General features: G+C 35.0%; 3 protein-coding genes across 5 annotated transcripts in view; all 3 read right to left on the bottom strand.

The window, feature by feature from the left end:
* Window positions 1-13,939: 13,939 nt before the first annotated feature.
* LOC145683698 (uncharacterized) lies at window positions 13,940-58,595 on the bottom strand. Its single transcript, XM_081755070.1, has 9 exons — window positions 58,422-58,595; window positions 52,654-52,750; window positions 49,175-49,222; window positions 44,325-44,387; window positions 40,362-40,409; window positions 32,341-33,315; window positions 28,850-29,071; window positions 20,386-20,490; window positions 13,940-14,087 (listed from the first exon to the last, which is right to left on the bottom strand). The coding sequence occupies exons 1-9, from the start codon at window positions 58,452-58,454 to the stop codon at window positions 14,044-14,046; spliced, it is 1,635 nt and encodes a 544-aa protein (XP_081611196.1). The 5' UTR covers window positions 58,455-58,595; the 3' UTR covers window positions 13,940-14,043.
* Window positions 58,596-81,772: 23,177 nt separating this feature from the next.
* Window positions 81,773-216,397, bottom strand: LOC145683697 (uncharacterized). Of its 3 annotated transcripts, XM_081755069.1 has the most exons (21): window positions 216,256-216,397; window positions 211,452-211,512; window positions 204,143-204,184; window positions 198,921-198,950; window positions 191,990-192,037; window positions 187,576-187,731; window positions 183,902-184,075; window positions 177,452-177,607; window positions 167,341-167,505; window positions 165,860-165,943; window positions 158,864-159,022; window positions 155,771-155,848; window positions 148,627-149,496; window positions 125,466-125,669; window positions 106,943-109,231; window positions 103,177-103,404; window positions 103,051-103,140; window positions 101,753-102,340; window positions 98,994-99,107; window positions 92,797-93,102; window positions 81,773-81,953 (listed from the first exon to the last, which is right to left on the bottom strand). In XM_081755069.1, the coding sequence occupies exons 1-21, from the start codon at window positions 216,334-216,336 to the stop codon at window positions 81,895-81,897; spliced, it is 5,982 nt and encodes a 1,993-aa protein (XP_081611195.1). In that variant the 5' UTR covers window positions 216,337-216,397; the 3' UTR covers window positions 81,773-81,894. The 3 variants fall into 3 exon arrangements, with proteins under 3 accessions (XP_081611195.1, XP_081611193.1, XP_081611194.1); XM_081755067.1 differs by having other exon boundaries at window positions 103,051-103,404; XM_081755068.1 differs by lacking the exon at window positions 198,921-198,950 and having other exon boundaries at window positions 103,051-103,404.
* A 16,062-nt stretch (window positions 216,398-232,459) lies between these two features.
* Window positions 232,460-288,358, bottom strand: part of LOC145683695 (uncharacterized) — a 125,973-nt gene continuing 70,074 nt past the window's right edge. Inside the window, exons 14-22 of the mRNA XM_081755066.1 lie at window positions 281,377-281,577; window positions 273,196-273,312; window positions 267,704-267,739; window positions 262,460-262,498; window positions 256,067-256,108; window positions 244,131-244,178; window positions 240,463-240,525; window positions 236,118-236,200; window positions 232,460-232,770 (exon numbers count right to left, since the gene is read on the bottom strand). Of these exons, the coding sequence (XP_081611192.1) occupies window positions 236,127-236,200; window positions 240,463-240,525; window positions 244,131-244,178; window positions 256,067-256,108; window positions 262,460-262,498; window positions 267,704-267,739; window positions 273,196-273,312; window positions 281,377-281,577 (620 nt within the window). The 3' untranslated portion in view covers window positions 232,460-232,770; window positions 236,118-236,126. The remainder of the gene's footprint in view (window positions 232,771-236,117; window positions 236,201-240,462; window positions 240,526-244,130; window positions 244,179-256,066; window positions 256,109-262,459; window positions 262,499-267,703; window positions 267,740-273,195; window positions 273,313-281,376; window positions 281,578-288,358) is intronic.

The following is a 288,358-nucleotide window of genomic DNA, read 5'->3' as shown; positions in this document are numbered from 1 at the left end:
GGATCCACGACCTACTGGAGGTAATGTAGGTACTGCCCTCTAAGTGCATGAAGTTTGGACTCTTGAGATGGGATACTAAGTATCGTAACGAAAACTCGTACCTCAGAAGTTAGGTAGTGGCAATCCTCCGTCCCAAATTTGGTCCATGGTTACTAGGTGCAGGATCCACCACCCTGCAATGAGAGCCGCCGCTCTCAAATGGCCATTGTCTTTAAAAGAAAGCAGTCTACATCAGCCATTAGGTTTGATAATGTCGAGGAAGTTCTGTATTTCTTCAACGACCGTAACGAGGAAGGGTGTTGTTGTTCCTCATAAGGGTAAATTACATGTATCATTGTTTCCGGAATGTAGCCTTGCTACATTGTATATGCGGTACCTAAACATGTTAAGGCTAGGTAGCCTCCGCATTGCTTTGTAGGCTCCCAACTAAGCAAGTCTGCTTCAGCAGACCGTCTATATCAATCGTTAGCTATGGTAATGTACGGTGTACCTGTAACGTAATTAGAAGAAGTCCCCTATTGTTTGCACGATGCTACCAGGAGAAGAATGTTAGATTCCTATCTGCAGGGAGACTAAACGGTGACTGGGGAAAATGCTTATCACAAAGACCTGAATGACGGTTGATGATCTCAGTAAAGGGAGGAGACTCTGTGGGATAAGGGCTTGCATCAAACTTATATAGTCACTCAACATATGTCTGATACCTGTACGTGCGAAGGCCGACAGGTAGAGCCGGAACTAAACAAGCTCTCTCGGGTATGTCTGGGGCTTCCTGATTGGTTTGGACTCTGCGAACTATGGTCATACTATGAGGTTCGGTAGCTTGTATGAGCTTCTCCCATTAATATGGGTAACGGCGAGCAAACACAGAAGATGAGCTTGCCTTAATGCTCGGCCACCATGTCTACAGAGCATAGAACCGGCTCCACTGGTAACTGGTAGCCACTCAGGACTTCGGTCTGGACGCGCAATGGGCGTATCCCACTCCCTTAAAGAATGCGGGCTACATCACTAACGCGAGTCAAGGTTCAGGGAAAACACTGACGGCGCACCTCGTGCACAACGACTAATAAAATACAGTTCAGGTGCTTACTTTAGTGATACTGATCCATCAATTAGGACAAACGGTCGCAGCACGTTACGCCAGTATATGTAAGAGTTCCGCTAGTAAATAGACCACTAGCTTCTAATTATTTATATATTCCTGATATGAAGTAAGTTTACACATATTTGTCTATAAATTTAATAATATACGGTACACTAAACTATGACCCCATTGTTGTTTGACAAAGCTTAGATACTTTTTTCAGTACCCAGTGTATATAAGAGGTAGACGTATAGTAGTAGACGTATAGTTCAAATCTAAATGTTCTTTCTTACACTAGGAATCGAACCCTTGACTCAGCACACTAAAAGTACACGTGTCAGAAAGGAGACAAGAAAGAAGGATTTTCAACATCTTTTCCCCCATTATTATGATCGAGTGTTTTTTTTTTTTTCATTTCCAACGAAACGACAATTTTAATATTTTTCTTTAACTGGTTTATTCTTTAATTCTATTTATATGTTCCTCCGTTTTCGAAAGTTAAATTTAATTACATATAGCTTTAACTATTAAGAAATAAAATTTAATTTAAGAAAAAAATGTAATATTAAAATTATTTATAGAGGAACTTTATTTTCATGCAGCGGTGAAATTTGCGTACATCGGAGAAAGAAATAGGGAAAATGAAATCATTAACATTACATTTTATTGAAAGCTATGAAATGAACACTACATCGCGTAAAATAGAGAAATAAATATGTCATGCCAAAAATTTTAGCATTACAACTCAGTGCTTTACAATATTTACAAGGAATTTAAAACCAACATTTCAAATACGCCAGCTTACACTGGATAAGAAGGGTCCTAAAATAATTCTTTTAGATTGAGTGATTAGTTTCTTTTTTCTTTTGCGAGAATACGAGTTTCAAGATTGATGGCCAATGGTGGAGAATCGCACAAAATGTAGTGGATCAGGGTCCAATTATAGCTTTTGGTCTGGTCCCCCATAGCCTAGCTGCAGATAGAGATTGTAAATCCTAATCAATCAATTAAAACGTTCACTATCTTATCGATTATTATCGGATTTGAACTGATATGTATTGCAGACAGTATCACACCAAGTCAGATTTGAGTATATCAGAAGATTTTATGCTTTAGAAAACACGTCAGATGATCTAGTTCATCGTAGCTTTCAGAGAGGTAAATTAATATTCTTTCTACTAAACAGTTACGTGTGTCACTGTTATTCCTCTAACAAGGAAGATGTGTTTTCCAAACTTTTGTCAGGAAGTGACTTTAACTTAGACACGTAACACAATGTAAGATGACACCTCTTTTCTGACATTTCACAAACTTCACACGCATTGCCTTCATTTTCCATATCTTTAGTCCATGGATTTCCCAAGAAAACATTGTAAAAAGACACCCATTTCGTCTTGATGGCACAACAAAAGAATCATTTTAGTAATCCCTTCAATAGAAGTGATGAAATTCCCACAAGACAGTGCAGAGTGTGCTTCAGGGAGAAAATTAAAAATGAAGATAGGTGATTTTGCAGAAAATGTGGTGAAACTCTTTACAAGGTGTGGTAACGAATGTTACGCACTCAAATTATACTAAATTATAGTGGCGACAATTTCTTCTTAACTTTGGGGAGAGAGTGATCAAATGTGGATGTTCAGCTGTCAATTACTATCTAAATAGATATCAATGACGATTTAATAACAAATATGTTGCCCTAAGAAAGCCTGTCCTTTCACCCTAGGATCCATAATTCCGGTCTAAAGGCACGTACAGGGCATGTCACATTCTTCTGATTTATGGTATAGGAATAAAATCAATCCCAATTGAGGGACGTTTAATCAAGATTGACTTCAATACGCACTAAAAGATCACTAGTTTGAGCATCTAGATACCTTGTGTTGTTGCTAGTACTGAACTTGATAAGTTACTTGTGTTTTTCTCTGGTCCAGCGCCTAGTTCTCATGCAACGAACATCCAAATTCTATACCAGGTAACAGAGCACCTGACGCACTACTTTACTTTAAATTTCAGCTTAAACACTAGATTTCGTCCAAAATTGCCTCGCAGAACCCCCACATAGATGTTCTTTTGTACTGCATGTTCGCAAACAATAGCAAAAAACTTTGGAAAATGAACTCTATTCTGTCCAGTGGGAAAGTGACTTTTTTGCCACTAAACGACCCGTGACATCTACAGAGAACATATGTACTACCTAGCAACATTCAATTCTCTTCTGTCAGTTACAAAGCGCTACTACCAATGGTCTGTAGGTCTGGATATTAGAACTGACAATATCTGTGAACTTCGATCGAAGGTGGAGCAAAGTAGGAACGTACCAATGTTTAATTCTGTTTCAATATAGGTAGAAGTTCAAGAGACACATTCAAGTGATTTAAACTTTTTACGTAGTAAGATATTGAACCATAAGAACATTTAAGTGGTATACAAGGTTTCATTATGGTCGAACGAACCAGCAGTGACCGGGAAAATATCCAATCATTGACGAAAAGTGAGAATGTTCACATTATACCAAAGAAAATGAAACGTATGAATGACAGTGTATTTCCAAATGTGAAATATATGAAGAAGAACATGAAGTATAGACAACATAAAGATAGAAGTAAAAACAAATTTATACAATGCCATAATAATCATCAAACTGACAGCTTTTGCTTAAAAGATGAACTTGGGGATAATTTTGGAACTGAGAGGGCAAAATCAGGTAAAAAGACACCATCTTTATAGGAGAAATCAGTTGATGTTACGTAAGAGTAATTACTAAGTACTAACATAACATAAAAGAACCTAACCTAAACTAGCCTAACCTAACCTAACAATCAAAAACAGAAAATATAGGAAGAAACTACAATTTTAAGCCAAGAATTCTGGCCACCCAAATCCTATAATCGTTACTAACCTAAACTAACCTACACTGACCTAACCTAACGTAAACCATCAAACAATACAGAAAATATGGCAAGAAGGCATGAAATTTAAGCAAAATAATTTTATTTCCCTCCCAAATCCAAAAATATTCCAGAACGTGTAAAATATTGTGTTCAAAATGTAAACGCTCTACACTGTGTTTGTCCTTTATGACTACCTTTAAGGACGAAACAAACCTAAATTCCTTTTTGGAATGTATCACTGTTTCTAACGTATGTATCATGGTGTAGAAAAGAAACAGAAGAGCATAGGTTATGTTTTTGGTATTGTAGTTTGTGTGGCAATAACACTGTATTTATACTCACAACGGATATGCTCTTCTAAATGAATTTAAGCCCAAGATGCAATTCCTGACATAAGATATAGTTCATAAGATACTAGGAGTGCATTTCATAATGTAACAGCAACATAATTCATAAATTCATGAATGGCACATGAAGAAAAAGGATCATATTTTAAAAAGTAACAGTAACTGGGCTAAACATCAAGGACATAGGTTGTCAATACTTTAATTACAGCTTAATAATTAGTTGTCATTGAGTTCAACCTACTCACTTCTAATAATTTAAGATGGTAGGTAATAAATTATTTAGTTAAACACGTAATGTAATCATGCTTTAAGGCGTAAACAAACTAGCATAGCTTGAAACTTTATATTTTCGAAAGCAAACAAAATATTATGTGTTATTCATATTTTAAAAAAATAGTTTAAGAGAAATAATTAATGTGTTTCGTTCTGTGAAAAGAACGAACAAATATATCGTGTAATGGGTACTTACTCGTTTGCAGAGAACGTAACGTACCTCACATACAAACAATGCAAGTGTGAATAGAACCACTTTCATCGTCTTCTGCTCGCAAAGTTATATCGGTAATATAATATTTTCAGCAAACATTGTTTTCAGAGGCGTTGTTCTGTGACAAGCAACTACATTACTCCTTTTTGTTTCTTTCTTCCATCGTTTTTTGTTTTTAACCTCTCACAAACAGAATTTACTTTTAGTTTTAACTTAAGTTTTTACTGCTTTTCCTTATCAGCACAGAAAGAAAAAGAAGGAAAAACGACTCATTTTGAAAGCTTTTTTTAATATGCATATTGTGGAGTGTGTTAGAAACTGAAATAATATTATTTTCAAACTGTGGTTGTTTTGTGACTGAGTGTGTCGATGCTATCTTTAAATACTAAATACTTCCGTTGAAATCTATAATTGATTATACTTTATGTTATTTTAGCTACTACACTTTTTATAGTTCAACTACAGTTCCTACACATTTCTTTTAGTTCTAAAACTGTGATATGATGTATTTTTTATTATGTTTACTAGTATGTATTAAGCTTGCAGAAATTTTAATTTTCTTTTAACAAAGATAACGAATTCTGGCGTGAATGTAAGAGTAGTTTCTGTACCTGAATCTACAATAGAAGGAGGTCTTTAGAATGCAAGTGAACAGGAGCTTCCATAAAGTATAAAAGTAAGTATAATGAAACCTGTGTTTGTTGGTATGCTGGCAGTCTGACAACCTTACATACGTGTGTTCGAGTTGACTTATACTGAGAAGATTTTTTTTTTATTTTTTACCCTTTAAGATGAAATGAAATTTTAATGGGCTGATTACTTTACAAACATAATTAAACATTTCTTACTTGTCAAAATGTATTATAACAAATCAATTAATGTAGTATATAATAAGAAGGAAGCCGAAGTTAAACGAACTCAATAGCTCCTGGCATCCAAAACTGTGGAACACAATTTCTGTTGCCGAGCCGAGACTGTTCCTGGCCGAGTCGATGTACTTTTTTCCGCATACAGTGAGGTATTTGTCACCAATTTCGTTTAGATCCGACCAGTATTACCGAGAAATAAAGTACTACATACAAGGGAGTCAAGCCGAGCCTGATCACCTATTTATTCGTGATAACCTGGGCTCCTTGCCCGCAAAATTATGTTCAGATTTGCTTGATAGTTATGATACACTACCACATACAGTGCGCGCATAAAAACATATGTATGGAATGAAAATATAACTTCCTATATAGTTACGCAGTAGCTAATAAGTGTATGTTATAATAATTATTGTAGTACATTTAATATGTCTAGTTACATATCTACTTTAAAGTATTAAGATAGAAAAAATAACGAAAAAAATAAAAAATTCTCTGCAAGAAAAATCTTTGAAACAACAAGAGAAATCAGAGTTTCCGTGTAGCACATAGCAAACTGGTGTCGAGAAAAATTCTCTGCAAGAAAAATCTTTGAAACAACAAGAGAAATCAGAGTTTCCGTGTAGCACATAGCAAACTGGTGTCGAGAAAAATTCTCTGCAAGAAAAATCTTTGAAACAACAAGAGAAATCAGAGTTTCGGTGTAGCACATAGCAAACTGGTGTTCCTTGGGCTAATGAGAGATCCCAAATTCATAGCTATCTTTTTATGAACAACAGGCAAAATTGAATATGAAGCTGCAAGACAGACAATTTTGCATAGGTGTTACCTGAGAATAAGATCATAGGATTGCAAAATAACTTTCTCTTCGATTCACCTTTTAATGTTACTTTCAGTGGACTAAAGAAAATGTTGATGTAAAATAAGTACAATAGAAGTAGTTATTCCTAGAGCGAGCCATAACTCGAGTATAACGTAATTACTTAAGTAATGTAGATCGTAACCTGATAATTCCTTTTACCTGCCTGTAAATGCGGGTTAACTGCTATATCGCTAAACCAATTTTAGGAAATTTACCGGGTTAATTGGAGAATTTATTTAAGTTTGTGAGGAAGAATGAATGCAAGTCAGGTAAGGGGAATAGTAAAAGTTAAGAAAATGGTTGTATTTTTTGGTTGTTTTTGATGTTATAAGCGGCCCTGTATGTGGAGACGGATGGACTATTTGGCAGAGAGGTTCACTTGTTTTACTATACGGATCCATAGGTTGTAAAAGGGGTAAGAAAAATATGGGCAAGTCTTTAATTTGCCCATTTGATATCGAGAACATAACCCAACTAACCCCTGCGGGGCTTCTAACTCGTTCCTACTACTATTACTACTACTACTACTACTTATGGTAGGCGTGTAGGATCTGTATGGTAAACCTACACGCCTAATAACGTAATCTAACGTAACGTAATGTAATCCAACCAAATATAACCGAATGCAGTACATTTTAGTACTTTTTTCGATTTTCTAATTGGTCCGGCGATACAGCAGTAATGCCGTAAATACTGTCATCATATCTTACGACTACAGAGACTTGTTGATAAATCGATTCTCGAATGCCAAGTGACCTAACTCCAGGAAGTGAAAAATAGGCTAACCTTTTCATTCACCTTCATAAATTGGAATCTGTTAAAAGATTTTTTTGTAAAGAGTAAGTTATTAAACCATTAACTACATAGTTGCAGTTTTGGTTGTCTATAAGAGAAAAATGAATTGTTTATGAGATTTTGAACTTCAAATTTCACCGGTGGAAAATTTAAAATATGTAGTTAGGTCACTTAGCACGCAAGCGTTCCATCTCATTAATACCTTATTCAAGCAAGATCTAAGTTCGAATCTTTATAAAAGTTTATTAGTTCAAACGTCATATTAAGTAGTAGGTTCATGTCCCATGTAGAATCGACACTGTAAACGTTAAATTTCAAACTAAACGTATTGTGTTTTTTTATGAAACTGCTAACATTATCTCTGAGGTCAACCATGAGTATACAAGTGTATTTCTTTATATATCGTTTATTTTTACTTCCGTCAGTGGCGTATTTAGAGGGGGCATCCGGGCTTAGGCCCCTCCGAAATCTTACTATAGTGAAGTATATGAAATATCTTGTAGAATTTTCAGATTTTCAGGCAAAGCCCCCCGAAACAAAATCGTAAATACGCCACTGACTTCCGTAATCGTAATTTTTAGAAAGTGAATTATCTCGCAATTTAAAAGTAGATTACGTTTCTTCATATTTAATGAAATTACAGTATTTAAGAATATTATGTTTCCTAAATACTGCAACGATATTATAACAAAACTAGGAATGTCTAAAGAAAATAGTATATAAATTTCTCAATTGTTTATGCATTTGATATTGGAAATTCAATACTTTTGACGAGGTTTAGTTTATACTAAAGATATCTTGTTGGGCAAAACTTAACTATAGTTTTATAGCGAAGATGTTAATATTTAAATATTTTTCGATATATATTTATTCATTAATCCTATCTATCACCTTCTTAAAGTTTCTTTTTCTGTTTACTCAGAGCCATAGAAGCAGTATTTTATGAATAAGGCTTGCAAGAAAGATATAAGAAAAACAATCCTTTCAAATATCTCCTACAATAATAACTTTAGAGCTTTTGAAATGCACGTATCTTAATACTATTGTTACCATTGGTTTTCTGCTTAAATTCTACCCCAAAATCATGTATCATATTGCCCTATTCCTATTTACAAAGCCTGACCTGAATTCAAGATGGCGGATTCCAAGATGGCTGGTGTCAAGGTTCACCGTACTGTACGACATCCCCTTAAGTATAGTATGTACCCACATTTTTGTTATTGACTTTTTATTATTAACAGGCCATTTACAAGGGGTGGTACTGAACGTATTGTGAAATCGTCAATATGGATATGTGACATTTCAATCTGTCATTTTGGTTAATTCCACTTCGAAAACGCAGCTGCTTTTTTGTGTGTGATCTTTCTGTGGGACTTCCTTCCTCTGAGTGAAATTTTACGGTAGGTTTCGATATGAGCTTATTCATTCTTCCCTTGTCAATACGAAAGTTATTGGAAAATATAATATTTATCACAATATAAACAATAGCTTACAGGGGCCGTTGACTAAAATCTTTAGAACTTCATCAGACAAAATTGGTTTCTCACATTATTTCACACAAACGACGTCACACAGAAGATGCTGATACCGAGATCTAGTGTTCAAAGATTATGGCATATTCGTGAGCAAGGGCGGATTTTGATGTAATTGTCTGTTGCGTCCGTTGCTTGCGATTCTTATGTGTGACCAACTGAAAGTTGTTATACACGTAGAACCGTACTTAAACAACTTTCTCAGCTGGTTATTCAGCCATACCGGAAGCAAAGAACGCAACGGACATTTGTATGAAAATCCGCCCAAAGACAATTAGTTTGGAAAAGAATGAACATTTACACGGTTATTCACAAGTAGTCTCTCAGATTATATGCTCACTGATGATGATTCCACTGACCTGTGCGAATCAACAAGAGGGTTCTCGTATTATGGCAGCAAGATACATTGTAGCTAGTGCCATTCCTAGAAATATTCTTGGCACTGAAAAGTTTGTCAAGTAGAAATGTTTGCTCTTCATCCCACAGATTTTATGCGCCTGTGATACAATTAACGTTAACTGTTGAGTGTTGACGAAGCGAGCGTTCTTTTTAGGTTAAAAGTGTGTGATTCGCGTGTGAACTGTTAGTATTCTGTTTGCTGACTGTTGTTGAGTGTTATTTAACTATAGTTGCCTAACAAGCAAACATATTGCTTAACAATTTACAAGGACATCGACCTAGTAAGGAGTAAGGAGCCGCAACGAGTAAACTGTTGGTTGTAAGTGCTACAGTGCCACTGCCCTTTTTTAGATTATCGGTTGCCTTCATTATGAGTCGGAAAAAGCCTCCTATGAGGACTTCCTGTATGTGAATAGTGATCCCTTTGGTGCGCCGTTGGAATTAAAAGAAACTCGCTTGCCGATGTGTGGTGACGTCCTGCGTTTTGTATACTGGGGGAAACTACAGTTGTCTTCTGAGAGCAATGGCCGTGACTTGCTGTTAAGTAAAGTTCTGTCAACAGCCAGAACATACGATCGGTGATACGGTGATACGGTGATAGACATCTGGAAAAAATCATCCATTCCCGTTATTCCGAAGAACTTTGTTGTAACAAAACTCATGAGGTACTACAGAAAGAGCCGTGGTGTTTCCAAATCATCAAAAAGGAAAACAGCAAAACAGTGCAGAACTTTTCTAAAAATGCGTTGATTGCCCCTTTGATATACAGTATGTACCTGCCGGTGCAAAGATCTGAATGATTGCGTGTGCAATAAATAATCGCGAGTTCCAACTCGGGAAAAAACATTCTTGCAAGACCAATGAACAGTGCGAAAAATGATTATAAGCGGCCCAGATGCTAAGACTACAAGGTCTCTGCAAGCGGCCGACCTAAGAAGAAAGAAGATGGAACAAAGGTTGACTTCGGTGCCAACTGATTCGACTTTAAAGTCAAAGATTGAATTGGGAGTACCTACGACTTCTTATGATATGTCGGAGGAGTCAGATACGGTTACGTCTGGGTCAGATTTTGAACTACTTGCCTACACTGAGAAAAATCCGTTCTCCGGACAGCGGTATATTGCACAAATATACGGAATCCTCTTGCTTAGTACAGAAATCAGTATGGAGTATACGTTATTCATATGGGACATATGCACTGTTCTTATATGTTACATCATGCCGTTGCAGCATGTCTGACATCTAATAGTTTTTCGTATATCACATGCATATAATTATGTTACATTCTTCAGCTATATGTTATATAAGTCCATTTGTATCTGAGATCCTGATCGCCTATATTGTTTCATGCGGAAAGTACGTATAGATGGAACTCTTATACGGAAAGCATTATAAAACATGTGTTTACAGTTATACGTATGCTGTACGTTAAGTCCAAAAACTACATGAATTACGCATGTCACCTACCTTTCGAAGTACAGCAACTACAATTTTTTTCTCAGTGTACATCCGTGGGCAGAAGACCTCACAAACCAGGATTGGTTTTTCAATAACATCTTCTGCGGCTCACAGAACAGGTGTTTCTGACAGGCAAGCCGCTCTCGTTGCTTCAGCTCCGCTTCAGGACACAGGAGTTATCTCAGAAGAATCTAACCATAGGGTTTTTCATAGATTGAAAATTAGAAGAGAAAAAAAACACAGCTCTAAAGTACAACAGGATAAAGATATATCTGGTCACGCTGTTAGAGACCTGTATTTCGATGGTCGAAAGGACAAGACTATTGTGCAAGAAAAAAGGGGGAACAAATTCCATCACTGTGAAGTAAAAGAGTACCACGTCACCATTGTGGAAGAACCTAGTTCTGCTTACTTGAGGCAGGTCACACTACCATCAGGTACCGGACTTGACACCGTGACAGCTATAATCGACTTTCTTTAGGCGAAACAAGTGGATTTGTCAACAACGGTTGCAGCGAGCTGCAATGGCACTGCAAGAAACACCAGGCCTTACTCATGTTCAATAATGCCGAAACTCAACTCTTGCGAGAGTAAGCCAATAAGATCTTACCAGATAGTACCGCTTGATTGGCTGGACGATTATGACAAAGTAAAGATGATCTCAGCACTGACCTGTGGAAGATGGGCCAGCTTTCGTCAGCTATTTTACCAGATAACATGAGGAAAATAGTATTTTCGGTGCTCCAAACAAATGGCTTTTTCGCACATCCTGAAAATATGTTGCTGGCGTTGATCACTGACTCTTCTCCAATTATTCACACATTTTGATGGATACGAGTAACAAAGGTCCGCGCCATGAACCTATTCGACAATTCGTCGCGACTGACGTTAACTTTGAAACTGAAAAGTATTGTGGTATGATAAGCTAGTCTTCCGTCAAAGTCACCGAACTGCCCTTGACTAAAGCGCTTACATCGCAAGAAGTAGAAGAAAACATCAAAAGTGCAGCAGTCGCGGCTAAGTCGATAACGAAATTTCCATGTCATATCCAGGTCGTGGGAAGAATGGAACAAGAAGGAACGTTCGAGAAGAAATGTGTATTTGAAGAAGGAGACGGCTTCATTCGAGCAATACTGTTATCCACAAAAAATATTCCCACTTTGAGTTGAAACAAGGCTTCATGATTTAAACCTTAGACCTTGACAACATGTCTATTGTGTACTAGATGGGTGAGTGAGTTGACGTGTAGTCACCTCAACGTGGTGAGCACTTGGTTATTTAAAGCTATTTTGTGGTTAAAATAAGGAAAGAAGTGCACATATTGGTTATGTCAGTACAGCACATATAGTTGAACGATCACGGTGGAAAATTTGCTACTTCCGAACCGTATTGGAAGATAGACTGTCTACATACTGTGTAATGCGTGTTGCTATGTTGACTTTTGCAAAGCTTTAAACCGATTGCGGCACCGGAAGACATCGTCCGAGAAATGTGAAAAACATTTAATGAACTACTGTTATGGATGGGCAACTTTTCCTGTGTGAGCCGTTATCGATTACGAGAGAAAAGTTTTTTCGATCCACCCTAATACCCATTTCGTTGCCAACAGAGTGTTCTTGTTTAGTTGTAGATTATAAATTGCAAGTGAATTGTTCTGTTTTTCTTGATCTGAAAAACTTCGAAACATTTATGTTTTGCTTTTAACTACAGTGCTTAATAGATTAAATTCATGCTAGTATATTATTGCAATGGGTAAGGCATGTTTAAAAGATTGTCCTTCCAATTGCCAATTCTCCTTGTTAGCATCAGAGTCAATCCAATAACTAACTGTTTCATGTTATCTTTGCGACCTTAAACAACGTAAAATAGAAAGAAGCTAGTATGTTCACTTAGTTACTGAACTATTGCACAGTTATTATTTTAGAATATAGGCACTGTCTGATGATTGATGAATCCGATATGTTCAGTTACTTGGTGAAAGTATTACAAAGTTATTGTTTTAAAACTGGTTTGTTCATTGAATTGTGTCTCTAGTTTAAGTTAAAAGACTGATTTTGTGTAGATTTTAGGTAACTTTCAAAGTTAGAAAGATTACCTATAAGTACTCCAATACCAATAAGGCGAGGGTTGTGATATGAACATTCAGAAGTATTTGGTATATGAGGCTGCTGAAGAAAGGAGAAGTAAGGTTCAAATGAAGTAAAAGGAAACTGGAAAAGTAAAAATAAAATATGGTAAACAGAAAACTCAAATTAAGATATGATAGGTAGTGAAGAGAAAATTATCTAAAATTTAGGTCAGAAGTAATGTGAATCAGATTTTGGTTCTGCGGAATATGTCTCACGAACATTAATTTGAATAAATGAAAATCCTGATAATGAAGCAGTTTCTTTGTTCTGCAAGATAATGTCCAGGAGATACCAAGAAGAACTGTGAGTGGGAAGCCAGAAGGGTGCTTCTATTTGTACTTTCTGCTAACAATCATTGCACAAGAAATCACATAAAACTTTTAAAGTGGTTTCATTAAACCCATCAACTTAGTTTTTGTTTAATTGGATCTGCAAGGAGTTTTCAATAATTTTGTAATGAATGAAAAGTTTGTGATCGCTTTTGATCTCATACAAGTGCTTTTTTAGTTAAGCTTGCTAACTGCTGAAATTTTCTTTTATTGAATATATTTCTCAGAAGTTTATAAATCAGATATGTTATTTTATTAAGAGCTCATATAACAAGCAAAAACTTTCTTCGCTTCAAAATGATTGGCTTTGAAATTTTCTTTGTATCTCTAAAGTTGCTGAAAATTATTTATATTTTATCAGATAGTACTATTAAAGTTTTTAATCAAAATTTTAACCAAACATTAACACGATATTTTTAAAATATAGGAAACAAAATGAATCGCTGATTTGAGATACGTCAGCAATATGCCGAAAATGAGTTTTCATGCAGCTTTGGTTCTTGCAGGGTAGCTACACCGTTGGTATACGTTAGACGTCACGCTAGATACGTTAAGGTTCACGCTAATAGTTTGTGCAACATCGAGCTGCAACAAATGTCCCTGAGTTGACAAACGTCACAAATCAATAACTTGCGGCATTATTGACATTATTGACTTATGACGTTTCTCAAATTTGCGATTCAAATGTAGCCCATAGTGCCATTTTCAATCCTATTGAAAAATATTTTTACTTTGTTATATAATAAATTAAACTTCATATCCTTTTCATTTTATTACCCAAAATATTACATGTATTGTTACACAAGTGTATTTATAATGACCAAATGCAATGTTAGAAACATGTTTGAACTTCTTTCTCTTTTACACGAACAGTACTTGTGGATTTGGTGGATGTTCATTGATTGCTGAAAGTAGATAAAATATACATTTTTTATTCTAGTACACTCAACGTAACTACGTATTTATAGTGATGTAAGACATTTAAAACAATAGCATCCAATAGTAGTTTTTCAGGGAAGTTGCATCTGCGAGAATTGGATTTATGTCGCTAAGAACTATGTGTTAGAAGTTTACCTCTTCTGCTAATTCATGCACAAGAATGAGAATATCAGTGATAGAAGTGTTTTGTTTACCGATGTAGCTTCCCAAAGATCAACCACTGCTTTCTCTTGAGGTTGTGCATTAAATTAAAATATATATATATATATATATATATATATATATATATATATATATATATATATATATATATATATATATATATATATATATTGCTGTATTTCCTAATAGTAAAATCCTGTGTCTTTAATTTAAATAGTCTCAGTGCGACGATGTAGATCTAAATTTGATGCTCATGGAAATTTTACTGACGGACTAATGCTATTTGTTGGCTAAATTTAATTTACTTTAGGAGATGATATGGGAAGATGGCGAAGGGATACGAAAATATTATGCAACATCTATTCGATACATGCATTACACAATTTATATTGATTTCTCAAACATGCGTGTTATTGGAAACATTTCAGACTCAGTCAGGCAAGTGTGATAGTGCTTATAGGCATTTAAAATCTTAAACAATATTTCCAGTTTTAGCAGCATTCGTCTAAACCCTTTTTCTTCAGGAACTTAATATCTTAATCCTCAATTGAATGTCCTTGACTTATTTAACCTTTTCCATTAGAGACAGATTCAAAATTGTTGGCAGATGGGTTTCTGGGTAAAATCAATGGAATAGGGGCTTGGAGTAACACACGGATTTGGAATTTAAACAGATACTCGGCGATCAATTAAACACTGTGACTACCATTGGTAGTTGGAAGCTTGTAAAGAAAGGAAGGCCACTAAGAGGTAGGTAGGTACAAGCATATGAAGAATAAGATGTTACTGACATGTAGGTAAGACAGAAGTACGTAAAGAAGATAAGATCACTATCAGGTAGGTGGTCTGTAGCATGTAAAGAAGGGGAAGTTGATAGAAAGCATTGAAGACGAAGTCACAACTAGACGTACGTCGCACTGAACATTTGTGCTATGAGACATAACCTATTGTTTAAAGTGTGATTCGAACCAATACATGACTTTGAGTCAGGTTCACGTACCCATACCAGTTCCAGAATACTTAGTTGTATTCAAAAAAATATAATTATGAACACAAGATATTTTAGAGAAATAATAAACACCTCCGACTAGAGTATATACACTTGCTTGTTAAAAACTAAATAACAGTGTAACGGTTTCGACAACTTAACGTTGTCTTCATCAGACACTAACCGTTACACTGTTATTTAGCTTTTAATAAACAAGTGTATTTACTCTGGTCAGAAGTGTTTATTATTTCTTTAATGAGTTCCAGTGTCGTGATGGATAGAGTTGCATAGTTTTAGAATATATAATCTTCATAGCACGCCAAAGAATTAAATAATCTGACCCCTCTCTGACTCTTCTACAACAATCTTATACTGAAACTATTTCGGAGGCAATATGTGACTAAACTTCAGAAAAAAAAATATAATCACAACACTTATTCCTATGGCTCTTGATAAAGTAAATGTACCATTAAATATATGGACATACATTTTAAGCCTGTAAATACTTATACATTCGTTTTTGTACACAAACTAGACGCTGGTGTCTGCCAGACTTTGAAAAACTTGGACAATTCACATAAACCTTCGAGAGTAATTACTAAAACTATGTGGCAACCATACGTTTTAATGTAGGAAGATACTTAATAGGCAGTTTTGTTTCCTAATAGTGTAATGCGAATTTCTAGCGTATATCATTGCAAAGTATCCCTCTCATTAACGCTCAACTCCAAATAAATATAATTATACTGGAACAGATATATGTAAGTAAACACACCGCTAGCATTATTACAGCATACATTTAATAAAATTTTTCATACATAGGAATTGAGAATAATGTTTTCGGAACGTGATGCTAAGAACTGACTTGACTTTGACATCATTCTGATAGAACCACAATATTAATCTATAACGCGACAGGGTCCTACAGACTCGGTGTGTAGTTACAGAGTTAAGGTGGATGGGAAATATTTGCTGTACTCTCATTTCTCCTCAAAGTATCATTTTTAATTATCAATTTATTTGTTACGTATAAACTACACATCAAGCTTAATGCACAGTTCTCGTAACGATCAAATATCTGCATTCCTTTAAGTATGCTGAAGTTTTTGTTTGACTATTTCGGCTTGTTGTCGGGCATACTGAATATCTCTACTGCATGAAATGTTTAATCATTACATTTTATGAAGGACACATTCTCCATAACTAAGATTTAATAATATGTTAGTTCTTGTTTTCTTACAGTAGAATGTTGCCCTGTTTCCTAGGTTGCAGTGTTGCAGTTTATAGTTTTACGTCTTAAGACTGTAACAATTCTAGAACTAATTCTGGACACTCGATCCTATTATGTAAGTACAACAAATTAAACAATTAAACATCTATCTCATTTTTCTCTAATGTTTAAAAATTAAGATTGGTTACCAAGTACAGGTAAAGGATATATATTGATTACATACAAATTTTCCTATATGCAAGCACTTTTAAGGATTTAAAACGTATATTTTTCATTGATGTACAGAAAAAAAGGAAATGAAATCTTTCAGTTTTACGTCCCACGCTTATGCCGCTTAAGCTAAAAGAGACGGTGATTATGAGATATGAGTGAAATGAAGAAAGTGGGAGGAAACGGGAAAACCCCCGAGAAAACCCACGACCACGGTGTTTGTCCACCACAAAGTTCACACGGCGCAAGCTGGGATCGAACCAGGAACCCCAAGCACCGGAGGTGAACGCTCTACCAATGAGCCACCGCGTATATATACAGGGTGACCGCGTGACTATGTTACAAAATTTAAGGGATGATTCCTGACACGGAAACAAGAAAAAAAGTTCAAATAAAGTTTTGTCGAACGTACATAATTTCGGAGCTACAAGGTGCCGAAAGCGTGGGAAAATGACATTCAAAGCTCTATAGCTCGACTATGGTGAATGATAGAGCTAATGCGGCATGGTCACGTCAAAGACACCGAAGCTGCTGTATTCAAAAATGCTTAGATCGAGATCGTGCAATTCGTGCACAACGGATTCCCCAAAGGAGCGTAGGGATTCCCGGATAATCTGTCAAGAAAGATGGGTCGAAAAGGATACGGATGAATAGCTGTCCCAACTGCTAGCAATAATGCGTCTGTACTAAGTCGATATCTCGCATAAGCACAAAATGGCGAACAGTTTTATACGTGCCATGTGTGGTTGCATAACGCGCACTAAATAAGAATGGGAAACATGAAAGAAAATGTGAATAATTTGGTACAAATGGTAAATACATGATACATATGGTCATGAAACGTACTAAAATGTTGTAAAAGGATCACACTATTAAAGCCTTTCTTCCATGTATTGTTGTCATTGAAAACAAATAAACAAAACTGAGCGAAACAACCATAATGCAAAAGAGGTTGTTTCCTAAAAACAAAAGTCACAAGAATGGAAATAATGTCTTCAATCAACATTTTACAGCAGGGTTGAATGCATCCAAGAACATCATCAATTACCTGTAAACGAGACAAATCTCCCAATTATCCTACAATAGGTGATGGACATGACGTCCCTCTACTTCAACACAGGCGTTACAGCGTCGCAGTAAGTTCTGACGCATCTGCTGTAATAACCCAGGAGCTGTTCTTATAGTATCACAGGCAGCGAGTATTCGTGCTAATGGTTCTTCTGCGTTGTCTATAGGCGTTTCATAGACAAGTGTTTTGACATGACCCCACAAGAAAAAATCAAGTGGAGGCAAATCTGAGGAACGTGCAGGTCAATTACAAGGACCGCCTCTTCCAATCCATCTGTCACGAAACGTTTGATTCAAATATTCTCGAGCACTAGCTGAAAAGTGGGATGGGGCGCCATCATGTTGAAACCACATTCGTTGACGAACACCGAGAGGGACATCCTCTAATAACTGTGGGAGTATGTCTCGCAGGAATCTCGTATACACTGGTGCAGTTAATCGTGGTGGTAGTAAATATGGACCTATTATCTGATTACTGATTTTACCCGCCCACATATTTATGGCGAATCGGTCTTGGTGGCCCCTTTTCACAATTGCATAAGGATTTTCGTCTGCCCATACATGACTATTGTGACTATTAAATATCCCGTCTTTCGTAAAACAAGCTTCGTCGGTGAAAAGCACGTAGGAAGCAAACTGCGGATCAATTACAGAGCGTTGGAGAAACAACTCACAAACCCGAACGCGAGGTTGAAAGTCAGTTGAACGTAAGGCCTGAACCCTCTGCGGATGATAGGGGTGTAACTGTTGTTCGTGTACTACTTTCCAAACAGTATCTTGTGCTACTCCCCTTTCACGTGCTACTTTCCGGGTACTTACTGTTGGGTCTTGGGCGAAACGATCAAGCACTTGTTCTTCAAAGTCCGGAGTCCTCGTGGTTCTTCGTCTTCCTTGGTCGTAGTGTTGAGGTTGTAAATTCCCCGTGTTTCGTAAGCGTTGAAAAAGTCTGGCAAACATAGTATGGGTTGGATGTCTTCTTTGTGAATACTTCAGTCGATATAACCTATCAGCTTCTCGACTGTTGCCATTTGCTTGACCGTATACAAATATCATGTCCGCAAGTTCTGCTATCGAATACTCCATTTGATCTCACATTCGAACAAGCAAAGCACAAACTGCACTAAGGAACTCGTACGCTACGAACAAACCACATGAAGAATGACCTTCCACCTTCCACAACGCCTTCTAGTAGGGTTGTCTTATACTTTCCTTACCTTCGATTGTTTTCTACGACAGAAGGAAGAACAAATGCTTGTGATCGAACCTGCAAACTGTGGCGTACTTCAGGTGATAACACCGTCTGTGAAAACAAAATATCTTCTAAACGATAACAATATGACATGTTAAGCATTCTAGACATCTCGGAATCAGTCCTGCAAAACATCGGAAGCGGCGGCTAAAACAATCGTCCTGATAAATTGTTTTTCCTTGTTCTTTTTCAAAGTTCGGGTAACGCACATTACGGCTAATGATAAGAAACGGATATTTTACTGTTGTTCTCTGGCAGTGGTCACATTAACATGGGATGGCGGAAATATCCCCCTCTCGTAAAAAGTATCCTCGGCTCGTATCATCAAATAAAATAAGATTTCTGCCTGGAAGAAAGCATCCATATCCCCCGGTTTTTCTCTTTAGTTTTACTTGCTTTCAATGACAAAACTACATGGAAGAAAACAATGTTAGTGTGATGTTTGTACAGCATTTTAGTACGTTTCATGACTATTACCTTTTATTAAAAGCGTCTGTACAATGATAGGACAGCGTAATATCATGTATTTGCCATTTGTACCAAATTATTCACATTTTCCTTTCATGTTTCCCACTCTTATTTAGTGCGCGTTATGCAACCACACATGGCACGTATAAAACTGTTCGTTATTTTGTGCTTATGCGAGATATCGACTTAGTACAGACGCATTATTGCTAGCAGTTTTAACAGCTATTCATCCGTATCCTTTTCGACCCATCTTTCTTGACAGATTATCCGGGTATCCCTACGCTCCTTTGGGGAATCCCTTGTGCACGAATTGCACGATCTCGATCTAAGCATTTTTGAATACAGCAGCTTCGGTGTCTTTGACGTGACCATGCCGCATTAGCTCTATCATTCACCATAGTCGAGCTATAGAGCTTTGAATGTCATTTTCCCACGCTTTCGGCACCTTGTAGCTCCGAAATTATGTACGTCGGACAAAAGTTTATTTGAACTTTTTTTCTTGTTTCCGTGTCAGGAATCATCCCTTAAATTTTGTAACATAGTCACGCGGTCACCCTGTATATACTAGTATATGCTGTGATAATATAAAATGCTATATTTTATTACCATGACAATATAGTATCATGTTATTTCAGTAAATATTTTGTGTAAAGAAACTTGTAGAAGTTATTTAAAAACCAATTAATATAAATGTAATGTTGCGTTTTAGCTATAAAACATAATATAAAATATGCAGATAATAAAAATAGAATTTAAATACGTTTTGCACCATGCTACCGCATTAACGTTTATAAACCAATGCTAGTACAGAAGGATTTGATTGAACACCCTGGATATTTATCTCATAATTGTATTTATGGATTTGTTAAGCTTCTAATGTTTTCTTACCTGGCAACATATCAGGTTTGTGTAATCGCAGACCATTCCTCAACTGTTGTGGAACAAATGGATGGTACAGTCTCAGTGTCGGACGTTCATGTCGAATTCCTACACCTAGGAAAGCAATTACACATAGATAGATCCAACTTAATATTAATTATTAATTCCTATTTTGAAATATAAAATATTACTTTATTATAACTATTACCTCACCATTTTTCTGGAACCTATTTGGGACACATGGAATTATTTTATCTAAAATAATGATGTTTAATTTTAGGTACACTTGTTCATCACGTACTTACTGGAGTAATTGAAATGCTGATTATGAGTAGTGTATATTTGTCTTTGTTTACAGTGCAAATAATGTGTACGGCTTGGTCAAAGAACACAACATGGAATTCTTAGTGACAAACCAATGAACAAAGCCTACTCCATCAATTGGCGTCGATCACCAGCAGCCTTACAAATCAAAGAAGCTATTGTTACCTACGTTTACGTACATTAACCGTTTGCCCATTTTTGTTTAAGTATAATGGTACAATAAAATTCTAGTTAAATTTCCCCGATCAAACAGAAAAATAGATACCTGTCACTATCCTTTGGATGTCAAAACCTACAAGACATACAGGTTACAACGTGGTCGATTCTCAGGCTACGGGAAAGTGACTTCTCGTATCGAAGCACTCCTGCTATACAGAGCATGCCGTTTCGTTAGTGTTGCTGTGTGGAAGCAATATATTAGAAGTTGATGTTCTATCCTTCCATCAAATAATTACTGATGCCATATTTCACTGTCTACCTTTAGAATGTGAAACAGCTTACTATGGCTTATATAGAACGAACCGAAATCATCACTTCCCGCAATAAAATTGAAAAGTATATATAAATCACATTTCAGCTCTAGGATTCGTCCTACAGCACGTAGTTTAATTGCTAAAGTGGGCGCACGTGGAACGAGGATGTAGAGGTCACTACGATAGATTCAAACCCCATTAAAATCATAGCAGCAGGTGTGAATGTAGTTTTAAAAATCACATTTTCAGAAATGAAACACGTAAAAATTATAATAGTCAAGCAAATAATTCACAAGTTGTATCAGAGAGCAAGAGCTGGAGTACCTCTGCCGCGAGTAAGTCAACTCTTATACATACATAGATGGCAATATAATGCAATAGATTGTGGAATATAGTTGTGTCCTTTTCGCAACTATTTTAGCTACTGGTCGCGAAATATCTTTCTCACTAAATGATAACCAGATGTGTCAGTATCGTTTCCAAATGACACAAATTTGTAGTAGTACGATACAACTGTTAGCCGTTACCGTGATGCTTCTATATTCCTTAGTGCATGTATATATTAATATTTGTTAACTTGAAAATCATCCGTTGCCTTTATGTTATTGTAAACCATTATTAATATTTTTCACTAAGTAAAAAAAAACTTTTCAAGCACAAATAGTGATTTTCTACAAAAAATAATAATTTTCCTACTCTTCAATGTGACTGATGAATTTGTATTTTGTACAGGAAGAGTGCGTTATCTGCTTACACATATCCTTTTTAAGGCCACTGTAACGTATAGGTCGATGGGGCAAAAACACGTCAAGTCCAAAAAGTGAAAGTGTAAATAAGATACTTTTACTATGGTTTCTCGTCATCCGATTTTATTCAAACTTGGCACATATATACTAGACCGAAAATAAATCGACACAGATTGTTTTGTTTCTTTCGGAAAATATGTTAAGGGGGCAAAGGGACCCTTTTCAAAAAAGGTCCTCATGATTAAAAGGGCCACTTTAAAGAAAAGAAACTCAGCCGATGCAAAGATGACTTCAAAATAGGAAATACGGGTTTTGTCGCTTTTGCGAGAAAAGGGTTGCAGGGGCAATGCCCCATTCGAAATGACAAAGGGCCCCGCATAATCCTTACGGAAATTGGATTTCAGTGTTATTGCTTCAAACCGTGATATGTTGTAAATATGATGTTCCTAGGAAAAAGTCTAAACGGGCACCACCACAAATCACTGACCGTTTGCCCACTACAAGGGCACATTTTTGAAAACAGCCGAAGATAACGACACTCTGGATTTCGGTAAAAATGACTGAAACGTTTATATGTTCTAGATATTGTGAACCTGAGAAAAAGTCTTAATGGGCGTAACCACCAATCATTGATTGTTTGGCCACTACGAGGCCACTTTTGTGAAAGCAGCAGAAAATAGTGATATTCTGGATTTCGATTAAAATGACTGAAACTATGATATGTTGTAGATGTTGTGATCCTGAAAAAAGTTTCAATAAGCACAACCACCAATCATTGACCGTTTGGCCACTACAGAGCCATATTTTTGAAAACAACAGAAGGTAACGTTATTCTGGATTTCGGTAGAATTGCTTGAAACTATGATATGTTGTAGAAATTGTGATCCTGAGAAAAAGTCTCAATTTGTACAACCATTCATCATTGACCGTTTGGCCACTACTGGACAACTTTTAAAAAAAAATAAGTGCTAAAGATAATGGTATTCAAGATTTCGGTGGAAAAGCTTGATACCTTGATATGTTGTAGATATTATAATCCTGAAAAAATCTCAACAGGCGTGGCCACCAATCAACGACCGTTTAGCTACTACAGGAACACGTTTTAAACAATTTTTTAGACAATTTTTCTCAGGATCACGACATCTACAACATATCACATTTTCATTCATTTACACCGAGATAAAAAAAATCGTTATACCCGGCTGTTTTTTTAAAATGGATCTGTAGTGACCAAATACGGGTGCCAACTGGCAGGTTTCTGACCGGTCTGACCGGAAATATTGCTGTTATTTTGATTTTTGTTTATGGCTGTTTTTTTTTCAAATTTCTGTATAGTTCGAAGTATAGATTTAAGAAGTAGCAATCATTGTGTAAATTCAAAACTGTCACCTTTCCCCATCTATAAATGATTAATATACTGTATTTTGTTCATGTGTTTAGACAATTTTAAAGAAGACAAGAACTATATCAAGGAAATTTTGAAATTTGCTTGAATTTGAATTTTATATATTTAATGAGAGGGAAAAATATTTCTTAAAGCAATTTTCTGTAGTTGAAGTATAAGTTTAAAGAATAAATTTCATTTTCCAAGTGCAAAAGTGTCACGTAAAAATTAATATACTTTTGTCCATCTGTTTCAATGACTTTGAAGAAATGGTAGTTACTGTTAAATACAATAAAATGATAAATGGGTTTTCAGTTTCTCATTTATAGCATAATGTATCTATTAAGCTTATTAGTGATTGTACTAAGGATATGTAGAATACAGGTGTTAGTGCACTTTTGTTCACGATAGTACATTTCCTCCCATGAATGGGTCCGAACAGAAATATTTCACACTCAGACCTATACCATAGGGAAGTTTGAGGGGGGCTGTTTTTATTATTATTATTATTATTATTATTATTATTTTTCTCTATTCATCAATGACCTACCAGGAAAAGTAAGGTATTCAAAAATACTATTATACGCAGATGACATAAAGATCTTTAGAATAGTTAATAATGAGTATGATAATTATCTCCTGCAGAAAGACTTAGATGCATTAAACCATTGGTGCGAGTATAATTTATTAATTATTAACTCTGAAAAAACTAGATATATGACATTTACTAATAAAACTCAATATTTTGTCAGTAAATATAAAATTCATGGAGTAAGAATAAACAAAGTAGAACAAATTAAAGATCCTGGTATTATTTATGACAGACAATTGAAATTTAGTAATCACATAAATGATTTAGTGCAATCAACGAGAAAAACAATAGGTTTTATTTTTAATCAATAATCTGATTTTTAAATGGCAGTTCTTATATGTACTTATATAAGACACTTGTTAGATCCAAACTTGAATTTGGTTCAGTCATATGGAACAGTTTGTGTAATATACTTATTAACAAACTTGAAGCAGTACAGAAATTTTTCATACGACTACTATGTTGTAAAATGAAAAAGGACTACTATTCACACGAGTATGAATATTGGTTAACTTTTTGGGGACTTCAATCTCTAGCAGAAAGAAGAAATTTTATGGATAAATACTTTATTCAAATGGTATTATATAATAAATATAGTAGCGATTACTGCTTGGAAAATATAGGAATAAGAGTGCCGTGTTATAGTGTAAGAAGTCAGTCAACATTGGTAGCACTAAATTCAAAATGTGAAATATGGAGAAGAGTGACAATGTCTTATAACAGTTTAAAATGAACATACGTTGGAAGAAACAATAGAGCAATTATTTCATTTAATTATATTTTTTTTTCCAAAGATTAATCTGTTTTAACTTCATGACAGGTCTTGATTTTATTATTATTATATATCTTCAGAATATCTTTAGTTATAACATTTTATTCAAAGAACCAATATTTTATGTGGAAATGTGACAATAGGTAACCAGGACTTTTACATAGAAGATACGAAATTTTAAGCAAACTTGACTCATTATTTTAACGATAGTTAAATGAAACGTTAATGTCCATAGTTCTCCTAATAGTATTTTATGATATTGACTGTATCTATTTTAATCTTATTTTATAATCAGCTTTAATCTAGTAATGTGAATATATTAAACTCCTGACAAGGGTCTTAACCTACTAATATTCATTCTATGTCACAAATTTTCTGGTCTGTTTTAAATGATTGTATAATAGTCTTAACATAGTGCGGTATTTTTGCCAATGAGCTGTTCACGGCACTGAAAATAAAGTTATTATTATTATTATTATTATTATTATTATTATTATTATTATTATTATTATTATTATTATTATTATTATTATTATTCAGAGTTGGCAGTACTATGGCCAAACGACCATAATACGATGGCTGTGTCCACTAAGAATTTTTCTCATGATATGATCTTCAGCATATCTGTTTTACTAAATCTTACCGAAATCCAGAACATTGTTATATTCAGCTGTTTTCAAGAAAGTAGCCCTGTGGTGACCAAAGGATCAGTGATTTGTGGTTGTGTTCATGGAGGCTTTTTCTCAGGATAACAATATCTACAATATCACAGTTTCAGTCATTTTCACCGAAATACAGAACATCACTATTTTCGGTTGTTTTAGAAAAATGCTTCATAGTGGCCAAACGGCCAGTGCGTGGTAGTTGTCCTCATTAAGACTTTCCTCAAGGCACAATATTTACAACATATCACGGTTTCAAGCAATTCCACCGAAATCCAGAATATCATTAGCTACTGTTTCCAAAAAAAGCGACACTGTAGTGGCCAAACGGTTAGTGATTGGTGGTTGTGTCTATTGAGACATTTTCTCAGGATCACAACATCTACAACATATCAACGTTTCAGTCATTTTAATCGAAATACAGAACATCACTATCTTCGGTTGTCTTCAAAAAACTGGCCTCGTAGTGGCCAAACGTCAGTGATTTGTGGTTGTTCCCGTTGAGACTTCTTCTCAGTAACATCATATCTACAACATATCACGGTTTGAAGCAATTCCATTTAAATCCAATTTCCGTAAGGTTTGTGCTTAGTAATTTGTCATTTCGAAGGGGGTTATTGCCCCTGAAACATTTTTCTCGCAAAAGTGGCAAAACCCGTATTTCCTATTTTGAAGTAATTTTTGCATCGGCAGTTTTGTTTCTTTAAAGTGGCCCTTTTAATCACGAGGACCCTTTTTTGAAAACGGGCCCTTTGCCCCCTTAACTTATTTTCCGAAAGAAACAAAAAACACGTGTCGCTTGGTCTAGTATGTATGTGCCAAGTTTGAAGAAAATCGGATGACAAGGAACCCTTGTGAAGCTATCTCATCTACACTTACATTGTCTGGACTTAAGTTTTTGCCCCAAAGTCTTCAATTTGACATTTTAACTTTGAGAGTGACCTTAGATGGCTGTTTCGGTTATTGGATCTTGGTATTGACCTAAGGCACCTATATACCAAGTTTGATCCCCCTTGCTGTTATAGGTAAAAAGTTATCTTGTTTACATAGAAACGTATTTCACCCCATTTGCGAATTTGTATAGCTCGTACCTCGCCTTAATATCACATCAAGAACTCTTCGTGGATACATGGTTACTTTGCATCGATGTAGAATTGATGTGAGTGCTATAAAGATTGATTCACTGTGACAGCTCTCACGTTTGATTAACTGTCATGTTAAGTTCTAGCTCTACATCTTGCAAATGCATGGTGCTAGATGCTTATAATAAAACGTACACATGGTATGTTTTACAAACGTACGTTTGTCGTGTTCTACATGACTTTTAGGAAACTAATATTGTTAACTAACGGTATCTTCCCAAAGCATCGAGTTAATACCAATGAGGACAATTTACGTGGTCATTATGTTACCTCGCAACTACTGATATCAGATTGTAATGCGTATAAATCAACGGCTAGGAGTTCCTGAATACGTCTATGTGGATATAATACAAGGTAAAGGCCGCAGATTTACGTAAGTAGTAACTCATTTGAAATCACCGAATGAGGTTGCTGATAAATTTGTTTATTTTGAAATTTTTGTGCACAAAATTGTGATATATAATAGAGAATGGAAAACCAGTTTCATTTATTTTCTTTTTAGATATTCAGTTGTTGTTTGAGAGGCCATTTTCTATAGACGCGTCAGCGTATTTTGTTCTTTACAAAGGTTTGCGGCAAGCACTTCTCATATCAGTTTTAAAGATATGGATTTCAAACAAAATTCATTCAAAAAACTGTTAAATGTTTAACACAGTTTACACTTCACTGTTTTACACAGTGAACAAAATAGCAAGCAATTATCTATTTAACATCTTAAAATGTCATTGGTGTCTCAAATACCTGTATGTTAACCTTTACAAACGTCTTACCTGGAAGCCTAATTTCACACAACTGTTGGATAATACCGAACTAATTGTTCAACCTTAGAGGCCAAATTTTGGCTTTTAATGCATAACTCTTTCCGTTTACCTATAAAGCCTTTGCATGCTCAACAATCGTGTATGGTCATTTCGCCTGGTTATCAGCAGCCTCGACTTCGTGTGAGCGCTTCAAAGTTCTTGAAGACTACCTGACTTACTCTCCTGCTCTCGATAGCCCCACTTCTATTATATATGGCCGTGTGCAATTTGCAGCTCTTTTGCCACACCTTTACCACCTAAGTGGATACTATATCCTAACATGCATTGCTCTGACATCCAATTGTCCGCGAGCTCCTACACCTAAGGCCTGTGACAAACATCTTGGCATTTCAGGTAAACGATAAACCGCAAGCTACGGCGTGACGTTGCCAAGTGGTAAAGGGGTGTGGATATGGGTAAGTAGACAAGCTACAGCTCGATCAGGTGACAGGAGATAGACGTGGATGTGTGCAAAATAAACGTGGCAATACCGCTGGCCTCTCATTTCCTAGCAGCATTTAAAGGGAACTTGGAGCGCCGCCTTCAAATGCCAAGATGTTTGTCACGCCCTTTAGTTCCAGCTTTATCACGCTACGCCTACCCACTAATAGATAATCCTTTAGTTATATACGAATAACCAGATGACCTAGACTGATATAATCCAGACCGAAGTATCTACCACTTCAATTTACATATATATTCTACATAATTCAGCGCATTACTAAATATCTCATATAGCAAGCACTTTCTCACTGTTCAGCTTAAACACATTATCATCGTATTGTTCTTTAGGTATACCTTCCTTACACGTTCTCCTACTTGAGCTCATGGTATCATACAGCCTGCAACTAGTTCACACATTTAAAGATCCATACTTTTGAAAGAATCTCTGTTCACAGAGAAGGTGTTGCTTTCTAAGCCCCGTCCATTAGAATTGAAATTATTGTTTAAAAATGATGAGTGATATGTGCACATACTTTTCGCTGATATTATAGTTTCGATCTTTAGTATCAAGAAGGTGTCAGAAAGAAGCTTGCTTTCTTACCAGAGAGGAGATCTAGTGTAACGTGACGGCTGCGCTCGTAGCATTATTTTTGATGAGGGATCCCAGGCCAGTTTTCAAGAATAGAAATGCTACCAAACTCTTTACTTGGGAGCAGGAGGGAACTACTTTTAAAGGGATTAGGAGGACGAAAATGTCGGGTTTGCGACCATGATCGGATACTTTTATGTCAGGTTTGCGAAAATGGTCGGATACTTTTCACACAGGTCTCGTACTTTCACTACGGCTTCCTACAATGAACTGAAAGGCAAAGAGTGTGAGTGGCTTAAGTACACCGGAAACGCACTACAATGTGCTTTTATATTCCGATTGAAATGCCGCGTCCATATTTCTGGGCAAATTTTGCTTGAATGTTTCGTTCGTATGTCAAGCTGTTAGAATTCCGTAGCGTTTGTGTTTCGTAGGCAATACTGAATATTTTTTCTCCTGAACACTTTAGTATCAGGAATAATCTTAGAAAACAATAACTTAATTAAGATATTGATATAATGTGAGTAATTCTTAAAAACTCTTACCTAATCGTCTTCCCTTGGCGTCGTTGGAATGCAACCGTAATCCTTGTCCTTTAGTTTCCTTGTCTTCAGCCTTGACACTTTTCATAGAGAACGGAGGAATAATGAAATCAGACTGTAGTAAGTGTACTTCTCTCTGCTGCTCAGTTTCTTTCCTTCCATCATCAGATGAAACCTTTTGCACGTCTTTATTATTATCTCCGATTGGGCCAAATCCTGGCGCACCTACAAGTTGTGTTTTTTTATATATAAATTAAATTATCCTGTGATAAATATCACAAAAAATATTGCAGTACTCCGAAATAAATGAAAAATTTTAGTTAAAACAAATTATGTGTGTGTAAGCATTACAGCTACAGAAACTACTGTCCATACCTCGAGTATTAGCCAGCATATTCAAGCTGTTTTGCTAGCGGCATATTACTTTACTCTATATTCCTATTGTAGACTGTTGTCATCCATTTTATTAATAGTATTACAGCTCTTAATTTCGTTTTTCTCAATTATAATTTTTAACAATTGTACTAGTTACATTTTCCCCTCTTCAACTTTTTTAGCATCTAAATGTTTCTACGTTGGTTACAGGGCTACATAGTAAAGAAAATAAACTCTGTGCTAACCTACTTGTGCTAAATTTTGATGAAGTTTTGACATAGCCTAGCACTGAAATTTTCACACAAAGTTTTGACATAGCCTCATAACATATTGAAGTAAATTACGATAAGGATTAGGAATTATATTTCTGGGCTTTCAAAACTTATTACCATGTTGGCTCATCATGTATGAAAGTATGACTTTACTCGGTGATCACCCTATCACCAAGAAAGGGAAGGAAGGAAAGATTGAGGAAACAAGGAAGTTGCCAGGAAGCTATATGTTAGGTAAGATACCATCTCCCTATTTGCCTGGTGTGAATAAGGAAAACCACACTCAGGATGACTGGTCTGAAAAAGCTTTTGTACTTCTTGGACCGAATGTCCTCACCGGAATCAAACCCGGAGCCGCTTTACCAAAGATGAGAGCCATAACCAATACTCTACGCCTTGCCACTTGTAGTAAATTGGTAAAAGGGTAATTTCAGATTGTAATATACGAAGAAGAAACATTAAGAAACCGAGAACAAATGGTAACACTTCTGCAAATGTAAACATCGTCAGGATAATCAAAAAATTAAAAATTAAAAACCGAAAAACTAGAAGTAATACCTTGTATGTTTCTTGGCCTAAATGCCACAAATGCTGCTTTAAGTTTACTCCATACATGAAACTAAAACCTAAGACAAATCCTCAATGTCAGTTACTTAGATATTTATTATACGCATGCGAGATAATCACTGTTTAATTGTATCTATGAATTGACAGAATATAAAGCCAGGTGTGATATCGTTGGTATATCATTGGTCTTAGAAAAGAATTGTATTGCTGACGCATAATATAGTTACCAAGATTAGTAACTTAATATTTTTTCACCACTTCAAATTGGCTATTATTAACAACGCAGGGTATATATTACCTACTGAAAGTACACTTAACTGCTGTTCTTAGTTTCTCGTTCATATACCTAGTTCTTTAACACTGCTGTGATATTACTTTCACACTGGTCCTATATCAACTTGTAACACTGGGTTTCTTTAAAATACAACAGCGTATCTTTCATGTTAAAATAACACTCTAAAGTATTGGTCATGCTGGGTTGATCAGACTGTCTTAAAATGAACTTATACTAACACCATCATTTTGGTTGTGCATTAAATGCCCTTTTAGACATAATATTTGGGATAATTGAGTGAAACCAGTTTTGCTTATCCGAATATATACTCCAAAAAAGTTTCGTTTAGACCATAATGTAGGATCATTCAGTGTCTAAACCAGTGGAAAAGAGGAAAATAAAATTAGGAAGGGGTTTGTAAATTACTTTTCGATAGAAAGAATTAAGAGTTTGCAAGCAATAACCAACTCTTCTAAACTCTTCTAAAGGACAACTTCGGAAAGGGGTCTTTATACTTCTGGAACAAGTGAAAATCAATTACCTTATCACCCTTTGCACACCACCTTTAGAAGAATTTAATTTTTCAGATACGTTTAGGGTTCACAACAACAAGGTTCATATTAACATCTGCATCCAGTGCTGTTTGGTTTGAATTGTGGAGTCGTAGATGGAGAATGATACTACCTAATGTTTTTTCTCGCTACTACCTAACGTTCATCGAAATAATTGCTTTAGACTGTGAGTTGGTTTTAGAATTCAAGGTGCTTGGGTGACAAAGTTAGAAAAAATTACAAATTGGAATTTTTATAATTATTTACCCAGGAAGGACACAGATTAGGCCTATATCATATAAATTCGAAAAAGTTAAACACTGTAGCCGTAGAGAACAAATTTTACTTTCTGACAATCCAAAATTTAAGAGTGGGCAAAATGTACTTCTCCTGAAATTTAAGGAAAGTGTCTCAGGCAACACATATGCATCCATACTAAAGAAAATGGATACTGTATTCAAATCAACCATTTAATCATATATTGCACCAACGCATCATCTTGTTGAACATTGAGCAAAACTTTTAAAATTTCTGCCTGGTAATAATTCAAATTTCCGCTATATTTAAAATTCTTCCTAAATTTAAAATATTACTTTCAACAACATGTTTTGGCATTTTTACCCTACATAAAGATATAAGGAAAACGATCAAAATTTACAGAGGTATTTTTTGGTTCTAAAGAACATTTGCTATATTTATTGTTTGACAATTCTCACATTTCAAAATCAGGGCATCAATGTACCAAGTTTCTGTTAAATATAATTGACATCTTTACCCAGTCATGTAAGGATATGATAAATAAAGCCTTATGAAAAGGCGATATAGAAAGTTAAATTGCTACAAGGTTAACTTTCTTGTCATTTTTTAATCTATAACATTGGAGAAGCAGAAGAAAAACAGGTTTTCAGTAACGCATATTCGAGTCTTAGTAAACATTTAATAATTTTGTTTTCTGACAATTCCGTAATTTAAGATTCCAAAATTTTAGAGGGGTGCATTAACGTATCCACGTTTAATGAAATAGAATGAATTCTTACTCAAAAATATAATCATATAACATCAAGAGGATAAATTAGTCAAATGCCTCTAAATTTTAAATTTTGTTAATTTTTTACCCACAAAAGGAGACCATACATGCTACCCAAACTAATGAAGTTACATGGTGTGGTAGTATAGTATCGTAGTAAATTGTTAGTTTTCACAATTACCTTATTTGAATCAAGTGGTCCTATGTATCCCTCCAGAAATTTGAGAGGTGTGCCAGAGTATAGAGAGGGTTGTCGTGTATAGCCCTAGAACCCTTTCTTATGATGTTTTCATTTTGTAAATCGTATGAAGGAGATGAAGGAAAGTGATACACCAACATAATATTTTCATTTTTCAGAACATTCCATATATATCAGTTAATGTAATATTCTAGTTTTGTTTTATGTAATTGGTGTAAAATTTACATACCCTGAAGTTGATTCGAAACCAATCCCATAGCATGAGAAATTCGCTTAGGTATTCTCATTGATAAACCAGCCATTGCAGGAAATCCAGTGTTTCCATTAAAAACAAATTGACGAATACCACCATTGTTAGATGAACTAGCTGAATTGACATTACTTCCTCTATACGTTCTATTATCTTGTTCGTTAATTGGAAAATCCTTCATTAATGTCTCATTAGTTTTTGAAGAGTTTGACACTTTTGTACCTGAAGGGTTTTGCTGGTCAGTTGGGTCATTTTGTGCTGTTCGTCTTCCGTCCTTAGATTGATAGTTTCTAGTTCCTGAGAGAAGACCCAAACTCTTCAGCACTTCCTGTGCTACACCAAGTCCTGGTACAGGTTCACCATATTCATATTCTTCATCTCCACCTGCACCGGCGCCTGCACCGGCACCGGCACCTGCTCCTGCACCAGCACCTGCACCTGCGCCTGCTCCGGCACCTGCACCAGCACCAGCACCTGCACCAGCACCTGCACCAGCACCAGCACCTGCACCTGCACCAGCACCAGCACCAGCACCGGCACCGGCACCAGCACCAGCACCTGCACCAGCACCTGCACCAGCACCAGCACCGGCACCAGCACCAGCACCGGCACCAGCACCAGCACCAGCACCAGCACCTGCACCTGCACCTGAACTGCTACCAAGTCCAACTTCTTTGCCATTAAACATACCGAGTGGTGCTCCTATCAAACCCATGGGCAGAGTGCTCCCAGCACCAGCACCTGCAAGAGCACCTGGCCCTAGTGACATCACAGGAGGAGGTTGTGGTGGAAACGGGGGACGCATATCAGAGGGAGGAGGAAGATAAACAGGAAATGTATTCCTTTGATTAATTCCAATACTGCTATCCTTTACTTTGCCTTCTCTGACTGTATTTTCTTGTCCTTTTGCATCGATATTTGGTGCGTTTTCTTCAATAGTTTTCAATTGTACATCTGTAACAATCAGCAGAACTAACAATATTAGTATATTATACACATTAATATTTACATTTTTAAATGCTGTGTATTCTTATTATACTACTCTAAACAGATATGTTTATTATTATTAATAATAATAATAATAATAATAATAATAATAATAATAATAATATCCAATAGCATTCACGAAACAAATATTGTATTGTTAAAATGAGCATCTTTTTGAGTATTGGTCTCCTTCGCTAAGCGGTTAACGTACATGCCTTTGGCGTGGGAGACCAGGCTTGGATTCCCGGTTGAATTTATGTGGTTTGGATTCCAATTAATCAGTAGGTCCCATCCCATATAGCCTCGCTGCTGAACGGGACGTTAAACTCAAAATCAACTCTACCCAGTTTTTTGTATTTTATTATTAACTGATATCGGAGGTTGTTAAATATATCACTATATCAGTATTAAATATTATATTATATTCAATATTTGAGTCTATTATAAAATCATAATGAAAGTTACTGGCACAATTGTAAATGTTAAAAATAATGATAATTAAATAGTATTCATATAAATTTTTCTCTGAAACAAGATGAAAATTCAGCAAAATATTATTTTTTGGAGGTACGTAAACAGTAGAAAAGCAATAAAAAATATTATATTTATTTTAAATGCAGTTGGTTTACAGGTTTCTCCAACACTTTCATCAGTGGATTAACCCTGAAGTTTAATAAAAAGTGATTGAAAACTTTTTACTAAAGTATTGCTGCAGAAATCTATAACAATATTTATGAAAAGAAGAATTAGCTTAATTGTATTAATAATTGGATATAACATTATGTAATTTAACGTAATTTCATAAACTGAATAGTAAAGACTAGTATAGACCGTAACCAATCTTTCTACTCTTATTATCTTTGTTACTAGATATTATCTACTTATATTCAACCCAATAATCTAAGTAATCTAGTACATTTGCAAGATATCAAACTGTTACCGTTTTGTTAGAATTTTTTGTTTACTTCTTAATCAGTAACATATAAATCTTAATAGTAATATATTCTCCTTGTCTTTCATTTTCTACATTATAAGTTTTCTATACTTATGTATTTCTTAAGTAAGTTATTAATTTAAGTGATTAGTAAGTTCTATGGATATACCACATTGACTTGACACGTAGTCTTCCATTCCAAGCGCTGCTATCGGCTGAAGGAATTTCAATCCCTTTGCTAAGACTCTCTCGCTTAGCAACAGCTGAGCCCTTATTGGCTCAAAGCATGGGTGTGTATCGGGTATGAGCAATAGTTCACATTTTTGCCACGGATCAATACATTTTGGCAGCACTATAGTAATGTTATTTATTTCATTTTTTTCTATATATGTACACTGACTATAAAATACATGCTAAGTGACAAAATCAAAATGTGGAGTAAAAAGTCCAGATTTTACTTTAGAGCTGGTGGCACAGAGGGACACGCCCATTCTTTGGTCGATTACTCGAACAACTTCCACAATTAATACTAGATAGTTTGATTTTAATTGAGCAGTGCTAGGCACATAGCTCACAATTTGGACATTAACCCATACTTTCCCATATTTGGCACTTAGTAAGGATTTCATTTTCAGTCCACATATATGCTACTCCATAAATTATCAATTTAACATATTGCCAATTTACTCTACTTTAATCGTCTACTTTATAGGGCAGTATCTATTTACACCGTTCAAAATTTATTCGATCTAATGTATTACAGCTGTATAGTACACTTAGTTTACTACCTCAAGGAAATTTATTTGAAGTTTTTGTAACACACCCCTGTAAGGTACCAACTGTTATAACTACAGTATGTTTTAAAACTGGAAAAAGAAAAGTGGAAAGTGCCAAGCTTGTATCAAAATTTTACACCCGTTCTTCAAACTCTTTCATTGTCACTTTGTCACCAATTTGACGAAGAGCTTGTGCACGTTGTAATGATATCGATACGACGATTAACGAGACAAAAAGGAGAAAAGAAAAAAAGACAAAAATTTAACTGTTGTAGATCTTAAACACGCAAAAAGTTGTTTTGATAAATATTTTGTCATAAAAAAGTCGTTGTTTATCAAAAGTTGTTTTGATAAATATTTTGTCATAAAAAAGTCGTTGTTTATCAAAAGTTGTTTTGATATATATTTTGTCATAAAGAAAGTCGTAAGTAACTAACAATTGGGAGATTTTCTTTGTGTTCTGGCTCATGAACCTTTAGGTCGTTTCTCCGCTGCTTGCTTTCTTGTTCGCGCGAGAAAGATTGCTTGCTAGCCACGTGCTCGGTCACGCAGACTTGGTGTATATTTAATTCATAACGCACCTGCCCGCAGCCAAACCGGACAACACGGTAAACCAATCTAAATATGTTGTTAGATGTGCGCAACAGCTGACGCGTGCTCTCTGTGCCGTTTGAAGCACTATCCTAGAAGTTTGTTTTCTTTCCGAATACACCTCGTATGTTGAAAATTACCAAGATTAGGCTTAAATTATTTTGTGCACCCAATGTGACATATGTATCATTTTGTGACTGTTTATAAGTTCTTAATACATATAATTTACATTCCTACAACACGTACATTACCTAATTTTCCGTCGGCTAATATACCGCAATTTTCGTGTCATTTAACTTTCCATCAATCCCATCAATGTGGATTAAACCAGCATTATAAATACGGTGATTTAGTAAAGGCGTCCAGAGCGTGGTGTGAATATATTATCCTGTGATGGTTTTAAAGTTGAGAAATGTGAAGTCTTAATTTCCTTCAGTGTCTATCGATTTCAAGTATATTCCAAGTAAAAAGCGGAGCTCCTCCGTATCTAAGCGGTTAGCGTACGCGCCTTTGGCGTGGGAGACCCGGGTTCGATTCCCGGCGGGAGCTCATGTGGATCGGATTCCAAATTAATCAGTAGGTCCACGTCTCATATAGCCTCGCTGCTGCAAAGGACGCTAAACTAAAATCAACACAACAACACCAAGTAAAAAGCGTACTTTTACTATCTGCATCCATATGTTGGAAAATACTGTCTGTAAGGGTAGAGCTAAAAGATGATACACGTGAGTTTTAGACCTTCCATCATCTTTTATTATAAAAGATTTCTTCTTGTACACAATAGTAATAAATATTATAGAAAATATAATAGCTTGACTAAATATATTAGTGGTTTTCTGGTGAAATCGTAATAATCCAACGACAATGGGCCTTAGGAAGGTAGGAACTAAGGCTCTTGCGTCCAAGGTGTAAGTAGGTACCTCCCTCTGATCAGGTGTCTTAAAGAAGTTGATAAAACCCGAAGATCAGGCATATGGTGCGGTTAAGAGGTAGAATACGTGCCTCTCAATTATCAGCCGTCTTAAAGAGAGGGTTAAGGAGCTCTGAGAGACCAGGCATCCTAGAGAGTGTAGAATAGGGTTATGGCACTATATATCGAACACTTAAGGACATTTCTATGATTATTAAATCATTATTTTGTATCACTGACAAACAGTCCACTGTTTTAGCGATAAGACTGTAAAGGTGTTATTTATTGGTTGAAACGAACCCTTTATGACAATTATAATTAACAATTTTGAAATTTGAAGAACATTTAAATAGCAAAGTTGTATTACTTCATGTATCGAACGGGTTGTGTTATATATCGATCAATGAGGTTTTAATTATCGAACAGGCTGTTTTATATATTGAAGCGCGGGGTTTAAATATAGAAACAGAATATTTTATTTTTAAACAAGTTCATTTTAAGGATAATATGGATGTAGTTTCATTGTAAACACATTGCAATAATTCTAAAATATAAACTAAGATAGTAGACGCAAAGAAGAATACATATTAAAATGTTCTAAGCTACAAAATGTTTGTTTTATATCGTCACTATTCAGCACAGAGAGGAGCATCTTACGTTAATCTTTTTGTTTGCTTTTCTTCTTCTTCGGTTCTTTCCGGTATTCCTCGGAAGATATTGCATACACTTTCTTCAGCCTAAATTGATGGGGTTTATCCGTGGCTTTAGGAAGTTTGAGAAACTCTTTGAAAAATCGTCACTACTACTTGAGGAAGGCGAGCATCATAATTCTGAAGCAATCTCATCTTGATGCAATATTTTGACGTGTGAATTTTTACTCAAGTTTTCGAAATGATGGCACCTAGGAGATCCTTCTTGGGTGAAGGTACGTACACATTTATGAGTTCATTATGCCATGTGAATTCACGATTATCACTTTTTTACTCTTCGTTTTCTTCTTCTGAGCTTGAATCATTTGTTGTTTAGTTTTTATCGGCCAATTTAGTTTCATGTGTCACACTGTACCGGTTTTAACACTTTTCCAATAAGCATCCAAATCTGAATCACTATCATTCTGTTCCTCTTCTTCACGTCTTAGTTTGTCACGGAACATATTAAGAACACGAGGAGACATGAATTCTTCCAGATCATCAAGCGCGTACTTCATTTTCTGATGAGGAGTAGGGAACTTTGCTGTGGTTTTCCGACTGAGATCTTCAGAATATCGTCAACACACTTGGTATAGTCCACAGCAGCAGGACTCAATGGATAAAGACCACACTTACGAAATGCGCTTTTCACAATTTCTGGTTTGAAGGCATCATTATAAACTTTCTTCAATTGGGGTACAAAATTAACTTTCGTTACCGAGCGTTTTGATTTTCTCGTCCTAAAGTGCATTGTTCAAGGGTGAAAATACGCCAACGTCTGCTGGTTACAGAAGATAAGTGGCATTGCGAAAAAGACAATAAACCAATATTCGATGATCGTGACAATATCCACTCACTTCAAGTGATAGATGATTCCTGTGCCCATCAAGAAAGAGAATAACAGGAAGTGTGATTTTCTCAGCCACAGACAAAACCGTTGGAGGTAAGTCAAAAATGTTGTAGTCTTCATTCAGCCAGTTTCTGCTTTCCATAGCTCAGGTACATTCTTCTTCCTAATTTGCTTAAGTTGCTGTAGATAATCATGGTTTGGGCGCAACACCCGTCAGCACAGAAATTGTCAAGTACTGTTATGCCCTCTTTTTCTTTAGATGTTGCTGTAATTTGACGCTGTACTTCTCAGACACCAAGGTACTTTCCTGAAACCATGTGGAACAGAAAGTTTGTTTTGTCTGCGTTGAGGATTCTTCTTGGGTCTTCCATTATTGCACTTAATTCCTCAGATTCAAGATAGCTCTAAAGTTCAGCAGACCTGCCGCGCATTCTCTCTTAAAAACCGCAGCCCTTGCTTGTAGTTCCAACCTTCTTCTGAGACAGACAAGGATATCTTCCCATAAAACACCTGAACTAAATTTCCCCTGGTCTTCCATGCTTGAACGATGTGCTTCTCCCTAAAGACTGTACAATTTCCTGAACAGTGTCCAGTAAATTACTTTTCTTAGACAGAAATCCTCTCCTTGCCATTATCCATTCAGAAATTCCCTTTTCTTCTTGTGGGCTCAGGAACGGCTTCCGGCCAAGAGCAATCTCAGTCTTCTGGCGCCAATATAATTTATCGTTTAAAGTCGTTATAGGAACCTGGAAGGTTCAAGATGCTTGCCTTTGGGACATCATACCGGACCTCACCTGCTGAACAGCTTGTCAAGGCAGATAACGAATAAAGGAATAGTTTCATTCTATGACGTTTTTGATTCTGATTTTGGGGACACCTTCCTTGTCGGGTTTCTTAATTTTGCCCATTGTCAAATCCTGGGCAGTAGTTAAGGATACTCAACAAAAATGTAAACAATTATTTATGATTAACTTCAACTGGGTTTACTAGTCCATACATTGAGAAAAAGTGCCCGGGTGAGAAGTGTGAAATAATGCGATCAGCACGACGTAAGAACTCGATTAGATAAGCTCTCTTTGCGAAATATTACTAAAAATGGTAAATATAAATATTTTTTTAATGGTTTGAACCCATGAACTATCATATACAAGGTGGATGGCTTACAATTCAGTGTAAAACTAGGTGTTCAGTGCAAAAGAAATCAACAACTTGGTTAAATTAATATTTAAATCACCAATACCCCTTCCAATTACAATAATGTTTGATACAAAAGAACACTATTCCTTAAAGGAATCTCTTTAATCGAACGGCATTTCGATATTACGAAATAGGTCTCGAATATCGAGCATTATTTTATTTTCCTTTCAAATAAGATGATAGCTAAAGAGTAACATTATAACAAATAAATACGTGCCTCTTAATGACCAGGCATCATAGAGAGAGGGTTATGGAGCTCTGAGAGATCAGGATTCCTAGTAAGTGTAAGATACGTGCCTCTCAATAACCAGGATTCTTAAGAAGTGTAGGGTGCGTTCCTCGCACTGACCAGGCGAGTTAGAGAGAGGATTAAGGAGCTCTGAGAGGCCAAGCATCCTAGATAGTGTAGAATAGATGCCTCTCAATGGCCAGGGATCTTAGAGAGAGGGTTAAGGAGCTCTGAGAGACTAGGCATCCTAGAAAGTGTAAGTTCTATAGCTTATATTTGTCTCTTAATGACCAGACGTCTTAGAGAAGGGTATGGAGATCTGAGAAACAAGGCATCCTAGAGAGTGTATATGTGTCTCTTAATGACCAGGCGTTTCAGGTAGGGGGTTAAGGAGTTCTGAGAGACCAGGAGTCTGAGTCAATTGGTGGAGATTGATGCCTTCTGTGGTCTGAGGGCTTCTTTTAACCTGAGATATCGCCTATCTTCGTTGATCTTCGTTACTTGCCAATCGTTGCCGATATTTGACGACGTCTTCTTCGTGACTGTCGTCTGAAGTTTATTTACAGCCATCACGTGGCTTTGGGAATATATATGAAACTTCCCATATTATTTTGTGAAGTATTTAGATATTTAATTACTTAAATAAAACTCCACTTATCATTTGTGAAATTAATTATTTAATCAAATGTATATAATTTAATTCATTCTCTAATTATAATTATGTTTATAAATTAGTTAATTCTTCCTTGTTATTTAAGTAAGGACAGCACTTTCAACTAAATGTGGCCTAGAATAAACTTAAATATATTTGTTTTTATCCGCGATAAATCTACTTACATTTCTGCCATTCACCTCCAAACAGAAACCTGTCTTTCTGTAAATCAACTAGAAAGTAGATCATGATTTTCATAAAATATCTATTACAGATAAAACACAAATATGAAATCTAATGGTAATTAGACACTGATTTACATGTATGATAATATATTTAATCAATGCTTTTTCTTAGTAATGTGTGATTGCACTCAACACAGGCAGTTTTAACCTACGTTTCTTTTTACGTGCGTTTTCTCTAGTTATTTATAAAATTTTTGGATTTACAAAAGCCTAATCGATTTTAATTTAAATTGATTTAAAGAATGGATGAATATTAAATTATACAAGGTAATACTATTACTGTGTCAGTAAGTGGTAATTTGTTCATGTTATTAAGCTTTTGAGAAGGATTTTGATACACTTGAATACTTTCCTATGTAAGTGTTATAGGTTCTATACAATACCTCTGAACGTCTGTCGGCAGATATGAGATCAAAAACAGTAAGATATATTAAAAAGCACTAAGCGTAAAAGAGATAGGTACCACTCCATTTTTTAAACTTCTTTCCAAACCACAAGTAGTAGAAACTAATCCATCTGTTTTTAAAGTTGATTGTCATAGAGGAAGAATGGAAAAAATAGCGTTCTGTTTTGAAATCGGTTCAGAGTCTCAATAACAGATTTCGTTCTCACTGTTATTTTTATACTAAAACCGAAAGTGGAAGAAATCAGCATCAATACAAAATACAATATGATAATATGACCTTTTACATTTTATTATGTTCTATTACATTTAATAATTAGTGTTTTCTTGATGATTTAGCAATAGCTCGAAAAGAATGCCTTGAATATTGGTTCAATCACAATTATAGTTACATGTAGCGCAACAAACTATCACATAACGAAATAAGAAGGCAATACGTTGCAATGATTTTTGTTGATCAACTATTGTAAGTAGATGCCAATACAGTGTTGTATTAGTTGACCAGAGTTTACCTATCAAGTCATGCTGTTGAGCTATATCGCATTTCTCTGATTTGTGAAGGAGAGGATCTTAAAACGAGGATATCTCCAAGATTTCCCGATCTGACACTGAAAAGGCACACCGCTGGTAATAAACCGCTCATGTATATAGTACCGCTCTCATCTGTGCAAAAAAATAAAAACATTTATTAGTTTCAACTGTGTACCTGCGTCACTTTGCTGTGCATTGAGCTGTCAAGTCCAGATGGCTGTTGTGGCCAAAGCTACAGTGAGAGAATAAAGTTTCAAGGAGATTCAGTACCCATATTGCAGCCCAAATTTAATCACTGTAGCCTTCGCTACAACAGCTGTGTGAACTGGAGCACAGTCATGCATCAGACATCATCGAGCCCAACGCGCATGTAATTCAAACGATTGCTTCGAACGAACTGACGCAACTAGACAGTTGAAACTGATGCACTATTTCTTCCATAGATGGCACTATATGCCATGAGTGCCTTATTGTGAACATTGCCGTATTTTAATTCAAGGCTGGAAACTTTATAAAGCACCCTCGTATAATAACATCCCAGAAAACATTCATAGTGAGGAACACATAAACGCTATGACAGTCACGTACTGTCCATTTCAGCGCCATAAATTTATGACGTCTTAATTTTTGTCATTAATTAGTTGTCTCGTTTTTTATATTTAAGATCGGTTTTTCTTTTAGCAGATGACTCATAATTCCTTCTCAAATTATTCAATAGCTTTCAGAAAATACAATAGATATGGAAAAGACTTTTAGGTAGCTTTTTATGATAATTTTAGGGTTTTATAACACTGAAATGAATACTAATAGAAATGAGGATATGTCAAAAAGTATTACGTTAACACTTCAAACTTATCAATATTAATTGTAATTGAGAAAAATTATACGTACCCATAATTAGGTACAGGGTGTTCCAAAATGAATATCTGGGATTTAAGGCTTCATTGCAATTAACTTACAATTATAAATTATACATCAAATGAAAGATCAACTCAAACTGTTTTCTACGCACACATGCGCATGTTCTGTTTCCTCTATTTGCCGTTAGAAAGCGCTAGAAGCACAGATGGGCACTAGTGAGCAGAAAGCTTTTTGTGTTTTATATTTTGCAAAGACTGAATCTGTAGTTACAGTGTCACACGCTTCCCGTATTAAGTTCAATTGCGGTTCACCAAGTGATAATATCTGTAGATGGTAGCATTAGTTTTAAAATACCGACTCTCTTGACTCTCTTTGTAAAGAGAAGAGTACGGGACGACCAAGAGTAACTGAAGAACGTGTTGAACGTGTAAGAATGTGTAGCCCCAAGAAATCAATTAGAAAGGCTAGTCGTGAATTAGCAATTCCAGTAAGGTGCCTGAAGAGTTTCAAAGAGCTTGAGAAATTTAACAAAGACAATTGAAGCAGTTGTTTGAACAATTGCAGGGGTTGATTCCAAAAGAGTCTAAGTCAATTTTTGACAATTTTGAGATATTGGTTCTTTTAAGTCCCCTTTCAGTATCTCCGTATACTGAGCATGGTTTCATGCCAAAACTTCATAAATCAAATTAATTGTAGGCAAAAAGAAAACAGTATTCTTTTCAAAGGTGTCCTAAGTCAATAGTATTCTCCGAGACTAGTTTCTGAATCATGCCTAAAAACACTTATAAAACTCTCGCTATAGATGATAATTTCAACGCTATCTTACGAAAAGTAAGCAATTGCTATTTTCTTTCATGTAGATTACTTTTCTTTCACAGAAATCAAATGATGGAAACAAACATAAAAATGGTCTCCTGAAAAACTTACATTTTTGACTTAGGCTGTTTTGGAATTGAACTCTTCAATTATTCCAAACAAATGCTTGGGAAAATCTCGTCTATTGACTGGCTGTGTACCGTTTGACGAATGGTACTCACATTGAACACTTGAACCAAAACCTATTTGAGTTACTCTTTCAATTGAGATATTATTGATAATTGTAGATTAAATACAACAGTCTTAAAACTCTGGTAGTCATTTTGAAGCACCCTGCACTTTCATTTACGAAAATAGATCTAAAATTAGAAAAATGATCTGAAGTCTTAATTACGTTTATTTACATTGGTCCAGGAAAAGTTATGGGTCCATTATACAAAAGTGAAAGTTACTCATGACCATTATTTATCTCTTTTATATGAATATATATGGCAAATACACATTTAATTAGGCAAAATGATTACATTTCAGGCTTAATCACATGCAGTATGTCCTGTAAGTTCTTATACTCTTATACTTTGCTAGTTTATTATTAAATACTTATTAGTAATGATAGTAACATTAATGTTAATTATTAATGTCTGTTGATGTAGATGTAGTTGATATTGTTGTAACCAAAGGGTAAAAGTGGATCTGAAAAGTTAGCGGGACGGTAGGTAGCGCCATGACGTCACACCGTCCCCGTGCCTATCTTTGCCCATTGAAATTTCTTTGGAACTAGAGGGACGCCGTACATATTTTTGGAGGTAAGAAGACGGCGTCCCCCGGCGTTCCCCCCGCACTTTTACCCCTGGTTGCAACTGATAATGGTATTAGTTTTGTTATTATATGTTGTTAATTAGTATCGTTTCAGCGTTCGCCTCGCTTCACCTAATTGTTTGAATTGCCTGCACTCAATATTTCTGAGTTGAAATGGCAGATAGAATTCCATTTTCTTTTAAATAGAATATATCGGTTCATGAACGTACTTACACTAGAGAGAAATTAACTTAATACAAAAATATTTTAGGAAACGTTTTAATAAACTAGTATGGTATAGAGTATACTGACTTTTAGAATATACTGTAAGAGAAGACACCGTGTTGTGTGTGTGTGTGTGTGTGTGTGTGTGTGTGTGTGTGTGTGTGTGTGTGTGTGTGTGTTAATGATAATAATTTTAACAAAGTGTATTTTCCTTAATTATTCAATTAAATAAGTAATTAAAATTAGGAGAAATAATCGGTAAAACTTACTTATTGATTTCAGCTTAGCTATATCGTCTTTCATAATTTGAGACTCCTCATGAAGACCATTTGCTGAAATATGTTTAAATTAGTAATTAACTATTTTAGTAAATCTAACAAGAAAATTTGACTCAGTATGAAAATTAAATATAAAGATTGGATGCTTTAATCAAAGAACTTCTACATTCAAGAAAGAAAGGATAGTTTATTATATATATATATATCTTTTTGGTGAGTATTTTGTGCACTAGCTTTAAACTGCGGATTTCGTATTTATAGGAATGTATATGTATTTACATGAAGATTTTTTCTGCTACAAAGAGTTAATGTCATTCTTCAAAACGTCGTAGCAGAAGCCATTACAGAGATATTACCTTTAATGTGGAACTAATTTATTATTATTGAAACAATAAAACTTAGTGCATTGTCTGCAGAAAATTAATTTGAAATATACATATACTGTATTAGCCTAATTTCTTGATACTCTAATAAAAACAAAATTGAAGAACTGAACCAATATTGATAATGTAACACAAAGTTATGTGAAAAAAGGAACATATCATCATGATCCGCAAATGTTGAGTTTTGCCTTGGAGTAACTTCATTCCTGCAAGACATAAGCCAATAACACAGTATGCGGCAAAACAAAGAGTACTGAATTAACAACGTGGACATATTTTTATTTATTTGTTATAGAATGTAATGAAACATAAGAAATATTATCAAATGCTTGTCAACTAAATGTAACTCAACAAATATTGTAAATTTAAGAGGAATCGCTCCGTTACATCATGTGTTCAAAATTTTAACCTTTACGTCCCACACATTCTTCATAGCGGTCCTGTAGAGCGATGAATATGTTAGTGAACATAGATTGCTGTAACGGAAGAAAAAGACTGAATCATCTTTCTTAACTCCGTTATAGTGGAAGAGGGTTATTTGTTCGAAAAATTACTTCCTTCAGCATCCCCCACATGTGTGAAAGATATTGAAAATCCGTTTCACTGGAAACCAAGCAATATATACATTTTCGTGGGCAAAAGGCAAGTGACTCACTTTCAGTGTGGATAGGAGCTCTATCTTGCTGCATTCATTGTTGTAACGACAGATTTTGGGGCAGCAACAACCGCGCAAATCCTGCAAGAATGGATGAATAATCAACTGTCAATTTATGTAGTGATCAATGTACACATGGCTTCCATCATTGAACCATATGTTGCTGATGAAATTTTCATCTTCATATGCCATAGCTAACACTCCAGAGCAATGCAGTAGACGTACTCTCTCATCTCCTGCAGTGAGACACTGCCCCACACCGTATGAAGAGAAATAGTGCTTAACAATAAAGACCTTTTCCTCTGTTGTGAGTAATATTATCTTCACGCTAACTGCACACTACACTAGTAGACACCCAACTAAGCGCACATGTGACGGTGACACCTCACATAACATTGTACCTGCGCACAATACATACACGAATTTCAGTACTGTTTAATTCGCCGCATACTGTATATGTTCATTCCCTTATTAAGACCTATCCGTAAATCTCAAAGAGACTAATTCACTTACCAAAGGGAGATCATACCAATTTAACAAGAATACACATGAATTGAGTAGAGATTCATTCATCAGGAAAATATACTTCAGAGTCCATAGAATATCAGACTTACGACTGTTTGCAATGATTCATAAGTATCATGCGTATATCCTAAATAGAGTACTTACAACCTTCTGTGAGTATGTCCAAAGTAGAATATGTACTAAAATATCCTAAATAGAGTATGTACACTTAGTGCGTTATAAAATCCCATCTCGAAAGTCAGAAAATCCCATTTTACTTTTGGTTTTCCCAAGTTATGCTAATTACAAAGTATAATAATAATAATAATAATAATAATAATAATAATAATAATAATAATAATAATAATAATAATAATAATAATAATAATAATAATAATAGCGATAAAATATGACAATTTGTCAATAAATATTTCCACAATCAAAAGCAAGTCTTTTTTATATATCAAAAGCGCACTGTCTTCATCTCGCCTTAGTGCGATGGTTTCATACTAAGGCTAACGATACTAACTTCGTTCTTCATACATTTTGTGTGGAACATTTTCGAAGTTGACTGTTTATCGTTTCATGTTTTCTATCCTTTCTTTCATTAACTTGTTCATTACTTTATTGTTTTTTTCTTTCTTTAAATACCAGAGTACAATTTTTGTTTCTTGCCAGTTGATTTTTGAGTATCAGACACTCCACAAACCACTTCGTCAATAGCATAAACTTTCCTAATTAGAAAAGAAAATCAGTTAAATTATAAAACAACATTGATTTTCACGCTTATTAATTGACTCATTATGTCTTCCTTTTGCCTCTAGAAAATTATGTTGGCGTGAATTTAATATACTGAAACATCCTCTATATGTTATAAATATCGATAAAAATTCCCTTTCCATAAAAATTTCGATTATCTCTTTTGAAAAAATTAATGTAAAAAATCCCAGGAAATTGAATTCTTCCGGCAGGTTGACATCCGTGCACAGCAGCAATTCAAAACACTGATGACTAAAATCCCACACGTTATGAGAACGGTTAATATAATTAAAACCACTTTAACATTCAATTATAAGTTTCACGTCCTATTCAGTCTAAAATTCACGTAGACCGAGAACCAACACTAAGAATATTGTCTTCATTTATATTTCGCGTGCTGCTTGCATAAGTCAAGCACGCAATGTAAAATCGTATTAAAAATTTTGTATTATGCAAAACATTTTATGCAAAATTAGTGATATTTTAATTTTTATAGAGTACTAAAAATTGCCAGTTATTTTCCATCAATCCGATATTCCGCACAACAAAGCACAGAAGGACATTCGAACTACATTACCGTTAAAACAGAAAGTCATTGGCTGCTTTCCACAAAAACTAAAAAAATCATTATAACTTGTAATTTTCGTATCATTTCTTTTGAACTTCTGACATTCACTTTCTAAACCCTTTATACAACTAGAAAGCAGGTTATTAGCATAGGCAGGCAGTGAGATTTATAATACTGTGTTCTCTGTTTCTTCTTCTGTCCACACGATTACTATTGATAGATTAATAGTTCACGATTTTATTCGATGTTGTTTTTTCCAAGATATAAATTATGGAAGTTTTTTTTACAAAACAAATTGACTTCTTCACAATCCGAAGTTCGGCTATCCATAACGTGGAAACAAAATGTCTGCAAATCACAATGTTTAATGTTATTACTAAGCTCATGAAGTCTACAACGAAGCCAACTTTGATCAAGATGGAATTAGTTTAATCATTTCCATGCTACATATACTATTGTTATATTATTATTAGTCTTATTGGAAATTATTAATCCTACTTTTTCGGGTTCCTGAACATTATACGTTAAAATAGTGATTGATTCTATTTCGAAACAAGTGAGTTTCTTATCGCTTTGTGAAATTACGATAAACCTTGGAATTGTGTAAATTCAATGCTGAAACTTCAATTACGACATTTGTAGCTTGTAGTTTCAATATACGATTATAATCAATGATTGAATGTGTTCCTCGAATGTTCAATCCATACGAAATAGCCATTGCTCGCTATCTTATACTTTTTCTCTATGAAAACCGGTATAAAACCAGAAATACTAAGAAGTTCTAATCGCTTCTGGTTTTGCTAGAGCGTTACACGCGGAGGTTATTTTCTCTTGAGATCGTTAATAGATCTCAAGAGCATTACCGTTTCTGGACAAGCATTACCGTTTTAATTCTACGTCGACAAACGTGGGAACAGGAAATAGCTTATTCCTACACTGAAAAAAAGGACTAGGATTTCCGTGTGGATACATTGTATTTACGCGGCTGCGTTCCTTAAGTAATGTAATTTCATGTATAAAAGTACAGAAGGTGGGAACACCGTGCCAACTCTGGAGTTCAGCGTCTGGATTTAGTGTTAAAAACGTTTTTGCTCTCTTTCCTTCTCACAGAATGATATGACGTCTTATTACCCTTGTAAGGTAAGGAGTCAGATTTAGAAAGAACCAATTGGGGACTGTCGTAAGAAGGTGGTAACAATATTTATATATGTAAGTTACCACCTTCGGAATGGGTATGGCGTTAATTCCGGATTTGAAAGAGTGGTCCCACAATACAAAATTTTCGCTGGACGGTGGCAAAATCATTGAACTAGGGATGCTCACAATCGAGATTTATGGCGCAAGTTAGAGTCATAAGTTCATTAGTGGGCATAATGCTTCATTGAAAACGATACGCACAAGCTACAGAATGGTACATTTATTGGGAAATGGTATATTAGTTGACATATTGGCACATTTGTTGGATCAGGGTGGTCAATGTGGGACAGAATGGCAAATTTGGAGAGACTAAGGGTGAATTTGGGAAAGAAAATTATAAATTTTGGAGTATAATAGAAAATTTAAGGAAGAAATTGGGAATTTGGAGAGACAGTGCTAAAATTCCGAAGGAGTTGTGAGCGTGCACTTCTAAAGATGGGCATCCCTGCATTGGTCTATTAGTAGCAAACCTAGATAAATATCCAATACGTAATCAACTACTCTCATTTTTGCCCTCCAAACTTTATTTTGTCAGCTTCACATTTTTATCCTCCACTTTCGCTCTCTGTAATTGGCTGAGAATTAGCACATGACAATTTTTCGTCTCAGAACTTCCAATTACAAATGCTGATAAAATGTATCTTAGCAGGTACTGTTTCGATTAGTTAGTAAGTAGTCATAGTTTGATGTTTAAACACACCTACTTAACTTTCAAAACTATAGCAAAAATAAAGAATAAATAGTCACTAAATAGTTTATGTCGTAAACAACTTACCATATTCTAATACTCCTATATAATTTGGTTCATAATCCATTTCTTCCTCTGAAATAAATTAAAATTTCAATATTAATGAAGATAAAATACCATTATGTAATGTTTTGCTTGTACTTTTCTCTGACAATAGTGCATTTACGCACCAAGATATGCAATTTTCCTAGTTTAGGTGCGTTTTAAAGGTTTGCATTTCATACCTGATATGGTACAAATGTATTACTTTCGGTTTTAACATTGATTCATAAGAGAGAAAAATCTCTCACCAATAGAAAACGGTTATCTAAGATGAATTCAAACTTCTGAACAACAACGTACCGCCCTTATGTCTCTTTTCAAACCGGAAACGATTAAAATAAATTAGTTCCGGTTTTAATATTGATCGAAATCGAAAATTATATAAATCTGCTTCCATTTCTTTTCTTTAAAAAATATGTTGATAACAAAAACGCTAATAGGTAAATCGTTCTCTTATATTAGTATCCCAGGAGTAGGTTTAATCACCACTTGTTCTCACGCATACGAAAGTAATAAAGTGAAACACTTAATATTTTGTCCAACAGCAAAGAACTTAAATAATTACAAAGAATCCTTCCTGAAATAGGACATTTAACGTTACCTTTTATAGAACTAAAGTTGTAGATGTAACTACATCCGTTACTAGTATTGGGTTACCATAAGAGAAACCAATACTGTCATAAGAAGAACTGATTACTGATTGATTTGGATTCGGTATCTCAAGAGTAAGTTTTATCTTTATTATCATCTAATTAACTTAAACTTCATTACCATATTTCCCTGGTTCACACACATTTTGGTGTCCAGGTACACACAAAGTAGAAGATAGGTAATCGAGAACTGCATGGAATCACGTTACTCTAGTATTCCACTACCTATCACCACACCACGCGCCAGATGCAATCCCTCTACTCCTGCTTTAACCCTTTCAGCCCTGATTTTTTGTTTACTCTCCGATTTTATTTTTATTTTGTCTTATTAATCTTTTTGACTTAACAAATGAAATACAACCGTCAATTTGTCTGCGGATGTCATATTTAGAGAATTATGGATGAAACATTTTGCGTGTACTAGGGATGAAATACGTATCTAAAATACAAAACTGGCATTAATCCAAAAGATCGTAGTGATCTAGATAGTTTAGAAATTCAAAACATATCACTAAAGCTGAAGGAGGATTTATTGTAAATAGTTTGTTTCGCCAAGAATAAAACAGTCTACGTGGCTGAGTTTAGTCCATCGTGATAGCCTCTGCAAGTACTCTACAAGAAATGTGCGTTGCTTCCTGACAACAGATGAAAGCAAAAGAGAAATAGCGGAAGGTAATTTAGACACGTTTAAAGAATACTGATACGAAAATCCAGCCATTTTGAATCCTCCAGAGTAATTATATTAATCTTAAAATATGATGTACACAAATGTTACCAACAGGTCTGAAAGTTTTAATATGAATAGTGGTGAGAAAAGTGGCAATAATCTACCGGCACACATGAGGCTTCGGCCCCACTCCGAAATGGGAAATAAACTCATAATGGGTGTCTAACTCGTGACATTGGCTCTGGAAAATTAAAAATCAAATCTTTCAGTTTAACGTCCCACGCTTATACTCTTGACCTTAAGGGGCAAAATGATGAAGCAACTGAATAATGATGCAAGAATTGGTGGAATAAAGTATGTTCCACCACAAACTAACTTCACCGGGAATCGAGCCAGGAACCCCACGCACCAGATGTAAGCCATCTGCCACTGAGCCACCGTTCCTCTTGCCGTTTAATCTGGGAGGGTACGTGTGACCTCATCACGGAATTATACAGTTAAATAGCGACAAGTGACACCCCTACTGGCAAAGATGAGGCTTCACTTATCCTCCGAAGTAGGCAACTAAGTCGTTCTTTTGGGTCCGGGAAAGAAAGACTACGTGGTATTCCAACATGATTGAAAGAAGGGTAGTAGTGTGCCTAGGAGGTAGATACATGTTCTACCGAGACGATGATGTAGCCTAGACCTCAAGAGCGTTTTGTAAGTGCTATTGGATCCGAGATGGGACTCTTGTATCCTAGCGTACACTCTTACCTGGCGATGTCTTAGCCAGGGATTAGAATTCACGACCCTACCAGACGAGACACCGCTCTCAAATGGACATTGTCTTTAAAGGGAAACTGTCTAAAGCAGACATTGGTTCTGGTGATGTACTATGTACCTCTTCCGTAAACAGAAGTAGTTTCGTATAGCTTTAACTGCCTTACAGACGAAAGGTATGGTGGCCCCTCCCAATGATAACATACATGTATCATTGGATTCGGAAGGTAGCGTGTACTTGCTACCTAAACTCGTTAAAGATAGGTATTGTTTGTATTGCTTGAACGAACGAGACGAGATTCGTCGACTTGCAAATGAACATGTCTGTTAGCAGACGGTCTACATTAAGTCATTGGCTCTGATGTAAGGTGTGTCTCTACCGTAATTAAAATAAGTCCATTTTTGCTTGGAATATCCCACCGGGAGGAGGACCAAACGGAGACCAAAGAAAGGTACCGATCCCGTTTATCTCGATAAAGATTTCCGACCCCAGTAGAAGAAAGGAAGCTGTACGGAATAATAGACTGGCATCAATCTCAGTTGGTGACTTAACACGTACCACTGAATCCTGGATTAGATGCACGAGTATCTCGAAGTATCCGCGGTACCTTTATGCCAGTAGTGCTACCCAGTGAACGAAAGAGGTAGACACGGTCGGAATGAAGAACTCCCCTGGGGTATGTCTGAGGCTTTCGGATTGGGTTAGACTGTGCTGAGCTGTTTATATACCACCGGCTTATACGAGGAATTTGCCTAACGGTGAGTTTAGATGGGAAGTGAGCTTGCCTTACATCGCTGTGGTACTATGTTCGAAGAACGTGGAAGGCTTTGACTAGCTAGCAAGGTCGCCTCGACCATTATGAAACTATTAGGAACTCAGAACTTTAGTCTGGCCGTGCAGTAGCAATATTTCACCTCGTTACAGAATATGGATTACATCGCAAATTGTGACTCAAGGTCAACGGTCAAACCTTGAAGTTGCGCATAATGCGCAAAGACAGTTCGTCCAAGTTAAGATTAACTATGGGCTGGATGCATCTAGCGGTATCGGACCATTAATTAGTCCGAACAGCCGCAGCTCAGCGTCAAGTGACATGTTGTTGTAGAAAAGTCCACCTAATTAACATGTTTATGTATACATCTGAAATTATATGAACTGGGAAGTTTAACCACTTTGATGAACTTCCGCGTGCACCACTATATACGTGAAAATATACCACACTGCTTCACGAACTACTTACTATCACTGATCATATAAAACGCAAGACATTCTAGTGCACTATTGTCTTCGTTACAACTAATCAAGATTATCTGTTGCCGTATATGGGTGTTCTATTATTTTGCTATATGTACAGTATATGTATAACAGAAAATAGAAATCTTACCTGAATAAGTGATAATATTTGGAGTGCCAGTCAGATGTTGCTGAAAGCCCATTGCAGTGGACATCGCATAACTTTGCCCAAGTATACTGGGGAGAAACTAATACAATATAACACTATGAGAAACAGTTTATATCGTGATTTTCACTAGCAGGAAAACTAAAGAGACAAGACAATAAAATAATTTTAATTGTAGGATGGGGCAATATGAATGGGGCAATATGAACTAGACCACAAATATTAATAACCTAATCATATGTGGTATATACACTTACATAAATATTCCTGAGCAATGAGCAATCATCACAATATACTTATTCACTAATTTGAGTATAATATATTTACTCATTTTTCAAAATTACTTTAATATTTCACTTATGTGATTAGAATGTTCGATTTTCAGGTGACTCTTTCAGAGTTCAGATATAAAATATCTAAATTATAAAACAGTCAACTTATTCTCCGACTGCAGATTTACACTTTAGACACCACTCAGCGTACCACTGGACCCCATGACGAACAGAGTCTTAAATATGCAATGCAAATAAGTTATCAACTGCACTTTGCTTCCCTGATTATTGAAGAATTACTTATTCCCTGAAAAGACGAAACGAGATTCCAAGAGCGGTAGAAATCGGTAGAAAAGTTCTAACGAGGATACTACTCAGGGAGAGTGACGGTGTAGGAGTCTTTGGCGTCCGACGTCTCTTGACCGTTACTAGACGCTTGTTGACAAATTCCAGCAGCATTGCATGTACAGTAGTTCACCGCTGTAACGATCTCCGGTCGTGATTTCGCATTATCGAGTGGAGCATCCTCACTACAGATTAATACACAAACATATAACACCTTTTGTGAGTGAATGTTGTTTCTGAAACCATCCTGAATATTAATTAAGATTCAAAGATTCTTCTGATCGTTAAAGATTGTCATAAAGAATTTACTTTTCATCAAAAGAGATAGTATGATAAAGGAAGTATTACCAGTTTTTCGTTTTCTTCCTACACTCAGACAAATGCATATCGACAGACGGCTGGCATGAACAATGTGGCATCTAAGAGTCCAAATTGTTCATTTTCCATATTATGCAGAACTGGTGAACGACAGTGGTATGATGTATGACTAACTCGTATGGAAATACACGAATACTCTCTGAGGGTTTATTTGCACGGTGTTCTAGTGGAGCTCATTAGAGCAAGCTGTTGGTCGGTTCCTCCGTGGCTGATTTTTTCTATGTTGTTAAACCAGGATGAACTTTCTAGAAACCAATGGTGCACCACTCGTGTCCGAAATAAACTGACAATATTTGTAGAATGTCCCAATTTGAAAATGAAATGAAACATTTAAGTTTTACGTCCTACGGTTTTGTCGTGTAGGCTAAAGGAGACGGTAATTTAAGAAACGAATAAAATTGTGTAATAAAGAAAATGGGAAGGAATCAGATAGCCCCGAGGAAACCCATGCACACGATGTTGGTCTACCACAAAGCTCACTAATGCGAATGGGTTCAAATACACCAGATTGAGCACTCTATCACTGAACCATGGTGGCCCCATATCCAAATGTAAAAGGAAATCCTTCTCAATTCAGTTCTCTTCATCATCCATCTTCACACCTCCCTGAATAGGCGTGCCTGTTTTTGGACATATTTACGGAATTCGTTATGTTGCTCCCGTGATTTTGACTCATACATTAATTGCATTATAGAGAATTGTTTCTCATTCGACGTAAAATCAAACTTTTTTCATACCAATCCATTACACTAAGTGAATGAGAAGAGCATAGTCTACCCATTTTTATACCATGTAAGTCTGTCCAGAACAGTTGATAATTTTTATATTTTCTCACTATCTTCTTCCGTTATTGTGATACAATAGCACAAAAAAATAAGAGTTATAATTTATAACTTAAATATTAAAAATTAAGAAGTTCACAACACAAAAGTGTCTCTCTTGCGCTTTGTTCTACATATTTACTAAAATGATCATATGTGTAACAAGAAGATTCAGGTTGTCTACGCTTTAAAGATTTGATATTTATGAGTTTAATTTTATTTCATTTAATATTCATACTTTTGTACTTTGAAGAGGTGTCCAAAATATAAGCATTTAGTCGCTCAATTTGGATTACAATAATTAAAAGAAAACAATGTCTGTTATTCATAAATTACAAGGACGTATTCCAAATACAATCGCGTAACTTTTCAAAATGTTATACTCAGGGGTGTAGTCAAGGGGGGGCATCGGGGCCATGCCCCCCAAATGGTTTCCTGGCCCCCCCAATTGACCAGCTTTTAAAACATCATAGTAAAAGGAACGAGATTTATTGACAATTAACAATTTATGGTAAAATAGTATGGAGAATATAGTTTTTCCATACCGATCGAAAAATAGTATAGTATCTCTTCCTTATACCGATCGAAAAATAGGATACTTTTTTGTGACAGCAGATTACACAATTTACTGCGATTTATATTTGACAGTTTGAAGACAAACGTTTTAACAAGGCACTACAAATACAGCCATAAAACAAAGGTACCGTACTAAACTGATTTGTAAGTACAGTATATTTTTATATGTTTTAACAAGTGTTTTAAAAGACATAGAGGATGGAAAATTTGGTGAGAAACAATGCTTTTGTTCAATTTGGATTTCATTCGGTCTTTTATTTCTCCTCAGTGTAATAAAATAATTATGTTTGTTTAGTCACGAATAATAAATAAATATTTTTGTCAGGAAACCGTAAAGAAATTAAGTGAAATTTCAAAGAAAATCTATCTTGTGTAGATAGGTTCTGTATACAAGGTCTTAAATTTAAATATAAAGGTAACCAAGAAAAGTTTTCTTTCTTTTTCACCCACCACCTTCGAACATCGATATGTCACCTAACCTGGAAGATCAAAAATAGTCCCCATCAGCATCGCCGACCTTCTAAAAACGTTCTGGAAGGCCATGGAATCCATCGCGGTAGAACTTGGTGGGCCGTGAAACGAAGAAAGTATCAGGTGCATTTTGGACTTTTACTAGAGTTTTGAACTGGCGTCCTCTAAGGTGATTGTCCAAAGAATGGAACAGGTGATAATCGGACGATGCAATACCCGGGGAATATAGTGGTTGCAATATTGTTTCCCATCCAAGGCGGAAAATGGTGTCCTGAGTCATCCTAGCCACGTGGGACTTAGCGTTGTCCCGTAAACGAGGACCCATTTGCAATTCAGAAGTGATGGCTCCAGAGTTTTGAGTTTTTGTTGAGCACAGCTCAATTGCTGACACTACACAGTTGCATTGATACTCTGACCAGCTGGTAGCGGTTCCCGATGCACGATTCACCAAACACACAGGAGGGCCCTCTTCTGGTACAGTGCTGGTTTCGGCTGTTTTGAAATCGGTTCATGGGATGCTAACCAATGATGACGGAGCCGTAGAGCTTGTATAGGACACACTTTTTATCATATGTCAACGCCCTGTACAGAAATGGCTCCGAAACAGTAAATAAACACAGGCGACTGCCATGTTGCCTTCTGGCCCGGAGTCAAAATATGTGAGACCCATCGACCCAACTTGTAGTGTTTCACAAGTTGATGGATGTGCTGCCGAATGGTTTCTCCACACACTGAATTGTAGTCCCAGTTCCTCTTTGTACATGTGTTGGTCTTCTGGCACGTAGTTTTCGGGTGTTTCGTCATTGTTCTTAAACTTGTTAAACCATCGCTGCAATGTCCGCGTCGTCACGACACCCTCACCAAACGCCTGGCATATCTTCTGTCCCGCTACAGGAGCGTTTGACCTCCATTTGAACTCGTTCAGCATACATGCTCTTATGACGCTCTGTGGATGCCCCATGTTCCCTCTGTCTTTACGCAAGTTCACGGTGTGTCTGAATTGCCACAACCAGGTAGTATGTTGGATATACCGATACCAACAACTGACGTTCGCCTTATCTCCACTCGCATTCAACTCACGGTGTGAGGTCCAAATGAACTCAGACCTCCACGAAAAGGAAAAGAACTTTCTTTTTTACCTTTACAGTTATGCACAAAAGTATAGCGTTTAATCCAGGGCAGTAGTTCTTGATTAAGCATAATAAAAACTATCTTGAACATAATTTATGGATAATAATAATAATAATAATAATAATAATAATAAGAAGAAGAAGAAGAAGAAGAAGAAGAAGAAGAAGAAGAAGAAGAAGAAGCTAAAATAGTGTTTTTAGTTTTCCAGATGAAAACCAAAATTTTCCTTTCTTTCAGGCCTCAAAAACACTAGCAGCAACACATTTTTTTTTTTTTTTTTGCTTTGTACATTGTAGCTGGCCCCCCTTAAAAACGACGGGGCCCCCCTACACAAACCTGCTGGCTACACCCCTGGTTATACTGTAGATGCGGTCAAGAATGTCTGTCAGTTTTTATTTTAGTTTTGATATGCCACAATTGTGCTCCAAGGCTAAAACGGACGATGATAATTATGCTGATGCCGAAATCATGGAATCACGACAATGGAGAGAAGGTGGAATATCTCCAGAAATCCAACGCACACGGTATTTGTCCACCACTACTTGAGGAGAGCTGGGATCGAAACAGCACTCTGCTTGTTACCATTCCTGTTAGAGGCAAGATAGTGTAAGGCAGAATTGTCTATAACGAGTGATTCTTCTTATACCCACCAGCTTTTCCGGATTCAGAGCTCGGTAGTGTTTAGGAACCCACTTTAAGAGTAGATCATGCCATTTGAAATCTCAGTGATGCATAAGAAAGAAAACTAAAACCAGGGGTAAAAATGAATCTGAAAAGGTAGGGGGATGGTAGGTAGCCGAATGAAGCCACGCTGTTCCCCCTGCCAAACTTTGCCCATTGTATTTTTATTTTGAAACTTGGGGAACGCCGTACATACTTTTCGAAGTGGGGGACGAGGTCTCCCCGCGTTCCCCCTCACTTATACCCCTGACTAAAACCCAAACGTAAACTCAAGTAAAAATTTAACCAACAAACAGTGTCCACATTTTATTCTATCAAAAGTTCCAATACATTTCAATCAAAAATTTTCTTGTAGATCTTATATCTGGAGAACTACATACAGTGTAGCCAAACCCAAATTACCAGTTAACTCACGACAACTCGATTTAGAGGCAGTTCAAAACTTTTGTAGCCCTGATCCAAAAATTAATTATAGGCCAAGATCACGATCTTTCGATACATTTTTGGGATTTCCTAAAATTCTTGTATATTATATCAGACCATCACAAGATGCGTAACCGGATTTTCAAGCGTTTATTTACTGGTTCTACCTCCTGTTGTTTCATTCAAGTGGTATAATCCTATTGGTAGATTTCCAACTCTTGTTTACTTAATTTTAATTCTTTTAATAATGTGAGAATAATCTCTCTCCAATTTGTGTCATATATATATATATATATATATATATATATATATATATATATATATATATATATATATATATATATATATATATACGGATTCGTCTACTAGTAGTTCAGTTAATAACATACACAATCATTATTCTATTTCACATATTTATTATTTATTTATTTTAACTAAATAAATAAGCTAACAGTTTCCTTTTATTTGAAATAATTAGCAACAAAAACAGACTAATTAAAATGATATGTTGAAAACATAAAACTTTAAATTGAATTTATACTTATATTTTCAACTTTGTTCGAGATAATACTTCAATGTTACGCTTTAAAGTTGATTTTATAAACTTGATTGTGTTTCGAGTTAAATATTTATGTTAAATGAAGTAAATACTTGCCTGTAACAACGTAACGAGAAGAAGCAAAACCATCTTTCCTAGGTTCTGTTCTCTATTAACAGTTACAAACTTCGCTGTATTTGTAGTTTCTTTTATATAAATTCATGTCAAAAGTTATAACGATTAATATTCTCATAGTGATTCAAGATATCGAAAACAAATTTTTTGTACAACTTACAGTAATGCTGAAGTCACTTTTAATAACTATAAATGTGAGCTTTGTTTCATCTTAGATGTGTTATCAACAAACATCTATGTTTTGTTAACATGTGATATTGTATCCTGAAGTGCTTGGTGATCTGAAGTTTCCATCAAAAAGATTTTTATTTTATTTTATTTTTTTGTAACACGTAGTGTCGAGGTCGAAAAATTACTTAATGTAAACACTATTGCAGTGGCTATTTAACAGGGAATCATACATATATACGATATACTCCGAGGTTATATGTTGGGACCGAAATTCTTTTCAATGTGTGTAAACAACAGACACTGCCCAAACTGTTCTGAAGCTGACTATATGAACACGTGATGAGAAGTCCTTATAACGACCTGTGAAATGAAGAATATCCAATTATATTAATTGTTGGATGGCTAACTTATAGAAACAAACAGATAATAAATGAAAGGGAATCATATACAGTGTTTCCAATTAGTACTTTAGTATTTTTTAAGAAAATATTATTTAACTGATATTTTGTAGAAATCTTTAAGTTTTACGTCCCACGATTATGCCGGTTAGGCTAAAGGAGAAGGTGAAGATGAGAAATGAATGAAATGAAGAAAGTGGGAGGAAACGAGAGAACCCCGAGAAAACCCACGCACACGGTGTTTGTCCACCACAAAGTCCACACGGTGTGAGCTGGGATCGAATCAGGGACCCCAATCACCGGAGGTGAATGCTCTACCACTGATCCACCGCGCCTCTAACTGATATTTAGTAGAAAAATGGTTCATAATGTCTAGGCTACTAACCCTTGTTATATGATTATCAATTAAACTATATTACAAAAACACACATTCAGTATTATTTTTTCTACTGTACTAGTTCAAGACAAACACGTCAGACAATATATATTTACTACGTCATTAATTATTTATAATAAAATTTAAGCTTCAATAGATAATAGAAAAAGGTATGTTTTCGATTAAAAACCTTAGCAAATTCACCTTCAGCAGTGTTTATAGTCAACAAGAGAATTTATTTCAAATCCAAGTGCTAATAGTAAAAAAAAAAAAAAAAAAAAAAAAAAAAAAAATTTAATGACTGTATTCTGTAGCTGAAAGTATTAGATAAATGTACTAGCAGAATGTTTCGGTAAATTGAGAAAGTGTGGCCCCACATAGCTAGTCCCTAACGCTCTCGCCTTATCTGCTCGCGGTCTCGGGTTCGATTCCCGGTGGGGCTCTCGGTCGAGAAAGTGTAAAAAGCTTTTTGAGGCAAGCCATCCTGAATGAGGTTTTTCTGATTGTTTCTCATTCACATCAGGCAAGTGCCGAGGTGGTACCTAACATATAGGTCCCAGGCCGTTTCCTTCCCTTCCCTTTCCCTTGATACTGTGCTCGCCGAGGGACGTCATCCCTCAAACGTGACGAGCTAACATGGTCATAGATACCGAAAGCCCAGAAATCTAAATCCTAAATCCCAAATTGTGGAATCTACATTATAAAATAATTGAAATCTTGAGTAAAACGGTGTATATAAATGTAGCTTAATACAATGTGTACTTTATATACCGAAATACCTTAAGGCTCGGTTCAGACGTGCAGAAAAGTCTGTTGCGGGCCCGATTTCTATAGTAGTGGGGTCCCGTGGCTCAGTGATAGAGTGTCCACCTCTGGTTCGATCCCAGCTTGCGTCAAGTGGGCTTTGTGGTGCGAGAAGCACCATTGTACGTGAGTTTTCTCGGAGTTCTCCCGTTTCCTTCCACTTTATTCATTGCACCATTTCATTAATTTATCATCATCATTTCCTTTAGCCTACCCGGTATAAGCGTGCGACGTAAAACTCAAGGATTTCATTTCATTACTGTAGTACTGACATTTTCCGTTATATATTGAGAAAGCGTTCAATATGAGGACTCGCTTAGATTGGAGATGTGAAATTCTTAATGTAAACTCTTAAATAAAAATAATGGATTTAGTGTTTCCGAATAATCCATGTCTAAGGCGAGAAAAAGGAAACATTTTTATAATTGTGACATTTAACGATAGAAGGTTTTGAGGAAATCCCCAATACGTGTAGCACACCACAAGGAGGCAATGCAGCAAACGGAAGCAGAAACAGATGGGTTGATTATTTTGTAAGCGACAGAGGTAGAGTTCTATGGCAAGATAACTTTGTTTAGGTTGTTCTTTATGTAAGAAAACATTCAGTTGTTATCTCTAGAATAGTAACGACGTGCACAATATTATGAATTGTACGAGAAACACAAATATTTCTGTTACATATTGAGCATGCTTTTTATTTTTTAACCACATGAGTGCCCTGATGTTCAACAATTTTCGTGTTAACTCTATTTAAAAAAAAATAGTACATTAACAAATAAAAACAACAATCGTCAGCCGAAAGACGATGTTTTTTCTTTGTTTTCTGTTCTGCTATTACGTTGATGGTTGTTTTGGACTTCAGCGTCCTTTTTGAGCACAGAGGCTATATAATACATGACCTTGACCTAAAGTATAATGCAACGTACGCTATAAACAGTCGGTTCATTCCGGAGTGAGTTGCAAGAAATCTTATCAAAGAAACTGTATTAACAATAAAGGCTTGTTCTCCAAGCGTATTTGTTTATTGTTATCACAAAAAAGTATTCATAGCCTCGCTGCTGGAAAGGGACGCTCGACGAAAATCAAGTGTAAATACTACATGAATATTAGATTTTTACATTGAAAAGTAATAATAATACATACATACCAATGCTGTTTTTTTCTTCTTCTGTTTTTACATTAAATTTCTCACATAAGGTTTCACACACCTTATTCCATGCATCTCGTTTTTATTATTATTATTATTATTATTATTATTATTATTTTTATCTCTATACATTTCGCACTTTAAATTTCATATCTCGTGATACTTTTGTATTTCGTTAATGAATAGTTCTTCATTCAGTTCTTCGCTTTCCATTTCTGCGGGCGCGGGAAAGTCTGCACGTGTGACTTGCCTCATTGCCAGCAATGGTTTTCCGACCCGCAACACCTGTGCGGACTCGCTGCGACCCAGCAGTCCCCGCAACTCAATTTTCGCCCGCTGCGGGCCCGCAGCAGAGTCGTGCGGGAAAGTCTGCACGTGTGGCATGAATGATAAGAACCAATGTATTTCCGGCTCGCGCGGGTCCGCAACAGACTTTTCTGCACGTCTGAACCGAGACTAACCGTTATAATGTGCAATAATTATAAACTATTACATTGAACTAAGTGTTTACGTGACTTTTAATTATATAGACTCTGTATAAACTTAACAATATTTTAACATGCTTCAGTCACACAATCCTATAAAAACAAACTAGATATAAATGCAACATAATATAATGCCTATGATAGGTGATGTTGATTAAAGTTTATGAACTGCATTTTAGATTTTCTAACATCATTTTTTTTTTCTGAGTTGCATTTCTATATACTAAAAGAGAAAACGAAAGTTGTGGTTTATGAAATCATATATTTAACAAATTGACTGGTAAATTTGGTAATCATCACATTTCAGAAATTGTAACACGATTGATTTTGTCTGTTCGAAAGACAGCAGTAATCGAAGATCAGTCACTGATAGTTAGAAATATAGTATATTGATAGTGAAATAGAATATATTACGACGCTATTCCGAAACTTTTTTTTTTAGTAAAACATATTTACCATTTGTGAATAAGTTCTAATAAAAACTTTAAGGTAAGTACTTTGAACATCGAACAATATTTAACTCTGCTTTAAGTCCAATTTACCACTGAGTTTTAAATGCACAGTCTTAAATTTGTTAAGTTAAGAAGCTTTTTTCATTTCTTAATATTGCAGAAATAAGAATAACTGAGCAGAAACTTTTGAATAGACCATGACAGAAAAATACAACATCCTTACATTTAGACGATGTCAAGAAAAGTGACCACGGTTTTAAATATATATTATACAAATGAAAAGACTTATCATAACGAGAAATTGCTCAACCGTTAGAAAGAATAATTAGTATATACCTCAAACTGAGTTGTTGTCAAGTAAATTTCATTAACTCCTTCAGAACCTCGGTGCATAATTATGCACATCGTTTTGTTATATTTAGAGCAGGCAACAGAATTAAGGTAGGGACATGGTGACGCGTTATACACAATTCTGCATATCATTGTAGCAGGATTGTGGCACTGGTCCAACCATCTAGCATCAAAAAGATAGAATTAATTGTGTGTAAAGACAGTATGGCTGGTTGTTTGTCAGCTCGCAAAGGTAAGTCATTGTCTTTTGTATATTTCTAAATTGTAAAGGCCATTAGCTTACAGATTTCATAATAATTTTGTTGTAGAAGACTGTAGTTAAGAACTGGTAAAGTCAATGCATTAAATATACGATTATATTATGCCAAATATACAGTCTGAAATCCTTGTGCATTATTATGCCTATTCAGATCCGAAGAGTGCAGGTTAAATTGTAGGGAGTGGAGGTAGCAATGCAGAAGAGAATCAAATATTAGTAGGGTCTAGTTATTTTTGAGAAAGAATTAGGAATATCATGGTGTAAATTATGATTCATGTTATTTTTTTAATAATTAAATTAGTGTTAAATATTAAATTTCTAAATAGGCGACACAATTACATGGATCACGAGTTTAATTAAAAGTACTGAAAGCAAATAGTAATGTTAGAGACAACTTGTCGTTGTGTCCATAAGAATCCACAAAACGTAGAACAGGGACCATGGCACTTCTGGTCAATGGAACTTGAATAAAAATGGATTAATTTTGGCATATATACCTATATGCCTTCTGCCCATGAAATGTGAAAATTATAAGATATTCGAAGAATATCAGCCAGTAGGCCTCAAAGGGTCAATTCTGTACAACACTCTAAGATGCCAAGAAGACGAGTCTACGGATATTTGCTAGCTATTCTTTCTGGTTAATAGGAGGTACTACCCTCTCTCCCCAGTAAAATCCTGCGGACACCTCTGATCGTTCCTATGGTTCTGCTATGCAAACTTTTGTGTTATTATAATTATGGGAAACAGTCATTTTCCTACACATTTTCGTCTTTGCAGACACATTCAATACTGAAAAAGTAGACAAGATTCTACATTTATCTAATCGAATCTGGAAATGCTTCTTATGTGGAGCTCATCTATGTTGAAAATGCTGAGGAGCTTGCACCATGTCAAACGTCCGGTAGGACTATCCAAGAATGAGCAGACATATTGCATCCTGAAGGTGAAGTTGAAAATTACGTTAATAACTGGAATAGGACAGAGCACACAAGAATTATGTGAAAGTGCTACACCGGACGTTGTCCGATTGTATAACTACGCAGTGGAAGGCGTTGCTCTTTTAAATCAACTAATTTACTTATATCGTATTTATATCCATTCAAGAAAGTGAATTTTTAGACTAATTTTCCATGGAATTGACTTTGTAACTGTAAGCAGCTGGATCGAATGTATCATAGTTGTTCTGCAGTTTCAATCCCAGCGAAGAACACTCTTGACCATTTGCATTTTCGCATGCGAATTGCAGAAAGTCGTTGAGGCCAGGCAAACCAATTGGGAAGAACCGAGAAAGAACTACCAGTGTTGATATTCAAGCTGTGGGCAAACCAACACGCGACAAAGAAGAGCAACGTCCAATTTCAGAAGTTCGTCAAGACATTATTGGTCACATTCGACATTTAGACGGGAACAAGGAAGAAAAGCGTTGTAAAAATGCACTGTGTAACCGGAAAACACATTTCTATTGTGATAAATATATATGCATTACAAAGGATAGAAACTGTTTCGTCATTTACCATCGTAGTACGTAAAGTTCTTTTTACATAGATGAGATGCTAACAATGTATTTGTGTAGTTCTACTATAATTATTTTTATATATTCAGCAACTGTATATATATATATATATATATATATATATATATATATATATATATATATATATATATAGGGTTTTCATAAAGTCTGGACGGATTTAATTCGCTTATAATTTACATAAAAATGCTCATATTGAAATCAAATAAAGTGCAAACGGTAGCGGAACTATTAAATTTTACCTGTAATCTGCACCAGCTCAGTTCGTTCACCGCCACACCTCCAACTGGGCGCCATTTACGTCCACACATTCGCGTAGACGGCGCTGGAATCCACTCACAGCGTTCCGCCGTATTTCATCCGAAATGCCAGCCACAGATGCCCTGATTTTGTCCTTTAAGTTCTCCAAACCACTTGGCTTCTTTGCATAAACTTCCGTTTTCACATGACCCCAAAGCTAGAAGTCGCAGCGGGTCAGGTCGGGTGATCTTGGCGGCCAAGCGGTCGGGCCACCGCGGCCAATCCATCGGTTAGGGAATTTCTCGTCAAGGAACTGTCTCACCTTGATTGCATAGTGAGGGGGTGCCCCGTCCTATTGGAACACGATGTCGTTCTAGATTTCACGTGCCTCCAGTTCCGGAATGAGGTATTTTTGCAACATATCCAGGTACGAATCTCCATTCACGATCTCCTCTTCAAAAAAGAACGGTCCAATCAGATGATCATAGGACACAGCGCACCAAACGTTCACTTTAGGGCTATTTCTCTCATGTGTCTCAAATTCCTTTGGGTTTTCCGTGCCCCAAACGCGATAGTTGTGTCGGTTAACCTTCCCGGAGACATGGAAGGTTGCCTCATCTGAGAACATGATGGCTGAAAGGAGAACGTCGCCATGTTCTAACTGCTTGAGCATGGCGTCACAGAAGTTGAACCGGATGTCCAAATCTTCATCATGCAAATCCTGGACTATCTCGATTTTGTAACCTTTGGCCTTGATCGTCTTCTTGGCTATCTTAAACACGGTTGTCTGTGGAATTCTGAGTTCCATGGACCATCTAGGAATCGACTTCTGTGGGCTGTTGATGATGCTTTCCCTTACCCTGCTCACTGTTGCAGGCGATGTTGGCGGCCTCCCACTTCGAGGACGGACCAGGACGCTTCCTGTCTCCAAGAACTTAGCATGCCACTTTCGGATTGCACTCTCAGTCGGTGCCGGCTTTTTGAACTCTTTGGTGAACTTTCGACACACCAGACAGAATTGGTGATTTTAGCTCTGCATACCACAGAACACATTGCGCTTTCTCTTTCACCGACGCCATCTTTGATACGGTAAAAAAAATAGTCTTCTCAGAGGAGTTTTTCATTTATTTATTTATTTAAAATACACACACACCAATACAGCTTACAACTTACTTTTAACAGTCAACATTGAAACAATAATGAAAACAACAATGGATGGAATTTGGTAAGAAACTGACACTTGCCCTCCCTCTCCCTCTCTCAACGTGTTCAGAGTTGCCGCTTATCTAACAGTGTTGCCAAATAAAAATTTAATCCTTTCGCTACCGCTTGCACTTTATTTGATTTCATTATGAGCATTTTTATGAAAATTATAAGCAAATTAAATCCGTCCAGACTTTATGAAAACCCTGTATGTATATATATAAATTTACTTTTGATATACTCAAATTATTTTACTCATATCCTTAAATTGCAATTTGAATGTGTCATATGACGGTTTAAAACATTTTTATTTAGAGAAAAAGTAGTAAAAGTAGCTGTTATATATGCGTTCAGAAATTAAAATGTCATATATAATGTACACTCATGTCCAAAATTATTGACGCATGTCTATAAATATATTGTTGTAGGGATATAATTTGATAACGAATTCGCCCGGTATTTCTTATTAATATTAGTATGTGTATAATCGGCAAAGAAATATATGTAGAAAATTTCATGTCAAAAGAGCAGTAAATAAAAACAATAAAACAAAAATAAAACTTTCTTGTCCATTTAGCAATATTTTGTTTTACTCATTCTAATTTTCGTATTTATAATTCTTTTCCTATGAAATTTACCACAAATATACATTTCCTGATTATACACATAGTATCTGTATTAAAAGTATCCTGCAAAATCATTATCAAATTATATTCTTACAAGAAGACAGTTATAGATCATTTTGGACAAGAGTGTACATCTAGTACAATTGGGCATAATTATGCACATCAAAATTTTGGAACTTCCATGTCAATTTTCGAAAAAATAAATATTTTATGTCAATCTGTATACTATAATGATGGTAAAATTGTATTCAAAATATTTTTTGTGCAGCATATAATAATTCAGGTCTGAAGGGGTTAAGATATACATCCTAAGAAAGAAGAGGGAGTCCAAAATGTATGAAATTAATAATGTTTCTCACGTTAGGAAGACGAAGCTTTTTGTATAAATTGTGTGGGCAAATTTCGAAGCTCTTTCAGAAATTCCTTTTTTCAAAGGGAGAAAAGAATAATCTCTCTAACTTTTTCTCAGAATTAAGGAATGATATCGAGGTCGTATGTATCCTTATCATAGCAAGACGGATGTTCCGTTTGAAATGATGTCTTTTAACAAAGCGATTTTAGCAATTGGCTCCAGTTATTTATTCATTTATTTATTTACCATCTTACATTCATTAACATGTCTATAATAAGGGGAAGAGAGGTTTAAAAGGTATAGTACCTTACGAGCACTATGTTTGAGAGGTGTAATCGTCGCTTATATGACGTAGAGACTGTAACGTGAATTTTCGTTGATCTCCAAGGGGAAAAAATGTAAAAGTATTTAAAGAGAAAAATAACTGCTCGCCTTGATTAATTGGTTCGCATTTTTAACGCTAGAGTGACCCTTGTCTTGGCCTTGACTACCTTTTCACTGATTGATCTACCATCTGCTGGCTGAACCGTAAATCTCTAGTATCGGGCGTATGCACGCTAGATACTCTGATAGGTAAGCTACGGGATGGTTTAGCATTTTTCCTTTCCCTTTAGAAATTCTTTAAAATGAGTTAAATGTAACGAAAATAAAATGGATTGAAGCAAAAATAAGAATATTCACTTTTATAGGAGGCTAACTTTTTCGACCAAAGTTTACTAAATTGTATCCTATTATTTTCCCCCTGTAAGTTGTGAAAATTCTTTTTATTTTTGTGCTTTGGTAATGTTAAATATACGTATACTAGGGATGGCCGGATCCGGATCTGGCCGGATCCGAAGAACCGGATCTGATTGGGTCCGGATCCTTTGGATCCGGATCTCGGATCTGGATCCGGATCTCGAATCTCGGATCTGGATCCGGATCTCGGATCTGGATTCGGATCTCAGATCTGGGTCCGAAATTCGGATCTGGATCCGAAATCCGGATCTCAGATTTTTATTCTTATCCAAAACCACATCCTACCCAAATTATGATAAACTTGAATATCTAAAATTCGCCGAAAGTAATTTCACGAAGTCCTCACAGTGAAGAAGAGAACAGAAAATTAAGACGAATATTGGCAAGTCTATTTGTTTCCTTCGTTCTACTCTAAAGATCAAATGCTTGGCTTACTTTAAAATATATATATATATATATTTGAAACCGGAGTACAAAACTCTAATATTTAAAAATCCTCAATACACCTATTTCATTGACAGTTAAGAAAACATAAACAGTTAAGACAAGTATTGACTAGTTTTTACGTATATTTATCTTGCTCAGTCTGCTCAAAATATCAAATGTATATCTTACAATTAGATTTAATAATTATTTAGTAAATCACAATATGAGCACCGAGAATAAACTATGAATTTTGGTGCCCCTTATCTAGATTTGAAATTTCGGATTCATACATAGAATCAGGCTGAAATATAAATATTTGAGATCTGGAAACCGAAACATCTGCTAGTACCAAGATCGTAGCCGTTTGTACCCAGGTAATGCGAGCGGAATGCACTTGCACTAATTCCGTATGTAGTTTGGGGAACACGAGAAACTAAAAACAGATAAATATTCTTTTTCAGGGGTAAGTCGCGCTTTAACATGACTTTTCATGAGTGTTGTGTTCAAATATGAAAACTCTAATGGCGACTTGTTTGAAATAAAGGCCTTTTCATTTTTAACAATAGGTACTTTCACATTGGGGAAAAATTAGCAAGACACATTCCACTGATTAGGGTGCTGATTCTTATGGAAGCTTTCACTTTTAAGTGGATATTTTCGATCAACTTACCTGTAATAAATTAACTGTGTAAAAGTATCTGGTTTAAATATAGATATATATAATCTAATAGTTTTTAAGTTCATTAAATTCCAGGCCTGGATAATTATTTAGGTGCTTATATATTTATATAGTTTCTAATGTTTATATAATTTGTATAACTTATTTGTATATAATTTGTATCATATTTATCATATATTTTTTTAAACCTTAGAGAGCTTGCCCTTAAAGATTTACTTCTTAGATAGAAACACTGTTACATTTGCTTCCATAGTTTAGGAATCGGATACGTGCTTGTTAACTGTTAGAACTTCAAGGGGGGAGGTTGATAGCGTCGGTTTTTTTCAAATTTGCAACGAACTTTCTTTATTTTAGCTGGAGATCTTTCCGTTCTTGGATGCTGCCACGTGTGAGCCGGATCGTATATATACCGAGCTGTTTCGCTTGGTAGGCGTTCTTCTGACGCTCTGGACCACATGGTTAAGTTCGACCGACGGTCCTAATGTCTGTTGGATCAACCAATTTTTTTTTAAGCTATGCTGTTTAAGGCTGGCAGGTTAGGATGGTCTCTCGGAATGACCAAGGATAGGGAATAGGATTTTTTGTAAATAACTTAAGAGAAGTTTTCTGGGGAGAATTCTTTTTTGTTTGATAGGTTAATTTTAATCACGCCGAGGACGTGGGGATATATATTAAATAGTTTTTTTTTTATTATTTAGAGATATTTTTTTATCTCTTGGATAGGCTTAATAAGGAATTCTAATTTCGAACTCAAATGGTTTTGGGTTCGAGACCCCTCTGGATTGAGAACTTTGTTTCTCGAGTTAAAGTTTATTGTTTTCTTTTTGATTCCCTGATCCTAATCCTGTGTTAGTGATTATCTCTTGAAAAAGAGATAAGTTTCTGGTCTCTTTTAGAGCGAGACCTTTATTAGGGCAAGTCCTAATTTTTGGTGGCCATTTTATTGTCTCATAGAGAGAGACTTGGCTAGGGCAAGGTCCATATTAAGGGCCAGTTTATAGTCTCATGAAAGAGACTTGTTTATTACCTTAACTTAACCTCTTACCTTGTATTGTTATTTAGCCAGGTTTTCCTTTTTGCAGGTTCTCTAGAGTTCTGGAGACCTGTGTAGATAGGCCGAGCATTTTCTTTGATTCAAGGAATTGCTTTTAAAGTGATGGCAGAGTGGAGCTGTTCCGTTAGAGAGGGCAGAGAAACTTATGCCACAGGACCCTTATAAATTAGAGTATAAACTAGCATGTATTCGTATCTAAGTAGGGAGTGATGGGTTCAGAGTTCGATCCCTCACGGGTAAAGTTTTCAGAGTTCTGAAAGAGAACTCTTTTTCCTCTTCTCATAGAGAAATTTTCACTTTTTTTCCCATATCTAGTCTACGAATAAAATATTATAAAAGCCTAAGTAATGTTTCGTTCTTTAAAACAAAAATTTCCCTGTGCCCGGATGTAATAAGAATAATATTAATCATACCCTAGATAATTAAGTTTTTTTTTTTTTTTTTAAGAGGAGCCAGTGAAGAAGGATTGGCTAGATTTAGTCCTTTATTCTGTGTTTTCATCTATGTAGTATATTGTTCTTACAGTTCAGTTTGAAGAAGACTGTGAGAGAGAGGAATCAAAAAGGTGTTTTGTGCCAAAGTAGTATTAGAGATACTGCTTAGTAGTGGCGTAAATATATATAAAGAGCATTATTATTTTAAATACTACACACTTGAACCGGAAGATTTCCTCATGTGGGTATCGGATTGCCACAATTCACCTTGCTGAAAGACATGGCTTATCAGGAGGTCGGCCAAGATTCATTTGAACTTAGCCTGTAGACTGCTTCTGGTCTCAATTATTCCCATACAACAAGACTAACCATATATAAAGTTGGTTCGGAATGATTTAAAATATCACTAATTGACCTTAAGGGGATAATCGTGATTTAAATATTCGTAAATCAGAAAAAATGTGAAAGTTAAGCGTTAAAGTAAATCCGATAATTCCGGAATAAAGAGATTTATATGCCACCTAATGATAGCAATAAAACTCTTTATGTAACATTTTCAAAGCTAAGATTAACAGTTATCTTCTTGAAGAGGATTTACGGCAACATAGAATATTATAAATCCAATTATTATAAGTAGTACCTCTGGCAGCCCCGCATTTCACATCACCATCACCCTTCATCCTGACAAGTGGGCAATACACTTACCCACAATGACTTTTCAGGCGTTCCAGTGACATCAATATCTCAGTTTGGGTTTGGGATCATGCTTCGGTGAACCTTGACTATCACCATCAGCAGCTATTACAGAATCAGAACTTATTTCAGTATTAGATAATGTGGGTAACTATGGTTTTTCGTCTATAGAAGTCGGAGAGTGTATGATATTATCGCAGGAAATATTTGATACATAAGACTTAGATTGTCAGTATTTAGGAGCAACTTTTAAAATAATCAGTTACTTTAAATGTACTACAGATTAGCCGATAAAACCCGACAGCCATAGTCGAGTGGTCTGCGGCATTAAGCTGTGGATCGTTTACTGTAAATGTCTTGGATTCAAATCCAACTTCGGGCATAGGTGTTTTTAACTGTCCTTGTTTACTTCTATGTCTGTGTGGTGTCGTAATGGTTACAGTGTAATCCGTGCAAAGCATTCAACAGGTTAAATAATCTGATAAAAAGCTGTTACTTTTTTATATATAAAAAACAGTGGTTAGCGCGTGCCTTCGGTGCCCGTGATCATGGGTTCAATTTCCGGAGAGGCACTCAACAATTTCGATGTTGACCCAGCATCGTGAGGACAATTGGAGAGTTATCTTAAGTAAGAGGTAGCGGACTCCAGTCTAGAAAGCCGGCATTAGGGACTTCGGGTGTCGATGCGTTGACTACACCTTCCCACTTTGAACGTAAGCCCGTGGTAGGAACCAAAGAACTGTCGTGCCAAGAATTTAGTTTGTTTTAATTATCATAAATGCCTTCTTTATTATTAAATTTTATCCAATATTTTCTTTTCAACTGGTTTGCGTAATTCAGAGCTAGCTACTTGTTTTCTTTTTAATTCATGTTCATAGTTAGCACAACTAATCACTAAGGAAAAACAATCTTTTCGATAAAATTCTCCTCGCGTCTTTAGTTATTTTTAGCTTTTTTTAAAGCTGAATGGCGTTTTATCACTTTCCCCTTGCTTTCCCTATTTTTTTCTGGTTTTACCTATGTTTCTTTTGCATGGACATTGCGCCTATATGCACATGCTTAGTATGTTCGTTTACAAAAGCGGGCCATTTTCCTGCCACTATAGGAAGTAAGAGTGCACTGTATCAGAGAAATATTAATTGACGTATGTGAGTGAATATATCTGTGACGAAGTCATAATTACTCAGTTTTTGCATCGTACATAGTTTCCTCATCCTCATTAATCCTCACCCCCGCTTCCTGAATTCCAGTTCTAGTATTCTTTCTTGATGGGGGACTGATGTCTCATGTAGGCTTATTAACTATAACATCAGCAATAAAGAAAGTAGGGTTTAATTTGCACTAATTTTAGAACATTACGTTAATTAAATAATAATAATAATACTGAGCGAGCTCAGGCTACTTGTTAGGATTCTTGCTTCGCAATTGGATAATATCTGGTTCGAATTCGGAGACCAGCCATCCTGACTGAGGATTTTCCAGGGTTGTTCCTCAGTTATACTGGGCAAATGCTAGGTTAGTACCTTGATCTAAGGCTCTGGAGACCTTCCTTCCATTCCTTTTCCAATGTTTTCATCTGTTGATTATTACAGTGTAAAGTGGCCTCTGAGGATGTATCTGGTAGCTTATAGTAAATAAACAATAACGATGTAATATATCTTCATGAAATGTGTGGGTTAATTTAACTACAGCCTTACAGTCCCAATAGATAGAACTAAAGTTTTAATATCAATTTCCTGGCTTTTAAATATTATTTTCATATTTTTTCAGCTTTCAATTTTCTCATGTATGTTCCACCGAGAATTAAACCTGAGATCACATGAACAAATGCGAATATGTTAAATATTTTTTAAACACTTTAATATACAAAACACAAAACGCTTCAATGATACGATGCATGGATATGTTTTGGTTACGTCCTGCAATGTATGATTAATGAAGCCAGGAGGGTGAAGAAAAAATAACAGAAATCTCTTTTATATTTACTCCTTCAACAAACTCCTGACCTCAGAAGGGCAAGCCATAAGTTAGGTAATAAAGTTATACAACGAACACAACCATATCGCTCTTCTGAAATTCTCGTGTGTATGTTTAAAAATCTACTGTTGTTCCACGCCAACCAATCTATATTTTTGTTGTATATACCTTCGAAGTGAAAGATATTCATTATTACATTTGTTGGTGGTTGGACTCATGAGTCAGAAACTACTTTTAGTAAAGAGTTTGTTTTATCTACTATCCCTGCGATTAGAAGGGTCTTATCTAAAAGATATTTCATTTGTAAATGAGAAAATAAAAAAGTTTATTTTCTAAGAATAAAATAAATATTTTCAATGTGAAGCTAACATTAAGTTTCGAAGAGGAGCTAAACCGAAGAATTTGTTACCATTTACATCAGTTTTCAGACAATTTAGTATACTCTGAAATGGGAAGAAGTCAAAGTTGGAAACATTTTACTAAAGAGACTTCGATGTAAATATTGCAAGGTTAAAATAAAATAAAGAACAAAGGTAGCACAAACGTGTTATGGAAACATTTAAAAGCACAGCAACCTACTATATTAGTGAATCTGAAAAAAGTTTTGACGAATTTTAGATATTCAATTTTATTATCACAATTTCAGATCCAGATCCGAGATCCGAATTTCGGATCCAGATCCGAGATCCGAGTTTCGGATCCAGATCCGAGATCCGGACCCAGATCCGAGATCCGAATTTCGTATCCGGACCCAGATCCGAGATCCGAAATTCGGATCCGGATCCGAGATCAGGATCTGGTTCCGGATCCGGCAAGATCGGGATCCGGTTCTCACTTTTGGCCATCCCTAACATATACCGCATTGACTTGATACCTACTATTTAGTCTTCCATTTCAAGCGATACATTTTTCGAGTCGAGACATCATTTTTACAGCCATTTTCTAGACGAGACAGCAACAAATCTTGTCTCGTGCGCATTCCTACAAACTTTACCCTATCATCTCATGCGGTGGCGTAATTCGATCTCTATTAATTTTTCTCCAGTAAAAAATGTTCAACTGACGTAAACGACATACATGTATTGCTTGATACTTTACGTAAAGACGTAAGTGCCATTGGTGTCACTTACGCCTTTACATAATATAAAATGTGTAACGTAATTGGTCATTAAGTTTCCTGGCACTGTATATTAAATGCTACTGAGACAGTTTTATTCGGTGACAATGCAGCTTTTTATGCGATATCTTTGATGGTTGCTATTATAATTTTAGTACAGTCGATTTTGATTTTTCAGATCAATCAGCGGTTATAGTTTCACTATTATAGACAAAAATCCAGGAACACTTGCAGTCAGATACAGCATTAACACACTTAAACAGAGACTCTCATGAATTAACCACGTATTGTTTTCTCTACATGTTTCTGAACAATAACTATGGATGTGTTAGTGAAGTGTGAAAATGCCTCTTTGAATGTAGTACCATCCAAAGATATTGAAACTGTTGATAACAATGCATTATGCAAAGGGGTTAAAGTTAAGATATTACTATCAGGCTGCCCAGGGGCGCCCCGATCGGCCCTTCCCCCCCGGAAGAGAAATCTTTCTTATTTTATATATATAAATAAAATCCATCCCAAAGTTTGGAGCCCTTAAAAGTAGCATTTTGACAACCCACCCACCCACCCAGAATTCGGTCCTGGATCCGCCCCTGAGGCTGCCACGAGAAAGATACTATTGAACTGCGATTGAAACTGAATATTCGGCAGAGGATCCTGCATCAGAACAATCCGAGTCAGAATCCATAGATCCCTCTCTCTGTTTTCAAGAAAGCAGTACCAATGAACATACTGAAAGAAGATACGAAGAACTCTGAAGATAAGAACGAAAGTGATAATATGAAGTTGAATATAGGAACTTACGTGACGATTATTCTGAAGATAAACAGGAAAGTGTTCAATTACCTTATAGTAATGACTCTGATCATGACTCGCTATACATACAGCAATGTGAATACTTACACTGTAAACGTGAATATTCCAATAATTGGCTTCTACGTAAATTTTGACAGCTTGGCACATGCTGAAGAGGTCTTTATCCTATGTCAATTGGAACCTTTACTAAGATTGCTTCCATACCACGTGCACTCAATGAAAGTTGAAGGTTTCGAAGACTATAAGAGTATTCCGAAAAATGTACATATCTGTGAGAAAATTTGATTCTGACAATAAAGTAGATTGGACGATGGTCCGGGAGGTAATGGTGATCAAAGAGGAATATCAGAGATTTTCATAAAAAACAAGTCACCTCTGTTAACATTATGAAAAGCTATCGCTGAAAAGATATAGGGTACACTGAAACACACACTGCCACAACTTAAGGGTCTTCACTACAGCGAAATTAAACTACCGCTAATTTTAGAGTTTTTCTGTAATATCCTCAAAACAAATAAAAATATTCGAAAAGTAGAAACGTAGTGAACTATACAATACGATTTTGCATGTGATACCGTTATCACAACTCATCTATCTGCTTTCGATTTGCAACTGTAGATAGATTTAGCATTTTTTGCGGATTCTGTCAATGGCGGCATACGAAAAGCAGATAGGTGAAATGTGGTAAAGGTATCACATGCAAAATTGTATTGTCTATCTCACTACGTTTCTACTTTTCGAATATTTTTATTTGTTTTGAAGATATTACAGAAAAACTCTAAATTTAGCGGTAGTTTAATTTCGCTGTAGTAAAGACCCTCAATGTATCTCACCCTCAAATATCGGTGGAAAGATTCAAGGATTTAATGCAGTTGTACTCAGGAGCAACCCCTGTTACCCGTGACAACTACTCTCAAAAATTTTATCAAGACCTTTTACTCTGGTCAATATTTCAGCATTGTTTTTGTTTGTTTGTTTGTTTGTTTGTTTGTTTTCATTTACAGTTTTTCAAAACTATTAATAAACTTTGTAATACACTTATTGAGAAACTGAATTTGTACTTTGGTCACATAATCAAAACGTATTATTTGTACTTGTGTTAGCAATGTAAGTTTTATTTTACATTATTTCTTAGGATCCATTGTACCAGCAATTTGTACGAGTACATAATAAATTAATAAACTCAAAATATTTATAAAAAAATCAACGTTAAAATAAGACACTTTAGTCATGTATTAAGAATTTTTGGGAGGCTAATGGATTAGTGGGCTCCCTTCTTGAGGCCGTAGTTACGGGTTCAGTTCCCGCTTGAGCCTATTCAATACAGTAGTTCAGAGCCCACTTTACCAAAAACTGTATGCCCCGTCCGTACAAGCTCACCAGTTCAGTCATTTATTCACGTATTAATAAAGTTACAAGTAATTAAGGCGTAAGTGCCAGATTGTATATATAACGAACAGGTGTATATCCGTGTAAGGCATGTTTCTAGTGTGATGACGTCATATTAAATGAACACGTACAGGTCTTCGAAAGAGCCATCATATATCATTTATACAGGGCTGTTATTTTGAAGCTGTAGTTCTTAATTGTGTTTGTAAAACGGTTCAATTGTACAGAAATTTCTTTAAATTGGCTCTTCTGTAAAATTATACTTTTGGCGCTTACGATTGTACGTCATGCAAGCGACGAAAATGGTAGACAATATATAAGCCATGCATTTTTAAAACGTGAGCACATGCCCTATTTTCTTCAAAAATTCCGCTTGAAGGTGAAAAGAGAGCAAGAACGGGAATACCGTGTAAATTGAAGTTTATAATATGTTTAGTACTTACTAGTATATGGCCATCTAGCGTTCGCTGTAATTCTATCAAACAATTTAGAGGCAAGTCATCTCAACCCACATGCGATATTTTAGATCCAAGTGCAAACGGGACCAAAGGTAATGAATGCTTGAAGTTTAGCATTAAAAGTCAATAGAAAATGGAATTTGATATGCATGAAAAAAGACGTTAACTAGTTTTCAATATATCAACATCTGTTTAACAGATTACTCACTCCAGCCCCTCGGCTGTTTACTACTTATGCCTTAACTGCTCCTCTGGTTTATAATTGAGCTAACCGATTAAAGCTGCAACAAACCTTGTATTTTATTGACTTTTAATGCTAAATTTTACTTCAAACCTCATCAGGGTCGTCGGTGGGGCCCCGGGCACCGCAACCAGGGGGGTACCGGGACGACAAATAAACAAAATTCAAGTATTTCAGATTATGTTGGAAAATGATTTTTTTTTTTCAAAAATAATTTTAATTCAGATATTTTAATAATGATCAGGTCACTGCTAAGTTAAATTTATTTATTTCATAAGGACAACACAACAGGCTTATCCCTAGGAACATCAGGGGAAGGCTTCTGAGGCCCTGAGTTTTTTTGAAATGTAGTTTTTAAAGTAAGCCAAAATATCTTCAGATTTTAATGCCCAGTTATAGTGACGTGTGAATAATTATCCATCATACACTATTATACAAACACAAATATACATCGTTTAATTATGCAGAAGTTATTGCCTGACAATTGTTTTGAATTTGTTTTCGGACATACTAAATAATCTACCACATAAAATCTAATCATTTCGTTATATGAAATACACATTCTCCACAGAGGAGACTTACGTAATATGTTAGTTCTTGCTTTTCTGCGATAGAATGCCCCAGTATTTGCTGTTCTAGTCTTATCTATTGGGATATCTAATAATACTTCTGAAACAAATCTGGGTAGTCAATTTTACCGTTAAATAGTTTATGTACGAACAACAGATCAAACACCCATTTCCATTTTTCTGGTGTTTGAAAACTAAAATTCGTTACTATGTCTTCGTAGGGGACATACTTTTGGTAGAAACCGATTTTCTTGTATGCAAGCACTTTTAAAAATTTAAACTGTATATTTTCTATTGCATGGGAGTATTTAGTAACATTTGGTGTCCAAACAGCAGGACAGTATTATAATTTTGACCTCACATACAAAAATATAACCTTATACTCGTAAACGTTGATTGTTTGTAGAAATCCTGCCCTATTCTATAAATTAAACCTAGGTTTCTATATGCACCACTCGTTATTTCGTCAACGTGTTGAGCAAAGGTTAATTTGCTATCAAATATAACTCCTAGATCTTTTACAGTATTTCGGGTAGACAAGGAAGTGCCACTTATTGTATAGGTAAAGTTAATTGGTGTTCTTTCCTCATGAAACATACAGATTTACGTTTGGACACATTAAGTACTAATTTGTTCTTATTACACCATATTTGAACTCTTTGTAGATCCTATTCAACTTATCCGCAGTCATCAATTGAACTTACTTTGGAGTATAATTTGAGACTGTCGGCTAAAAGAACTTGAGAAATTGTAATACACAGACAAAATATCATTAATAACAAGAAGAAACAAAAGGGGACCTAGATTAGATCCTTGAGGGACTCCCGATAGAATATTGAATTCGAAAACTACAGGAAATATAAAACATCGTCTAGTATTATTCAACTGGAAATCTCTCCAGCCCTTTGTGAGGAGAGTTTTTTTTTTTTTTTTTAAAAAAAAGCTTGGAACTTAATATTTGCATATTCTATGCTGTTACTATGTTGATGTGTATCAAGCTCAAAATAAACATGAATAGCCCTCGATTTCAATAATTCAAAACCATGTTTTCATTAAGTTTTATGTTTTAACTACGAAAGCCATCCACTTTAAAAAAAATTGACATAATACCAACTTCTTTTATGTTACATTATGATCTTAAATTCCATATTTAAATCTAGGAGTACAGAATAAACTCTGGTTGTTTCTCATAACACACTGGGGACGGGGAGCCTTGGGATTCTCGGCCTGGGCGCTTACAAACCACACAACAGCCCTGAACACCATAATTATCCCCCGTGTGTATTTCAACCTCAAATTTTGTTTAGGCACAGTTACCCATTCTCTAAATAATGACAAAATCCGAAAGGGGGAAATACCTGACCAATTCTTAGAAACCTCTAGCCGGTTTTGTATCGTGTTACTTTCCTTACAATCCATATTCTAAACGGGGAAGGAGAATTAAAAATGTAAAGCAAACAAAAGTGTATTTTAAGAACTCATCATAGGAAGATGAAATTCAGCATATAAACTCATTATTTAAAATGTGTGATACGTGCTACACTTCTTCCGAAAGCGTTTTCTCTAGGAAAAAGTGGATAACTGCTACAATACGTTACTGTCCCATTTTTTAATAATAAAATAGCCAAAGCAGGGAAAAGTTTTAACTATTTAAACAGAGCACTTAGATTTACTTAAGCTGCTATCATTTCAGCCTCTATCCTTTTTGAGGAACGAATTTAAATGTTTCATCAATAATATTTCTAAAGCTTGTTTTTTCTCTTGGGAAGAACGGGAATTTCAACTAGTTTGAAATTTAAATTAAATAATTTTTTTGAGTTTTAGCCTCTCACGGTGAGGCTAAAGAAGATGGTGAAGATGAGAAATAAATGAAATGTTAGAATAGAGAAAGTGGGAGGAAACGGAAGAACCCCGACAAAACCGATGAGCACGGTGTTTATCTACCACAAAGTCCACACACCGCGCGAGCTGGGATCGAACCAGGGACCCCCACTACCACGGAGTCACCGCGGCCCCTTCAACTAGTTTGTGTCTGGCTTTTAAATACTTCACCAGCGAATATTTTTAAAGGAACTGTCTATTCTATTTCATGAGTTTTAGAATATATTGAAGAAAGTTTTGACTCTATATTAGGAATGAAGATGGACATTTTTTAGAAACTAAAAATCCAAACTTTTGATCCCAGTGATTGATCACGGCGAACATCTTTTATATCCATATTTGTTATCTTGATCTACTTTCGGGTTTACGTAGAAATTGCTCCTCACATGATTTTAGGTTAATTCCAAAACTTCACGGATTACAAATAAGCTATCTTCCCCCAGTCTCACGATTTATAGGAGACTGATGGGTTTGTAAGTTTAGAAATTGGATTCCTCTTTAGCGGCGAAACTATATGAGACATGGACCTGCGGCGTAAGTGTGATCTCTAAACAAATGAGCTCGAACCGGGTATCGAATCCAAGTTTCCCGCACAGAGCTCTAAGGTTAGAAGTAGACTTCGATGTTTCCAACATTATCGTTGTAACATTTTTTTAAAGTTCATTATAAATTTACCATTGTCTTCTTTAGTAAAATGTCAACCATAAAATGTTGCTTTACTTTTGAATCTTGTACGAATATTTCCAAATGGAAAGTTCCAAGGTTCATACTGACTTTTCACTCAGTAAGCGCTAAATTATTGATCATAGTCTGACTAGATTACTGGACGATTTTTTTTCCAAGTACTGAAATTTGGAATAGCGTCACACGAGTAGAATATAAATCACATATTCTCTCTATTGTCTCTTTATTTTTGTCTCTATTCTCTCTTCTCTTTATTGTCTCACACACAGACCAGTATTCTATTGGCATAATCTGTAGCAGAACTTCATTTAAAAAATACTTCAACTTCATACGCCTGATCACGTTGTTTTGCCCTCTCGTCCTATAGCGTCCGGTATTGATTGTCTCAACAAATGGTAAGGGTGAGAATTGAAAACATGAAAATGAAATGAAATCTTTAAGTTTTACGTCCCACGCTTATGCCGGTTAGGCTAAACGAGACGGTGATGATGAGAGATAAGTGAAATGGTGGAATGAAGAAAGTGGGAGGAAACTGGAGAACCCCGAGAAAACCCACGAGCACGGTGTTTGTCCACCACAAAGTCCACACGGCGCGAGCTGGGATCGAACCAAGGACCCCAAGCACCGGAGGTGAACGCTCTACCACTAAGCCACCGCGCCCACACCTCGACAGTCTCACACCTGAATGAACTCCAAATGTTTCATTTAAAAAGAGAAAAAAATATGATTTAAAATGGTATCTGATTATGTGAGAAGTATTTCGTTTCTCTACAGAAATAAAATTAGTAGCACCCACAATAATAAGACATGATTCAATAAATAAAAAAAATGAAATGAAATCTTTGAATTTTACGTTCCACAGTTATGCCGGTTAAGCTAAAGGAGACGATGATGATCATTAATGAATAAAATGGTGGAATGAAGAAAGTGGGAGGAAACGGGAGAACCCCGAGAAAACCCACGCACATGGTGTTTGCCCACCACAAAGTTCACTTGGCGGGGGCTGGGATCGAACCCGGGATCCCAAGCACCAAAGGTGAACATTCTACAACTGAGCCACCGGGACGCTGATTCAATAAATAAATCAACACATAATATTACTCTGATCCTTAACATACTTCTTCACATTCATTTTTTTATACAGAGGAGTATTTTGTCCTAGGTTTAATTGGTATTATTAAAAGTGCCTAGAACTAGATTCAGTTTATGGGGACTAGAATTTTAACTTGCATAAACCGGACGTGTATATACCAGGGAACCTGTCAACTTTTGATTTTATATTGCATTAGGTGTTATAAACATTTTGAAGTTACGGTACTTAAGAGGTCTCATCACTGCGAAATTAAAATACCGCTAATTTTACAGTAATTATGTAATATCTTCAAATAGATAAAAGATAATCGAAAAGTGGAACAAGACCCCCCTAGACAGTATTATTTTGCGTGAGATACCGTTATCACGACTCATTTATCTGCTTTCGATTTCCAGTGATTTAGAAAATCGGCATTTATTTTCGCGTTTCTAAATAAAAGCAAACGAAAAGCTATTAGGTGACTCATGATAACAGTACCCCATGCAAAATAACATCGTCTAGGGAGGTATTGATCCACTTTTAGATTATCTTTTATCTATTTGAAGATATATCATAATTACTGTAAAATTAACGGTATTTTAATTTCGCAGTGATACAGACTCTTATTCTTAATAATGTCATTTCTGTCATTTTTTACTGCACATCTTATATTAGCTATGTAATTAATGAAACAAAGAAACCACACGTAAGTTTTTTAAAATATTTATTAACCTATACCACATACACTAACACATCATCCCGCATTTATAAAGATCTATGTACAAGTAACATATACAGTAACACACAACGAAGATTAAAACAGACATATTTAATATCCAATAAATCTTTGATTACGCCTTTCATCTTCCTGTGTTTCATCCAAGTACGCTGAAAAGTAACAAAAATGAAGATTAAGAAATGTTAAAGAGAGTAAGAAGTTAATTAAACTAAAATTACTAAACAAATATGAGTATGAGTAGGTGGGATTAATGGGGACGTCAGCAAGGAGGCTATGGCTCCCTAAGTTTGATAAATATTTATAATCAATTGTGTGCTAATATATTAATTTTAAAAAACGTTAAATTTTCAACATGATTATATAAGGTGAAAGTTTTTGTTTGCAGAGAACCTGGTTCCCTACCCATGCAAAATATTAGGAAACACCACTGAAGGGGTTTAATTGTTAAATACTTTGTATTACTTCTTAAATTTTAAAAAATGTGGTTTTAAAAAGCTGGTAATTACAATAGTTATCACCCAGAATTCTTTATTAATACAGAGATTGAACCTACTCGTATTACTTTAGAAATATGGACAATATTGTTGTGTTTTCAGATATAGCGGACCATTCTCATTGTTCGTTTATAAAAATCTAATACAAGTGCTAAAAGGTGCCTGATAATTATTTTAAAACACAAGCTCTATGAAAAGAAGTTGTTTATCTTAGTCTTTGCTTATATTATCGGCAGTGGCGGCTCTATAGTTTTACAACAAGCAAATCACATCGGTAATGGCGGTGAAACCGGCATTTCTTCCCACGCCCACTCTGGTTGCAAAATCATTCTCTCGATTTAAGGCCTCCACCATATTTTACTTTGAAGGCATTTTTGTTTTAATTCTCATATTAGATAGAAATATAGCAGGAATAAATGCTATTGTATAATCATGTATGCAATATATGGGTGTTTCTTACATATAAAATGACTTAACCTAACTTCACATATTTTATTCAGCACAAGTAATTCAATGTATCCAAGAAATCAGAAGTAATTGATATAGCCAGTATCTAGAACTAACTAACTCTATGGCCTATGGAACCCGGAGGTTCAATGCCGCGTTCACAAAAGCTCTCCACTGACTTCTATCCTTAGCTAATTGCATCCAGTTTCTACTCTGTATTCCAATCTCTGCGGGAACCATCTTAATATTGTCCTCCCATCTTTGCCTAGGTCTTCCTAATGGTCGTTTTCCGATTGGTCTTCCAGTCAAGATTTTGAAAGCGTTTCTACTTTCTTCCATTCTAGCTACATGACCCGCCCATCTAAGCCTCCTAGACTTGACGACACTAACAATGTTGGGTAAACCATATAAATTATGTAGTTCCTCGTTATGAAGTTTCCGCCATTCCCCGTTCCTCTTGGGTCCGAATATTCGTCTCAGGATCTTGTTCTCAAATACTTTCAGTCTATGTTCTTCCCTCAGAGTAAGTGACCCATGTTTCGCAACCATACAGAACAACAGGCATGATTATCGTTTTGTATATTTTAAGTTTCAAATTGTATGTCTCATACTATTGCATTTTAAGTCAAAGCACACAAATGCGTTAATGAAAATCAATTATAAATTATTTAGTGGAACTAGAATGTGGTACAAAATGGGGAAATTTTACAGAAAGCCCACGGATGCCATGTTGCCCACCAGAAACTCGCCTGGGTGGGGATCAAACCAAAGACCCCTCGCACTAGATATGACCGCTCTACCACTGTATCACCAGACCTCTATCTCAGTCGATTTTGTAAACAAAAACATTCAGTTACATACTCATTAACAAATATGCAAACTTAAGAGTGTAATTTGAAACGAATACAAAAAATAAAGTAACGGAAAAATTACCTAGTTCCCTTTCTCTAATATTTATAATATTTATTAATTTCTAAAATAGGGACATGATTATATTTTCATCGCACATTGAAACAAGTGTGCATTTAATTTTGATCCTTTCTTAAGCAAATGAGTAATTTTAGCACATTCATTTCGAACACCAAAATGTACGCCGACTTTTTGATGCACACTCTTTGAACCATACGTGTTCCTATCCAGAAGCGAACTCTGGCATCCCATGGCAACTATACGTTTGCAAATCTTATTCTACGAGGAAGTTTCAATACCTGCAAGAAGTAGCTCAATTCTATCTGGGACCGAACTTATTGACCCCCTGTAAAATGTTGTCTGCCATAAACTCTCCTTATTATTATTATTATTATTATTATTAGTAGTAGTAGTAGTAGTAGTAGTAGTAGTAGTAGTAGTAGTAGTATTAGTATTAGTATTAGTATTATTATTATAAATGTTGTGCCTTTTGTCAGATCCTGGGACTAATGAGGTTTTTTTTTTTTTCTTTTCTTGATTTTAAGTTTGGGCTTGGAAATATTTCTTCCACGTTTCTTGATTTTCAGCTTCCCCTTTTAATTCTAAATATTTTCTTCTCTTTTTCAAATCATCGATTGCTTGTGTTCTTCTTCTTCCTATTCCTTGCTTTCCTTTCATCTTTCTCTCTATGGCGGTATGAAGAAGAAAATTCAATTGCCCTTTCTACAAAGGGTGGTGGCCAGAAGCCTCTTCTCTTCTATCCGTTTTTCGTTTATTACTCTTTCTGTCCATTTTATCTTCTCCATCTTCCTCTAACACCCCATTTCGAAGCTCACTAAATTTTTCTTCTCTGACTTCTGTAATGTCCAAGTCTCTGAACCATGAAGTGTAATACTTCGTACCATAAAATAGCACATGACAAATTTCTTCCTTAGTCCAATTAGACTAGGAGTTTTAGGAAAATCAACCAAACAAACCAGAAGGAGGTAGAAACTTGGTATATTTGTTTATTAGCTCATAGTAATGAAAAAACTGAAAGTCCTCTAGAATCTAACTTGTGCTGCAGACACCATCTTCGAAAATGGAGGCCAAATTTATATTTTTTGGAAATTACTTGTAAACCGTTACCGATATCAGAAAATTCCAACAGACAAAAATATTCTTCATTAAAAAAACAAACATTTTTTATGTATAACATTTTTCTGTAGAACGAAAAATTAAAAAAAAAAGTTAAACAAGAGTAAAGATCACCAATTCTGAATGTTATTGAGGATATGCAAAATGCAAATAGATTTTTCTAGTAGAATTGTTGTTATAAAATATTTTTTTCTTACCAGGGCAATTTAGTCCTCAGAGGTAACCAACATCATTTTCAGTGATGAATTCTCACAATTTCTTCCCTGATATTGTCCATGCAAAGCTCAGCAGAGCAACAATGAGTGTACACACTTGCATCTTTTTTGCACATCCTTCCTTCCACTTGCAGGGAATGAAGTTGATCAGTTCTAATGGGGTTGCTTCCTTTGTAGGAGGGATAGGTCTGATGATCCCCTTATCATTTTCCAAACACCAATCGATTGGTTCCAAACAGTTTCCCAACCATTCCTGAACCTCTAAGTGTACTCTGTAGGAATTTTGCTCTGCAGCTGCACTGGTTGGAGGAAGCCATGACAGTTGAAAGGAAGTATCTAGCTTCTTATTTGTCACTGAACGATTTCACCTGAAGTATCGCAACTCGTCTAGTGTATTTGATTTCGATCCATAAAATTTTGATAAAAAACATTTCTAAAGCAAGTTTGATGGCTTCTTTTTTGACATTCTCTTCGTTGGATACTTTTATCGCTTTTTTAAATTCTTCATGCTTCTGAAGAAGTGTAAGTATTCTAACTTTATTACATTCAGTCATGGCATGAGCAAACAGTAAAACTTCACAAGCCTCCCCAATTTTCTTCTTCCGTATAGAGACGTTAAAGATACTTGGTAAGCTGTTGCATTTTCCTGGCTTCAGAAACCATAGCTCTTCAAACGCTTCAGAAGCTAAAGCAATTAAAAGAAGAAGTGGATCTGTATCCTGTCCAACAACAAGTGTTGCATTTTTACTATGGACTTGATTCAGAGCAGTCCTATCAGTCGTCCTTTCAGAAAAAGATTTCCGGGTGGGCACACGTAGTATTCCCGGGAGCACTGCTGGTACTATTTTATTTATTATTATATTATAGACGTATTATTTGGGTCTCGTCCGGGGGGCGCACTCTCAGAGCTCGGGAGCAGTGCCCCCCCCACAAAACATGTCTGAAAGAAACACGTCCTAACTAGGGATGGCCGCAAAGTTCCGGTTCCGGCGGAACCGGTTCCGCGAGGAACCGGTTCTCAGACATCCGGTTTCAGAACCGTTCTCAGACATCCGGTTTCAGAACCGGTTCTCAGACATCCGGTTTCAGAACCGGTTCTGGACCTGGATCCGAAACCCGGTTCCAGAACCGGATCTTAGGAACCGGTTCCATACCTGGATCCGAAAACCCGGTTCCAGAACCGGATCTTAGGAACCGGTTCCAGATCTGAATCTGAAAACCCGGTTCCAGAATCGGATTTAGGAACCGGTTCCAGACCTGGATCCGAAAGCCCCGAAAGACCCGTAAAGGAGTACAAAGTTCTCCTTCAAAAAAAAAATGCAAAGAGGACCATGCGCTTGTGCCTTCCCCGCACAGACCAGCTTGTGCCTCCAGAAGAAAATTTTGGTCCAGCAGTGAGTATTTAGCCAAATGAGTTTGCCAGTTTGCCTGTTTAGCCAGTGGGTTTGCCAGTTATCCAGTTTATTTAGCCAGATGAGACAAGCGGCCGCCGCCTGGGCGCCTGCCTGTCGCTTCCACTATTTCATCTAGCACACTGTTCACAGACTGCTCGGGTTTAGCGTAGGGATGGTCACAAAGTTTCGGTTCCAACGGAACCGGTTCAGCGAGGAACCGATTCTTGGAGATCCTGTTTTCAGAACTGGTTCCAGACCTGGATCCGATGAACCGGTTCTAGACCTGGATCCGAAGAACCGGTTCCCGAACCGGATCCGTTCAGATCCGAAACCGGTTCCACCAAGAACCGGTTCTGGCCATCCCTAGTCCTAACAATGAGAGTATTTGCATCACTCTCTGCCTGTAGAACAGCGTAGCCCTTGGCTTTCAAGGCATCCATCAGATATTAAATGAGAGCTTGTTTCTTGTTTCTGTTTGCAAGAAAATCTATCAGTGATATAGTGGTAGGCGTATTTTCAAAACAAATGATGTCTCGAGAAGATCGTTTAGCTGCTCGTCGTTCTTGCTCTCCTCTTTTTGCTCTTTCTTTATTTGAATAGCCATCAAACACCACTGTACAATTTTTAACATAATGGCGCTCAATATATGTTACATATAAGTCAAATATTTCACCAAACGTTGCTGGTTTTGCTCAAACCACACCTTGTAGAAGGTTTCCTCCATCAAAACATATAAGAAATTGCATGGTAAAGTTGGAGTCCCACTTTGTGCATGAAAAGCATTTATAACGTAAGATTTGTTGCATTTTCGTAACAGTGATAGATCAAATAATGATTCAGGCATGTTTGTCAATTCATACTCCAAGTATGGTCTCCGTTCTGTTTTGCTTTTGTCCAGACATACCATTCTGTGGAAGATTTCTAGTGGGAATTTCAATATAACAGTACCATGGCTTATTTTTATTGTACCTGATGTCAGTTTCAATAAAGGAACTATTTTCTTCTTCCGTTGCATATGGACATCGCAGACGTTACTCCCTATAAGTGATTTCATTGTGTTTGTCCCAATCTCCAGTGCACTATCGCATGTAATTGATGAGTCTGCTACTAGCCCATTTGAAAGATTCACTAAGTGTCCTGTGGATTGACCAAATGGGTTCTGTTCTCGTAACCAGTTTACAAATTGCAGAAAGTCTTTGGAGTCTCTTAAATGGCGAAAGTTTCCCAATTCTGTCTTTTGATGGATATTTGTTACATTAATTCCAGTGGAGTTGATGAAACCCATCTCTAAAGAGTAGAATCTGTGATTCCCCGGTCATGTATGAGTCCACCAATAGCATTAAAGATATGTATTGAAATCTGTTCAATGCAAATGTTTGTTGAAATACCAGACCAGCATCTGTTAGTCTGCCTTATGGAAATGTAACCTTGTGTTGTAAGTCTTTCGAAGTCCTCAAATGACATTCTGTTAGTTATAAAAAGTTGTGTGTACACTCAGGATTGTTGTGCTCAGTGATATGTGGATAGTGTCAGGAAAAAATTGTGAGAATTCATGACTGGAAATACTATTTGATACATACCTCTGAGGACCAAATTACCCAGATAAGAAATTTTTTTTATAATAATAACAATTCTACTAGAAAAATCTATTTGAATTTTGCATATCCTCAATAACATTCAAAATTGGTTATCTTCAATCTTGTGTAATTTTTTTAATTTTCATCCTACAGAAGAATGTTATATATAAAAACTCTTTGTCTTTTATGAAGAATAGTTTTGTTTGTTGAATTTGTCTGATATCTGAAACGGTTTTGAAGTAATTCTCAAAAAAACGTAAATTTGGCCGCCACTTTCCAAGATGGCGGCCGGAGCATAAGTTGGATTCTGGAGGACTTTTAGTGTTTTCATTAGTGTGAGCTAATAAACAAATATACCAAGTTTGTATCTCCTAATTTGTTAGGTCCATTTTACTTTTTTGACCGAAAATTCTTGTGCTAAATATTAACGCTGCTACTTGAGACTGATCTTTTCTTGTTGAAGGCTTTCCTGAAACCTTTCTTATTCCATTTGACAATTGATTATACTCTAATTATAACTACATTATAATTTTGAAATACTAGTGTAACACTTACATATTTCTCTGTGGCTTCACATGTTTCCTTTCACAGTAACATTTTAGTTGTAAGCCAACTTAAACTGAAGTTCGGGGCCACGGTGGCTCAGTGGTAGAGCGTTCACCTCTGGTGCTTGAGGTTCCTGGTTCAAAAACTGCTCCCGCCAAGTGAACTTTGTTGTGGACAAACACCTTGTGAGTGGGTTTCCTCGGTGTTCTCCCGTTTCGTCCCACTTTCTTCATTCCATCATTTCATTCATATGTCATAATCACCGTCTCCTTTAGCCTAACCGGCATAACCGTGGGACGTAAAACTCAAATTTTCATTTCATCTTAAACTGAAGTTCAAGAATATTCACTCGTTCCCTAAATGCTTCCAAAGAATGTTATATAATCACATATCAGTGTTATTACATTCCGAAGTTTGGAGTTCACTAAGAAATTATTTTTAGCTTTTACTTCATAATAATTTAAATATGAGCGTCAGAAACAATGACCCAAAGCTCTACTGTGGATTCTTTTCGTCTTTAATATAATATGAGTCATTCTTTTGTGTGTGTCAGAAATAGAACGAAAACATCCCACTTCGCCCGAGTTGAATGCGTTAGCACAAACACAGAGCTTAGGCTCCACCCTATTTCCCCTTCTCTCGCGTTCCCGTCTACCGACCGAAACGGATTATTTTTCAAACTGTGAAAACTGTTATTACATTGTACGTAAGGGCAGGCGTTTAAATAGATGCTCTGTGAAGCAATCGATTGCCAAACAGAGCCAAGCCAGAACGCGTGAACAGAGAGTAACATCAAACATTGTAACCTACACTGTGTTACCAGTCTCTCATAGACATAAATCACGGGTGCAAAATTTATATTAAAATATTTTTTTTCAATCGTTTCTCATTCATTTATAGGAATAAATGTGCATATTTTTCCTTAGTTATTTTCTTTTCATTAATACGGGAGGCATGGGAATACGACCACAATACAAGGCCACCATTGTGTATTTGTGTGTTGCTTGTTTGCTCATTTAATTTATAATAATAATTGTCTGTTGCTTTGCGTCATTTACTCAACTTCCATTATATTTTCAGCTCTTCTATATTAGATTTTCCCCATCATTCTCTGTGTAGTGTAAAGTCACACTCTGTATTTTGTTTCATTAGACAAAGGAAACATTTTGATAATTATAGTGAGTGCATTATAAATGTATGGATACTTAAAGGTTAGGATTGCCATTTACTCTCTTATGCCTGTTGAATTTAATCCATTTTTGCTAAGTAATTATAATCAAATTAATAGGAGTATTACTAATACTGAAGAATACAAAAAAAGTCAAATGAGCTTTCAGTTGAATACTAACGACACTCTTACGCCAATTAACAAGAATTTATTATCCTGTGAAAAAAAAATCCCCTGTGCCTGTAAATATCATCTTAATGTTTATCATTCTTTTTTCCTTGATGTGATACTTCCAACTACTTCAAGAATTCCTGATAACTAACTAACTCGCTGTATGGCCTATGGAACCCGAAGGTCCAATGTCGCGTTCACAGTTCTTCACCGACTTCTATCCGTCGCTAACTGAATCCAGTTTCAACTTTGAGTTCCTATTTCTGCTAAATCTATCTTAATATTGTCCTCCCATCTGCGCCTAGGTCTTCCTATGGGGCGTTTTCCGATTGGTCTTCCAATTAAGACTTGAAAAGCGTTCCTGGCTACATGAGCTGCACACCTGAGCCTCCTAGATTTGATGCCTCTAACAAGGTTTGTTAAATCGTGTATATTATGTAGTTCCTTATTATGAAGTTTCCGCTATTAACCATTCCCGTTCCCGTTGCGTCCGAATATTCATCTCAGGATTTTGTTCTCAATTACTCTCAGCCCAAGTTCTTCCCTCAGGGTAAGTGACCATGTTTCGCAATATAAAGAACAGACGTGATTGTTGTTTTATATATTCCAAGCTTCAAACTCCTCGTCAGAATTCGCAACGATAAGAGATTTTGAATTTAATAACAACACGAATTCCTGATAAAGAAAATTAAATATTCAAAACGTGTAACTAAACAGAATTTTTAAAACGTTTTAGCTCTTGGTTTATTTTCCATCATCAACATAAACTGCGTACTATTCACCTGTTATTCTGTATTACAGGAAAGTATATATATCAATCAATCAATCAATATATATTTATTGATTGATTGATTTTAGTTTAGCGTCCCTTTCAGCATCGAACCCGGGCCTCCCTATATATATATATATATATATATATATATATATATATATATATATATATATATATATATATATATATATATATATATATATATATTTATATATATATATATATATATTACTTCACAATAATAGAGCCAAAGGAGTATAGAATACTAATTAATGTTTTGGCCACCGCAAATTCAATATCCCCACCGCAAGCGTCAACTGCGAGTGGTTATACATAAGAAATCTGACTTCTGTGGCACAAGATATAAGCTTTGAACATGATTTTGAATCTTTATCTTGTTCTGCCCTTCTAATCAGGGTTAGAAAGAAGTGCAATGCACTTTTTGCTTCTGCTTTGTATTGCTATGTGAACAATGAAAATGGAATTAAATGAAATCTTTGAGTTTTACGTCCCACGTTTATGCCGGCTAGGCTAAAGGAGACGGTGATGATGAGAAAAGAATGAAAATGATGGAAGGAAACGGGGGAACTCCGAGAAAACCCACTCACACTTTGTTTGTCCAGCACAAAGCACACTTGATACGAGCTTAGATCGAACCACGGACCCTACGCACCAAAATTGAACGCTCTACCACTGAGCCACTGTGGCTGTATGTGAACAATGAATAGGTTAAAAGATTAAGAAGGCTCGAAGTGCAACAAGCTTTTGATTAGATAATTTCTAGTGATATAGCATTTATGAAATCGTAATCAACGGTATTAGGAAACTGGGAATAATTCTAATTGCGAAAATTCTGATGCTGCAGCGTTTCTGAACTCATTTTCTTCATTCTAGTGAACATAAGACATAGGTAATATGCAATATTTTACAACCACATCACTGCTTTTATGATTCACATACTGCTATGAACTAATTGAGTTACTCAAACGCAGTAGATCTTAGTTTAAAGTTTGATTCTTAGAAGATAAACGAGAAGAACATACGCGTTTATATTCTTTCTGTAATTACACACACATCAAGATGGTGGCGTATGATTCACCGTGTATATGTAATCAGGTAGCATTGCAGAGTTTATGTATGTAAGCTACATTTGATACTTGCTGTCTCTGCTCTGACTTCCCTCAAATGGCATTACGATAACCACAAGTTCGTTCATTCTGTAATAGCATTCTAGACTTTTAATACCCTTACTCAAACCTTCAAGGCCTACTCTCTATACGCTTGCGCAAGCTTGCATTTACATGGCTGCAAACCTAACCAAGGCTCTGGCAAAGCAAACTTACAAGTTCCTCGATTGCAAGCTTGTTTCAGACTTAAGAGTCTTCATTCCGGCGAAATTAAAATACCGCTAATTTTACATTAATTATGTGATATCTTCAAATAGATAAAAGATAATCGAAATGTGGAACAAGAGCGCTCTAGACAATATCATTTTACATCAGAAACCGTTATCACGACTTACTTATCTGCTTTCGATTTCGAGCCATTTTGACACTCAGCATTTATTTTCGCGTTTCTAAACAGCTGAAAACATAAAGCCACTAGGTGACTTGTGATAACGGTACCTCACGCAAAATAATATTGTTTAGGGCGCTCTTGTTTTACATTTCAATTATTTTTTTATCTACTTGAAGATATCACATAATTACTGTAAAATTAGAGGTATTTTAATTTCGCCGGGATGAAGACTCTTAACAATAACACGTAATATAAGGCTAGGCTTAAAATTCCCTTAAATTGACACGCCTGTCAAGCATGACATGAAATTTACACTTGGCAAAGCCATACACAAAGAGAACCTCTAAGGCTAACTCTAACACGCGAGCATTCCTGCACAGTCTTCATTCTTACCTATTATCTAAGTATACAGAGCTGTATATGTCAAAGTTGTCTGGACTCCAAGCATGACTTGAGGATATCTAAAGTTAGGTCTATCAAGGAAAATTAAGGGCAAACTTACACTTACTGTAGACGTGCTTGCTTACTGGGTTACTTTTAACAGCAGTAATATTACCATAGAAGTAATTAACAAGAAAAGAAATAAATTGTATTGAAAAGAGAGTTATTGCAAGTAAAAAAAAGTAGTAACGAAAATTACTTACTTTGATAGTCAAGAGGTGGACCATACGGTCCAAAGCCATACAATGGTGGTGGTGGTGGAGGAGGAGGAGGTACCATGTTATCGAGTGCCTGCAGAGCTGGATCTCCTCTCACAAATGGATCCTCCCTTTCGAAATATCTAGAATTTCTAATGAACTTCATGGGCATGTTATCTCTAACTAGTCGTAACACTGGATGATGCTCTTCAAAAAATGCCATTGGCGAGGTTGGTGTGGGACCGCCATTTAAGAATCCACCAATGGGGAATTGTGCAAGTGGTAGTGGCACAGGAACTGGGATTGGTGGAACTAAAAACAAGGAAAAGAAGTATTTTATGTTTTTGATACTGATATCGGTAGTTATCAATACAAACTGACTCTGTAAAAAGGGAATTTAATTGACAGAAAAGGCAAAAATTAAGACTTAGAAAACACTTAAAATCAACTTAATTAACCTTGTGTACTACCGTGCTTTATGTAGTATATCTCTAATGAACATGAGTATGTAATAATCTGTTCTTGTATTTCCTTCCCTGAGTATGTTTAATATGTTGAACACAAAATATGGTTTCGTGTTGTTCTGCTGCTATGTAAAGAAAAACTATGTAGCACTGAGGTCGTAAAAGAACTCCAACGTAACACTCATGTAAGGTATCAATTATTTCTCTTATTTACTTGTTCGTTCTTACCAAACGAGCAAAATTGCTAGTTTACATAATGTTTATGAAATGAAATGAAATGAAATTTTTGAGTTTTACGTCCTACGGTTATGCCGGCTAGGCTAAAGAGACGGTGATGATGAGTAATGAATGAAATGGTGGAACGAAGAAAGTGGTAGGAAACGGGAGAACCCCGAAGAAATCCCACGCACACAGTGTTTGTTCACGACAAAGTTCACTTGGCGGGGGCAGGGTTTGAACCCGAGACTCCAAGCACCAGAGGTGAACGCTCTACCACTCAGCCACCGCAGATCCTTACATAATGTTTAATAGATTGTGGAAACTACTAATATTTTGTTTCCGAAAATTACTTGTGAAGCAGAAAAAAAGGCTTACACTACACTACATTGTTTGTGGTCTTGTCTCTTTCTTCCTAAGTTACAGTTTGAAGCAAAAATATCTTGAAATCTGATTACATTTTGGCGCAGCTTTTGAATGACAAAGTAGCTAGTTTCAAAAGACTAAAGCCCGTTATTTCAAGCAACAATCCCAAGAAGATGAAATGACTTGACTGTTCTTGGTTGTTGTTTCGCATGTTACCTGTTGACGTGGTCATCAAGTATTTATTTTCTATTTTGGATAACGATAATGTCAGTAATGTTGAAGATGACAGCCTGAGTTAGAATGCAATGCAATAAAGTATTGTTTGAAATGTATCTGTTCAAAATTTCTGTATGAAACACCAATAATTACATAATTTTAACTGGGGTCTCTAAGGGACCCCACGGTATCTCCTATGCTATACTTTTTTATGGTAATACACAAGGGTTAATATAAATATTTAGGATAGAAGACAAAGTATTGGAGAAGGAACATAGTAAACAAGAGTAGCTACAGATATGGAAATGAATCAATTAAACACTCAAAGGAAACAAAGGTAAAAGAACCAAGACGGCAATTAAGTGTTTTTACACATGCAGGGTTAAATCAATATATATTTCTACTCAAGACATCACTGGTAGAAATAGCAGTAAATTACGTGCAGCTTCACATCTGCAAACAAATCATTTAAACAAATACAAATCTAGCATACAAAGAAAGCACTATCGAAAAACAAGATAGGAGTTAAGTATTACTAAACAAAATCAAAAAATTAATTAATTATAATAAATAATTGAGGAGGACCTGAATATTAAAATAAGAAAATGAATACTGAGAATAGTTTGGAACGTGAAAGAAACTTAGTTAATCGGTTATAATTATTAGCACAGAGAACATTAAGAAAACAAAGATCAAATTTGGATACTAATTCTGCGCACTAATTGAAACAAATACCAGCAAATGTGAGTTCGAAGATATACCTTAGAAAGAGAAACTATCGCATCCCAAGTAATTTTCGTCCATGTCATTTGATTCTCTGTTTGATATTTTTTCATGGTTTATTTCAATTATTATCTTTTGTAATACCTTTCTTCAATTCTTTACACATAATCAATTAATAAATTGTTTTTCTTTTTCCACCCGAGTTACGTCGTATCCTTTTGCTCCTTTTGACAAGAGACTTCTTTCCTAATCAATTTAATTAAGATATTTAATCCATTAATCAATCCTAATTACAATTTCATTACTCTGAATCATTATACATTTGTCAATACTTAACTGTCTTTGATTCGTTTCCCATTCTAATGCTTATTTTACTTTTTCGTGTTTAAGAATTGAGATGTGAATGGAAACAAATTAAAAGTAATCCCGATGGTAATAAATAGATATCAGACATATGGAAGTTAATGAAAATACTGAAAACAAAATTAAAGTTAGAAGTAGGAAGTGTATACATAAAAATACCTTCACATATGAAAAGCAATCAATTGAACACATACAAAGAAAAGTAAGTTAGTAATGAAGAGTTATGAAGTGTTAGATATATATAGAACTCAATCAATTGAACAATTAGGAAGATTAAAAGAAATATGAAAGTAACACGTACATTTAATCGTAAAGATGCAGTGTTATTGTGTAAAGAAATTTCTAGTGAAAGAAATACACTATTTACGCACCAATTTTTGTTGCATACGGAATATACTAGATGGTGCATTTGAAGAATGATAAACGCACGCAAAAGTGCAAGACCACCTTTTCAGAAATGGTAGTTAGTGACCAAAGTTCTACCGATGAATGTAACAGCTATTACCAAAGCCGTCTAATAAATTTAATTCCAGACTCAATAAAAATGTACAAATCTTATTTTTGCTATTACAAATTATTATAAACATACATTAATTAATCTCCTTGAATGAAACCTCCCCGCTGATCTAGTAGCTGTCGCTTTTGACTCTGTACCACGTAGCTTCGGCTTCAAGTTTCAATAAGAGGCCTTAAATTTCTAACGCTCTATAGTGGTCGGAATTCCACTTTAAACTGTAAGATTAGGTCTCATGTAGCCTTGGTGATTAAAAAGGACAAAAATTCAAACCAACCAAAACGCAATATATCATTAATTAAAGAAGAAAATTAATTAAATATACAAAAATGCGAACTCTAAAGTAGCAAAATGCTTGAGAGCTAATTCCAGTAACGAACATATGGTCTCCAAACACAAGCTAAAGATAGACCACAATGACTTGACACCTAATCTTCCGTTCCAGGCGCTGCTATCGGCTGAAAGAATTCCACTCCATTTCGCCAAAGCTCTCTCGCTTAGTAACAGCTGAACCCTTATTGGCTCTACGCGTGGGTGTGAGCTTTAGTTCGCATTTTTGCCACGGCCCAAGACATTTTGGCAGCACTATAGCTTACAAGGAGCTATGGAAAAACCTTAAATTTTAATGGGTTAGGAGAATTTTTCATATGATTACGCTAATCAAGGGCTAGAAATATTAAAATACTTAAGATACAATGATTTTTGTATTATTTATTTATTTACATATTTATTTAATATCAAGACACACATAAATATTTTAAATGATTAAAGCCTTAGAAGAGCGAGATAAAATAGAGGTAAACGTATAATGTAAATGGTTTGAAGTTCAATGTTTATAAGGTTTGAATAAAAGATAAATTAAAGTTTGAAAATCCTTAGTACATGGAAATTTCATAAGATTTGATGAAGCTGTTTTCTTTGTTTATATTTTGTCTAGAGAACAATGTAATTATTCATTATAATAGATTACTAGAATTTGATTAATAAAGTAATCACTCAAATATTATGTTACTTTGGCAAGAAAACCGTCTCACTTACATACTACTATTAAGCACATCAAATTTCATTTCACAACACTTGGCACATTACTTGATTGTTTCTTTCAACAGCAGTGTAATTTGTAATCATTTACTCAAAATATGGAAAGAAGATACTCTACACTATTACAGTTTAAGTCTCCTTGATTGAGTTAAAATAAATGTCTCTTTTGTCAATTGTTTCCATAATGCTGTAACTAAAATGAAAAAGTAACTGCATTGTTGAATCCAAACGAAACAACATCTGGAGATGGTATCTTTGTGATAGCAGTGATGATGTGTGGATGCATTAGTGGAAGATAATGTGAATGTTAGTAGTCAAAATATGGAGTTCTGTGTGGCAACTAGTAAAGTATTATTATGGGACTCCCATGCTCATCAACTGGGTAGAATCGTGGAACAAACAAACTGCATTAATATCATTATATAAATATGTTAAATAACAATTTCACATTGCGTGTAAATAAAGCATGCTTTAAAACGTCGATGACATCATGATATTTCTACTAGATGTCAGAAATAAAAGAATCCGCAATGTCCAGAAATGTTTTTCCTTTCTCTGAATGATGCCTACGAAAAATTTAGACACACTTTGTAATATCGTCCTTATTAAAGTTTATTGCTTGATCAAAGCGTTTTAAGCCAACTGTTCCACCATGTATAACATGTGTTCATTGATGTAAGAATAGATGAACGTTATTCTTTAGTTCAATTTAATGAGGTTAACATAATATCCTTCCATTTTGTAACTGAACTTCTATATATACCGTGTCCTACCTACCAGGAAAAGTCATCTCATCTATAGTTGTATTTCCCGAATAATATCGAAATTTCAACACTTTGATAGGAAGAAATTTCTGTGTGATTTGCTTTTCTTTTATCTTACATTTACTATTTTATCTCACCCTTCCAAGGCTTTAATCATTTAAAATATTTATGTGTCTTGAAATTAAATACAGTAAATATATAAATAAATAAATAATACAAAAATCACTGTATCTTTAGTATTATAATATTTCTAGCCCTAGATGAGTGTAATCATATGAAAAATTCTCCTAACCCATTAAAATTTAAAGATTGTCCGTTAACGACTTGTAAGCGAGCTTGTATTTAGAGACCACATGTTCGCTGCTTGGATTAGCTCTCAAACACTTTAGCTTCCTTCCTTCCTAACTAACTAACTCTATAGCTTCTAGAACTCGAAGGTTCAATGTCGCGTTCACAAAACCTCTCCGTTAACTTCTATCCTTAGCCAACTGGGTCTAGTTTCTACTTTGTATTCTTATTTCTGCGAGGTCCATTGCCATATTATCATCCTATCTGCGCCTAGGTCTTCCTAATGGTCGTTTTCCGATTGATCTTCCTGTTAAACTTTGAAAGTGTTTCTACTTTCTTCCATTCTGGCTACATGACCTACCCACCTGATCCTCCTAGACTTGACGATCCTAACAATGTGTGGCAAACGGTATAAACTGTGTAGTGTTTCGCATTAACGTCCCTCTTGGACCCAAATATTTGTTTTAGGATCTTGTTCTGAAATACTTTCTGTCTACGTTCTTCCCTAAGAATAAGCGACCATGTTTCGTAACCATACAGAACAACAGGCATGATTATCGTTTTATATATTTTAAGCTTGAAATTCCTCGACAGAATTCGCGACGACAGTCTTTATAGCCTCAATAAACAAATAGGTGATTAAAAGACAAGAAATGCATATTTAATAGTACTGAAAGTCAATTTCTTGTTGTTATTATTAAAATTCTCTTTGCACTAAATTACATGCAGTAAGAATGAAAATATCATAATATTAGTAGTAATGACTAGTTCCAGCTTGGCAGTTTTATTGCTGTCATATTGTGGCTTCATCGTTAAAGGGTGCCTGGGACTCCTTATAAAAATGTATTAAAATGTATTGACAATAAACAAGTAATAAAGGAAATGATGCAGAAGAGATATTATAAAGATACACACGCACACACACATGCACATATGTTTATATAATTGAATAAAAGATAGTATTCTCAAGTATCTAAAAAAAAGGCAAAATAATTATTTAAGAATGAAAGTAGATGAAAGAGACAAGTTTGAAAATAGAAAATGAATTATCATGTTTAGCACCAATAGTTGTGGAGACGTTCTTGCGTTTGTCAACTACACATAGATTAATCAATACCTAATTATGCAACTTTTACTCAAATAATTTGTTATAGATTTTTCAATAAATGCCTTCGAAATAATTATAACTTGACGTAAAACAAGTACAAACTATGAAAGTTAATTTGAGTGAACATCGTATTTTTCTACCTGCAATAGGATCACAAACTTTTGTTGTACATGATATTTTTCCACGTCTATTGCAGCGACATGTGTTACAATCTGCTAACCATCTTTCACCAGGGATACATTCAGGAGAAGCCACTGCAATTACAAGAAATAATTTTTAAAGAACCAGATCCGATATAAGTGTTATAATTAATGAACTGATTCAAAAATAAACAAATAAGATAGAAAAGATAAATACTATAGAAAGAACAATAGAAAGAACAGATTATAGGTTTTAAACAAGTACTACTTCATATATTCTATCATAATAAAATTATTTCTTCTTATTTATCTATTATGTCAATACCTAATTTTGAAGCAGCAAATAATTTAAATTCGATCAATTTGAACAGATAATAAAAAAACACATTAATTCAACACTCACTTTGTACATTAAGGTAGCAGTGACCCCTCACACATTTCATAATTTTATTATATGTTTTTACTAGGTATATGAAAAATGAAATGAAAAGAAATCTATAAGTTTTACGTCTCACTGTTATGACGGCTAGGCTACAGGAGACGATGATGATGAAAAATGAATGAAATGGTGGAATAAAGAAATTGGGAGGAAACGGGATAACCCACGCACACAGTATTTGTCCAAAACAAAACTTACTTGGATTGAGATGGGATCGAACCAAGGACCCCACGTACCAGAGATGAACGCTATACCACTGAATCACCGCGTCATACTGCGTCATATATATCAAATACTGCTCCCCCAGTATAATGTTAGTTTAGTTGGCATTTTTTATAAGTTGATCGATGGAGACCATTGGTACTGATTGAGGAAACTTAGAACTGTTGAATATCCTGAGACTTTCGAAACTATAGAAAGCTTTGAACGGTATAACTTAGCCTAAAATCTAAGACTTGTCACTTTAATCTCTTGTTCTTCAGTTTCTCACATACAAACCTTCTCTATACTTTGCTTAAGTAAATTTTGCAAGACGAACTATCAGGTACTATATACCCCTCAAATTTTGGTAAACCCAGTTTAATTAAAAGTAATAGCTTACCAAAACAAATACGGATTATTCCCAACCTGTGTTACAGTATCGGGGATATATTATCTGATGCCTGATGAAGGCAATGTCATATTGCCGAAATTTTAAGACTCATTAGGACTAATACGTGTTTGCTTTGGTAAATATTACTTCTATTTAAATCATATGTTGTTTCAAAGCTAGTGATGCGAATCTCTTAAAGAGTACTAGAGTTTCGAGTAGTAAGAGTAAGCAAATTTAAGTTTATTTAGCAGTGTTCAGTTTAGAAAACCATTTTTTGCTTTAAGCCTTTGAAAGGAGCAAGAATTATAGTATTGCTTCATACTAAGAACGAAGATCTATTTTTTTCCTGAAGTATGCAATTCTCTTCACTTTATTTTCCACGAAATATGAAAATGTCTTGACCGGTAACAATAATTTTAATTCATCTTCTCGGAATCAATATATTCGCTAAAATTGAGCTAGTGGAAACTATCTTTTTTCTTTCAGCGGAAGAAAGTTGGCCAATCTGGTGTTAACCAAATGGTTCTGTTTCATCAAGTCTTTAAATGAAAATCACTGCCTAAACTCGTTGCAAAATCACTGAACATTCTCTACGCACATATTCTAACAATGGAATAAAGTGCAAACGAAAATTTTGTTTCATGTATTACGAAATAACATTTGTCTCTCTTTTGTACAAGTAGTCCATATTTGACGAGCACTATTCTAAATTTCACACTAATTCATGTAAAAATAATAATCACCTTGAGAGTAAAGTGTCAAAGAAATAAAAATTAACTTACACAATAGAAGGTATAGTAAAGATAAAGAATATTCTCGAAAAAAAAAAGTTTTCTTTGCCTCTTCCTGCTTATTTTTCGATGAATTTCATTCAAGGATTAAAAATATGTAACCTTGTATTTAGTAGTTGATGTAATAGTATTTGTGTTACTTATTCGAGAATTTTAAAGGAGTAACAAACGGTTTTTGCCATATACCATGCTTCCATGGTTTGAAGAAGGCTCGAAATTGGACACTATGAGGATCTAGAAAAGTATTTGCTAAAAGCATTCGAAGACACAACTATAATATGACTTTCAAGATTCATATTCCCTCACTGTCACTCAGATATCTTTCCGTGAATCCTGAGACTATAAGTGACTAACACGATGAACGCTTGCATAAGGGCATTTCAACCGTGAAAGAATGGAAACAAGAACAAAGGAATTGAAGTATGTTCATAAATGACTGCTAAACTCCTGAAATAGATGTTCTTTATGTAAAAAATTCTCAGAAACCATCAATTACCACCTTTTATGTACGTTCAACATTTCTTAATTTTTGAAATTTAAATGTGATGATTTGCAAAATATTTATCTGTGTTACAAACATATATACTTATGTGATTTTAAAAATGTTATTAGGTTTCAAATCAGCGCAAGGTTTCCTACAAAATTGAGAGAATTAAGTTAAAGAGGCATGAAAATGTTTCATATTGTAAACAACTGTTATCTATGATGTACTCATCAAATCAAGAGTATGATTTTGTAATCTCATGGAAACCCGTAGAATAATGCAACTGAGAGTTTGGTATCAGAAGAACAAATACTTACAAAAAATGTTTGAAACTTAACTTAGAGACTAACTTCACATTTCTTTAGGTAATTAAAGAAGAAAAAGATTAGAGATGATTAGGAATTCTTTTGTAGTCAAACATTGAAAAGATTTATCACTGTGATATTTTCTTACCTGTTATTGGTGTTGCTGTAAACATTCTCCTTCCTGGAGTATCGGCCATCTTTTTGTCTTCCTCGTCTTTCTTCACATTATCTTTCTGTGATTCCCCTACTTTATCACTTTCACTTTCTCCTTTAGTTGCTTCTATGCGAGAAGCTAATGCTTGTGGTTGAGACTCTTGTTGTGCTTGTGAATTGGCTTGTGCTTGTGCTTGTGCTTTTGCCATCGCTTTTGCTTTGGCCTTCGCAAGAGCTGCCATCATTGCGCTTTGATCTTCCGTCTCATTGAAATTCGTAATTACCATGGTGTTTATATCTGGCCCTGCAACCCCTTTCGAAGGTTTATTTGACTGAGAAGTTGGTTGGGTTTCATAACCAGGTCCCTCTGTTCCTGAACTAGGTTGGTTACCAGATTCAATAGCTGTTTGACTACCTGCAATTTGCTGAGAAGTATTTTCGCTAGTACCAGCTCCTGAACCAGTAGCCGCAACAATGCCAGTTCCTGCGGCGTTTATATTAGCATTACCTAAAGGAAGTGTGCTGGTCTCACTACCAGGAATTGATGTAGCTCCTGAAGCAGCTCCTTCTGTTAACGAACCACCTGGAAAAGAATTGCTTTAACACATTTTTCAAGTGTATATCAAGAATGTCTCTTAAAATTAGCTTGTAATAACACTTTATGAATGAATATTTAAACTAATCCTTTTTATAATGCACAAATTATTCATAACTTACATCAAGTATGGGACAGGATGCTTGTTTCAATATCGCGAGCACACTAGTAATGCAATTTCATGTGTTTCTTCGCATTTACCGAGGTCGTTGTTCCTTGTTCTATCCTCAGAATAAGAGGGGAACTTGCCTTCAAAACAAACCCAAGTGTTATACCACATTAAATATTAGGTATTTTCTCACATGGCCTCACTGCTGAGAACAAATAGTGATATTCTATCAAGTAATTGAAAAAACAATTCAAATGTATTGATATTGTTAGCAAAAATATTACCATACGTAGATCCATCCAGTTATCTCAGACGCATGTTTCACTACATGTAGATATTCTTTAAAGCATAAGTCTACAATATATATTACTGTTTGTTTCGTCTGTAGTTTATTTTTAGTTTTGAGTCGGGTTAAATATGAAAGCTAAGATTTTGGACGTCATCAAATTTAAGCATTTCAATGATCTTAAATTGAAAAAGTAATATATAGAGCTAGAATTATACACCTTCCAAAATATTGGCAAAGTCTGAAAAATCATTAATGGAAGACATTCATTCTAGATAGAGTACTAGAAAATACATTACTTACTTCCTGTTGCCGTTCCAACTCCAGATGCTACTCCTCCACCAGTTGACACTTGACCTCCAGTTGCTACTCCACCGCCAGTTTCTATTCCACCTCCAACTGCTACTCCACCACTAGTTACTACTCCACCTCCGGCTGCTACTCCACCACCAGCTGCGACTAAATCTGTAGCTGCTACTCCACTACCAGTTGCTACTCCACCACCACTTGTTGCCACTTCCCCTCCAGCTACTATTCCACCACCAGTTGCTACTCCTCCTCCAGCTACTACTCCACCACCACTTGTTGCCACTCCACCTCCAGTTGCCACTCCACTTCCAGCTGCTATTCCACCACCAGTTGCTACTCCTACACCACCTATAATTTACAAAGTTAAAGAAAGTTGAAATTTGACTGGAAGACTATATTGTTACAATCGTGTTGATAATCTTAGGAATAGTAGTAATAGTTATGAACTGTCATTATATTTATTTATCATTAAAAAGTTGAATGAAAGTGGAATATTAATCTGGATAACAGTAGATGATATGAATATGCCTGATATGAATTGTTAAAGAGAAATATAAGGGAGACGTCAAATTGCTAGAACCGTAAGCAAACATAACATCTTAAATTCCACGCATTATACGAATAAACCAAGTAATGTACTTTTATTATTCAAATTTCTATTTTACATCAGAAATTCAGAGATTCTTTCAGTAAACTTCATCAACAAGTGAACCATCTACAACGTCCTCTATCTCTCATGAACAAAATATATGTAACATATTCATCATTCTAATTTGTATTCTAGAACAGAAACTTTAAGATTTTGTCTGTCAGCTCCTTAAACAAATGCATTATCTTTGACTTCTACTATATTACATTAAGAAAATAACTGACGTCTCCTAGATTTTCGTAAATAACTATAGATATGGTCCCAAATCTTCCAAATAAGTACAGATAACGATCAATAAAGTTCATAATTGACTTTTTGAGAACGTGCTGCCCCTAATTGATATATCACATGACTACGTTTCCATTTCAAAAAATATTACAAATTTCAAAATGGCGGATTTCAAGATGGTGGCGGGGGTTCGTGATCTACTCTGTTTATTTTTCCTTTGCCAATATGTGAAACTACTGCCGTTTGCATTGTCTATCTTTCACTATTTTTACGATTCAACGGTTTATTTGATGCATTTCTATAACATAGCATAGCCTTTCTCCTACGAAATTTTACACCCTCCCAATCCGTTTTTTTATGGCGCTCAGTCGCTATAGCTTTGCACATACACAAACTTTCACATCCTCTATCAAAGGCACTATGTCTCATCCCGCAACTCGAATCATCCATTTCGGCCCTTTACTTGTTACATCGCTAGGACCTAGTAGTAGGTCAAAAGACTGAGGATCTGACAGTTCAAGGAAGTTCTTCGGATGTTTTGAAAACATTGACTGGCCACTTTTATAAACCCGTTAATAAAATCACCTTCTGTTTCCAGAACGAGGTAAGACACTCTCTTTACTCTGTCGTAAAAGGTTCAATAGAGATAGGAACTATGTGGAATAAAACTAGTACCCAGGACAAAATACGTCTGCTAGAACAAATGAAACAATTAATGAAGTTTGGGATATACTTTTCGGTAACCGAAATACAAATCTTGATATTATATCAAGCCTCGTGGGGCAATAAAGAACTGTTTGACAAATAATAACGAAGGATTTAGAGTAACCGAATCGCTGCCACGTTTAGTGCCTCACTTCTTAACGTACGAGTAGAAACTAAAAAGAGTGCATCGTTGATCCTGCACACAATGTAGTGACTAATTCTGAGTTTTTGCTGAAAAAGTTCTTTGTGCGTTAGCACACCTAACATATTCTTGTGATTACCTTATTTTCATAAAATTAAAACTATCTCTGAAAGTTTGGTTCCACCATTCTAGAAAATAATGACGCAAACCTTGCATACATTACACACAAGGACTTCCAGGAGTCATTTTATCACTTACTCCATTTTGGGAAGTCGTGTGTGGACGAAGGAGGTTGTTATTTTGAATAAACGGAGATAAATTGTTTCACATGTTATTTATTTATTTATTTTACAAATCTTGTCTCCTTGTCTAATTGCCGCACTGTATACAACTTACACTGAGAAAAATCCGTTCCCCGGACAGCGGTATATTGCACAAATATACGGTACCTTCTTACTTACTACAGAAATCAGTACAGAGCATACGTTATCCGTGTGCTACATAGGCATTGCCCTTAGATGTTATATCATGCCCTTGCAGTATGTCTGATATCTTATAGTCTTCCTTATATTACATACATATACGTATGTTACCTTCGTCAGCTGTATGTTATATACGTCCATTTGTATGTGAGATCCTGACCGCCTATATTATTTTGTACGGAAAGTACGTATAGATGAAACACTTATACAGAAAGTATTATAAAACATGCATTTTCAGTTATACGTCTGCTGTACGTTAAGTCCAAAAACTACAGGAATTACGCATGTAACCTACCTTTCTAAGTACGCCACCTACATTTTTTTTTCAGTGTACGTCTGTACTAACTATGCGCTCGACAACTATAACATAGAAAATGACATTTGAAACGCTAAACTGATATAGTCAAGCCTACCAATGCGAAGTACGAAAAGAGTACTGTTAAGTTCATATGAAGATGTACGATTCCAATGATTAAAGTCACAGTTGATTTCGGCTACATGTAGAAGTATTCATTAAAAATGTATAGAGTTATGAGTTTCAGCTCTGGATAAACCTGCCTGACAAGTTCTCTTACCTTCTGAAATAATTATGATATATTTGCCTGAACGAAGAGTTTTGACACTCACTCCATCAAAAATCAGTTGATAAATTATACATAAAATGCTGGGTTTTGAAACCTTAACCTGTTAATCCAAAACAATATATTAACCTAAGACTATTACGTAACGGTTCCAAATAGGTTTTGAACTTTACCAGTACTGAGGTATCCAATAGATGTGTTTTGCAAATAAAATTCGTAAGTAGATAGTCAGATTCGGTTCAAATAGTGTTCTGGAATATCTATATATTACAATAACTCATAGGTATGATGACTACAAATATTACAATACGTGCATTATAATGTCAAATTGGCAAAAATGCACTTTGAACAGAACAGTCATAGGAACCGAACCCTAACCTAACCTAAACTAACATATGATAACCTAACCTATTACGTACAAATAACAATGATTCTATTCTTCCAATGCTACATCCTGTGACAAAATCAAAGTGCACACTTATCGTCAAGTTTATGAAATGGCTTTTGGAGAATAGTTCTTCAACAAAGCCAATGATCCTTAAAGTTTTAGCGTAAGAGCATTTTTCCTGGTGATTTCTAAAACTGAAAAAATTGATGAAGATAGTTAACACAACTTGGGTGAAGAACTGTAACAGAAATGCTCAAGTGAAATAGCAAAGGTTTCGCTTGCCCAACTCAGTAATTCCCGAAAGATATGTTAGTTTTTAATATATCATTGTGATATTTATTTTCTCTCTAATTTGGTATGTTCCTTGTACAAAACTAGCAACTTTGTGGTAAATTGTTTAACCATTACGTAATTTAAATCTTAAATACCCTAATCCCTTTCCGTAACTTAAAATCCATACACTATAGCAATACACCATCTATCATAAGTTATGTTACTGTTTTCTCACAGAATTATATAAATAAATGCTACACACTAATAGAAGTGAAAACCGCTTGGATGATAACAGCGTTTTGAAATATTAGTTTCTTTGATTATTTCTCATTACGATGATTGTCATACATATAAACTAAACATTGAGAGGTATACAAATGATTGAAGTACTACTAAGCATATACATGCAAAAATGTAACAGAACTTGTTTTCACTTACCCTCAGAAGTGACTGAAGTACTTCCAACCGACGAAGCAGAATCTTTCGTTTTATTGTCTGTAAATTCCGATGCAGATAAATTAGAACCAGCAGCTGTTGATGAACTAGATCCAGTATATCCAGTGCCACCTGCTTCATTAGCGTTGCTTAAAATGCCACTTTGACTGAGTTGGTTTTGCCCTGCAAAATTTTGACCAGAAAATACAGTGTTATATCCGTACTGAGAATTGCTTCCTCCTACAAATGCACTTCCGCCAGCTGCTCCCCAAGAACTGCCTCCAACAGTGTTTCCTCCTGAACCATATCCACCACCACCAGAAAGGGATTCGTATCCACTTCCTCCAGCTCCAGTGGTCCCTGTATTATATCCACCACCACCAGAAAGGGATTCGTATCCATTTCCTCCAGCTCCAGTGGTCTCTGTATTATATCCACCAGTCTGCCCTGTATTAAACCCGTATCCACTTGTACCAACTGATGACGTTCCTACGGCACTCGTTCCTGCCATTGAAGATCCTGTTCCGTTTCCTGCTTCTCCAGACGTTGAACCAGATTCACCTGTACTTGGTCCCCCGATGTTGGATCCTTGACTACTGGAACTAGGAACGTTATTTCCTGAAGTTTGATTATTTTCCAGTGTACCTGCAGAAGAACTAACTGAGGTCTGTACTGCAGCAGAACCTAAAGTATTCGTACTGTTAGACTGTTCATTCCCTGACCCTGAAACAGTATCAACGGAGCTTGCCTTGTTATTTTCTAACTCGCTTGGACCTTGTCCAGATGGTAGTTTATCTGAGCTAGTTAATGGTGTTTCGGGCCTGTTAACTTCGTTGTACGGCGTTTGAGAATCTCCAGAAGGAAATTTGTTTGAGCTTGCTGAGGAGACAGCTGAAGTGTAACCACTTATTTTGTTATCACCCTGACCAGGACTACTAAGAATACCAGATTGAGTTAGTGGCTGTGAGTACCCGTAATTTGGATATGAAGATTCAGCGTTAGTTTTACCAGTTTCTTCATTAGGTAGTACATTGTCTGTTGGCTGAGGTTTTATTGCAGCAGGATTTGTATTTGGTCTTCCTTGATCACTTGTACTTGGTCCAGTCTCTGGACTGCTCTCCGCTGAACTTCCGGTTGCTGCAGCAACAGAAGTAGCGCTAGCAGTTGAACCAGAACTTGATATGGTAGACGTTTCATTATCTGTGGAAATTTTACTTTCAGAGTCTTCACCACTATCTGAGGTTGAACCATTTACATTACTTGTTTTATTAGTACTTGTACTTCCTTCACCAGGTTCACCACTGTCCCCTACGGGAATTGCATTTCCAGTAAATCCTCCATATCCAGAAGAGTATCCTATCGGAGCAGGTATTCCCCACTGTGAATTATCTGCCCCTCGTCCATATCCATTTCCAGATTCACCAGCTCCAGAGACGTATCCAGTTAAACCAGAATCTCCTAAGCCAGTAGAAGTACCAGCAAAACCTCCTCCAATGCCAGGGCTTACTTGAGGAGCACCAATCTGAAAGGCTCCTGGACCTTGAAGATTTTGGCCAGGAACGAATGGTAAAGGAGAACCACCAATTGGTGAGCTTGGAGGATAGTTGTTCATATAACTATTACCACTGGCAGCAGCACTTCCTGCTGCTGAAAAGCCTCCGTTTATGTTTCCACCAGAATATCCCTGAGATCCTGTCATATCAGTATAACCTTGAACTCCAACCATAGGATTATTGTACTCCATATCCATGGGATCTTCACTTACTTGGCTATTGATAGCATACGCATTTGAGGCTGCTCCAGATATACCGCCATAGCCAGAATAACCTTGTCCATACATATTATTTGCGGATCCTCCTTCCGCAGTATTTATGGTATTTGCGTAAGTTCCTCTTTCCGATCCATACATTCCACTTCCAACAGACTGTTGGTAGCCACTATATCCATTGTATGCTGCAGAAGTAGTCATAGCGGTACTAATTCCATGCGAATATCCTGAAACTCCATTTGCAATATCATAACCACCGCCATAGCTGGGTGAATATGCGGAATATGGTCCTCTTCCATAGTAACTACTATAAGCTCCAGCACCAGCTCCTGCTCCAGCACCGGCCCCACTTCCGTACCCATAACCGTATCCTCTTCCGTAAGCTGGATAATTATACCCATAATTTGTCCTTCTAGTATGAGAACTACCACGTGGATAACCTCTCCTTATTCCTTGGCGTCTGCGATGAAAACCCACATTTCTTCCATGTCTTGAAACGTCTTCTTGACCTGAGCTTAAATCACCTGAAAAAAAAACATAAAACGAATTCTAAGTTATTCTATTCAAGAAATTGTTCTTACTGCTTTGTTTTAAATGTTTTCGAAAATATAATTCAGTATGCCCTACATTTTTCTTCTAAAGCCCTTATATGGGAGGAGGGCAAATCTCACAACTTTCATCAGGTTGAACATAAATTGAAATATTATGCTATTGTCTTATTATCTTTGCACAAATGTTATCTTTGCATAATAGTCATTTATTTTTGATTCTTGTTATTTGTACGTTTTCTTTCAAAGCCTCTGCCGAGTCAAGTACTAAATGGAGAGATGACACCTATTTTCTCTCACACTATCATTAATGAACTTTACAGCAAACTAGAAAAGTCCATCACAATAAAAAATTTTAAGTTAATTTTCGGCCTTCGAAAAATATTAATATATATATACAATGCAATTTTGTAAAAAAAAAAATTAAAAAACCTACTACTTAGTGAGAAGAGTCTGAATTAGCAACACTTTCTAAAGGTATGTTTTTATAAAAGTTTATTGAACAAAAAAAAACAGTACATTTTATGTCCCGTTATAAAAAGAACAAGAAGAAATGTAACAAGTGATAAACAACAAGCCGGTGTGACACTTATATCATATATACTTCTATGTCATAAACTGAGCCTATGAGTAGGTCTTTACATAATAATGTTATACTTTTTTATACCCTGTTTGACAGCTTACTGAAAAATTATGAGACCTGCACGCACAACATAATTCTATCTATGCACATTTACGGTGTAGGTCTACTTTAAACATATCACAGGTTATATCCAAACTATGATCCAATATATAATAATATAACTTTAAAACTATTGAGTCAAATCACTGCCAACTTTGGATATATATATATATATATATATATATATATATATATATATATATATATATATATATATATAGGGTGTTACATAAGCTTGCCACAGTACAGATTCCTCACATCAAAATAAGAAAAAAAAGTTCATATGGACCTCTGCTCAAAAGTGCATAATTTTGGAGTTATAGAGTGTCGTGAAATAAGTAAACTTTAAAAGTTCATACCTCCACTACTTTAGGAATGATTGTAGTCGAGTGAGGACATCACTGAGGAACTAGTAAGTGAACTATACAAATATCCATCTTTCAGAATCTTCAGTCGTCTGTGAAATTACGGAGCGGCATCCCCCCCTCCAACTTTTTTTGACAAAAAATAAAAATACCACCTATAAGATCTAGGAAATATTCCACAGGTCCGAGACCGAGCGAAAGTTCTTCTCTCTCTCTTCAGTAGACAATTCCTAGCTCCGCGTATGCTTCCAGTACTTGCACAATCGTTTTCATAGAGGCTGTTTGGGAGTGCGGGATCCACTCGCCATCTACCACGCCTAAAAATTAGTGTGCAAGTACTGGAGCATCCTTAAACATGGATATTTGGATACTTCACATACTAGTTCCTCAGTGATGACTTGACTCTACTACGACAGGTCCCATAGTAGTGGGGCTATGAACTTTTAAAGTTCACTTATTTCACGACACTCTATAACTCTGAAAATATTCACTTTCGAGCAATGGCTCATATGAACTTTTTTCTTGCTTTCATGTGAGGAATCAGTTTCCAAAATATTCTGACACATTTATGTAACAACCTATATATTCTTACGCTTGTGCATTCGGTAGGAATGCTTTCGTCGTCGTTTTGAAGAAAGAAAGGAAACTATTATCGTTAACTTGGGAAATATAGCTCACTGGTAGAATTGAGAGGTAACTGAGAAGACGACGAGCGTTTTAGTTTATAGGGCATGTGGGTAGAAATAATTAAAAACAAATATTTAAAAAAAAAAAAGAGAGTCGAGAGTTTGTTTAGGAAGAAAGAAAAGGAAGGTTGTTTGGGCGTTTAGGACCTTGGATGTGTATTCCGTACCTCCGTTCCTGGTCGTCGACTGGTGGTCTCCATGTCTCGGCTTCTGTGTCGAATTGGCGAGGAACTTGGTATAGGTCTCTCCTGTCGTTGCTCACACTCGCTCCTCGTGAACTTTACCGCTCCTCGTGTACTTCACCGCTTCTCGAGTGCTACTCTCTTCTTCCGGGTCCTGGGACGTTTTTATATGAAACAAAGTAGGAAGATGGCCGACGAAATTACGGAAAAACATCCAAAGTACGCACGTGTAGGATTCAGGAAAGTGCAAGGTAAATGGATTTCTCGACTTATTTAATAATTTGTCAACAGTTACAGAACGCTTTGGTTACATCAGATTACATAAGTTACATAAATTTACCAAGAATGAAGAATGAGGAATCGTCTACTAAAGAGAATTTTGAAATGTTTGCTGACTGTCTTATTATTCCAAGTTGTGTCTGTCTCTCATCATCCACAGAAAATAAAGAAAGAAAAAAAAATAAAAAATAATATCGTTTTTAAATCTTGATTTGTTTATATACTGAATATTAAAAATATTAGGGAAATCCAATATCTCTACATTCCCGCCACTAAATCTTACTGAACGACGAAAAGAGGAACGCTGTCGTTTCAGGTCCAATTACTTATTGAACGCACTGTATATCTTTATGTATGTTAAATACATATAAAAAAATAATTAATCACACATCACTAAAAAAAAACACTTAAATCACTAGCGTTAACAGATAATAAAATGTAGCACTAAACCAATCAATCAATCAATATTTGAAGAATAAACACACAAGAAAGTTAATTTGTCAATTTGAAAGCATCATCTTTCAATGTCTTGGATAGTTCCTGTCTTTTCTCCCATTTAAATAGTTGACGTAATCGTTAAGATACTGAAGCACATGGTCTTGTTTATAACATTGAACTTGAAACTGTAGAATGCTGAATCGGCAGAGTCTCAGCTGCAAGATAATCTACTCCAGCTTGGTCGTTGACCATATGCAAAGGACGTAGTGAAGTTGAAGTAGCTGTCACCAGATGGCAGATGTTATCGGCTTGGCTGGATAGATGACGCTGGGCGTGATGGGGTGTGGCTGTGAGCTTCTTGAAGATGTATAATTATAATATATTTATATTTGCAGTATTTATGTCCGTGACGTGTGATAAGGTGAGTTTTACGTGCATCAAAAAATTAGTGTGAACAAAAAGTGAGAGAAAAAAACGTTCAGCAACATATCATTCCTTGCGTCGGTTGGTGGGCAAATCGTGAGGTTCAAATCTGAGCGTCGATATCTCTTGATGTCCATAAATCCTCTTCTTCTTAGTGGTGTAATGCTGCATTGAGGTACGGAAAGGGGTTGTGGGGAGATAAATTTTTTTATAAAAAAAATATTAAAGGAAAAAAAGGAATAGTGATTGAAGTTATCAGAAACATGTGACTCTGTATATGTGTATCTAGGATGAAGATTAAGAAAGGGTGTGTATCAGAAGGGGCAAAAAGTGAAATTATAGATGTTATAATATAAAGAAATAGGAATTGTAGCGAAAATATGGCAAAGGAACACAGTCTCTAAGCCGTGGGAAAATGTAAACATGAAAATTTTCAAGATGGCTGCCATGACGCTATGACGGAGGGATGGGAGTTTTCGCAAAGGCTCTCGGTATAGTAATGGCCGATGTTTGTTTACAAACAGAAGGATAAAAGCAAAACGAATGACAAGTTATAATGGCTGTTTTTAATTTGGGGGGGGGGGGCACAAGAGTTCAAAAACAAGGATAATGATATTGGGAAAGTAAGATTTGATTAAGATAACTATTATTAGGCTTTTGAAAGGCGATTTCAAAGTCAAGGTACCTAAACGTGAATCCAGTGGCGTCTCGGGGGGGTTGGTTTTACAAAATAGTGGAATTGTGGAGAAGATTTGAAAGTAAGGAAAATTAGAGTGAAATGCGGTAAGGTTATTGTCCGAAGACTTACTTCCGGTGAGAAACAGGGTTGGCAACTCAGGTAAGAATATCAAGGTATCGTAAAAAAAAAAAAAATCAGGGAAGATAAATAAAGGAAGTGTCGTTATTTGAGGACTGTGAGGGTGATTTTTATGAAAGCCTGAGAGTGATCGTAGTATTTCAGTAGAGGTGGGTAGGAGGCATCAGAAAAATTAGGACAATAGAGAAACATAAAAAAAGAAAGAATTAGTATTAGTATAAGTACTTCATATTCATGATCTGACCAAATGCCCAAAATATCTAAACAATTTCCTATTAAAATCTTAAATACAATTTCCTTAATATCATATTCTAAAGGGGGCCGGGGGGCTCATTATTTCCAACATAAACCTAACCCATTTCCTGATTAGGTTGGGAATTTAAGGTAACTAGAGGTTGGATTGGGTTTTATCGCCCAATACTCGATTGTGTTAGTAAAATTATGTTGGAAATAAAAATTGTGGGGGGGGGGGCACAAGAAGGTCTCTAAATTCATAAAAATAGGTATGTCCGGTAATGATTCTCAATTTTATATGGTCGTGCGTATATACGTTCTAATATCTTCTTCTAGATGCTGTTTCACAAAATGCGTGAATTACTCGACGTCTCAGTTTCCGTATCCGCTTTTAAGAATACACTATGTAGTTGGAAATGTACGAAGATTTTACGTTAGAATTCCTTAATTCCAAGACGGTAGAAGGTGGTACTATAATCTCTGTACCAAAACTTCCGTCATTAACTATCAATTCTTCCGGAGGAGGAGGTAAACTCAATTCTGACACTGAATGTGCATCCTCATTTCTGTTCGACGTGGTGAACTTTTCTGGGGTCACTTCAGGTTCTTGATCTCTTTCTTCAATCCTCTCGTTACATTTATTCTCAAAACTCTTCATCTGCAGTGGCGTATCATCACCAATTTTTTTCATTAAACTTTTCATAACTCTATAGAGCAAAATTAGACTTACAATTGCAATAACGGTTTGCACAATGTCTAAAAAGTAGCTCAATTCTTGCAAAGAAAATTCCGTAGACGCACTACATTTTCTACAAAACCATATAAAATTGAAAATCCCATGTTCTCTTAGCAAATAAATAAGTAGAAGAGTTATGATGATATTCCAAATAATAATAATTCCTGGTATAAAATATTCATGCTTATAGATAGGCATCTTAATGGGCGTCTGGTCAATTATCGTAAATGCTGATATATTCATATGTCGGATTGAAGAACTCCAAACATCGTTAAGTAAAGATGAAACATTAAAAAATTCATTCCCTTTATACGTAGATCGTAATAGCATCAGATCATTAGAGACTAGCTGGCTCGGAAAAAGATGTAAAAATACAGGTTCTGTAAGATCATTGTCGAGACACGGAAAATCCGATCTGACGAAAAGATTTCTCTCCACAATTAATTTAGTATTGCATGGTATTCGAATTTTAAGGGCTCCGTATAATCTGGCTTCTTCTGGAACTCGAATGGTAGACACATTTTCTCTAGTCTTCAAAGTTAGAAATTCTGGTGGGTGTATTAAAACAAACTCATGCGATCCAATGTCTATAATCTGTGCCTCTTTCGAATCATAGCACGTATGGTCACAGTTGTGTAATATTTCCCTGACTGTACTGGCAACGAAAGCTGCGTGAGCACAATTTATTAAACGAGAACGTGTCACAGTGTGTGTAGGTATCTTACATAACTTTGATTGGCTATAATGACAAGCAAGTAAGCTTGTTCCTGTTATTGGTATAAGATCTTTTTTATCTTGAACTACCATAACTAAAGGCTGGATATCAACGGTACAAGTTTGGTTGTATACAGCAAACGGAAGTGGCTGCACATCATATAACTCAAATGAAGGCTGTATTTCAACGATCGGAATTTTCATCTGTAGATAAATGTACGTGTCGGTGATTGAACAAGTCAAAACATTAATTGAATAATACATCTCCAATAACGACTTATCTATGGCTAACTTATATCCATTTTTCAAAATGATATTCTCAAATTCAGATAAATGTGCGTGCAACACTTTATAAGGGATTATATTAGGGTTCAGCCTAGCATCAGTACACATCTGGATTGTCAGATCATATTTAAAAATTTGAAGAAACTGTACAAACTGCGTTGAAATCGAATAAAATTCTTGAATGAACGAAATGACCTCTTTATGTACTCGATTTGCAAGCTTATTAAGATGATCTCCCAGATCATGTTCTTGATCCAATATTTTTGCCGAAAAGTTTCTAATTTTTTGAAAATTATCCTGTATCTGATCTTGAAAACTTAAAAATTCTGAAGTTGTGTTTTGAATATATAAATTGTTTTTTAACAATTGTTTTTGTAAACCCAGTACAGTTTGTTCCAAATGAAATTCCTTCTTATTTATCGAATCAATAGAAGAACTGTCAGCTACGTCACAACACCAATTCAATGCTTTCCCAATGAACCCTAACAGTGCACGTGGAGATCTGGTTGATAATCGATGAAATCGTGGATTTGGAGGCTTTAAAAAATAATCGTTAATGTGGACTTTCAGATCATGTAAGTCTTTTGCAGCTTCGCAGACATCTGGAGCTAGAGTGTCATTTTCGTTGCAAAGCAGAGCTTCAAAAAGAGAAGAAACCTTAACATCATGCGGAAAGGAAAATGTCAAATTGAAAGATATCGGTAATGAGTGTTGGTACAAAATAACATTTGGGAGTTTACGGAAAAATAAACCAGATGTTATTTGGAACTCGGTGTTATTAGACGTCACATATGGGAAAGAGAAAGATAGGATAATGCAGCTTAAAACAAAATAGGTTATCTGAAACACAAATTAAATATAATGAGAAATTTAGAATTTTCACATGTTCTATAGATTATTATCTCTGTTAGCCTAAGTATATATGTTCCTGTTAAATTGCGTTACTAATTTCAATGTTTCCTTTTTTTATAGGTAAGTGGAATGCCTACTAGTTCATCTCAGTACTTCACCTAATTTTATTTTCAACAATGGAGGTAGACAAGTCATAGCTGAAACTGTTTTTGGGAGATGGTTTAATACTTCCTCTGGACCTGCACTTTAACAGAATAATGGACACAGGATTTTTTTTTTGGTGGTAAAAGGTTGTACTAACATACTGCAAATTAACATAGAAATAACTCCCTGTTAGGCCAGTAATAAACTAATCTCTAGGTTAAGTACATTATATAAATTTTATGCTCTTGTAAAGGACAAAAAACTCATTTCGGGAAATATTCGTGCATCACTTTTTCGTAAATAATTTGATTTTGTTTATCGAATTGAACAAAAATTATTTTTTCGAAATAATCGAGGTACTCCTCGAGATATTCCCTTACTACGTTCAAAGCAATTCTTGCAGCCTCTAATTTCGGGTAGTTAAATACTCCTGTAGCTATATTTGGAAAGGCAATGGTCGTTATGTCATTGTCCATAGCCAACTGTAGGGATTTCTCATAACACATCTTTAGGCGCTTAGCATTTTTATCATCGGGTGCAGATACATGTATAACATAATCTACAGGTAGATTATATCCTGAGGTTAATACGGCATTACCTGGGTTCAAGTGACCAATTTTCTTGCACTCCTGCCTCATTTCACTTCCCGCCAAAGACTGTACCATCAAGTCTACACCTCCTCTTGGTTGCAACTGGGTGTTGGATGAATTTACGATCGCTTGTCCTGCCAGTGACGTAATAGACCCATAATACAAAGCCACTTTCCGGTTAATTTCCTCGTTGACGGCAAACTTCGGTTTTTCAACATCAGCCATCGATTTGGTGTCGGGTCCGGTCTCGTCCCACGACGGAATTTCGGTCATCAATTTCACATCTCGAATGAACAATGAATCCGCTTCCCCCGTGCTTTCCTCTTCCTGATACTCCATCAAAAAAGAAGTGGACTCCTCCTGCTGCTGAAAATCCTTTTCCTGGACTCCTTCACCCAATATTTGTGCATCCTGATTCTCTAACTTTTGCAAGTCCTTAGATATTCCCTTCTCAGGTGGATAATACTTCTTAAGCCGGTCTATAGAAAATGAGTCTATCTTAATCTGTCCTCTAGGTGTTCGAAACTTAACATAATAGCTGTTGTCATGTTTTTTGGACACAATTTGACCAGGTCCAAAATACTTTCCCGAGAAAGCAGCACATTGTCCTCGTTTTCTAGACAGATCAAAAATCCAAACCGCTTCACCCTGCTTGAATTCTTGTTGTATTCGCTTCTTGTCGTAAGACTTCTTGGACGTCAGATGTCGGTTGTACAAATTTTCTTGGGCTTTTTCGCGTATATACTTCATTCGTTCCAATCTGTCTTGGTTTTCTGAAAATTGACATTCCATACCCAACATGGCGGAATGCAACAACCGAGGAGAAAAGCCGTGGAGGAGTTCGAAAGGAGAATACTTCATGCTCAAATTGCACGTGACGTTATAGGCAAAGGTTACTTCTGGTAGAAGTTCAATCCAACGTGATTGGTCAGTCTTGTCTAAGGCGATCTTCAATTGCTGTTCTATATTTCTTACTGCGATTTCTACACTCCCAATAGAAAAATGCCCTTGAACGTCAGCGAAATGTATTTGAGTCCCCAGTATTTTACATAACTCCTTAAATAATTGACTGGTAAATGCAACACCTCTATCACAACAGATTTGAGTTGGTATCCCATACTTCAATATGACGTTGTCATATATGAAAGCACTAACAGAAGCTGCAGAAGCATCTGGTAGAGAACCAGTAATACAAAAACGAGTTCCTTCATCTATGACTATAATTAGAAATTTGTGGCGTAAGATATTATTACTAGGGTAGGTCCCACCAAGATCCACATAGATTCTAAAGAAAGGATGAACGCTAGGATGTGTCTGAAGACTACCGAACTGTTTTCCACTCCTCTTTTTTAGCAATTGACAAGTTACACAAGATTGGCACTTATCATACACAAATTTTTTCATATTGGGGAAATAGACAGACTTTAATAAAAGGTTGTATGTTTTCGAAAATCCACCATGGCACGCACCCAGTTTCCCACAATGCAGTTTCTCAAATACAATGTCTCGCAATTTCGATGGTACTGCTAACAAATAGACTTTACCGAATGGTGTCTTATTCACTTTGTATGCTACATTATTCTTCAAAACAAAATACGATGCCTGCCTTTCATAGGCTGGATCCTTTTCTGCTTGATCCTCCAAGTGATCAATAATTTTCTTCAGTACTGCATCTTCTCGCTGTTCTTTTGCGATATCAATGAGGTCCATGTCTTCGATTAGGAAAATTCTCGGGTCAGAGGCACTCTCTTCTTCATCTTCCTTGTCGCGACTATGCTTAACAAAGCGACTCAAACTGTCGGCTTCTATGTTGTCGGTACCTTTCACGTGGGCGATCGTAAAATCGTAACAATCAATCTCAGACATCCAGCGTGCTAATTTACCTGTCAGGTTCTTACTGTGGCGAAGAAACGTAATAGCTTTGGAGTCCGTATGAAGATAGAAATGTCGACCCACCACGAAATATCTGAAAGATCGCAGTGCATACAGCAGAGCCAAGAGTTCCAAATGGTACACTGACAAATTTTTTTCTGAAGGTCCAACTGCTCGACTGGCATATGCGATCGGTACTAGTTCAGCTTCAGGATCGTCTGAAATAGGTTGTTTTGCTACAGCTGCGAGGCCCTTCTTACACGCATCGGTGTAGATATGTAGATCCCTCTCTGGTTTGTATGCCATCAATGTTGGGGCTTCCAAAATTGCTTTTTTCAGAGCTTCAAAAGATTCTTGTTGCTGGGTTCCCCACTTAAAATCTTGGTCTTTTCGAAGCAGAGTTTGAAGAGGATAAGCGATTTCCGAGAAATCCTTAACATACCTTCGCAAAAAGGAGCACACCCCTAAAAAACTTTTTAAATTCTTCTTCGTGCGTGGACGTTGGAAATTCTGAATCGTGGCTAACATTCGATCTGACACTTGTACTCCAAATTTTGATAAACGATGTCCCAACACTATCAAAGAATAATGTGCGATCTTTGTCTTCTCGGGAGACAATTTTAGTCCCCGTTCTCTAAGTTTTTCAAAAAGGACCTTGCACCAATGCACCATCTCGTCTACGGATGACGCGATAATGTAGAAGTCGTCCACATAATGCATAATATTTGTACTTGGAACGCCTGCTAACGTCAATTTGACCAGTCTATTAAGCGCTGCTGCGGAAGAAATGTGTCCCATAGGTAGGACACAATATTGATAACTTGACATGCCTGGTATCGAGAAACCTGTACACTCTTTCGACTCCTCTGTAATCGGAATTTGGAAGAATCCTTTGGTCAAATCACTCGAGGTATAAAGGAGATGTCCTGCCATACGATTGATTATGTCATCCACCGACGGTGTCGCAAAATTCGAAGGATGGGACTGCTGATTGAGACCCCTCAGATCACTTACAAATCGGAACTGATTATTACGCTTCCTAATCAGCAAGATGGGGTGGTTCCAGGGCGAGATTTTTTCCCTCAAAATCCCTTGACGAAGCATCGTGTCTAACTGCTGCTTGAGTATTCCACGAAGATGATAAGGCACTGAGTAGGGCGTCTTATTCACGGGTGTAGGATCGGATAGACGAATTTCATGAAGGTAGCCTCGTGCGAGTCCTATGTCCTCCTCAGACCAACTCCAAACATCAGGAAATTCTCGTATGAGACTGTAGAATCTTTCTTTCTCTTCTGGAGATAGCTCGGGGTTGACATCGACACGACTAGGATCACAAAGTCGCCTGGAAAGCTCCATCTTCTCCGGGGACGGTAGGCTTTCTTCTACCGACGAAAAACTCCTTTCCTCAGGCTCCTCTGGGACCTCCTCAAAATCTTCAGCATCCCCAAGGTGTGTACCTTGTCGCAGTTTGATCTCCTTAATGGTGGGATTCGTAACATACACCACGGGGCATCCTCCATTCACTATCGCACATGGAATAAAAATGTCCAGTATTTCTTCTATCCGGCGAGAGGGTGACAATAATAACTTCTTCCCCAAAATATCCCAACAACTGCGTAGCTTCACCAGAGTATGCGAGCGAGGTGGTAAAATCGTGTTTTCCAATACTCTAAAAATAGCCCGAGATCCCTGCGCAAGCCTGGATGTTAAGACTTTTGACAAATTGACTTCTAAATTCCTCGGAGGTAACGTTTTTGAAGGAGGGCGTCCGAATCGAAAAAGAGTTAAATTTTGCTTATTGTAATCTAAAACAGCCCTGTGCTTTTCCAAAAAATCGGCGCCAATCAAAGGCCCATAATCAAAATTTGGAATAACTCTGAATACATGAGTAAACCATTTTTTACCAATCCTAAATTTTAATAAAGCTATCTCAGAAACTTGTATAGACTTCCCTGTTACTCCCCGAAGTCTAGTATTAATACGGAAACGTTTAGCATTTTCCGGGACCAAATTTTCCCCCAGACAACTGATCTGGCTGCCGCTGTCAATCATCAGTTCTACGACTTTCCCGTTCATTAAAGCTGACACATGAGGCAATTCGTTAAAGGACACTATAGGGACTATAACGGAACCTTGAGTAGATTCGTCCCGACCATCTACTCTGTCTGCGTGTTTAAAGAAGGCATACGACAATATCTCGCAATATGATTCGGTAATTTGCATCTGTAACAAATAATTTGGCCTCTATCCGGAGTCGAACCCTGACCTGGCGAAGAATTACTATTACTTGAGGACGCAAAATCACTGCTGGACTTTTTATTAGTATCAGCATTATTATTCTGACTTCTGTTGTTTTGATTACCGTTCGGTTTTCCTTGGTAATCCTGACCTACATTTTTCGGCTGATTAAACTGCTTTTTCCTATATTGAAAATCATCGCTTCTTTCACAATTTGTTGAAGGAGCTAAGGCTGAAATCTGCAGCGTCAACTTTGACAGTTGTTGCTGTATGTCAGTCAACGGGTCGATTACCGGTTGGTTCTGTTGAGTCTGCTGGTTTTGCAAGTATGCTGACTGTGTATTATATGGTTGAGCAGTAATCGAACTTTGAACCCTTACTTCAGCATTATTCTGAGTATTAGCATCTATGCTAGTCGGAGAAAATAAAGACGACTGCAAAACAGCAGAATTCTTTTTCAAGAATTTCTCTAATTCCTTACGCTTCAATAACAATTTAGTCCTTTCCTCGATAATTAGGTCGTTCAGAAGGTCACTGACCGTGTTGTACTCCTTTCGTACTACAACTTTAAAGTAATCGGGTAAAAGTCCTTCCACAATAAATTGTAATTGTTTCTTTTCATTGGCAGTCGGGTCTGCGCGTAAAATCAAATCCTGCTTCGCATAAACGTACTCTAGAACGGATTCTGATTCATTCTGATCACGGGCTCGCATCTGAGCTTCAGATAATTGTGGCACCAAATTGTCCTTAAAAGCGTTTATAAAAGCTTGCTTGAACTGGTCGTAAGTCATTTGGGCAAATTCTGGCTTTCTTTCTATGCCAGCAAACCAGTTTTCAGCGGGGCCACGGAGTAGGCTCCCCAGCACCAATTTTCGTCTCATACCATCCCATGAATTAATGCTAGCGATGGTCTCATAGCGTCTGATGTACGTGTTTACATCGTCACCCAACCGGGCATAAAAAGGCTCTGGTTTCACAATCGTGCCGTGCATGGACGGAGGTGGATCGTTTCCTCCTGTAGCCATACTGCTAGAACTAGAACCACGAACAGTTACGTCTAAAGAATCAGGAGAAATATCCGAAAATGATTCCGAAAATTCTAGCTTCTTTTTAAGTTGCTCTAAATAATTACGTGTAAATTTAGTCGATTTAGGAGACGAACAGGCCGCGGGATCGAAATAGACAGTATCACTTAAGTTAAAAATATCCTCTAAAGGTATCAAAAATTCGTCCGCTAGTCTTCGCAACATATAACACAAGTAATAAAACTATTGGGCACAAGTCAAGACCTTAAATATGCTATACCTACACTAAAAACTAAATACAACTCATAAAACATACACAAGAGGTATTGGGGCTCCACCACTCTCCGAAAAGGAGAGAAAAAGAAAGGTAATTATAGAATAGCATAAGAAAGATTGCTCAAAAATAAAAAACAAAAGAGAACAAAACTAGTTTCATAGAGGGTTGGTGGCGGGGAAGTTGGAGGTGATTCTAAAAAGCCTAAAAAATGAAGAGAAAACAGTTTAGAAGTTTGAAAGACAACTAGCATTGATCACCTTCTTACGCTGATGCGAGAAAAAAGATCAGCATCTCCATCATCTTACGCTTGTGCATTCGGTAGGAATGCTTTCGTCGTCGTTTTGAAGAAAGAAAGGAAACTATTATCGTTAACTTGGGAAATATAGCTCACTGGTAGAATTGAGAGGTAACTGAGAAGACGACGAGCGTTTTAGTTTATAGGGCATGTGGGTAGAAATAATTAAAAACAAATATTTAAAAAAAAAAGAGAGTCGAGAGTTTGTTTAGGAAGAAAGAAAAGGAAGGTTGTTTGGGCGTTTAGGACCTTGGATGTGTATTCCGTACCTCCGTTCCTGGTCGTCGACTGGTGGTCTCCATGTCTCGGCTTCTGTGTCGAATTGGCGAGGAACTTGGTATAGGTCTCTCCTGTCGTTGCTCACACTCGCTCCTCGTGAACTTTACCGCTCCTCGTGTACTTCACCGCTTCTCGAGTGCTACTCTCTTCTTCCGGGTCCTGGGACGTTTTTATATGAAACAAAGTAGGAAGATGGCCGACGAAATTACGGAAAAACATCCAAAGTACGCACGTGTAGGATTCAGGAAAGTGCAAGGTAAATGGATTTCTCGACTTATTTAATAATTTGTCAACAGTTACAGAACGCTTTGGTTACATCAGATTACATAAGTTACATAAATTTACCAAGAATGAAGAATGAGGAATCGTCTACTAAAGAGAATTTTGAAATGTTTGCTGACTGTCTTATTATTCCAAGTTGTGTCTGTCTCTCATCATCCACAGAAAATAAAGAAAGAAAAAAAAATAAAAAATAATATCGTTTTTAAATCTTGATTTGTTTATATACTGAATATTAAAAATATTAGGGAAATCCAATATCTCTACAATATATATATATATATATATATATATATATATATATATATAAGAATATCAGCATTGAAGAGCTATGTACTATATCTAAACGTTGATTTATAATAATAAATCCAATACAAAATAACGTGAATAACATTTTCTGTTCTCTACAAATATTCAATATAAATACTTTTTGTTACGCTACACACATCCAATCAATAGACACGTCTTCACACACTTTAGTCAGCATGTCTGAAGTAATGAAAAGGACTGATATTTGAATTCTCCACTGCAAATTGACTATGCCGCAAATAGACAAGGCATATACTCAAGACCCTATATGAAATTCCAAGTCAAAAATCACATGAAATCCGATCGGGCTACCTTGGAAATGTCACTACAGGTTCATATTGATTCTAACTTACTAAACTAAAGAAAACAGAAACACTTATGCTAGACCGTCGCTATATTCGCTACGGGTGCTGTGAAGGATTTATGTGAGAAGATAGAAAAGGAATCTACTCACATGAATACATTTAGAACTTTCATTTCTACCTTTTAATTATGACCCTAAATAAATACCGAGCGAAGTAGCTCAAGTGGTAGAGCGTTGGCTTCGCATTCGGGAGGTCGTGGGTTCCAATCCCGCTGCCGACCATCCTGACTGAGGTTTTCTAGGGTTTCCCTCAGTCCTACCAGGCAAATGCCGGGATGGTACCTACTAAACAGGCCCTGGCCGATACCTTCCCAAATCCTTTCCATTGTTATTATTGTTGCTGGATATCCAGTGTAAAATGGCCTCTGAGCTGTATCTGGTGATTGATAAATAAATAAATAAATAAATATTGTAGACATCTTCTAAGAGAAATTATAACAAATCGCAAATCCGATATTCTTTTATTTACATGCTGTATAATGGTATGATAAAATTGGAAACCAATTCATTCATCTAGTGTGCACTCAAGTATATCACATTCTTCAATTTTATACCTTTGATACTGGTGAATATTTGAAACGAAATCATGTCTAAAATTGCTTGATAATGATAATCCTCAGAAAGATAACATTTAACAACTCCTTTAACATAAATGTTGCCTCAATTATCAATCCCGTTACATTAAAGATATTCACAAACTTTCCTTCAGAATCGCACATGATAGATTTCCCAAACTACATACAGCGTAAAGCATCTTCTTTTTCCCACTTCTTAACGAAATATTAATTTGGTCCTTAAAACTTATGATAAGTACCACAAATGCGTTTAAACAAGACATTTCGGATAGAGTGCATTATCAAATTTCATCTTTCGAAAGCGAAAAAACTGATATTGTACATATTTTTAAAAACAGTAGATTATATTCGTTGTTTAGTTGGTTTTCCATTTAAAAACCTGTTTGAAGCCAGATGTCTTGGATGTTTAACATACTAATTAGTTTAACCTCAATTTTTAACAATAAATCAAAATCATTCATGCCTATAGTTTTAAGAATAAATCATAGGGTTAAGTTTGGCTCTTCCTTTTTAATAAAAAAAAATAGGAAAATTTCCAAGAGGAAGGAGGTACGAAAAGATGATTTGGTGTTCTTATGTGATGTTTATGTGTGTAAGTTTGACAGTAAAGTTAGGTTTAATACGAGAAAAGATATGTAGAAGTGGGTACTATTTGCAAGGCGCGGAAGGTTTCGATAATTCAGCAGCATGGTAATCGTCTAGTATGTTGAATCGGTGCATTGAAAGGAATATTTCCGCATTGAGTTTTATAGAATTATATAAGAATAGTGGAGAAAATCTATTGAATTTTTATGAGAACCACGGATTACTAAATTTAAGTGATAATTGAAGCTTCAATGAGAACCGGTTCGAGTCACTGTTCTAGTGTAGAGTTTCACCGTGTAACCTAACCTAACTTAACAATTTTTAATGGTTTAAATGTTTTCTTGTAGGTTGAAACTGGACGGGCACATCTAAACTTAAGCCAAATAACATATTTAAATATTAAAATCTCGTATTGCTTCCGAGATTATATCCAGAAAGTACGTTTGCCTTAGAACAATAAGTGCAAAGAAGACATCACCACCTCAGTTTCTGAAACTGACTGACACAAAATAGAAAGATAGAGTAGGGAATCATATATATGCACGATTACAAACTCAAATTTCGAAAATATGGAAACTTTATAGTCCCCCCTTGGTCTTGTTAGGGAAAATCCCATGTCTTGTGAAGCAAATGACCACGTAAAACTATAACAAGAGTATCAATCAATCACATTTTTATAGCTTACCTCCTATCGTGTCAACACTATTAGGTGTGGCATCCGGGGAACGAGTAGATAGTGTTTCGTTCTTCTTATCATGTTCCTGGTTTTTGTTGAGTTCATCCAAGCTCCTGGCACCAAAAAAATTAGGTAGTGGGCCTAAATTCACTGCCATGTTGTTTATCGGGAAAGGTGTTGGTAGTGGTAAATTAGGGCCTGCCATTCCACCAGCTGACCACGATAGCGTGAAAAAAAGATTTAGAACTAAATTGGTACTGTATCAACTAGTGTTCCAAGGTTATTACATAAAATATGTATAAATACTAAATACTGTATATACTATATATATTACCACATATTAGAGATGCAAAAAAGCCGGCTTTTTTGAATCGATGGTTTTTTGCACATAAAAAGTCGTCTTTTTTGGGAAAAAAACGAGAATTTTGGAAATTTTGGCTTTTTTCATTTTCATGATTTTTCTATTTGAATAGCTTTCTTATATTATACTCTAAAGTTAAATAAGATTTCATGACCTAAATACCATATTTTGCTCTGGAATTCACCATCATGATGGATGGAACACATGTTTTATGAATTAAACATACAGTACGTAGTATTTGAGGGCAATTGCAGAGGATATTTAACTTTATTTTAACTTCTGAGTTATAGACATGTTTTTCTTCTCTACGTCATTGCTTTTTCAGTCATCCGTGTTTTATTTCTTAAAGATTAACAGGCATACTCTAGCTCCTAGCACATAAGTTAAACTTATGTTTTTCAATATATCCGTCAGAGCGTACGTTTGTCAGTATATCTGTCAGAGCATACTTCCACATTTTGTTATACTGTAGCTGTGCAATAATTTAGCAATAATCTTCCGGATAAAACCTTGAAACAGTTTTATAGCAATAATCAGTAGCGGGTTCAAAAAAGTATTTTGGGAGGTGTTTCTCTGCTTAATGTTTGTTTTTTCTAAAATTTCCTAATTTTTATTTGGGAGGAGCTTGAAGTTTATGAGTATAGGCATAACTAATATTTCGTTTTATTTGTATCCAGCATTAATCTTTCGGATACGACCTTGAAGACCATTTTATACTGATAATCAGTGGCGGATTTAGAAAAGTATTTTGGGAGGGTTTTTCCATATTAATGTTTAGCTTTGCTAAAAAATACCTAATTTTTATTTGAGAAGAGCTTGAAATTTATGAGTAAAGGCATAACAAATATTTCGATTGTTTTAGAAATTCCGTAATTTCGGGATACAGGCTTCAATCTGCAAGACGCCCTCACCCTAACCCCCTTCGCAAATCAGTCACTGCTGGTAATTAGTAAAAACAACGATTTAAAAACGATAAAGGAAGTCGGCCAGGATTCACAGTACACGCACTATCTCTACATTCACAGATGGAATTAAAAAAAAACTATTGTCAAAATGCTCGAATTCGGGATTGAATCCCGGACTTCCCGATAGAAGTGCAAAAACTAACTACTCACTCATGGTTGTTGTGCAGTTGTGCTCAACTTAAATTATTCTCTCTATATATGGCTTATGGAATCCGAAGGTTCAATGCCGCGTTCACAATAGCTCTCCACTGACATCTATCCTTAGCCAACTGGATCAAGTTTTTACTTTCTATTCCTATTTCTGCGAGGTCCATCTTACTGCCCTCCCATCTGCGCCTAGGTCTTCCTAATGCACGTTTTCCGATTGGATTTCCAGTTAAAACTTTGAAAGCGTTCCTACCTTCTTTCATTCTGGCTGCATGACCTACCCACCTTGAGCCTCCTAGACTTGATGACCGTAACGATGTTTAGTAAACCGTATAAATTATGCAGTTCTTCGTTATGAAGTTTCCCCCATTCCCGTTTCTCTTGTGTCCGAATATTCGTCTCAGGATATTATTTTCAAATACCTTCAGTCTGCGTTCTTCCCTCATCGCAAACGACCATGTTTCACAACCATACAGAACAACAGGCATGATTATCGTTTTATATGTTTTAAGCTTTAAATTCCTCGACATAATTCGCGACGACAAAATATTTTGAACTGAATAATAACACGAGTTTCCTTATTTCAGTCGACATTTAGTTTCTTTGTGGATATGATTTGGTCTGTTAATATTGATCCTAGATATTTGAAAGTATCCATTTTGTCGAAAGTATTATTTGATATTTTACCGCATCCACAATTTGCTGTATTACGATCCCGGTGAACTTCCATGTATTTAGTTTTCTCTGCGTTTACTTCTAAACCAATGTCGCTGCAAGCGTTTAGTAAGCCCTATGCATTTCTTTCTATTGCTCTCCAATCATCTCCTATTAAATTTTCATCATCAGCATACGCTATAGTCTGGTGAATACCATTCAGCTCTAGGGCCTGGTTGCCATCTTTAATTTTCCTTATAGCGTGCTCCGGAACAATGTTGAATAATAATGGCGATAGCGCATCTTCTTGTTTCAAACCATTCTCGACGTTGTAACTTATGGACAAGAATTTTTCTACTCGGACTTTACTCTGGGATTCATTTAAACACAATTTAATTAATCTAACTAGCTTTTTCGGTATTCTGAATTCTGTAAGAATTGTACAATACTTCCCTCCTATCCGAGTCGTAAACCTTTTTAAAATCAATAAACAGCTGATGTACTGGGTAATATATTCCCATTTCCTTTCAAGTATTTATCGAATAGTAAATATCTGGTCAATAGTTGATCGATTTCCCTAAATCCACACTGATAATCTCCAATAATTTCATCTGCGTATGGAATCAATCTTGTTAATATAATGTTAAGAGAAATGCCTCGCTAATTATTACAGTAAGTTTTGTTGCTTTTCTTGTGAATTGAAACAGTGATTGATTCTTTCCACTCTTCTTAAATGTATTCCATGGGTTCTTTTTTTTAAACAAAAAGGTTGAATTCCTGTCCTTAAAAATTCAGAAACCTTCAGGACTGGATAAACTGTGATGATGGTTATAAGCCTAGGAAACCACGCGATAAGATGAACAGTCTATTACGCATATGATCCATGAACAGAAAATTCGGTACTTGCCCGATTCTAAACAAGCTTAAGGAACAATCAGTGCATTATAGAATTCGAAATTTTACCGATTTTGCAGATCCGAAGCACCTAATAGTTGGTAACAGATTGTTACGTATGTGATCAATGATGAAAAATTTGTTCGAAATATTCATACAATGTATATGAAAGTTAAAACTTAAAAGTTTCAAGAATGTGCAGAACCATACGAAACCAAGCTCTTAATGTGCAGCCTGTAAGATTATCATATAAATGTATTTCTCTCATGTTTAATTTTATTTTGTTTTAAAAAAAGGGTGTGTGATATTTTGAAGTAAAAATACTACATACAATTTTGCTAGTTATTTGTGTATCATTTTTTTTAAAATAAATGTACTTACTTTTGTGTATAAGATGTTAAAAAATTATTACATCTATTGGTTAATCCTTAGGAATTCATAATGTAAATTTATTAAGAATTTAAAAAAAATCTTTTCGAAATTCATGGTTTATTTTAGGTTTTATATTATTACTAGAGCAATTCAAAAGCATAAAAAGCATAATAGCAATTTAGACATATGGTCGGTACCTTGAACATGGTTGTGGTTATTTAAGGTGTATAAGAAACTAATTTTAAAAGCATAATAAAGTACAATTTTAGAAAATAAAGCATAAAGCATAATTTAAAATATATAGCACAATTGTTGGAAAATACTGTTTAACTGCAAGTTTAACATAGTCCTACTATGTTATTTTTAAAAGCAATATTTACAAAGCAAAATCATTGAGAACGTAACAATTTAACAATAAAAAGCAAATTTTTTATTTCTGTAAATTTTTCGGTGTAATCCTCTGATGTGGAGGGGAAAAAAAGAAATGAATAAAACTTTCCGCCAACAACGAATAGTACACAAGAACTCCACACTATATTATGTGTACCTCTTGAACTTGAGCACTTTCTGTATTTTTTGGTGATATCTTTTACTTGCCCGATATGCACCTCTAAGGCGCACACAAGTGAAACAAAAACTGACTCGAGTAAAGCATATCTCTTTACAATACATTAAATAGAAATTTCATTAAATATGAAATAAACTGGTTGCATAAAATATTAATAAATAGATTAAGATAGAATATATAATGTATAGTAAATATTTTACATTATACACGATTAATATAAAACAATGAATGAAATTAACAATAAAGCATAATTTGGAAAAAAATAAGCATAATTACACAAAAAATAAAGCATAATGTGGGGTGCTCTAATTATTACCTACATCAACCACTAACTAAATGAGTTTTTGTGCTGTACAGAAGCGAAACAAAGTCTGCTTTATCAATTTAAAACACAATTTTGAAAAAAGCCCAAAATTTCCCAAGCAAAAAAGCGAAGCAGAAAAAACGGAGTTTTTTTTTTCAAAAAAGCCGGTTTTTTCGGAGCCCTTGCATCTCTACCACATATCCAGGTTATCATTAATTTAACACTATATAAAGTGTCTACATTCTTTCAATTCTGTCAATAATAACAAACAATTACGGTATGCTTAAGAATACAATATACAAGGGGAATTGGAAAGTTCGTGGCCTAACTAGGAAGGAAGCAATTATTCCATGTTGGTATACAATAGTTGCGTAGCTATATCTGTTGGTAGTCACTGTGTACAATTCTCTATTGTTTCAGATGAATGGGATACAGACTTTCACTTGTTTGGAAACCTAGAAAAGCTTTTTGGGATTAGCAATTTTCTTCGGATGCACTAGTGAAAAATGTTCTACTGGGATATTTTCCAGGACTGGAGGAATCATTTAAAAAAAAAAAAAAAAAGTGGTATAGGAATGTTACCGGAGAAGTGTCGTAAATGTATCTCGATCGAGGGGGGATTATGTGGTAAAATAATACATAACTTATCCAAATAATTTTCTAATTTGTGGGTCAAGCCCACATTGAATCATACAGAGGATTTCTAAACGTGGCTTAGGAAACGACACATTACAGCTATGTAGAGTAGACTATTTATTTTGATACAAACTTCTAACTTTAAAAAATGAAAAATGAAAAATGAAATCCTTGAGTTTTACATCCCACGATTATGAAAGAAATATTCCAGAATAATTGGAAAAATAAACTTGGTCGGGGCATTACTTGGCTACAACATGAGTTACAAAGTTAGCTTGTGTGAAATTAAGTTATTGAATAACTGGCATAAAAATATAGATTCACTTCTGTAATGCAAACTCTCCGTTGTTGACGGCAATACGGATTCAACACTTAATAAAAAGCTCCATGTGGATACATTCAAAAACAAGTATCTTCTTGAAGGACATGATGGCTCAGTGGCAGTGCGTCTATCTCTAGTGTGTGGGGTCTTGGTTTGATTCTCGGGCAAGTAAGATTGTGGCGGATAGCATCGTGTACTCCTGTGGGTTTTCTCGGAGTACTCCCATTTCCTCCCACTTTGTCATTTCACCATTTTTTTCATCATCATTTGCTTGACTATATCATCGTCTCTCTAGCCCAAAAGGGAATAATAGTGGGACGTTAAACTGAAATATTTCATTGTATTTCAAATACAGTCCAATTACTTAACCTGAGATGATAGCAGTAGAAAAGAATGGTGTAAGCTCCGTCCCTCTGAATGCTTCATCAGATAAGACGACGGAGACAAAGAACAAATAAAGATGCGATTGTTATATATAATAATAATAATCCACTTTTATTATTTCATATCCACGTAAAACAATAAAAATTTATATGTAATTTATTTTCCATTGCTGTTATACAAAATTTATAAATCACTTAGAGAGCACAAGACGAAACTTGTTCAAAACATTGATCAGAGCATAAACTGAATTCAAAATCAAAGAAGAAAGATTTCTCTTCAAGAACTCAATATTAACAAATTGGAATTTACTTAATCACTGTATTTAAATATACATTCAAAATTTTGAAGCATATGACACGTTTAAATCAAATCCACTTTTACTTTATTCTAAACTTATAAATCGAAAGTTCGAAAATCTAAAAGCAAAAAGTAAAATTGAAAAACAAAAATGTTGATATATATATATATATATATATATATATATATATATATATATATGACACCAGTTTCATTTACTAGTTTTATGGAGTATAGATTTGCACTAGAACAAAGACAGAAAGATAAATAGGTCCCGTTCCTACCGGCGAAGGAACATAAACTGTTTTTGCTAAGTAGGCGCCTTACTGAGTGCAAGAACGTGACCATATATTTAAGTGCATTAAAAAATGGTTATATACCACAAAATAGTAATAAATATATCCACGAGGGAGATCTGTAAACGAAAAGACTAGTAGACTAAAAAATTTAAAAAATAAGAGATGGGATGATTGGACACATTGTGTGCTATGCATAAAAGTGAGATCTTACTCATTATTCAAGATTTTGAGAATAATCTCAAGGTTGTATGAATAAAGTGCGAGACAATGTGACGTCATTTTAGTTCAATCTCAGGCACCTGAGTAACTGCTCGTAACTTTAGAATTGCACTGTGATTTCTCACTTTTCGTATGATCTCAACTAGCTTAAATTAATCTACAAATTTCGTGAACTACCTCAGTACTTGTCTCAGCTCTTTCACAGTATGGAAGAGTGGATGACTCTGTGTCATTAGATGTAACATTTTCTGACGAACAAGATTGCACTTGATCATTTCTTTCTCTCCCTCATAATTTTGGAGCTACCCAGTTTTTTTCTTGTTATTTTAAAACTTTTACTTTTCTAAATGTTCTTTAATCTCTTCTAAATGTTTTCAGGAAACCGAGACAGCCATATTTTAAAAAATCTCCGAAAACCCCAACATCTTGAACGAATTAGCACTTATATTTTGTTTCTCCATCACAAATACAAAAGTGTTCTTTATTTCATATTATCCAATACAAATTGGCTTCTCAAAATTGAAACAGAGCTACGACCATATAGTGCAAAGAATTTGATCGTCACTGTTTGATACTACTGGAATATTCAAACGAAAGTAGCCGTAGTTTAATTCATCTACTCCAACAGAAAACCAAAATCCTGCTTTTGTGCTGGATAAATAACGCTAGTGATTTTTCTTTTACTGACGTGTCTTCACTAGCTGCACACCTGTGAACTCATAATTTAAAGCAGGAAAGGAAATAAATATCCCCGTCTTCATTAAGTCGTTTCTATATTAAATGTCATCAAAGCCAAGTTCACATGAGACGGAACTGCATGTCACAATGAGAACAATCTCATTCCCTATTCGTTCTTTCTATGTATACGAATTACGAGTAAAAACTCACTTGTAGATTATTCTCGTTCGAGCGGTGAGGTCGTACTCACTACTACTTTCTCATCGTACTGCATATCATCCATTATAAAATATGCAGAATCAACTATTACTTATGGAGGAAATGGTAGAAGGAAAATATCTAGAAGAAGGCCGCGATTCAAATTTAAGGTTCAAATAATACAAAGTGTAAGGAAGAAAAAATTCAGAGAAACGAAAGTTCTGGCTCAAAATAGAAAAGTAGAAAGCTGTATCATTTTAATCGAAAGACTACTGCTAACCTGAGTAGACAGTAGAAAAACAAAAAATGCAAGCGCTCTCTCGTTGAATGCTTGATCAGATAAGATGAGGGAAACGGAGAAAGAAAAAGATACATAAAAGTATTTATGAAGCATGCAGATGAAGCTCGCATTGAAATGTAGTCATGTGAGGCCATTAGTAGTTCGGAAGTAAGAGTGTTAGTTGGGAAAAGTTAAACTAATCGGAGCGATTCATAAGTGTAAACTATGAAGAGAAAATAATTAATGACGAGATAAAATTATAAAAGTAGGATTGTGTATAAAAATATGGACAATTTTAAATACTAAAAATAATAAACATAACATTGAAAAGAAAAAGTGCCTATGAAAAATTAATGAATAATGTAGCATAAGAGAGAGCTAATGCAGAATGAAAAGTAAACGAAAATAGTAGAAAAAAATATGTGTATGGGAAACATTGAGTGAAACAGGGTAGGGAGTACAAGTGGTAAGGACTAGATGATAGATTCGTGTGCAAAATGATAATATGAGTGTATTCCTACCACAACCTTAGCAGCATAGAAGAGTTTGAGGGAAGGATATTAAAAAGATACTTCTGTGGGTATGGTCTTGTTATAAGGGATTCTTGGATTGCTAGATAGGAAACTTCAGCACCGCAGGTGTAAATACGATATTGATGCGAATCGAAAGAAAAATTACAGTATCCTCGATGTAGAAATTTGAACATAAGTTTGAAATAAGATCGGCACGAACGCACGAATATTTGTAATCACATGGTAAAGTCAGCTATATTTTATCTAAAATTTCCTGGTTTTAGTTCTAGTGTTTTTGCTTTCTGTGCTGTTTTTGTATTAAAATTTGATGTTATGTGCAATATTGTGGTCTTGTATTCATAGTTGTTTGGAAGGGTCATATGATACGCTTTCTCTTTTAATTTTTTTTCAAAGTTTATGAATTGTTGTTTTTCCTAGTGCTGTGTCATATATGGGGGGATCAGTTGATCTAATATTGCATGTGAAAACCTTACCTTTGTATTTGCCTTGCAAATATAGATCGCATTTAAAGCAAATTGTCATAAATCATCTCGTCTTGCTGTTATAATGAAGCTCTGATGGAGATCAGCCACGGTGGTTAAGGGGTAGAGCGTTTGCATCTGGTGTGTGGCATCTTTTGTTCGATCCCAGCTCGCGCCAAATGGACTTTGCGGTGGACAAACACCGTATGCGTGGATTTTCTCAGGGTACTCCCGTTTCCTCAAATTTGATTTATTAAAACATTGAATTTATTTCTAATCGTCACCGTCTCCTTTGGCCTAGGCATCATAATCGTGGGACGTAAGACTCAAAGATTTTTCTGATGGAGATATATTTCAGTATTAGTGTCATCTTAATAAGTTGTGATGTAGTTCTCGTACAACATCAATTTGCTGAAATTAACGAAAAAATATTGATTTTCTCGAAAATGACGCATAAGGATTTTAATTCATGTAAACTTAGTTCAGCTCTACAATATCTATTGATTTATATATCTCTTCTTCGGACGTTTTTCTCTTTTTTTATTATTAATATGTTAAAACTATCGTAGAATTGAGTTTTGATAATGGTTTTTGTAAAACAAGTTCCATACAAAATTAACTCCAGCATATTGAAGACATTTTGATTTCATTATAATAACTTTTGCGGTTTTGAAAAGATTTTTTTTTTAAATATTCTTCACGGCAATTAGAAAACGATGAAGTAAAAGAAGTTCCCCATGAATGTCTAGTTTATGTAAAATGAGTTTCAATTTATGAATTAATATATTTATCTTGTATTCAACCCAGATGCATAGCCACAACTTTTGGACAGTGTAATATCCTAGGGACATTAATCCTGATACATAAAAGTGTTCATTCGAGTCCCATCATTGCATTGGGACCTCCCATGGGCAATTTGTGAAAATATATTTGTCGACTTCATCGAAACTAGACTTCTTCTAGGATTTCTGTTGGATATTTCTTGTCTCTGAGGAATAATCATAGGGCGACTTACAGATATCCAAATACTGTCTTGTGACCAGAGACATAGCGTCAATTAAGGCTATAAGCTAAGTCTACTCAAATACTTATACGTCAAAGTAAAAATAACACTTCTAACCATTAATAGAATCTATTTTATTAATATACGATTTATTTTATAATCCACCGCATAAACATTTGGCAAGCAATAGTAACTTCTCAAGTTTAGGCACTCAAAAAACACTATCAGGATTTTTTCTAGCCTATTCTATGGCACATTTGAATGAGTTATAATAGATCATTTCCTCGTTCTTCTCAGTAGAAAGAACTATTATAATGCAATATGCTAATTTGCATGACAAAAGAAGCGACAGTCCAATCATAGCGTTTGGAAGAGGAAATATGAAATTTAGACTATTTTTAAGGATCGCCACAGATACATGATTTTTTTTTTTTTTTTTTTTTTTTTTTTTTTTTTTTTTTTTTTTTTTTTTTTTAAGAAATTCACATTACAGTAATTTCCAAACACTGAGGGTACAACGATAATGTATATTTTTGTATGTACTTTCTAAGTATTGTTTATATTTACGGCAAAAGTGCTATTTTAAAGGCACAAGCAATTAAGAAGAAGAAGAAGAAGAAGAAATATAAAGAAATAATTTAAATGTTTGTATCATATTGAGATATTTCTTAATTTCGTTGCTAAGACAACTTGTTTATCTGTTTGATGTCGTTGTTATGGTAACTAAAAAAAAAAGATAGATAGAACGAAGAGCCATCTTGTAAAGACTGAATGTATAATATATATTTAATGTGACAAACACCATATGTGTTGAAAGTGAATATATATGTTCAAAATTGCATAACTGTGTTGTGTGATTCATGATAATCTCGTAAACTGTATAAATGTTTAATATATACATTTGGAATCTGGGAATGTAACGTAGCAGAAGACATATATAATTAACGTTACAAAGGAGAAGAACGGAATTTAAAAACAAAAGAAGAAAATTCAATTATGGATACTAACCTTTTTTTTCTTTCATACGCAATATCAAAGTAACTATTTGTGTCAACGTATATCTACACTATTATATATAAAAAATAGTACTGACTCACTCATCAACGCCCAGGTTATACTATTATGCACGGAAACATGAATTTGAGCAAGAAACTCCATTTCTTGAAAATAAAGAACAGGAAGTGATTTTTTTAAGATATGTATGTCAAGGGGAGGGTAAAGTGAGTTGAATGGTTTCGGCAACAATATAGTATTCAATATTCCTGAAGTTAGGAGCATGAAACTTGGTGCATAAATTTCTCAACAGAAACTATTTAATACGTGTTTTAGTGTTTTCAAGAATTCTGTATTTTTCACTTGGAAAATGCACAATATGAGGATTCAATTATTCTTATAAACTAATAATTAAAAAGAAAAGAATACATCTTTCAGTGCTTTCGAAAATTTTCCTCCTAAATAAAAATGGAGGCACTTTCTATTATATTCAAAATTATGTTTCTTTTTTTCAGAAAATACTCAACATGAAAATTAGCTTAACTTGCATATTACTCCATATGAAAGGGACATTCCTAGTAAGATAGTGAAATCGGCCATTGATCCAAATTTGGTCGTTATTCAACCATAATATTAGTTTTGATCTAAAACCACTCCAAAAAAGTCTCGACTCCCTACTCCCACTTTTACAGAATTCTTGTAACATATATGCTCAGAATTTAACATTTTTAGTTCTGGTCGGGTCGGTCCAAATAATTTGAAAGTTTCACAAATTGTGCGTACTATATAGGTGTACATATGAACATTTCAAAAAATGCTTTGCTTTTCTTTTTGTGTGTGAGTATGTTGGATAGTTTAAAAAGCGTTAAAAAAATAGGTAGGGGACGTAGATGATTTTTTGTTCAAAATGTAGTAATACCCTTAGATATAATATATATTTTTCAGTCTCAAAGTGACGGCAACATTGTCAAAAAGAAATTAAAACTCAAAAAGAAGGATTTTTCACAGTTGTTTGAATACTTTAGGAACCCCAAAGTCAAAACTTCTAACATTCTTTTGTGAGAGTTCACGATTTTTGCTTCTCTTTTGTCAGTACTGTATTTCAGAAAAGGTTCTAAAGTTGAAAATATTCCAATCAACGATTGGAAGATTGAACGAATGATCACAAATTATGTGGTTTTTGGTTTTTGATTTGTTCTCATTATCAAGAATATTTATGTGTGCCTTATTGTTTTGTATGTTAAAATAAATGAATATGTATAGTAAATAAGTTTACTCAAAACTTTTTATATAAAATGAAAACGTATTAGTATAATGTAATCCAAATATCGTTTCCTGTTAAATTGAATATGTTTACTTTTTTATTTTTTTTATTTATTTATTTTTTTTTTCAACTTTTAAACTGTACTTTTTACATTTAAAGCATTAATTTCGTGATTCTTAAAGTTATAAGATTCAATTGCATCCAAAATTGCGAATTGGAGAAGCACAACTGCAATTGTCTATAAAATAGATTTCAAATTGTTCTTCTGTTAAAGAAACTTTATAAAAAATAACAGGCAAACTTAGGGAAAAATTGCAAAACGAGATTCGGTAAAAAAAAAATACATTCAGCATTTCAAAGTACTTTTTTCTTTTAAATATGAGTTGAATTGAAAATTTTGACATTATTTATTTATTTTTTTTTTTTTTTTAATTTTGCCATCAGTTTCAGATCCTGAAAAAATACATGTTGTACCTAAGGGTATCATATCATTTTAAACCACAGGCGTCTCTGGCGCGGGGACGAGGGGGACGCGTCCCCCACAATATTTTGAAGTACAAAATATTCAATATTCTATTGTTATTTTATTTTATTTACAAACGACAGAATAACATATAAATAATTATTATTATATTTATTTGAAATATAATATTCAGACTGTGAAACGATTATAATAGAGTTTTTGATATGTCTCACGTGGTCCGTGGAGGTAAGCACAAAGTAACAAATGGAATTGAAGACAATAAACAGGCTGAGCTAGGTACTACCGTTTAAATCATCTTTTTTGATGTCCCCTCTAAATTTTACATGCCAGAAACGCCAGTGTTTTGAACAAACAAATTAACGACGTCCCTCAATTTCTTTTACGATTTTTCGCAAAAGCGTCGCTGGTTTTTAATTAAGAGAACACTAAAGGGAAAAGGGAATGTTCAACGTACAGGAAAGATAATGAGAGATTATTTGATGTGTTAAACATGAGGAAAAAGAAGAAAGGTGAAAGACGAAAGGAGGTGATGGAAAGAAAAGAATTAGTTTATAAAATAAGGTGTTGTAAATGTAACAGTTTTTATATTGGTAAAAAAAAGGGAAACAATCTAAAAGAAAGGTTAAAACAGAACAAAGCTGATGTAAGATCGGAAAAAGACAGAAATGCTACTTTTAATCACTTCAAAAACAGAGGATTGATATTAATTGGTGTAAGGTGGAAGTGTTAGGACTGGAACAAAGGACTTTAATATTAAAGCTTAAGGAGGCCAGATTTATTGAAAAATGAAACTCTTTGTAATCAATTGGAATATAGGACTTAAAATTGACAAACAGTGTGGCAAGTTATCGAAAAAACTTAATTTGCAGCTTATTTTACTGCCATGCCAGGGAGCAAAAGGGAGTTATTGTGTTTGGTATCACTCTTGTCAACTTCTACTATGATTGGCTGAGTACGTTATGACCAGCCAATCAGCGTTCAGATCTAGTTTCTAGGAACATGTCGTATTTAGATGCAACTCCCTGTTATTCGTTATAGTGTCTCCTGAAGCTAATATGTTCAGTTAGTGGCGAAACTATTAGGCATTTGTTATTTTTAAATAAATTTTGCCTTGTTTACTGAATTGTATTTCAAGTTTTAACTTGTTTAATTGCAACCCTCTATGTGAAACAGAAGCATTGTTATGTATATATATATTACATTGCAGTCAACTTTGAGAAAAAAAGAAACGTTGTCTGAATTACCACTTTCCGTGAAGCATATCAGTTTATTCATTTCGAAACTTCATACTGTGTCACTCTTTGTGTCAGGCAGACCATACTGAAATTTAACAGAAATACCTTGGATATTAATATTATTCTTAGAATTCTAATGCTCCCATGGATGTGTTGCGATTGGTATGGGACTTGTAGGTCATACACCAAGTTCACAAGTTTATCTATGTGTAGGATTGTCATATTTCTAGACTGAAAACCCAGGATACTTTATGAAGATTTACAGTTATACGTTCGGAGCTATGAAGTGTTAAACTAACTAAATAATAGACCAGCACTCTCTAAAAGTGAATGCCAGACAGTAGATCATATTTTTTTGAGTATCGATGACTAATATCATACGAATAATATTAACTTATGTTTCGGGGGAAATCTGACAAATTTGCAGTTTTGAACAATTTTTATTTTCAACGGAGGGACACATAATGTTGATCTGAGACTTGTCCAGCCTAGACTGGGACGTCTGGAAGGGCCTGGCTTCTTAAAAGTCCATTCATTTACAAATAAGACTGAAAATTTACAATGAATGTCTAACTTGATTTCATTAACGATTATATATCGTAATTCTGTCAATGCCTTAGCTCACTAAAATATCGCTTCTCGTTGAGATCGGTGAAATCAAACTATGTCTACTCTCATCAACAGTTTACGTTTTTACTATCAAAGATGTTATTCGCTATTTTCTTTTTCCGTACTTTGGAAGTTGCTTTCTTGATTTTTAATTTAATCAGCCCTCCAATGCTTGTTTCCAAATTAAAATATGTCTTTTCTTAGGAGGTTGGCTGTTTTGGAGACTTGGAAACTCATAGAAGTCGCTTTTCTCATAAATCCCTGGTTTCTAAGCGTCAAATATCAACCTAAAACTTATACACTTTCACTGATTACTACTTCAAATTACAAAGGAGAGCAGTAGAAGGGGAAACTTAGACAACACACAAAAAACTTTAAAGTACTTTATTGGATATCATATCTTTTATTAGTAGGAGGTAAGCTTTTGTTGTTTCTTTCTTGCCTCCCGCAATTCCTACCATCCGATGAAATATTAGGCGAAAGTTCATAATATAAAAACTTTTCTATGTAACATTTTCACTTTTATTTGATGTTAAAAATACTTTTTTATGAACGATTCAAGAACTGCTTCTCTCCTAGTGGAGCCTTGTCTGCTACTATTGATAGTAGCGCTAAGATATGATAGTAATTACACTAGCTTTGGTGTTCTGCAAAACCATCAACCGTATGATGATTAAAGTTTCGATGGTGGTTCATAGGTCCCTGTTAATGATAGATTCTATCTCTTACACCCTTGGTGCTACATAAGGACGTGAAATACATGTTAAACTATAAGTGGAAAATTTAAAGACTTTCGAAATTCAATTTCCTTAAGGTCTCAAATATTTCATACAGAACTTTTAAGGGAAGGGTCTTTTTTTTTTAATTATTTATTGACAATGGAATCACGCTTAAAAATGATAAGTTCGGCTTCATTTGTGAATTCCTACTGCTAGCGGACAACAATTCTAGGCTATAGCGTTCAAGTAACAGTAAAGATTTCAAGCAAGTAAAAAAATAAATAAATAAACTTAAGTAATTTCTTTAATTCAATAAATATATTTGTATTGTAACCTAAAGTCCACTTGATGCATCAGAACAGAGACATTTTCCTCTCCCTTACTTAAATTTAAGTAAAAGAACAAAAACAATTGAACTGTAAATGTTCTATTATAACCATCATACCAGTCGAATTCATTAAGAATATTGGGGACAAGAGCAACAAAGAACTGTTCCACTTCACAATAAAATATATGAAGCAGGAGAGTAATCAAAAAACTTTCCAAAGATGATCATGACATCTTTGGGTAAGAAATCAAATACAGAGAGATGTGAGAACTATTGAACTATTAGTCTTATATCGGATGCAGCAAAAGTTATAGTTGAAATGCTGAACAGAAGAATGTATGGAACTGGAAATGAAGAGGTTAATGATTAGGATTAGAAATTAGATTTCTAAGCTGTCGGCATCTAAGGTCATTTAGTCCGTCACGTATATGAGTGAGTACGTCCTTCGGCTAACACACTAACCAATGAAAGGGAAGGAAGAAAGGATTGGGGAAGGGAGGAAGCGGCCTGTGAGCATCCTGTCGAGCACCATTCCAGCATTTGCCTGTTGTGAATGAGGGGAAACCCATTAAAAATCTCACTCAAGATGGCTAGCCTTAAAAAGCTGTTACACTTTTTCGATCGAGTATCCCCACTGGGATTCGCACCCAGGACTGATCGCACCAAAGGCGAGAGCATTAGCGACTACGTTACGCGTGGCCTCGAAGAGGTCAATGAGTTTGACTTTATGAGAGGTAAGGGCACAAAAGATGCAATCGGTTTATTAAAAGTAATCGGTGAAAAACGTATACCACAATGTATTTATTGAGCAAGAAATACTTTTGTGTGGATGAACTGGAAGTTGATCATATGAGATCCAAACAAATTGGATTGGAGAGGGAAGATAGAAGATACATACGAAAGTTATAAATAAGTGATAGAATAGGGGAGAAAAAGACAGAAGAGAGTGCAACTGCGAAGGGGAGATTAATAGGAATGTTGTCTCTCGCCGATGTTATTTAATAACTATCTAGAAGAGAAGTGAAGAAGACTCTACTCAATGAAAACAGTATTTCGGTAGAAGATAGAATGATAAGTTGTATATTATTTCCAAATATTATGCCACTTCTAGCGGAATCTGATAAGAAAATTAATAAGATGTTAGAAAACTTGAAGGAAGTCTGGCATTAAAATAACTTTGAAAATCATCAAACGCAATTGTAATTGGACTTAAGAGGTCAATATCAATTATAGAAGCTCGAGGGAAGAAAATAGAATAGGTCCATAGATTTCGATACCGAGGGAGTTATTATTTACGAGGATATGAAATGCGAAGGGGAAATAAAAGCAAGGATACAAATGTCAAAGGAAAGTCTGGGAGGAATAAAAGTATAATGTAGATCTTTAAATAAAGAGTTGAGAAAAAGACTCATCAAATGCTTGAAGGAGAGTATTGAACTTATGGGGTAGAAACATAGACATTACGCAAAAGGGATAAAAACAAGAGACCTGAAGTCTTCCTAATGTGGGTGTAGAGGAGAATGAAAAGAATTATCTAGATCCAACGCATCTAGATATCAGAAATATTAGAATGCAAGAAAAAAAGTTCAGATGTAATTAAAAAGAGAAAGAGAAACTAGTAAGACGTTGACTAAGAAGAAACTATAACATGACTGACGTGCTAGACTATACATTTTTCGATATCAGGAGACACAACCAAACGAATCAGTGTCTTGTGCTGTACCTGAAACATTACTCTATCTTATAGTACAATATTTATAATATGTAACATTTCATTGCGCAGTAGTTAAGACAATGAGCTAAAATATGAACTGACTTCCGGGTGGCGATCCACCTTAAATTTGGTAGTACATGTTTTGATGATAAAGCAATGTAAATAAGAAAAACATATAAAATATTTGAAACAAAACTTTTGGACTTGCTACTTTCTGTGATTTTAGAAAACAATTTCACTGTGTAAAACGAATTATTTTAATAAAAAGCTAAAAGGCTACGTACTTCAGGATACAAGCTTAAAATTCTTCAAGATATATTTAAAAGGCCGAATAGAGAATGTCTATTTAAATAAGGAATACTTATAATTAGCTTATTTAAAATATGGTGTACCTCAAGGTTCTGTTTTGGGAACTTCAATTTTTAATTTAATGATAAATGATCTACTATTAAATATTCAGGCTAATTTGATTCTATATGCTGATGATATAACGTTTTTGAATAGAGTAAGCAATCTAATAGATCTTGAGAAACAAAGTGAAAATATATTGTTACAAGCTGCGAAGTGATCGAAAATAATGCTTTTTCTATTAAATAGAAATAAAGGTAATGAGATATTTTCTTTTAAAGCCGTTTCTAACAAAGACACAATATGAAATTTCTTCTTAACATGTTAGATGATAAATTTTCCTAGAAGAATTATCTAAAATATGTGTGTAGGAAGTTATCAAGGACAATACGTTTATTGTAATCTTTAAAAGATAAAGTACCAAACAATTATTTATGAACTGCTTATTTTGCATTTTCTCAAAGTATGGTTTAAGATTTTGGGATAGTAACAATTATCCAAATGATGTGTAATTATTTAAAGTATGTCCACTGTTTGCTAAATTAAAAAAAAAAGAGAGATAAAGAAGTGACTATGATTAATATTTTATCTGTAGGGTATTGATCTACGCGAAACAAAACGTTGCCGTTATGACATGTACACAAAATATTTACTATAATTGTCACACCCCTATATAATTTGATTTTCAATTTATTAATAGGCAGATGATACATGTAGATTGGTAACATGCTCGTAAATATTACATAGCTGTTTCTAACTTTAGGTAGTCTATAGTAGTGGTTCTCAACCTTGTTTGTCTGACGGCACACTTTTCTGAATGTCCTGGACGTCGCGACACAATAGTTTCATATTATTATTATTATTATTATTATTATTATTATTATTAATAATAATAATAATAATAATAATAATAATAATAATAATAATAATAATAATAATGTCTGTTTAATACTGAAACCAATTAGTTTTTATAATGACTCTATATAGCACTAACCATTATTACTACCGTTGGAGCTGTTGACTGGTACAGTCTGTCTCGATTTTAATTTACTACGGTATTATTAAATTTTTCATGACTTTTAAATTGTAAACATTCACGACACCTCTTAAGGGATTCCATGACACACCAGTGTATCGCGACACATCGATTGACAACACTGCTAGAGTAAAGTTTATTCATTTATTTACATGATCTAATATTAACTTATATATATATATATATATATATATATATATATATATATATATATATATATATATATGTAAGTTAATATTAGATCATGTAAATAAATTAATAAACAATTCTCTAGACTACCTAAATTAAAAATAGTAATGTAATATTTTTAATCATGTTACCAACCTACATGTTTCGTTTGCCTATTTATAAACTTGAAACCAAATTATATAAACAAATAGTGACAATACCTTTTTAAAGCATAATGAATTCGTTAAATCTTAAAATTTATATACTTATTGATAGTACTTTAGAATATAAATTTTATTGTTAGTTAGTAGTTAGTTAGTAGCTTTTTTTTTTTTTTTTTTTTTTTTTTTTTTTTAAGATTTACGTCACGTCCCAGGATTATGCCGGCTAGGCAAAAGGAGACGGTGATGATGAGAAATGAATGAAATGGTGGAATGAAGAAAGTAGAAGGAAACGCGAGAACCCAGAAGAAACCTACGCACACGGTGTTTGTCCACGACAAAGTTCACTTGGAGGGCCTGGGATCGAACCCAATAACCAAAGCACCAGAGTTGAACGCTCTACCACTGAGCCATCACAACCCCTTTATAAGGTATAATATATATATAGTGAAAGGTATAAAGTTTGATAAGGAATAAAGTATATAGTGTTTCATCAATCATATATATTAGCCAACGTCAATTGAATTATATATACATATAATTCAATTGACGTTGGCTAATGCGTAACTATGGACTGAACGACAATAGAAATGTTCAATTTTATTCTATTACATTTGAATTAATTGAAACGGGATACCACTTTTACCCAAAATGTGTATTTCGATTATTTGTCTTCTTTTCCTAAGCTGGTCGACTAAGCTTGTCAAAATTTTCTAAGATCATCAGCAGTGGTGTGCAGAGAATTTCATTAAGGAGCAGGCGAAAGGGGTTCAAGCTTTTAAGTTTATGTTGTTTCAGAATTTTTGTTGACATACTTTTATATGCCAAGTGTTTATTTTTTCCATAGATCCCTTGTTCAAGTGGATAGTTAAAATTCAGAAACCATCTTTGTATACACTACTGGTTATCAGAATCATCAGTATTGACGAAGAAAAAAGTCCCGAGTAATATATGTCATAGAGAAATGATCACCGAGAAAGAGCTTTTAAGATGTCAATTTAGTGAAAGTATGCCTAAACTATTAGAATTTTAGTATTGTTGGACAACTTAACAGGAGGTTATAAAAGAGTAGTTTTTCTGTTGAAATATCTTACAGCAGGCACCATTCCCGGTGCAACTGAATTATTAAATGGAATGAGTTGTGATCGAACGGAAGAAGAGCACGTAGGTAGTTTAATTTGGAAAACACGCCTACAGATAGGAGGAGAAACTTGTTTGGTTTATGTCATTGCATTAAATTCCATGAGAATTTCCAGTTTACTCGAAAATTAAAAACTGAGACATACAATTTGCTTTTATAAATATATATATAAATAAAAGTGATTGTGTTTGTAACGTCATCTCTCTTGGACCGATCTCGATCAAATTTTCAACATAGATGAGGTTCAGACCTAGGATGGTTCTTATCATTTCAATTTGACGCTACAACGTAGGGGAGCGGAAGGAAAAGGATATTTAAAAATGATCGAAAATTACCGATATTATTGTCGAATTCATAGTTTTCGGGATCGTGAAGACGAACAGTGGCACTTCTGATGCCGTCAGAATCCAAATTCACCCCAAAATGAAATGTATTCTTCCCGTGCAAAGAACTGATATTCTGCGAGTATATATATATATATATATATATATATATATATATATATATATATATACAGATAGATAGATAGATAATGCTAAGAATTTCTTTCACATTCAAAACGGAGAAACTCTTTATAGAAAGTTAAGCACCTCACTCTAACTTTGGAACTCCTTGTATAGAATAATTATAAAAAATTCTGACCAAAGCATAAATATTTGATAAATAATATTGTTACAGTTTCGGTAAAGTATCGTTGCCTTCATCAGACACCCTTATAAAATACAATCTACAGCTTACATATCTCACAAAATGACAGGAGGTCATATCTAAGAACCAATAAGATCTGTCCCCTCGTTTTTAACTTATACAGGGTGTCCCAGTAGGAAGGGGCAATATTTTGGGAAATAGTAGTATGGGTAATTCTAAACAAAAAAGTTCATATGAACATAGGTCCTAATCTCAACGGTTTGAGAGCCACAGGTTGTGAACCATTTTTTACTTTATATTGCGTATTATTCACCCTGTAGTTATTCTACAGAGGTGCCATATATAGCGGATTTGAAAGGTGATGGAATGACCTTTCCAACGATATGCAATATGTGGCAGTGGTATCTTTGGAAGAGAAGTTATTGAGGGATAATTTGGAATCAGTGTTGCCATCCATTTTTTTTAAAAAAAAAATAACCTTAACTTTCTCAAATTTCCCTCAATAGCTTCCCTTCCAAAGACAACACAGCCACATGATGCATACCGTTGGAAAGGTCATTCAATCACGTTTCAAATCTGTTATGTCTTACCTCTGTAAAATAGTTACAGGATAAACAATACGCAAAGAAGTCAAAAACGGTTCACAACCTGTAGATCTCATATCGTTGAAATTAGGACCTATGTTCATATGAACTTTTTTGTTTACAATCACTTATACTACCATTTCCCAAAATATTGCCCCCTGAGACACCCTGTATATGACCTCCTGTCATTTTCTGAGATATATAGGCTGTAGTCTTAGAGGTTGCCTTTTGTAATATATCTGATGAAGGGAACGTTACTTTACTGAAATTGTAACGATATTATTTATCAAATGTATATACTTTGGTCCAATTCCCATGTATCTGTTATTCATTTTCTATTTAAGTTTTCTTAAGTTTCATCTTCAAAATGCAGTATTTTGTGTGGGTAAAATTCACATCAAGTATAAGTTTCCCTCCTAGTGATAAAGCAAGAATGTAAGTTTCAATGCACTAAGTATTTTTCATCATGATTAATAAAATTGAATCAATCTTTCCAAAATGTAAATTGTTGGCTTGAATATGGAACGATCTAGAATACAATACGAATCTAATCTTTTGAGATAATTCTAATAGAAAAATAAAACAATCAAGCATAAAATATTAAACGAAGTTTGAAAATATTATATAAGTAAAAAACATCCATTTAAATATTGTCTTATGATTTAAATCCAAGATTTTATTGCAGCTTTTTTTCTTTGGTAGTTATCACACTTAATATTCATCATCATCATGACTCACAAATCTTAATATATTCGATAATAACACCAATAAAACATTCTGACGAAATCTGGGTGCCCCAAAACTCAACCAGCTAGGAATACGAATAAAAGATTCGAGCAAATTGTGTCTCGCAATACGAACGCTGCTTTCGAATCCAAATGCGCAGTACATATTCCGTATGTGTTTTCTCTGTGCAACCATATCTTTTATCTTTCAGTTCGTTGTCAGATCGTGGAGAGAAAGCATCTCGTGTGCTTTCACTGCATTCATTGCTAATTTTATGTATCCTATTTTGTGTCATTATCGTGCATAGTGTATTCGCAGCAATCCTAAAAGCTAATTTTTGTTCAAGTACTAGCAGAATACCCGTTCTTCGCACGGAGAAAATATATTTCATTTTGGACATTGGGCATAAGCTGAAATTGGACATAAAGGGCATCGTGAGTATCACTATTCATCTCAGCGGCACCGAAAAATATGGATTCGACATTAATATCAGTTATTTGCGATCATTTTCATATATCTCCCCCTTCCCTCCCCTGAGTATCACCGTCAAAGTAAAATGATATAAAATATCCTAGGTCCGAACTTCAAATTTGATCAAGATCGGGTGGTTCAAGAGGTACTAAGTTACAAACATAATAACTTTCATTTATATTATTATTATTATTATTATTATTATTATTATTATTATTATTATTATTATTATTATTATTATTATTATTATTATTATTATTATTATTATTATTATTATTTAACTTTGCCTTAAAGTTTCGTGTGTGTAATATTAAGACTACTCTAGTTCTTGGAATCTGGAAACGCATTAAGCCAGTTTGTATTAATTTAATGGAAAAAGTTCTTTTGGAAATCGAACTATGTAGAGATCTAAAAGGGTTTTGGAACAAATTTAGTTCCTGCTACAAGGTATATGTACTACAAGGTATAGGTATAGAATACCTGCTACAAGGTATACTATATGTAGAAATATACAATCCTATTTAACAAAATCACGATCATAACAACAAGGAAACAATCTTAACAAAATCTTGCAATCCAATTTCATATTGAAACGCGATTCAAGCTTACATGAAAACCCAGATCATAATGATTACCAAAAGTATACTCGCGCAATTTGAATGCCTCGTGGAGGCATAGTGAAATTATAAAAATTACAAATTTTAGGTGCCAATTTAACCGAACTATAACACGTTTCATCATCATTATATATTTCCAATACACGTCTCACCTTTACATGACACGTAATAATACGACAGTGTCTTAGGAAAGTTATACAATCAACTTTTGTTTTAAATATAAGGAGTTATATAAGATTACAATACGAGAATGGTTTGTACCAAACTGTTTTCATCTAAAAACATCGTACTATGTTTCAGGCGGACACATTGGTTAATATAAAATGTATTTTACTTAGGATATACTTACTGAAGAATCCTGCTGAAGAAGGTACTTTAGGTACTATAATGTCTGGAAGAGTAATCGGTTGCCTGAATATTCCTGGAATCGTTCCTTGACTGCTACTATATGCAGAAGATGTACTTTTAGAAGTTGGCTCTGTCTCACGTGATTCTTCTGGAGCAGCAGCAGTTGGAGCAGTCACAGGACTCGTTTTACTATCATCTTCCAAACCGTTTCTTTTAGAGGCACTGTCTGTTTCAATTCCATCTTCAAATTCGTCGCTATCGTCATCATTTTCAACAGCATCTTGATGTACTTGGTAAGATACTGGTACTGCTGTGGAAGGTCTATATGCACTAGAAGTTCCAGAGATACCGGTTCCAGCCAGAGTTGTAATAGAAGGTTCAAGGTTTGCTGGAGCGGTAGGATTAGGTTTAGATACCGGAATTGTTGAGTGAACTTGAACTGGTTTACTTGGAACAGTTGGAGTGATTCTGTTAGGTGAAGTTTGGGGGATTTTACTTATTGGAACTTGGGTAGGTTTATTCGCTACCATTGGGTCATTTGCAGGAACTGGTGAAATTGCATTTGAAATCATTCTCTTTAGTTGTTCTTGAGACAGTATATTTGGTGGAATTGGAAGCATTTTATTTTTTTGATCTCGAAACAAATTATTTGGTTGAAGTAGAGGCGTTGAAGTTGGTTGAGCATTTTTTTGTTCAACCGGAGCAGGATTATTAATTAGTACTGGTGACCCCGGTAGATTTAGGATGGGTGCAACTAACGGTGCCGATCGGGAAGTTCCTTCTGATGGTACTGGTTCATTTCTTCCTGGTTGTGACTCTTGTGGTAATTTTCTAAGAACTAATTCTTCTGTTGTTCCTTCATTAGTTTGAGCTGAAAACAATAAAAACTTATATAGAAACTACAATTGAGCTGAAGTATAATTATGTACTTTTAGAAGCTACAGCTCACATGTTCATAATAAAAGTGGCTTGCTAAGTGCTGTACGGAACGCACGGAGTACTTTACACTAATCGTTCTTTAACCCCTTCAGTGCGTAATTTTCAGATGCGAACTGCTGTAAAAAGTGTAAGTTTTTTCTCATTATTACTAAAAGCGCCATCATCACCTTCCTCTGACCCCAAACCTGTTGACTCTAACTCTGTTTCAAAATCGCTTACATCAGAATCACTAATTAATAACTCTTCCTCAATGTCAGCAACGTTGAAATATCGTTTTGACGCCATTACTGTGCTGCCTGCTCTCAAACAAAACATAGAATGAAAGCTGTATTTGACGAAGCACAAACTCTATTTTAATTTCTTTCTTTTTCCTCTTCTTTTAATTAAGCAACAATTGAAACCAGCTGAGCGCAAACTCGCTAAATATTGTCGGGATAACAGTACTCATACTATGGGCAAGTATATTTGCCATACGCAATACAAAATAGCCAAAGCAAAATGAAAGCGTATATATACGACATCCGCACAGTAGGTGCGTTTTGAAGACACGAGTTAACTCGCCACCCACACTGAAGGGGTTAAAAGAAAACAAAAATTACAATATTCAGTGGTCCATAATGGCTCAACATATAAAATTAAATGTAAATTTCCTACAAGTATAGTATTTATATATCAATTTTATTCGTGGAAAAAAAGGTTAAAAAAGAGAACGAATTTTGTTTAATGCATATATAAGATACATGGATAAACATATATTCGTATGAAGGGTAGTGAATGGATTTGTGGATGTGAAATGTCTCATAGACAGCTAAGTTTTCCTTCGTATTGCCACCAAGAAATAAAGAAACATCACGAGCAAAAGAAGCGTTGTTGATGTACGTAATTGAAGTCGCGCGTTCCATAACAGCACAAGTCAACTTTTTGGCACTATATGAGATACATATATTATTGTAATTGTCTACCCGAGCTCTATCGTTTGATATTGAAAACAACACAGGTTTCCATATCTTCCGCATGTTACTAAGATGTTGAGTTTCATTAACATACACGTCCATTTACCTGTGTTGTTCTGGAAAGCAGACAGTCAACACGAGTTTAGCGTGGCTGTTAAACATAACAGTACAACCCTCCACTGTCGCCGTATGGAGGCGCGGGCACTAAAACATATTAATGTGGTTAAAATGGGACAAACTATGATTAACGATCTTAAGGCTGCCTTTTCTAAATTGAAGAACCATCTCCATTTTATAACGAAGAAAAGAAGTGGAAAGTGACATTTTGTAAAATAATTGAATACAAATCAAAAATTATAATTGCAAGCAAGACATCAAACGGCTTAGTCGTAGAAATATTCATGATGACAGAAAAAGCAAACATTGATGAGGAAAAGTTGGAAGTAACATATAGAGGTGAAATTTCCCCTGAAAACTGCTAAAGCTATGGATATTGAAAAATACCTGTTCTCAATTTTACGTGCAGAATAGCCTTGCTTTGAGACACTTCTGGACCAGTATGTTAAAGATCAGATTCCCAGTGTTGAGGAATCAGAAAGGGAAATGTGGGATTCTGATTAAGTGAAGGAAGAAGATGAGTGTACTAAATGTGTTGTTTGTTGTATTACATTACTGTGAAAATAGTGACTGCGTTTATGCACAGTGACTGTTTGTTGTTTCATTTCCAGACATAATTGCTTAAACATAAATATATTCATTTTTCAAATTAGAATTATAGTATTTAACACCAATGTAACAGACTAATGAGTTCCATAACAACACAAGTGCAGTATTTTCATTATTTTATTATAGACATACTAGCAGCGTTCACCCCGCTTCGCTGCGGTCACCCCGGAACGCAATAAACTTTGTTACTTAGATAATTTTTACTTTTTCGCTTTCAAGTGATATGATAAAAACCATAGAAGATTGCAGTAAATGTTAACATTATATCGCCTGTCATTTATGTTAACCCGCCCCGCTTCGCTGCGGTCACCCCGGAACGCAATAAACTTTGTTACTTAGATAATTTTTACTTTTTCGCTTTCAAATTGCAGTAAATGTTAACATTATAGCGCCTGTCATTTATGTTAACCCGCCGAGTGACACGGTCATGCGGGTTGCATATAAATACGTTTATTTTTATACCTATGATGAACTAACAAAGGATTTGTACGTTATGGACACTTGAATGGTCAATTATCTCAAGACACTGGTAATTAAAAATTAAAGTGATATGATAAAAACCATCTAGGGTCCAAATCCTAATAACCCCCCAAAAATGAAAGAAATTGGTTCAGCCGTATTAGCGTGATGAGCTAACAAAGGATTTGTGCGTTCTCTTTTATATAATAGATTACTTGTAATATTTGTTATTTTGATACTTAGTGACATTTGTTATTAAGCAAAGTGTAATTATGAAAAAAATCTAATTTCCAAGAAATATTCCATTTTTTATTGATTTTCTAAACATCTCTTCAGCTGGACTTTGCATGGTTACGGAAGTTACGGCTTCAATTATACCTAAAAATTAGGAAACACTAGTCATCGAAAACTCATATTACTAAACTTATAATAGTGAGCTTAGATTATGTGGAAAATTTTAGATTAATTACCGAGTGGAAGGCTAAGGAAAGTTAATATCTCAAATATATGGTAGAGCAAATATACTGAACTATGATAATGGATATGTATAAGCATTAACGTCAGAGTAACTTTATAAGCAATTTAACCTAATATTCTCATTGGTTATTTGTTTGAGCAGCTAAGAGAAATTATCAGAGTTGTAAGACGATTCTTACACGGTGCGAAGGATATCAGGTCACCTGAAGGCATTTCTGCGTGTTCATACTTTCGACAGTTTTGTTTGAAATGCCATGTTAACTAATTCTCAGCCGCCATTGGTGTGTACACATACACATTTGTACAAAAGTAAAGCCTAAATATTTTGTAGTTAGGAAATATATATATAAGAAAATCGGACTACTTTAAACATTGAAAATAAGTACAAATTTTCTACAAGGATTTCTTTATCAATTTAATCCGTTGCATATATATATTCTTTTGAACAGTAGTGTGAATAAATTTGTAGGATGTGAAACGTCTCCTAAACGGCTTTGCTTTCTTTTCTATTGGAATCAAGAAATAAAGAAACATATACTTTACTACCCTAAGTTTAGTTCACCAATTAGCTTCGGAATAATTCACTGGGGGACTGCTGAAACAAGTTTAAACACTTTCCTATTGCAAAAGAAAGCGATTAGTATCATTTATGGATTAGCCACAAAATCGACATGTAAAAAGGTTCTCATAGAAGCAAATATTTTAATACATCCCAGCGTATACATTTATAAATCTATTCTTTTCGCTGTGAAAAACAAGCGTCATTTTACCTTTAACAACAATGTTCATAGCCATAATAGAAAACAAGGTAGTGACATATTTGTGATGCATCAAAAACATGTTAATATAAGCAAAACCGTGAATATGAATTGTGTTAGGTTGTATAATAAACTTCCTATGTACTTGAAGTATATGACTAATGTTATTGTTTTCCGTAAAAAAAATATTTAGCGTACTTATTGTAAAAAGCTATTACATTATTAAAGAATATTAAATGGTTCATTTAATGAAGATCAGATAAGAGATATTTACTCCTGAGTACATGATAGGTGTTGGAAAAACGATTACCTAATTACGATGTAAGTGATCATGTTTACATACTTCATATATCATTTTTATGATTTTGTATTTAGAAAGTTTCATAGCTACAATATTATGCAGAGGTGCCAACCTCCCCCCCCCCTATGTCCATGACGCACCCCTCCAATTGTCTATCCGTAGGTGTTCTTCCATGAAAAAAAATCTTTTTGATTAATTTTTACACCCCCTCAAACATATTTATATAGATTTTTAACCCCCCCCCATGTAAGGGACCCCTTCAGGGCCACTTGCTAGCTTTTATATATTTCTATTATTATACTTATTACTATTCACATACATTTTAAGATAAATATATATATACATAAACGAATATATTCTTGTATATTTGTAATTACAATATAGCTATAAGATAAACCAGCGCTGGTTTCAAGAGGTAAAAGGTTGTGATATATATTATTATTATTATTATTACTATTTCATGTAAGATATCTTGTATATACTATGTGTAATCCATATATTAATCTAGCATATTCCTTTTGCAGCACATATATATAAAAAAATCTTCCTCTTTTATAGATAACGAATGTTAGTTGGAAACATTGTCCGTTGCCAGAAACGTTTAGGATACAAACAGAGGGGAGCGGGGACCTTATTTTACTTTCGTTTTCTTTTATTCCGCCTATGCCATCTATATGGGTCAATAGGTAGTTTTGTTAGAAAACAGTTGGATATCTTTCCGAACCTCTCATATATATAGAAGGCATTCTCTTGAGGCGGGGAACCATTTAGTGCTTCGAATAGCGGGAGAGGCAGTTTTGTCCTTCTCTGGTTCCATTTCAGGGGATGGGAGTTCCTTGGTTAGAACAGTCTAAATGATGACTGTCGTTAGAGTATCTTCGAAATAAGCCGAAAAGTTCATGTATAGTATAGCGAGTGGGCAAGTGAATCCACGGGGTAGCTTAGAGCTTTATTTGTTTTAATTAAAAAATCTATGAAAATAAATAATTATATATTTTATTTTGGATAATGTTTAGCTCGCGATTTCTCCTTAAGCATTTTAATTAGGATATTTAGTGTTTTTAGTTTTACATTAGAGTTTGCCTGGGCTCCTAGATTGGGTTCAGTGGATTGGCTTTTGATTTTGAATTGGAGGGCTCCGGGTTCGAGTCCGGCTGACGTCTGGCTATATAAGGCCAGGCCGATAGATTGATTTTTAAAAACACATTTAGTTCCGCTCTAGAATGCTAGGGGACTGGAACTGGGTGAAACTTAACCTATATCTATAGATCTGAGTGCTGATCTAGAAAGGCCTCTTATTGGGGTCTATTCCTATATCCTCACTGAACCTAATCCTAGTAAATTTTGTTAGATAGAATCCTTCTTGAGGAGGGTCTGTTTCCGGACTTTTCCTCGCTTAGGTTTAGGCCAGGTGCTGGATAAGTGGTGAAGGCACCTTTGAGAACAGTAAATTGGTTCACTTCATCAGCTTGTAAGAGAACGCTTCCTGAGTGAACCCTGATGATTTAGAGTATTAGTTTATGTAACCTTGTATTAATGACTGAAGTAGGAATCTTAGATCCATTATAGTAGGGACTAATTCCCTATTCTTTAGGAATTAGGATAAATATATACTTAAGTCCCTCTCTGTCTCCGGGAGGGCAAATAGAGACAGATAAATATTTTATCTAGAGATCGTAAACTATTTTCTCATCGTTCGTTCTTTATTGAAATAAAGATATCTAAAAGAGGAAATTTGATGAGTCTTCTTTATAATTTTAGTCTGTATTCTAGTTGTGGTAAGAACTCCCCTAGATTCTTCCAAACAGGGTGAATAAATTGGTAAATTTAGAATTGGTCGACTGAAAAGGTTGTACGAGGGTATTTAAAAGATTAAGATATATTTAACTCATCTTTTCTCTCTGTCTCCCTTGAGTAAGTTAAAGGAAATAAGGGAGAGAGGAGAATCTTATGCAGACCTAGCCGTAAACAACCTTTGGTGGAGTTAATTATTTGTAATTAGTGGCTCTATCAATCCTCCAGAGGAATATTCTTTTTGAAAGATAGCTGTTAACTGTGGGTAATGTAATAACCTTAGATTCAGGGAGTCTGGTAATAGCACTCGCACGCAGAGAGGTATACGCCCGTTACCGTTACAGCTGAGGGCTCGTAGGAGCACCTTACAAAGTGGGGGCTCGAAAATAGCACCTTACACCCAAATATTTCAATGACGTAGTTTGCGTCATAGCCCCCCTTTGTGGGCACCCCTGATATTATGTATACCTTCTCCTACCTGATAAAATTGTATGTATTTTTATTGACAACTATAATGCTTACATGAGAATTTCTCGTGTTTTGTAAGCTAATGAAACACGCAAATGAATGAAATGAAATGAGATACATTAAATAAAAGCAATTAATGAAGAAATTAACATGCGGAAATTATTAAGGCTTATCAAGAGTTCTGTAGGACACTGAAATATCCTAACCACGCATCTTTAACTGTATGATACAGATTATGATTATGCATGTTTATCAATATTGCTAACGTACCTGTTTGAAATCTTTCCACTCTTTCTCTTATTTCATTCACTAAAGAAGCGGCTGTTCCATCATAAGAAGGCACACGAGCTATTAATAATAATTAAAAAAAAGTTAATTAAGTCATTTTTAGTAAAATCAATGTTTAGAAAACACACATGTGCATTGTATACCCTCAAATATGAACATCTGAGAAGTATTCATGTAAGTTACTGAATTTCAAATACAGATAAGAATACTATTAATAGAAGAAGGGTGAAAGGGCGACTTTAGATTCTTTTTTTTTTTTTTTTTTTTTACTTACAAGTTTTTAATTCAAATGTAATTATCAATGCTTTTGTTATTATTATCCATTTTCACTATTTTCGTAAATAGGAGAAACAGAACTATAAAAACACGAAAGTATATGGAAGAATGGGGAGGACACAGTATTTCAGTGGTCACAGCGTTGCACTCACGTCCGCGTGGTCCTTAATAGCAACAAACATGTTTCGGGAACTGCAAAAGTAAGTATTTTTTTTAAAAAAAATGTTGTAGCATATGCTTGTAGTATTTACTACATTTTCTAAAATAGATCTCATTTCATGTGTGGAATTAAAAATATAAATTGCTCATGAATCTCCACTTTCAATATAACTTCTACAAAACAAGCTTCATTATTCATTACTATGATTAATATTATTCTTTCTATTTACTTGTTTTGCAAATTTGTTATTAAATAATCTGATCACACAATTTTCCAGACAGAATTGTAAGATGTTCATGAGTAAGGAATCAAATCTCTTCTTACACTTTCGTTGTTTAAGAGTATAAAGCGCTAGTACCTACTTGCGTTGCTCTTGTCAATTTATTTAATAAAATATGAAATACGATATACGGTATTTTAACTGAAAACAGATAGTATTCTGTTAGTTATACAAACTTTCGTCAAACAAAGAGTTAGAAACAACCATGAAAACTAACATTGATATAGAGATATTCAGATCATGTATTTCTCCCCCCACTTTTAACGTCCAATCGCCGCCACTGTGTGTTGATTGCTACTATCACAATATTGTGTGCTACCATCACAATATAGTACACAATAATCTATTGTGTACTATCACAATAAATTAATAAATAAAGCAAATGAAATGTCTATATACTTTGAATTTAAATTACTGAAAGATCTGAAGCACTGAAAGCTTCTGTTCTAATTTATTTTCTAATTTAACGTCCAATCGCCACCACTGTGTGTTGATTGCTACTATCATAATATTGTGTACTACCATCACAATATAGTACACAATAATCTATTGTGTACTATCACAATAAATTAATAAATGAAGCAAATGAAATGTCTATATACTTTGAATTTAAATTTCTGTAATATCTAAAGCATTGAAAGCTTCTGTTCTAATTTATTTTCTAATTTAAAATAATTTTTAAAGTTTCCATTTCACGTAAAAGAATTTATTATACTCTAACATTTTTAACTTCTAAAACCCATAAATAAACAAATAAATAATTAGATTCAAGAAGAGAAATTAGAATTATAGAAATTATTAAAAAGTCTATGTTCTAACACGTTTAGCAATTTTAGCAATCATCTCACTTACTTTAAATTTTGATTCCTCAAAATTCCTTGTCAAACTTTCGGATGCCCTGTAGGGCCTTGTTCACGATGAATAAAAGTAGAAATAAAATGATAATCTCTGCTAAACACGTATGGAGGACTATACCTAAAAGTTTCAATTTCATCCGATAGATGTTAGCCGCCAGAGAATGTTTACTGCCAAATAATTTTAGTATTCTACAAGTTCACACCTTTGATTCAATAGTAGAAAATGGAATGTGGATCATCCAGCAATCGTTGAAGTTACCGTTACCTAGAAAATCTTACGAGATTGACTCCATTAAGTTCATTAACGAAATTAGTCTAGATAATGGCTTAAGATATCTATCCTAAAAACAGAATTCCAAACGCTCGCTTTCGCTCAATAGTTATCGTGCAGACAAATGAATGAATATAAGTTGCCGTTAGCCGAAATATGTAACGGATGACCCCTTTTAATGAAATTGCTCAACATAATTGTTCTAGTTATCTATTGCAAATAACGGAATTTAAAATTTCGCTTTCATTCAAGAGTTATCATATAGAATAACGGACAGACATAAGCCACTCGTGAGGGCGTTGTAACGTATCCACTAAATTAACGAATTGGAACGATATAATATCTCTAATTACATGTCTATTACATTAAACAGAATTCAAAATTTCGCTTTCGTTCTAGAATTATCCTGTTGAGTATCTGACGGACATACGTAAGTTGCCGTTACCTGTAACTACGATAATTGATCGACCTTTTTTACGAACGCGTTCGGGACAATTGTTCTGGTTCTCTATTGCAAACAGCGGAATTTAAAAATACGCTTTCGTTTAATAGTATTCGTATGGAGTAACGGATGGATGTACTACGTAAGTACTACCATTAAAATATTATACAGGATACTAACGTGAACCAAATAATAATATTAACACGTTGACTGCCACAGCGAAATCGGGTAAAATGCACTGTCTGGCAATACTTTATTGGAGGAAAATATGTATCAAAATGGTCAAATAATTTGTGAGGAAAACTTTCAGAAGCAGGAAACCAAGGATACCGTACATCTTGCTGAGGCCGTAAAATATATTTCCCCATTTAAACCTATGTGTTTTTGTATCACCGGTGTTTCACATGGCTTCAAAGATGCTAAGTCTGGGAATCACATATGATGCACATGGCTCCACGAAGTAAGGCCGATGTGAATCATTGGTGTTGCTCAAGGCAGTCAACGTGTTAAGAAAATATAAAGAAATGGACTCAGCTGGAAGGAACAGTTCTGTCCCTTGTCGATTACTGCTTGTTGCACAAACAGCACCAATGCGTAATGTGTAATAAACAACAATACTCAATGATCTTTTTTCATTAGTTTTGAATCTTTCCTTAGGAAACAAGATTCCAGGAGAGAGCCTAAAACTTAGAAACGCAAGATAGTTTGAAAAATAAGAATTTGAAATAAGTGTGATACACTGAAATGCATCTCTGTATATTGTACGTGATAAATATACATAACACTTACCAATAATATCTTGATATGGAATCAAATACGTCACAGCTGTCTTCCATCCCTCAAACAAAACTACTTTGTTAAGCAAAACATCCTTTGTTATGTTCATTGGAACTACTCTGGACAAAAACTGAAAATCTTCGTCCTGTTGGGGTGCACTTATGGGTCTGGCTGTTTAGAAAGAAAAAAAATATACCTTTAAATCCGTCTTATGAGAATTTCATATCAATTCAATCTTACCACTGGCTTACTTTTGTATGTATGTTAGTTACATGTAAATATGGACGCAATGACTAAATTTTGAATCAATTTTCCTTGTTTTACGAAAACATACATATTAGAAATTTGTAATTCTCCTACATAAAACACATAGCTCTTTCTTCTACCATCTTTTGTTGGTATTATACAAAACTATCTTTAAAATTATAATTTCTTATAGAACGTAGGGATAGGAATAAGTAAAAGTTAGTAAATTTGATTATATGTTGAAAACTATAGTTATTGCAAGTTATATGGAAAACGAAACGTAGTTCATACGTTTTAGTGTTTGCAATGTTATTCCATGAAAGCCTGTAAGTATCCCGTCTTATAAGCCCACACTCGTGTGGGTTCTTACTATCCAACATTGTTACTCATTATAGCCAATAATGTTCCCAGTTTATATTCTCTGTTTAGCTAAAAGTGTATTTTACTTAACGATTGATTACCAACGTATGCTTTAAGCGATTTTCTAACAAACTGAAAATTGAAATTTAATTTCAATTTATCCTTTAAGTTTTCGAAGCAAAAACAATACTAGTTTTACTTTCATGTTCAAGCAAATTAGTTTGTGTAAATGAGTTCGTAGGTTCATCATGCTTATTTCAAACTGTATGTACTGAATAATATTTTAACTTGTAAGTTTTCAAAGTCTTCCATAGAGTTCTGTTCACAAAGATTAAAAATAACAGTAATACTAGGGGCCGCGGCGGTCAGTGGTAGAATGCTCAACTGTGGCGCATGGGGTTCTTGGTTCGATCCCAGCTCACGCTAAGTGAACTTTGTGGTAAACAAACACCGCGTGCGTGGGTTTTCTCGAGGTTCTCCCGTTTCCTCCAACAATCTTCATTCCACCACTTCATTCATTTCTCATGATCACCGTCTCCTTTAGCGTAGCGGGCTAACCGTGGGACGTAAAACCTAAAGAATTTCATTTCAACAGTAACAGTAAAATATATTTACTAATAAATAAATAAATAAATAAATAAATAAATAAAATGAATTAAAAGAATTAAAAGAAAATGATGGTGTAGTTTGCCGTTAAATGGTGAAGTCAGACCATTTTAGAACTAACTCTAACACTGCTTGATGAACAAACCACAACAATACACAGGACAAGGTATTATCTTCACTGTTCTTCTACATTAGTTTGTCTCCCTCTGTTCCTTCATTTTTTGTATTTATTCCTATTTTTATCATGTATGAACAAGTATCTAAATGATATTACATGTTTTTATGCTCCATGAATGAGATTCTATGTTCATACCGTTTACCGAATATTGTTAGGGTCATCAAGTCTAGGAGGCTCAGGTGGGCAGGCCATGTAGCCAGAATGGAATAAAATAGGAACGCTTTCGAAGATTCCGGTTCGTCCGAAGACGAACGATTCCGATTGGAATTCCAATCGGAAAATGACCATTAGGTAAACCTAGGAGGAGATGAGAGGACAATATTAAGATGGTTCTCGCAGAAATAGGAATACAAAGTAGAAACTGGATCAAGTTGGCTATGGATAGACGTCGGTGGAGAGCTTTTTCGAAGTCGGCGTTGAACCTCTGGGTTCCATAGGTTATAGAATTAAATACTTAGTTACTTGATTAGAGTGAATGAGATTCTATGAGAGAGTTGAAAATGTACGATTATTCAAAAATTAAAATTTGAACTAAGTAATATGATTGCTAATATTTCTGAATGTGTCCTAACTTTGTCTAAACTTCATACAAGATTACTTAATTAATTTTGTAGACAGAAGTTGAATAGTTAGCACAATATAGAGGGAGAAGTCATTATTTTGTTCCAGGCTTTCAACACGGTTCATACTCCACGCGTAATTTAAAGATAAAAAATCACTCAGAACTGTATGTGCCAAATTTCATACTAGAAATTATTATTAAGTATTCTGCCTTTAGGCGGGTCCTGAGAGTAATAAGTTTTTTTCTTTCTTTTCTTCTTAATTTTAAGTTTGGACCTGGAAATGTTTCTTTCATGTTTTTCGATTTTCAGCTTCCTCTTTGAACTCCCAATATTTTCTTCTATTTTTCAGAATCATTGATCACTTATGTTCTTCTTCTTCCTATTCCTCGCTTTTCTTCCATCTTTCCTTCTATGGCGGTATTGCTACGAAGGATGATAGCTGGAAGCGTCCTCTTCTCTCCTATTTGTTTTAAAACATCTTCGTTTGTTATTCACTCTGTCCATTTTATCTTCTGCATCTTCCTGCAACACCAAATTTCAATGCTCTTATATATTTCTTCTAACTTCTGTAATGTCCAAGTCTCTGAACCATACAATCCAATACTCCATATATATAGCACTTAACCAACCTTTCGTTTAGTTTAATATTTAGCTTGCCAGTTAAGGCCTTTTCTTATTGAATGCCTCTTTAGTTATGGTAATTCTTGACCTGATCTCTTTGGTGCAGTAAGCGTCTCTCGTCGTCTGGTGCAGTAAGCGTAGTGTTTCAGGTCAACTATTTTGTCAATCATCTCCTGTAGTCCTCCTTCTGTTCTAGCTAAAATAACCGTATCATCTGCGTACGTGATCTTGTTAATAATCTTCCCTTTAATCTTGAAGTCTACAATTCAAATTAATGCTTTCTTCATTAAACATTCACTGTAAATGATGAATAATTGAGGTAACATACTACATTTTTGTCTGACTCGTATTCCAATCTTCACACTATTGATTTCTCCTTTATTCAATGCAACTTGACTCGTTATCCTGTGTACAGGTTGTGAATGAGTCGTCGCTCTCTCGAGTTGACCTCAATTTCTTTAAGTATTTGCAGACGTTTCGTCCAGTTGACCCTGTCTAAAGCATTTTGCTAGTCTATGAAGCACAAACACAACTATTCCTTTAAGTCAAGAACTCGTTCTGAAATAATTTTCATCAACTCAATTGCATCTCTGGTACCGTTTCCTTTCTGCAATCCAAATTGATCTTCCTCTAGCATTTCTTTTATCTTACTTTACAGCCACCTGTTCAGTATGCAATTATCTTTCAAGTGTTGGAAATAAGGCTAATACTTCTGTGATCGCTGCACTTCTTTGCTTCCATTTTCTTGGACAATCCAATCATTGTAACATCAAGAAAATTCTTTGGTCATTCTCCACTCAGACAGATCTTGTTAATATGTGAAGTCAGTACTTTTATTGCATTGTTTCCTAATCCCTTGAGCAAATCTGCTGGTATGTCGTCATCTCCTTCTTCCTTCGCATGTCCTTAATGGCTTGTACTACTTCACTTTTCAATACATTGGGTCCTTTTTCTTCATCATCTACCTCTTCCTCTGCTTCCATCGCAATATCTTTGGGGAGGTTCTTTTGGTCATACAGATTTTTTTTATTCCTTCCAAACTCTAAGAATTCTTTGATGGTCATTGACTACGTGACTTTGTTGATCTTTGATTCCGAACCCTGATTTGTTTACTCTTTCTAAATTTCAGGAACATAACTTTTGAAGAAATACAAATAGTACGATACCTATATTCTGAATGATATGTAAAAGAGTGAAAATTTCAACTTTGGCAACAGAAGAACTTGTTTTTAACGAACCATAGCGATTTCTGCTTCAAATGTGAAACGTACAAAAGAAAGTAAAAAAAAAAAAAAAATGTGTTTCTCATATATTTCCCATGATGTTTCTCTGTTCTTAGAGTAACAGAAAAAAATAACTCTCGATATAAAACTATTACCATCAAAATTTTTAGGTAATTTAAAGGTAAAGTAATTATTTTTGACGAATATTTGAAACAATAGTTTCTTACTTTCTTACATATATTTCGAATCTGAATAAACATTCACTAATTTTCATTCCTAAACTCTTCTTTGGTCTAAATAGTCACTCTCTGTTGCAATAGTTGAAACTTTCATCATTTAGTAATTCGTTCGATTAGATGTATTAACACAAATTAATATTTCTCAACTTAGAAGGGTATCGTACGCATTAAGCTCATTTTTCAGTTACATACTAGGTATAGCTTTACGGACAAACGAGAGATTTTAGAACAAAAGAACTTCAGTAGGACTTTGGTTAGATTCAATTTAGCTAATTCAGAGACAAAAAGTTTGACTTTCCGTTAAAAGATTGACTTCTACTCGAGATAATGCATTGCTGACTACTTCTATCGGTTTAATGAAATTCAAAATATCTCCATTAAATCTTGAATATATGATTTCATATTTCATATTGGTTTTGTTTCTCTAAACTCTGTACGCAATATAAGCTACCTTAAAGACCTAAAACGAAATATCGGCATCACCCTTTACACAATTTTAAGGGTCCTAAATAATAAAGAATTCTTAATACAATTGTGACGGCTGTAACCACAGTGATCTTTTTTATGAACTAATTATGAGGATATTCACTTTATTTTGTGCAATGAACTTAAAGAAGTGCATTTCATTTCATTTCTGTTTTCTTTTCTTTTTTTTTTACAATACAATGTGACTTTTGTTCATGTTTAATCTTTACCCGTAGGAAAGGAGCTGATACGGTGTTCTCACAGACTCTTCGAATACGTCATGATAAAGCTCCAGCCAATGAGAGTATATGTGCAGACAAAATGAATAAAAATTAGTATGTTATGAGGGGTTTGAGACTTCATTTTACGTCTGGGTTCTAGACCCATGGGCGGGGCTTCGTGAGAAAAGTGGGAAGAGTGATAGACTATTCTGGAAGATGGTAACATGAGAATTAGACCTGCGTGATATAACATCTAATTTTAATTTGGTAGTGATATTCTTTTCTTAACTTTTGTGTACCTGCTAGAACAAAGTATGTATGTAAGTGCGAAAACTTGTCAAATATACTCAGGTTGAATCGTGGATGCATTGGATTCATTGATTCCTTCGTCGTCTCTTGCGTGTGTAGTCCGCCTAGTATATGTTCCTTTATACTAGACTTTCTATAATAGAATGAATTGCTGAAGTATATCGTTTTCAATATATACTATAATATAGTGGTTTACTAGCATATATTACCCGCTTCGCTAGGTTAAAATGAAAATTTAAATGCATAACTCCGTATCTCATGTGTTTAGTACCCGTGAAATATGCTGTTTTCGTTTTTAATGGCATCGATTTAAACAGCATCGGAAAGACCATTGATCATCTCGGCGACCCCGAAAACCATGGATTCGACACTAATATTGGTCATTTTCGATCATTTATATATATACCTCTATATCTATATCTATCTCCCCCTCCCCCAACTTGCGGGGTTAAATTTGAATTTAAACGGAATCGAAAGTATCACTGTTCATATATATATATATATATATATATATATATATATATATCTTCCCTCCCCCAAGTGGCGGGACTGATTTTGGATTTAAACTGAATCGGAAATGTCACTGTTCATCTGAATGATCCCGAAAACTATGGATTAGACACTAATATTTGTCATTTTCGATCATTATTATATATAGCTCCCCTCCTCCTCCTCCATGCTGCGGCACACGGCATCACAATTGTCACTCTTAATCTCAGCTACTCCTAAAACTATAGATCATTTTTAAAGGTTTTTCCCGCTCCCCTACGTTGTACCTTCCCCCTCCCCAACTATCAGGGCTGAACTTGGATTGAAACAGCATCAGAAGTGTCACTTTTTCTCTCATGAACCCGAAAACTATGGATTTAACACTAATATCGGTCATTTTTGATCATTTTTAAATTTTTCTCATCCTCCCGTTCGTTGCATTGTCAAAGTGAATCCCTGTCCTTAAACTCATGTATGTTGAAAATTTGATTGAGATCGATCGGATGGTTCAAGAGTGATGAAGTCATAAGGGCAGTCATTTTTTTTAACATATATCTCCCCCCTCTCCCTCCCCCACATTGTCTCGTCAATTGAAACAATATAAAACACCCAAGGCCCGACCCTCATATATGTTGAAAATTTGGTCGAGATTGGTTGGGTGGTTCAAAAGTTATTAGGTTTTATTAGTGTTAATTTATGTGAAATTACGAATATGTTTCCAGGTCCAAACCTCATGTATCTTGAAAATTTGATTGAAATCGGTCGGATAGTTCAAGAGTTGTTAAGTTACAAAAATAGTCACTTTCAGTCTTATATAAATTGATTTTTATATATTTTCCCCTCCTTCTCCTTCCCTACGTTGCTCCGTCAAGTTTATACCATAAAAATTATTCCAAGCCTGAAGCTCAAGTACAATGAAAATTTGATCAAGATCAGTCGAATGGTTCGGGAGTTATTAAATTTTATTTATTTTTTATTCCCCTTCCCCCTCCCCGCCACTCAGTTCTACCATCTAAGTCAATAGCCTAAAACCAACCCAGCCTCGATCCTCATCCATGTTACAAATTTGAAAGAGATCGGTCGGGCCGTTCAGGAGATTTAGAGTTACAAACATAGTGATTTTCAATTTTATATATATATTGTGGTTGTTTGTGGTGACGTTGGAAAAAACTTTGTTTTGTTTGAATCGCATCACAAATTGCAGGAACACACCATTTATGTATAGATGGCTTTGTGTGCATTCAGGTTGATATTAGCGAAACTGTCAATGCATGGGTGCTGAACGTATTCTAAGTTCGATTCCCGATCTTAGTTATCACGTTAGTTTCTGTTGCCATTTTTAGCAATCATTATAATCGGTAACATCATTAATTTCAAAATATAAAATAAATACAAGTATTTGAATAGGAAATAGCATATCAATAGAAGCTTACTAAGAATAATCTAAACTTACTCCATTGTTGCATTTATTTTAAAACAATTACTTACGTCCAGCATCCGTCACTTCTATTGGTCCTACACCAAATGCCATAACATCTACAGGGGATGTCATCAAATCTATCACATCACCAGCTGAAACAATCATCAAGAATTTTAACTCTATGAAATCTGAAGAAGTTGGATTTACTTTCTTTCGTTCGTACAGAAATAAAGTTATTGTATCTAAAAATCAAAGATTCTTTTAAATGTTTCATAACATTGTACATACTGTGTAAATTTATAATTGCATCTGGACAACTTGACATCGGAAAACAATTTTGAAGTATTCTAAATGTTAGTAAATTTATAACAAATCTGTTACGATCATTGTAATTATTCCTAAGAAATCTAGATATTTTAATTATTAATTGATACTACAATATTCAATGATGATCATCATTCATTCTCTATTCAACTAAATTAATAAAATAATAATTTTGTTCAAGGTCGTTCTATCCAAACTTTTTTTCTAAAAGTAACAGAACTTTAAGTAATTAATGTAGGTTAAACACAAGCTCAGAGAGTTGGAAGAGGAAAAAATAAGGAAAACGAAAAGAAACATGTGAAATAAATCAATTCATTAATTCACTATGTTATTGTTAAATCATGAATAAATTAGATTTTTTTTTATCTCAGTACCTGCACTTAGATGATGACATATTGACAATCGAAAACGTTTTGGCCATCATATATTTGAAACTTAAGTATATATTTCTTTATTTATTTATTCAACAAATTTTGAGGTACAGCATAATTTTACCACTTTACACAAGGAAATGTTAACAAGCAGGAGAAAACAAAGAAAAAAGAGAAAAGATAAAAATAAATGAAAACAACAATAACAACAACTACAATGTCAACAAAGAGTCTAACACCGGATAACTCGAAAAACAAATGTGAACATCAGTTGTTAGATGATTATTAGTTCGGTATTCTGTGAAAAAGAGATCTCCGTATAACTGCCAACCTAAGTCAGGCAAAATGATATAGGTAGATACTCCGGATTTTGCGGGAAGGAATACGTAAGGATAATTCTTAAAGTAGGGTTTTCGATCTTAAATTCCCATTAACTATTTTATGAAGAAGTTACAGGTCAGAGTTATTTCTACATACTTCCGGAGTCTGGAAATTAAGATGTCGCAAGAGTTCCTCCTTGGCTAATATTCGAAGTGAGGGAACACAAAAGGGCCTATTGCAATATGGAAATTAAGAATAGAATCAAGTCTGGAGAGATGTGTAGATGCAGCCATGGTCCATATGAGAAAGCAATATTCGATATTGGGCGCTATTAAAATTTTATAGAATGTTGTTAATGATGCTACAGCGCATAGGTCAGTGAATCGGTAAAGAAACCCCACCATACGCACTGATTCCTTAACTACTGAGGAAATGTGGTCAGAGAACGTGAGCTTCGAATCAAAGATGACACCAAGTTTAAGATATAAGACAAATATAAGATTTATATACTCATTCATCAAACAGATATTTACCGTGATTGTTGGGATCAGGGACTTCAGTCATCAGTCTCATCACTAATCCTTGGTCTCCGTACAAATATTGCTGCATTGGAATAATTCGTTGTCCATCAAAGTTGATTGCAGGGAGACCAAATGTTACTAGGTGTTGCTTTGCAGTTTTATTCGACAACCTGAAATCTAGGTACAATCGAAAGTAAAAGAAATGTTTGAGATAAAAATAAAAGATTTAAAAGTGACTTACTTCATGCTTATGACCACAATTCAATATTTTTCAGAAAAGATAGGGGTTAAAAGTAAATAGCAGTATTGGAGACAAACCACAATACATTATAGGTAATGTACAGTCATGTCCAAAATGATTGTCGCATATCTATAAATATTCTGTTGTAGGAATATAATTTGATAACGATTTCGCCTGGTATTTCTTATACTGTTAGTATGTGTATAATCGGCAAAGACATGTATGTGGTAAATTTAATGTCAAAAGAGCAGTAAATAAGAACAATATAACAACAAAACCTTTCGTGTCCATTTAGCAACATTTTGTTTTACTTATTCTAATTTTCGTATTTATAATTATTTTATTATGAAATTTACCACAAACATACATTTCCCGGTTATACGTATATTAACAGTAGCAGAAATACCCAGCAAAATCACTCTCAAATTATATTTCCACAACAAGATAGTTATAAATATGCGACAATCAATTTGGATATGAGTGTACATGTTAACCTATATTTCCTATCTAATGTAGGCTAGCAAAGCATATGACACTAATACTCAATTTTGCAGAAATATGTTTTAAAATACTTTATTTGGTTGTTTACATGCATAGATATCTGAAATGTCTGATGACGGACCAGCAATACTCAGCAAACATAATTTCGATCAGAAAAAGCGAAAATTCTATTACTCACCCCCCCCCCCTCCCAAAAAAAAATCATGGCTTTTTTGGGGTGAGTAATAGCCTTTCCGCTTTTTCTCATTGAATATAATCACCGCTCGCAATATTGTGATGTAATTTCGGTCAATTTTTACTACAGCACTTCTCAAGTCTAGATGCCGTGATAAAAACCGTTTCACATGATCATCACTTATGCACTGAAATTTTGAAGAAAGAAATCCAGATATGATTGTAGAAAGTGTAATTGAAGTGGCATGTTACATCCCATGAGGGAGCCTCGGTCGCTAAGTGGTAAAAGGTTCACATCTGGTGCGTGGGTTCCTGGTTCGATTCCCGCTCAAACCAGATGATCTTTGTGGTAGACAAACACCGTATGCGTGGGTTTTCTCAGGGCTCTTCCGTTTCCTCCCACTTCCTTCATTCCACCGTTTCATTCATTTCTCATCACCGTCTTTAGACTAGCCGACATAAACGTGGTATATAAAATTTAAGATTTCATTTTGCATCTTATGAGCTGAAAAATTAGCATCATATTACTTAAAATGGTTTCGTTATTTTCAGATTTTACATACCGAAGAAAACTTGACCATATCCATTTAAAATTCAGTCAATTATCTTTCTCGGGGTGTATAGTTTCAAATGCCCTGTATGACTATTTTATGTGTAGCGCAACGAATACTTCTTTAACTTTTGCCTCATTTAAATTTGAGAACTTCTAGTCGTAGTACGTAAAGATTATACTTTGTATGTTTAGTAGAACTACTTTAACGAAAATTGTCAAATTAATCTGCAATCAAAGTGATGGTGATTAAAAAATAAAAAATAAAAAAAGACATCTTGAGTGTTCTTCACAACTGGTTTAAGAGGCATGTTTTTGGTGTCAAGAATGAAATAATGTATTTTCTTCGAGGGCAATCGGTTTGCTTTGTCATGGCAAACACAAATAGAAAAACAATGTTCTGTATACAGTTATTGCTTTTCTGTGAAAATACTAATAATTTACAGATTTCTCCGCGCGTACCATTTGTACTCGATGTTGTCCAATATCGCACTCGTGACTTCACACGTTTTCTCTGTCTGAGTAACATATCCTCCAGGAACATATTATTGATCATAGTCAACATGAAAAAGCACTGCCTTCATATTTAGTTTCGAGTTATCACTGAACAGGCGCCAGCCAGAGGAATTATGAGCACGTTCCAAAGGCTGATCTAAGCCATATAGAGCTTCGCAAAAACCATGCCTCCATTTTTTTTACAAAATAACCCGCAAAATAATTGCCATTTTCTAAGTAATATTATTTTAACATCTGTACATAAGAGATTATAACCTTGAAATCTGGAACCGAAGAATTCCACTTTTGTTTTAGAAATATTTAAGTCCTGTACAATACCGTTAAACTCTTCTTGTTTGATAAAATGTGGTACAATCGACTGGAATGTAGATGGCTGAAAATCTAGTTTTCGTGATGCTTGAGACATCTGAGATATTTTCTTCCGAATGAACGGTCTGGTCTTCTAAACCTATAAGTGTGCAGTCGCCCCTTGTCAGTCTGAAAGCTCAGATAACGTGCTAATTAATTTTGTAATTGGTGATTCAGAACTGACAAGTTGCCCCCAGGATTTTGCAAACATTGAATTTGGCAGAGCATAAAGTACAGGATCTGACCTGGGTTGCATACAAATAAAATCGAGCATATACAAAAGAAACAGATTGTGATGTCAAAGAGGTTGAAGAGGATGAGAAGGGAATAATTTTTAGGATTGGTTAATCTACTCGCACTTACTTGCAAATCTCGGTGTTTCTTCATCGACGATTCTTCCAGTGGATTGATGTCCATCCATCCTTCTCTCTGGTCTACTGGGCATCCAAGTAGTCGTGAGTTAAGGGCCAGCGAAACCTGGGCAGGAAAACTACCGTTGCGAAAATAGTAAATTCAATCAAAATCGAAATTCCTCTTTAACAAACTATCCATTGTAATCGACAGCTATGACGTTAGCTAAGACAATGTGCTCTCTATGCTAGAGCAAGGTAAACTTCTAGTAAACTCGAAATTGTAGCTCGTGTTCCCACACGTTGATTCATCTCGAATTCAATTCGGACTACCCCTTCCAAAAGTCTCTCAGTGGTTTCTGTTCGATGTCCCTTCCGGGTTAATATCCTGGGTCGTTGACTAGTTCTTCAGTCTCGATGAAAAGTGCGTGCTCATAGATTAACCAAAGGTGGGGTGATGATAGGAATGCTGACAGTAAAACAATCTGTCGTTTTTATTGATTAAGAAATTACATGTGTCCAAATACACATATCTTCACATAAGAAGTGGAAGATCTTCACTGCGCGAAGCTGGTCCAACATTTTACTTAAATTAGGATACTAAATCATCTGATGTTTCAATTGAGAGTAAAGAGGCCTTCACATCAGACTAGTAGATATAACAATCTGTTACATGGTCTATTTCTTCGCACAAAATCATAGGAAAAACGAATTTCATAGCACTAGTTTCCTTGTAGCCACATTCTCAAATTCCTGGAATATCTAATGCAGCATGTGTGTGGTGCCAAGGACTTATCTTCAGGGCTGGCCGTAGGCAATTTAGCACCCCGTGTAATGGCATCATTGTCAACCCCCCCCCCTTCCTCCAAAAAGAACAAATCTTTAAAAATACTATTTTAAGTATGCTACTCCATCATGAACAACGAACGGGAGGTGAAGCGCACTAAAGTGCACTCTGAAAGGCCTAATCACTACAAATACAATCTCGTCGTGTCTCTTTTCCTTTAAATAATAATCTATTATGTTAATGAAAGATAAAGTAAGCACATCTGCAGACGAAAGATGATACATTTTTAATTCAATATCGAGCTTCAATCCAAATATATATGTTTGGAATTCCAGTGCAACTAGCTCTTTTATCTTTATTTCTAGATTTTCCTTGTTAAAAAGTTAAAAAAAGAACTTGTTTCCGCCTTCAATGATAAAGAACTTATTTCTGACAAAGACAAGACTAATTTTCATATCAAAACTGTGATAACTAACTAAATGGAACAAGCGTTCACTACTGTCCGAGAATTGAGTTCTTGTATTTGACAACAATCAAGCAATTTAAGCTGGGATTTATTTTGACTATTTGCTTTAACAGTGCCCATCTGACCTTAAACTAATGCGAAATAAACATAATTTATAAATGTAGTATTCAAATAAAACATCGGCTTAGTAAATTTAACTACCATCAACATGAAATCTGTTTCCAACAAGAAATATTTATTTTAAATAATATACTTATGACAGATTTTGCCGCCCCGTGCTAATGTACGTGTTGAACATATGGTAGAGACGGCCCTGTTTACTTTGGTTACCAACCCTTCAGCCAAATACAGTTAAGAAACTTTTTCAACTAAACAGTAAGATTGCATTATTTTATTCTTAAATGAGAGTACACCATATACATAATGAAGTAAATCATCTTTATTTCTGCACATACAGAACATTGTATTTCATTTCACATTAGATAAATGTTTCTTTAGCACTTAAAATCTACTGTGTTAGGCAGTACATGTTTGCAAACAGACTAATCACTATATATTAATTGGGCTACCACTTACAATGAAGGTAAACCAAGAGGGCAATTTGAGAAGTTAGTGTTCTTTATTTAAGCAGAAAATAATCTTATGCAAGAAGTCAATTAAAATCTAACTATAATTTTAAACATTTTATGATACATTAAATATTATTTGTGTTATTAGTTTATCGGCCTATCCTACATATGGGATTACGCTTCGCCGCTACTTAAAACATTTCTTTACATTCCTTGATGGAATCTGTCTTTACACAAAATTCCGCAACATTAATTAGCTGTTCTAATGCAAACTGCTTCATTTCTGTCATAAATATCCCTTGTTATCAGAAGCACTGATCAACATATAACACATTCCAACACTCAACAATACTAGCTTCTCACAACTGACTAACGAAAACACTGCTGCACACTCAACTTTCCAATAAAATGAAGTGTAGCTAACTTCCGAGACAGTGTTGCCACCTCATAAGCAATTTTAACTAGCGATGATTAAGCGATACGTGAGACATACCGGTGTTATGTGGGGCACCCTGTAGAATGATTTAATACTTTCATAATCTCACGCCAAATTTATTTCAACTTCTAGGACGTTATCAAAGTAATGAAATGTACAAATTTATTCTAATAAAATTTCTTAAGAAAAAATGAATAGTATGTAGTTTTCCTGTTTAAAAGTAAGCAAAGACTTAACACTACAGAAAATGTAGTTTGCGTAAAAATTTACTAACGAGCATGTACTCTGCTACTTTCAAAAAACTGTCTGTTATCCGTTTCGACTTTCTGAATGACGATGAACAAAATCACATGTAATTAAAGGACACTGATTTGCTCTGGAGTTTATAGCACATACGTATATCAACTAAATAGTAAGAGTGCATTTTTTTATTCTTAAGTGAAAGTACACCATATACATAATGAAGTAAATCATCTTCATATCTGCACGTACAGAACATTTTATTTTATTCTACATTAGATAAATGTTTCTTTAGCACCTAAAACCTACTCTTTTTGGCAGTACAAGTTTGCGAACAGACTAATCACTATATATTAATTGGGCTAACACTTACAATGAAGGTAAGCCAAGAGGGCAATTTGAGAAGATAGTGTTTCCTATTTAAGCAGAAATAAGTCTTATGCAGGGAGCGAATAATTCTGGGTTATAAGGGGGAAATCACCCTCTATATACAACGCCTGTCTCCAGGGCCGGACTGCCTACTAGTTGGGCCCAGCGGCTGACATATTGTGTTGGCCCGACCTTCCCAAACATCATTACACCAACTGCCCACAGTTTCCCCACAATAAAAGGACACTATTATCTTTGATAAAGCATGCGATTCTTTAGTAGCCACACCGTGCATTAAGCGTGTTAGATTTTACTATTGCTTTGCTTGCACCGACATGACTGAAGGTGGAATGTTCCGCTCTCACTTTATTGGGGGCGTGAGTCGAAACAAAATTTTAATGAAACGCTGAAAGAGCTTGATGTATGCAGATTGCCGCCGTGACTGTTCACAAGAATATTAGTTGATGCACACGTTTTCCACATTTTTTTCTCTTCCTCATGGTCTCCTCTCTTTATTAAAATTTTCATTTGGCCCCTGTTTTGATTTGGTCCCTATCTAGGCAGTAATCGCCGTCTAGCCACCTGGGCCAGTGAGGGCCTGTCTATCACTCTTTGAAGAAGAAAAAATGTCTAACGGGACGGTCATATAAGTGTACTTTGCGAGCTGAGTAATAATTCTTTCCTTAAGTACATTGTATCCTAATCTGTAAAACCATCATACTTAACATTCTGACTTTATGTAAATTTCAAATTTATCAATTTTTTTAAATAATGGTATGTGCTGCATAAACAGAAATTACATATTTGTTTTCTCATGTAAACATGACATATTTTATGTTGTATAATGTATTCAGCTCTCAAAACCTTCAACATTAAATTTACTTAAATTTTGTAACATAATTAATGTATTCATTCTAAAATGTTCTGAATCATAAAAAGACAATGTGTATAGTACTAAAGTAAAATGATGAAGCAAATAACACAGTAATAACAAAACATATCTACAGGGCAAGAGTACTAATAATATTTTTTTTAAAAATACAAAAATAATTATCTCAAATTGAGAGACAATGAGGAAATTTGTAATGACGACAGGGAATGAGAAACAATGAGACGATTCGGATACATGCGTAAGCACAATATCATTTTAAATGCTAAGTTATTTTGAGAGATAGGATGCTTCTTTTCTTCTTATTATTAATATTATTACGAATATTACTGTAATATTAATCTGGCTCAGTGGTACAGCGTTCTCCTCTGGTATATGGGGTCCTTGGCTCAAACTTAGCTCGCGCCAAGTTAGCTTTGTGGTGGACAAACACTGTGTGCGTGCCTTTTCTCGGAGTTCTCCCATTTCCTCCCAGTTTCTTCATTCCTCCATTGTATTCATTTCTCATCATTACCGTTTGCTTTAGAATAGCCGGCGTAAGCATGGAAAGTAAAATTTAAAGATTTCATTTCGTAATATTAATCAATAATATTATTTTATTTCGTTGATAAACAGAAAACAAAAAAGAAAATATACTAATATCAACATTGTGATTGTTTGCTATGAATTAATTATGTTTGCTGATGTTGTATTGTGCAGGTAGAAAGATGGTACTAGACTTTAAAACTGTTTTTTTTTTTTCTGTAAAATTTCAAAATATCTAGAAATTCGTGTTATGCTACATTAATATTGTCAACAGAAATGTTTGACCTGTTTGTTAATTCTTTTGTAACGAAGCCAAAATAGTCAGTTAAATTTTTACATAGCACTTACATTAGCATATATATAAGAGGACCTTCTATAGTTTTAAAATATATGTGTTGCTCGACTTAGTACTACAATCTTCGATTTCTTTACTGTCACTTTGATAAAGAAAGATCATATTACACTCCAATATTAAATTTTCCAGTGAAATTTATTGTTGGAATTGGGATTCGAAATCCATATCAAAAGCCCATTATCGCTTCCTGTTACTGTTTTCGGTAAATGGAATCAATATTACAACCAAAGCGGTAATAGATTCCTACAATTTTAAGTTGCAATAAATCTGAAATTAAACCTATTTTGCAGATACTGAATTCATTGAAAAACAAACAAAAAACTGCTTCACACCAACTATTACTGTTTTTCACAAAAGTGATCAGTGTTGCGATCGAAAAACATGAAATTTTACCACTTTCGGTTTGAGTAGAAAGAAAAAGGTCAAGAAGAAAGACATTTTTGGAACGCTCAATCCGTATCAAAAATATTTTTTACTATATCTTTCTGTTGTTGCTCTATTGAAATTACACTTCCAATTTTATTAGGGTGGTGTAGATGAAGATGGTATCTTTTGTTAACACGCTGAATCGATTAAAAAAACACTTGTTGCTATCTACTATCATTCTTGACCTTGGTGGTTAACATTTAAATCGAAAATAATTATTTTTCACTAGAGCATTAACCGAGGAATCTATTTTTGACACGCTAAATCGATTAAAAATAAATCACTTGTCGTTATCTATTATCGATTTGCTCCTACACCTGTCAACAGATGCACTAACATACCCATTCTATAAGAGTTACTATACTCATTTATAGCAAATGGAGCTTCAAAGTCTAAAAGAGGTACTAGAGCTAGCGGTTAGTGTACGCGCCTTTGGCGTGGGGGACCCGGGTTCGATTCCCGGTGCGAGCTCATATGGTTCAGATTCGACGTTAATCAGTAGGTCCACGTCTCATATAGTCTCGCTGCTGAAAGGGACGTTAAACTCAAAATCACATCACATCACATCTAAAAGAGGTACTCTACAAACTCTTCCGCTATATAATTCATCAGATAGGAATGGGGTGTACGAGATGAGAAAATACAGAAATTTAAATGTAATTTTGGTCATTGCTTTAGCTATTCTGCTTTAAGGTAGCACGAATGATAGGAAATTTTAAAGTGATATCTCCATTTTCAGGGAGTTAATGAAATGCAACGGAGGGAAAAAGTAAACAATTCGAAATATGCTTTTATAAATTGCTCTGCGCTAGGGAAGAGACGAGAGACATTATTTAAAGAGTAAGTCATTGTGAAGAGTGTGAAGGAAATATTTAAAACCGAGAAGTATACAGATGTTGTTCTTTCTGGAAACAATATTTTTTTTTCTTTCTCTCTCTCCCAATATTCTCGTTCTACTATCTAGAAAGCATTCTATTTTAATATATTTGCAAATGTCGTCAACAGTTTTTTCTGTACTTTAATTTATAAAGAAACAAAAGAGATAGACAAGTAAACAGATTGCTTTTTGTTGTTATCAAGAAATGCATTATCTCTATACTCCATGACAGAAAAGTTATTCTAAAAATAAAAATTATATAACAAAATAAAAAGAAGAAGGAAATAGGAAAATAAGAAAACCAATAGAAATTACTTAGACATGTAAGTTTGGTTAAAAAGAAAATCATAATATATGGCGTGGAATTCTCATTTTGTCAGGTAAGAGAGTTCAAAATAACGGTTCAGATGTCAAATGCTAAGTATTTCTGTTACCGTGAGTAATTTTATTAGATACTAACATTTCTATTCCTGATTGAGCCAAGCTTATAATCCGTTGTACTTTGATTTAATATTTTGGTCAGAATCGTAATTGCCTTGGTTAAGGTTTTGTATATGTGACAAACACTTATTTAAAAATCCTAATGCACACATACTTTCTCTTCTGTTGTCATTCTAGATCTTTTCTAATAATTAGTAGATTTAATTTCCTATTTTCATTTAAAAGGAAATAAGCTTGCTTGATTTATGGCTGCTTTTGGATCCTAACGTTTATTTCGAGTGTCAAAGGTACTTAACAGATAAACCAGTAGTCTAACGTAGGAGCCCAAGCACATAAGTTTCTACAAGAGATTGTACCTGTATCTGTACACCAAAGGCGAGAACATTAATGAATTTCCCATAAAACAGTAAATAACTAAAAAAACAAAAAAAAAAAAAAAAAAAAAAAAAAAAAAGGAATAGAACAGGGATAATGGGAATTTTGGGCGTTTTGGCATCGATCCGAATGCACCCAAAAACCTTCGTCATTTGTATTCCAAATTTGAAGAGACAGGATGCTTGTGCAAAAGTAAGAATCGAGGTCGGCCTCCCATTTCCGATGAAATGGTGGAAACAATTCGGAATTTAGCTATCGTCTAGATGTTGTTCGTGCTGCTAATGGTGGACACATAGAAAGTTTGTAATAGCACAGTTAAAACTTGAAGATTTCGTGAGTATTTTGCAATTTGTCACATTTTGGTAGTATGTTTTTATCAACACATATGTAGTTTAAAATCAGGTCATTGTTTTTGAAACACATTATCTTTTATATAGTCCCGTGTATACTAACCTCAAATTTATGAAAGAACGTGCGTATACAGGGATAGATATAGAATACTTTTTTTTCTTTTTTTTTAACTACCTAGCGTGTAGTTACCAAACAATCTAGTAATACATCACTGGAATACAATAACTACTAGAATCTTCCAAACTACGCTATAACTATGATAATTCAATTTTGAATTTTAATCTTTATAATGTTAAAGTAGCAGTGTAAAAATTTTGAAATTTCTTTCTTACCGCACCTGGAGGCAACGGAATGTTCGTAACCAAATGATTTTCCCATCCACCTGGCCTCACAACTGTCGAATTCTTTTGAATGAAGAACATGCCATTTAATCCTTCAAACGGGGTTCCAAATTTCTCGATCAATTTCCTTGTAGGGTTCATTTTAAGTAAGTCTGTCAACATGAAGAGAAATGTGCTATTGAAAGAATTTAACCATTAACCTCATAACTTAAAAATAGGTAAATCCTTCAAATCATATTTTTAGTATATTTTTTTAACGTATTGATATAAAAAATCATTGCAAATTATTATTAAAATACATTGTGATTGTAAAGATTATTTCTTTTTTAAAAATAAGTAAGTTTTATTATTCAAACATATCAAAGTTTAATTTCTGTGTTATCACCAATCACATGTACACATACATAAGATTTTACCAAACCATACTTATTACAAAAGAAACATAATTAGAAAGGCAGCAGTAACTCAAATAAAAAATAAAAAAAAGAATATCTAAAATACTACAAAATTGGATGTATAAACTCAGATTTTTTTTGAAACAGTCGAAACGACAAAAGATACAACATATATTATTTTGCTATCGACTCTTATGTCGACCAATAAAGAATTTTATAATTAATGAAAATATTCTTGCTGATTACTAGGTTTATTCCATTATAAAAAAAGTATTTAGAACAAAAATTATCATTGAGTTGAACAGATATTCAAAGGGTAGCTAGATAACACATCATCAGTTGAATAAACGTTACTTTAAAAATTATTGTAAAATTATTGTAAAAAATATCAGCATATACACTAGACATCTTATTGTAAAAATATCAGCATATACAGTAGACACCTTATTTAGGAGGTCTATTTAGAAATCTTCGTTGCTAACTCAGTTTTTTTCCTTTATTTTAGATATGTAATACTAATAAAAATTTTAAAAATAGACTGTACAATGCTTTGTTGAGAACTATTACTTTGATTAGAGTAATGAACTCCTATATAGTTTTTAAATTATACAGTTCAAAATCTTGTGTCCTCGTAAATTTTGTCGAGGAATTTTAATCTTAAAATATGTAAAACGATAATCATGCCTGTTGTTATGTATAGTCATGGCGCCTGCTACAATCCCGTTTGCACTAAAAGGTCCCCTCGAGAAACCAATGACCGAGACAGATCATAATTTCTTTTGAGAAATAGAAAGCTCCCAACCCAACGAAAATATTTTAAAATTTATGTGGTAACAACAGCTGAATTTTTTTAGTTATTCTGTAGAAGCTTTCAACATACGAAAGAAATATACACTGTTAATTTGTTTGAACCGAAATCGGAAAGCGTTTGAGTAAACTTAATTTCCTTCAGTTTTGCTCAGATGAAAAAATTTCCTCGAACGCGAAATTTTGCGGCAAATTGAACATAAATGCAAAATACACAGGGCGACAGAGCGGTCATATTGGAATCCAAGATGAGGACCTTATAGACCACACCCAAATCATGTGACCAATTTCTTGTATAAAGAAATGGACCACCCCAAACATAAAAATGAAGTCAAACAGAGGTACGTTTCAATGCATACGGAACTAGAGCACCCTACTGCTCGGCCGCCATATTGATGACATCATTGTAAGTCAATGTGCAAATTCTATTGTCGCTGAGATGCACGGTTCCCAAAATAGTGTATTACAATACTAATTACCTTTCCAAATGTTGTTTTCGTCTTTATTTGTAAGAGTATTTGAGCATGCCACTTTATTTAGTGAAATCTAAGTCCTCAAAATCCAATACCGTGGACTACATACGAGAATGGCCTATCCCTATCAGTTTTTAAGATATAGGAACAATATAGGTTTCGTTTGAAAGGTGAGATTCTACTCAATAACATTTACTTCAAGGTGTTTTTTCCGTATCTCTGACAGTTTCGTAGTAACCCGTTAAGGAATTAATATAATGAAACTGTGAAAATTATTTTTACGATAATAGCCGCCATATTTAAAAATGTAGTCAACATAAAGGAACGATTTTAACTCAAATCACTTGAAACATACGTTGTCTTTAATTCGGCACCAGAATGATGCTTTTATCTCAGTTTCGTGATGAAGCATAAATAGATGTAGTCGCGAAGTCGCCATATTAGAATCCAAGATGGCGGCTTTACCGACCACACTCAAATCATGTGACCAGTTTTTTATTTTAAAAAAGTAGACCACTCCAAATATAAATCTGAAGTTAAACACAGATGACCTTTCAGTGCTCACGGTACCATAGCAGGCGCCTACATTATGTATGGTTGCGAAACATGGTCGCTTATTCTCGGGGAAGAACGTAGATTAAAAGTATTTTGGAACAAGACCCTGAGACGAATGTCGGGACCCAAGAGCAACGAGAATGGGGAATGGTGGAAACTTCATAACGAGGAACTGCACAATTTATATTACTTGCTAAACATTGTTAGGGTCATAAAGTCTAGGAGGCTCAGGTGATCAGGTCATGTAGCCAGAATGGAAGACAGTAGGAACGCTTTCAAAGTTTTAACTGAAAATCCAATCGAAAAACGACCATTAGGAAGACCAGTTGGGAGGACAACACAAGGATGAATCTTGCAGAAATAGGAATACAAAGTAGAAGCTGAATCCGGTTGGCTAATGACTTCAATGAAGATCTTTTGTGAACATGGTATTGAACCTTCGAGTTCCATAGGCTATAGAATTACTTAATTAGTTTTTAAATTGTTCACATTATGGATTTAGACATTACATAAACATAAATTTTGCTCATAGACATCTAACTCAATAGAAACTCCAAATGATTTTAGTTTATTTCAGTCAAAAATGTTCCATATCTTGAGTTAACCAACACTGTTAACATCAATGAGTTTTAATAAACAGCGATAAAATGTATAGTACCTTCAGAAAACAATATATGTTTCATAACAATTACGATTATCTACGATGGTAATATAAACAAGGTGTCTATCGGTCACGAAAGTCACGAAAAAGTCACGAAATGAGAAAACGGTCATGAAAGTCAAGATATTTAGCTTTTGGGTCACGATCTCTTCTACCTGTACAAATATAAGTACAGACTAGAAAATTGTGTTCTACAAAACGTCAAAATTCAACACAAAAATGTCTACGGTCGGCTTTAGACGCTACCAAATCGCAAGCAAAGTACGTTTCTATTGCATGCATGAAAATTCGGCCTAGTTAGCACCCAAATTTTCTCTTTAAAATGTTACGAAATTTTGCGGTTTGATGAAGGAAAGGTCACAAAAAGTCACGAAATTTCAGTTTGGAATTTTAGAAGACACTCTGATAAATCAGAGATGTGAAATTGCATAAGATGATAAGGTGATACAATTACAAAACTACTTCAAGTAAATCAATTTAATATATTCTTATAAACAGGACAGAAAAAAAAAAGCATTGGTTTGAAGCATTCTGGGTAGCAAAGGTGAACTCAGCAAAAGAATGCTACACGCGATCTGAACGATAAAGAAGTAATCGTTTATTTCAAGTAATCTCAGTAGTAATAACAAATTGACAGACAATTATACTATATAGTATATCTATCTATCTATCTATCTATATATATATATATATACAGATAGATAGATAGATATACATATTGTGGATAGATCCGATAAGTAATCAATTTTTAATATCATTTTATTGTTATTGTTGTAAAAGTTAATCTGATTCAAAATCTTAATAAGATAGAATTATGTTGTGTTTAATCAGAAATCAGAAAAAGTAAACATTGTCATGCAGTAAGTAATTACGCATGATGTTTGTTATTGTTTATATGTCGTCTAGACATAATGTGTAAATAATGATGAAAAGACAGAATTTAAGAAAAGAGCGTGTAAGCTCTATGTTGTTATAAAATATTTTGTGTACTCAGCTTTGTTCACAAATACACATTTCGGATATGACATAATATGCAGTTTAGCAGAAATGAATTGTCTGAGAATTTTGGACATGGCACAACAATGGAGAAACGAAAGTTTCTAACAGCTGTGACATTTTGACGTCATTCCAAAGTTGAGGGGACACATTCCATCGTCTGGAAGATGGAATAAAAAGCTATTCTTTGTTGGATTAAGGACGAAGTTTGGATAGAGCGATTGAAGCGCGAACATCCTACAAAGAAGCTGAACGAGGTTCCACGATACCTCGGTCGCAGGTTCGAGACCAGACGACATTCAGTTGTCAGGTGACAGCTGGATACCAGACATCGAGTTTCCAGTTCAATCATCGCCCATGGTTCCAACAACAGACTTACCAGGTATGTCATCGGCTGTGTTGTGGCCTATGTTAAATTCTCAGAGGTTTATAGGTTCTGCGACTGAGAGTGTCATGTTATATCCAAAAGCATAAACATCACACAATACACTTTAAATTACTTAATCAGAATATAGTTGTTATTTAAAGATAATTGATTTCACTCATTTATTATTAACCTCTCGCTAAACTATGGTTTATTCCTGTCCATTCCGAATAATGGACAGAAGCGGCCTTACTGCATCATATTAAGCACTTTCATCCCCATTAAATTTAGACACGATGCAGGGAGGTTGTCAATATATATATATAAACTGTTCGCCTTTCGCTTAGAAAATATAGTTTCAAAATAAATAGACGATTGTTGTCACCATTCAAAGTGCAGTCTTTAGAAAACAAACTTTTGTTGAGTTTGCCCCTAATGTTCATAATGCTTCATGTATAAATGCCTTGAGCCATGAGGATTCATTGATTTCATGCTGAATTTTAATAATCCTGTTGTTTTCTTCTAATAGCTTTATACGTGCATTTAATACAATTTTGAAACATTTTCTACCCTTAAAAGACGGAAGCATATTCCAAACAGTTTAGTCAATAGCATCGTGTACATGCATGGCCAAAACAAATAAAATAAATAAAAAATAAAAAATAAAATAAAATAAAATAAAATAAAATCTTTTGTCTGGTACTATCAGTCATCTACATTGAACCGTATTTTCGCACGTTCGACCACTATTATCTGTCATACGCCGTCTAGCTAATTTATATCATGGTTCCTCCTGTTAGTCAGCGTATTTGCCCTCTACATCGTAGTGTTCGACACTGGGAAAGAACATATCATTAGAAAAAGCTATGTTACATACCAGATTAAGTAGTCACAGTACATACTATTCCAACATTGAAAATGTTCAGGTATGTTTTCGAATTCTCTGGCACCACAGAAATGTAGGACTTTAAGATTTGAAGAAGAAATGGCATATATTCATTTCAAAAATGCACCAGAGAAAGAAGTATCCTCAATTAAAAGTAATACTTACTGAAATTATAACAATACGTTCTCAAGAGTTTATCACAAAATCGGCCTAACAAGTCTACGCAGCAGTAGTACTTTGGATAATAGTATTTCTAATTCTTATTGTGAAAGTTAATACTAACATTTTCATTCTATCGTATTAGTTATTTCTCGTGCCTAACAGTAGAGGAAGCTCCTGCCTTTCTGATTAGAAACTAAGATATCTGCATAATGATAACCTCTTAAAAAAGAAGAAAAAGAAGAATTTGATAACAATTCTGAAAGCTTCTACACTCATATTTGTAAATTTTCGTTTTTAAAGAAAAGTATTCATAGCTAAGGATAAGTAAAATAAGCCCAAAAAAGAAGTACATTAACTTATTATCTTGAATTTACTTTCTGAAAAAAGAATTTTCTTTCTGAATGAATATTAACCATCGGACTACCAACGGGAGGTGCTTTGTGCCCACAACAGTATATTTGTTGTAGTTACTCGTCTAATAGTTTCTTTAAAATTGTGAGAAAATGTGTTATTGCTCAACATGTTTAACTAATGCCTATATTTTATGGTGGTTCAAATTGAACGTTAGTATGTTTCATAAAATTTGAAATTTTAAGTTGGTGGACACAAAGTATCCCGTCCCCCCGTTGGTAGGAGGTGTGACTGACATTTAGAAATGTCACTCCTAGATGGCAGTATAATAAATAGCTGTATCCCGCCTTTTCTGAATTTGGCGGCTAGTCTTATCCCATGTACTGTCCATTTTGAGAATTTTAGGTTAGTATGTCTCATAAAATTGCTATTTTAAGTTGCTGGGCACAAAGTACCCCGTCCCCCAGTTGGCAGGAGATGTGAGTGACATTTAGAAATGCCACTCCTAGATGGCAGTATAATAAATAACTGTTAGTCTTATACTGTGTACTGTATCAGTCACTGTAGATTCTTTTGTGAGTTTCTAATTTTTTTGTTTTGCGAGATATATTTAACCTTAACAGGTGAGCACAAAATGACCCCTCCCCCTCCCCTTGGTAGCAAGCGTGCGAGGGTTAATCTTAAAATCAGACTGCATGTTGTTTCGTTAGCAATTACTAATCTTCTTATTTAAGATTTATGAAACTTTACCATAATATTAATTTCTATATGTCCTTTAATATTTAAAAGCACTTACTCTTGTATTGTTCTTGTGAAATAATTGTAACATTAATGAATGGTTCCAAAATAAAAGGATTGTACTCCATATATTCTATGCGCACAGAATCAAGGCCATCGGCGTTGGGTGATGGAGTAATTTTCAGCACCTTCATGAATCGTACAAGTTCCTGATGTCTTGGGTCTGCTCTGGCTGAAAGAAAAATAATTATTGAATTGTTACGCATACAGGCAGCTTTCAATATTCTGGGTTATAGTTTTACGCAGGTTTGCTCAATTTGTGAAACGTCTATTACATTAAGGGAAATGTTACCTAAGAAGTAAAAGTTGATCCGAGAGTTCTTTAGAAGAAAAAGAAATATGTTGGTGTTTGTCAAAGATGTGTGAAAAATAATCATGGTTCAGAAACTGCATACTTTCTTTTACTTATTCACCTAAAAGTTCAAGCACTTATCATATCCAAGTACTAGTCACACATTGCAAATTATTTGTGAAATAAATTTATTTTTCAGAAAGTACATACTTTCCTCCCTACTTATTTGCTATACACAGTTAAGCACTTATTACGGCATAGCACTAGTCATACACTGTAAATGATTTGTTCAAAGGATTTATGATCTAGAAACTACATACTTTCTTCTACTTTATTTGCCACACTCATTCAAACATTTATCACAATGTGGTACTATCTTTGAGTTTTACGTCCCACGGTTATGCCGGTTAGGCTAAAGAAGACGGCGATTATGAGAAATGAATGAAATGGTGGAATGAAGAAAGTGGGAGGAAACGGGAGAACCCCGAGAAAACCAAAGCACGGTGTTTGTCCACCACAAATTCCACACGGTGCTAGCTGGGATCGAACCAGGGACCCCAAGCACCGGAGGTGAACTCTCTACCACTGAGCCACCGCCCCCCCCCCCCACAATGTGGTACTAGTCACACACTGCAAATCATGTGCGAAAATAACATATAGTACAGAAATTAAATACCATCCTCTAGTACTTATTTGATATACACATTCAGTTGCTTAGCATAGCGTGGTATTAGTTCAGCTAAGCGTCATTGTACTCAGCTACTGCCACTGTATTCAACTATGCATAACACCATCTTTGGGTTCACCAGTATTGGGAAAATGTTTTCCGGAAAGAAGGAATATTCAGGGACTATAGCAAACAGCAAAACGAATACTTTCAAGTATCTAGGATGAACATTTACACACCAAAATCGTGTTTACGAAGAAATTAAATGTGAACTTAAAGCCAGAAATTCGTGTTAGTATTCAGTTCAAAATCTTTTGTGAAACTGTTTGGGGGTAAACAGATGGTACCTGAAACAATATGACGATGAAACAATATGATTACGAAACCGATAGCGAACAAGTACTTTGACAGAAAGTTGAAAGGTACTTTGAAGAGAGAGTTCAAGAGTACGTCAACCCAAGCTCCTTTGTTTTTGCGACGTCTCTCAAAGGAAGCATAAAATATACAATAACAATAATTATGCTTGTTGTGATGTATACTTGCGAAATATGATCACTTACTATGAACGAAAAACACAGTTTGCAAAACTTTTAAAATAAAATCCTGAGCTGAATATTCGGATCCTAAAGAGACGGATATTGGAAATTATGCCCAATTGATAACGAGGAACTGCATAGTTTATACCATTTACCTAACATCCTTAGAGTAGTTAAGTTTAGAAGGCTCAGGTAAGCAAGTCATTTAGATGGACTGTAAGAAAGTAGAAACGCCTTCTAAATTTTAACTGGAAAGCCAATCTGAAAAAGACCATTAGTAAGACCTAAGCAGAATGTAGGACAATATTAAGATGGATCTATCAGAAATAGGAATGCAAAATAGAAACTGGATCCAGTTGACTATGGAGAGAAGTCAATGGAGAGCTTTTATGACTACGGCAGTAAATCTTCGCGCTCCATAGGCCATAGAGTTAATTAGAACATGCTGTATATTCCACCTTACGATCTTTCAGTTTGATCCAAGCAGCAAGATGATACAAAAGTAAACATAAGCGCTATCGAATAGTGAAACCTAAACATGTGCGACAAAATTGAGGATCCTGTAAGATGTGAGGTCCATACTGAGATAGGTATTTTATCTCCATTTGTTTCCAAAGTTCAATTACTCTCCATCCGGAAAACACTTTTTCACTGATGATTAAGTCCAAAATACATGGGACATTTTTGGGCTTACTTCACACCAAAACGTTTCTTATATATATCAATCAGGTCAATGATAAGGACCTAAGAACATAATACACATTTCAATGTCACATAATTTGGTATTTCAATGTTAAAGTGAAAATAACCAAGATCCCACATGAAGTTAACGTTTACTAAACACATTGAAAATGTTACTCATGATGCTCTTAAATTTTTAGGATTCATAATTAGAAGTGATAAGGACTGTAGTAAGGTTGCAAGATCGATATTTCTGAAGTTTCGTCTGTTATATAGGAATGAAAAGTGAGCGGTCATTTTAATACATGCAGAGAGAGTTTCAGTCACCAGAGAAATTATGCAGTTTCAACCACCAGCGACCTACGAAGGTAGTTGTATGTGAATACAAAGTGCGACTCGTTTAGAAAACTGGTCTCGCGAAGAATTCCGCTCAATTATTCGATTGCTGTGGACGAAACATATAAGGACACTTTTGGAAATATATTACACATATGTACACCCAAAGTTGGAATACCCTGTTGTAATTTAGAATCCCTCGCAAGAAAATATCGACAACAAATTGAAAAAGTTGAATCAAAATTAGTAAGATATTTGATATACAAAATAACTGAAATTTATCCCTAACTTGAAAACCATAAAACACTGGTAGACAATTTCAATATTTACTTATTAGAACAAAGGCGTAATATTGCCGATTTGGTAGTCGCCCAAAATACAATTCGAAAGGAATTCGATTCTTCAAGCTTTAAATCAACATTTTACTTCCATGTTCCTTCAATTAGAACTAGAACCAATAATACAGGTATATTTTATTGCAAAAAGGCTAGGACCAACATAATGCTGAAGTCACCAATATGGTGAATATGTTCTTTCTATAATAAATTATGTCAAAAACATGATAAAATTGGTACATGCACAATGTCTTGTAAGGCACTAAAAACTTGTAAAAATATATTGTAACGCTTCAACACTCTAATTGGGCATCTCCCTGTTGTGTTGATGAAAAAACAAATAAATGTTTTTTAGAATCATGGTCCTCATCATCAGCTTTTATAAATGAAAATGGTTACAAAAGGGAAAGAATTATGGAAAGGTGAAAGAATAAAAAACTAATTCGAAGCAACAGTATAACTTGACAAATGAAACATTTTTGATCAGTGTAAACCTAGTGATTGTTCAGGATTGTTATCTTTTTCTTTCCAAATGACGACAGTATATATATTAAATAAACTATCATTGATCTATAAAATATCCACTCATCCTTCACCATTCCACATTTTTCTTTTATAGTTTTCTTAGCCATTTTTTAGACTTACAAAATACTGATGAAGAGGATCGTTATACCTGAAAACGTTTCTTAGTCTTCATAAACATTTTAGTGAGTATGAAGCATTCTCATTTGCTTACTGTGGTGATTATTCTTAACGTTCAATGTATAGTACTATAAGTTCTCCAAAAATATATATAATTTCACAATCGAAGTTTGGAAACTTTACCTCTGTATTCCATTTCTGGCATTAACTGAAGGTTGTAATCTGGGTATCCATCTATGTCATAATCATATGTGACAATATATATTTCATTTCCATTTCCTCGATCAATTAGTCTCCCGTAGGCCACAATATTGTCCATTCTGGATGGCATTTGAAATCCTAAAATGTAACAATGTAAAATGTTATATTGAATAAATAAATATAATCTTACAGTCAACACTTAATCTAGTATTAATTTAGGTGATAGGGTAGGACACCTAGGTTTCATATCTCTGATAAATAGTTAACATAATTTAATTTTACTTACAATATCGTTAGACGTTTAACTGGTATGTCCGTGTAACCACTTTCCAGATATGCAAACATCGTCCACATGAACCAGACGTATATAAGATTTATGTACTACCAATAGTGTATGAAGAGTTAGACAATATTTAGGTTCACACGCAAATATTTTGAAAACTACTAGAGCAATCAAATTGAAACATTGATAAATCTCAAGGCAGTAACTAGGATAATTAGAACATAAAACAGTGTTCTGAGTAACTAGATGTTGTATTTTTGTAAATGTCATTTCATGACTAAAATCGTCTGTTCAAAGCACACTTAATAGAGAATTCATGTGTGAAATTATGTAAAACGTAGAGTGTGAATTATCAGCGAAGCTTATAAACTGAGGTTATTTATATACATCTCCAGATTGAGAGAAACTGACTTCGTACAATCTACTAATTAAGGGATTGTTTAACCGTGACAAATTTGATTACTTGTAGGACCACACCGATAAACACTAATTAAATATAATAAAATTAATACAAAAATCAGACTAGATATTGTTCTTGCAATACTAGTGTCCAGTCAATTAGTATATTTATAGATATACTGAGAGCTGATTCTACATGTGAAAACAAACCGAAAGGTCCTATGAACATGTGTCCGATTTTCGATCGTTACGGAACTGGAGCTGGTTGTGGGGGCCGCGGTGGCTCATTGGTAGAGCGTTCACCTCTGGTGCTTAGGGTCCCGGGTTCGATCCCAGCCCCCGCCAAGTGAGCTTTGTGGTGGACAAACACCGTGTGTGTCGGTTTCCTCGGGGTTTTCCCGTTTCCTCCCACTTTCTTCATTCCACCATTTCATTCATTACTCATCATCACCGTCTCCTTTAGCCTTACCGGCATAACCGTGGGACGTAAAACTCAAAGATTTCATTTCATTTTTAGAGTGGGTTGAAGACTATACACATCCATGAATGATTAATTAGAAAGACAAGTGTGAGTATTATTTATGAAATGCTTTGTAGGCGCTGTGGTAGACAAAACAATGGTCAAACAGATGACTGATCCATCCTACAAGAAGTGTTCAAAAAATCCCCCACTCATCTCAATGCACTTGTCAACGTGTTGGTGGGTGTGTAATGTTGCACATCGAACATAATCTCAGCGGGCTTTATTTAATAAGAGCAACAGCGTCCGTGATACCAGAGATAAGTTCTTCACGTATCCACCTTCGTAGCGTACACATCCCCCTTTAACCAGCCCCATAAACATAAGTTTAATGAGGTTAGGTCGGTTGATTTGGGAGGCCAGTTAATGGGTCCACCACGGCCAATCCACCGTTGAGAAAATGTGTTATTCAGATACTGGGATACTTGTCTGGTAAAATGAATCGGTGGTTCGTCATACGGGGGCACGCACACGGCCTCACGACTGCTCAATGATCCAATTCACGATTTCACACTGGGTACGCTTGCAGCTGTTGCCTCAGTGCGACGTCACAGTGCTGCCATCTGTTGGAGAACCCACGCACCTTTTGCAGGATGGATTAGTCGTCTTCTATCTGACCATTATTCTGTCCACCACAGAGCCTACACAGCATTTCGATAAGTAATATTCACAATTGTCTTCATTATCATACAAGGATGTGTGTAGTGTTCAACCCGCTCAAAAATCGGACGCATGTTCATAGAACTTTTTCGGTTTATTTTCACATGTAGAATCACCTCACAAATTATGTGACATTCCTCCTGAAGTACAATATATACATAAAGCAAGTTTGCCTTTTGAATATATCTTAGTTGTTATTTAAAGTATGAAATTTTAAACTGTTCTTTTCAATAATGAAAAAGAACACAGGACTGTTCTGTGAACAAAGCTTCTGTATGTTTTTGTTTAGTTTTAACGTACTACGTTTATGCACGGAGACAAAAGAGGATTGTGATAATAGCATGGATGGTAATAGAGGAATAAAGGAAGTAGAAGGAAATAGGAGAACTCTAAGAAATTCCATACACACGATGTTTATTCACCACAAATCCTACTTGGCAGAAGCTAACCAAGAATTTCGTATATCAGAGGTGAGCGTTCTACCATTGTGCAAGCGCAGCATCTTGTGTATGTTTTGCGCCAAATGCTTATTTGAGCAATAACGGAAAATACTTTCCTGGGACATGACATTGTTTGAAAAGAGATTTATATCAAGATTTTGTCTTCTCAGGTGCTTGTTGTCCATCACCTCTAAAAAAATATATTTTCTGCATTTTTTGATTGCCTACCGATTATACAAAAATGAAATGAAATCTTTGAGTTTTACGTCCCATGATTATGCCGGTTAGGCTAAAGGAGACGGTGATGATGAATAATGAATGAAATGGTGGAATGAAGAAAGTGGGAGGAAACGGGAGAACCCCGAGAAAACCCCCACATACGGTGTTTGTCCACTACAAAGTTCACTTGGCGGGGTCTGGGATCGAACCCGGGACCCCAAGCACCAGAGGTGAACGCTCTACCACTGAGCCACCACGGCCCCTAGCGATTATACAGTGCTTGATTAAATTTCAATGTCAACTTAAATTGAACTCTTCCTAAATTTTATGCGAATATCTGTACGGTTATATCGATATACATAGGTTATGACTAAAACACATACAAAAGTGTCATTTCTATTAGAAATGTTCACTTTTACGATGTAATAGGGAGAATCAAAAATTAAGGTTACAATACCGATATTTCTGAAGTTTCGTCTCTTATATAGCAATGAAGAGTGTGCAGTGATTTTAATACATGGAGTTGGCAAAACAATGCAGAGTTTCAACCACTCATAACCTACGACGCTAGTTGTAGCAGATAAACACAAATGGCGACTCGTTTAGAAAACTGGTCTCGCTAAGAAGTCTGCTCAATTATTCGATTGGTGTGGACGAAACATGTAACCGCAGCTGTTAGACGTTTGAGGAGAAAACGGCCAGGACTTCTCTTCGAGTGCGTCATCTTCCTGCACGACAACGCGCACACATGCAACCCAGAAGAAGTTGAAGTAGTTTCATTGGGACCTCATCGACCACCCTCTTTACAGCCGGTGACTTTAATTTTTCTCACATTTTGAAGGAGCACCTAGGCGCCATCTTAGTGCTTCAGACGAGGAGGTGAAACACTTCGTGTCAACGTTTCTGAACATGCAAGGACAGGATATTTACCAAGAGGGAATCTTCAAACTCATCCCGTGATGCGACAAGTGCTGCAACCAACACGAAAACTATGCCTAAAAGTAACCTAATGTATCTACTATCTATTGGCTGTATTGGTTTTATGAAGTAATATGTACACGTTTCACTACAGGCTTTGTAACCTTACTTTTCGATCACTCCTCGTATGTACTATCTGTTGGCTGTATTAGTTGTATGAAATAGTGTATACACGTTTCACTACAGGCTTTGTAACCTTACTTTTCGATCACTCCTCGTATGTACTATCTGTTGGCTGTATTAGTTGTATGAAATAGTGTATACACGTTTCACTACAGGCTTTGTAACCTTACTTTTCGATCACTCCTCGTATGTACTATCTGTTGGCTGTATTAGTTGTATGAAATAGTGTATACACGTTTCACTACAGGCTTTGTAACCTTACTTTTCGATCACTCCTCGTATGTACTATCTGTTGGCTGTATTAGTTGTATGAAATAGTGTATACACGTTTCACTACAGGCTTTGTAACCTTACTTTTCGATCACTCCTCGTATGTACTATCTGTTGGCTGTATTAGTTGTATGAAATAGTGTATACACGTTTCACTACAGGCTTTGTAACCTTACTTTTCGATCACTCCTCGTATGTACTATCTGTTGGCTGTATTAGTTGTATGAAATAGTGTATACACGTTTCACTACAGGCTTTGTAACCTTACTTTTCGATCACTCCTCGTATGTACTATCTGTTGGCTGTATTAGTTGTATGAAATAGTGTATACACGTTTCACTACAGGCTTTGTAACCTTACTTTTCGATCACTCTTCGTATTAATTTGTTAACTATATAAAGAGCTTTTTTTTTCAACAATAGACTAAATATAAGTAGAAAATATTATCCATTTTCACTTATATGCATTTTGAGATCCAGTTAAATACCATTTTAACTTCAATACCTGAAGGATAATCCCATGAATATTCGAAGGCGGTGTTTTCCGCATCATCTGAAAAGAATATTACATTCTAATTTATTGTGTATTTTCTGCAATGTATATCGTTAAAAATAATTAATTAAATCTACCCAAAACTGAGATATTCAATGAGAAATTACAGAAATAAATTGAAATTTTACTTAATGGTTATTCTACTTAATTTTATTACAGTGTTATTCCACTTCTTCATATAAGATTCAGACTTGAAATTCATGGATAAGTTGCAGTTAAGATAATACAGAGTGTCCCACATAAAACCGGTATTTTTCTATGCCTCAAGCACGAGATTCAAGTAACACTTTAACAGCAACAATGAATAGATAATAGTAATGTTAAACAGTTACCTGTTTATAAGCGATGGTGGAAGTGGTGGCCATAGGTATCCAGGCATCGCTCACCTTGTTTGATGACGCTACAAGCAACACGCTGTAATTTCTTGTACTGGTCTTGGGGGTCTTGTAACGTATTGAATAGTGCTGGTCGTGGGGAGTTTCTTACCAGAATATTTCGCTTGAAACCAGTGGCGAAGCGTACTATGAGGCTCTGAGGCCGGGCCTACCCTGTTTTCTGCTATATATTTTCCTTATCTCTGCTTTCTTATAAAATAAAGTCAATACTTGAACATTTTTTATCGGTAACAAAATACTTGGTTGGAAACACTTGGAGATCCTTCCGTCTGAGCCTCGCCAGCTCGCTAGAGAGGCTTACGGGCTATGCTGCTCAGGGTGCGAAGTTATTATCGCTGGGAATTGCATGCATTGTTGGGAAAGTGCGAAGGATCGCCTCTGGAAGTTTAGTTTTAGCATTGAAGGCATCTCTCAATGCTAATACGTTATAAAATGATTTCGTTAACACAGAGTAAGAAGTTCCTGTGTAGAATTATATATTCCTATTAGTGATAAATTGTTTAATTTAGGTATATACTCTCAGGAATTATTCAAAATATATGTTATTTCCTCCTACATGGGGTTCGGTCCCTAATAGCTTGTAGAATATAAGTTTGATACATTGAACATGTACAGAGTGTTTCAAAACAACACTGACAACGTTTGGAATGTGATTCCTGACACGAAGATAAGACAAAAAGTATAGACCAACCTGAGTGCACAAATGCTTCCTCTCGGAGTTACAGGCTGCCGAAAACCTGAAAAATGAAATTTAAAGGTCCATAGCTCCAAAACTGTGGGACTTATCGTAGTCGGGTCAAGATTTCACCTAGAAACTACTACGTACTCTATCCAAATATCCACACTGAGAAAAAAATGTAGGTAGCGTACTTAAAAAGATAAGTTACATGTGTAATTCCTGTAGCTTTTGGACTTAACGTACAGCAGACATATAACTGAAAACGCATGTTGTATAATACTTTCTGTATAAGTGTTCCATCTATACGTACTTTCCGTATGAAACAATGTAGGCGGTCAGGATCTCACATACAAATGGACGTATATAACATATAGCTGACGAAGGTAAGGTAAGTATTTGCATGTGATATACGGAAAACTGTTAGATGTCAGACATCCTGCAACGGCATGATGTAACATCTAAGGGCAGTGCCTATGTATCATACGGATAACGAATGCTCCGTACTGATTTCTATAGTAAGCAAGAGGATACCGTATATTTGTACAATATACCGCTGTCCGGAGAACGGATTTTTCTCTGTGCATGTTTCAGATTCCTGTGGTACTTCTGCAGCAATTTTTATGGAGGTATTTGGTGAGTACTTCATGTTATATGCCTGTAGCCAAACTCCCTCTACAAAAAAATTGTGCGTGAGTACTTTAGAATTCTGAAACATATATTTTTGGATAGCGCACATATTAGTTCCTATGTGAAGTCTTGACTTGACTACGGTAGGTCCCATAGTATTGGAGCTATGGGCCTTTAACGTTCGTTTCCCCATGTTTTCGGGAGCTTGTAACTCCGAAAGGAAGCATTTGTGCACCCAGGTTGGTCTATACTTTTTGTCTTATCTTAGTGTCAAGAATCACCTCACAAACTTTGTCGGTGTTGTTTTGAAACACCCTGTACATAAATTTACCACACGCTACCGTGCAGGATGATAATATTTCTGTGTAATTTTAGTTGTTTTCCATTTCATAAAATCAGTGGGGTATTTACGATTTTGTTTCTGGGACTTTGCTTCTTTCGGGAGAAGCTTTGTTAACTTTATTCCTGGAAATGTGAAAATTCTGCAATATATATAAAAGAATAAAAAGTTGCGATGAAATTTCGGTGAGTGCTTAAGCCCGGAAGCCACCCCCTTAAACATGTCACTACATAGAATACAATATTAAATATCTTGCGTTGATTCAAATGAAGTTTCCTCTGAGCATTAACATTTCTAGGGAAGTCATTATCACGTGATATATTAACTAAATGCAGCATTGGACTTATTTCAAGTTGGAGATGCAAGTAGCAAATGCTTATCCAAAAATTTGACAGTGAACTGTAGAAATGTACTTACTTTTTCTGTCCGTCTATTTTCAAATATGCAGGAAATGAATACAGCAAGTAAAGAGGAAATTCTCTTCTGCCCCCTGCAAATCTCAGACAGAAAATATGAACTGCACATCAAAATATTTCTAGTGGAGCTAAATGGGAATATTCCATTAATACATCTTGCGTGTTTTTCTCATGTAAATATTTGTTGAATAATAATAATAATAATAATAATAATAATAATAATAATAATAATAATAATAATAATAATAATAATAATAATAATAATAATAATAATAATAATAATAATAATAATAATATATTACTTTCCGTCTATTTTTGCTTATATGAATATTCATTCTTTCTTGTTAAATAACAAAAAAGAAACTACTATGTATATATTCACATAAATTAACTCTAAACAGTGTTAGAAATACAGCCAAGAAAGTTCTTTAAAATAAATAGATTTGATAGTTTCTTTTGTCATCAATAAGGAAAATAGAATTCTGACTATGATTTTAAACATTTTATGATACACTAAATATTATTTGTGTTATTAGTTTATCGGGCCTACCCTACTTGTAGGATTACCTTTCTCCACTGCTTGAAACATTTCTTTACATTCCTTGATGGCGTCTGTCTTTACACAAAGTTCCGCAACATTAATTCGCTGCTCTAATACAAACTGCCCCATTTCTGTTATAATATATTCCTTGTTATCACAAACACTGATTCAACATATAACACATTGTAACACTCAACAATACGAGCTTCTCACAACTGACTGACGAAAATACTGCTGCACTCAACTTTCCAATAAAATGCAGTGTAGCTATATATCCGAGACAGTGTTGTCGCTCAACAAGCAATTTTAACTAAAGATGATTAACCGGTACGTGAGACATACCGGTGTTATGTGGGACACCCTGTACAATGATTTAGTGCTTTCATAATGTCACGCCAAATTCATTTAAACTTCTAAAGACATTACCAAAGTAATGAAATGTACAAATTTATTCTAATAAAATTTCTTAAGAAAAAATGAATGGTATGTAGGTTTCCTGTTTAAAAGTAAGCGAAGACTTAGCACTACAGAAAATGTAGTTTGCTTAAAAATTTAATAACGAGCATGTACTCTGCTACTTTCAAAAAACTGTTTGTTATCCGTTTCGACTTTCTGAATGACCATGAACAAAATCACATGTAATTAAAGCACACTGATTTGTTCTGGAGTTTGTAGTAGATACGTATATCCTCACTAGAAATATAATCTATATATATATATATATATATATATATCAGTACCAAAGACAACTTTTCCGCGCTATAGCGACTTAAAAAAATAAAAAGTTTTTTTTCGGTCCACCCTAATATATATTGTTTGTATCATACTTGGAGAGAACGATCCATTGAAGTTTCACTGTATTTTCTATGAGTACATTGCTCTGTCCTGATCATACCACCCTCTATGGATTCCGCATTCTTTAGTGTACTGCCGGATTCAATGATAGAAAACAGCTGAAATGAACCTAGGAAGTGACTTTTGAATAAAATCCAGACTACAGGAAGGTTAAGGATGATTCTCGTTAGAACCTCTGTTCGTCGTCTTGGTGATCCTAAGTGAAAGACGTTCTACAAAAGGAGAAGTAGTGGGCCCGGTATGGACAGAAAAAGACGTATGTACACAAAGTCTCTCTAAGTATGATATAACTTTCATCTTAGGCCAATAGACTTATTTGTCAATAAGAAGGGAATAAATTCGTATGTAAAAAGTATAAACAGGAATCTGTTCATTTAATTCGATCAAATGCTAGTTCATCAGTGCATACCCAATTTTTTCTACTCTCGCATAAGACTTGTTACGATCCCAAATAAATAACATATGTATAATAAATAATATATATGTTTGTGACTTAATAACTCTTGAACAACCCGACCGATCTCGATCACATTTTCAACATAAATGGGGTTGGAGACTGAAGTGATGTTATCATTTCACTTTGACCATTTGACCATACAACTTAGAGAGGGAGGAGGAGGGGTAAGATTTAAAACATGATCGAAAATGACTGATGTTAGTGTTAAATTCATAGTTTTCGGAGTCACTGAGACGAATCTTTGACAGTTCTGATGACGTTAAAATCAACATTCAGTCTTCATTAGCAAGTCCTTTATGTCCAGAATGAAACGTATTATTTCCGTGCCAAGAACAGGTATTCCGATAGGTTTATCATAAAACTAATATAAAAATCATGACTATAAGAATAGATAATAACGATATAGACACCATGTAACAATACTGCAATGAAATATGCTTAATTTAATAATAGAAATGTTGTCTGCAACTGTATGAAATCATAGGCTACTTAAACGCAACATTAACGTGTGTTTCGCTTTTAACTTGGGAAGATGGCTGACTCTTGGCTCCGCGAGTACCGAAATCAAACAAAAAACAACAGAGGCTTTCCCATACTAATGAAAACAGCTCGTGACAAATATTTTGATTCCTGATATGATCGGCTCAGACGAACATAATGGTAAACACCATTTCTGATGAAATTGAGTTATCGGTTATAATAGGTTGGGATTGAACCACAGAACAGTATGTAGGTAGCTTAATTTTGGAAATGTGCCTGCAGATGGCACGGGGACCTTGTTTGTAATGTGCCATTACATTGAAATGGATGGGAATGTTAAACCTTCTTTTCCAGCTTACTCAAAACTTAGAAAATGTGCTACAGCATTATGCTTCCCCGAGCCGCTCATATATTTCACGCATTCAGGGCCGGCTGTAGGCAATTTACCACTCCATGCAATTGTATCATTTGCAGTCTCCTTTCTCCAGAAATAACTAGTCTTAAAAGCCAAGATTTTAAGTATGCTTCCCGATAATGAACAACGAAGGGGAGGGAAAGAGCACTTGCACTCAGAAAACTTATATCTATATCAGTTTGCAATTCCAGTGCAACTAGCTCTTTTATCTTGATTTCTTGACTTTCCTTCTACATCTGTTACAAAATTTAAAAAAAAAACTTATGTCTACGTTCAATGATCAGGAACTTGTTTGTGAAAAAGGCAAGACTTGTTTTCATACCAAAACTGTGATTCCTAAACACTACAAATACAATCTCATTGCGTATGCTTTTTTGTTTAAATAATAATGTATTATGTTAGTGAAAGATAAAGCAAACACGCTTGCAGAGGAAAGATTGTAGTCTTTTTTTTTATAGAATTCAATATTGAACTTCAATACCAATATACCTATATCAGTTTGCAATTCCAGTGCAACTAGCTCTTTTATCTTGATTTCTTGATTTTCCTTCTACATCTGTTACAAAATTTAAAAAAAAACATGTCTACGTTCAATGATCAGGAACTTGTTTGTGAAAAAGGCAAAAGTAGTTTTCATATCAAAACTGTGATAACTAACTAAATGGAACAAGTGTTCACTACTGCTCGAGAATTGAGGTCTTGTATTTGACAACAATCAAGCAATTTACGCTGGGATTTATTTGACCATTTACTTTAGCACTATTCGTGTGACCTTAATACGATCTAAACATGATTTATAAATGTAGTATTTAAATAGAAGGTCAGCTTAGTAAATTTATCTATCATCATCATGAAGTCTGTTTCCAACAAGAAATATTTACTTTAAACAATATAGTTATGCCAGATTTTGCTGCCCCCTCGAGACTTACCGACCAGTGCAAATGCACCTGTTGAACTTACGGTAGAGCTGGCCCTACACGAATTTCTTTACTTTCAATGATTTTACGTAAACATTATGGATAATGTAATGATAGTGGTTTTAGATAATGTAAATATTTCATTGAAATGTATTCCTTTTATATCCGTTATCAAATAGGTGCTTGGGGTCCCTGGTTCGATCCCAGCTAGCGCCGTGTGGACTTTGTGGTGGATTAACACCGTGCTTGTGGGTTTTCTTGGGGTTCTCCCGTTTCCTCCCACTTTCTACATTCCACCATTTCACTCATTTCTCATCATCACTGTCTTCTTTAGCCTAACCGGCATAACCGTGGAACATAAAACTTAAAGATAGATAGATAGATAGTTATTTGTAGCCTTCATAAAGGGGAAGTACTTCGGGTATTTGCCCGGTTACCCGACGGGATAGTCAGCTCCAGTAAGTGATATAAGTTTTGTGAATAATGAAGATGTTAAAGGAAGATGCACATGGGACTGAATCTATCTGCAGCAGGTGTTAAGCGACTGATACATCGATATCATAAGAGTACTAATGCTATTGAGGGTTAAGTTGTACATTTAAACAAAATCCAATTCCATCACTGGTTGAATTTGACCACAGTTAATATTTACTGACTTTCTCTCACACAATCAAATCATTTTGCCGTATTCTTAAGAATGAAACAGAACATGTTTGAGGAAACAAATCCAATGTTAAGCCAAAAAGTATCAATTCACTCACTGAAATTTCCTGTTGAAGGTGGATCGCTTTCTGTAAATATATAATTTTTAACAAATTAGTAGTACCCTTTAGTTTTAAAATTCCTATGCTGCTTTTTCTATAACTGAGCATAAATTTATTATATTTTATTGTTACCAGATTTTAATTATATTTCTGATATATAACTTTTTATGTTGATAAATAAATATATTTATGGACGGCAACATCAGAACTGCACCCTATTTATGTTCTTATTGTAACCAATTTTGATCACAAAGATCTGTTTATTCTATCAAATTGATTCAATGGAAAAAAAAAAAAATGACTCGAAAATGATGAGACCAGTGAGCAGATGCAGTATCATTCACAATTTATCATTGGCCACTTTGCTATATCTCATGCATTGTACGATGGATGAACTTCCGAAAATATTGCAGAATATCTACCTAAATTTCTTTCCTTTTCCCCCGAAAGAAACGAATATGGGCTATTACTTAGGAATAATAATAATAAACTTTCTAATTCACCACATTTCGAAACGATCCCGATCAAGAGACGATAATTTCCTTTGAATACCATATTTACCTGAACAAATTTCTTTTATTTATTTATTTATTTATTTCGTTTTATTTTATTTATTTTTTTTTTACCCTTTCCTTGGTTTAAAAGATATCCTGCAGTCTGCAATCAATGGCATTAACACGACAGGTGAAAAAAACTGACACCATTTATCTTCGGAATAGCAAAAACTTGTAGAAAATCACCAGAAGCCACCAAAAGTGGCAGGTACGATTGAGAATCAAGTTAAAAATCTTAAAAATGTAATCAAATGCCATAATGTTTGACTTATTACTTCGAAACGTGGCTTCGATGCCTTGAGTATCACTTCATGACTAACAGGTGGCTCCAGAAGAGAAGCAGTGGAAGTTTGATGAAGACACAGTTATTGTATCGAAACTGTTACGTGATTGTGTGCTTTGTTACATATTATCACATAGCCTTTCTCAGTGTATTGTGTTTTATATGAATAGAATTGTTAAATTTGCTGCTTCCTTGCAAATATACAGAAAACTGCCTCCCCCGAGGAGTTCATATTCCCCTCCGGGTGAAATTGTCTGAATTCAATACTGACAGAGGTGAGAAGAATTGCAGGTGACATAGGTAAGAAAGAAATAACACTCTTTTCACTTTTCTTTAGTTATTGAAATACTAATGAAATTTGCTAACAAACAATAAATTATACTTCCTGACGCTACAACCATGAAATACTACAACTAGTCAGATGGCTTACGTTCAACTGGATGATGAGTTGCCACCGTATTTATTCCCAGGCTCCATTATTTATGAGTCTCTGTATCAAAATTCGATATCTTTTAATTCAGGAAACTCTTCAATTACTCCATGATGCTGGGTCAATACCAGAATATTTCAGTCCTTCCAGCGAGAAAAAGACATGGAGCATGCACACTGGAGCTAAATAATATAAATACTAATAAGATGTATATATTCACATTATTGTTTAATGTTTCCTATTCGCACCCACAGATGATAAGTGCTGCTGCCGACTATGGTAACGAAAAAGAGTTGAAAAAGGTTAGCCTACTAAGTAATCTGATGCAACCTTGTTTAGAGTTAAGAATAAACTTTATGGGAAGTAAGTTTTTCTTTAAAAATGTCTGTGTAGGACTTTGTTTTTCGTGACAAATTGAATATTATTATTCATAACGGACCATTACTCTTAAGTATAAATCTTAAAATATCCAGTAATATCTACTTAAAATTAGTCAACATATATAAGAGTACGTAATAATAATAATAATAATAATAATAATAATACTAATAATAATAATAATAATAATAATAATAATAATAATAATAATAATAATAATAATAATAATAATAATAATAATAATTTGTTTATTCGTACTTTACACCCAAAGGCAATTACAAAGTACAAAGTTTATACATTATTATCAAGGGATATGCAACCCAACTCCAAATATGGAACTAGCATTGGTAACATAAAATATTACTATAAATCTTTTTCTCTTTACATATGCTGTACAAAAATATTCTACAATTTATCATTTAGTAATTGAAAACATTTTCGCATAAAAGTCTTAAATTCATACTGAAATAAATCCAATCCCTTAGACTTAATTTTGTTACCTGCATCACAAAATTTACACAGTGGTGAATACCTGTTCATATTTATTCTGTTTTCAGGCATATAAAAAAAAAGCATGTCTACCTCTCAGATTTTGCCAAGGACAATAAAATGGTAATCTACTTAATAAGAATACGTTATCTTCCTTATTATCAATTATTTTTTTCAAGATATAGTACTCGCTGTATAAATCTCCTATTTTCAAGTAACAATAATTTGAATTTTTTTTAAAAGTTCGTCATAAGTAACATAACGAGCTTGAATACCTTGCATTTTATACGCAATATATCTCAATATTTTATTCTGAACTTTCTCTATTTGCTGTTTCCGACACTGATAAAATGGATCCCAAACAATAGATGCATATTTTAGTTTCGATCAAACAAATGCATTATACAACGATAAAATAGTCCCTTGATTTTTAAAATAACCACTTGACCTCTTAATAAAACCCAGCGTTTTAAAAGCTTGGTTAGTTATTATATTTATATGATGTTTAAATTTCAAATTAATATCAAACCAAACACCTAAATCTCTTATAATTTCCTTTCTTTCTAACGTCTGATTTCCACTAGTATATTCAAATATTGTACGTGCTTTATTAAGAGTAAAATTCATTACATAACATTTTGAAATATTAAACTGAAATTTATTTCTCCTACACCACTCATTAAGCCTATTAACATCTGTTTGTAATTTAATACAGTCACTTTTCGTGCTTATTTCTTTGTATAATTTGGTATCATCTGCAAATATTAAGCATGAACTATATTGAAACATTTTGGGTAGATCATTTACCATAGTAAGAAAAAGTAAAGGACCCAAATTCGATCCTTGAGGTATCCCAGAATGCACAGTGAATTCCTTAGATTTAATATTATTAAAAATAACATATTGAATTCTTTCATTCAAATATGAATGAAACAATCTGACTAGTTCTTGCGATACACCAAACGTTCCCAGTTTACTAAGAAGTACCCCATGATCAACCAAATAAAAATTACGTTTGAAATCTGCATATACTACATCTACTTGAAACCTTTTCTTAAAAGAATCATTATTTACTTGATTTATAGTCAGCAAATTTGAAATAGTTGATCTATTGCGTCTGAAGCCATATTGAGAATCCGATAAATACGTAGATACATGTTTAAACATATGTTTATAAATTATTGCTTCGAATATTTTAGAAGGAGATGATATTAGATTTATTGGTCTGTGATTTTGTATTAATATTACCGGATTAACCTTCAGAACTGGGCAAACTGCTGATATTTTAAATTTCGTAGAAAAGTTACATTGAGTCAAAGACAAGTTAAACAAATAAGTCAATGGTTTAATAAAATATCCATTACAACCCTTAAAAATATAGGACGGTATACTATCATGGCCAAACGATCTTTTACTTTTCATTTTGTCTATTGCTTCTTCAACTTCAGCTTTGCATATCTTGTCTAAAACCATTATATCTACTATCAAAATAATAGAATCATCTGAAGTTGGAAACATGTCTGGTGTCTGAATTGGCATCAGTCAGGTGGCAACCCTAACGCCGTTTGCTGATGGCTGTGTTTTAGGGCAAATTCTGTACTACGTGATGAGTGATAGAACAGAAGTATCAAGTGAACTGAGCAAACGATGATCATGTAAACTAGGCGACCTCTCTGATCTCTGAGGTGGGCAAATTGTTGCTCAGTTATGTGGTGCGCGCGTGACGAAAGTGACTAGTGTGTTCGGTATATCGCCAGGAACAGTGTCCAAAGTGGTGAGATCCACAAGATTCATGGCCAAAATAAACAAAGGTCGGTAAAGAAACCACATTGACATGTCCAACCAATCAATAAAGCAGATTGCTACTTACAACTCTCATGTGACTGTGATAAATGTGACAAGAAATCAAGCAGCACACTCTAGATTGACAATCACATCATTGCGAGTTACATCACTTGAGCATAAGAAGCGAGTTACATCACTTATTGTCACATATCACGGGCGATACCGCGATATGGGACAATAACACTTTAGCACGTTGCCTATGGTGCCGTGAGCATTTAACATGGACTACTGAAGACTGGAAACGTATTACTCCTTATGTCAAACCACGGGTTGTGTATATTTGTGGGTTTATTCAAAGAACTGTGTAATCCTCAGTGTCTCCCGTTTCCTCCCACTTTCACATTCGACCAAATCTCCTATCTCCTTTCACTTGCTTTAATCGTCGTCTTCCTTACCCTAAAAGGCATAATCGTGTTACGTTAACCTGAAAGTTTTCAATTCATTTTTCCCTCACTGTCTGGGTAGAACCATGAAACGTGGTGGCTGCTTTGTGATACTGTGGAACAGTAGGGCTCAATACCCTAGTTGTCAGTGCGTTCTACACTAACGCTTTGCAGTCAGTTCACTATCCGTGATTATTTGGCCATCGGTTTTTTTTTTCGAGGACATTTTGTTAAGGGCAAAATCAAAAACCAGAATGGTCTGTACTAGGACCTTATTTTGATATATTAGCAATAGCAGTTTAAAACTTCTTAGCTGCAGGAGGTCAACTCTAAGAGCATGCCTGGAATACATACTGGTCTCCATTTTAGATTACCGTGCTTCAGATCTTGTTTCCAGGCAATGACATCATATGTCAGGATAATAATAAGACAATTCATACAGCCGAAGCTGTTGCAGCATATTGTCCAGATGAAGTTCAAACCTTCCCTTAGCCCGCTCAGTCCCGTAATCTGAACATAATGATTATCTGTATTCTGTTTTGGGAACACAAATTCAACGCAGAGTTCCTCCTCCGTATTCTCTAACGGAAATAAGTAATTTGCTGTACGCGGAACGGTTTAATTTTGCACGACCAGAGCCAGCCATCAACGACCTCTATAAGCCCACTAAACTTCGCATCAGAACTGTTCTGAGGATAAAAGATAGTCTAACCTCATATTAGCCTGGTGGATTGTTGTTTTCAATTTGTTCTCATTATTTTGACAAATATCTGAATACCTTACATTTAAAATATTAGTAATTTGCATGAGAAAATAAGAAAGAGTAAATTATTCAATATCAATATATGACTACTTACGATAATTTCTGCTCCCGGAACGTCTATTTTTAAACAAATCTTCTGAAATTTGGAAAGAATCAAATTATTTAGTAGTAACAGTATGATACTATGTTTCTAACTTTAATCTACTGTGTATTCGTTTATAAATGTGTAAATACAATTTTCAGCTTTATACTTAGATTTTCAAGACCTGTTCAGTAAGTTTGCCTTCAACACGCTAATTTTATTGTTAATTGTTGTAGTGCATAATTGTAACCTGAAACAAAAGATGGAACCATCTAAATAATTTTTTAGGCACTCAATTGGCGACACAGTGACAGGATTAGTGATTTGAACTTCATGAACATAGGGTTTAAACAGCGTGCGGTCATCGAATTCTTGACTGTAGAACATGTGACAAACAGTACCGTGCCGTGAGGCGGGCGACTTCCCCGGGCGCGAAAGTAAGGGGGGCAAAATTCGGAAGGAACAAAAGAAAAGAAGAAAAGAAAAGAGGTAAAATTATGTACGGGGCGCCGCCGTATACTGCACTGATTTTCCACGGTGCTGCACTGTGACAAGAACTCCCCTTTACTGTTGCAAGAGTGCTGTGTATGGAAAAACATGTATGGGCGGGCGTTAGTACAGTGAGCAGGTGGATGCGGATTGTGCACACAGAGATCTAGCCACAATTTGCATTACAAGGAACACACAGAGGGGAAAAAAAAGCGTACGTGGCGTGCGGAAAAAACCTAGGTTAGATGCAGGGTTAAAAGTAAAGGGGAATGCGGGTCGTCGTCGTACACTCACTTTAAAAAAAATCTGTGGCGTCCCCGCACTTCCTAAAAAAATACAATGGGCAAAGATAAATAAAGGATAAATAAGGTGACGTCATGCATCTCCCTTCCTTTTCAGATCCACTTTTACCCCTGGTTGGATAAATCCTGTAGTTTTTGGACTTAGCGTACTATTATATGTAATATACGGAGTACTGTTAGATGTTAGATATCCTGCAGCGCTATGATGTAACATACTAAGCAGAAAAGAGACAATACATATGTAGCATATGGCTAACGTGTGCCCCGTACAGATTTCCGTAGTAAACATATGGATTCCTTATATGTGTACAATATACCGCTGTCCGTATAACGGATTTTTCTCAGTGCACAGTGGACGACCAACTACTGAAACCATACAGAAACAGTGAGAAATATGTTGCACTGATTCGTGCTGATATGCACAATGAGGATAAGTGATTGCAGGTACTTGTATATCATATACGATGAGCTTTGGGTCCATTGAAAACTTAAAGATTCCTTGGAAGGCAGAAGGTTCAAAATTTCGTTTGAGGGTAAAACTATTCAACTATTAATAAAAAAAAATAAATAAATAAATGGTGCGAGAGAACACTTATTGAGCAACCCCAGCATGAAGTACAATATTATTACATATATTATTAAATTTACGTGTTACCGTACTTGAGAATTGTGTTATTTGACAAAGATTTTTATCTATAATAGTTTCGCAATACAGATATGATAACAATGTCCGATGCAGATGTTACACAGAAAAGTACAAGTAAAAATAAAGCCTGTAAAATGCTCTTTTTACAGTAAAATCGTTGCCTCATGCGTAAGTACGTATCTGGGTCTCAAAAAACATGTACAGAAGACTGAGCAATGGTAAAAAATATAAGTTACAAAGACGCTTCTCCTTTCTGATCACGCAGGTCGGTTGCTGATGATTGTTCACATAAAATTTTCACGACTTGTACACAATTTACACCAAAAAGGAAATGAGCGTTGCCGGCTTTACGTAACGGAACTTATTTTTCGGAGATCCGAAATAAACCATGCAGATCATTTGTTCACGACTGTTCACATAAAAATTTTCGTTTATTCATAATTTATAAACAGTTTATACAAAAATTTGAGGATTACTAACTTCACATTCATGAAAAAATTCGGAACTCCTAAATAAACCATGCATATTATTTATTCATCGTTTGTTAACTATTGTTCACATAAAAGTTTCATTTATTCATGATTTATAAACAATGTATAGTAAAAAATAAAACGGACATGGTCGTGAACCTGGCAGAACAATTTTTCGGAAATCGAAAAAAAAATACTTCAAATCTTTTAGTCATCGTTTGTTCACTTCAAAGTTTCGTTTGTTCACGTCAAAGTTTTGTTTGTTCACGATTTGTAAACAATTTATATCAAGAACAAAGTGAGTGAGGCCGACTACACGTTCCTGAAAAATTCGAAAATCGGAAATAAACCGTACAGATCATTTGGTCATTGTTTGTTCACAACTGTTCACATAAAAGTTTCGTTTGTTTACGATTTACAAACAATTTATAACAAAAACAGAATGAGGATTGCGTGCACTTGGCAGTATCCGTTTTCTGAAATCGAGACTAAGCCATGCAGATCAGTTGTTCATCGTTTATTCATGATTGTTCAAATAAAGTTTTGCCTCTTCACGATTGTTCACGTAAAATTTTTGTTTGTTCACGATTTATTAACAATTTACACCAAATACAAAATGAACATGTGAACGAACCTGGCAGAACCCATTTTTGGAAATCGAAAATAAAACACACAAATCGTTTGTTCACGATTGTTTACATAAAATTTTCTTCTGTTCGCCATTTGAAAGAATTTATACGAAAAAAAATTGGGAGGTATTAGTTTCACATTCCTGAAAAAATGGTCGACGGATATTCTATTAATAATACTACGAAACAGAATAAGTAATTTCTTATGAAACACCAATAATGGGCGATGACTTTCTTTTCTGATTATTTAGTTAGAAACGACTCCGGCGATTTTGTTCGTATTTTGTATATAATCGTTTCATAAATAACTATAATGTTTCATAAATTATTTCTTATGAAAATTTTATCCACAAGAGGTTGTTTAGTCTTGAAGGTGAAATTTTTGAAGACGATTTTCTGGAAAGAGATGATATTCATATTTCACAAATCAATATTTTATTAATAATATTATAATAATACGTAAATCAATTACATGAAAATTTCTAAAGATACAGTTTTATTCTCGAGAGTGAGTCTACTCTTTTCATTTTTTAAAATATTTTCTCGAACAATATTTCCCTAGTCACACATTATATGGCATGAGTCGATTCTTATGAAAATTCCACAAGGGTTAGCTTATTTTTGGGGATAAATTTCCTGATGGACAAAGTTTCGGAGAACATCATATAAGTTTTCTTGTATTTCACAAGATTTCTAATTACACCATAATGTGACTTCCTTCAAGGAATTAGAGGGGAGGGGTATTTAGTATAGTGGCTTATGTTTCAGAAACGTGGACTTTACGATGCCCATTTTCTTGTTGGTATTAATTGTTTATAAATCATGAACAAACGATGAACGTTTCCATGGTTTATTTTGGATTTTTGAAATTTTTACAAGCTCGTGAAGTTTGTAGTGTCATATTTTCGTACATATTGTTTATAGATCATGAACAAACAAAAATTTTATGGAAAAAATCGTGAATAATCGCTAAACAAACGATAAACATGATTTATTTCGGGTAACCTAAAACAGATTCTGCTACACAAAGTTAGAACCTACCGTTTTTGTATAAATTGTTTATAAATGATATACAAACGAAAATTTTATATGAGCAGTCGTTGACAAACGATGAACCATAATTTTCATGGTTTCCTTTCGATTTTCGAAAATAGGCTTTCAGGGTCATGCACAGGCCATTTAAAAGAAATATTTTATAAATCGTGAAGAGGCGATAATTTTATGTGAAAAATCGTGAACAAAAGATGGACAAATGATCTGCATGGTTTCTTTTCGAATTCCTAAAACGAGATCTGCTGCATGAAGTTGGTAACACCCATTATGTTTTGCGTGTAAATTAATTTTAAATCGTGAACAAATGAAACAAATTATGTGAACCTTTTAGTCTGAGTGATCCTGGACATTTACGCATTTGGCGAGAGTTGGAACACGAAGCAAACCCAGTACATTGTCGACATGATCGTTTTGATGGTCCAAATGTTCTTGTTTTGGGAAGCGTAATGATACATGGGTATACCGACCTCCAAATTTTTGAACGCGGTAACACTTGAGGTGCAAAGACAAAATATTTGGTAAATGGACGCTGCTGTTTGTTCACCAGACTCGTATGCCAACAAGAACATCTGTGATGCTACAAAAACACATCTAGTAGCAGGCCCAGATACACCAAGGACCATCCAGCGGTTCTTAACAATGCTGATAGAAGAATGTGAACAACTCAATACCAACCTTATGAGCAGCATGGGAGCAAATTGTAGAGTATGTATTGTTTTGCATGGTGATTACACACCCTTTTAAGTAGCATTTCATTTCTTCTGTAATGTCAGAGGATCATCATGAGCCGCGATGACTTCAGTGTATGTTGTGATTGTATGAAGTGCTATTTTTTCTTGCAATTATGTCTTGCTATTATTTGTTATTATTTCTTGCTATTATTTCTGTTGTTTCCTGTATCTTAGTGTAGGGCTACATCCTATGTACGGTTTAAATTTCGTTGATTTGTCGCACTTAGGAGTTACGTAACATGTGAAACTTAGTTTCGTCCTTAAGTTTAGCACACCGGTGTACGAAGTGTGATAAAAAAAATGAATATGTTATTAGAAACAAAGTCATAATCTTACATGGAATTTGATTTAATCTCCTTCAAAGTACTGTCCTTGGCTAGCAATGCTCTTATCCCAACATTGAATCCATGGCTGGAAGAATTTCTGGAAGGCTTCCTTTGGAAGAGCTTCCAGCTGCTCTGTCGTAGCCCTCTTAATGTCGAGAAGGAAGCGATTTGCCCATGTAATTGGCAGTTAAATTTCTTTCACGGATCCATACGAGGTATTAAGTTCTTCAGAAAGCTCTCGGATAGTCATCCGCTTGTTTGAACAAATCATTTGTGATACTTTTTGCACGTTTTCATCTATTTTTGACGTAGAAGGACGTCTCGATCGTTGCTGGTTTTCAACCAACTCATTCCCGCTTTTGAATCGCTCATACCACTTGTAAAGAGTCTTCAATGTCACAACTTCATCGCCATATATTGATTTCGACATTTCATTAGCTTCTTTGGCACTTTTTTGTAGCTTAGAATAGAACTTAATGTTGGTCGCAACGCACACTCTTAACACATCCTCACTCTTCTGCCTCTGGAAGCCAACTAATATGTCGCAAGTCGTTCAAACTCGACTCTGACTGTACCAAAGATTTAGGCTACCGGATTTACTAGTTTAAATGGCCACAACGTTGATAGATGACACTGTGCAACTACATTCACTGCACTTTTGATTACACCTTGTATATAGTCTATAGTTCCCATAAGCTACTTCATGTTCAGCCACATATCACAAGTCATATGGTATTGATACGCTTGCCAAAGGAGGATAGTATGTCGTATGCAAGTCTTTGTGATTATAGATCAAGATTGTTTGATAGTCAGGAGAACATTTGAATGCATAAAAGGAAGTTGAAATGCAATACTGTGAAACTCTTGTAATTGTCTGATGTTGGGTACATCATGCTATTTCGCGTTGAACTACTCGAAAATGACCTTATTCAGGAAGTAAAAAAGTAAGACCTCTAACATCTCAGTAACATAACAGTCATTGCTTTCACTACACGAAAACACATCGTGTGTCTAAAAAGTAATGAGATTGGTCGCCATGCGGCGCTCCAGTCGCCAGCAGCACACTCCCCGGGGGGATTGTGGTGGGGGTCCAATCCAGCGGTGCCAGATCTAGGATCTTGCTTTTAGCATCCTGTCCAAATCTAGCGTAATTTCAATACTGTCCGTAAACCATACAGGCAGCCAGCAAGTTCGAAAAGGCGGGAGATCATCCCTTTACCAATGCCTTTAGAGGGGAGTGGGAATAAAAACAATTTAGTGTTTCTGAAAATGAGTTAGAAAACGAGTTTTATTGCAGACAGTAGCTTCTTGACGTTAAGATGGAACACATAGCACACAAATGTAGGTGATTCAAAGGCTTTTCTCCATGTGTTTGACGCAGTCCACCCCAGATATGCATTTTTTTTTTTTTTTTTTTGGTAGCTCTACCCAGGGGATATTTATATGACATATTTTTCTTTCTTTATCCTTCTTAGAAGCCAAGCTTTTCCTGGTTTTAAAATGAAAGATTATTCAGAATAATTCCAAGCTGTGAATCTGGCAACGACTGCACTGGTTTAGTTGAGTTAAAGATTTGGTGCGTGAAGTATTGAGTTCTATCCTCGCACTCTTGCGCGCTGCGTATTTTAAGTTATGTTATCGTATCTCAACTTCGGTTTTCTTTTCTTTAAAAACTTCTGAATTAGTAATTATGGGGATTATTCTGAAGTTATTCTAGATTTGGGCAGGATGCTAATAGCAAGATACTAGATGCTAAAGACATGCAAATTATGCTAGATTTAGCATCATTATGCTAGATTCGGTCAAATTATTCTAGATCCTAATAATTAATTCAGGAGGTTTTTCTTTAAACGAAGTTCAGATAAGATAACGTAACTAAAAAAAAAAAAAAAAGCAGAGCGCAAGAATGCGTGGATAGAACTCAATACTTCACGCACCAAAGCTTTAACTCAACTAAACTAGTGCAGTCGTTGCCAGACTAAATGACGTATATATCGTATAAATGAATGCAAAGTGTTTGTTTACATATTTTGAAAAAAAATTACCTCATAGCATAAGGGGAGTTGGGAATTGTCAGCTGGGGGGCAGATTTTCGGTCGGTCTCCAACCTTTCATTTCAGGAATAAAGATGGTCATGAAGTCAGAAATAAAGATAGTGAAGTTGTCAAAAAGTTAAGGAAACAATGGCCCCCATAGCTCCGCCCATGCCTCGCAGTTAAAGGATTAGAAAACCCTGGGTGGAGCCACACACACAAAAAAGCGAAAAGCCGTTTCTAACTTACTTCGGGAAATAAGACTGCCTGTATGGTTTACCGACTGTATGAATCAATGGGAAAGGATACATTTCTGCCGTTCTTTTTCTTCCCACGACCAACTTCTTTCCCATCTCCAGGTTTTGAGGCTGTTTGATAAACTTGCTGAAGTTATGCTAGATTTGGGCAGGATGCTAATAACAAGATACTAGATGCTAAAGACATGCAAATTATGCTAGATTTAGCATCATTATGCTAGATCTGGCAATGCTGATCCAGTGCGTTGCTTAGCTTGGACCCCCAGCCACAATCCCCCCTGGGGAACGTGCTACTAGCGACTGGAGCGCCGCGCAGCGGCCAGTTTCATTACTTTATGGATACACCTGTATAGCTACTTTTATTAATAGAAAAATGTTAACTTACCTGAAAATGCTCTAGAAAATTTGTTCACAGACCCCCTCCTTTCTTTTGATCTTACTACTTCCTAGAGAAAATAGACAATGGTATTTTTTTATTAATTTAAAAGATATACAAACACATAAAAATAATAATTAACGTACAGCCTTGGTCAAAAAAAAAAAAAAACTTGGCAACCCACTTTGTTCAGAAGGATACATTTTAGTCACTAAATTTTAATACTTCAGCTCTATTTAAATATTTTAATTGGACAAAAAATATCTATATTTGTTTCATATAATTAAAACTGTACATAAGAGTTGAGTTGATTTTGAGTTTAACGTCCTTTCCAGCCGCTAGGCTATATAAGACGTGGACCAACTGATTAACGCAGAATTCGAACCACATGAACTATCGCGCAACTGTACATAAGAAATCAGAGTTTTTTTTGAGGAGCCAGGATTTCTGAACAAGACTGTACATATTCAAGTAGTTCTCAACTGTACACGTGTTCAGAATTTTATTGAGGTAATAAGAAAGTGTCACATGAGAGAAGAGGGGAAATAGATGTCGGTCTGCGAAATAAAACCGTGAGAGAGATACCTAGGGATAACTCTCAAAGTTAAGGTAGCTTTCACATTAGGATCCTGTGAGCCGCTCACGTGAGCTACAGCTGCTATCTTTATTATTTGTCTTAAGAGTCTTCATCCCGGCAAAATTAAAATACCGCTAATTTTACAGTAGTTATGTGATATCTTCAAATAGATAAAAGACAATTAAAATATGGAACAAAAGCGCCCTAGACAATATTATTTTGCGTGAGGTACCATTATCACAAGTCACCTAGTTCCTTTCCGTTTTCAGCTGTTTAGAAACGCGAAAATAAATGCCGATTTTCAAAATGGCTCGAAATCGAAAGCAGATAAGTGAGTCGTGATAACGGTATCTCATGTAAAATAATATTGTCTAGGGCGCTCTTGTTCCATATTTCGATTATCTTTTATCTATTTGAAGATATCACATAATTACTGTAAAATTAGCGGTATTTTAGTTTCGCCGGGATGAAGACTCTTAAATGTACACCTTCACACATGTGCTTCGCTGCAAGTGAGCCGCGGCTCTGAGTCGCTATGAAGATCACCTCGCCAGCAGCCCGCTCGAACCAGCTACTGGCGGGGAAGAAAATAACATGCAATCTTATGAGAGCACTTCACACGTGAGCGTGAACTCAGCTGCAATGAAGAAAAACGTACATATATTTGATATTGAAAATTTTCTCATTTTGGTATTACTCTGATGAAAATGCACACTATACTATTATACAGTTCGTTAAACGAAGATATAGATATCCTGAAGCAATTGAAAAAAAAATCTTTAATCTTCTCTCAGTTCAGGAAAGAGATTGTAAAATAGGGATGGCAAAGTTTTCCGGTATCTGGATTTCGGAAAATTTATTTTCCGGAATCGGAAATTTCACTTTCCGGGTTACTGAAAGTTCCGGAATCCGGGAAATTTCCAGAATTCGAAAAACATTCCGGAATTCAGAAAATTTCCCGAATTCCTAAAAATTACGGATTTTTTCAAATATCCGGATTTCGGAAAAGTTGCGATTTTTTCCTCGCAATTCGTATTATCCTGAATTCCAGAATTTTCTAAATTCCGGAATTTTTTCTAAGTCCGGAGTATTTTCGAATTCGGAATTTTTGTGAATTCCGGAATTTTTATGAAATTGGGAATTTTCTAAATCCCGGAATTTACCATCTCTAGGGTAAAATGAACATTCTTCCAGTCTTGACTTTTCTATAGGATGAATTCTCATAGTCTTATGTCTTGTTTTTTCTTATTTCTTGCAATTTATCGCCAAAATTAAAGCTGCAGTTTCTTCTGGCTCTAGCATGGATGCCATTTTCGTATCACGATCTTTTGAGCGGCTCAGAAGTACTCAGTGTCCTCACACTACAAGTTCATGTGAGTGACTCACAAATCCTCTGTGAAGGCACGAACTTCGTATGAGTTAATCGTGTCGATTCTACTTCCTGTTTGATACCGCAGAAAATGTACATCACGTGGTGCTATCAGCCCTAATGGCTACACAAGTTGCAAAGCATCCCACTCTGTGGATGCGGCTAACTAGCAATCTATGTTGAAATGTACTAATGTCTTGCACAAACAATACTTGTAAGTCATTCAGAGTCTAGGATAGTGAATTTCGTGTTAGAATGGGACGTTTAAAGGTGTCTCGGAAATTTTGAAATTGATTCAAATTCGTCATGAAGCCAGGTAGCCGCTCCAAACACTGGAAACCTGTCAGGTGGCGCCCTGTATGTACACTCATTTTATCGCCCATTCAATGAAATCTATGGTCATATGCATTACGGAAGAGTCGATAATTATTTTGCAGAATAACATCGCGTAAGGTTGCTCCCAACATGGTGCCCTGCGGGAAGATTTGCTATTTAATAGCATCATTATTTAATTTCATTATTATTAATTTAAATAACTTTATAAGTAATTTACATAACTACTTTAAATAGCATTAGTATTTAGTTTTAATAAGTGTATGTTAAAACTATTTTGTAAAAAAAAAAAAAAAAAGTAGCTTAAAGGATTTCAAGGCAAAATGATAGGTAAACAAATTAAGTCGAATTCGTTCCTGTAGTTGCTGCTATAACTTAGATATTGCAGGAAATATTATTCTGGCAACACTGCAATTTCCATGGATGGCAACACTGAAAATTCCTCACGTACATCTTTTTTGTTGTAGAATAACATTATTTATGATTGTTGTAAGTTGTATTTCATTATCTCCTTTAACTTATGAATAAACAAACAAAAGAAGAATGGTAATTTTGTATTATTTTTAGTAAGACAGGGCGGCTATTTGAAGCGATCACAACGCGTTTTTATTGCTGATGCGTACGCTTGCAATACGCTGACTTTGTATTTAAATGTGTATGGCTAATCACAAACGCGAAAGCAATAAAAACGCGGAGAAAACGTTAGCTCGGGCGTATTTGGTGCGCTTCGGAACAATAGACCGTCTACTGTTTAAAAGATGTCAAAAGGAAGGAAAAAAAAGGAAAGACGTGTTGCCAGGCAAGGGGAGTTTAGCAAGAAACAGCTGCTTTGAAGATGATTTGTGTAGAGTACTCGAACTCTGCTATTATAGACCTGGACTTGGCAAGAAAGACCTGGAAACCCTGACTGGCTCACAGTATGATTTATAACTCTGGCAAAAGTAAAGTTACCAAATAGCCACCTTGGTCGCGTTAGGGGGTAACGCTTCAAAAACGCATTCTCAAATAGCCACAGACTTAACGCTTGTGCTCTTTAGGCCGAAAAAGGCAGGTGATTAATGAAAGTGAAAGCTTATGAAAGAATTTATGGAATGAAAATGTAGAAGGAAATAGACGAACCCGGAGAGAATCTACGAACAAGATGCTATCCATCACAAACTCATTAAGACTGAGTGAAATCAGGAACCCTTAAGACTAGAATTGTTAACATTGTAGAATACGAATGGGAAAGCTATAAAGGCTTCGGTGACAACAAATAATAATAAACAGTGTCATCGTTTTATGTATTTGTGGGCAAGTCATTTTAATGGACAGATGTTTTCTATTTCCCTCTCGTGTGTATTGAACTCGCTCTCACGAAATGAAAAGATACTACGTAACTCAAATGTTTAGTAGTTCAGACGTGTTATATACAGAAAAGTTATAGCGCCACACATATAGAAATGACATTCCTTTAAAAAATACCAACTTTCAAGATGGTCAATTTACAGAATTCTGACTCAAATCGCTTCGTGATTAAATGTAGGTTCCACAAATTCAAGCTAAATCAGACAGCAGCCTAGTTAGCAAAAATGAAATGAAATCTTTGAGTTTTACGTTGCATTCTTATGTCGACTAGGTTAAAAGAGACGGTGATAATGAAAAATGAATGCAATGGTAGAACCAATAAAGTAGGAGGAAACGGGAGAACTCTGAGGAAGCCCACGCAGACGGTGTTTGTCCACCATAAATTTCATTTGGAGCGAGCTGGAGTCGAACCAGGCACCCTATGTCCCAGAGGTGAACGATCTACCATTGAACCATAGCTATCCCGCCGCCGAGTTAGCAGATCACACTATATAATTATTGTATTGTCATTGGTACTGACTTGGGGTAAAGTAATAAGCTTTTCTTTTTTAGAAAAATATTAATTTTCGTTATTATTACATTAAAATTTGTACATTGATTTCGAGTGTATGACCCTTGCATTTAGAAATGCATTATGTACTATTTTCACTATCACTTTCTCATAACACAAACTATCTTTCTAGAAAACCAAATATACTTACTGTATTAATTTTAAATGTTTTGGTAATCAGTATAACTTAGTGCATGCGCCTCCTGTCGTGTTCTTCCAAGTAAGTTCCATATTAAATACGTAACTTAAAATTTATAAGAAAATCATAAATTGTCATTATTGTAAGAATTTTACAGTTACCGATGTGTTACTTGCTAAAAATCTTTTATGTACTAGAGTTCTTCGAAAAATATTTTCTATTTTCCAGATTAATATTACAATATTTAATAATGTGCGGTAACTTGATCTTATTCTTCCTCTCCCCGTTCCCCCTTCTATTGTATATCATAACGCACAGAGAGATCAGAGTTACACAACAAACACACAAAAAATCAAAAATGGAATTTCAATATCAGAAATTCCTATTTATATTATTATTAATACTTATTTTTAATAACTTAGAATAATATATATGTGTAGCATAAACTTAACCGTGCATCAAGTAAGCCTAAATCCTATATAACCCGTAGCTCAATACCTGCACTGCTGTTATGATGCACAGAAGCAGAATGACTTTCATTCTAAAAGTTGAAGGGTTGCCATATAAAATTCCTTGCATTTACTCCATCTTGCTTAAAGAATCAAGTTTGTTTTAAGATCAGTTGAATAGCGTATATGTGTTTTGTATACACTTTTACCAGGTTTTCCAATATTATTCCGATTTCCTTTGTCAAGCAGCAATGCCCCGTACCAACAATCTTTAAACTACAAAGGAGTCAACGTAATAACAATGTTACGAAATATGTAAACAAGAAGCAGTAATTTCAATTATGTATGCATATGAACTAATGAAAATATTTTTACTTCGCTTAATAGCTGCAACAAAACGTTTCAGTTTCCTACTTTTATTGCTAAGTTGTGTAAAAGAAAAAAAGAAATCAGTGCACACAGAAGGAATGTTAGTAAAAGAGCATGAGGAATTCAAAAACGTGTTTCTGTGCTCAGAAGTGTTTAGTAAACACATTGATAAGTCACTTCGAGAAATTGCGATCTAAAATATCAGCACGTTTATTTCCAAGAAGGAAATAGTTCTTAGCTATGTGCATGTTAGAATCTGCTGCATATTTATATGTACTATTTACTCGTATTTAATCGAGATGTGAGGTCATGTGTGTATCCCAATTAACATTTATTTCTCTTCCGGACTACGTGGTGCTTTGGAATCTCAATTATGTGGTTGATGCTTTTAACTCGTCTCGACTCGGAATTGAAGTGAAACCAAGCCGTGGTGAAGTGAAGAAATATGTGGCGCATTAAATGCTGCAGAATTCAGATAATGAAGTCTGGCATCTGGAGTCATAACTAAACAGCGTGACAAACATCTTGGCTTTTGAAGGCGGCGCTCCAAGTTCCCTTTAAATGCTGCTAGCAAATGAGAGGCCAGCGGTATTGCCACGTTTATTTTTGTACACATCCACATCTATCCCCTGTCACCTGATCACGCTGTAGTTTGTCTGCTTAGCCATAGCCCACCCCTTTACCGCTTGGCAACGTCGCACTAGAGCTTGCGTTTTATTCGTTTAGCTGAAATGCCAAGATGTTTGTCACAGGCTTTAGGTCCCAAATTTATTTCTGCATTTAGAAAGTATTGTATTGGATATTAAATACTTCTTTTTTCTAAGTTCCAGCAAACACCTTGTGGTAAATGGTAATACAAAAAACTGGTTGAACCACTTTTATTCGTTTACAATGAAACAGCTTCTTCACCGAAGTGTTAAATTACGATCATACGTATTTGCTTTATTTATAACTAATGTCATATATACTGTCTGAACCTGTGCAATTTACATAGCGCAAAGTTCTGTGAAAATGAAATGAAATCTTTGAGTTTTACGTCCCATGCTTATGCCGGTTAGGCTAAAGGAGACGGAGATGGTGAGAAATGAATGAAACGGTGGGATGAGGAAAGTTAGAGGGGACGGCAGAACCCCGAGGAAACCCACGCACATGGTGTTTGTCCACCACAAAGTTCACTTGGCGCGAGCTGTGTGCAAAGTTCTAATATGAGCGTGAATCTCCTTCCCACTTTTCACTATATCTGTGCAAGTGCCTTTACGAACACAAGTAAACGACAAGAAGACTCTCACAGGGAGTGAATTGCTACAGACACACATGTAAATGTAGCATTTTACTATATAGAGTGTTGGGGTGAGTTTGTGGCAAACTTGGATAAGTAATAGATGATACCGAATGCAATTTTATTTTCTTATAATTTCATACTTGAGTACGTCTCATTGTGGGTCCACAAGCCTTCGACGTTGCCAGCTTGCAATAGGTTTTTGTCATTCAGATTAAAGCATAGCGCCTGAAATGTCCATCAATCTGTTATGCGTAACTCCTCTACTGGTTGCCTTTCAAAAGGATATAAACCTTAACGTCCTAGTGGCAGTACTGAGCTAATAAGGTCAAAACGACGCCTAAAATGTGGAAGAGAAAAATAAAGATTTTTATTTTTTGAAAATTTGAATGAGAACTGGCAAATTTGCACAAAATTTGAAATCGACCAGCGAAAACGTCACTTTTCTAGCACTTGTGGTTTTCGAGATCTCATTGATGAAAGGATTGGCCACAAACATAAAAACTTTTCTTGACCACAAACATATAAACCTAGCATTTTAATATATAGACTAACTGAACCTGTGCTCTCTACACAACATATCATCACATATGAGCATGAATCTCCTTGTTATTCCTCACAACATCTGTACATGTCCCTTTACAGACAAAAGTGAAGGACTTCTTATTAAAAAGCTGCAAAGGGTATCATAAAGGGAAGATTTTTTCGATTATTTTTTAAATATCTCGTACCGTCTGCAAGATTTGAGTCTACTTCCGGTTGGAGTTTCTAATTCATGTATGATGAGTATTTTCTTTCTTCTTGCCTTTAGTATGTAATAAGCAAATACTTATACAGCATAAATTAATTATAATGTCAGTGGCATATAATGTTCATTGGGCAAAAACTCCAAACAATGAAGATTGATCTCAGACTGGAGAAATTGTTATCCTTCGTTTCTCATTATCATTTGGCCATGGAACAAACGCCAGAGATATAGTAACCCTGTATACATATATGTGGTGTTGTAATGTATAACTCGTAGGATATGATGATTTACTATTTTAAAATTTCAAACACTTCCAATTTACCCCAAAAAACTGTAATAAAGAAATAACGGCCATGATTTTTAAATATTCAATTCAAACTGAACAGTCTACACAAAATCTGCAGTCGACCAGTGAAAGCGGCATCATTCTAGAGCCGATGGTTCGCGAGAACTCATAGTCAAAAGATTGGCCAGAAACATAAAAACTTTTCTAGCACTTTAATATATAGGTTGAAAAAGACGAACAAAATACACATTTACAAAAGAATTTGCTGATGGAATAGAAATATTAAAAAAGAAAAAGAAACAATTCACACCAATATACAAAAAGTACGAAGACGTAGATCAATCCGGGACTTTTCCACAAGCTTAAATAGTTCCCAGGGTGTAGATAGTCCATGCAGCAGGAAGTGGAAATTACACCAGTTGCGTATTTTGTGGGCTACCGAGCTTACGGCCTGTAGCAATAGAATATTAGAAAATAAAGTTATTAAAATATAAACTAAATTATATTGATAATTTTACACTTTAATATCTTCTATCAATGATACAAGTTTCTGAGAGCTGTATGCATTTAGAAACGCGGGGCATTATGCAAAGTCGTTTTGACATATGATTAGCGTTATACTAAAGGCCTAACTACTGCAGGAAACATATGCTAGTCGAACTCTTTAGTATGGCACTAATCACGCGTCAGAACAAGTTTGCATAAAGGCCCGCTGAGTCTGTATGCAAGCAGTCAGTTTCGCTAACTTAAGAGGTCTTCGATATGACAACGCAGCAGAAAACCGCTCTGTACAATATATATATATATATATATAAATATATATATATATATATATATATATATATATATATATATATATATATATATATATATATATATATATATATATATATATAGCTACTACAGCAAGAATCGTATCATCGGATTCCCCTTTGCTCCACCTCCGTCCATAGCATTCGAACGGGCTGCCAGGTAACACCAGTTTCCTGTAGAGAAATCGGTTTCTTGGGCGTGAGCGAAGAGTAAAGGGGACTTATACGAGTAATGATGGTGCATTTTGAGAGTGTCTGGGAATTGTCACCGACATCTAGAATCTCGTTCCGTTGCGGTTTGCGTGAACAAAACGAAAATTTTGTTTTTACAGTATTTTGCGATAGGTGGCATAGCTGTTATAATTATTTGATTCTTTGCGTTTCGTTGCGAACCCTCTTACAGACTAAGGCTCCTTCAATGGCTAATAGCATATTTCAACGTTCTTTATTACTGAGACAACTTCCATTAACTCTGGTGAGTAGTTTTACGAGCCATCCGAAACAAAATATAGGGATACTTCATGCAAGAAAGAAGGTAGAAATGTAGATCGTTTTTCTGTAATAAGATAATATGTCTTTCTAGTGGAGAGGAAATAATATTTATCAACTTGATAAAAAGAAAGTGTGTTGTAGGGTTTATCTTATTTTGAAGACTATATAAGAACGTGGAAACTAAACTCCAATAAAATATAATAATAATAATAATAATAATAATAATAATAATAATAATAATAATAATAATAATAATAAGAAGAAGAAGAAGAATAATAATGTCGCATTTTTTTTAAAACACTGTCAGGCTTAGCTGCTTTTTTTCTCAGCATCTTCCAAAAGGCCAGAAAGGTAAAAAAAAAGTAAAACAACAACAACAAAAAATACTTCTAAAAGTAGTACCAACCTAATGAAATTTTAGAATTAAACTTGTAAATACAATGATGCATTCAAAATTCTCCCAAAGAGATTTGGACAAGGAATCACGTCCATCAAAGGCGCATGCCCTAGCGACTAGATCAATCGGCAGGTCATAGATGTAACTAGAGAAGAACTAGGCTTCGTAGCAATTACTAATTACTCCAAAGAGGGTGAGCTCATATTATTAATAATAATAATGTACAGGTGTTATAAAGGTTAGTGTTAGCCCAAGCCATCTAACCAGCATACGCCAGTAAATTACACTCTGTTACTAGCACGTGGCACTCATTTCGCGCGCTAGTACAGGTATCTTTATTCAAGATGGCGGCCAACAATGTGAACGTGTACATATAAACACGTGTGATGGTAAAGTTTTAAAGGATTGATTGATTTTAGTTTAGCGTCCCTTTCAGCTGCGAGGCTATATGAGACGTGGACCTACTGATTAACGTGGAATCCGAACCACATGAGCTCCCGCCGGGAATCGAACCAGGGAGTTTTAAAGGAAGGAGGGCATAAATCTAGCCTACATTTACAGAATACTTCAGTCGCAATACGATGATAAGAAACTCAATCACAATCGCTTTTGAATGGTGAAAGCGTTTTTAAAAAAATGGTCACTGACTATCCCATCGCGGTGGATCCTAAATCACAAAACTCATTAGTAAATACATTCAGCGCGTTAAGCAGCTTAGCGTTGGCAAACGTCGCATAATGTGTCGTTCTACTGTGTGTAATCTTTCGTTAGTAACAGTAAAAACAATAATACACATGACCATTCTCCCGAAGATGAGAGCACATTAGGTTCAAAAACAGCTTTCAGCTTTTGACTGGCACAGACTTTACCCATAATTCAGTCTTAACTCCAAGTGCTTTTAATCTTCTTAGAACTCTAAAAGAATTCCTAAAATTTCAACATTTCTAGAATAATGAGGAAATAGAGCAGGGTATCTTAGAATGTTTTAGACATACTAGCAAATCTTTCTATGTCTGGCAGGCTTTAGCATGGGCGTCTCTGGCGGGGGTGACGAGGGGGACGCGTCCCCCCAATATTTTGGAGTACAAAATATTCAATATGTTATTCTAATTTAATGTATTTATAACGACAGAATAGTAAATAACAATAATTATATTTAATTGGAATATAATATTCAGGCTGTGAAATGATTATAACAGAGTTCTTGATATACCTTAGGGGGTCCGTTAAGGTAAGCAGAAATGTAACAAATTAAATCGAAGATAATAAACAGTTTGGGCTAGGTACTACCACTTAAATCACCTTCTTTGATGTCCCCCCCCCCTCAAATTTTACATGCCAGAGACGCCAGTGGGCTTTAGTGAAATGCTGGGATAAATGTATAACTGTACCAAAGGGTTATGTGAAAAAATAAACTCACTCCTTCTATCTTTTTCTATTTTTATTTTATTTTTCGCACAAAATCACGAATTACTTGAACTACCCTCTTAATATTATATATTGAAGGTTTTTTTTTTTTTTTCTTTCTAATCTGGGGATTCTGTAAGCAAATTCTTATGGAGATTACGTTTCTTCTATAGCATCAAAGAAAATAATTTACATCAATAAAGTAGTCAGTGGCGGATCCAGAGGAGGGCAGAACAGAAAACTTTTTTATTATATATATATATATATATATATATATATATATATATATATATATATATATATATAACCCTCATAGAGTTTGAAACTATTAAAAGTAGTTCGAAGTTGCAGTATGACAACCCGCCGCCCCCACAGAAGAACTAGATCCGCCCCTGAAAGTAGCTGGGACATTATCTGATTAGACATGATAAATATACAGATGGTTATCGAAATATTTAAAGATAAACAACTTAGCTTATTTAATATGATGTTAGATTACCGTTAGATTGCGGAGAGGTATTCGTCGTGCAATGTAACCGTATAATTTATGAATGGTTTCACAAGGAACATTGTACCATTTCTTAGCATTACCTACTCAGGTCTCTTAGCAGAAATGGTTTCTGCTCTGGATTCCTAACTCCAGATTAGGGCTGTTCCGATAATCGAGTAATCGATAACAATTCGATAAAATTTCAAAACCGTTTCATCGATAAAGAATTTTAATTTTATAGAAATTATCAAACTTTCGAGACTGCCGAAATGTTTGAGACTCTCGAAATGATCGAGACTCCCGAAATGTTCGGGACTCTCGAAGTATTCGAGGCACTCGAAATGTAAGAAACATTAGACAACTTCGAGACACTCGAACTGTTCGAGAATCTCGAATTGTTTGAAAACAGCAAATACAGAAATATATCAATATGATCGCATTTGTCGAGTCGCTTGAATATTTAGAAAAGTTCGGAATTGTCGGAGTGTTCGAAAGAAACGATGTATTCGAGGTTATCATAGTTATATATAATATGTATTACATATATGCAGTGTTCATTTTAAAACTTCTCTCCTTAGCAATGTAGTGAAGGAAAAGTTTTTTCCCCACAGATCTGTACAAGGTTTAAGCAGTCTGTCAGAAGAGAGAAAGAGGAAGAGAAAACATGCATCACCCGAATGGAATTGGAATCCAAGACAACATTAGTCTACTAATAGTCACTTTGCCGATTGCGCCAATAACGGAGCAGGCAGAAAAATAATTTTACATATGATTTCGACAAATACAACTTTGCAATAACTTATCAGATGGAAAAAAGTTGTTTGACTAGTTTGGCTGCAAGAAGAAATCATTGGAGAGGTGAAGGAACCGAACTGTCCATCACTACTTTTGATAATACCCGAAACTTCGATAATACTCGAAATGTCGATAGTACCCGAAACTTCGATAATACTCGAAATGTTGATAATACCCGAAACTATGATAATACTCGAAATGTCGATAATACCCGAAACTTCGATAATACTCGAAATGTCGATAATACCCGAAACTTCGATAATACTCGAAATCCTCGATAATACCCAATACCCGAAACTTCGATAATTTCAAATACTCAAACGGTTTCGAGTAACCGACGACAACTCGATAAATTTTCACTCCCGAGTTCGATAGGTCTTCAGCCTTATCGAACACCCCTACTCCAGATCTGACAATGAAACCACAACCTGAAGATTCAGCAGCGTCAATTGGTGAGGAATTGGTGAGAAAACGAAATGATGTATGTACACTCATGTCCAAAATTATTGTCGCATATCTATAACTGTCTCCTTGTGAGAATATAATCTGATAATGATTTTGCAGGGTATTTTTAATATTGATAATATGTATATAATCGGGAAATGTATATTTGTGGTAAATTTCATAGGAAATGAATTATAAATACAAAAATTAGAATGAGTAAATGGACAAGACAGTTTTATTTTCGTTTTATTGTTCTTATTTACTGCTCCTTTGACATGAAATTTGCCATATACATGTTTTTGCCGATTACACATACTAACATGGTAAGAAATGCCGGGTGAATTCGTTATCAAATTATATTCCTACAACATCATATTTATAGATATGCGACAATAATTTTGGACATGAGTGTACCTGCCAAGCATTCGGGAGTTACTCTGACCTTCTATCTTCAATATATACATGCACATTTCGCACACACAACAGTCATAACTTGTCCAGTGGAGAAGAAAAATGGAGGTATCGAAGCAGTTTGTTCGCGTATATTTGTCGTAATAACATTAAAGTTGTCGCATAAAGACGCGACATATGACAGAATTTGAGGAAAATGACGTGAACGAACGCACCACCAGAAATTGGTTCCAGAAATATCATTCGAGAGATTTAAGCCCTTCAGGTGAATCTTCCAGTGTATGACTACATGTGTTGGATGACGATACACTTAAATCAGCCTTCGAGAAGGAGACTGGTCTGACGTGTATGGCTGCAGGAAAGTTCCATGTTTCCAGTGAAATAGTAGGACTACATTTGTATGGAATAGAGAAGCAGTGCTTAAAGTGACATCAGATGAGGTGACGGTATGGAACAAATATGACCATATATTTAATATATATATATATATATATATATATATATATATATATATATATATATATATATATATATATATATATAGAGAGAGAGAGAGAGAGAGAGAGAGAGAGAGAGAAAGAAAGAAAGAAAGAAAGAAAGAGAACTAATATGTAAATATTTCACGCTCCACTATCATCAGTGCCGTATATACTGGTTTGCTGGCTTGAGCTACCACTAACCTTTCATAACACCTGTACATTCATAATAATAATAATAACTCTTCCTCTTTGGAATATTGAGTTCTTGCTAGGGAGCCTAGTTTCCTTCCAGTTACACCTATGCTTTGGATAAGTTGTGCTAGCAATGAAGAACGTTGAAAGAGGCGATTAGCCAATGAAGGAGGCTCAGTCTATAAGAACCTTCGAAACGTAACGTAAATAATGAAACAAATAACTATAAAGCTCTGCCAATTCCCACAAAATACTGTCAAACACAAAATTTGAGTTGCGTTGACGCGAACCATTACGGAACGAGGCTCCAGGGACCCGGAAATGCGCTGTCATTACTCGTATAACTTTCCTTTACTCTTCGCTCACGCCCAAGAAACCGATTTCTCTAGAGGCAACTGGTCCTACCTGGCAGGCCGTTCGTACTCTGCGGATGTAGATGGAGCGAAGGGGAATACGCTCATAGCTACACGATTCTTGCTGCAGAGAGGAAAATTTGTGAAACATACTTCGATCTCACTCCCTCCATCCCTCTTATGGAGGAAACTTTACCTTTGGTTTGGGGAAAGAAGTGAATTTCTTCGGCTGCCTCGCCAATTTGTCATTCAATCGTGTGGTCTTTGGCGAGTGAAGATCGTGGACTACCTAAAATTGTTAACCAGTCGGTGCACAGCGAAGCCCATGAAATAATTAATAAATGTAGCAATTCTGTCCGCATCCAACAAATGAAGGGTCTCAGCTACATCAACTTGTCTTTCCTCTTTCGAGAGAGGTATGGGAAAGCACATACTATTGACAGCAGCTCCAGAAGGGGCACACTCGAAATAAAAAGGCTCTAGTTCCGGCAAGGAACTGAATTTCCCTTCTCTAAACTGAATGAACTTAAAAACTTTTGAATATCAAAATATAAAAGTGTAAAAGGTAAACGGCTTGCAAGGCTTAGGCTTTCTATTGTTGAACTAGCCTTTAGACTTCTGCATCTAAACTGATTGTTGAGCAATAGTGATTACGAAGTGAGGAAAGAAGCAGAGGCGGTATGCTTTCATAAAAATTATGCTTGACCATATCGGCGATCTAAATGTGGAAGAACACGGATGGTACGTTTACCTAAACATCGTATTTACAATAACATAGCGATCCAACGCGGCCTTAAGTGGGTTAAAACAAGAAAATACATATATGTTCATATGTTTTTCGTCTCGTTTGCAAGGCTTTGTAGGCAATCTCATCTCATCTCTAGTATCTAATATTTAATGATTCTTTCCAACTTCATTTCCATTTTCAAAAACTTCCTCTGGTCTCGGCTCGTGCTCAATACTAATTTTCTTGTATAGTTGTAAACACAGAATTCCAGACAAAATGAAAAGAATAATTTTGAATGTAACAAAAGAGTCCTGTCAATATCAGAGACGGATCCAGGTTAAGCATTTTAGGCGGGCAGTACAGTAGCTAGAATTGTTTGAGGGGGAATGGAATCGCTCTCACAAATGTTGAAAAAAAATCAAGAGCATAAATTCTGCCATTGAATAGGGTGATAGGGAACTATTAACTTTTCAAAGCAGTAGCAACGAAATCTTTGATAGTTCAAACATATTTGTTGACTCAATGCTAACATCGTACTTATTACTGTGTAAAATCTTTCTTTTTTCTACCTGCAAATTACAATATAAATAAGTTACTTTTACCGGTATGCCATACCGGCCGATTTTCTAACTTTCGGATGCATAACCGGCTCATACCGCCTCACTTTAAGCACTGTAGAGAAGTCATACAAGTTAAGCAAGTGAGTATCCCACACTTTGTCGGCAGCTAACAAGAAACAACAAGTAACAACATGTTCGTTCTTGCACGCCCAGCACCTTAATTTTGCAACAGTTTAAATCATGTAATTGGGAGAATTTGTTGTAATTACAACAACTAAAATCTATTGCTATATGTATATGAGTACAAAACAGTTACTTAACAATCTTTATAGCGATTCAGGGAGAGGCCAAGCTTCTGCTGTTTGTGGTTCTCCCTTTCAGAAATTATTTACATATTATAGGATGGCGGGTAAATACTTAATATATGTAGATAACACAAAGTTACATGAGGTTATAAATACTTAATTAGTTCATAGTAAAAATAATAATAATAATAATGACACATTAAGATGGTATTGTCTCAATTTTTAAATACTCGTTCAGCTGTTTTTTAAATTTGCTAAAAGTTTGTAGTTCTCTGATACCTAGGGGAAGGGCATTCCAGGCCCTAATACATTGGTACCTGATGCTTTTGATGCCATAATTTAATCGTGGTTTTGGTTTTTCAAGTTCTTTGTTTGTCTTTGCACGTGTACTAACTGAGTGTACAAAAACATTCGTATTAAATATTTTCCATAAATACGCCATTTTCACCAGTATTGCGAACTTTATCAATGTTTATCATATCTCCGGAATAGTTTGAGATATCGAAGTGCTGTAAACGGCAAATTATCTTGTGCGTTCCTTGCAAGTCACACATGTAACTAGATATTAAACTTCTCTAAGAATTTTTTTTTTCGAAATAAAGCCTTTTAAAAAATTCAAATTTTTCAAATTCTGGTAACTTCGTTCATCTTCATTCGAAACAAATCATATCAAGCCCATGGTATTCAATGTTAAGGTACACTCATGTCTAAAATTATTGTCGCATTCCTATAACTGTCTTCTTATAAGAATATAATTTGATAATGATTTTGCAGGGTACTTTTAATACTGATACTATGTGTATAATCGGGAAATGTACATTTGTGGTAAATTTCCTAGGAAATACAAAAATTAGAATGGGTGAAACAAAATGTTGCTAAATGGACAAGAAAATTTTATTTTCGTTTTATTGTTCTCATTTACGGCTCTTTTGACATGAAATTTTCCACATACATGTCTTTGCCGATTATACACATACTAACATTATAAGAAATACCGGGCGAATTCGTTATCAAATTATATTCCTACAACAACGTATTTATAGATATGCGACAATTAGGGATACCTTGGTCCTTGGTCCAGACCCCAGACCAAGACAAAGCGTTTTTTTTTTAAATTTGAACCAGGGGGGCTTCACGGGAGCGTTTAAAGTGACATGTAAAAGTAGTAGAAAACGGCCGATATTAGCACCGAATACATAGCTTTCGTGGTCGCTGAGATCAATAGTGAAACTCCGATCGCATTCCCCCCATTCGGCTGCGAGTCGTGGGGCACCGAGACATGTAAAAATAATCTAAAATGACGTCAAATCCATAGTTTTCGCGGTTGCTGAGTTGATTGGTGATACTCCCATAGGCATTGACTACAAAATACAGCCCTTATCGGCTGGAGCCAGAGGCTTTTTTTCTTTTAAAAAATTTGAACCAGAGGGTCTCAGGAGGCGTTTGCCGGGATAGAAATGACCGATATTTTTCTCGTGCAGTTTGTTTACATAGATATTTTAGTCTGGCCCATGCGAAGAATAGGTATATTCAGCTAGTATATATATATATAGCACTAGCATATATTACCCGCTTCGCTGTGTTGAAATAAATAATTTAAATGCACACTGATAGTGGCCATTTTTGATCATTTTTATAAATCTCTTTCTCCCCCTCCCACAAGTGGCGGGGCTGATTTTAAATTTAAATGTCACCTATTGGAAATGTCACTGTTCATCTGAATGATCCCAAAAACTATGGATTAAACACTAATATTGGTCATTTTCGATCATTATTATATATAACTTCCCCTCCCCCTCCTCCCTGCTGCGGCACACGGCATCAGAATTGTCACTCTCAATCTCAGCTACTCCTAAAACTATGGAGTCGACACTAATATTAGTCATTTTCGATCATTTTAAAATATTTATCCCCCTGCTCTTCGTTGTACCCTCCCCTCCCCAACTATCAGGGCTGAACGTGGATTGAAACAGCATCAGAAGTGTCACTGTTTCTCTCATTGACCCCGAAAACTATGGATTCAACACTAATATCAGTCATTTTTGATCATTTTAAAATTTCTCTGCCTCTTCCCCCCTTATACGTTGCATCGTCAAAGTGAATATCCTAAAGTAATCTCTGTCCCCAAAAATCATGTATGTTAAAAATTTGATTGAAATCGGTCTGGTGGTTCAAGAGTGATAAAGTCACAAAGGTAGTCATTTTTTTTTTTTACATATATGCCCCTCTCCTCCAGGTTAGCTCGTCAAAATGAAACGGTAAAAGGCACCCAAGGATCGACCCTCATATATGTTGAAAATTTGATCGAGATTGGTTGGGTGGTTCGAAAGTTATGAGGTTTTATTAGTTTGTATTTATACGTCCACCTTCCCTCCTCAAACCCTATTATCTACCGTTAAAGTAAAATTACAAAAATGTTTCTAGATCCAAACCTCATGTATCTTGAAAATTTGATTGAGATCGGTCGGATAATTCAAGAGTTATTAAGTTACAAAAATAGTCACTTTCAGTCTTATATAAATTGATTTTTATATTTCTCTTCCTTCTTCTCCTCCCCTACGTTGCTGCCTCAAATTTAAATCATAAAAACGATTCCAGGCCTGAACCTCATCTACGTTGAAAATTTGATCAAGATCGGTCGAGTAGTTCAGGAGTTGTTAAGTTTTATTTATTTTTCCCTCCCCCGCCCCTCAGTTCTACCCTCAAAGTGAATAGCCTAAAACCAACTCGTGGATACTTGTGGATATATATAAATCAAAAGTACTATGTTTGTGATTTCATAACTCTTAAATCACTTGACCGATGTCGATCAAATTGTCAACATGAATGAGGTTCGGGACAAGTATGATTTTCATCTTTTCACTTTGACAGTGCAACTTAGGGGACATATTTAGAAATGATCTAAACGACCGATATTAATATCGAATCCAAAGTTTTGGGGGTTACTGAGATGAGCAGTGACATTTCCAATGCCGTTTAAATCCAAATTAGGCATCGCATTCGAAATCAGCATTCGGGAGAAAGGAGGGAAGATACTATCTAAAAATGTTTGAAAATGAGCTATATTAGTGTCGAATTCATAGTTTTCGGGATTCCTTGAAATGAACAGTGACACTCCAGATGCAGTTTAAATTCAAATTGTGCCCTTTATGTAAAATGAAACATATTTTCTCCGCGGGAAGAACGTGTATATACATATATAAGAAAAGTATAAATTATTTTCATAGAAAATACTGAAAACAAAGTGATTGTTTTCTTTTGTGATTTGTAGAAGTAAATGGATGTAAACTTGAAGTATGTCAGCACAATCTGCAAACTCTACTATTGCTCAACGTTGCTCAACACAGTAGATATTCCAAAAAATAAATCTTTATTTACTTCTATGCACGCGAAGGTTCTTTGTTTACTTACCGTATGTGTAATGGTTGCTATGAAAATAGTTTAGGGGCATGAATTGATAAAAGGTTCTTAGCATTTGAATCGAATTAGTAAAACGTAACATTTTAAACAAGATCTTGGAGTTCCAAGTATGATGTTATAATTATTATGAATAATCTATGCTCTTGCTATGTAAATACTGTGATAATAAGAGAATGAAACGCTTTGAGTGTCTCGTAAAAGTTAATTTTTATATTACGAGTTCAATAAAATCTTTTTTTTTTTTTTTTGGCAAATTATTTTTTTCAGTATCATTTGCAGTGTACGTGTTCATTGAATTAGGAAGGAAATAGCTTAGTTCTTTATTAAAATGCTGTTAAAATACAACTTAAATTTAAATTCTTTTATGACATTACTATATGTAATGCAAGCCAAAGTATACATAATAATTACTAATATAATTAATTTAATTTTTATGCAGTTTATGAGCACTGCAAGCTATTTTTAAACATAATTATTTTATATATAATTAATTATAACTTTAGTAGCACATTTTTATTCTTATATTATAATTTAGGCATAATTTATAAAGGGTATTGAACAAAGAGGAATTGCTGTAACTGATATGAAGTTGTTTCTTGAATAAGTTAATTATAACATCCCTCCTTCCGAACGACAGTATCTATATATTTTTTCATCTTTCATCCCCAGGGAAATTAGGTTATTACGATACTCGTGGATTTCGTAATATATGCAAGTGTTACTTAACATTGTTCTATAATATAACAATCCGTTTTATGGTTTTACGGTGTTTTAGTAGGGCTGAAATTGTCACTATAAAATGTTTTCCAATTTTAATAGCAGTTGTCTATCCATTGCTGCTTTCAAGCATTCGTGAATGAAAATTCTGCAAATATCCCTGTGTTTCTCTGCTTCCCAACTTAGCTTACTTTTATAATTTCTAATATAACAAGCAATAATAAGCCAAAACAAGACATAAAATTCAGAATAGATTGGGCAAAGAAAGCATACGAAAGAAAGCAAAATGTGATATCAAATATTAACATATAAGTGACCAAACGATTGATCAAAGCATAGGGCTGTAAATGAGATATGGCCTTCTATAGAGGTGAGACATAGATTCTAGACGAATAAGTAAAATGGAGAATGAATGCTATAGCATAAGGATGTTATAAAATATATTATATATAACAATCTCTTGAAGCCATACATCACAGTTTCACCACCCCTACTCTGCCCACTCCACCCAATAAGGTTACAAGGTTTTGAGCCATCATTTATGGCGGAAACAAAAGTAGCCAATCAGATGATGACGGGAACCAAAGTAGACAATCAGACGATGGCGCAAACGAGAGTAACCAATCAAACGTGTCGATGCACGGTTGGCTTTTTTGGCTTCATTGACTTAATAGAATGAAGATACCTATGTGTATATCCTATATTTTATAACAGCCTTGCTATATCACCTTTGATGTATATATTTCAAAGCATTTTTATGTAGGTATAATAATATTAATATACTATAGTACTTAATTACGTAGTAAGTTTATTACCAAAGATACCTTATGATGTATATATTCCATGTAATTGCTTGTAATTTTTGTGTAATATGTGTGTATCCCAACTACCGTCAAGTGAACTTTATGGTGGACAAATACCGTGTGCGTGGGTTTCCTCGGGGTTCTCCCGTTTCCTCTCACTTTCTTCATTCCAGAATTTCATTCATTTCTCATCATCACCGTCTTCTTTAGCCTCACCGGCATAATCGTGGGATGTAAAACTCAAAGATTTCATTTCATTTCTCCAGATATAGGGCGTACAAGAAACTTTTTCATTGAAATATATTGGATCTTTTGATACAATAATGTACAAATCAAACAACTGTCATCGTACTGTGGTTTCTTATCCAGATGCACGTTTTTTTACCATTAAACCATCTTATTCTTCAGACTTAGCGCCTTATGCCTCTTTCCAATGTATAAATTCGTCTCAAAGAATAACCTTTCATGCTATTTCCAAAATTGTTAAAGGTGTAACCTGTGAACAATCAAAATACCTAACACAGTGTTTCTACAATGCCATTCGAAATCTAAAAGTCAGCAGGCCCGCAACCAGCCACAGAGGTTTGGAGGGGGGGGGGGGCATGAATAGTATAGGGGGCAAATGATTAAAAATTTTCTTGCAAATGTCTAAATTGTGTTTTTTGTATTAATAACAGCATTTCGTATTGAGGTCTGGAGAGGCCTGAAAGTCAGTACCACTAAATACTTCAACCCAGGATGGACGACAATTGAAAACTAAAGGAAAATGAAGGTGTTTCACTTTTATTTAAGTATTCCATCATTCCAGTTGTAAAATATATTAAACTCACTGTACGAACTACTGACTTTAAACTTTTACGTGATACTGAACTAGGTAATTTGAAAATCTGATATCTCATACTAGGAACATCAAACATAATTACGTATAAAATTTGACATTCAGAAAAGGATCAACTGTACAACAAGTATTTTACAACAGTATGCCAATACAAATGTTTTGAATATTACAAACATTTATTTTAATATCACGGAGCTTTTTTTCTTCCTCTTCTTTGCTTTCGAGTTCAGGTCGATTATTCTATAAAGAGAAATAAGTATGAGGGGTTAATATTACTTAACTTTAATAGGTAATACTAGCAGTAATAAATATATTTTTGATACCCAAGCATTTTGACGTTGATCCGTTGTAAACCCACTGACTTTGTACTTAGTTTTCAAACATCAAGACATGACTGTAGCACTGCACTTTGGTTTAAGCTTTTTGCTGTTTCATTTTCCTATGGTTTTTCTTTGGTTCCAGATGGTGTTAATTCACATCCGGAAATACGAACGGCTAATTATTTTACCTATGAAATATTTTACCTCAGGAAGATCCTTCACTGTGTTTATTTTCCTCCTTCGTCATTCTTGGGAAAATCCACATACATGCCGTAGACCACCTTGTGGTTCGTACACCTTTTAGGATAGTTTACCCTCCTAAAGACAACTAGTTAGCCTAACTTTTCTGCTCATCCACCTTCCGAGGAGGTCGTATTGGCATCTAGTACAGGCTGACACCTTATTGTAAGAGTAAGTCGATTCTCAGACCTAATTAAAGGGCTGGATGCAAGAACCAGATAGGTCCATTTTTTTAGCGAATTTGAGATCATGTTCTATCAAGAAAAAATCACTATACATTGTGTGCAAGAATCATGTGGATCTGATGATTATATTCAGTGTTGTAACGTAAAAGGAGGTACTTACATGCAGTGTTCATTTGAAGTTAGAGCAAGAAGCAGGCAACTCTGGAAAAAAAAAAAAAAATTCTAAAAGTGGACATTCCTGGTTCTTGCATCCAACCCTTCAATTGCTCGCTTTCTCTTATGGAGAGCTGTAGACTGGAATTTTTCCTTCGTTTAGAATGAAACCCAAGGCCAGTTCTCCACGTCTTTTAGAAAACATATACTAAGTGATAAAATGTAATGTCTGTGCTGACTGAGGGAATAAAGAGCGAAATTGCTCTTAGAAAAAAATGATTTGCGATACTTCCTTGAGCTGTTTGCTCCCTCAGTGTGCAGCCAGACTTACCTTCCTTCCAAAGCTACAATTTAAATTTTTACCCCTTCTCAAGACTTTCCTCAAGAACTCCCACTGCTGCTCCATGAGAGATGATTGACTCCTTTCAAATTCTGGCCAATTCTACTTGGCAGAGTTTCTTGTATTTTCTTAAAATTTTAACAGAGTTGTTCTGCTCTGACTAGTGAAGCTAAAAGGACAAACAGAAAACGTCTACACTCAAGATTGTGGCTAACGTATTTTGGGATCGCCATGGTATCCTGTTAGTCGATACCACAAATAAACACCATTATCTCAGCTGGTACTGTGCTACCTTGAAAAAGCTTCGACATCCTATACAGAATAAGCCCCGTGACATACTATCATCTGATGCTATGTTGCTGTATGACAACGCACGCCGTCAATATGCTGCTCAAATTCTAAACAGTTAATGAGATCTTTTGTATGGGAGCTACTAGACCACTCACTGTAGAGCTCGCAATCTGCTGCTCAAATTCTAAACAGTTAATGAGATCTTTTGTATGGGAGCTACTAGACCACTCACTATAGAGCTCGCAATCTGCTGCTCAAATTCTAAACAGTTAATGAGATCGTTTGTATGGGAGCTACTAGACCACTCACTGTAGAGCTCGCAATCTGCTGCTCAAATTCTACACAGTTAATGAGATTTTTTGTATGGGAACTACTAGACCACTCACTGTAGAGCTCGAACCTTTCGCCGAGAGATTATCATCTGATCCCCTACCTGAAACAGTTTCCCTCCGATCAGTGGTTTGACACTGATGAAGAAGTGAAAACAACGGTTGAAGATTGGCTTCCGTCAAGGCGGGTGATTTCTACAACGCAGGCATACAAAAACTTGTGGAACGCTTTGATAAATCTTTAAACAAACATAGTAACTGCATTGAGAAATAACTTAATGTGTACAGAAGAAACGACCAAAAATGTATGGCACTGTCTTTGCTAGTTTTTGTTTCTATTGAAAATCGGACCTTAATTTTAACAGATACCCCTCGTAAATATATAAAAGAAGCAATAGAATATCGGATTGTCATATGATATATGTTGCTGTGAAAAAATCATCATTATATAACATCCTGAAATTAGTTAAATTAAGGTTTCGAGATTAAATAATACGGTTGAGTCATTGCAAGTAAATACAAACCACTTTTATTAGATACCGTGGTAATTTTTGCGGAACCTGAGAATAAAATCTATAAGATGCAAAAAGGACTTGAGGAAAGGCTTTAAAAATATAGAATGAAAACAAATAATAAAAAGACAAAAGCCATGGTGAATGAAACGAAGCGGTCGGTGTCAAAGGAAATAAAATAGGTGATTAGTTTTCGATATCTCGTAGTAGTACTATTAGTGATGATATGAAGTACGAAAGTGAAATAAAAGAAAGATAGAAATCGCGAAAGGAGCATTTAGAAGGAAGGAAACTCTATTTTATAAGTTCTTGAGTAAAGAGATTGAACAAAGACTCATAAAGTGATTTGTGTGGAGTAATTCTGCATGAAATTGAAACTTGAACGTTACCCAAAAGCAATGAAAAGATCCTGGAAGCTCTAAAATTGTGAGTCTGAAGAAGAATGGAAAGATTTAGCTGGATCGAGCAGAAGACGAATGAGAATATGTTAGAAATGGTGGGAGACAAAAGAACAGTTTTAGATGTAGTTAGAACAGGGTTTCTACTGATGTGGAGCAATCTATTTCCCTGACTTTTCCTGACCTTTCCAAGGAAATTCCCTGACTTTAATGACAGTTGTAGGATGGACGTTGACATATAAATAAGAAATAAATAAACGGTGAATATTCATATATGAAAACATTTATTCTATAGAGACATATAATAACGAATTGTTCATACGTACATTCCATTTAGCACCCATAAAAATCTGAGCAAGTTCCATACTGTGATCATTAATGGTTGGCTAAGCTGAAAATGGTGAACAATTAATGTTAGAAAAAATACATTTTATAAAATTTCCCTGAATTTCTCTGATTTTCTGTCTTTTTCCCTTAGTTTCCCTGACTTGCACCATCTTCCATTGAGTTTTCCCTGACTTTCCTGATTACCTGACCAGTAGGAACCCTGTAGAAAGAGGAAGATTAACTGGTTGGGATATTGCCTGAGAAGAACTGTACATGAGGGACGTGCTAGAGGATACGGTGGCAGGAAAGTGATAGAGAGGAAGAAAGAGGGTATAGTTACTGTACGGTATCAAAACAGAAAAATCGTTAAGTGAAGACGAGAAGGTCAACTGGAGACCATGGTGCATAGAAATTTCTCATTTGCTGCAAGTAATCTGCCAAATAAAAATTATGATTCTTATTACGTTTAAACGCATATATGCTATAACTTACCCTGCGAAGCTATTTTTTCCTTCCACGAGGCATAGTAATATAATTATTAACCATTGAAGATGGGTATGGAGAACCATGAAGATCTGGAAGTAAATCAGCAAAAATTTATCGCATTTCAAAAATTAGTTTAACAAGTGTTTTGCAATGATCATGAAAATAGATTTGAATGGAATTATAATGTTGGTTCAACACTCGAGTGAACTTCTTAATTAGGACATGATTTTCTATAATACACAGAGAATTACATTTTCTACATAGAAAAAATTCAGTTATAATTTTTCACATGTTTCGAAATTAACAAAAGAACTATAAGAATTGTATTTTCCTTTTGCTGCTGATTTGCACTGGCTAAAAGTTATCTAATATCATAAATATAACACTGTTATTACTAATACGTTTTATTTCAACATTGGAACGAAAAAACGCGTATCTTCTTTATTCACAACTGGGATAAAATCTATTCCGAGATCAATAATGACATTGATATTAGCCATATTATTCTGTCCTTCTCCTACAAGGTGTTGCCGTTTACGGTAAATAGTATCAAAATTGGCGTACGAAACTTAAGTACAGGGTGGCCCAAAAGTAAGCATAAAGTTCCGTACTGACCAGCTTACAGCATTTTATATAATTTATTGTTGTTATCCATACAAGCAGTGACTTACAGTTTCTTTATTATTATTTTTAATCTCTTTTCACTCATACCTTAAGCTTGGAACAAACAGAAGCAAAAAAAAACTAATTATCTTAATAAACTAAAATGTCATATTTTGTAGGACTGTATACGTACTTTTGGGCCACTCTGTATAATGACTGTTCGAGCACATAGTACACGAAGAAGGTAAAGTAATCGCATCAAAGGGTGCCACCATATCACGATACCAACACACCATACGGAATAGGTCATATTTGTAAGTACCATGGGATGCAAGGGGTTAACACAACCCAAACTCCGAATTATTGACCAGAACTGATATATCACGAAAACAATGTGAAACACATTGGGGGATTGAAAACAGATTAATACACATTCATGGTGATGTAAGTCTATATTTATCAAACAACTGGCTTTTCCAAAATGTTTTTCAGTTCGTTTATTTGCATTAAATGAATATTTTGAAAGGGCAAGAAAGAATGGCAGATTTTCCGCATCTGGAAAGCAAAGAGTGTTATTCAATTTCTGACAGCACTACTCTGTGTGTGAACACATGTTTTGCGCACCCGTTATGTAATGTTAAAATTGTACAAGACCCTACAAACAGAGACACTGTCCTTTTACCTGTTACTAGGTGTGTATGGTAATTTCGTTCATTCTTCTCTTAGATGGTGTTCAGACAGTCGTGTTAACCCCTTTTGCTTTCGTTCTTGTAATTTTATGAAGTTCAGTTTCATTACTGTCTTCAGTAATTGTGTAATATTTAATTATTAATTGCTTGAGCGAGCTACTATTCTTTTATGTCCTGCTTAGGCTCCAAAGCACATAGAAGGCAGATGCCTAAAGAATCTACTCTTTCTAATTTTTGTAAAATGATCGATTGATCTATATTGCTGAAATTGGTATTATATGGCATCAAAATCACATTCATTTTGTGTTACTTATGAACAACTTGAAATATATTATATTACGATTCTATATTCGATGTGTGATGTTTCATGAAACGCTACTGTTTTGAGATTTTTTTTTTTTTTTTTTTTTGTAGAGACATATCTGACAAAGTGAATTGAAAGATGATATGCACATAAAATAATTTACAATCTTTCTGTTAGCTCCCTTTTGTATTAGTAACGCAGAGAGAACTCAAATGGTCGAAACGATGGTTAGATGTCTCTTAAGCATGTTCTTTCAGGAGATTGGGAGACTAGTAGTAGTCACAGAAACTAATGCAAAGAAAATAAGGTAGGTATTTCAAGAATTCCTAACCTCAAGTTACAGTAAGTACTTCATCAATTGTGCTGTATGACATTTTGCGTTATCGTGGAGAATAATGGGTTTCGATTGCAGATGTGGCATTTTGCACCTAAAGCAAGGCGCAAATGGTCACGAAGTAGATTGCAGTACTGATGCAGTAGTCTACATTCGTTGTAACTTTTGTGGAACATTCTTAGCAAGGTTAACCCTTTGGAGGTAAAACGACACAATTATTGCATAACGAAAAATTCAGCAGTACTCTGGGAATTCATAAGATTTACTATTATAAATTTGAACTGAATATTTTGCTTATCCCTTACGATAAAGTAGCACAGCTAACCGCAACAAATCACATATGTTTACGTTCATCCGCATTATAAAACCCCGCCTCGAGTGGATAGCAATTACATTGGGCAAGGTGATGTCATATCTTAATCTATTTTAGTACCTGAGTAATGTTAATATTAGGTCAAATGTTGTTGTCAGAAGCGTCATTTAGGAGGGGCAGGAGGGGGAAATTCCCCCCCCCCAAGAGTTTGAGGAATACATATACTTTAATAAAGTGTCTACTAATATACTAGTATAAAACGTGAAAGTCTTATATTGGTGGTGCCCTTGCCCCCCCCTCAAGCGAAGTCTGAAATGACGCCCCTGGTTGTTGCACATCTTGCATAATATACACATATCACCCAGATAGACACACGTCACCAAGATGTAAGAGTCACCAGATATTTGTTCTGCCGCTTAATTGGATATGATAGGAAAGACTGGGTTTTGTACTGACATGTTTACAAAATCTCACATTAACTGGAGCTCACATACTAGTCATTTTCCTCCTGACTATAAACAACATTATAAAGAATTAAATAAATTCAATATTATTTTGTGATTCTTGTATATTGCCTGAAAGATAATATTACCAACTGCATTACAGATTTCGCAAGTTTTTTTTTTCATCTTTAGTAAGGAAAATATAATCCGCTTTCTTTTACATTCAGAAACTATGTTATATATTCCTAATAAACAAGAGAATATTCAGACTTTTTGCACTGTCCGTAGTTCAATACTTTGTTTGAAATGTACCATGAAACAGTCCTTGGGGGCGCGGTGGCTCAGTGGTAGAGCGTTCACCTCCGGTGCTTGGGGTCCCTAGTTCGATCCCAGCTTGCCCCGGTGGACTTTGTGGTGGACAAACATCGTTCTCGTGGGTTTTCTCGGGGTTATTCCGTTTCCTCCCACTTTCTTCATTCCACCATTTCATTCATCTCTCATCATCACCGTCTCCTTTAGCCTAACTGGCATAAGCGTGGGACGTAAAACTTAAATATTTCATTTCATTTTTGAAACAGTCCTTCCCAAAGGTTCCTACATCGACGTAACATCACTTAACCTCAGGCTGATACCATGTTACATGACATGTTACATCACTTCCATTACTAGAAGTTAATTTCAAAGGCCATTTCGACACAACACTTACTCGACCTTACTGTCATATAGGTGAAACTTGTACTAACTCGACAGTACCCTCACTGAGTCAGGGTCGTACATTCATACCTTCACATTGAAATCCTCTAATACAGAAATAGAATTTTCATATGGTATCGCGGGACTTGGTCAAATACCTGTGATTCTTCTTCTGAAACAGTGTCTTTTATACCATCATCCTTATCATCTGTTGGAACATTTACATTTCGGTCAGGCGAGATTTTGGGTATGGCGATATTTTGGGGCGCAAGGTTTTGGAAGACGTGGTTTTGGCAAGGCGAGGTTTTGGCCCCGCGAGGTTTTGGGTGGCGAGGTTTTGGCCAGGCAGGGGTTTGGCCCGGCGAGATTTTGTCCCGCGACGTTTTGGACGGCGAGGTTTTGGCCAGACGAGGTTTCGTCCCGGCGAGATTTTGGGCCGGAAGGTTTTGGGAGGCGAGGTTTTGGTCCGCGAGGTTCTGGCCGCGAGGTTTTGTACCCAAACCGACCTAGGGCACCTCTGGTAAACTAGTTCTTCTCTCTTCCTTAGAAAAGTAATAAAATATGAGTTACTTTAAAGATAAAACATTTCGTAATAACGTATAAAGACATCAGAAATACATGAATATTTGGTTACATATTCTTCTACAGGACACATACACACATTTCCATTTTAACAAACAGTTCTTATCCAAATTTTACCTTTAATGACGGCATTTTAGTCCAATTACTGTGTTCGGCTGGTAGTTTTATTAATTTATCTTTAAAAAAATTACACATGCAAATCAATTGACATCGTGAGAATCCTGAAGGTTGCAACTTTCATTGAAATGGATGCATCAAATTTCCTGCAATGAACGACAACCACGAAATGAACAACTCTGCAAAAAATCTACAGAAGATAATGATTATTGTTGGATTTGAGAAAATTAACATATATATTAATAATTAAGCTTCAAGAATATTTTTACTTACCTATATCACGTTTTGGTGTATAGGGATGGTAGTCGTACAACGAATCATAAGCAATGAGTGGATCTAAAAAGAAAGACGCAACATTTAAGCCAATATATATATAATTTGCAAAATATATTTTATTCTCAATTAGAAATCCATTTTTTCAAGGTTGATGACACTGGTAACATTAAAATTTCAGAAAACAGAAGAGTGTGGAAAAAATATATTAGTATAAGCTCCTTTGGTGCAAAATTCAACCAAATCATACAGATGAAGACATCGCATCAGCTTTTGCCTTTCATGCAGATTCGCATTACATCTTTCCATCGTACGCACAGTAATCCATCTCTTCTAACAGGGCTCATCGTGTCTTTCATAGTGATCCTGAGAAGTCCGAGGATCAGAAGATAGCATACATTTGTCCCACTAACCCTTTCCCTCTATTGTCTTGCAGCGTTGAGTGCACTTCACCCTCATCTCCATCTTATCACCCATTCTAATGATAATGGCTAAAGGCCGTAATGCCTGCTATGGAACTTCCATGCTATATAATTTACGACCAATAAAGTTTATCTAGTTTAATTAAATCACTTAGACCATCCCTATACCTTCTTTCCATATTTCCACTCCATCTCTTGTAAGGGGTTAACATGCCTTCAGCATTTCTAAACAAATTTGTGCATAATTCCGGTTTCTATTCTCGGTAGAATCTTACTAGTTCGGGTATCACATCAATCAATCAATCAAGCTTTAAATCGTCTCATATATACAGTATATCTCAAACTCAGTCAAGATAGAATTACTTTGTAAAATCTCTGTACGATTCATACTGTACACGCCAAAGAAACTAACTTTACACTCACGTACTTTGGATGCAGAATAATTTATGCATAATATTTCATATTTGTTTTCAAATAAATTTTACTGACATTTGAAAATTAGAAAACGTGGGTAAGATCTTGAAAGTCCAATTAATGCAGTTCAAGTATAAATTCAAATTCAGACACTCAAGATGCTAAAGAAAAATTACTACCCAATAAATAATACTTTTCTTGACAGGTGAATTTTTACTAGTATTTCAAACTGTCTCAAGACGTAGTGCATATCCCTGAAAAGTACATATCGTTTCTATACATTAACCTCTATATTTATTTATTGCTGCTATGCTTATTTGTTTATTACCTACAAAGTGATGGTATATACGTGTACAAAATACGACTGAACAAGAACTAGATATTATGTACACTGTTATTAATGAACTGTTATACGAGGGGCAGCGAAAAAGTTCTCGTATTTCGTCGTAACTCTGTACTACCGCAACATAAGTAGGCATGGAAACACCAACAAAAAGCCTCTTTTAGTACCTTCCAATGATCAGCCGTTGCGTTGGGTTTGATGTTTTCTACGTTGACGAAATGGGTAGTGATGCTGTTTTCCTTGAAGTACTGTCACCGTAACTGACTTTAAGGCAGTTAAAGTAGGTATCGAAAGCAGATTTGCCCAATTTATATAAGAAGCTTGATGTTGGCGCTTTACTCCAACTGCGACAATGCACCAACTGCACAGCACATACTTCTCCGTTCAGGTACACTATTCGTAAACCGTCTGTCAGGCACGTAGCCAGGATTTCGTAAAGGAAGGGGGTCCGTGACATGAATACTGTGGGCATCACACCAGGGGATCGATCACTCTAAACTATTTTACTGGAACATATATCGGTTCGTTTAGTCAGGATTTCGTAACTGGGGGGTGGGAGGTGACATGAAATTCTGAAGGCCCAGGAGCTTGATCAATCTAAACTACTTTACTATCAACATATATTAGTTTGTTAGGACAATAAAATTAGGATATCTTGGTAAATATTTTAATAACAAACTATGAAGAAATCTCAAGTAAAATAATAATAATAAAAAAACGCATTGAAAAAGATTTTACAATATTTACGCCCTTCCTCTGTGTATTCAAATATAACAATTTTCCTTTCATTATGACCTCAACTAGTATAAAAAGTACATATTCACTATTATAAAAAGTACTTCAATAATGTAAAACGTATTTCAATAATGTCTTGTAAAATATTTTACAATATCTGCGTTCCTTTCTCTGTCGAATCAAATGCTAATAGAACTTTCTTTCCACGTAAATTTTTGTTTTTATTATTCCGTCAACTACTGTCGGTTTGAAATGACAGGTTAAAGGAGCAGTAGGAAATTGTTTTTGAAATAACATGTTTGATACTGCAAGGATGCGATGACGAAAAATTATGATAAAAAAATGTCCACTGTTATTCAACGGCACTATGCAATCGGAAGCTTGAAATCTCCCTGACTAGTAGCAGACATTCTGAGAATTCTGTAACTTATCTAGAAATTTCAAATTCCCTGACTCTTCCAGGATATCTTGCTCACCTCGCCACCATGTATTGCAAGTAATACAAATCTCCTCGTAAAAAAGAGTAACCAAAAGCTTCCTGTAGTTTTTAATTCTCTTTTATTTTTAACGCTGATCCTTCTTTTTCTCATTTCATTTTGTTTAATCTTTCCTTAATTTTTTTCATTTCTGGTCTCAAAGGGGGGAGGAGTCCGGACCCCCCGGACCCCCCTTGGCTACGTGCCTGGGTCTGTTATGACCTGTTCACACTTGCCATCTTCATAATTATGGAACCCAAAGACTGTGCTGTACAGGATTCATTGTGATTGCATTATAAATGCCTAAACTACAAGAAAATTGCGGGAACTTCTTGACTGCCCCTCGTACGTTTATTTTTGTTTTATTCTAAATTTTACCAATGTTTAAAACCAGACTTTTTTTTGCATAAATATATAATTGGTTCCTTGTTTTTGGTTTTTAGTTTAAACCAGATCGCCATTCTTAATTTTGATTATTACTTTGAAGTAACCTAAACACATGAAACTTAATTATTTTAATACCACTCATTCTAGCTTTGGAACTTTTTGTATAAAATAACAGACAAATTCTGACCAAAGCATATATTAACTAATAAATAATAGCGTTACAGTTTCGGCAAATTAACTTTGCCTTCATCAAACACATTATGAAATACAATTTCTAAGATACAGCTTATGTACTTCTTAAGGGAGACAGGACATGAAATAGACTGGGAAGGCGTAGAGGGGCTGGAAAAGGAGAAAAGAAGCATTATAAGAAAATGGAAAGAGGCAGAATGGATAAGAAAGGAAGGAAGCGAGAAACTTATGAATTGGAATAGCGGACTAAATATACATGATGTATGGAAAAAGATATTGGATAAAACAGAGAAGGAAGAAGAGGTAAAAACAGATGTATTGAAGAACAGATAGACAATTAAAAGTTTATTTTTTCAAAAGTGAAAGTTATTCATACACAGGTGTGCCAATTAAAAGTTTAGCTCTTAAGTGAAAGTTGATCATTAAAAGTTGCATTTGTATTAATTAAAAATTGTTAAAGGAAAGGACGAATGTGATTGGTTCATGGAATACCTCCTCTCATTTTAAGAAGTATATAAGCTGTATCTTAGAAATTGTATTTCATAATGTGTCTGATGAAGGCAAAATTAATTTGCCGAAACTGTAACGCTATTATTTATTAGTTAATAAATGCTTTGGTCAGAATTTGTCTGTTATTTAACTATTTTGTATTAAACTAAAATAATAAATAAATTTTATGATAAACATTGTATTCCGTACCTAAATAATGAGGTGATATGTCACCAATAGTTATTCCACTGGTTAAATCTGTTGGAAGATATCAAAAATGGTCATTAATTCTTACATTCAGTTTTATTGTATTGAATAACATACAATATTTTTTTTTAAAAAAAGAATTTGAGTAAGAGGCTTTTACACAATCAAAGATTAACATAATGTATTGAAAGATTTCAAAGAAATAAATATTATCATTTGAATTATTTGAAATGTAAAGTCTATACAGTAGAGTACCGATTATCCAAGTTTCGATTAACCGAGTTTCCGTGTTATCCGAGCTTAACCCAAACAAAATAAATCTTTTAAAAACTAGCTGGTTACAACAATAAGTAGTTTATAGGCTTTTATTTCAGCAACAACTCGAAAATGGAGCTAGCGTAAAGATAACGATCCCTGCCCGACGTTGCCACATTTAAGCCACCGAGCTTTAGGGATGGTACCGAGACGAGACGAGACGAGACTTTGTACAGTCTCGGTCTCGTCTCGGTTGATAAATAACGGTCTCGGTCTCGGTCTCGTCTCGAGTAAAAAATCACCGTCTCGGTCTCGGTCTCGTCTCGATCGACAGATGCTTGTCTCGATCTCGGTCTCGGTCTCGAGTACCAAGTCTCGGTCTCGTCTCGAAAGTCTCGAAAGTCTCGAAATAAATAATGTGACATTAAAATAGTGAAAGTATTATTCTCGTATAGTCTTTCGTTTCCGCTCATTTTTCCTTTCATTTTGACTTAGAATTATGGTATGGTGTACCTCTTCATAGCTAATTTGCTAGCGCTAATGCTTTCCATGTGTGTATTCCAGGTTCAATGATCAGTGGGTATATCACCCTAAAAACCTAATAGTAACCCATATTTCACTTTCAGCAATAGACTTTGTCTTATATAGCCTCAGAACTGCCTATACAATTAAACTCTATTAAATTAACTCCAGTACTATACAGTAGTTTATTTCCTTCCTTTGAATCAGAATTGTTCAATACTTCCTAACGGATAACACAACACATAGCAGCACGAATATCGTACCAAAATTGAAAAATTACAATTTCTCATTTATTATTTAACACATTCTGCTTTGACTGTCATTTTAAAAACAGAATATAACGTTCATTATCTTAACAAGTAGGGTAAATTATTACTACAAAATACGTATTTTGTTTCAAATTGATGAAATGTTTTATTACCGTTTCACATCTCCGTGTTTAATTGACACTTTATAACACGAACGTCCTGAACTTTGTGGTGGGAGCTACTACACTCATCTTTGCTATGTGAGGTCTCGAGTTGGATCACAAAACAAGTTAGGTTCAAAGTCCGATGTTTCACATAGTTCGCGTCTCATTTTAAGTGCATTCTGTTTCTTATACAAGTTCATAAGGTCGTAATGCATTACGTAAGCACATATCCAGTGCCGTAACATAGATTAAGCTTATTCCTGAGCTCTCAACGGTGCATGTAATCTTTATTCGAGAAAACTAATCGTGCATTCATTACGTTGAAATTTTATATTGATTGAAAAATTACTTGCGAAACTTGAACATACATATTATATAAGTATATAGGTAATTAGAGTTATCTGTATCTACTTTTTCTCACTCGCCAGAACAAGTGATTCTTAACTTTCTAGTTTTCTTTTATATTAATTTTCGTAGTTTTGCTGCAACATGATGGATTGAATAGTCAAATATATTTTTTTCGCTCTACGACTTTCATTAAATTTTGGATCCATTTTTACCCTACCTTACCTAGTAAAAGTTATATATATATATATATATATATATATATATATATATATATATATATATATATATATATATATATATATATATATATATATATATATCTCTGAACTTTCGAGGTAGACTATGCTGTCACTTTTTGGTTGAAATTGAGTTAACAATACTTTTTTAATAGACTATGTTCTTTCTAATGGTGTAATAATATAAGTTTGAAAGCATCTTACTACTTTGTAACTACTTAGTAAGTTTCAAAAACAGTACTATAGGTCTCAGTTGAGAAACCGGTTTTTCGCTTCTCTAAAATTACGAAATTATGACTTGGTTTAGGTTACCTCCGAGGTCCAGATATAATAAAATCATCACCATCATCATAATAAACCATTATTAATCCATTGCTGGATGAAGGTCTTTCCAAGTCTTCTCCAACAACTATCTAACTTGGGCAATTCTTTTTCAGGTTACTCCTCAGTGGTGCTTGATTTCGTCACACCTTCTTGTATGCGGAGGTTGCCTAGACTTTTTGTCTCGTGGTATCCAGTCTAGAATTGTTTTCGTCCGACGATCATAATTTATTCTTGCAATACGTCCAGCACATCTTCCAGCTCATATTAAATTATTTCATTAGCACTATCAGTATTCATTTCTATATATTTGGGCTACAAATAGTTCGAATTCGCTACTTTCGGAGTACAGACACGCTACTTTTTAATCTTCGGATCTGGCAACACTGACTGAATGATTTAAATCAACACAATGTGAGGACCCCCATTTGGTCTAGCGGCTAGCACGCTTGATTTCGGTTCGCGTGGTCCCAAGTTCGATTTGCGGTAGGGGTAAAGTTGAACAACCGAAGTGGTTCGGATTCCACTATAATCATTCGCTCCACGTCTCCTTTAGCCGCCCTAGCATAACTTTGGGACGTTAAACTAAAACAAAACAAAACAAGAATGAACACTGTGTATTACTAACTGTAAGTCTTTGGATAATTGCATATAGCTATATGGTATGGATCGAGTTTGAGGTCGGTGGTCAAACTAAAACAAGTGAAATATAATTAGGGTGTAATTAGAATATTTAATTAAGCACGGTCTTAATATAAAATGTACACCAGGCCTAAGGCTTAGGGGGAACAACTAGTGTTACTGAAAATGTATCAGTTACATTTAATTTCAGTTACAATTTGCATTTACATGTATTGCTGGAACGAAGACTTAAACATTAACATTATAAGTAGCCCAAAGACTATGAAAAACGTCGTCTCTTGAAAGTATTCTTGCATCATAAAACAAATTACGAGTAATTCTAAAATATTTTGCAGTTTATCTACGTTATTTGCACATATTTCGAATAATATTTAGCAATTTATTCAAGTGGGCAACACTGCTTAAAATAATGTAACTGCAACTTCTTGTAATTAAAACCACCAAAAACTATTGTTGTAATGTTATAGAAGCTAAGGAAAGCAATAATCATTATAAAAATTTAATACAAATACAATAGAGCGTCGATTATTCGAAGTAATTGAGGGACATGGGTGTTCGGAAAACTGGTTTGTTCGGATAATCGAACTGTACATGTTTATTTGCCAAAAAGAAGTACTGTACAGTAAATTTATCCATAAAAACAGGCATCTCTTTAAGTATTACAACGTAACGTACAAAGGCAACTTTAGTAGGAATATATAGTATGTGGTACAGTTTATTAAACAAAAATATGTACATATTACATACGCATTTTGCTGGCGCCTTGGCCGGTCAGCAGCGCCTTATGAAGGCCCCATTAGAAGCAATGTTCCGCCAGCGGTGGCTCAGTGCAGCGACTACTGTGGGAAACTTGGTTTGGGAGTGAGGGGAATGATGGACGGTAGGGTGGGAGAGTAATGGGGCGTTTACACTTGGTCGATTTAGTCGCACGGCTAAATCGACTCGCTGCATTTGCGACTAAATCGAAGCAACTAGGCCGAATGAGATCGATGGATGTGTTCAATTGTTTCAACCGAAATTGAATGCTGCTTGTCGACTCGCTCTCCTCTGGTCGATTCGAAATCGACTGGCAATTTTAAAGATGTCCAAGCAAAAAGTAATTGGTACAATTTGCGGTGTTATAGCAGAAGAAAATAGAATCGACCACAGAAAATAGAACGTCTTTCAATTCAGTTGCTAGTCGATTAGTCGCTTTCGATCAACAAGCGATTAAGTTGAAGTCCTGTTTACACGGTCGATTAAGTTGAAAGTGACGTCAATTCAACTGAATCGAACGCAAATCGACTAAGTGTAAACTCCCCATAATGGGGCGTTTACACTTAGTCGATTTAGTCGCACGACTAAATGGACTCGCTGCATTTGCCACTAAATCGAAGCAACTAGGCTGAATCAGATTGATGGATGTGTTGAATTATTTCAACCACAAAAAATAGAACGTCTTTTAATTCAGTTGCCAGTCGATTAGTCGCCTTCGATCAACAAGCGATTAAGTTGAAGTCCCGTTTACACGGTCGATTAAGTTGAAAGTGACGTCAATTCAACTGAATCGAACGCAAATCGACTAAGTGTAAACGCCCCATAACAGGTGCGAGCGAGTACACAGTTCGGTTAAGCGGTCGTTCGGCTGACCGACGTTCGGATAATCGACGCTCTACTGTACGTCATTTTAAGCAGTATAACAATCACTACCAATATGTTTGGTATCTCTGAAACGATTTGAAATAATTGTTGTAAATGGCGTTATAAGCATTTAAGTCTTTTGGAAGCATCTACATGATGAGACGTGATATGTCAGTGCGTTTTCGGAAGTGAAGTCTTTAGAAACATTTAAATTTTCCGTTTCTTGAAATTTTGTTTCTTCATTCATTCGGAATGTATTATTCCATGATCATAGTATTTAACGCTAAAATACAGTTGATGCGCATTGCACCTGCCATACCATTTGAGTTATTAGAGATCTCCAAAATGTTGATGTTAGTGATACTGTGTTGTCCTTTGTTACACTAAATAATGTATGAGCTATTGTGGTTTTGTTAAATAACTAAATTAGAAATATGTAATACTTTACGTAGCGCAATTTGAGAAAATACAACTTTATTTTGCTTTAGCAACATTGTATGTTTATCTAATATTGCAGAGTATTTAGAAGAATTTCCCAACTTGGTACAAAATTTCAGCATTTCTAATATATATATACAGGATGGCCCATTTTAATCTTTCCACGGAGATATCTCGTAAACGGTTGAACATAAATGCCATGGGGCACACCGAATGGTGTTGTCGCGGCGCTTCCCCGGGCCGCCCTTCATGGGGTCCCGGGGCCAAACTTTAAAATTTTAAATGGAAACATGGGACGAGTAATACTTCGTTCCATAGATTTTTAAAAAGTAAAAAGCGTTGTGGCAAAAGATTTTTCATATCGGTCACCGTATTCAAAATGACCGCCAAGACATGGTACCTGTATCAGATATAACGTCCAGTACCACTAGACTCCTAATATGAAAATAGTTGGAGATAAATGAACAGAATAAAACTCGTATAGGAAAAGCACAGAGGGTATTTATCATTTCACGGCTGGAGTATAATGCAACGGAGAAAGAGATTATTAAAGTGTAATTGACATGATGAAAAGGAGGAAATGATAGAAAATTATCTTTCCGATCTCTGTCCGTAAGTAGGTGAAGCGGGAATGAATGGTAAAATCTCAAATGAGAACCTCACTTTTATTTGCAATAGATATGGTTTGTCTGAAACACTTATGTGTACAAATGACTGGTACTATAATGAATAAAAATAAAGTGAAATAAGGTGAATAAAATTAAGATAAAATTCAAGTTTAACAACATTTTGCCCACCCCTGATAATTTAACACAATGCGTGCAACGATTTTTGGGACATATCTGCATCAGTATGTACCATTTCGTTACAAATGATCACAACTGAAATTACCGTTGAAAGTTATTCGGAATGTAACTGTGGACATTTTAGTGAAACTCATATTCTATCACATGCAAGAAGACATAGAAGGAAAAGAAGCGAACCAATATCATGCAGACGACTGTTGAACAAAACCAAAGTTTGTAAACATTGTTCTTAAATTGCATTGTTCGACAAATTTGTTTCGCATTTCAGTTTATTCATTTTTGCATCAAACCATTGCCTGCAATCAAAATGGAAGATACCATTTAACAAGAATTTTACCTACTTTATCCCATTACAGAGACATTTATCTCTTATAAAAACACATTTCAAATAACTTTGTTTCGTAGATACAATTTGCAAAAACTAAGGCTCTCATCTGCAATTTCACCGATCCTTCCCGCTTCACTCACTTACGGAGTGAGGTTAGGATAAATTTCTAAAAGTTAGATTTCTTCTAATCATCTTTTCGACTGTTGCAACATTCCCGAGAGATAGAATGATAAATACCTCTGTGATTTCCTATTCGGATATTTGTTCTGGTGTTTTCATATTAGTGATACTGGACGTTTTATCTGATGCAGGTACCATGTCTTGGTGGTCATTTTGAAAATATTGAACAATCTTTTGCAACAGCACTCTTTAGTTTCTAAAGATATATCGAACGAGATATCACTCACCCCATGTTTCCATTTACAATTTTGAAGTTGCGCCCTGGGACCCCATGAAGGATAGCCCTGGAAGCCTCCGCGACAATATCAATAGATGTGCCACATGACATTTTCTATTTGAGTTTTTGTTCGGTTCATTTATGTTCAACCGTTTTCATATTAGTGGTACTGCACGTTTTACTGTATCTGATAGAGGCAACATATCTTGGCGGCCATTTTGAATACAATGCCCGATATGAAAGATCTTTTGCCACAACGCTTTTTGGTTTTTAAAGATCTATCGAATGAGGTACCACTCACCCCTTGCTTCCATTTAAAATTAAAGTTGGGCCCCGGGAACCTATGCAGGGCAGCCCTGGGGGGCCGCGACCATATATATATATATATATATATATATATATATATATATATATATATATATATATATATATATATATGAGAGAGAGAGAGAGAGAGAGAGAGAGAGAGAGAGTGAATTCTATTTGCATCAGCAGTAGATTTTGTTTCGGGAGAGACTTGAGGAACGAGGAAGAAACATTTGCGTTGTACGTGCAATGCAAAAAATGATCACAAATTTATTTCGGGAGGGGTTTGAGCCCGATAACCACCCCCTAAATACGCCACTGTACATCAGTCATCCGTTCTCATATTATCTAACATAGCAACGAAAGAAATTTTGAGTGAAGGCAATTTTAGTATCTATCAATATCAATATTCGAGACGAGACCGAGACTTTCGAGACTGACCTAAGTCTCGTCTCGGTCTCGTCTCGATTTATAGAGGCCTGTCTCGGTCTCGGTCTCGTCTCGGTATTTAAAAGTCCGTCTCGGTCTCGGTCTCGTCTCGGTATATAAAAGTCCGTCTCGGTCTCGTCTCGATAATTCGAGACGAGACCGAGACGAGACCGAGACTAGTCTCGGTCTCGGTACCATCCCTACCGAGCTTTAATTGTTGCAGGTCTTGAGTATCACAAAATACGTATTTTGTCTAACACAGGGGTGCCCACAAGGGGGGGCTATGACGTAAACTGCGTCATTGAAATATTTGGGGGGGTTAAAATCTATATAAATATGTTTGATGAGGGGGGTAAAATTAATCGAAAAGAATATTTTTTCATGGAAAAACACCTACGGATAGACAATTGGGGGGGGCGTCATAGACATAAGGGGGGGGCACCACTGTCTAACAACAGAGCATTGAGCGGCGGTGGGTGTTACTTCTAGTTCTCTTCTAGTGACTATTTGTAAGGAATGGTTAGAAAAATAAACGTGTTGTTTTATGATTAGAAGATAAGCTTGCAGCTATTAAACGATTAGATCGTGGTCAAACTATCAAAAAGGTGGCAACTGATTAGTAAAGATACTGGTGAAAAGTACTAATTTCTTATATAGGTACTCTGCTGTATATTAAAAAATATAATAACTACAGTAATAATGAAGAGAAATAATCAATAAACAATCATAATAAATACTGTATATTTTTTTTATGAATATATCCGTGTTAATCGAGTTTTTGCTTATCCGAGTTATATCCGGTCCACATTAGCTCGGATAATCGGGACTCAACTGTATTTCTATCCTACACTTAAAACAGTACAAGTAAGTGACTCACCATAGCTCAGACGATGCTGCGATATGAACGTTATTATGCAAAAGTGGGCACGGTGGCTCAGTGGTAAAGCTCTTGTGCGTGGGGATCGTGCTTCGATCCCCGGATAAGTAAGATTGTGGTGGACGTCATGACTGTGGGTTTTCTCAGGGTACTCACGTTTCCTCCTACTTTCTCATTCCACTAATTCTTCCATCATCATTCACTTGCTCATCCCTTAGCCTAAAGGGACGTTCATTTCATTTTCATTATGTAAAAATTCATTATCTCGTGAAAGCAAGAGAAAAGGAAAGGTTTTGGAAATATGTACTAAGGGAGATAAAGGAAGGGTCAATTTGTTTCGAACAATAGCGTATCTCAGGAGATTTTAAAGTTAGAGGGATAAAACTTGATACATAGACTATGTTAAAAATAACAAAATACCTGTTTCAGCATTTTCGAAACTTCAGCTCTGAGGGAAAAAGGGGAACATCTCTAAAATGTTCAAATTTCTCTTCGTTCAACCAGAAAGTACCAAATGTGGGGATTTTCGTAACTAAGTTAACTCTTTTAAATTTTGGCATTTTAAAGGTAAATTATAGACTTTCAGTCAAACGGCTACAGTATCAATCATGGTTTTTACCTCGTTCTCTTCAGAATAGAACAGCCTTTTTTAAAAACTGTATCATTCATATTTCCCTATCATATCCCTGAGGGGGGAAATTTTGAGGTCAAAATAGGGGTTTATGGTAAAAAAAAAATCCTTTCTGTCCAAGATTGAACCCCCTCTGGATCCCCTGTGTTAACGCAGATCTCAAAATCAAATGAAAAGTACTAAGGCAAGTACGAAATGTCTGTATCGGAAAAGTATCAAGGAAAAATATCAACGGAAAAGTACGAAATGTCTGTACAAAATTTAAAACTTCTATCTTGAATGGTAAGGGCGGGAAAAATATTGATTAATGAGCTAAGATAACCCCCACAATGCCCCAAATGACCCCAAAAGACCCGAATGTAATATAAAGATTTCCTGAGACATCCCTATTTATCCTAGGATCATGTTTCGTACTTCATTGTCTTCAGAATAGAACAGCCTTTGAAACGGTACCATTCGCATGTCTCGATTATGTATCACAGGCAGGGAAATTGCTAAAAAATGGATTTTTTTGTTTAAAAAGGCCTTCGTTTTACATTTTTGCCCCTCTGGACCGCCTAACAAATCTGAAAAGTACTAAGGGTTCCACTAAATATGTGAGTGAAATTTCAGTTTTCTAGGTGCAAAAGTTGCCCTCCAAAAATAATAATAATAAAAAAAGACCTAACCAAATATTCGTTTTTTTAAAAATTATGACGTCATCACACTCTTTGTCTCGACGTGGAAATTCTTGAAACAATGCTTAATGTTTAACCCTTTATTTGGCAGGTTGCTCTCAAGCAACATCGCATTCTATTGCGTTATCCGCACGAATTAACTTCAGTGATCATTTAATTGGCATTATTGCTTTCATACGACGTTTATATATATGGTTTGCGGACCGCTTCTTTAGATACTTCTAATCTTTGTCAACAGGGAACAGTCAAATTTAGTATTGTAGAAGCTTTATCTCGTACGTTCAGCGAAAATTCTTTATTATTATTATTATTATTATTATTATTATTATTATTATTATTATTATTTGTGGTTTCTTGCTCTGGAGGAAAATATTAATGCTGTTTAGTAGCTCCACATAAAACCTATTTTATGGCAATGTTGCTTTGAAATAAACACCCTGTATTTTGTATACCAAAGTACAAGAATACTTTAAAAATTACGAAATTATGATCAGAAAGACATGATTCAACCATAAAAGCAAACTAAACATTTTAATGGTAGCGCTATCAATGCTTGCCAATTAAAGGCCTAACAATGCCTGAACGCTTGAGGAAACGAAAATACCTACGTAAAAAGCTTTATTAGTACTTTTTATATCGAATAATGAAGACGCTATCCTATCGTGGAAAAATACACGGTAAAAGTTAAAATTCTTAAAGATTTTGAATTCAAAATAGTGAATTATAGTTCAAAAATAAGGAAACAATATTTTACGGTTATGAAAATTCCGCTCCTAGGGGGAAAATGAAGGGTTAATTTGTATAATATCAACATTTTTCTTTCTTCATTGGAAAAGTGAAGTTTCACTTAATTTGAAGATGTAAAAATGGGTATAGAAACTCTTAAAGAAAAACATCTGAATACATATTTCAGTTTGCGAAAAATCCGCATGGAAAAGATTAGCAATTTCAATAATATTAGGGTTTCCTAATACTTATTCAGGAAATTCTTAATATATGGATTAGCCTAAGTTTGAGTTGTGAATTTCGTTATATAAACTCTTAATTAAAAATAGGAAACATGATTTCATCGATTTGGATATGTTCCTAAAAGGATAAAGCGGAATAAAGGAGAATAACTTTTTCTATTACATAAAAATGTAGAAGTGACTGTCTCACATATATCCAGGCCATACTACAGGGTTCCTACTGATCTGAAGAAATCTGTTTCCTGACTTCTCCCTGACTTTCTCTGAACTTTGACAGGAAATTCCCTCACTTTCATGATAGGTGTCGCTTGACGTTGACATATAAATATGGAATAAATAACGGTGGATATTTATATATTAGAACATTTATTCTATAGAGACAAATTATAATCAATTGCTGATACGTACATTCCACTTACCTCAAAATAAAAGTCTGAGCAATGTCTCATAATGTTGTCAGTAATATCTACCCACAAACGTCTGATAATCAATTGCTCTGAAGATACGATACTTCTTATACATTCATTTATAACATTTCACTGACTTTCCTTGATTTCCAATCTTTTTCCCTGAACTTCCCTGACAAGCACCATTTTCTCTGAGTTTTCCCTGAACTTCTCTGACCCGCACCATTTTCTCTGAGCTTTCCCTGAACTTCCCTGACCGCACCATTTGCTCTGAGTTCTCCCTGACTTCCCTGACTCGCACCATTTTCTCTGAGTTCTCCCTGACTTCCTTGACAAGCACCATTTTCTCTGAGTTTTCCCTGAACTACTCTGACAAGCACCATTTTCTCTGAGTTTTCCCTGAACTTCCCTGACCCGTACCACTTGCTCTAAGTTTTCCCTGAACTTCCCTGACAAGCACCATTTTCTCTGAGTTTTCCCTGAACTACCCTGACAAGCACCATTTTCTCTGAGTTTTCCCTGAACTTCCCTGACAAGCACCATTTTCTCTGAGTTTTCCCTGAACTTCCCTGACCGCACCATTTGCTGTAAGTTTTCCCTAAACTTCCCTGACAAGCACCATTTTCTCTGAGTTTTCCCTGAACTACCCTGACAAGCACCATTTTCTCTGAGTTTTCCCTGAACTTCCCTGACCTGCACCATTTGCTCTAAGTTTTCCCTGAACTTCCCTGACCCGCACCATTTTCTCTGAGCTTTTCCTGAACTTCCCTGACCGCACCATTTGCTCTGAGTTCTCCCTGACTTCCCTGACTCGCACCATTTTCTCTGAATTCTCCCTGACTTCCCTGACCCGCACCATTTTCTCTGAGTTCTCCCTGACTTCCCTGATTTGCCTGACCAGTAGGAACTCTGTGCTAATATATTTAGAAACTTGCAATTTAGACACAAAACTACTTTTGTTACGAGAATAAATAAGAAAGGGTTTTTGAAGTACATATGCTAAAGGAGATAAGGGAATTGAAATATAACCCACATTCATACCTGAAATATTTAGGAGATGAAACTCGGCACATAAACCTCCTTATTAAAAAATAGCAGATATATTAGGACTGGAAATCCATATTAAGAAACCATTTTATGCTATTTCTTACTATTTTTGCTTTTGTACTTACGAAGAAACGAACGGGAACAGACAGAAGTATAGATTATGTTTGTTCTATAATGTTTTAGATGCATAAACATATCTGTTGGAAGATCAAAAGGTATATAATATCTTACCACATATTAACATATAACTTTTAATAAAGGATTATACTTGCCTTGCTGAATCGCAGGTCCTAGTTTTAGAGGTGCCTGGTTCCCTAAATTTGGATAGATTAATTTTGGTTGTTAAAATGATTTCAAACATTAAAATTCATAATTCTATTTGTAGTTATGCTTTTAAAAAATGTACAACTAACTGTATATATTTCAAATTTTGAAATACATGTTTACATTCAGTGAAAGAAATTCTGAAGTAATGCGGTTTTAAAGTATTATTGTTATCTGAGTATATACTTCTTCTAGGTTACAATGTACTCATTAGCAGGGCCGTAACTTGTGGAGGGGCAGGTGGTGCAACTGCCCCCACAGAGAAGCTCCCAGTCGTTCGTGGGGGGCCCACTTTAAGACAAAATTTTCTTACTCCACATACGATACAAACATGAAATTATAAATGAAGCATCAAACAGATTCACGACATTACATAAAAAAGCAATACAAAAGATAAATAAAACAAAAGGGCCTATTTCAGTAAAAAATATCTCCTATTAGGGGCCCTAGAAATAATATTTATTCGTATGACTTTGATATTTGTCAATATTGTCCCCTTAATTATTTTTTTATGTATGGAACGTGCCTAGGGACGAGGGGAGGACCCACAGGCTCGGGAGTCCCATAAAGAGTAAAAGAAAGATGGAAAAAAGGGGCCTATTTTCGAATTTAGCGGCAGGGCCCGAAACAACTTTACATAGGGGGCCCGAATATTAATTCTTGCCCCTTCAGAAAAAAAATCTGTCACAGAGCTGCTTATTAGCTAGGTGGCAAAGAAATATCTGCCTCAAATACTTTATTTGAAAAGGCCAAACAAACAAAAATCAATTTGAGTTAATCAAAATATTCTCCGTTTGCAACCACAGACTTTTAGCATGTTCAACCAACGTTTGGATTCTGTGGCGAAGAAAATCTTGAGTCTGTGATGCACAGAAGTCTTCAACCGCATGTTCCACGATCCAATCATGAGGAAAGATCTTCTAACCTCACGAACTGATCAAAAGTGTTTCTTTCAGGTGGGCGTCCGAGAGATACTGACCCCTAGACCTTTTGATTTTCCTTCGGTTTAGAAGATGAAAATTGTTTGGTATATTTCTTCAATATACCAATACGGAAATATCTGACAGAGACGCAATACATTCAATTTTCTTATTTTGTTTTTTTTTCTTAAAACTTTGATCATATTTAGCTGATAAAGAAATCAGATATGAGAAATCTTTCTTAACTTTCATGAGATAAAGTTACAACTATATATCAAATCCATCAAATTCTTGGCGAAAAGTGGGAATGATAATGTGTCAACATTAAGATATATTCTAAATTCAACTCTAGGTTACAATGGACTAAAAAGCACATGTGTGAAAATATTAACTATGCCTGTGTCAGCAACTATTGCTTGCATGGTCTTTAAGAACAATTAATAGAATGAGAAACTAACTCGAAATATCATCATTGGACCACTGCATGAATATATCTATTGGAAACGAACATATTGCAAGTGAAGAATGTTTAATTCAGGTTCTTGAATGGTGTACATCCAAAAGACAAAAGGAGGACCAGTTTAGTTTAAATAAGAAGTATCCTTTCCAGAAATATTGCAGCATGACTTCTTAATTATTATAAGTAAAATAAAGAATATTTTTGCTACATTTAATTCTTTGGTATACAAATTCTCTGGTATTAAATTTAATAGATTAGATATTTGAAATGAAACGTGCATAACCAAATAGCTTCTGTATGCAATAAATTGCAATTAATTGTATGACATATCTCAAATTTGAATTAATATCAAGACGGCTACTTTCATAAACTTTAGATATTAGGCCTATTTCAAGCTAAAATTTCTTTATCTGCTATTCATTTAAAGAAATCTCGACCGATTTCTTTTTATAGAAATTCAATTAAAATCGTGGTAATCGTGGTAAATATATTATCTACTTGCAAGAAAAGTACTTGGGCTCGAACGGATGAACACGCACAAAAAGGAAAGCATGAGCACCCCGGAAGCAAATAGTGATGTCCGTTTTTCTGCAAGATCGTGTAAACGTCCGTAAGAGCAGGGCAAAGTAGAGCACATACCATAAGTACGGGCGTCATAAAGCCAGACCCCGATCCATCTTTAAGGGTGGATTGAAAAATCGGCGCACACGTATCTCATTATTTTTAGGGGTATACATTTTGAATGAAAAAAGTTGTGTCTCAGGGTCGCCAGGAGGATCCCACATAGGGTCAAACTAAAATTTTCTAATGGTAAGGGGGTCAAGTAGTAGATCGTTGAAAAGGTATTGCGAAAAGAAACAAGTTGCAACAAGTCGCGAGTCCGTATGCCTATACTATGCAAAATGGTGGTCAGAGACTCTTCCATGACAACTGTGTTGATATTTTGACTACCTACCATTTTGTACAGGGTAAGCGTAAAGACTCGGGACTTGCTACATCTTGTTTCTTTTCACAATACTTTTCCAACGATTTACTGCTTGGCCCCTTACCATTTGAAAATTTTGGTTGGACCCTGCCTGGGACCCTCCAAGAGACACTGGGACACAACTTTTTCATTCGAAATGTATGGCCCCTAAGAATAATGAGATACGTGTGTGCCGATTTTTCAATCCACCTGTAAAAATGGCTCGGGGCCTGACTTTATAACGCCCCGTAGTTATGGCATTTGCTCTACTTTGCCCTGCTCTTACGGACGTTTACACGATCTTGCAGAAAAACGGACATCACTGTTTTGTTTCCGGGGTGTTCAGATTACACATACTTTACTTTTTGTGCGTATTCGTCCGTTCGAGCCCAAGTACTTTCCTTGCTAGGTGTTTCCGAACCAGAGCAAGATTTATTATCTACTACTCACAAATATATTTAGTAGGCCTAACTATTTGTACACGTAACACATGTTTTTCGTTTTTTTTTCTAAGAAACAAGAAGAACCAAAGGTGTGAAAATATAGTATCTTTTTTATCTGGTGTTGTTTTATAGATTGCACATAGAAAGAACTCCTTTGACAAGTGTATTATTTTAAAACACTAGGAGCAGTGTAGTATTTATGGCTTTGTTTCTGAGATGTTAGCTAAATCCAAAATTTTAATACACCTGTTATATATATATATTATAACTAACTAACTAACTCTATGGCCTATGGAACCCAGAGGTTCAATGCCGCGTTCACAAAAGCTCTCCACTGACTTCTATCCTTAGCTAACTGCATCCAGTTTCTACTTTGTATTCCTATCTCTGCGAGATCCATCTTAATATTGTCCTCCTATCTGGGCATAGGTCTTCCTAATGGTCGTTTTCCGATTGGTCTTCCAGTCAAGACTGAAAGCGTTTCTACTTTCTTCCATTCTAGCTACATGACCCGCCCACCTAAGCCTCCTAGACTTGACGACCATATCAATGTTGGGTAAACCGTATAAATTATGTACAGTAGTTCCTCGTTATGAAGTTTCCGCCATTCCCCATTCCCGTTCCTCTTGGGCCCGAATATTCGTCTCAGGATCTTGTTCTCAAATACTTTCAGTCTATGCTCTTCCCTCAGAGTAAGTGACCATGTTTCGCAGCCATACAGAGCAACAGGCATGATTATAGTTTTGTACATTTTAAGATTCAAATTCCTCGACAGAATTCGCGACGACAAAAGATTTTGGACCGAATAGTAACACGAATTCCCTGCTTTTAGTCGACATTTAATTTCTTCGTAAATATGATTTCCCTCTGTTAATGTTGATCCTAGATATTTGAAACTATCCACTTTATCAAAAGTATTATTTAATATTTTAACGCATCTATAATTTGCTGTATTACGTACTTCCATGTATTTAGTTTTCTCTGCATTTACTTCTAACCCCATGTCCCTGCAAGCGTTTAATAAGATCTCTGCATTTCTTTCTATTGTTCTCCTATCATTCCCTATTAACTTTACATCATCAGCATATGCCATAACCTGGTGAATACCGTTCAACTCTAGGCCCTGGTTGCTATCTTTGATTTTCCTTATAGCGTATTCCAGAACGAAGTTAAATAATAATGGCGACAACGCATCTCCTTGTTTCAGGCCATTTTCGACGTGAAAGCTCGTGGACAAAAATTTTCCTACCCGTACTTTACTTTGGGATTCATTCAAACATATCCTAATTAATCTAATTAGCTTTCTCGGTATTCCAAGTTCTGTGAGAACGTTGTATAATGTTTCTCTCCTAACCGAGTCGAACGTCTTTCTAAAATCAATAAATAGTTGATGTACCGGGGTATTGTATTCCCACTTTTTTCTAGTATTTGGCGAATGGTAAATATTTGGTCGATAGTTGATCGATTTCGTCTAAATCCGCACTGATAATCTCCAATAATTTCATCTGCGTATGGGGTCAGTCTTGCTAATAGAATATTTGAAAGGATTTTATAGGATGTTGACAGAAGAGAAATGCCTCGATAATTATTACAGTCAGTTTTGTCGCCTTTCTTGTGAATTGGAACAATGATTGATTCTTTCCACTCTTGTGGCAATTCTTTCTTGTTCTAGATAACGAGAATGAGTTTGTGATATATATATATATATATATATATATATATATATATAAATTATTATTATTATTATTATTATATATAGATATTAAAGTTTAGTTTAAAATTTTTGTGGTAGGGGTTCTTAAGCCTTATACCTTGTAGACTTCTGTAAGTACGCTTCAGACTAATTTCGATCATTCCTTCATGCATACGATGTAGCCCTTCCCTCCCCAGAAAGAATTATCTCAAAGAAATGGTAGTGATCAAGATGGCGGAAGAGGTAGTGGAAGATACAGACTTCAACAGACTGTAGTGATGAGAAGGGTTTCCTACCATAGCTCAATGACAGAGTTTCCATCGCCGTTTGAGTGATAAGTACTTATGAATTGCTGTCCAGCATGAAGGCATCATGTCTGTTGACCTGATGGATGCTAACGAACAAGTTGTGGCTGTTTTATATAGTTAAGGACTATAATGATCCACATTGATTATTTTTCTTCATTTATTTATTTATTCCCACCTATACAGGGTTTAACTTCCAATTACAATAGGTTTTCATACAGTATAGCGTATAGATGATTATACAACGAGAAAGCAGAAATACATAAATACGAACGGAGCAAAGTTACAATAAGAAGAACAAAAATAAAACAAAGTTACCAAACCTAAACTTTACAAAATTACATACCTTGTTTGAAACTACCTAGATTAAAATAGGATTGCATAATTCAAAACAGTAATATATACGAGAGAGAGGGAGAGATACATAGGCGCGGATCCAAGGGGAAAGCTAAAGGGACTTTATCCAATGTAAAGAAAGTAGGATTGAGGCCCATTTTATCCAGTGTATAGCATTAACGCTTAGGTATACACTCAATAAATGGGCTTTAATCCTACTTTCTTTACATTGGTTAAAGCGGCAAACTGTGGTTTAGCCCCCTCCCTTGATCATATTCTGGTTCCACGGATATATATATATATATATATATATATATATATATATATATATATATATATATATATATATATATATATATAGTGGCCCAAAAGTATGCACCCCTGCATGGATCAAGTATAACATTCTAGTTTAAGATTTATTTGCTTCGGTTCTTGCGAGCTTAAGGTATAAGTAAAAAGGGACATTAAGAACAAATAATAAAGAAACTAAGTCTACCTGATGGGTAACAATAAGAAGCTATATGAAAGGCAATGAGCTGATCAGATCAGTACGGTACTATTGATCAGTACTTACTTTTGAGCCAGTCAAATAGACAGATAGATAGATAGATAGACATATATATATATATATATATATATATAGATAGATAGATAGATAGATAGATAGATATATAGATATATAGATATATATATATATATAGATATAGATATATAGATATATAGATATATAGATATATATATATATAGATATATAGATATATATATATATATATATATATATATATATATATATATATATATATATATATATAGATAGATATAGATATAGATGCAGAACTCGCTTGGTCCAACCAAAGGTCTTTTATTTGTCGTTACAACTAACACTCTACGCATTTCTAATATAATTTCTAATATAATTCTTACCTGTCCTCCATCTTAAATATTCCGTTGTAATTATAGACTTTATACTTCCAAAGTATGTAAACTTCTATACTATAAACTTCCAAAGTATGTACAAAATTTTCACCATTTAAATGTTTTACATTTCCCAGTTCTATATTGTGTTTGCGTCGTAGTTTATTTTTTTCTAGAACGCTAGCAATATACACATGTATTGTCTAATACAACATGTTTTTATTTTAAAAATCAACCTAATTAACCTATATTTATAAATAGAATGTAATTAAATGGTTTCTGCTTCAACTTGTATCTAACTTTACCTGTGTCAGTAGAAGCTATTGGTATTGGTGGCAAAGGAACTGAAATAATATAAGATTTAATCATTTAATTAATTATTATGTTACATAAAGAATTAATTATTACAGTTGTTCATTTAAAATGACAAGTCTTAATAACCATATACATTTACATTTACTTATGAACACATATATGCAAATACAAATTGTTATGAAATTGTTGGAAGTATTTAAAGAAAATGCAACTTAATTGATTAATATACCGTTAGCCCGCAAAGCACGTCTGATTCATCGTGGCATTGAGGCATTATTACATTAATAGTTTCAGAAAAATATTAACCATTCCTCGTAGTGTAGAGTACTCAATTTCGTTGGCGAGTATGGAACAAAATTCATGTTGTGGAGTCTGAACTCCAGAACTGACAACGGGTGTTTAAAAACATACAGGTCTGGGGGTTGGAAGTGCCAGAAAGGTACTTTATTTGATCCTGATTTTCATGTTTGGTTCATTTGGAATTTAGCGTCCCTTTTAGTACCAAGGCTATCTGAGATGTGGACTTACAGCTTAACGTGGAATCCTATCACATGAGCTGCCGCTCTGACTCAAACCCGGGTCTCCCAAGCAGAAAGTGTGTACACCAGGCCGGTAGCCAGCCCAAAAATGTAGGGGGCTGGTGGGGCCAGGTAATGAAGGCCGATCCAACCATATTATAGTTCATTACCATATTATAGTTCATTTGGAAGCCTACGGTGACAATTTTAGGGGGATAGTAAAGATTTAGGGTAGGACGGTCCCCCCAGACACCTCTGGATACGAGCCTGCTGTACACTAACCATAAACTACAAGAGAAATCCCTAATATTCATGAAACCGTACCTCAACGGCTCCCATAATGTAAATTAACGTACTCTCGTCTTAAAAACTTTTGGTATTGGCGTGTAATATATGGACTATAGGGTCCACTTGATCACATAAATTTTTCACATAATCACTGGATTCATACACTACATTGTAGATTTATGTGCAGTCACCGACAAAAGTTTTTCCCTTTCATGAAATTATTTTCGTAAATAACTTCAGAATGAAATGACAATTTGAGTACAGTTTTCAGTAGATTAAAAAAAATGTAATTTTCTGTAAATTCCAGCCATACCACTGTTGTACTTCCCAGCTATACCAGCATTATTTCCAAAATAAATTTTACCAAATGGAAAAAGCTTTTGTCTCTGTCTATACAGCACTTTATAATGTGCACAAAATAAGTGTATGTTATAATCAGAAGGGAATGTAATTCCTTATAGTTCTTAGAAATGTTAAAGCTTACGAACGAAATAGTCTGGGAACAAGAGCGCCGATCCTGGAAGGGGGCAGGGGGGCCGGGACCCCCAAAGCTCATGTGGGCCACCTATTGTATTTATGAATATACAATATTTGGCATAATTTGAGTGCAATTTGTCTTAAAATCTTCATATATATACCTTCTGCATCTGAATGGGTCCCCCCAAATTTACAGAGAAATCGGCGCCCTTGTCTGGGAAGTCAATTATCCAATCAAGTAACATCTTAGGAAGCAACATGTCCAAATCATCTCTTCCAGTTCTTGGTGATTTTTGTTCATAAAAGATATAATATATCTAATAATTGGAAGAAGTATAAAGACCTAGAAATATACTATACCTAATATATTAAAAGAGTCCAAGAATAAGGTTAAAAGATTAAATGTTGGAAACGTTTCATTATCAAAAGTCAATCTGACAAAAAGACACATATCAATCCATGATCCCAGACATAGTATAGTTTTTGTAGTGGCGATGATTTTAGTGATATTTTAAATTTAGTTTCTGTAATTTTAAACACAGTACTAATATTTTTTATGCATAAGTGCTTGGGAGATTTTTTTCTCGTTTGCTGTTGCTGTTTTCGTATATCACGTGTATTGCATACCAAGTATACAATGTAATACTCTTATTTGAAACCTTAATAAGTGAAGTAATGAAGAATTTGTAAAATTTCTTAATTAATAACAGTTGTAGAATAACTTTATAGTTTCTTTCATTGGTGCACCTATGGAGATGAATCTCTATCTTGACGTGAATAGAATATGAACTCGGAAGCTCTTCAACGAACTAGAGAAACTAGCAAATACACTGGGACTTCAAGTAAACACTGAACAAACAAAATACATGCACATAACATCAGATAAAAGTAAGAAAAGAAAGGGAAGCTTTGTAATAGAAAACGAAACATTTGAAGAAGTGGACAGATTTAAATATTTACGAATGACAATAGATAACAAGAATAACATGACAACTACAATCAGAGAAAGCATTATAGCAGGAAACAAGATGTATTATGCTAATGCTTAGATACTCAAAAACAAAAGTATTGGCAAGCAAACCAAGTTGAACATTTACGAAACGACATTTAGACTGATAGTCACCTACAGCGCAGGAAATAAAGACGTTAACGAAAGCAAATAAAGAAAAAACTACGAATATTCGAACGGAAAATAATCAGAATGATTTTCAGGCCAATTAGAGAAAATAACGAGTGGAGAAGCAGAACCAATAAAAATAGAAGACATCTTAAGAAGAGAAGATATTGTACGGTTTATAAAAACACAACAGCTTCGCTGGACTGGACACGTAGAGAGAATGGAAGAAGGACGACTAGCAAAGAGGATATTACATGAAAACATATTTTCCACGAGGAAAAGAGGTAAACGAAAACAAAGGTGGTACGAGACTGTAAACAACGACCTGAGAATATTGAGTCATGAACTGGAAAGAAAAAGCAAAGAACGAAGAAGAATGGAGATGCCTGTGAATAAAAATAAAGCCCACCTGTAGACTTGTAGAGTTGTATAGTAAGGTAAGTAAAAATGAAATAAAAATTTTAGCTGTCTCCGGGTTAAAGCAGATGGGTGATTAATGAAAGTAAATGTTAAGTCCTCTCCTACTGGGAATCGGACCCGGGGCAACGTGCGCCAAAAGGGCTCTGTTATAACGTAATAAACATTTTAAATAGAAATTTGAGTTTATCTTACGGGACCTAAATCCACACTGCAACGTAGTAGATTACAAATTTTGTCAAATAGTAACTTAAATGAAATATGAATTTCAGAAATGACAGACTATAATAATATACTAAGAGAAATATAGTGCACAAATATATTTTCGTGTTTCACTTCTTTTCATTTCGTTTCTGTAAATTCTTTATAAGTATATTGTAATATCGAGCGTGGTTGTGTTTACACAGAACCGACATGTACTTATATCTACAAACGTCTACCATGTGCATCTTACTACGGATTATTATACCTACCGACAACAGTGACACTACTGGTAATGTGATAACTAAGGAACAAGATCACTACCGCCATACCTGTAGCACCTATATAACTCACAGAATTTCGGCGACAAGCTTCAGTCTGCGATTGGTCACCACTTCTCTAGTTTGCATGGAGCTCTAGGAGATACGTAACCCAAAGTTTCTAGTTTACTCGGAACTCTAACCTTCCTCTCTTCCTACTCAGCTTGCTCGGAGCTTTGTTGGGACTCCTAACGTCAGTCAATTAGCTTTCTTCGGAGCTCTGTGACTCTTAACATTCTCTGAGCTTGCATGGAGCATTAGAGACCATAATTCTACTCCACCTAGCTTGCTTCGGAGCTCTGTTACTTTTAACATTCTCTGAGCTTGCATGGAGCATTAGAGACCATAATTCTACTCCACCTAGCTTGCTTCGGAGCTCTGTGACTCTTAACATTCTCTGAGCTTGCATGGAGCATTAGAGACCATAATGCTACTCCACCTAGCTTGCTCCGGAGCTCTGTGACTCTTAACATTCTCTGAGATAACATTTAGCATTAGAGACCATAATTGTACTACACCTAGCTTGCTTCGGAGCTCTGTGACTCTTAACATTCTCTGAGCTTGCATGGAGCATTAGAGACCATAATGCTACTCCACCTAGCTTGCTCCGGAGCTCTGTGACTCTTAACATTCTCTGAGATAACATTTAGCATTAGAGACCATAATTCTACTCCACCTAGCTTGCTTCGGAGCTCTGTGACTCTTAACATTCTCTGAGCTTCCATGGAGCATTAGAGGCCATAATTCTACTCCACCTAGCTTGCTTCGGAGCTCTGTGGATATTCTTCCCTAGGCTACTCTTGCCTCGGGTCATCTCTTTACCCGGTATTACAGAATTTACATTGTAGTAATATTTGTAATATACTATTCATAGTAGATTTTGTAATAAAAGACGGTAGTGGGAAATCAATTGTGAACTCTAATTCGCTCTATCTATTTCTGCACAAGCAAAACTTTACATTATACATTTCTGTCCGTTATCTCTTTTTGTTATGATTTGTTCTTTATCTTTTGTGTGCTCTTAAATTTGCTTCTGATTTTACTTAAATCTTATTCTTACGTTGTTCTTTAGGTCACAAGTATACACTATTCCAATAAAAAAATATCCTTGTTTTGATTACTTCATTTAAGTTACCAAACTCTACCAAAATCTTTTCCCCTCATAACAATATTCTTCGAATCTAAACCTATTATCCACACTCAAGGGTGCCTAGCAGGGGGGGCAAGGTAGGGCGCTCGCCCCTCTTAAGAGGAAATTGTACTTCAGAATATTGAAAACCCAATAGAATTTTTACATTAGTTACAGCAAAATTTGAAACTATATTTGAAACGTCTCTTATGCTTACCCCCCCTTGGAAACCACAGCATGGACGCCCTTGTCCACACTCTGATATTAGTTTTACTTATAAATGAATTTTCTCGCTTTCGAAAGAAAAGTTTCAAATGCATAAGTAAAATATAAATATTATGTACTTAACCGTCTTAAGGTTCTCGTTTGAAGTATCAGTTTCGAATGGTCAAATTCACTTTCTTATCTTGCAGTGGAGCCTAGGAAGTACCTCACCCAGACTATATGACTCTAAATAGATCCAGGGATTTAAGTGTAAAAAAAAAAAAATTATAGCTTCATAATTTAAATACCTACGGCGATTATATTAATTGCATATGCAAACATAGTAAAATTAATAAAAGTCATACAGTATGAGAAGTTTAGATGATATATTATAACAATTACAGAACATTGAAAAGAAAAATAGGTCAAAATGGACCCGAGGACCTTAAGATGGTCAAATATTATGAAACATGATATGTGAACAAACTTATTTTTTGATGTAACTATACAAGCATGAACACAAATAAGCATTAAAGTATCTACAGAATGAAGAAAACTTTTACCTTCCTGTAAAGGAGACCACGGAATTTGCAATGCATCTGTAATTGATAAAATTATGATTTCTATTAAAATAAAATCAATTGAATTTCACATTAACAGTAAGTTACAGTCTTTCGTAATAGTATTTTGAAAAGTATTTCTCACATACACAAGTGAAATAAATTTATCTTTTACTTGAAAGTAATCACAATACCGACTTCATTAAATCTTATCAAATTCCAGTATGCATTCGTTTCAATAATATATTAACATTGTGTCAGTTTTATTTATAATTAGGTTCAGAATCATCTAATGATAGGTTCTAAATTTTTAATTGAGATACAGTATTATAGTGTTACAAATGTCTAGGTATTTGTAACAAACTTCCTTCCTTTAATCATCAATACTCGATATTTTTGATAGTAAAATGAAATTTTAGTACTCTTGAATTATTTATTAAGAAGCGTTATATTTGAACAATTGAGAAACTCAAAAAATTATTTGCATTATATATTTAAAACAAGACAGTGAAACATCATTCCAGGCAGTAAAATGTACATCAAATGCTTTAGGAAAAATCTTTATCAGATAAGAAGGGAAAAGGGCGGGAGGAAAAATAAACAAATAAATTTGGTTGTTCACAGTATTGGGATAAATTATAAATTAAGAGCACAACTACCTTTTTCTTTGTTAATATTTCTCCTTACTCCCTCCTTTTCTTGTCTGATGAAGCCATTAGTGAAAGTATTTAAAAATATTTTATAGCTATTATTGTAATTAATATTTTCATTATTTTGTGGTGACTAATTAAGTTAACAAATCCACTTCAGGAATTCTTTGTTCCTTCTATAAATAAATGTTAATTGTTATTATAGATAAATTTACACATTCGTACAAAAATTTTTAAAAACGTTCTGTGCAGCAAATCCCAGGATGTGGATTCGATGTATTCTGTTACGACGATTGACATGGATTCTGTTTTATAGGCGAAACACATGTGTATCCTCCCTATCCAAAATTAATTAGGTTTTTCACCTATAAAATATTTGCACTGTCAATCATCCTAAGTTTCAAAATTTGGATTTTGTGTAAGAAAATACATCCAAGCTTGCGTGTTCTATAACACTACAGATGCTCTGCTTGTTGACGATAGAAAGCATTGAACAGCCGTGAATGAACAGTCTTACGTAGTTAAAGTTGAAAGGTTAACTCGGAACTACAGTGACGTGTTTCCAACAGAGTACAGCTTGCAATTCAAATAAAATGACTGGAACTGGTCAACAAAAAAGGTGGAGGTGTCGTATGCCTCGCTGATAACGCCAGAGTGGATACATCTTGAACGACCCGTCAGAATTTGCTAGAACTCAGCTGGAACGTTTCAATGCACCATCCAAATCTAGTACTGTCAGACTATAATTTGTTTCGGTCTCTACAGAATTTTTGAATGATGCTAAGTTAGTTTGAAATGAAGGTGGCGAAACCCACATGCGACCTTTTTTTTTTTTCCTTTAAAGGTGATAGGTCATTACTGAAATGGTGTATTATGGTTTCATAATGTTACTTTTAAATAAAAATAAATGCATCACAATGTTACGAGCGGTGACGATATTCAATGAGAAAAAGCAAAAAGGCTACTACTCACCGCAAAAAATATCTAGCAGAATTTTCTTGTACATGCAACATGTTGCACTTTTGGAAGATTCTACTTCCCTCTTCAGCCTGTTGTAGACTCCAAAAAGAATAACAACATCAAGGAAGAATAAAAAATGGTTAAAAGAATAAGGTATGTAGAAAACAAATCTTCTGTCAAACATTAAAACATACAGGAATAGACACTCACTGACATCGTACAGTGCTGCTCACTGTTTTCTGTTCTTGCTTTCCAAATGGTGAAAGTATGTGGTGAAAAGATTACTCCAAATGATATTTATTTCTCCTCTATCCAGGTTAAGCGAGTTTCTTTCTTTTGTGAATATAATATGATCCTTTAATTTTTCGTTCCGTTGCTGTTTATGCTTTTTCAATTAAATATGATTCCACAATAAGTGGTTATAATCTCTAAGATGCGTTACTAGACCGGATAACTTTTGTGGATTCCGAGATTTCGTGGTACGAACGTGTTCAGTTATTCTAGTACAAATGTTCCTTTTTGTTTGACCTATATACACTTTATCACACTGACATTTCACCCGATAGACGCCACTGCTTTGTAAAGGGTCAGTAAAAAAAAAAAGGTTTAAAATTGGTTATGTATTTATCTATAAATTTTGGAGGAACTTCTGAAATTTTGACGTTGTGTCTTTGCAGAATCTTCTTAATTTTTGCTGAAAAATGTGGAACCAAAGGAACACCAATCCATCTGTCAGTAACGGCATCTGTTGTTGGTTGATGGTGGGTGCCGACGATCCCATGTTGTACCTGTTTGTACAATTTTAACAATTAAGATTTTTTGGAAACCATTTTCCTGTCTAATTTGTAATAAATACTGTATTTCCTTGTTGAGATCCTCAGAAAGGTCTGAAAGTAAAAGAGCTCTCCTAAAAAGGTTTTTCCAAACATTTAATTTCTGAAACAATGAATGTGATGATTTAAAGTTGATATATTTTGTACCAGCAGAAGGTTTGCAGTATATCGAAGTAACAAATTTATTGTCATGTCTTTTAATGATAATGTCAAGAAAGTTAAGAGCACCATTTTCTTCAACTTCCTTCGTAAATTTTATTCTAGAGTGAATTTGATTAAACTCATCGAACAGTTTAATTAATTCTTAAGGGTCCTTGTACAAAATCAAAGTATTATCAGCATATCGAAAATATCTTTTTTTTTAAAATCCTTTTTGGAGTCTACAACAGACTGAAGAAGGAAGTAGCATCTTCCGAAAGCGCTACCTGTTGCATGTAGAAGAAAATTGTGCTACATATTTTTTGCGGTGAGTAGTACCCTTTTTGCTTTTTCTCAAAAATAAATGTATTATGAATTTTGACCTCCAAAAGCTTAATATGTTTAGACAATCTGTTACTCCAGCAATACTCGAGTAATGCTAAATTATTAAAAAAAGCATAAAATATAAGACTTTGCAGGATAAATATTTTCATTGTCCTATCACCGAAGTGAAAATCAAGTAGAACAAAATAAACAGATACTATTAACTCTCGTAGAAGAAGACTGTAGGCATGTACGTTGCGAAAACTTAAGACGAAACGTTAGAAATCAAGAACTTAATAGGACATTTACAAATACATTGCAAGTTTTTTTTATGTTAAATTAATGTAAGAAGCGTAAATATGTTTACTCCAGAATTATGTTTCGATCATTAAACTATTAGAAGAACTAATATTAAAAATTCACAGACAATGTGAATTTTGTACAATAAAAATTAATAGTAACTACGTAGAACGTGTCAAAGTAACTACTTGGAGGAAGTAAGAAGTTCAAAACAAAAACCTTTAAGATTTGAACAAGTAGTTGCATTCTATGAAAATCATGTAGTTTTCTTTTGTTCACGTCGTACATTTTCGTTTATGTTCTTTTGTGTATATATTTTTGAACTTTTGCTGTACCACATTTTAAAATGATGTGTTTAGCTTCCAGTTTCCAAACTTTAATTCTTATACTTGTATTATGCATAATCACTGAAGAGTTCTATTGTTATATTATAAAGGTAAAAAACAAAGTTCTGTCGCTTTTTGTGGAGGTCTGTGTTCAAATTACTCTCACACCGTGAGTTGAATACAAATGAAGTTAAAGCCAAGGTCAGTTGTTGATGTGGGTATATCCAACTTACTACCTGATTGTGGCAGTTCAGTTACACCGTGAACTTACGTAAGGACAGAGGGAACATAGGATCTCCACAGAACGTCATAAGAGCTTGTATGCTGTACGAGTTCAAACTGCGATCAAACGCAGCTGCAGCGGGCGGAACATATGTCACACCTTTGGTGAGGGTGTTGTGACTATGCGGACAGTGCAGAGGTGGCTTAAAAAGTTTAACGACGGTGACGAAACACTCGAAGACGCACCACTTGCTGGAAGACCAATCTTTGCCCAAAATGATGGTCTTCAGACATCAACTGAGGCGACAAGTGGCCAGAGATGTGAGGAACTGGGACTACAATTCACTGTGAGTGGAAAAATCATTCGGCAGTACCTCCATCAACTTGAGAAGTACTACAAGTTGGATTGATGGGTCCCACGTGATTTGACTTCGGGCTGGAAAGCAAAGCAAGCAGATACCTGTGTTTCTTTGCTGTCTCATCTGAGGAAGGAGCCATTTCTGGACAGGGTGTTGACATGTGATGAGAAGTGGGTTCTATACGAATCTCCACGGAGCCGTCATCATTGGTTAGCATCCCATGAACCGGTTCCAAAACAGCCGAAACGAGCACTGCTTTAGAAGAAGTTCCTAATGAGTGTGTGGTACACTGCTCACGGCATTGTGTATCGAGAAGTGCTACTAGCTGGTCAGAGCGATTATCACGTGTTCCATTCATTGGACAATCAACTTAGACAACACCAGTTCAAATCCCCAGTAGAGGTGTATACTGCACTTGATACTTTCTTCGCTTCACGGCCCACCAAGTTCTACAGCGATGGAATCCATGGCCTTCCAGAAGTTGACAGAAGGTGGTCGATGCTGATGGAGACTATTTTTGATATTCCCGGTACGTCTTAGGTGACATATCGATGTTCGAAGGTGTTGGCTGAAAAAGCGACAGAACTTTCTTGGTTACCTTTATGTATTTTAAAGAAGTAAAGAAAGACACTGATCAAAAAATGCAAACATCTCATAATGTATAACAATGAAAGGTACTTGTTTAAGTTTTGAATTCTATGATGACGTTCTCTTATCTACGTTTAACATAAATTAGCTCTGATACTACTAAAGGAATTACGTGTTTTAAGATTACTTTGATCTATAGAATTCACAAGAGAGAGGAAATGTAGATAATTCATTGTAACAAATAGGAATGGACGCAGTGGAGATGAAAGCATATTTGATAGGAAACATACGAAATGTTTAGTAAGCGATTGCGCAGATAAAAAAAAAATCTACTTTAAATGTCTTATAAGATAAAGTTGACATAGTTGTAGTAAAAATGAAATGAAATATTTTAGTTTTACGTCCCACGGTTATGCCGGATAGGCTAAAGGAGACGGTGGTTATGAGAAATGAATGAAATGGTGGAATGAAGAAAGTGGGAGGAAACGGGAGAACCCCGAGAAAACCCACGAGCACGGTGTTTGTCCATCACAAAGTCCACACGGCGCGAGCTGGGATCGAACCAGGGACCCCAAGCACCGGAGATGATAGTTGTAGTATAACATGCAAGTTGTAGGATAGTGCTTTGCAACCTAAACATAATGATTGAACTTACATAATGTTTCTTCTTGGAATAAAACGACTTTCTGTATGAAATAAAAGTACTGTCTTTTTATTAGAAACATAGCATAGAAATGCACAAATGTAAGAAATTACTTAAGAAATAAAGATAAGTAGGTAATACAATTTACTTACTTGGATAAGGAGCACAATTTTCATCTCTACACTGGATACGTCCTTTTGGATCACATTCGCAAATTCGGCAACCTTCAACCCATGTTCTACCCGGGATGCAACCATCAGACATGACGTCTGGAAGAGACACAAAGAATTTAAATTCAAAATTAAGTAGATGTTGGCAGCACGTAGTATTTAAAGAGACAATTAGAATCTAAAAATAACATATCTCCATCTCATTCTAACACCGCAACAAATTGTTTACCGTTTGTGATAATGGCATCATTTGAATTATTGACCGTACCCTAATAGGTTTTGACAGTTTTACGACTAACAGGAAAATTAGTCTTAGTTTCTAACTCTGCCAAAGCCTTTTACAGAAAGTAAATAAAGTTAGTTTTCTAATTCCGCCAGACTTTTACAGAAAATAAATAAAATCAATTTTCTAATACCATCAAAGACTTTTACAGAAAGTAAATAAAGTCAATTTTTTTAATTTCACCAAAGACTTTTACAGAAAATGAAGTCAGATTTCTAATTCTGCCAAACACTTTTACAGAAAATAAAGAAAGTCAATTTTCTAATTCCATAAAAGACTTTTACAGAAAATAAATAAAGTTAGTTTAACAAAATAATTTCAAAATACAACAATCCGAGCAGTTTACTGTCATGTTGATAATATTAAGTTATTTAATGTATATACATTCAAAGGATTTAATTTCGTAAGACTCAATATATTATTGAAATTAATCAGTTCTAACAATTCTAATAATAAAAATATGTTTATTTGTTATTTTTCTTAAAAAAAAAGAAACAATCCGAGATCATTGTCTACAACAGTTAAATGATCTAATTTAATGTCCTAAATTTAATGTACTTTTCTTCCTTTTTTTTTTCAAATGAGCAATGATTTGTGTAATTTTAACACGTTGACCGCCACTATATATTGTGACCTTTCTCATCTGTGCGCCACGGGCAACCATCCAGCACTAATACTTTGTTTTTGCCTTTGTTTTAACCCCATAAATTTATAATTTTCGTTCTGTATGGTTTTGCATACTCGCAGCGTGGATATTAAATTTTGACTTCTACGACATATGTATGTAATAGTATACACAAATATAGAGCAAACGTGGAAAAGTGCATTATATATTTGTGTGTATGGAAAACCATACACTAGGCGCTGCATGATGGAGCCATGTATGGAAATCCATACACATAGCAGCCATTAATCATTTAAACGTTTATTAGGTAAGTGTTTAGCGAAATACGCTATGAGCGTATAGCGTCTGAGAATTCCGGAAATTTTACGTTCTTTTACGGGGAAGGAAATAAAAATCACCAGTTAGGAACAGGGTTTTTCGTTCACAAACGAATATTACCAGCAATTAAACGGGTTGAATTTGTTACTGACAGACTTTCTTTTATTACTCTTAAGGGACGATGGTGTGATATTATTGTTTTAAATGTACATGCTCCAACTGAAGATAAGGGTGACGATATAAAAGATAGTTTTTACGAAGAAGTGGAACGGATATTTGACCAACTCCCGCGATACCATATGAAGATTCTATTAGGGGATTTCAATGCGAAGGTAGGACGAGAGGATATTTTCAAACCGATTATAGGGAACGAAAGTTTGCATCAGGAAAGTAATGACAACGGTGTTAGACTCGTGAACTTTGCAACATCCAAAAACCTAATCGTGAAGAATACAAAATTCCCACATCGCGACGTTCATAAATACACTTGGACATCACCGTAGATAGTAGAAGACAATCTAGCATAATTGACGTCCGGTCGTTTAGAGGGGCTGATTGTGACACTGATCACTACCTGGTAGTAGCGATAATACGGGAGAGATTATCGTTGAATAAAGGTAATATTCAATGTCCGAAAACGGAGAGATTTAATATAAAGAAATTAGAAGAGAGCCAGGTAAGAGAGGAATACCAGATTGAAGTTTCGAATAGATTCTCGGTCTTAGAAGACTCGGAGTGCACTAGTGTTGAGGATACTTGGATTGAAATTAGAGATAGCATTAAAAGTTCAGCAATAGAAAAATTGGGACACGCGGAAATACGTAGGAACAAACCATGGTTCGACCAAGAATGCATTAAACTAGCAGAGAAGAGAAAACAGGCAAAATTACGCTGGCTACAAAATCCGAATGAAATAACTACACAAAATTTCGCAGATATCAGGCGGGAAACTTCCAAAACTTTTAGAAGAAAGAAACGGGATTTTTTGAAAGCTAAAATTAAGGAACTTGAAGATAATAGTAAAAATAAAAATATTCGGGACATGTATAAGGGGATCAGCGAATTTAAGAAAGGCTATCAACCTCGTGCTTGTATATTAAAGAAAGCTGACGGAACAGTTCTCACTGATACGGATAGCCTCTTAAATAGATGGAAAGATTTCTTTGACGATTTGCTGAACACGCAGCCAAAAACTAATGTGCGTGGAGAAAAGGAGATACACACCGCAGAACCGTATATTCCAGAACCCAATCGAATAGAAGTGGAAGCCGCTATAAAGAAATTAAAGGAACACAAATCTCCGGGTGTAGATGTAATTCCGACTGAGTTAATTTTAGCTGGAGGCGAAAAATTGTGGAACAAGATACACAAACTCATTCTCCTTATCTGGAACAAGGAAGAATTGCCACAAGAGTGGAAAGAGTCAATCATTGTTCCAATTCACAAGAAAGGCGACAAAACTGACTGTAATAATTATCGAGGCATTTCTCTTCTGTCAACATCCTATAAAATCCTTTCAAATATTCTGTTAGCAAGATTGACCCCATACGCAGATGAAATTATTGGAGATTATCGGTGCGGATTTAGACGAAATCGATCAACTATCGACCAAATATTTACCATTCGCCAAATACTCGAAAAGAAGTGGGAATACAATACCCCGGTACATCAACTATTTATTGATTTTAGAAAGGCTTACGACTCGGTTAGGAGAGAAACATTATACAACGTTCTTACAGAACTTGGAATACCGAGAAAGCTAATTAGATTAATTAAGATATGTTTAAGTGAATCCCAAAGTAAAGTCCGGGTAGGAAAATTTTTGTCCACGGGCTTCCACGTCGAAAATGGCCTGAAACTAGGAGATGCGTTGTCGCCATCATTATTTAACTTTGTGCTGGAGAACGCCATAAGGAAAATCAAAGATAGCAACCAGGGCCTAGAGTTGAACGGCATTCACCAGGTTATTGCATATGCTGATGATGTAAATTTAATAGGGGATGATAGGAGAACAATAGAAATAAATGCAGAGATCTTATTAAACGCTTGCAGGGACATGGGTTTAGAAGTAAATGCAGAGAAAACTAAATACATGGAAGTGCGTCGGGATCGTAATACGGCAAATTGTGGAGGCGTTAAAATATTAAATAATGCTTTTGATAAAGTGGATACTTTCAAATATTTAGGATCAATATTAACAGACGAAAATCATATTCACGAAGAAATTAAATGTCGACTAAAAGCAGGGAATTCGTGTTACTACTCGGTTCAAAATCTCTTGTCGTCGCGAATTCTGTCGAGGAATTTGAAGCTTAAAATATATAAAACGATAATCATGCCTGTTGTTCTGTATGGTTGCGAAACATGGTCGCTTACTCTGAGGCAAGAACATAGACTGAAAGTATTTGAGAACAGGATCCTGAGAAGAATATTCGGACCCAAGAGGAACGAGAATGGGGAATGGCGGAAGCTTCATAACGAGGAACTACATAGTTTATACGGTTTACCCAACATTGTTAGGGTCGTGAAGTCTAGGAGGCTTAGGTGGGCAGGTCATGTAGCTAGAATGGAAGAAAGTAGAAACGCTTTCAAAGTCTTGAATGGTAGACCCATAGGAAAACGACCATTAGGAAGACCTAGGCGCAGATGGGAGGATAATATTAAGATGGATCTCGCAGAGATAGGAATACAAAGTAGAAACTGGATGCAATTAACTAAGGATAGAAGTCAGTGGAGAGCTTTTGTGAACGCGGCACTGAACCTCCGGGTTCCATAGGCCATAGAGTTAGTTAGTTAGTTAGTTAGTTTAGCGAAATATTTTCTCAATTAAACGTTTTCATTTCAGAAACCTTTAAGACGTACGAAGTACGTTTAAATATTTATTATTATTATTATTATTATTATTATTATTATTATTATTATTATTATTATTATTATTATTATTATTATTATTATTATTAAGTATTCTGTCTTTTAGCAGTTCCTGAGACTAATGATGGTTTTTATTCTTAATTTTCAGTTTGAGCCTGGAAATGTTTCTTGCATGTTTCTCGATTTTCAGCTTCTATTAACTCCCAATATTTTCTTCTATTTTTCAAGTCATCGATCAGTTGCGTTCTTCTTCTCCCTATTCCTCGCTTTCCTTCCATCTTTCTTTCTATGTCAGTATGAAGAAGACAACTTCTTGGCAAGATGTGTCCAATCCAATAGGCCTTTCTACGAAAGATGGTGGCTAGAAGCGTCCACTTCTATCCGTTTTAACCCAGTTCATTTATTATTTTATTTATTATTAATTTTATCAATATTTCATCAAATATTGATAAATAAATATTACAAAATTTGGAGACCACAATATGCATCCATAGCTTAATTATGTTATCGCTGGATCGAAACACTGGATAGTACGTCTGTATTGTAATACGCGTATTTTGCAGAATATTTTTATCTTGGTGTTATGAATAAATAACGTTTCTCTACAAATTTACACTTTCGATCCGACCGTCCTACGGATGCGCTAGAATATTCTCTTATGTCCGTCTGTCTTCAGAAAAGGGAGTCGCATGTAAAAAAAGTGAAAGAAGATCATATTTTGTGAAAATAGAAGAGGAATTTTGAAACAATTTTCTAAATAAGTCTAAATTTTTAAAGAGTCTATAAGTTCTGGACAGACTAGTCTATTTAAAGGTGTTAATCATGTTATCTTGCACTAGACTTGTTGCACATGTTTGTTATTGTTGTAAAATTTTGTACAAAATTTATTTTTTGTTTTATTATTATTATCAGTAAACAATGCGACTCTATACCTAGGTAAATTAATTATGTTATTATTATTATTATTATTATTATTATTATTATTATTATTATTATTATTATTATTATGATTATTATTATTATTATTATTATTATTATTAAATATTCTGCCTATTGGCAGGTTCTGGGACTATTGAGGTTTCATTTTTTCCTAATTTTAAGTTTGGACCTGGAAATGTTTCTTCCATGTTTCTCGATTTTCAGCTTCCTCTTTTAACTCCCAATATTTTCTTCTATTTCTCAAATCATCGATTACTTGTGTTCTTCTTCTTCCTATTCCTCTCTTTCCTTCCATCTTTCCTTCTATGGCGCTATGAAGACAATTTCTTCGAAAGATGTGTCCAATCCAATTGGCCTTTCCACGAAGGATGGTGGCTAGAAGTATTGTCATCTGATTGACATGTTAAATGTGATGTCTATTGTAACATTTTGCAGAGAATATTTTAAAAGTCATTGTTGTCATAAACAAAATTAGTTTAATTGTGTGATAAGAAATGTGCCCCAAAAGTTCTTTCTGAAGTTTTTCTTGACCTTAAACATTTAAACTTTACTTTTCAAAACAATATATATTGGCATCAAAAGCCAGATTTTTAATTGGCATAAATGTAAATACATACTTACTTTACTCTGGTATTATACTCTCTGGCATAAAGCCCCGAACTCAATGTCTTCACGGTGCTATGTACGTTTTTTTTTCCTCTACGGTTAACTGTACATTTAATAGTCATACAGAGCACTGCTTGACTTTGGTAGTCATACAAGAACCGATATTGTTATATCATGAAAGTTTTGGCTTTGCTTTAACATAAATGATTGAATTTAATGTTTCTCGTTCGCGGCATCAATAAAGATCAAAGTAGTAATAGTTATATAAAGAAACACCTCCTCTATCACTTCTGTTTCCTATGTTCAATTATTGCATCCAATATTTCGAATGTTTCGTGCAGGCACTCTTCGTCAGGGCCTAAAATGAAATATTGTTCTCCTATCTGGATTATGGCAGCTCCTACAAACCTATCTCGGTTCCTCAGTTCTAAACTTCTTCCTGGGAATAGTACGTTTTACAGTATCTCACACACATATACGATGACAAAACATTAAATGTTATGAACACTAAATATGTAATTACCTGACACTCGTCATAGAATCAGTGATCTCAATATGGCATCTATAGAAACTCACCCTATGGCTAACTCAGGTCCGAAACGCTACTCTCGGTATTGTATTTCCGAATTCTCTTCAGACGAATTCGCTAATCTTTTATCATATAGTATGACCTAGACAGTCAATAGTTCAATATTACCTGTTCTACAAGTTTCCTAAATTATAAAACGAAATGTCACATACACCCGTAGATTTATTTAGTTCTGAAGTTGTATATAACTATGCACTACAATGTGATCTAAATTTATAAATTCTAGTCAGCTACTGTCAAGCTTTCTTCTTATTAGTTAGATATTATTATTATTATTATTATTATTATTATTATTATTATTATTGTTAGTATTCCCCTAAGTTATTAGAGATGATTATTTTTGTTCAAACATCTCCTAGATTTATTAAATATTCCAGCATATATTGGCGTTCAATCTGGAATTATGTTCGTAAATAAATAAATAAATGTAATTAACAAACGAATGTATTACCAGTATAATGTGTAAGATATGCACCATAAATAAATGTAATAGTGATACATACTTCTCTATAGGGAAACACGAAAATAGAATCAAAATTATAATCAAGGATTCTTATACACACTTGATGTAATCAGAAATTACAATGTTTTAAATAATATCCAGTGGTCTATTTCTAAATTAGAAATCACTTAAGGTTTTGTAATACTGTAGCCTTTCAGGGTTATAACACAGATGAATATTATATATTGTGAATATTATTATAACATAGATCTTTCAGACGACTTCTTCATGATTACTATAAAGAACAATCTTTATAGTAAAATTCACATACATTGAAGTACACATAATGAACAGTTGTGGCACAGGTCCAGCAGAGTGAGTCATAATTAGAATGGTTTTCAATATTACTAACTGAAAATGTCTTTTCTACACAGGGTATTATTCACATATGAGCATGAATTTTCTTGTTATTTCTCACAACATCTGTACATGTCTCTTTACAGACACTACTGAAGGACGTTTTAATAAAAAAATTGGCAACGTGTATCATGAAAGGGAGATTTTTTAAAATTATTTTTTCAATATCTCGCACCGTTTGCAAGATTTAAGTCTACTTCCGGTTGGAGTTTTTAATACATGTATGATCAGTGTTTTCTTTCTTCTTGCATGCAGTATTTAATAAGCAAATACATTACATACAGAATTAATTATAATATCAGTGATATATGGTGTTCATTGGGCAAAACACTCAAAACAATAGATTCATCTTAGTAAGATATATAAAGAAAATAATAAATATTAAATTGATTTATAACAGTGTAATAGGTAAAGTGTGTTAGTATACCACAATAATGGAACGAGTAGTATAGTAGGATTATAGTTATCGTTTGGCCATAAAACAAACTCCCGATAGATATACTAACCCTGTATACAAATGCGTGGTGTTGGTATGTATAACTCGCAGGATATAATGTTTTACTTTTTAAAATTTCAGTACTTCCAATGTACCCATAAAAATGTAATAAAGAAATAACGACCATTTTTAAAAAAATATCCAATTAGAACTGAACAATTTACACAAAATTTGCAATCGATCAGTGAAAACTGCATCTTTCTAGAGCGTATAGTTCCCGGGAATTCACTGTCGAAGCGATTGGCCACAAACATATAAACTATCTCACCACAAACTTATATAAACCTATCATTTTAATATATAGATTATTTTAGACTTTCTAAACTGCAGTACAGATGAGGTGTTTTAATTATTTCTTTGATTACCTGATGGTTATATGATACCAGAGGCACAAGTTGTGATTTACTAAAGCAGGTTCACGCTCATTAATCGTGTGATAATTATTGTCTATACAAATAACACACTTTCAAGGAAACGCATAAACTATAAGTTCGAACATTGCTAAGTAATATTACAAAAACAGATTTCAATATAGGCTTCTTACTTTAATAAACAGTTTGTATAAATTGAACCTTACTGTTACTTGGTATGGCTCCAGCTACAGGGTGTTCGGATTCTCTATTCTCTCCTGCTGTTTGGCTTTCAATCGGAGTTCCACTGTTTGGCTGAGGAGCAATCGGATCTGCAATTCCTTTCGGTGCTAAGTTTGATCCTCCTATATTAGCATATCCTTCAAAAGCTTCTGCGTTCGCTTGTGAAACGGCGCTTGCGGAAGCAACTTAAAACAACAATAACGTTAATGTTTTGTTGGTAATATTCATTTTCATGAGAATATTTATTTTTTATTGAGTGGCAATTAATTACGTATATAATATTTAACTAACTGTAGTATTTGTAATTCTGGACAAAAAATTTCGATATGGCAACGCTGTATAGCCTGAGAGTAGGGATATTGGTCATTGGACTTAGAACCGTTAGTGTATGCCAGACAGGATGCCAGGGTTAAACGAAAAATTTCCGAGCCGCTGGATCGTTTGACGTGGGTCTGTGCAGTAGCTAGCTCGATCTCTTGATTTGACACCACCAAATAAAGTGTATTAACATCACATATGCAATTTGGCCGAGCTACAGGAAGCTATCACAGAGGAGTTCCACAAGATACCAGTACGGGTCTACCAAGCTGCTTGTGACAACGTTGCTTTTCATCTCCAGATATATGTCAACTTGGATGTTGCATTGGTCGACCATGTCATGGAGAACAAAGATTAAAATTTTTGTAAAAAAAAAAAAAAAAAAAAAGAGTAATGTTTTTGTTCAATTTTATGTCCAAGTTACGTTGCCAGTTTTTTTTTTTCTTTTTTTTTTACCTCAGTCTTTGAAACATAATATTCATAATTATTTGCCACCCTGTATTTATTGTTAGTTCAATGGGAAGTCTAAAAGTAAAGGGACTTTTGAGAAAAGGTACATTTTTTCTAATGATAGAAAACTTAAACAAACATTATTTTTCTACATAATCTCCCTGCACTTTGTTGCGTAATAAACACACATACAGTATGGCGCTAAATTCGTTGTACAAAAGCAGAGGAGTGATTCCTGAGAGTAAAACAAACAAAAAAGTTCCAATAAACATAGGTCGAAAACCTCATCGTTTACATGTTATAGGCTGCCGAAAACATGAAAAAATGAATTATAAAGGTCCATAGCTCCGAAACTATGGGATCTACTGTAGTCGGGTCAAAATTTCACTTAGGGCTAGTATGTGCTCTATCCAAAAATACATGTTTTAGAATCCTAAGGTGCTCACACAACAATTTTTATGGAGGTAGTTGGAGAGTACTTTATATCATAGGCCCGTAGTCAAACTCCCTCTTTAAAAATTGTTTTGGAAGCACCTCAGGATTCTGAAACACGCATTTTTGGATAGGGCACATACTAGTTCCTAAGTGAAGTCTTGATCCGACCAAGGTAGGTCCCATAGTTTTGAAGCTATAAACCTTTAAAATTCATTTTTTCATGATTTCGGCAGCCTATAACACGTAAACGAGGGTTTTTGGCCTATGTTTATTGGAACTTTTTTTGTTTGTTTTACTCTCAGGAATCACTCCTCTGTTTTAGTACAACGAATTTAGCGCCATACTGTATATAATTATATGCTTCTGGAAATTCTCAGTACTCGTTGCTCTGCAACCTGAAGTATTTAGAATTAAAGAATTAAATCTAAAACTATCATACACAATACAACCAGCACGGAAAATTAACGGAAACACGTCGAGTGAGCTCGTATGTTTGTAAGCGGTATAGCAGGTTACCAGTTATAGTGGTAATTATAACAACCTATTTCCCAAACATAGCTAACAAACTTTATTATCATATGAACAAATGCAATAACAAGAAACCAATATGAAATTAAAATAGCATTCGACTTCATTTAAATCTGTTGAATAGATCTCAATAGTAGGTAACAAGTAACTTTTAGCTTTTTTTTTTCTTTCAAGGTTTTGTTTGACAGAGAACGAAAGGAGTATGAAATCAACAGACTAAAGAACAATAAGGGAATAGGTTCTTAAACTCACAATATACTATATTTAAAGCAATTAATTTCTTTCCCTCCTTTTTCTTTTTACGGTTTGCTCTGCTTCGTTTAGTAGTTAAAATTAATTGATTATGTCAAAAAGGTTAGCAAGCAGCAACGCACTTTTCCTAACGTTTCACAAGTGTTGATTCCGACGGGGAAAAAAAAAAAAGTTTTCGGTGGCGCTTGTAAACAAATTTTGCACCGCATCAATCACTAGCTGATGGTTGACGTTTAAATTTCTTAACTTCTGTTGATAATGAGTGATTCCAAATCACGCTCGCAGCCTTACTTTCTGGTTTGTGATGATGCACCCAAGTTTCATCTAAAGTAATGATTTGCTGTAAAAATCTATCTTTCTCGCAACGATAAGTTGTTAAATGTTTACAAGAGATGTCCAACCTTTGTGCCTTATGCTGCGCTGACACTTCTTTCGGGACCCACCCTGCACATAATTTCCGGTTGTGTTTAACACCTCCCGCAAACAAAAAGCGAATTACTGTCCTTATTTTTCCCTTGGTGCAGATTGACAATGGAGGTGCCATGTTTAAAGGTCTGCTACACTCCAACGACTAACGCGGGAATAAAAGTGACACGTTGCGTAGAAGTGTTGCAGATGACATTAATTCAACGCTGAATACTAGCAGTGTTACCAAACACTAGTATGAAAAATTGTATAAAGAAGTCTTTTCATTTTTTGACTTCTCGTCGTATTATGCAGTTACGGATTAGGGGCTGTCCACATATTACGTAACGTTGTTTTGGACCAATTTTTACCTCCTCCCTCCCTCTCGTCAAACTTCGTAACTCAAGGCCGAACCCCTCCCCCAGTTATGTAACAATATTTTCTTTCTGTTTTTCACCAATTTGCTTACCTTGGGGTTTATTACAATAAAAAAAATCGGTGGTAGATCTTTTTACTACGAAATGCTTGTATTCTAAATATATTGTTAGTGTTTTTTCGCCAATACATCAAAATATTAGAAAATTATAGTACCATAATAAAATCTTAAAGCATAAGGTTTTTAAACTAACCAGTCCTAATTCTTCGCAATTGCATACTGTTATTTTTCCGAAGGAGATCGCGCCCATTCTTTTAGATCACCGATGATCGGGAAGGAGGAAATACTACCGAAAGATGCAGTTTAAATAAAATCTAAAGAGCTAACATCGACCTCTTTTTCCAGGATCCAGAATGCTTCGTGCATTTGAACTTTGTCAGTGTCGACGAAGCAAAGAAGTTCTCATTCTCCTCTCGAGCATCTTCTTTGGACTTAGGACTTCAGTTTACCCCTTTTCAAATTCTTCTTGTCGTAAATCAATTCCAGAATGCGAATAAACACGATTTCTCCAGAAATACACAAATCCAAAAATAAAAAATTTCAGTACAAGATAAATATAGGACGAACTAGGTTTTTAATATCTTATTTTGCTGTACAAATCGTGGATCGTCCCGTCACGGAAAATATTATTTCACGAGAGAAAGACTTTCTTCTGTTTCTTTAGAAGAATAGAGTGAGTAATGATTCAAAACAAAAGTTTTAAAGAATATTTTCAGAAATATGGATACGAGTGGGAACGCGAGGGCATTTTCAAGCGGTAGTTATGATTATTAACAACTAACTCCAGAAAAGTATGTACCATAAGTACAATGTTGCAATAGCCACAGAACGGAGTTTTATTGTATTGTAATACACGCAAGATTCGACACCAATCATGCTTGTGTCAAGTAGTGTCTTTGAATTCCTTGTGCATGATTCAATTTATATAAGCTATAGGTCTAGTTCGCAATTTCCCAAAACAAGAGAAATATTTATTTATTTATTTGTAAAAAAGAAAAGAACTGAATAAAATGATTTGTTTGAAATATTGCGTATAAACCTGAGAATAGAAATAAAGTTATGGCAAAAAACATGCATTATATACTGAAAACGTAAACCCCTCCTCCCCGCTTGTCACATTTCGTGACGCAAGGCCGAACCCTCTCCCCCCTTTACCACGTTATGTAATATGTGGACGACCTCTTACACGCTTTATAACTGAAATTACTTCAAGGTCTGATATCGAAAATGAGCTGACACACCTAGTTATATAACAACTAAGATTGAAATCATTTACCTAGACTGCGAAATAAAAACAAAAATTTGAAAACAATAGAAAATAGAGAACAATGGTTGAAAACGAGAGAGAGAAAGAAAGAAGGGAACTCAACTGCATTTCATTACGTATCATGCTGTCTTAGAGTCCTGTGAACTACTTTTTAAATAATAGTTGTATTAGTTTGTAATAAACAGAATAGTTTTAACACACAGTTATTAAAATTACATAATAATGTTATTTAAGAAGTAGTTTACAGGATTCCAAAACAACATGATACTTAATCAAATGCAGTTGAGTTCATTTTTCTAGTTGCTGCCTTAACTTAGATTTTGGGGAAATGCTATTCTAGCAACACTGTAACTTCTATGGATGGCAGGTCTTCAGGTTGATATCTTATGTTGTAGAATAACATTATCTATGATTGTGGAAAGTTGTATTTCATTATCTCCTTTCACTTATGAAAAACAAACGAAAAAAATAGTCAACTGTATTATTTTTAGTATGTCAGGCTCTTAAACAAGAAAATCATTGGCTGTAATATTTTTCTTCATATTTTTATATTGGGAACAGTAAAGTAACTTTTTACAGTTTCCTGTTTTAAGATAATTGTTAATGAAGATTTAAAAAGATGACAACTTGTTTAAAAGGTCTTTATTTGGATATTGCTTGACTCTGCACTCTGAACAGAGAGAGAGATCGGTACGGAAGTAAACACACAAGTTAGTCCTCCCATAGTGACAAAAAAAAAAAAAAAAAAAAGAAAAACATGTTACTCTGTGTTTTCCCTCTTTTCTTCATTTAACTTCTGAGCTAGCAAAAGATTTGCCTTTTCTTCTTACAATAAATCCTCGACCAATGTATTAACCAAATGAGAATTTCTCTCGTAAGCACAGCAAAAGAAACTCTTGGGATAAACTATCTACAATAGGAGAGATCTACTGTGGAATGGAAGTTTGTCTCTCGTGACGTGAGATCGAATTTATCGTAAGCATAAATGTAGGAAAATACAGAGTGTTTCAAATCAACACGTTTGGGAGGTGATTCCACACTGAAAGAAAACGTAAACGAAGAAAAATATGTAGTAGTAAACGAAGAAAAAAGCAATGTAGAGGAGTCGCTAAAATTAATTCTCTTTGAACGAGGGCGATTACGAAACATCACCTACTAATTGAAATCCAGATTATTCTCCAATAAAGTAAATTCCAATAAACTTTTTTGTTATTGTTCGTCCCTCAATGCATACTCATCTCATTGTTAATTATCCCATATCGGACTCCCGAAGAAAACTCATCGAAACAACTTATTGACCGTGCCAATAGCGACTACTCTCAGTCATGACTCCGTTTTCTTTCATTCAGAAATAGAAAAGAAAGAGAAGAAAGTAGAAGGGTAAAAGAAGGAGGTAGAAAAAGAAGAAAGAAAAGAAATAGGGTATTTTAATAAGAAACAGATTACTGGATAATTCCGGAAATATAGTAAGAAATCGAGAAAGTCCCTGAAAGATGAATCATTCTAAATATTATTAACGACTAATCAATTTTGGAATGCTTCGGAATAGACACATGTTCCCTCATACCACCCAGACCTAGCTCCAGGCACCACGATCGTGGGGTTGCCCAGACCTAGACCTGGAAATGAGAAAAGTGAAATCATTCTTTGTACTGTTATTCCAACCGGTGATTGATAACCATCCAGCATCTGAACTCTGTTCTCTAGGATCGACCACACATATGAATTAGCCAAGAAAGAATAAAAAAAAATCAAACTTATAAACTCAATATAAATTTATGTATCGTATCAATAAGAGTCTCAACATCCTGGAAGAAAGATGTCGTATTTAGGCTTATCCTACTATTTTTGTTTCACTCCTAGAGCCGATTTAAACCATTAGTAGCGGTCCTTCATGACCTAGGTTATTTACCTTAACACATATATTAAAACATGACACATATATTACAGATGTTAATATGACAAATGATATCACTAAAATTACTTAAATTAAATCTATCATGCATTCACACGCTCACTCACTCAGGACAGTGTATATATGTTTAAAGGAAACCAACTAACTACAAGGGTACAAATAGTTTATTACATTCATGGTGAAAAAAAAAATAATTACAAAGAAAATCTTAAAACCACAAGTTCTTGGTTATATATTAATAAAATACATAGAGTTATATTTTAGTAAATTTTTATATATTCAATCATATTGACAAATGGAAAGAAAAAAAATAATTACATGTATTATATCTTAGGCATGCTAAAGCAAAATTATGATTTGCGACATACGCAAAGGAGACACTTATTTCACTTTAAAAAAAAAAAATGGACAAAGAGGAAAGAAAGAAAAAAAACTTTTAGGTGTATTAAAACTTATATGAGTCTCTACCTCACATTGAGCAGTAAAATACTAATAATTCTGAGCGTTCAAATCACAAATCACGCACTACTCGTAGTGTCCAAAAACATTTCGCTCCATTTAACTTAGTTTGTGTTTATATATATATCTCTCTCTCTATATATATATATAACTATTGGTTTACAAAAACCATTCATCGACTATATTTAGTTTGTAACTCTTAGCAGTTTATATCTGCACTCGCACACTGCGACGTTTATACCCATCTAGGGATTTCGAAAAAATCACTTTAGCCAGAGGATGTTTCTCCTCTTAGACAGTCCATTTCCAAACTTATTAATTGAATAATTTCAAGTTATTTGTTCAACACTGGGACACGTCATGAGACCTTTCCTTATGATCACTTTCGTATATATGTATACATGGTTCGGATTTAAAACGATCTTCCACAGGAGTAAGGAGTATGATGGTTTAAATTGAGGATAGAAAAAAAAAACTGGTCAAGTCACAGGATACATATGC

The sequence above is a fragment of the Thermobia domestica genome, chromosome 4, assembly GCF_964235325.1.
Source record: "Thermobia domestica chromosome 4, izTheDome1.hap1.1, whole genome shotgun sequence".
NCBI lineage: Eukaryota > Metazoa > Arthropoda > Insecta > Zygentoma > Lepismatidae > Thermobia > Thermobia domestica.
The sequence above is the reverse complement of the archived record's forward strand: the minus strand, read 5'-3'. Positions and strand labels throughout refer to the sequence as shown.

Excerpts from the sequence above, each read along its gene's own strand:
- LOC145683697 (XM_081755067.1), bottom strand. The coding sequence starts at position 216,336 with ATGCAAGGAATTTTATATGGCAACCCTTCAACTTTTAGAATGAAAGTC. Across the intron at positions 184,076-187,575 it reads GCCAGAAATGGAATACAGAG|CCAGAGCAGACCCAAGACAT; the intron begins GTAAAGTTTCCA and ends TTTTTCTTTCAG. Across the intron at positions 93,103-98,993 it reads AGTTTGTGATCCTATTGCAG|TTCCACCAATCCCAGTTCCT; the intron begins GTAGAAAAATAC and ends CCTTGTTTTTAG.
- LOC145683698 (XM_081755070.1), bottom strand. The coding sequence starts at position 58,454 with ATGGTTTTGCTTCTTCTCGTTACGTTGTTACAG. Across the intron at positions 52,751-58,421 it reads TTCTCGTTACGTTGTTACAG|TTTCTCCCCAGTATACTTGG; the intron begins GCAAGTATTTAC and ends ATATTGTATTAG. Across the intron at positions 14,088-20,385 it reads CAAACCTGATATGTTGCCAG|CAATCAATGAACATCCACCA; the intron begins GTAAGAAAACAT and ends ATCTACTTTCAG.